Here is a 288,180-nt window from a genome sequence, read left to right on the forward strand (position 1 = left end):
AATTAAAAAGTAAATAATGAAATCAACTATTTTTTCTTTTCTGGCAGAACAGAACGCTAAATAGTGTCCCTGAAAATATGATACCCACCATTTGTCAAAATTTCTCTTTTCAGAAGAGGAAAGAAAATGCATTTTTTTTCCGAACCTGCTTAAGTCATTCAAGTTGAAATGCTGTGATTAAAAAAACCTACTCCTTCATTTCAAAACAACACCAAGGCAATATTAATATATGGGATGATGAAATGAGTAATTAATGCAGCACACTGTTATAACTCTTTTGCATCCTTCAAGGGCTGGTGAGGTCAAAACAGAATTAATGAGCTATCCCAAGCTCCCATCCATTCATAAATCTGGACACATCTGGCTCAGTTGCCCTGCAGATGATGATATATAGAAGGACACACTGACAAGAGTTAAATCTTGGAATTTGTAAAACAATTAACAATGCTTTGGACATAGAAGGAAAGGAAAACCAGCAAGATGAACAGAGCAACATAGTAATAATTCCAGCAACCATGCAAAACATTGCCCCAAATATATACATGAGCAAATACTAATTTCATAGATTATAATAATCTCTAAATTTGGACCTAAACAGTCCAGCTTTCCATGTGGGCTATGAGTTGTCTAGGTCTCCTAGCTCAGGACTTTTCAACCGGTGGTACATGTACCACCAGTGGTACTTTGACAACTTCCCAGACAAGTGTAGCAGGGGAGAGGAATGAGCTGAAGTGACCCAAGCCTGAGGGAGAGGCAGCTGGAGCTGCAGGGCTGTCGGGGCTCTGCAGAAGCCCTGGGATTTCCACAGGGCTCCAGCTGACTGGCACTTCCAGAAGCAGCACAGAGCTGGAGGTGAACTGAAAAAAAAGGGGGGGGAGAAGAGGATATAAAAGGAGGTGGTTTTGTTGGGAAAGGGGAAAAAAGACAACAGGGAAAGAGAAGGGGATGGAGAAGAAGCTGTGGAAGGAGAGCTCAGCAGGCAGGGAAGAAAAAGAGATGAAAGAAGCAGCAGCTGTTGCTGGAAGTCATCAAGTTTTTGACACCTTGCTACCTAAGCACTGGTAGTACTCAGATATTGTCATGTCCTAAAAGTGGTACAATCTGTGAAAAGATTGAAAAGCCTCGTCCCAGCTGACAATTCTTCAATTCTTTATCTTTCTCTAACATTATCTTCTAGGTAAGAAGTTACCTGTTTTGCAAGTCTACAGCAAGTCCAAAAAGATGGTGTTTAGAATTTATCCATGTTTTTAATTTCTTCATGAACTTCATTACATGTATTTGTTATACTCATTTCCTTGAGTTGTTATAACTAGTAACCAATAACCATACCAACTATGTGTAGAAAAAGCTAGTGCCATTCAGGCCATGCTAATCGGGACACGATTGGGACATGTTGTATGAATGCACTCATTTTTATTGTTATATTTATTGTTTTAATTTTGTACGCCGCCCTGAGTCCCTAGGGATTGGGCGGCATATAAATTTTATTAATAAATAAATAATAAATAAATAAATAAATAAATAATGGTGTCTTTATCCATGAGGATTCAGTTTAATCTCAAGGTTTGCACGTATTTGTGTCAAAGAGAATATTTTTGTTTCCTCCTAGAAGAGAATATACGTAGCTCAGGGTTGAACTGATGTTACCTAGTCAGGTAATGAAATGTCTGCAAGCAACCAAATAAGCTCTGAGGGCACCAATGATTCTACAATTTGTTTCCTTATTTCATAAGTAAAATATGCTTGATAGGTGGTATGAATCAGTCTGTCTTTATATTTAAAGAAAGGCTGGCATAATTACCAGACAACATGCCATAAAGGAACCGGGAAGGTATCTGCATTAGATTTTGGAGCTATCAAAGCCAATGTGAAAAGGACTACAGTGATCTCAGTAGCTGATAGCCCTTATTATTAGTTAATGTGTTTCATGATGTTTGTTTTAAAACATTATGAAGTCATTTCAGGCACAAATATAAGCCTTAGAGTCATCCAGAAAATATCATATGTGTTTATTTACTAATGATTTTAGGATGCTTGTTGGTCACCATTGTAATCACTTTGTTTGTGGGTGTGGGTTGCTTTTGAGTCAGTTTTTGACTACTGGCAACTACCTTAAATAATCCTTGGCAAGGGTTCCAGAAATGTTTTGCCCTTAACTCCTTCCTGTTGGAGTGGCCCAATGTCAACCAGCTGACTTTACGCCTACGATAGAACTAGAACTCATGGCCTCTTGGTTGCTGGCCTAATACTTTAACCACTATACTAAACTAGTCACCATCTTAATAAAATTGTCACTGAATCATAGAAGCCAGTCCAATCTGTTTAAATTTTCTGCCATTTGCTTCCCTCAGATCTCATTTGTTTATAACCGCCAATAACAATCTATCACCCTAGACTTTTATGCAATGTCCTATGCTCAGACTGGCTGGGAATTATGGGAGTTTAAATTCAATATAGCACACACTAGGTTGAGGAATACTGGGCTATAGATTGTATTGGGAGCATCTTTTTTCATTCTCTAATCACAGAAATAGCAACATTAACTATGCATATTTACAAACACTATGATTAACTCTGGTGGCAATTCAACGTTATTGCAGAAGACAGCTATTATAATATTGCTCATTCTTCCATCAACTGTTTGAAGTCATGTGAATTAGCTTATTCTTCCATCTTACAAAATATAAAACAGAAGCCAGGAGACATTTTCCATGTGGTCACTCACAAATAAAATGTCTCCCAGCTTTTATATTCTGTACAATTATAACATAATCAGAAGTAGACAGTAGATCTTCAATAGCATAGCTATTAACACAATACTTTTCTTTATAAATGCAAGGGGTCTAAAATATTTTTTTATGTGGAATTAGTCATGGTCTAAGATATACTGAATTTTTTGTTTAAGCAAAATGGAGAACTCTAGTTCCTTGTTGCACTGGGTCTTTTAAAATTGCATATCAAATTGATTTGTCAGTAGCAAATATTTATAGAGTGATATGGGACTTTTTTTAGCGGTAACATATTACAGGTATAAGCACCTCTGAAGTTGAAAATGTCACTGGTTCAAATCAAGAGTTCAATAAAATGAGTTCCCTTTCTTTCTCAACCAATTTCATTTCTTATTTTTCCATTTTCTTACTTTTTACTTGTCCCTCCATAGATTTAACCAGTAATATTAAGTTTCACCACAAATAATTCATGCATCTAGCTATGTTTTTAATAAACGACATGATGAAGTAATCTCCATTCAGGCTAAGTTTCTCTTCAGCTGTATGTCAGAATCCATCTGACTATAGATGATTCTGGATCAATATCTCACTTCAGACAAAAGACATAATAACTATTTTGTTAAGGAGAATGAAGTGTAGGTGATGGCATCACACAGGCTTACAGGCAATTCTAGGTACACAGCATAGCACAATTGAAAGGGCAAATAATAACAGGCCTTTAGATAGAAGAGGAGGTGACTACATCTTTTCCCAGGATGATAAAGTTTCCAGGTATAGCAGTAACAAAACACTTTTTTAGGAAATGAATCCAAAGCAGGACATACTCTGCACCCTAGGTAGAATCCCCTATTACCATCTCATACTGTAATTGTTCTGCCAAGCCTGTTATTTCGTGCCCTTTCTTCAAGATGAATTTATGAGAGACATTTGTGAGAATGCCCAGTGTTATGTCCCGAGCCTTTGCAAACGGCTCGGGCGTTTGCAGGCAGTCCCGGGCAGGTGCAAAGCTGCCCGGGACCAGACAGGCTGTCGCCAGCGCCGTGCGCATGCGCGGGTGCTGGCGCGGGAAAAGTAACCCATTTACCCGGGAGTTGCCTATATAAGAGGCTGCGAGGCGTTTGGGCGAGGCTGAAGCCATCTTCCTGTAAGCTGAACGCTGAATAAAAGAACCTGAGAACTCAAGCTGCTTCTCGTGTCTGTTTTCCCGCCAAGGACGCAACACTGGCGACGAGGGTGGGATGCCTTGCACTACCTGGAAAGGAAAAAGTGTAAGCTTACCCAAGGAGTCCTGAGCGGCGGAAGAGGAACGGCGTCGACTCGGCAGCTACCCGCCAATCCGGTGCGCATTCTGGGGTAGGCTGGCTGATAGACCCGTCTCCTGAAGATCCGAAGATGGCGAAAATCGGAAGGCTTTCGGAATTCGACGTCTCACATCCAGAGCGGTGGTAGTCCTACGTATCCAGAATGGAGAACTACTTCAAGGCAAACCAAGTGAGGGAAGATAGCTTGAAGGCCGCCACCCTGCTTTGCGTTTGCGGCCAAGACGCCTTCGAAATCGCAGAAAATCTTGTAGCACCTGTTCCAGTAGAGTCTGTAAGCTACGCAGACCTGAAGAAGCTGCTGAAAGAGCACTTCCACCCCAAGGTGTCCGTTATCTCATGGCGCCACACCTTCGAGCAGAGGGATCAACGGTCCGGTGAAACAGCCAAGGAATACATCGCCGCGCTACGGAAGGCCGCCAAGCCCTGCGAGTTCAAGGACCTCGAGGAACGACTGAGGGACCGATTCGTGTGCGGGCTAAGGCATCGAGAGCTACAACAGAGACTTTTTGCCAAGGAAGAATTATCCTTCCAAGACGCCTTAAGGGAAGTCACCGCAGAAGAAGCAGCAGGCGGCGCCATCAAAAACATGCGGCCGATCAGAAACAGTGCAGAGGGTGCGTCCGTGCACCAGGAAGACGTCCGACGAAACTCCGAGGAGGATCCGGACGAGGAAGTCGACCGTCTACACCCCGCGAAGGAAGAGAACCAGAAGGGAAGCTCTTCGGCTCTGCTCAAGTGCATCGGCTGTGGAGGTCGCCACAGGAGAACCGACTGCAAGTTCCGCTCCGCTACCTGCCGGGCATGCGGCAAACAAGGGCATATTGCAGCTGTGTGTCTGAGCCGACGAAAGGCACAACCCCAAGAAGAACGCCTGAAAGGTACCAGATTCCCCAGCCAGAATAGGGTAGGGTTTTGCGCTTCGCGAAGAAGCATCTGTAGAACAGGCACACACAAGCCCATGAAGAAAAAGCTGTCACTCAACGTGAAGCTACAAGGGGTTCCATTATCTATGGAACTAGACACAGGGTCTGCCCTGTCCATCATTTCATTGCATACATTTAGGAAGATTTGTTCCAGTAGTGGGTCTAAGGCCAAGTTAAGGCCTTCTGATATTGTATTAACAGATTTTCAGAACGCAAGAGTGTGTGTTAAGGGGGAGGCCACCCTTAACGTGCAATACAAGAGTTTTGAAGGTCCACTAGACTTATTAGTAGTAGGGGGTGAACGAACGAGTCTCATAGGACTCGATTGGTTTGAGGCCCTGGGGATACACGTCACAGGACTCAACAGCTTACAAACACTCGACCTACAGGAAGTCTGCAAAGAATTTGCAGATGTTTTCAGCCCCCAGCTGGGCACATTCAAAGGACCACCTGTGTCCTTAAAGCTAGACCCCACTGTCACTCCCATTAGGATTAAAGCAAGAAGGGTCCCTTTTGCTTTAAAAAGTAAGATTGACACTGAACTAGACAAACTAATCCAACAGGGAATCCTAGAACCTGTTGATTCCAGCCCGTGGGAGACCCCCATTGTCACGCCTCTAAAGGCAAATGGGGACATTCGCATTTGTGCTGATTACAAATGCACACTCAATAAGGCATTGCAGCAACATGCCTATCCTGTTCCTGTGGTCAGTCACATCCTGGCCTCTCTCAAGGGGGGGCGTGTTTTTGCAAAGCTTGACCTAGCTCAAGCATATCAACAGCTGCCTGTTGATGATGATGCTGCCATAGCTCAGACCATTGTGACCCACAGGGGAGCCTTTAAAGTAAAAAGGCTACAGTTTGGAGTAAATGTCGCTCCTGGGATTTTCCAAAGCGTAATGGAAAACACACTACGAGGTATACCAGGGGTCTGCCCCTACTTTGACGATGTCTTGATTGCAGGAGACTCCACACACATTCTAGCTGAAAGACTTAGGGCTGTCCTGTTAAGATTCAGGGAATCAGGCCTCAAGCTCAGAAAAGACAAATGCAAGATCGGGGTGCCTTCTACTGAATTTCTGGGATTCAAAATTGATGCTGCTGGGATTCATCCTGCTGAATCCAAACTAACTGCTATTTTAGAAGCACCCAGGCCAAAGTCTAAGGCCGAACTTCAGGCCTTCCTAGGCCTCCTGAATTTCTACAATTCTTTTCTTCCACATAAAGCTAGTGTAGCTGAGCCTCTTCACAGGCTACTAGACAAACAAGCTGTGTGGCTGTGGTCACAAGCACATGAGGCTTGCTTTAAAGAAGTCAAGGCCTTGCTCACTTCTAACAGTGTTCTTGCACATTTCAACGAGTCTCTTCCTGTGTGCATCGCTTGTGATGCATCCCCCTACGGGGTTGGAGCTGTCCTGAGTCACCTCAGGTCTGATGGAACTCAGGTTCCTATTGCATACTACTCCAGAACATTGTCTTCTGCCGAGCGCAACTACGCTCAGATAGACAGGGAGGCTCTGGCTGTTGTTGCTGGAATTAAAAAATTCCACGATTTTCTATATGGCAGGCATTTCACGGTCTTCACTGACCATAAGCCTCTGCTGGGACTGTTTACCACACGTAAGCAGACTCCCCACATCATTTCCCCTAGAATGCTTAGGTGGTCTATTTTCTTGTCTGCATATGATTTTTCATTACTCCACAAGCCTGGGAAAGAAATGGGCCATGCTGATGGCCTCAGTAGGTTGCCTCTGCCAGTAGTAGAAGCTGACCCCGCGCCAGCTGTCAACATTCTATCAATCCAAGCCTTGCCCGAGCTCCCTCTTAGTGCCAGGGATGTTACCGCTGAAACGGGTACAGATCACACACTTTCACGTGTCCGCTCCTGGGTCCTGTCCGGGTGGCCTGAGCACTGCCCTAGTCCTGAGTTTCAGAGTTTCTGGTCCAAAAGAAACGAACTGTCCCTTTCTCAGGGTTGTCTGCTTTGGGGAAACAGAGTTGTCATTCCCACCTCAATGAGGACTAGGGTCTTAGAATCCCTCCACGAGGGTCATCCTGGCATTGTCCGTATGAAGGCTCTTGCACGAAGCCACTTGTGGTGGCCTGCTTTAGATAAAGATATTGAGGCTAAGGTGCACGCATGCCACCTCTGCCAACGATCTCGCCCAGAGATGCCCCAAGCTCCTGTGCATAGATGGGAGGAAACACAGTCCCCATGGTCTAGGGTGCACATTGACTACGCTGGGCCCTTTCAGGGCCAGTTCTTCTTGGTCCTTGTTGACAGCCATTCAAAATGGCTTGAGGTTGTGCCTGTCTCATCCACCACCACTGCAAAGACTATTCAGGTACTGAGGGGGATTTTTGCTGCACACGGGCTGCCAGATGTCATCGTGTCCGACAACGGCCCTCAATTCACCTCCTCCGAATTCCAAGCTTTCTTACAGGCAAACCTGATTCGTCATGCCACGTCTGCGCCTTTTCACCCGTCCACCAACGGTATGGCGGAACGCATGGTGCGCATCGCAAAGGACGCCTTGAAGAGACTCACCTACGGGGACTGGCATCACAGGTTGGCTGACTTTCTCCTTTCTTATCGCACCACACCGTCCACTTCTACAGGGAGAAGTCCAGCTGAACTTCGTTGGGGGCGCCAACTTACTACTAGACTTGACCGGTTGCATCCGGACAGACTGCCTTCATCTACCTCACATCCTAGGGCACCTAGACGACTACTTGTGGGTGCCCCGGTTTGGGCTCGCAATTACGGGCCTGGTCATACATGGGTCCCCGCTTCTGTGTCCAGGATCACAGGTCCTCTCTCCTACGAGGTTGCCCTGGACAACGGTCGTGTCCTACGTCGGCACATCGACCAACTTCGCTCTAGGCGAGACTTTTCTGCTGAGACTCCTGGGTCTTTTCCAGGGGGGGAGGGGGACCCTTTGGAGCAAAGGGAAGGGCAAGAGTTACTGCCCATCTCCACTGAGGGAGCCACAAACGGCCCGTCCCCAGATTCCGCAATTGCTCCGAAAAGGAAGTCATGGAGCTTACCCACACAACAGGCACTCACGCCTACTCCAGCCAGGGAGTCACCCCGGGGGCATACTCACGTTCCACACACGTCACACAGCACTCCAGTCACGGAGGATACCCGGGGTCATCCCAACAAATCATTCCCCGCAAGAGAGCTGGCACACAATCCCCAAAGTTGGCCTGACCTGACCCCAAATCCTACAGGGGGTCAAACATACACAGAGCTAGTCGAGGAACCAAGTCCCGACTACAACAACCCTAGCACAAATCAGGGAACACCTGAGTTTTGGGAAAGTACAGAAACCCACACGAGCCCGAGCACAGAATGGGGTTCAGGGAATGGACAGCCTCCTGACAGGTCTTGGACTGACCTAGGAGGTTCTACAGAGACGCCCAGCAGTGGCTATCACTTCAAGGGGCCTGAGGGTCTACAGCTAGGTAGGTCAACCAGGTCACAAAGCAACAGAAGCCCTGGCCTGACGAGCCCGGTGGGCAAGCAAGCAGGCCAGGCATCGGGGCACAGTCCTTGGAAGACACCAGGGCACAATAGAGAGAACAGGCTCACGCCTCCCTCCAGTCAGGGGACTTATGCCAGTAACCCACAGCTAAGAAGGTCACAGAGAGCAAAGAAATCTCCTAAGTACCTAGAAGACTACATAACATTGCTGGCAAGGCAAAGGCCAGTAAACAGTGGGAGCACTGGGGAGCAAAATGTCATATAAAATAAATGTTGTATGTTGGTAGTAGTTTTAGCCCGGGGGAAAGGGGTGTTATGTCCCGAGCCTTTGCAAACGGCTCGGGCGTTTGCAGGCAGTCCCGGGCAGGTGCAAAGCTGCCCGGGACCAGACAGGCTGTCGCCAGCGCCGTGCGCATGCGCGGGTGCTGGCGCGGGAAAAGTAACCCATTTACCCGGGAGTTGCCTATATAAGAGGCTGCGAGGCGTTTGGGCGAGGCTGAAGCCATCTTCCTGTAAGCTGAACGCTGAATAAAAGAAACTGAGAACTCCAGCTGCTTCTCGTGTCTGTTTTCCCGCCAAGGACGCAACACCCAGAATCAAGCTGTAAGAAAAAAGAGCAAAAGGGAAAACTTTGACCCACCAGGGCAACTGTTTCCAGAGGGTAAATGATTTTTGCTTAGGAACAAGGGCAGCTTGACCTCAAATTGTGTCCTTCAGATGAGTTGGCTTCAGGATCAATAATTCAGACCTAGCAAGATTGTGATTGAAATTTAACACATCAGAAAGTGGGCACTTAGTCATGGAACCTGAGTTAGGGATACCCAAGGATTTCTTTCCATCTTTATTTGGGAACAGCATGAGCAGCAGTTTGAGCCTCCTTTGAGGCTGATGCAGTGGTGGGATTCAGCCAGTTTGCATCACCTCAGCAGAACCAGTAGCTAATTTTTTGTTGCCCAGGCCCAGAATGGACTTTCGGTAGCAGCATCTATACACAGAACCGGTTGTTCACATATTTGAATCCCACCACTGGGTTGATGTATACATTGAAGCAGAACTGCATTTTGCATTCCCAGAGATCTTTGAAATTTATACTAAGACATGTAAATTTAGACATCGTGAACACGGGTTCTGATTCAGTACAATGTCCTGAAGCTTATGAAAGAATGGCATATGTGTGTGTATGTATACATATACATACATATACAATTCCAGAATGGGAGTTTATAACACTTAAAAAAATTATTGGACTTCTTTCACTAAGATTGAAATAAGGGAGGGAAGATTTTTCCTCATTCCCTCAGCAGCCTTTTTCGGGAAAAAAAAATGTTTTTTAAACAGAACAAAATAAATCAACAGTGCTCCTATTCAAATTAAGGAAAAGAATTTATCTAGACCAGCTATAGGGGGAGTAGATATTATTAACTAATATGAGGGCATGATGGGAACTGTAAAAGTTGTAAAATTTGCTCTTATCTGTTCCAGCACTATCAGAGAATTTAATGTCATCTTTCTTTGGTTATTCCTGTGCTATGGCAGTGTCCATTTTAATGTCATCTTTTGACATTCAAAAGAAAAAAAAGAATATTATAGACTATATGGAGGGCAGGAGTAAATATCCAATATTAATAACATATTACTGTTTTGAAAGTCATAATTAGCTTGGAAACATAACATATACAGAACTGAGATCCAGTTTGGTGTGGTGGGGAAGGGCCTGACTCCAGGAGGCTGTGAGTTCTAGTCCTACCTTAGGCATAAAAGTCAACTGGATGACCTTGGGATGGTAAGTCTCTCTCAGCCCAACCCACTTCACAGGGTTGATGTTGTAGGAAGATAGGAGGAGGAAGTTTTATGTATGTTTGCCACCTTGAGTTATTTATAAAATGATAATGGTAGAATCAAAAAATAATAATAAAAATAAATAACAGACCAGCCTAATCATTCTAATAAAAACTATAATTGTCATTATTCCATCATTAAACATTTCCCACAAGACAATTCATGCAAAACCGTTCATGTGGTAAACACCCCCATTTTACATCACTCTGTAAGCTCTTTTAAGTCACTTCCATTAAAAATCATTTCCATTAAAAATCCAAGCTTAGGTTTGGGCTAAAATTGTTTTGGGCAACAGCCATCACCTCAAAAACATTGGAAATCACTATTAAATGTATGTGAATTGTTTCTGAAAGGAGCCAGTTACACACACACATTTAGCTAATTGGAGATTGCAAGATATACTGAAATATTTTTTCTGAAAACTATTCCTTTAAAAAAAAAACCTCCAATATTTGGGAGGCTAAATAGAAGGATGAAAAAAAAAAAACCCATGGCTAGAAGGTCATAGGATCAGGTGATTTGCAAGCTAATATGACACTTCAGACCAGGCCTGGGGGGGGGGCACATTGATAAATTAAAAATCCTGTGAGCTACAAAAGGAATTCCTGAAATGCTGATCAGCAGAAGTGAAGTTTAGAGATGCTCAGTAACATGTATTTTGGGGCAGCTGTTTTTTTAAAAAACCTTCAGCAGGCTGCTTAGTGGGCTGCTTAGATTGTGCAGCCCTACTTCAGCCTCTTAAAAACATTTCAAATTGTATATTGAGCTTACCAGATGCATACCTCTTACTTAGGGTTTCATTTGTTTATTGGAAAAATAACAATAAAAGTAAAATCTATAAAAATGTTCTGCCAGGAATCATCACTTCGCTACCAAATTTAGAGGATGTGAGGAGTCTGAAGGTTTGAAAAAAGTGGAAGACGGGCTGATAAACATGTACCATTTTTTTAATCAGCTTCTCCTCTCTAAATTAAGGCTTCTCCCAAAGGCTTTTTTTACAAAAGGGGAAAAACTTGCATCACAACGGTACAACACTGCATCTGTCATTTTGATGAATGCCACAAATCCAAAAGATTCCTCTGAATAACCTCAAGAAGAGCACTCTAGGACACTGAAAGCCACTATTTAAAAGGAAAACCACAAATGTAACCTAAAAGTAGATTTCTTTTAAATACTGAATTCTATTTGCTTTTGAGATTTTACTTTAGAAGGTGACAAAAACCCATTTTAAGTTTGAACTGCTTAACTCTCATTGGGGTAATTTAGATATTGCAAAATCAGAGCAGAAGACTGCCCAAGGGAGTTAAGCTCATCAAAGGAACATCCAAAGTTTTGAATAATTTATATAAAAATTATTTCCAGCCTAGCATTTGAAGATTTTAGCACAAATTCCCTGAAGCTTCAAGTAAGGGAGAAAGCCACAATCATAAATGAAAACTCAGATAGCCTGTTCCAACCTTTGGAAATTGTTGTGCTTGTATTTAATGTTTGCTTCATAGCTGGATTATCAGTCACTGAAGATAGCAGTGGATAATTAAAACCTAAATTGTTTCTTAATTATAGACATTGCAAAAGTATCGTTCTTTGGTATATAATTACTTCTCATGTACGTGACTAATTATTATTATTTGAATCTTCTATTAAAATTTCCTAAATAAGCAGGGTTGCCAGGTCTGGCCCAAAGTGTTAAGCTTGTTTGTGAAAGCCTGGGGAAGATATTCAATCTCAGGTCATGAACCAAATGTAAAGAGATAAACAGCAGGACTTGTAAACAGAAGTTGAAAAACTTTAGAAGAAAAGACCAATGATAATTTTATTAGCAAGAGTTCTTTGAGTCCTACCAAGCAGGTTCACCAAATATTTGAAAGTTTCAAATGTATTGTATTTGACATCATTAACTTTTCAAAAATACCCACCTTGTTTGGAACTTCCAAACGTATCTCCAAAATTCTTAGGTCCTTGGTTAAAGCCTGAATCATCAGAAATTACTTACTTTAAAATATTGTTTTATTTGTTGGATAAACAGACAATAATAATGTTTGTAATGTTAAAAATCCTGCATTCTCTATCTCCTCCACAGCCAGTAGTCCAGTTTAAGATATATCACATCATGTAGATCTGGTTTTAGAATCACTCTGTTTTTATAAGCAGACAGCATTATAAAATAAATGAATGCATGAATAAATAAATAATAACAAAAAAGTAGTACATATAGTACTCGCTTACCAACCACCCATTCAGTGAACATTCCTAGTTAAATGGTGCTGAAAAATTAACTTTATGGTCCATTTACAATCATTTATGACCTTCACAAGGCCCATCAGCCTTGTAGACGTTGCCCTGTGCTTGATTTATGACATCGTTTTTCCCCCCTTGGTAGAGCAGAGAGTTTGTATAGAAAGGAATTCCAAGAAGTAAGCTTTTGCTGTTCTGCACATTGAAAGCAATGTAATTCTGCCAGCAGCTTGGGGCTATATTGATTAGGAAATGAGAGATACCCTTGTCTTCAGGCAGTGGTGTTTACAGGGCTGTTCAAAAAAGTCAAGATGTTTAATGTGCATTGCATACATCACATGTATACAAATAAGGGGGGAAAATCAACTACATGGTTCCCCTGCCCATCTTGACTTTTTGGACCAATGCTGTGGATGTCCCTGCATTCAAATATGCATTTTTTAAAAAAACCCTTCTCTTCTAGTCCTCTCTACACAAGCAAGTTTTCTGACATAAGGCATTGCAAGGGCTCAGGTAAACAATGGCAGCTCAAATCCAAACAGTGCTTAACAGATGAACAGATTTGGTAGGACAGGTTGTTGTCCTTTGGGAAAGGCGGTCCCACAGATATGCTGGCCCTACTTAGCCGTGAATTAAATCATACTGGGATATCCATCAAGGTATGTTCCTCTTTTAGGTGGAATCCTGACTCACTAAAATTAATGTGGGTAAATAATACTGTAATAAACATTAAGTTAATAATACTGTCACTTCAATTAATCTACTCTAAATGTGGCTGTATCTGGATTCAAGCCTTATGCTTTAAGTTGGTAATGTCAACAGGTAGTCAACTAGTTGAATCGAATATTGTCATTTCCTGTGGCTATTTATTGTTCTTGCCTTCAAGAGATAATGATGTTCAAGAGATAATAATGTTCTTGCCTAACTAGTGTGTCCTCTTAGCCTTCCATAACAAGCTCAATGGCTGTTCTACCACCAACATTAACAAAATAATATAGCCTTTCAAATGCTATCCATAATTCAGCTCAACATCCCACAGTCCCAATATATTTCTATAGTTATTGCACTTTGACAGGTAGCAATTGGCAGATTATATAGCACAGTGTTCTCTACCTCTTGTACACAAATGTTTCAGTGCAATCTGTGCTTGTTATTGTCTTGCCATTGTTTCCAGATGAAATCACTGTTCTTTCATTTGACTGATTGCACAAATTCTCCCTACTGGGTGGAATAATTATAAAGCAAAAAAAAAAAAACCCACAAGAGAGAAAGAGGAGCTCAACAATGGATAATAATACATAGAAAATACAGGAAGGCATATTTACTTTCTGATGCTTTATCAGCTGTTGAAATAAGCAAGAACAATATTTTTTTATTCTCTTTGGCTATAACTGTTTCCTTCTATTTCTTTAGAAATTCATGAAGGAGGAAAAATTTCCTTTTGAGAAATGTTTTAGTCTGTCACGTTGTCAGTTTTGGATACTGGCACATTAAAAGAAACTAACTGGTGTTAGTTTTTTTCTCCTGAAAATTACAAATGCATTCTCTGAAAAATACAGATATCCGCTCTATATGAAGAATGATAAATGAATTGATCTTCAGTAGATAATGTTTTAATGGCTACAATTCAGGCACTTGCAAATGATGGCCTTTATCCCTAAATGTCTGTTTTTCTAATACATTATGCTGCAATCTACACATGCCTACTCAAAAACTGACTTTATTTATTTATTTATTTGTTTGTTTGTTTATAAGATTGATATAGCCACCCATTTTATATATCATATCTCCGGGTGGCTTACAATCAATAATAAAACCCCAATGTAAGAGAATATTTGCAGTTCAGGGTTGAATGATGGGGGTCCTTGGTGCTCTCTGATCTTGGCTGTTTTCTCACAAACATTTCATTATTCAACTAAGTAACATAGAGGAAACCCCACTCCCTTCTAGTGATGATAGTGTTACCTGGTTGGGTACTGAAACATTTGTGAGAAAATGACCAAGCACAGAGAGCACCAAGGATCTCACAAAAGTAAAAAAAAAAGATACAAAGTGTAGAATCACCATGAATCTACTGGTCTTCCTACTGCTCAAATAACATGTATTCCTCACATCCGGCAGATAACTTTTCTGGGTTTCTACCACATACTATTCCACTATGGTTGTGGGACCAGTCAAGTCTTCAAGGCTTTTTGGAAATCCAGAAGGATAGAGATCTATCACATTTCTGAGGGAAAGATGGTCCAAAGTAGGACTTCAGTGGGAGTTATTTATTTATTTAAGAAAATTTATATATTGCCCAACTCACTCTCAGTGACTCTGTTATTCCCAAGTGAATGACTATAAAATTGCAGATGCAAACTGAAACTTAACAAAATCATTTAAGGTCTATGCAGAAATATCTTAGCTCCAATTTACTTTGAATGATAATTCTGGTGAAATCAAACTCCTATGGAAGGAGTAAAAAAAAATATAAAGGTTATGGTAGGACCTTTTCTGATTATCCAATTTTAATTAAAGACATAAGCTTTTAAGAGCTGTTGCTCATGTCATTAGATGCATTTTATCATCCATCTTAACTGGGATTTTATTTCGTGATTTAGAAATTTGATTTTATTGTGGGTTTATGTATGGGGTTTTATTAAATGGTATGTTATTTTATGTTTGAAAAACACCCAGGATCCTAGGAAAGAAGTAGTATATATATATATGTGCAATTAATAACATCAATAAGCAAAGTGTTCTAAGATTATGAAACAATGGAATAATTATAGTAAAGTGATTCAAGATTAACAATATGCATAAAGTTATGATTCCATAACTCTCTCTGCTGGTCAATCTAGGCTAATGTAGATTTTAATCTAGGCTAATGAGAATAGCAAACATTTGACATTGAAAAGCCAATTTACGTCATTCCCTTGCAAATATTGGTATAGCTCCAAAGTCCTGTAAAAATAACCATTGAATTGTAACTGTCCTGAGTCCTGATTCCTTATGAGCTTTTACCAGACTTAACTCCACTCTATGTTTCTCGTGCTGTGACTAATATTTTAACAGGCAAGTAAACACACACACACACCTACACCTGGCATTAGTGCAATGTTGCTGACATTTTTAGTAAATGACAACAGCTGGCAATCTCTTATTTCTCAGTGAAATATTATGGGCTTCGGCATTCTTGAAATTGGGAATTTCAGAAAAACGTTATGTAAACCTTTGGAATAATCTAGTATTTTAAACCATGATCTGAATTGGCTTATTTTGAAAATTAGTCAAAGTTCTTCAGTTTGGATGAACCAAGAAATGTTCATTTATGGAAGATTCCACTGACTTATTTTGAGGAGTAAGAAAGGCTAGTTAGAATTCTGTGTTACAATTCATATATAAACTGTTTGCAAATCATACAGCTGAGTTGTAACTAGCCTATATAGTTCATATACTATTATCAGAACTTAGTTAAAAAATCCACTCTTTCCACAACACACAGCACACTGAACCACAACCTAGCCAAACACATATCTGGACACTGCATATTATGCAAATGCAATCTATGGGATTAAATGAGGCATCAAGCAAAGTTTGAAAATTGGATCAATTGAGCAAACCATAGTTCACTTAAGCACATGTCTTATGAATACTGCCATAAACACAGAAGTTTTGTCTGCTGACTATGTGACAAATGCTCTTCAGTATTAATCTAGAACCAGTATTTTGACTGCAAGGTCAAGAATAGGGATTACTGGTGCAAATTGCTTGTGCCACAGAAGGAGCTTATTTTTTTCCAGGATACATTCATGTGTCATTTAGCACATTGTCAAATTAGGAAACTAGGAACATTCCTGGATCTCTTCCTAACATGGCATATGGTATTTACAGTAATTCAAGTTATCCATTTAAAGAATCCAAACATTCATCTGTTCAGATGCTCACATAAGAGAATTACATATAGTATAAGCCATTATGGAGCAAACTTTGATTAGTCAGATAGGTCAGTGAATTATTAAAATTTTAATAGGTGTGCCTCAATCTATTCTAAATTAAATATTTGTTGCTCATTCCATTTTGTAATCTAAATGACAAGGAGGGGACTTAAATTATTCCAGGGATTATAGATATTGTAAGACACAATGTTGTAATTGATGGACTGAACTTAGGGAAGCATTTAAATCTACAGTATTGTTGCTTGACAACCAATTACAGCTGCTTAATTACTCACAAATTTAAATGGAGTCATGTTAAGTCAAACCAAATACAAACAGAACACTAAAAAACAATCAGGCACAGGGGAGAAGTCAATATGTATGTAAGGCAAACAGATTGAGATCATATTATCCAGAAACCAATTAAGCACATATGCCAAAATTTATATTCCAATCTATGGCAGACCCATCAATTTTGCTAAGTTGACCTAATCATAGTAGCAATTAATCTCCTAAAGATTAGTTAAATCAAATGCCTTTTTATAATCAGCCCAGACCCTATGTAAATTGGTTTTTCAGCTTTTGCACTTCTTCAGAACCATTTTATCAATCAGAAGTTGATCTTTTGTTCTTCTATTTTTCCTTTTGTTCCTTTCTCTTCTACTGGGAGAAAGTTATTTTTTTCTAAATTATCTTGGATGTTGTCTGCTATAATGTCTGTGAGCTATTTAAATACTGTAGGGAAGCATATTATCAGCCTATACTTTCCCGGCATTGTTCCTTTCATTAAATCTTTTTGAATCAGATGTTTTGCCAATTATTAACCAGTAGCTGATGTTTTCATTATGCAATACTTCATTAAGCTGTTTAGTTATAATTGGATATAAGCTAGTCAGATATTTGAGCTAATTATTATTATTATGGTTTGTCACAGTCAGCCAGATGTTTAGACTGGATTTTACATTTTTATCCATCTACTGCAGCGGTTCTCAACCTGTGGGTCGCGACCCCATTTGGGGTCGAACGACCATTTCACGGGGGTCACCAAACAACACAGTCCGCCATTTTTTCCCCTTTTCCTTAGTTGTGCTACTCCCTTTTATTCTATTGGCTTTTGAAAGCCAATAGAATAGACTCTCTTGAATAGAGTCTAATTCTATTGGCTTTCAACAGCCAATAGGAATTGTCCAGGCTGTCTCTGCCCTGCTGAGCCCACCAAAAGTCCCATTCTGCAAACGGTGCTGCAAGTTGTCTGCAGCGAAGGCGAGCTGTCTGGAAGTTTCCACCCCTCCCTGCTGAGCAACTACTAAAATGTAAGTAAAAGAGGGCCGGGGTGGGAGGTGGGAGGCCGGCAGGCGCAGGGAGGGTTGCTGGCGTGCATGGGGCCCAGCGGGTGCCTTATCTCCCTTAGGCTGGGCCACCTGGTGGCCCAGCCAGTGGTCGCCCTGCGCCGTCGCTGCCTCTTGCCAGCTGCGCCTCGGCTGGCGCAGGGGGCAGCACCACGCATGCGCGGCACTCCCGGACAGGGAAAGTCCTCGACTTACGACCGGTTGGGTAGTCCTCAACTTACGACCAGTTGGGTAGTCCTCGACTTATGATCGGTTGGGTAGTCCTCGACTTACGACCGGTTGGGGGTCGTGGCATTAAAAAGATTGAGAACCACTGATTTACTGAGTCCTTCACAACCATCTGGAATAGGCAAATGTTGTTTAATGGCATTAAAGATATTATTATTATTATTATTATTATTATTATTATTATTATGGATCATCGCACAGTCAGCCAGATGTTCAGACTGGATTTGGCATTTTGTCTACCTATCGAGTCCTTACCCAGGACCTGGGATAGGCAGATGTGGATGTTTGATGGTATTACAGATATTGTCGCAGGATGGAAGCAGTTCTTAATAAGGCCGCCTTTTGCAATTGACTAATAGAGAATCTGTCAATGCCAATGGTGTTCAAGTGGTGCTCCAGTTGTTTTGGGATTGCACCCAAGGAGCCTATGACTATTGGTACTACCCTTGTTTGCTTTTGCCACAGTCTTTCTATTTTTATTTGTAGGTCTTTGTATTTTGTTATCTTCTCCAGTTCTTTCTCTTCTATTCTGCTATCTCCAGGCACTGCCACGTCCACTATCCAGACTTTTTTCTCTTTCTTATCGACAATTGTTAAGTCTGGGGTGTTATGTTGCAGGTGCTTGTCTATTTGAATTCTGAAGTCCCAGAGCAGTTTAATTTTATCATTTTCTATGACTTTCTCTATTTTATGATCCCACCAGTTTTTGCTTACAGGCAAATGATATTTTTTGCAGATCGTCCAATGCACCATTGTTGCTACTTTGTCATGCCGCTGCTTGTAATCAGTCTGTGCAATCTTCTTGCAACAGCTTACCAAGTGGTCCACTGTTTCTTCAGATTATTATTATTATTATTATTATTATTATTATTTACAATGTGAAATCCCAACAGTCCCCATTGCCGTCATTACCCAAATCCACCAGTTGTTAGGCAAGAACTCACCCAGATCCAAGCAATTCTTTGTCCCTGGGGACCTGACCCTCGGTAAGACTGCCTCCCCTTCAAATCCCTCACTCATGTATTTCCCCCCCCCCATTTCTGCTCTTTTGATCACCCTACTTAGGACACTTCTCAGCAGTCGTAGCAGCACCGGGGCTGAAGAAGAGACCAGGACCTTTAGCAGACTCAGCCAGTTGCCACTGCTGCGAGGCCTCTACTTCAGACCCAGCAACACTGCATCCATCACTAAGGATTGTTACCTCAAGCTCTTCTCCACAGCCAGCCACCTCAGCGCTACAGCAAAAGCCCCACTTGCTCCCACTGCCCTGCACTTCATTGTCCCTGCAGAATCCAGATGTTCTTTGTTGTCTTCCTCCCACTGCTGATGAGGTGGACCTGGCTTCACCCTGTGTCAGGCAGCTGCTGGCTGCACCAGGCCTTCTTCTCAAGGCCTCTTTTGTCGTTCTGCAAACTCCTTGTGCCATTCTTCCAAAGTTTCGGAAAGCCTTCAGAAAATTTCTAGGCCTTCTGAAACCTTACACCCACAATTCTCCAAATTGCATGATGCTTCAGAAAGCCTCAGAAGCTGTTTGCAGAACAGCAGGGGCTTCTCCAAAGAGAACAGTGCAAGGCCTCAGAAAGAAGGCCTGGCATGGCCAGCAGCAGCCTTGCATAGGGATAGGCTGGGGGTACCTCATCAGCATTCAGAGAAAGATGGTGAAAGTCAACTGGACTCAGATATATGCAGAGCAGTGGGAGTGGCTGGGGCTTTGCATTGTGGAGCTGTGATGGCTGGCCATGACATGGAGCTTGAGTTGGTACTCCTCCGCAGCTGCTGTGCTGAGGTTGAAGTAGGGTTAGGTGGCGGCTGGCTGAAACTACTGGAGACCTACACTTCAGTCTCAGTGCCAGTACCACTAAGGAGTGCCATTTTGCTAAAGGACAGAGAAGGGGGCAATAGATAGGTGAGTAGGCGGAGCTGAAGCAATCCTGTGGTCAAAGCAACAGTTAGCTGCCACATGCCTGGATTTTCATCAATATGATGACCTCTGTAACTTTGGGAACTGGTGTAAGTTCTTTTCATTCAGCGCCACTATAACTTTGAACGGTTGCTGAATGAATGCTATTTAAGTGAAAACTATCTGTATTTCATAAAAGCTAGTGCTTGTCAGAGCGGAACTAAACTAAACAAACTTCCATGCAGGGGATTAAAATGGAGAAAGATTTTGTTTGCTTGAATCCATTCAAGTCTGGTTAATTCTACTGAAATTGTAGAAGATATGTTATGCAAACAAAGAGGAGTTGTTATTGTTTTAGTCTGCAAGACAAGAGAATAATGAATCTGTCCTTTCTTTTTTTAACAAGGCAATTACTAATTCTTCTTGAATTCTTCTGGGTAAATCCTGGGCTGGGAAAAAAATCCAGAATTGTAAATAGCATTAGTGTGGAATTCTGGAGGAATGGAATAATATGTTAACATTCACTGTAGTGCAGAGATGACTAATCTGAGGTCCCAATTAACCTTTTTTAGAACCCCTAGAAAAACTTTACTTCTATGGTATGCTTCTGCTATCTTGAGACACAAAATACAGAAAAGACATTCCTATTTCAAAGGGTCAAAAACTTCAGAAAACCTGAGCGTGCACATTCTAAAAAACAAAAGAATAGAGGGAAAAAAAGGACAGCATGGTTTCATATTTATTTAATATGCTGTAATGCCAAACAAAGTCCTAGCTGATATTAAAAAATAACATTATCTTAACTCTGGCTTTCCTAGGATAAGCTTGAGGTATCTGTTTTCAGGTATAAAAATCATCAGATTCTCCATGGATCAAAACAGATGCAATTTGGATGCACTGATCAGATATTCTGGATACATTTAATGAAAAAGATTAATAGTTTGTGTGTGTATATATGCATGCCAATGCATAATTAAAAAGCGGCAATTTTATTAGAGAATAAACTGCTGGAAAAAGAAATTTATCCTCTGCTGTCCCCTGCTGTTCAAAAGTATTATTTGCACACTCATTGCATTACTATAACATTGTTGATTGTGAACACTGTATGTATCCTCACACCAATCATAAACTAATTGGGATGCAACAGAAGGAACCAAAAAAAGGGTGCCTGTCACTAATATTCACCCCAACTTGCGAGGCAACTCCAGACAATCAGCATCCTTCACTCTCTGACAGAATTCTAGGATATGTGTGTGTTTGTGTGTGCCCTCAGGTAACCTGCCATTAGTTATTTTTGAATGGGCAGAGCAACAGTCCCAGGAATCAGCTTTTTAAAAAGCGAATCCAATTTTCACTCTTTCAGAGCATATTGTGATAGCTTAGAATCCAACAGCAGAGAAATTAAGGAAAGATGGGATTTTTATTTGAACAGAAGTTATGCAGAAGGGATTTGAGAGAATAGTTAACTGGACAAATTGTGTGAAGCTGAAGGCTACATTCCAAATCCAGCATTTGGTCATCTGTAATCTGTCTGAGCAAATAAACAAGGATATGGAGATATCCAGAACTGGAGCAGAAATCGAACTGTCTGCAGTTGAAACTGCAACAATAAACAGATTAAACACCAACTGCAACCTCACAATATTCCCTGCAACTTTCCCTTACTACTACATTCTTCCAGTTTCCTAGGCTTTGGGCCTGAATTGTTCATCTCAGTTGCATACATTCTTCTCCTCCTCCGTCTCCTCTCACCCTGTCTCCTTCCCTCCCTCCCTGATTATCTGCTCTCTGTAGGGGCCCTCACTGAAAACAAACTCCTGACTTCTCAATCCCCAAATCCTGTCCCTTGTCTCCACATACCTTTAATGTGACTTGCAATTGGCAAGGTAATTATTGAACTACATAACAGCAAAAAGATTTGCATCATACCTTAAGATACTTCCTTCTGACCAGCTGTTCTGAAAATATGCTAATGGAAATGGAAAAGCTTGAAAAAAACCTGCCCAAATAAAAAGAAAAAAAATTGGAAAGTGAAAAGTGGGATAAAAATTAATTTGTTTATTGTTGATGAGTAGATATATTTTAGCAAAACTTTGGAGTTTATATACTTCTGTAGATCCATGATATAGAAAAGTACAGGGAATACCATTGGCTGAAAAATCAACAACAAAGTGTCTTGAAGAATATGGAACAATTAAATATAGATTCCTAAAAAATAACTGCCATTTGTAGAAATGACTTTTGGGATAGAAATACTGAATATGGATGTTTGAATCTGTGCATTTAATCTTAAACTTGTTAATATATTTTTATATTCACAATGTATGGTGTGTGCATTTCCTTTCCCTCTCTATGCTACCTCATTATTGTGATGATGGTGATATTACCAGTAACAAGAGGAGTGAGCAAAAAACACCAGGAGCCAAATAAATAATCCCAGCAGGATCATCCAAGGGATGAAGATCTTCCCAGCTGCCTAAAGGAAACAGGTACCAATATTGGGCAGCAACAGTATAGGAAGTTCTTAGAAGTGGCTGGTCACTTTAGTGACAAAGGTAAAGGTAACAATTCATACTGCACAAGAGAAAATAATGGAAAAATCACTCTTTATGATATGGCTACATTAAAGCCTTTGGGGCATCTAGTTTCAGAGTTTCCAAATTATGCACATGATTTTTTCTATAATACTCCCACAGAAATCAAAGTTGGACTTTGAGAAGCCAGACAGAAAGAACATTGATGCTTTCAAATAGTTGGAGAAGACTCTAGTGCATAGCATGGACAGCTAGGAAAATAGATTGCATAATAAATTTTAAAAAATTACACATTTTGGAGACATTATGTGAAATCCCAGCTTCTTTGGGAGGTCCATAATGCTGGAAAAGGTAAAAGGAAAGAGGTAAAAGGATGACCATCAGGAAGGTGAATGCACTTAATTGTAGTAGTAATGAGTGCACTGTTGGAAGACCTGAAGGACCAGGTTGGGGAGAAATTATTATTTTGGAGAAAAATCTATCTATGACAGTGTTTCTCAACCTTGACAATTTTAAGGCATGTGGACTTCAACTCCCAGAATTCCACAGCCAGCAATGCTGGCTGTGGAATTCTGGGAGATGAAGTCCACATGCCTTAAAATTGTCAAGGTTGAGAAACACTGATCTATGAGGTTGCTAAGAGTTGACTCCCACTTGTGGCACATAATCAATTGTATATGCGTTGTGCGTTTTATTTTGTTGTTGTTATATATATTTGTTATATTATATCAGTGATGGCGAACCTTTTAGAAACTGAGTGCCCAAACTGCAACCTAAAACCCACTTATGCATCGTCGAGTGCTGGGTGGGTGTGGCCCATTGGGTGGGCGTGGCTGCAGTGGTAACGGCAGACTGGGTGGGACTAAAAAGTTCAATCAATCAATTCCAACTTTGCAAGATCTTTTTTTTTCCCTGCGAGAAGTTGAAATTGACTGATTGAACCTTTTTTTTTTTTTTTTGCACATGGCGGCGAAGGCCTAAAGCGAAAAGGTTTTATAAAACCCAGCTGAAGGCCTAGGACTGGGGCGATGGCGCGCGTGCCCACAGGGCTCTGAGTGCCGCCTCTGGCACCCGTGCCATAGGTTCACCACCACTGTACTATATTATATACACAATAAAAAAAATTTTAGAACATACAGAAAACAGAAACTTACAATCACATGGTTGCACAATTTTTGTTTCTAGAATGCCTTATTTAATTCATCAGTCTCCAACCTTTCCAGCTTTGCGGACCGAAGGAGGGGGGGAGGAAATGGTTCTGCTTGGGCGCTGGACAAGTGCGCGCACAGCTCCATTTGCACCAGCGGCAGGCACATGCACCCAATGCTTGCACAAATGAAGCTGCGCGTGCACTCACCCACCCACTGCACGCACAAGTGGAGCTATGTGTGCGCACTCACCTACTTCCGCGGCTCCGGGTTGGGGATCCCTGATCTAATTGACGATTTAGCTCTTTTCCCAATTAGAAAACGTAATGGTTATCACAATAGAAACATCTTGGGGCTTGTTATATATTCTTTTATACAGGAACTTGACCAGGGGGCAGAGAGAATAAAGAAAAGGCAGTTGCAGTGTGGCAGGTCTTAAAATTAAAGCTGAAGCTTAATTTTTGTGAAATGATCTTCAGAAATTCTCTATGAGATCTTCTTCTAATTTTGAATACTGCAGCTACTGAATGGTTGATAGTTCTGTTGTGATAGCCCTCTGCTGGTCTATACTCAAACTAATTTTTATTGTCTTTTATTTGCTTGTACATACAATATAGTAAGAATATTCCCAACTTATGAAATATATATATATATTATTTATTGGTTATAAGGTAGTGTATAGTAATATTGTCATGGCCGCCATCCTGCTAGCATTGCTTTGAATTCTGACATTTCTGCAATGGGGGAGGGAGGAGACTGGAATGTGGGAGGAGGGGGGGTTGTCTGGGAGCCAAGCAGTGTCAGCCCAACAAGGGAGATGCACCAATCCAGCCCAAGGTCACATAAAAAAATGTGGAGATGAAGGAGGCACGCAGAGGGTTTGTTACTCAAACCTGAAACTTCTTAATTGGTCAAAGACTGATAACAGGGAGAAGTTCTGGGGAAAAAAAGAAAGTGAAGTATCTTGTTTGCATGCCAATTCATCAGATTCTGCCTTGGAACTTCTGTAACCAGTTTTACTTCAGTAAAGTATACTCTCGGTCAAAAGGATGGTCCAGGTATCTTTCTTTACTAACTGAGTGGGACGGATGACATTAAGTGGAATTTGTTGAATTGGCACACAACCAAATATATTTCATTCAAGTACTTGTATGAGGTATTTGAAAATTTAAAATCACATTGTTTTGCTTGATCAGAGTGGAATAAATCTGTTTAGGCATGATTCTGTCAGAAGTCTGCAATTGTTTGCCCCCAGATATACTATCTTTACAGTTGTGTTTTTAAGCTATCCCTTTTAACTAATATGCATACAAGAACTTGCAAATTTAACCTCGTACTCCACCTTGCCACAATGTTTTAACCTAATCCATACGTGTGTGTGTGTTTAACACTTATAATTATTTGCTGTTTCTATATTTCATCTAGTTTTACAATTGAGTTGACCTTTACAACTTTACATGCAGTTTTGACTTCTTCAGTAAATAAATGTATGGGGTGATGAGTGAGGATGGGGGAAAAAAACTATATACTAGGACTTTATCATCTGGAATCTGAAAACTGCATTCACTTCTTGACTTAGTATCTGATTTCACCATCCCTAGATGAGAGATAACAACCAAAGGAAGAAAGGAAGGGTCAGACAGAGATCGAATTGCAGAAGGAAAAGAGTTATACAACCCTACAATATTGTAAATCTTGCTCTTTTCACCTACTATCTGTGATGGACTATCTTTGAAAAAAATGCAGCCCTTAGCAGAAAAAGGTTACAGTATAGTGTTCAATCCACACAATAGACTGAATATATGAAACTACATGAAAAAGGTTTTCCCAAATACTAGACAGTGGAAACTCCACTATTGTATTTTGGGGAGGAAGGGAAATTGGTTGGGCATGTTAAGTTAATCCAATCTATTATGATAGCTGCTGGTTTGAGATTTTATTCCTTAAATTTGTAGATGAAAAAAAAAAAGGCTTCTCCTTGCCCCAAAAAAAGCATGCCATCAGATATAAGTGTAGTGATGCTTAAAATGCAGGAAATCAAGACAATGTATTATTTAATTACATCATGCAACATCGACCTTTGTCTTTCTATTGTAATTCCATGCAACTCTTTCATCCACTTATCAATTAATCCTGCACTGCTTGTTATCCAGGTGCTAAGTACATTCTTTTGAAGTGAGTCCAATACAATTTGGTAGAATTTGTTTCAGTGTAACATGCTCATGAGCTGGTAGGGCAGGGCAAGGCATTTTACTCTGCAAGACAAACTCAGTAAATAGCTCTCTTTTTCACCATTTCATAATACCCATTAGTTTGGCAGATGAAACAGCACCTTTCCTTTGGAATGAAAAACAATATAAAATCAACAAAACAGCTCTGCTTCTCATGAGGTCCACAAATTGGCAGAGTTGGGACTCAATGAATACATTAAAGTCATTCTGGAAAAATCTAGGATGCCTTTGGGTTATGCAAGATATGACATTCTCTCTGACTTCCTCACTTGGGAAATATCCTAATAGATACACAATGATGTTCAAAAGTTTGTGAACTCTTTTGAATTTTCAATATTTTTTTTTGCATTAGTATGACCTAAAGTGTGATCTGTTCTGCACACAAGTCCTAAAAGTAGATAAAGAAATGAATGAAATGAAACACAAATATCATCACAAATGCCCGTCCATTTTTAATATACAGTAGTTTGAACTGACAATACATGGAAATCTTAATTCTTGACCTATAGTTGGGATGGCACATGCCGGCATTTAGAATGCTGCAGTTTGGTCATTCTACTTAGCCCAGCCAATTGATTCTCAGACTTGCAACTGAAAATCCTTCAATCCACAGGAGGATTTATTTTGGTGGTATCAATGGTCCTGGTGGTGGCAGTGGTCGTGGTTCAAGCTCCTGTTCCTTAATACAGATCACACTAGAGACAAAGGCAAGGAATTATGTTTTGCTTTGTAATTCTCTCCTTTCCCCTCCTGTGAATTGCAAAAGAATGGGCAGACAACTACTCTGAGGATGAGCTGCTTGCAGACACCAAATCTGGAACTCCTACACAAAATATTGACTGGCCAGGAGGTTTTATGACCTCCCACCTTACGTTCTATTATGGGGAAAGTACCTCTCAAAACAAAAAAAGATAAAATAAGTGCCTGAACAATACAAAGATTTGACTAAGGAAGACTGAGATAAGCCTCTATTACATGAAGCTGACACTATAAATTGCTTCTATTTTTTATTTTTATTTTTTTGGAAAAACAAAGCAACACAGATCTCTTAAGTGACTCGATCACTAATTAACCTCTTGGATAGTAGCATTGAAAAAAATCAGCGTAACCAATGGCTCTGAGAAATGCAGAATTGCAATAATGTAAATTTTTGGGAATCATAATAATCTAAACTGCTTTGGATGATCTCTTAAGGACTACAAAATAATACATTTTAAATAAATATGTTTCCATGTATGTGTTGTTGTTAATAATCTGAGATAACAAATATTAATGTAAGATTAATATAATATAATATTAATATTATACAAGTCACATTTTCAGTGTATTAAGTTCTGGATTCAGAATATTCACTTGCCTATTACTAGAATTTTAAATTATCTCTGATGTTTGTTTCAATGTAATATCCCACTATATAACCCATATAATTGGCAGCTTAATTCCAGAAAATAAACCCAAGACTAAATTACTTTATTGTGTAATTTCAAGTATTTATTGTACATAAGTGTGGAAGTTCATTCAGGTAAAAAACATAATATAGTTATTAATCATCTTCAAGAAAATGAATTACCAGATTTCTGAGCTATACACATCTATTGTTTATCTTCTGCTTCCATTGGAGCATCTGATGATTCTTCAGCTTCTGAAAGCTTCTCATCATCTGAAATATATGCAAAATAAAATTTCTTTTTTAAAAAATACTAATATTACATGTATGTAGAGACACTGATAGGAAAAACATTGCCCATTTCTCCTGGGCTCTCCAACCTTATTGTTTTTCATTCTGCATAGTTCAATACTGCTTAGTTTGCTTCGTTTACTAACAGTTGCTTAAGAAAGACTCCCCCAAAAGAGACTTACGACCCGGTTTTGAAGTTCCAGAGCCACACGACCACATTTTGACTGCAAAGGCAACTGGCCCAAATGACCACAGTAGTTGTTTAATGATTATGTCATTCATTCATTCATTCATTCATTCATTCATTCATTCATTCGATTTCTATAGCTGCCCTTCTCAGCAAATGACACTGGGTGGCTATAGAAATTGAATAAATAAATAATAAAAGAATTAATTAAACAAAAAAAATGTCAGAATTGTTAAGCAATTGCTGTGGTCATTAAGCAAATCCTTTGTTTGCTGTGTGGTGTAGTAACTGGGAAGTAACTGGGCATTTGTTTAATGACTACTACAAAAAAGAACATAAAATCGGGTCCAGTCACATAGTTTTATCACCATCATGACCTACAATCATAACTGTGGAACTCAATTATAGTCACAACTTAAAGACCAACTATAAAGAATAAGACAACATAAGGTAAGTTGAGGGCAGAATTCAGAACTCGACATTTAATAAAGCTGCCCTGAATATCTCTAAGTCAATGAAAATTTGGAGAGTCAAGCAGCTAGATAAAAGGGAGGGAAGCTGTGGAAAATGATCATATTCTTATATACGGTACCAGCATAACTTACTTTCCAGTGTTTGCTGAAGCTCGTGGATGGTGCTCAGAAGAACATGAAATTGCTTTCGTCTCAACTCCAGCTGAAGCACAGAAAGGAAATATACTGAAGAATATGGGCTTCTTAAAAAGACTCTATTCTGAATCAATAAGCTTATCAGACAAACTTACTTTGTCTTCAACACTTTCTTTGATATGAGACAGATGCTGCAGTTCTTTCCCCAGAGCTTCCAACTGCCTGAGAACATATTAAGTGCATTGTCATTTAACGCATAGTACCTTCACTCGTTTTATTTTAATCGTTTATACTGAACACGTTAACTGTTCAAAATCCCCTAAGTAGCTCATTTGCAAATAATAATGAAATTCTAATTTAAACCAATTAACAGAATCTGAACCAGATAGAGCAGACTTTCGGCAGTAAAACTCCATAAACCAAGTATGAAAATGTCTGCACAAATAAAAAGGCATTGGAGAGAAAGCAACCTGTCTAATTTTCTTCTAGAAACCTGGGGGGGGGGAACTATTCCAAAGACAGATTACTCAGCTCAGGATACCTCATCTCACCTTTAATGGCAAAAGAATCCATAAAGATTATTGTAATTCAGGCTTGCGCAAAAGCAATTTATTTGAAATATTCATTGAAAGCTCAAAATATTAAAGTAGCACTTTCAATTGTGCCGGGAAATGAACTCAACGAAAAGCCCATTTTTCAAGATTAGCAAAACTAATCCATACTTCAGTTTCTGTTATGTTTTCAAAAACAGGAGTACATACTGTTCATTGGCATACTACCAGCCCCTGTACAGGAAGTCCTTGATTTAAAACAGTTGTTCAACAGAATGTTCAAAGTTACAAAGGCACTGAAAAAAGTGATTTATGAACTTTTCATACTTATGACCATTGCAGCATCCCCATGGTCACATGATCAAAACTCAGATGCTTGGCAACTAACTCACATTTATGATGGTTGCAGGGTCCTAAGGTCATGTGATCACATTTTGTGACTGTTTGACTAGAGATCAATGGGGAAACCAGATTCACTTAACAATTGTGTTACTAATTTCACAACTGCAGTGATTCATTTAACAACTGTGGCAAGAAATGTCGTAAAATGGGGGTAAAACTCACTTAACAAATAATATTGATGATGGACATATAAATTATTTTGCCATTATTATTTAATAGCGGTACTCTGTAATGTATTTGCTACTTGAGTTCATTTCATACTTACTTCAGTGTTTCATGTCTATCTGGATGTTTCTGTATTAACTTAGCCAAGCTATCATATTCTGAAAAGAATAAAATATGGATCATATCCCATATTGTTCCAATACCACAAAGTATGACATTTATAATTCAAATAATTTTTAAAGTGTGTATTTTATTTAGTGTGCAGAACTCAAATTTGAAACATAGTCCTTTCTTTTTCTTGTTCTATTTTTATTATAAATTATAAACAATATAATAAAACAAAAGGAAAACAATGTAACAGTAATTAGATAATCTCAAAAAGGTTTAATCAGCAAAAACTGGCAAAAAAACTTCCTTTTTACTTATGTTACATAGACCTGCAGCATCAATGGTAGATCCAAGAGACAAATCAGATCCTTAAAAGAGAGTAAAATTGCTCAGAAGATGAATTTTTACTCTCTTTTAAGGAATTCCTCTCTTGAAAAATTCCTCAGTAAAGGGATTTTTTTTTAATTTTGTCATTTATAATAATAATAATAATAGTAGTAAAGGTGGAAGGGACCTTGGAGGTCATCTAGTCCAACCCCCTGCTCGGGCAGGAAACTCTACACCATTTCGGACAAATGGCTGTCCAGTCTCTTCTTAAAAACTTCCAGTGTTGGAGTATTTACTGCTTCTGGAGGCAAGCTGTTCCACTGATTAATTATTCTCACTGTCAGGAAGTTTCTCCTTAGTTCTAGGTTGCTTCTCTCCTTGATTAGTTTCCACCCGTTGCTTTAACCCTGTTCTACCAGTAACTGTTGCTTATATAATGGGGATATTCAAAAGTTTAGGTGACAGCCAACCTTCTTGTATGAACTTCCCGAAAAATTTCATAGAAACCTTGAATAATGTGGGAGACAAGCTAAAAGAGCTCCTAAGGAATCGAGTAGATATCTCAAACTATTGTTTTCTAAATAGCACTTGAAGAAATAGTAATGAAAATATCAAAATAGCATCTATACCCCTTCCCCTTTGCTCTCACAAGCATTCCAACAAGATACTATATAGAAAAGCCACTGAGAGATTAAAGCATGTCAATGGGGTCATAATCTATCCTCTTTTGGATACCAAAACGATGTCCTTACCATCACCATATCTAAACAAAAAAATATATATCAAGATTTCATCTAAGAGTTCCTGGAGTTGCACTCCCGATCAGCCTGGTGAAATATGGAGTAATAAAACACTATCAACAATTATTAAGATAGGATAGATCCACAATTTTTAAGCAAAGGCCTCACTAAAGCTTTTAAGAGGACTGCTAAAAAGAAGGATTATTAATTTCAGTAATCTCTGACCAAACAAATTCTTTAGAGATCTTTATATCGCAATAAGTTCTCCAAAAGATTCAGAATCTAACTAAAGGTATACACTCCAAAGTCACATATCTCTTTGAGCATACCTAGAATCTCTTGAAAGTGAAAGTCCAAAACAAACTTATCTATACATCATAGTCTAGGAAGAATTCAATATCTCAGAGGCTGCCACGAAGAAGAGGGAATCAAGATATTCTCCAAGGCGCCTGAAGGCAGGACAAGAAACTAATCAAGAGGAGAAACAACCTAGAACTAAGGAGAAACTTCCTGACAATTAGAACAATTAACCAGTGGAACAACCTGCCTCCAGAAGCCATGAATGCTCCAACATTGGAAGTTTTTAAGAAGAGACTGGACAACCATTTGTCCGAAATGATATAGGGTTTCCTGCCTGAGAAGGGGGTTGGACTAGATGACCTCCAAGGTCCCTTCCAACTTTATTATGGATCATCGCACAGTCAGCCAGATGTTCAGACTGGATTTGGCATTTTGTCTACCTATCGAGTCCTTACCCAGGACCTGGGATAGGCAGATGTGGATGTTTGATGGTATTACAGATATCGTCGCAGGATGGAAGCAGTTCCTAGTAAAGCCGCCTTTTGCAATTGACTAATAGCGAATTTGTCAATGCCAATGGTGTTCAAGTGGTGCTCCAGTTGTTTTGGGATTGCACCCAAGGAGCCTATGACTATTGGTACTACCCTTGCTTGCTTTTGCCAGTCTTTCTATTTCTATTTGTAGGTCTTTGTATTTTGTTATCTTCTCCAGTTCTTTCTCTTCTATTCTGCTGTCTCCAGGCACTGCCACGTCCACTATCCAGACTTTTTTGTCTTTCTTATCGACAATTGTTAAGTCTGGGGTGTTATGTTGCAGGTGCTTGTCTGTTTGAATTCTGAAGTCCCAGAGCAGTTTAATTTTATCATTTTCTATGACTTTCTCTATTTTATGATCCCACCAGTTTTTGCTTATAGGCAAATGATATTTTTTGCAGATCTTCCAATGTACCATTGTTGCTACTTTGTCATGCCGCTGCTTGTAGTCAGTCTGTGCAATCTTCTTGCAACAGCTTACCAGGTGGTCCACTGTTTCTTCAGCTTCTTTGCATAGGCGGGACTTACTGTCTGTTGCTGTCTTCTCAATTTTGACTTTATTATATTATTGATCATCGCATAGTCAGCCAGATATTCAGACTGGATTTGGCATTTTGTCTACCTATTGAGTCCTTACCCAGGACCTGGGATAGGCAGAAGTGGATGTTTGATGGTATTACAGATATCGTCGCAGGATGGAAGCAGTTCCTAATAAGGCCGCCTTTTGCAATTGACTAATAGCGAATTTGTCAATGCCAATGGTGTTCAAGTGGTGCTCCAGTTGTTTTGGGATTGCACCCAAGGAGCCTATTACTATTGGTACTACCCTTGCTTGCTTTTGCCACAGTCTTTCTATTTCTATTTGTAGGTCTTTGTATTTTGTTATCTTCTCCAGTTCTTTCTCTTCTATTCTGCTGTCTCCAGGCACTGCCACGTCCACTATCCAGACTTTTTTGTCTTTCTTATAGACAATTGTTAAGTCTGGGGTGTTATGTTGCAGGTGCTTGTCTGTTTGAATTCTGAAGTCCCAGAGCAGTTTAATTTTATCATTTTCTATGACTTTCTCTATTTTATGATCCCACCAGTTTTTGCTTACAGGCAAATGATATTTTTTGCAGATCTTCCAATGTACCATTGTTGCTACTTTGTCATGCCGCTGCTTGTAGTCAGTCTGTGCAATCTTCTTGCAACAGCTTACCAGGTGGTCCACTGTTTCTTCAGCTTCTTTGCATAGGCGGCACTTACTGTCTTTTGCTGTCTTCTCAATTTTGACTTTGTATTATTATTACTACTACTACTACTACTACTACTACTACTACTACTACTACTACTACTAATTTCTGCTGTGGAACACTTGATCGCCAGAGGTGAAATCTGCTCCCTCCTTCTTGGCCTTCTGGAAGGATCTTAAAACCTGGCTCTACCAGCTGGCCTGGTGCCCCAACAGAGGTGCTCTACGTGAGGGACGATTGATGTGATAGAGAGAAGATCCCACTCTCTCTGTGCTACCCGTTCTCTTCGTTTTTAGTTTCTATTTAATTCTTGTCAATTTTAATTGTTTTTATATACTGGTGGCATAGTAATTAAAGTGCAATATCTCAGGCAAATTCTGCCCACACCTGAAGTTCGAGCCTGATGGGGGCTCAAAGTTGACTCACCCTACCATCATTTTGAAATTGATAAATTGAAAACCCAGATTGTTGGGTGCAATAAGCAAAAATGCTTCTACATTGCAGACTGCCCGCCCAAAAAGTGCTGGAAAGCGCTATCAGGCGGTATATAACCCTAAATGCTATTGCTATATTATCTTTTTTATCATTTTGTAAGTTGCCCAGAGTTGCTTCAACAGTGAGATGGGGGGGCATATAAATTTAATAAATAAATACAGTTGTCAACTGCAAAATAAACCTTACCTTGGCGGTTTTTTCGTATCCTTTTCGCTTGAAGAATTTGCTTTTTGCACTCAGCAATTTTTTCATGAGCTGCAGCTATGCTGTTTTCTTCCAAATAAATAAATAAATAAATAAAATTAATGACATAATATTACTGAACTATAAAAATTACACCAATCAGTATGCAGCAACATTACCCAAATTGATTTTCATCTCCACAACTTTAAACAGATCAAGAAGTTAAAATACATTGCATTTTCTGATATTGTAATTACTGCCAAAATACTCAGAATGTTTGTCTGTGATGTATGTGTGTGTTGAAGCTAGTATTTCTATAAAAATGTAATTACAAGAATCTGGTTCTAAGGTTGATTAGGCATAATATAAATGTTTATCAGTCTGTAATCACAGCCTTGGATAGCTCACTATGAAAACAAATTAAACTATTTACAATGAACCAATAAAATGTATTAAAAACTATAGAACAGTAACAAAGGCAAAATTAATTAAAATGGAACAATTCAAAAGACCAGTACTAAAAAAAATACTGCTTTCACAAAAGTGAGATCAGTGCAGCTACCACTTCTAACATCAAGGCAACATTTTGAGCTAAGAGATGGACTGGGAACCAGTGAAGGTCTTGAAATTCTGACATGATAAGTTATTACTCAGTCAATTATCTGAAGTTTCCAGAATATTTTTAAAAGCAGTTCCCACAAAATACTGTAGTAGACCAAATAGAAAGTTATTTAATTATAGCTAATGATGACCAGACAGTATCACAGCTAACGTGCTAGCCTAAGCTAGTAAAAATTGATATTGTATCATCTCTAATGACAGATAAATTAAAATCTACTAGATAAGAACTGAATTTAAAAAGTGTACAAACTTTCTTTGTAACAACCTGAACATTATTTCCACATGAACTTTCTAGGTTCCAAACAACGGCAAAAAGGTTGCCTTTAGCACCTAGCTTTCAGTTTGCAAGATAGAAATAAATCCATCTTATCCTCAAGAACAATTTTAAGAAAGAATTACACCTATGGCAGTTAAAACATTCTATTGTACCAATAAGAAGAGGCTGGACTGTTCCAATATGTAATTAAAAGCATCTCAACCTGAACAAGCGTTCAGAAGAGGATGATTACAATTAGAATATTTCAACTTCGAAATCCTTTTTATACCTGATTTGAAACAATTCCTTTTTTTAAAGAAGTTTACATTTGACACTAATAATCAAGAAAAAAAATGATTACCTATATCGTTGTAGATTTTTTCATAGTTCTCCATTTCTCTGAGATTCATGTCGTATACTAGTAGAGTTTTTCCCATTGAAAATTCACATTGTGAAAGAGTGCTGAGCATGCGCTGATACTGAGTATAGCTAAACACCAGAGAAAGAACATATGGCATTAGTAGCTAATCAACAATTCTCAAAGGCACTATCCTAGATACAACTTGAAACAAGTTAAAATAAAGTAGATTTATTTTTGTTTTCACTAAAGGTTCTAAACAAATTATGCCAACAAATCTGAAGAATGACCTTGTGGCCAACAGACTGAAAGAAATCAGGTTGTATGCCAGTATCAAAAAAGGAGACTTAATAGAGTGTGCAATCTTTGCTTGTAGTTCCTTGATTGAGGTATTGTTTGCTTCTTGGTTGTTGATCCAATGTTAATCTTAGTGTTAATCTCTGCTCATTTGGGTGTGGATTGCTAGTGAGGAGGTGTTTTGGTTTTGTTTGACTGTCTCTTTTGAATGGCATGTAGATCTTAGGAACTACCAACTCAAACAAGCTAACAGAAAGCACACAAGCTAACAGTAAGCTATAGCCAATCAAGGAAGAACCAAGACCACTAACACTCAATCCCTTAGTACCGGTATATAAAATGAGAACAAGCTCCATTCTAAACTGGCACTGATGATGTTACCTAATTTGGTTATGAAATGTCTGCAAGAAAACAACCAAGCTCAGAGAGCAACAAGAACCTTGTAGTTCAATCCTGAGCTACAATTATTCTTTTCTATTGGCATATTATTGATGCTTTTGAACGTTGGCAATAGGATAAACTTCTGAGAATGCCATATATAGCCAAAAAAAACAAAATGGATCATAGAACTCACACCAACCCCAAGGCACAATTTCCAAAGTGGCAACTGGATTTCCCTGGTTTTTTCTTTGAAAACATTTCACTTTTCATCTAAGCTTTCTTACATTTTTCTGGACAAGCGGACACATTTTTAAACAAACCACGAGCACTCATAACCACTAGCCTACAACTATCTAATAATAATTCCTGGATGAATTATTAGAAATACAAATATTAGAAAAGAATGCCTTGTTTTCCAGCATATCAAATTTCCATTCATTTTAAGAAAAAAAAAAACAGTTTAGAAAAAATATTAGAAGAGTATCAATCTCTTCACCAGGAGTTGGTAGTGACTGCTTCTTGCCCATGGCTGTCATTAGCTTCTCCAAGGCAACAGACAATGTGAAAATTACTACTGAAATCTCATCATGTTGTGAGATTTTGATGTTCTTTTTTGTAAATTTAAAAATTGTGGAGGAAGTAGCTCTTGGAAATTTTATCAGAACATTACAAAAGCACACATATCCAATTGCACAACCATTAGAATAGTAATGCAGTATCCCAATTCATATTACATTCACTATCAGAGGTACCTAAAAAACTGATAGAACCTTAATATTGTTCCATAATATAATTATATATTCATAATGTAGCATACAGTGTGTAGTGTGAGGAAACTGGTATCCTGCACTGAAAGAACAGTCTTAACTGAAGGTATTTAAAATGTATACAACAAATAAATAGCAATGATTTACTTCAGAATACAGGATAACAGAGTTGGAAGGGACCTTATAGGTCATCTAATCCAAACCCTTGCTCATGGTAGACCCTATACTATTTCTGACAAATGGCTGTCCAGTCTCCTCCTGAAAGCTTCCAATGATGAAGCACCCACAACTTCTGAAGGCAAGCTGTTCCATTGGTTGATTGTTCTCACTGTCAGAAAATTTCTCCCTATTTCTAGGTTGACACTCTCCTTGATCATTTTCCATCCATTGTCCATTGTTCCTTGTCTGGCCTTCGGGTGCTTTGGAAAATAGATTGACCCACTCCTCTCTGTAACAGCCCCTCAAATATTGGAACACTGCTATCATGTCACCCCTGGTCTTTCTCTTCACTAGACTAGCCATGCCCAGTTCTTGCAACCGTTCTTCATATGTTTTAGCCTCCAGGCCCCTAATCATCTTTGTTGATCTTCTCTGCACTCTTTCTAGAGTCTCAACACCTTTTTTATAGTGTGGTGACCAAATCTGCTTGCAGTATTCTAAGTGTGGTCTTACCAAGTACTAAGGTACGTAGTACCTCCTGTGATTTTGATTCAATCCCTCTGTTAATGCAATTTAGGATTGCATTGGCTTTTTTGGCTGTTGCCACACACTGCTGACTCATATTTAATTGATTATCCACTAGTATCCCCAAGATCCCTCTCATTAAACTGATTTTATCCGATGGCTTCCATTTATTTGTTTTTCCTTTATTTGATGATTTGTTATTGTTTTTCTTAGAACTATAAATCAATGCATTTTCCCAGCACATATTAGCTAGCCTGTATCATACTATTCAGCACTTGCTATAAAACCCATTCATTTTAATTACCAAAGCAATCCCCATATTACCAAAGATATACTTCAAAATATGTATTACAAAGTTATAAAATGTTGTTTTCACTCATATATATGTTAAACCATTTCAGATACAGGCCATTAGATACAAATTCCATTTTCTGTTAAAATGAACATATGCTATAGATAGCACTGCTGTTGAATGAACTGTTTCCACATTTGATTTACAAATAAAAGACAGCAAAATACCCTTCTTCTTGAGATCCAGAATGGCACCACTTGATGAAACTCTTCACCAACAAATTAATTCGTCTGTCATCCCCTGCACCATCTCCATCAATCAAAAGTCGCTTGCGAATAACTTCATCTAAAATAGCAATAATATTTCTACAATGAGACAAATTATCACTTGTCATAGAAGCCTGTCATTAAAAATGATTTTTTTCTTAAAAAATTGTCATGGAGGATTGTTAGCTTACAAAAAGACCCTGACTCACTTTATAATAAGGATGTGTAAAACAGAGACCTCCATGGGGAACTTGTTATCTGAACTGGAATTTTACTGTAACAATTTAATTAGTTGTTAATTATATGAATAATCAGTTATGAGAACTTATAACATCATTCTGTTTTGATTTTTTTGATAATCTTGACTCCTAGTGACTAGATGGAGAAGTCCATGTAGTTTTCTAGACATTTTTGGAAGTGGTTTGCTACTGCCTTCTCAGGGCTGAGAGAAAGTGACTGGCCCAAAGTCTCTACTCCTAGTCCAGTGTCCTAACCACAACACCAAACTGTCTCACAATCTTATTCAAAAAAAGACATAGTGTGTTCAATGGGCTTACATACAGAAAATTTGACACAGAGTTGCAACCTTCAATATAGAAAAAAGGAGACTACAGTATATTATTTAAAAATTAACTACAACTTTATAAAAAAGTTCATCAAAATATAAATACACTAAATAAATTTCAAGTATTAGGAGGAAAAAGTGATCAGTTAATCTTTAAATCCATGGGGTATGTCTACAGAAGAACAAAACCTGAAAATAGAATAAACTATATAAAAGTATTGGAGCTGTACAATTGGAATAAAACAGGAAGTTAATAAGGCGTCAATGAGAAACAAGAGCAAAACAAGAGTTATGTGCAGAAAATCAAGATATCTTTAAAGAAAATATAACCGGGCCTGGAAATAGGGTATGGCAAGGTCTTGCTATCAACTAACATTCTTGTGCAGAAAAAATACATTAATGATCAAGAAAACTGGAGGAAGAATAGGAATAAGGAAGAATCATTAATTTTGTGCAGCCTTAGTATGTAAAGACAAACTGCTAACACATCCAGTACAGTCTGTATGATTGGTAAAAAAGCAGTAAAAAAACACTAAGTCTCTGGTCATATGCAGAGTGCTAAAAGTAATAGACAGGGAGATTTTCTTCAGATATTTTCTTTCTTTTTTTGAGATATAGAGATCATCTCACCTCAAAATAATTTTGAGCTGACCCATAGGACAGAATTCCCCAACCTTCCTGGCTTTGTGGATCAGTGGCAGGGGGGGGGGAATGGTTCTGCACAAGTGTGGGCAAGTGCGGGCGTGCATGCACAGCTCCATTTGCGTGAGCAAAGGGCATGAGTGTCTGTTGTTCACACAAGTGGGATGCGCATGCTTGCTTGCCCATCACTTCCATGGCCCTCTTCTGAATGATTCAAGGCCCGGTAATGGGCTGTGGTCTGGGAGTTGGGGACCCTCTCAGATATAAGCTATGAAGGCTTTATAGATAATAACCAGCAATTTGAATGGCTAATTCTGAGAATTTGTGCAAGTTATGGACTGGGTCAGCAAGCATAACATTCCTTTGCCCTATTCCAGTGTTCTCTATAAATAAGTATCATTTCCATTTATAAGAAAGTTGTAAAGAATAAAAGCTCAAGGCATGGCAGTGTATGTTCCAGTTTCTTGGGATGCCAAGATCTCGAACAGGGTTCCCCAAACTCTTCATGTCATCGACTCTTGCCTGAAATTTTAGATTGTTCATTTATTATATAAAAATATTTTAATATATACCACTTTAATTAACAGAACTATAAATAACAACAAGGCCCTTAGGAAGGCCTCAATAGGTAGATAAAAATGCCAAATCAAGTCTAAACATCTGGATGACTGTGCAATGAGCAATAATAATAATTGATTCTTTGACAGTCCCAATCAAATCTTTGAGGATGATATTGACCACTTTATGGAATCCTGATCTAGAATCACCTCCTCTGTAGCCCAACTTGTTGAATATGAAACATCATACACACATTCTTTCTCCTTCCTTTTCTCCTTCTGGTTTTTCTAATCCTAATTTTTAAAGTTGCAGATTACTTACCTGAAATCAATATAACATTTGCCTCTTTAACACCAAAGATGCCACATACCCTCATGGCAGAACACAGGTCATTATTAAAAAAGAATCGTATAAAAATGTGTAAGAGCAGAGATGTGAACTGAAGAAAAAAAATCAAGATTACCACCTAGCACTGGGGATTAGTTTTCCACCTATCGCTCTGATGACACTTGTTATGTTTGATGTTTGTTATCTGATTCCTGTTGTTTTGTGAAATTTGTTACAGCACAGTCCGAGTTGCCTGCGGGCTTACCAGCTTTAGCTCTGTTTAGTTGCTTTTGTGTCGTTTTAGTTTTCTGCGCCGCCCAGAGTCCACTGGAGGTGGTCAACAGCCAATAATACATTTTAATAATAACACCACCATCCATCGTCCCTATTCCTGCAGCCTAGCCGTACCAAGAGAAGTAAGCGTTCATTCATATTTCAAACCCACCCCCCCGCCCGACTCCCCAGCCCCAAATAGGCTGATTTCATCACCTAAACGAAGCTTTCCCTTGGTGTATTTAATTAACTGGACCCCATTTTCCGGGCAAGTCCCGCCATCGAGCCCCAAACTAAGCTCACGGCTGAATTTGCAAAACACGGGAGGCAAAACGCAAACCCAAACAGACCCTCGTGGCCGCCGTTTCTATGGCTCGGGAGATCGAGGGAACCTCTGCCACGGCGAGGTGTGCGAGACCTCCGTCAAGGCAGAAACTAGCCAGGGAGGAATCGGGCCGCTTAGCCGGCGGGGAAGGGTTGGGGGCGAGAGAAAGCCAATCCAGCCCCTTCTCCCTCCGCCCCCCCCCCATCCCCACCACCACGGTTGAGGATTAAGGCAGTGCCGAGCCGCGTTGGAAAGGCCCTACCGGCCAAGAGGGGAAGGTGGCGGGGCCGCTCAAGCTGGGCCCGTCCGGGAAAAGCGGGCGGGAGCAGGCGGCAAAGGAGGTCGCGGCCGGCTCCGGGGGTCACTCCGTCTCTCACCGTCGGTTACAGCTCCCATGGCGGCGGCGGCGGCGGCGGCAGCGGTTGCTCCTGCTGCAGGAGCCGGTCTGGGCGGCGGCGTCGGCGAGTGAGGTGGATCAGACTCAGACGGCCGCTTCCCACAATGCAGCAGCGGCAGCCGGGTGAGCGGTAGCCATGGAGGGGGAGGAGGTGGTGGCGTCGTCGTCGTCGTCGTCGGTGGCGGCGGCGGCGGCGGCGACGGTTGGGGCCTGAAGCTCGCCGGGCCGAGACAAGTTGGGGGCAAAAAAGAGGGAAGGCGGCCGAGGTTGGCAAGGCAGGCGAGCCCGGGCGGCAGCCGGGCTGCAGAAGTCCGCCCAGTGAGTCCCGCTCCTCTGGGCCAGGCCTCCCCACTCCAGCAGGGCGCCTTCCTCACCAGGTGAGGACAAAACCGGGGAGGGTGGCAGGTGAGGGGACAAGGCTCCTCCCCCCTGCCCAGGTGTGCGGGGGAGGCCTGCCTTGGCCACTGGCCCTGTAACCTTTGGTGACCTTTGCTCAGTCTCCCTGGGGCTGCCATGCTGTGTGCTCTGTCCTGCTGACCATTTTGGGCACCACCTGTACCACATGTGCTCTTCTTGGCTGCCAGTGTCAAAATGCTGCTACGTGACTTCCCTGAGTCTCATTGTTCTGCTCTTATTTTCCTCCGCAGCTATTTATTTAGTATTCTTTCATCTCTCTTCAGTTGCTGTACCATTGTGGGTCACTTTTCCTTTCCATGGGTAACATTGCACAGTAGTGGCAGCGGCGGCTGATAACTGCCATTGCTGCAATCCGGCACATCGTGCAGCCATCCCTATCATGATGCCCTTTATAACTGGCACCATTGCTGTGAAGCTTCTGCCATCAACATCCTCATTGCCATGTCGTCGTCATTGACTGCTTATCGCTTCCATCTCTCCAGCCTTCTCTTATCGATTTTAGTATCTGTCGCTGATACGGACCCTGCTATTGCCAATAGTAGCATTGCCATCATTGATAGTCTCCTAATGAAATTTGCCGCTTTTGCTACTGCACCATTAACCTAAATACAACTTTCCTTGTCTATCCTCTCTTGATTTCTTTGAAAAGCTTATGGTATAACTTTTCTTGGAACCACATCATTTCATGTGTTTTCCCCATATATATGTTTTCAGCTTTGCTATTTATGTTTACAGTTGTGCCTGTGTTCTTTTACTGGTGGTATTCCCGCACTAATAACAGAAACACACATACACTATAAATACTTCAATTGTGTTGCTGCCATTGCTTTCCCTTCATTTCTTCCATTGCACATCCATGCCCTCTTCTTTTTCATCACTGCAAGAAACCCCTTTATGTGTTGGGTAGGGGGCTGTACTAGAAGATCTCTGAGGTCTGTTCCAATCCTATGATTCTGTGATTTTTAGTACACTAATCTGCTTGCTGAAATTTCTCCTTGTAGTGTCTGTAACATTCTGTTTAACTTATTGCTTCTATTTTTTCCCATCGTTATGTTTTGTTTTCTTTGATAATTTCCATTGTGAATTTCCTTACATTTCTAGACACTGGATTTACTTCCTTTTCCTTCTCTGAAATCACTTCTATTATTTTGTCTTTGAAACATCTAGTCTACCGTTTCTACTATTGTTTGATTTGATTGTTTCTGTTGTACCATTGTAAACATCATGAATGTAAACCTCTTGACAGGATCCACTTGGTAACTCTTATACAGTAAGTGGATTAAATGTTACAATGCCTCAGTAATTTTCATATCTTTGATAGTGTTTTACTTATTATTGTTGTCCTTTGCAATTTGTTACATATGTTTCACTGGCCATAGTTGCTTTTGTTGAAGTACTATAATTGGTAAAACAAAACAGTAAGATCATAGCAGGTAGCTGAATGAGAAAAAGCTAAGCTAGTGTCAGAAATTATTTGCAACTGGATGGGAGACCATCTTGTAATCTGAAGAGCTTTAGACTAAACTGCAAAGTTTTTAAAAAATCCTGAAAGGAAATGGCGGCAATTTATTATCAAGAGTGGACTTGTCCATGAATTCACAGAATTCACTTACCTCCAAGGAGACTACTTTAAATAAGAGGGAGTATTCGATAAAAAATTATGTTTCCTTTATAGTATTCATAATAAGGAGAGTCAGGTCATATTAAACTTGAAGAATATTATGACTCATCCCATTGAATTCTTTTTTTTCTTTGTAAGCGCTATTGAAAAATAGAGATATGAATGGATTCCACAATTCATTTATAAGGAGGTCCTTGTATATCAGATTAAAAATTCTAAATATTTGTTATTTAATTGTATATCCAGTAGTTAATCCAGAATGGGACCTGTCGTAGAGTCTGCAGTGGGTTAGGAAGTATGAGGAGGTTTTGGAAGCATAACTATTTTTCTATTTATGTTGTTTCTGTTTTCCTGACAATTTAAGTATCAGCTGTTGATAGTAGAGTGAAGAATAGTGTTCATGCTGGGAAAAGTCAGGCAAAGAGGCAGAAGCAATTGTTTATTCTTGTTCTTATGCCTGCCTTGTTCTTCAGAATTGCTTTTGAACCCAGTCAAACTTCCACCTGTGGTGCAGGAAGAAAGTGAAAGACAAAATATTAGAAATGTATTGAATTTTTTAAAAAGAAAAAGAAAAGGGAGTTTTGGAACTATCTAAGACAGTGGTTCTCAACCTGTGGGTCGAGACCCCATTTGGGGTCGAACGACCATTTCACGGGGGTCGCCAAACAAGGCTGTCCGCCATTTTCCCCCTTTTCTTTGGCCATGCCCCTGGCACCCGGTGATGTATAAGTGGTTGGGGGGTCACCACAACATGGGGAACTGTATTATGGGGTCGCGGCATTAGAAAGGTTGAGAACCACTGATCTAAGAACTGTATGTTGAAAATTACAGGGATAATAGTGAGAAGCTATAGACCTATGGAACTGCAAGCTTTCAGTAATCATAAGTGGGAATCTATTTTCTTTCAAGGAAATATCTCAACATTTGAAACAACGGACATTTCATTCACGATTCCTGGTTTTTAAGCATCAATAGTAAAATAATAACATGAGCAGTTTTTTCAACAATTTTTTCACAGATTTGTATTTCTTTTCAATGTGTTTATATTGGAACTTTCAAGAATTATTATAATGTGCTGTATATTGAGTAAGAAATCATGAAGATGCAGTAATTTGCAATTTGCCCCACTTTAAATGTGAAGTTGTATAATCATAGATTTGGATCCTGAGAATAACTTCTGATGAAACTCAGGAAATGCAATTTAAGATGAAGCCAGTTCTGTCTCTCTAGTACCTTGTTCACAGGTTAAACGTTTAGAATGCTATTAGGTCATAAGCTGGAGGCCTTCAGTCCAGAAATGGGAAAGCATTTCTTATAGCCTATTTTTACCAGTAGCAGCAAAAGGAGTCTTTTATGTTGCTATCTTTAAATCATTCTGTTGAGGAAAAATTGTATTAACCTGGTATACTGTTCATTTCTATAAAGGAGTGCTATGATTTTTATTCAGTTTGCTATTGAAAATAAATACTGTCAGAGTGTTCTTAACTCTTAAGTTTGTGTTTTTTCTAAGCTCCATGTGGTGTATCAGAAGATTTTCATTTAAAAAAAAAAAAAAAGCAGTGCCTGTAACCAGAATTCTGTCCAGCTCTCTTTTGGATTCCTGAATGCAGCCATTATTATTCTGTGATACTGGATAATTATGGCAATGTGAGTTCAGTAGAACTAGGGCTGCATTTTCCCTCTTAATAGATTGTTCAGAGAAAAGTGCCTGAATTGTTGTCTTATTCTCTTTACCACCACCACCACCAAGTGTAATTGCTATCATATCTACATGCTACTTCTGGGAATGGTGACTATGACAAAATTGAATATATTTGTTTTCTATGTTGGTTTTATGGGACTGAACAGTTCTTTAGATTCAAAGCCAAAAAGGTATTTCAAACTATACAGGAGGATGAATGTTTTCACCTACCTACAACTCCTTAAAATAGCTGCGCATTTCTCTGGAATCTCACGCAACTCTACACAACTGCAGTATGATCCTGGAAACAGATGTGTTGGGTTTAAGAGGTTGTAGACAGGTGCTATTTGCTTGCTCCACACACTCCAAAGCACCACTTTGCCTTTGAATCTGAAGCTCTGCTGCACAGCTAATGCGTATAATTGTCAACAAGACACAAAATCCATTCTCTGAAGCCAATAGGAGAAGTGATATTCGGTCATGTAGTAATCCTTACACAATTTACTATAGAGAATATAGTTGAGCTTATTTAAGATTGCTTTGCATGATTATTTGTGGGACAAATTCCATTGATTCTTTCTTGTACTCTGTTTTTAACATAAATAAATAATTTGGAATAGCCAACACAGAACTGGATTACCATTTAATTATAACACATGCTGTAAACTTGGCAAAATGTGGCCTTTTACCTTTCCTTACATTGTAATTGTCTCTATTATAACCATTTATTGGGGCATATGATGTTAATTAATAGTAGCAAAACAAAAAAGACTCTTCTGATGCCATAAACATCTATTATCCTGGCATTAGCTTATATGGGCTATAACCCACTCCCACAGGTTAGTATTAGTTGAACATACATTTAAGGTTCGTATACTTAACCACAATCAGTATTTTTATATTTCTTTCTACTCTGACATTATTGCGTGCATTTTTATATTTGTCAATTTAAGAAGTCATTGAAATTCATGCTTGTAATGAAATTTCACCTCAATTAATGAGAACAAAGTAGATAACCATCTGTTGAAGCTCATTAAATGATCCAGAATGGACTATTATAGTCTTTGCAAATGTAATGAGGTAATAACGTTTACTGTAAAAGGAGAAATATTGCTTTCTGTAATTTATCTATTGCATTTTGATTCATAGCCTAACTATATTTAAGCAATTTTTTTAATATTAGGTATCACTCATCTTTCAGTTATGTTTCACAAAGTTAAATTTCACAACATTGGGTATCTTGTTTTTAAAATACCTAATATATTTTTGGCATATGTTTGACAAGTTAAAATAATTTTTAATTTGTATTCCTGTCTTTTTATACTGTGTTATTTTTGTTAGACTGTAACAACTTATTTCAGTTTGATTTTGATAGTTTTATCTTTAAATTATGGGATTCGGTATATTTTTTGTTAGTCTTTACAATTCAGTTTGAAATAATGGTTTCATTGATGTAGACATAAGTAAGTGTAGTCTTTTAACTTAAAACCAAAAAGATGCCACCTTATCAATACAAAAAAGATGACATTTGGGAAGAAAGGATGGTTTCAGTTTTACAACTTTGACTAAAATTTCTGGATTAAATATGGAAAGAGAACTATCTCTGAATAAAGAATCTATAACATATTTTCTTTCTCGGAATGAATGAAATTTTTGAAAGAAAGCAAAATATGGAGTCTTCTTTTCAATATGACAAAATATTCAATAAGAATTTTTAAGAGTACAGGTACATAATTCATCTCGTAAAGCTTACATGTGTTTTTGTACCTAGAAGATGCTGCCTTCTCCAGGAAATAACTTATATATAGTACATAGAATTTAGATTTGTTGTGAGTTGCTACTTGGTTTCTTTTTCTACTTTGAAGTTCTTGAAAGTAAAATGCTACTTGTTACTGTTAAATTTTAGGTTTTCCCTTGTGGTCAACATTTTCTTCTTTCCCTTTCATTCAGTTGACTCAAACAGCATGCTACAGATTGGAAGACAATTTCTGTATTGCATTCCTTTGTTAGCAAATAATACACAGTGCCAAAAGTTTGGGTCAGAAGTAAGATTTAATAGCAGGCAAAGAAGGAAATAATTGATGAAAGTTAGATTCGACTTTCTGTTTCAGTAAACATGAATAGGATAGCTCTATATATTAAAATTAAACTTTTTTTTAATTAATACATTATGTCAATATAGGTAACTAAGAAGACATTTCCGGACAGTGAAGTAAGAATTAAGAAGAAATGTCCTGATAGAACTATCAGTGGAATGGGTTGCCTTCAGAAGTTGTAGGTGCACCACCACTGGCGGTTCTTAAGAAGAGATTGGACCATCACTTGTCCAGAATGATATCAGGTCTTCTACTTGAACAGGGGGGAGGGCTGGACCGCCAAGGTCCCTTCCAACTCCGTTATTCTGTTCTATTTCTCTATTAATATATATAATCAGATATTCTTTCAAGTGAAGATGTTAAGAGTAACTAAGAAGCTTCTTAGTTCTATTTTTTTGGGGGGGGGTGTTTGCAGCATTGATCACCATGATCAATATACTATTTTGAAACTGTTTCATAAGGAAGAGAACCACCTGAGTGCATTAATTGTTTCGTTGTGTATTGTATACTGATAAATGATGTGATTGTCCATGATTACCTTGTTCACTATGTCCTACAGAAATCTTTTTTCTTTTTAGATAAAATATGCCTCATCTTACTATGTATGTATGGGCAGATAAATAAGAAACAGTGGAGTCCCTGGCGTTTTCTGAGTTTGGCTGTTTCCTTGCAGATGTTTTGTTACCAGATTAGGTTACAACTTTAGTACCAGATGAGAGTGGGGTTTGCTCTCTCTTTACAGTAGGTTCCCCTGTCAGTGTTAGTGGAGGTGTTCTTTATTCCTTGATAGTTTTTTGCATGCCAGTTTGTTCTCACTGCTCTAGTATCTATTTTTTTAAAAAAAAATCCCTTAAAATATTGACTTTAAAACCATAAAAACATTTCACTTGATAAGTCTCTTGGGAATATATGGTGTGAGCTATTCTGTAGATGTTTTACCATACAGTAGATGTTTTACCAACTTGCAGAGGAATCACTCTAGTCTCAGCTCTGTTCTTGGAGATTCTTTGAACAAGAGCTATGAGTTAAACAAAACAACAGAGTTGGAAGGGACCTTGGAGGTCTTCTAGTTTAAGCCCCTGTTCAAGCGGGAAACCCTACCTATACCATTTCAGACAAATGGATGTCCAATCTCTTCTTAAAAACCTCCAGCAATGGAGCACTCATAACTTCTGGAGGCAGGCCATTCTACTGATTAATTGTTCTTACGGTCAGAAAATTTCTCCTTAGTTCTATGTTGCTTCTCCTTGATCAGTTTCCATCCATTGTTTCTTGTCTTGCCTTCTGGTGCTTTGGAAAATAGGTTGACTTCCTCTTCTTTGTGGCAGCCCTCAGATATTTGAATACTGCTATTATGTCACCCGTAGTCCTTCCTTTCACTTGACTAGACATAACCTATTCCTGCAGTTGTTCTTCATATGTTTTAGCTACCAGCCCTCTAATCATCTTTTTGCTCTTCTCTGCACTCTTTCCAGAATTTCAACATCTTTTTTATACTGTGGTGATGCAATACTGGATGCAGTCTGAGTGTGGCTTTATCAAGGCATTATAAAGCAGTAAAAACGCTTCACATGATTTTGATTCCTTCCCTCTGTTAATGCAGCTTAGGGTTACATTGGCTTTTTTGGCAGCTGCAGCACACTGCTAGCTCATATTTTAAATAAAGACACTTAGGAGAAATATTAGGAAAAAAAATTGAGGTTAATGTTTACTCAGCTTTTGACTAGGTATATTAAATCATTCAGTTGCCCCGACTCTACCCTGAATTAAAGGGATTACAAAGTTGTTTAAAAACAAAACAATTAAATATCCCTGCAAACAAATTCAGTTGTCTTTAATAGAACTTACTTTTCAGTAGACATGCAGAGATTTGTTCCCTTAAAATGTTTTGAACATTCAGACCCATATTCATGAATTTTATGGAATGAATTGGACTAGATGATCTCCAAGGTCCCTTCCAACTATTATTGTTGTTATTGTTGTTGTTGTTATATAAAGTATATGAGTTTGGAGTCTATACTAATCTCATCTTCCAGAATATAATTTTGAATCTTTTCACCACTTAAAAAGGATTTCATTACATTACCAATCAAAGTGTAGTCAAAGATCAATTATTTTAAATCTACAAATTACAAATAATATAATTTAAACAAAATTAGAGGAAAGCAATTCTTGTTAGGTAACTATTTGTGTCTCTGTATGTGTGCTTTCTCTTCAGGGAATCGTTGTGGTTTAAAGAGTTTCTACCATTCTCATATCTTTTTATGATTTCTCCTTAGTTTCATTTTACCCTCATAACAATGTTTAGAAAGTGTTCAATGTAAAATGTTCAACCAAATACCCTATGTTGTATCTTGTTGGAAAGCCTGAATTTGGGATGAATCTTGGTAAGATGGGACTGATATTTACTCATTTGTGGTGAGACAAAGTGCTTCTGCCCTCGTTTTTTCTGATCCAGAGAGTTCTCCAAAACTCTAGATTACTGATTTTAGTAGTGTCATTTCGAGTTTTTGGCACAAGCTTGCATCAAACATCTATGAATGAGAAAGGGAGGGCAAGAAAGGGATATTGATTCAAAGATTGATAAGTCTATCCAGAATTCAGATTCATTGTTGTAATTAGACTACTAGTGAGATAATGGAGAAAAGAGATAGAACCTCTAACTAATCAAGATAGGGTAAAATCAATTCTTGTATAAATTGTACTAGAAAAAAGTTATCAGGAACTTTGAATATTCTTAAAAAGTGATCGAAGCAAGTAAACTCTATATGTCAAAGTGCAAGGAGGCTTAAGATGAATTGCAGTGTTGTGTGGAGGTCATTTGAGACTTCTGTCTCCTAAAGGAATGTTCTACTATAAAGTCTTAAGTTAGATTTTGGGAGATAATGCCATGCCATCTTCTCTTCTTACATAAATATAGTTTTCTCCTTAAAGTATGGAGCTAGTAGAATGTATGATAACGTAGAAGCAACTTTTAACTATGAATAAAGATGCTCTGTACATTTGCAACAGAAATTGAACAGCACAATCAAATAACTGGCATTTTGTACAGGAACATCTGCCCAAACTATAGGCTAGATCTTCCAAAGTCCAGTTGGGAGATTCCATAGAAGGTTGTAGAGAATAAGATGGTAAAGATCCAGGACCGGACAGATCCAGACAGACATACAGGAATTGGCCAATCAACCGGACATCATTGTAGTTGGCAAGGATCAGAAGACAGATGGTGACAGATGTAGTGATGCTAAGTCAGAGTTCCCCATCTTTTGGGCACCAGGGACCGGTTCCATGGAGGGAGGTTTTTCCGTGGACCAGAGAGTGTGTGGTTTTGTGTGCCGCCTGCATCCTATGGATGAGGCTTTACTTGTTTGTGCAGATCAGTTGCTGGTATGGTGCGGCCTGGTACTGGTCCACGGACTGGTGGTTGGGGACCCCTGTGCTAAGTGACAGCAACACAAGGAAGGAGTATGCAAAGCTAAAGAAATGCCAGCGCCTGAAGGAGGAATGTCAACGCTGCTAACATCAGATGTTCTTGCTTTGACAACAGATGGAAATACAGCCATTTTCTCTATTGCTTTTAGAATTAGTTGCTGCTGGGAGGGGGAATAGGGATGAGAATCCAGCTAGTCATAACAATAATAACTTAATCATGAGAACCCAAGGACATTGGGCCCAGAGCTGATAGTGTTTTGGTGGGCTGAAGAGCTGGGGAAAAAGCTGATGCTTCAAGCTAATTTGGGAATGTGATTTAGATGGTTTATTGGAAGAAGGAATTGCACTTTGTTACTTTATATCCAGGGGAGGGGAATTTAGTTTCTGGTTTTAGCTATGTAGTGCCAATACTTTGTTTCTCGAATAAAATATTCTTTAAGGCTGTGGTGTCAAACTCGTGACATCATGTGATGTCGTGCAACGTATTGGACCAATTTTGCCATTGCCGGCAATTGGGTAGGTGCGGCTTCCGGATGACGCGTCCAGCCCGCGGGCCTGCAGTTTGACACCCCTGCTTTAAGGTAAACAATGCCTCAAAGTTCTTTTGAAGAATTTCATCTATCGGAACCATGACAAGGAGCTAAAGAGAATGAGAAAAGTAAAGGCCAAAGTAGTCCCACAGATGGTAGGAACACATGCGACTGTGTCTCATAAACTGAGGAGCTTAATGGAATATGTGAATGATCTTGGGGAAGAAGGGCAAGAGATGCTGCCTAGGAAGCAATTACATGAGAGGAGGAATCCAGTTGCATAATGTTCAGAAAAAGAAATTTAGGATGGACTCCCTATAATTGATCATATGATTAAAAGTGGTGGATGTTCCTTCAAACCTGCAAAATTCTGTTAATGTAGCTTTACAATAAAACAGAATTAGCTCATCTAATCAGGGTCACCCGGGATGGCTGACAGAGAGTGGCTCAAACACTCTATCATTTGTTGCAGAGATTTAAAGCATCCGGCTTGAAACCAGGAGTCTGTGAGTTCAAATCCCACCTTGGACACTAATCTGGGTGACTTTGGGCAGTCACTTTCTCTCATTCTTACAAAGGAAACAATGGCAAACCACTTCTGAAAAATCTTTCCAAGAAAACTGCAGGGAGCGAGTCAGTTTGGTCTAGTGCAGTGGTTCTCAACCTGTGGGTCGGGACCCCATTTGGGGTCGAATGACCATTTCACGGGGGTCGCCAAACAAGGCTGTCCGCCATTTTTCCCCCCTTTTCTTTGGCCACGCCCCTGGCACCCGGTGATGTATAAGTGGTTGAGGGTCACCACAATATGGGGAACTGTATTATGGGGTCGTGGCATTAGAAAGGTTGAGAACCACTGGTCTAGTGGTTAAGGTACCAGGCTAGAAAACCAGGAGACCGGGAGATCTAGAATGGACTTAGCCATGAAAGCCAGATGAATAATGAATCAGGACAATTAACCTCTGGGACAATACAAAGCTGTGTCTGAAACTCTGTGTCTACTTCACAAAGCAAGTCAAGCAGTATGTGTGAGTTTTACCAAATAAATGCAGGTTTGAATGTGGACTTCCCTGATCTTACCTATTTATGGCCATTACCATAAAGGAGTGTTGGGTGTTCTTGTTTAGAAATAGGAGTTGTCAAAGCGTGAAATTTTGCTATGCTGCTATAGTTGCTCTTAAATGCTGCACAGTTAGGGAACAACCTATTTTTGAAGTGAACTGCTTTGCTGAATTTGTTTTAAAAAGATGTAATTTGATTTGTTTTAATCTATCAAGTCAACCTTTAGGCTTCCAAGAAAATACACTGCTTCTGTTGTTTTCTTCCTTATTGCCAATAAACAGGATTCAAATATTTCTACTGTGATCAATATTCAAATATTAATCACAGTACTGGATTTTATGTGATTCTTGAGGACTCTATTGGAGGACTATAGAGAAAACAATATAAAAAAAATACATTTTTACCTCAGAATCATTGTACGATGCCATGTGGCAATGTCTTTCTTTCTGCACTGGATATTCAAAGGCTGCAGAGACATTCCTGTTCTTATATGTTAAAGAAAACATGTCATTTCATAGAAATATTGTTGTACAGTTTTTGAAGTCCACTGCATAAGAGCTAAAAATTAACTTGGATTAATACTTAAATGAATATAAGTTTTAGCTTCATATTTTATTACTTTGTGGACTATTGAAATTAATGAAAATTGTACCATAGTAGTCCTTTGTGAAGTGTATCTGAAGCAACTAGAATTGTTACTGCTTTAACTTTTTTTTTTAATGAAGTAAATGCTGTAATTATTTTGGAACAATTTAGGAAGTGTTCTTGTGTTTTTGTTTTCAAGTAAAGCAAGGTGTGTCCTGCTGCAATATCTTAACTGTCAGGTGTGTTTCAAAAATTAGGCTTGGCCTTGAAATTGAGGAACTGCTTGTCCTAAGTCCTAAGACCACACAAACTCATTATTTCCTACTAATAGCACATGCTTCTTCATGGATTACTGCCTTGTCGTGGTGAAGGGGCTTGCTTAACTCAATAAAGTTATGAGCTATGCCGTGCAGGGCCACCCAAGACGGACAGGTCATAGCAGAGAGTTCTGACAAAATGTGATCCACTGGAGAAGGAAATGGCAAACAACTCCAGTATCTTTGCCATGAAAACCCCATGGACAGTAGCAAAAAGATATGACGCTGGAAGATGAGCCCCTCAGGTCAGAAGGTGTCCAATATGCTACTGGGGAAGAGTAGAGGGCTAGTACTAGTAGTGCCAGAAAGAATGAAGCAACTGGGCCAAAGCCGAAAGGACACTCAGCTGTGGATATATCTGGTGGTGAAAGGAAAGTCTGATGCTGTAAAGATCTTTTCTCCATAGGAACCTGGAATGTAAGATCCATGAACTAAGGCAAGCTAGACATAGTCAAACAAGAGATGACAAGACTGAACATTGACATCTTAGGAATCAGCAAGCTAAAATGGACAGGAATGGGTGAATTTAACTCAGATGACCGTCAAGTATACTACTGCGGGCAAGAATCCCTCAGAAGAAATGGAGTAGCCTTCATAGTCAATAAAAGAATAGGAAAAGCAATACTGGGATACAATCCCCAAAATGACAGAATGATCTCAGTTCGAATCTAAAGCAAACCATTCAATATCACAGTAGTCCAAATCTATGTGCCAACCACTGGTGCTGAAGAGGATGAAATTGACCGGTTCTATGAAGCCCTACAGCACCTAATAGAATTAACACCAAAAAAATTATGTCCTTATCATCATGGGGGATTGGAATGCTAAAATAGGAAGCCAAAAGATAACTGGAATAACAGGCAAGTTTGGCTTTGGAGTACAAAATGAAGCAGGGCACAGGCTAATAGAATTTTGTTAAGAGAATACGATGGCCATAACAAACACTCTTTTCCAACAACCCAAGAGACGGCTCTACACGTGGACATCACCAGATGGTCAACACAGAAATCAGATTGACTATGTGCTCTGCAACCAAAGATGGAGAAACTCTATACAGTCAGTAAAAACAAGACCAGGAGCTGACTGTGGCTCAGATCATGAGTTTCTCATTGCAAAATGTAGGCTTAAATTTAAGAAAGTAGGGAAAAGCACTAGGCCACTCAGGTATGAACTAAATCATATTCCTGAGGAATATACAGTAGAGGTGACAAATAGATTTAAGGAATTAAATCTGATAGAGTGCCTGAAGAACTATGGATGGAGGTTCGCAACATTGTACAAGAAGTAGCAACTAAAACCATCCCAAAGAAAAATAAATGCAAGAAAGCAAAATGGCTGTCTGAGGAAGCTTTGCAAATAGCTGAGGAAAGAAGGGAAGCGAAAGGCAAAGGAGAAAGAGAAAAATACACCCAATTGAATCCAGAATCCAGAGAATAGCTAGAAGAGATAAGAATACCTTCTTAAATGAACAATGCAAAAAAATAGAAGAAAACAACAGAATAGGGAGGATCAGAGATCTCTTCAAAAAAATTGGAGATATGAAGGGAACATTTCATACAAAGAGGGGCATGATAAAGGACCAATATGGCAGGACCTAACAGAGGCAGAAGAGATTAAGAAGAGATGGCAAAACTACACAGAAGAACTATACAAGAACGAGCTTAACATCCCAGATAATCACGATGGGGTGGTCACTGACCTCGAGCCAGACATCCTAGAATGTGAAGTGAAATGGGCCTTAGGAAATCTGAGCGACAACAAAGCTAGTGGAGGTGACAGCATTCCAGCTGAGCTATTCAAAATCTTAAAAGACGATGCAGTAAAAGTGTTATACTCAATTTGCCAGCAAATTTGGAAAACTCAACAGTGGCCACAGGATTGGAAAAGGTCAGTTTACATTCCAATTCCAAAGAAAGGCAATGCCAAAGAATGTTCAAACTATCACACCATTGCACTCATTTCACATGCTAGTAAAGTTATGCTTAAAATCCTACAAGCTAGACTCCAGCAGTATGTGGACCGAGAACTATCAGAAGTACAGGCAGGATTTCGAAGAGGCAGAGGAACTAGAGATCAAATTGCCAGCATACCCTGGATCATGGAGAAAGCTGAGGAGTTCCAGAAAAACATGTACTTCTGCTTCATTGACTATGCTAAAGCCTTTGATTGTGTGGATCACAACAAATTGTGGCAAGTTCTTAAAGAGATGGGAGTACCAGACCATCTTATTTGTCTCTTGAGAAATCTATATGTGAGTCAAGAAGCAACAGTGAGAACTGGACACGGAACCACTGATTGGTTCAAATTGGGAAAGGAGTCTGGCAAGACTGTATACTGTCGCCCTGCCTATTTAACTTATATGCAGAGCACATCATGAGAAAGGCAGGGCAAGATGAATCAAAAGTTGAAATTAAGATTGCCGGGAGAAATATAAACAACCTAAGATATGCAGATGATACCACTCTAATGGCAGAAAGTGAAGAGGAACTAAAGAGCCTCTTGATGCGGGTGAAGAAGGAGAGTGCAAAAGTTGGCTTGAAACTCAACATTAAGAAAACCAAAATCATGGCATCCGGCCCTCTCAATTCCTGGCAAATAGATGGGGAAGAAATGGAGTTAGTGACAGATTTTATTTTCCTGGGCTCCAAGATCACCTCAGATGGGGACTGCAGCCAAGAAATTAAAAGACGCTTGCTCCTGGGGAGGAAAGCTATGGCAAATGTTCAACCAAAGACCATAAGAAAGGCTGAGCGCAAAAGAATTGAGGCCTTTGAACTATGGAGCTGGAGAAGACTCCTGTGAGTCCCTTGGAGTGCAAGGCGTTCAAACCGGTCAGTCCTAGAAGAGATCAACCCCGACTGCTCTTTAGAAGGCCAGATCCTGAAGTTGAAACTCAAATACTTTGGCCACCTAATGAGAAGGAAGGACTCACTGGAGAAGGGCCTAATGCTGGGAAAGATTGAGGGCAATAGAAGAAGGGGACGACAGAATGAGGTGGCTTGATGGAGTCACTGAAGCAGTAGGCGTGAACTTAAATGGACTCCAGAAGATGGTAGAGGACAGGAAGACCTGGAAGAACGTTGTCCATGGGGTCGCGATGGGTTGGACACGACTTCGCAATTAACAACAACAATAGTACATGATGAGAAATCTTTTAGAATGAACCACATTCTGTTTAATCCTTGTTTTTCTCTTTAGTATAATTTATCCATAAACATCTACGTATTACTCTCTTAAAATAATGATTTTATGCATTAGATTCTAGCAGTTGAGTTAATCATTTTTATGCAGACTGAAACAAGATAATTGATCTGGTTCTTCATTTTGCTGATAAGCTGTCTAACTTACATTACAGTGTTGTCTTTGTTTTTTGCGATGTCGTTGATGTATTTTAAATTACATTTTAAAATAATAAAAAAGATTTTAATAGTTTGCTATCTTTTCTTTACAAGGGATGATTTTAAAGTGTTTTTGCAAAAATAATCACTGATGCAGGTGGACATTAATAATTATCATTATTACTACTGCTATTTGGTAGTTACGGATAGATAACTTAATACAGATTATCACCACAGTGGACCCATGGAATTTTGGTTATACAATTAGTCCTTAACTTAACTACCATAATTGAGCACAGAATTTGCAGTTATAAATCATTGAAGTCATAAATTGAGGCACCTTTGTAAGTGGAAGTATTTTTTGGTCTTTTTCACGGCAATTGTTAAGTGAACACCCTGGTTATTAAGTGAATACCATGGCTATTATGTAAATGCTGCAGGCATTAAGCAGATTCACTCATTTGAATGCCAGAAACCAGCAAAACAAAAAAAAAAAACAAATCACAGTCACATGACCAGGAAATTCTGTGACCAGTTGTAAAACTGACCCACCCAATGTGCAGTCACATGACCATGAGGGGGTGGTCCATCTATTTAGCATGACCAGGGCAAAGCACCCTATTCATGGCCATTGTAACTTAGAACAATTGTAAAATGACTGGTCTTTAAGGGAGGACTACCTGTAAGTCATTGTGGTTGTAAGTTGATGCAGCATGTGACCATACTTGATTTTATGACTGTTTTTACACCAGTCATAAAATGGGTCTTCCTGGTTCTTAAGAAATTACATGGTCGTTAAGCAAATCCTGCCTATCCAATAGGCATTTTTGCTATTTTTCTGCTGGAAAACTGAAAAAATTGCCACAAATCATAGTCACATGACTATGGAACACTGTAATTAGTTGTAAATGTAAGCCAGTTGCCAAGAGCCCGGAATGTGAGGTAGTTGTAACTTAAAGGACAGGTTGTAAGTAGTTTTTTAAAGGCTTCTGGTAACTTCAAACCATTTGTCATTAAACAACTAATAATAAATCAAGGACCAGCTATAGAATAGCCATTTGGAATTCTCAGTTTTTAAATTTAAACAATATTTCTCAAATTACTAGTCCCAGAAGTTAAGCAGAAGTTAATATTTGAAAAATAGACCACCAGGAAATCCCAGGGATGGGCTAGAGTGGAATTTTTAAGAAAATGTCCAGGCAGGATTTTGTGATTGTTATTATCAAGAAACTAACAAGGTTATATGTGCAAGTCAAGAAAAGCTGAGCTTGGCTTGAAAGAAACTACTCTTATTACCAAACTTAATAAAGTTCAAGTAAATATGTAAGTTTATCATAGAAATATGAGGTATTTTCACATGCATTAACAATGTAGTCAACTACATGGCCTTTTAGTCAAATGCCTCATTTATTATCACACTGAATTAACTTAGGGTTATTTTAGTTTTTGGTTTAATGTCATGGTTCCGACAGATGAAACTTTTCAAAAGAACTTCGAGGCATTGTTTACCTTAAAGAATCTTTTATTCGAGAAATATAGTATCGGCACTACTAACTGGACTCTCATCCACATTCCCCCTCCCAGCATCAACTAACTCTAAAAGCAATAGAGGAAAAATGGCTGCATTTCCATCTGTTGTCAAAGCAAGAACATCCAATGTTAGCAGTGTTGACATCACCACTATAGAATTATAAACTCTATGCTGAATTATATGTACAATTTGCCTTATTTAAATGCATCTAGAAATTTGCAATTTTTACAACAGGTACCTAATAAAGCCATACTTAATAGTATGATATTTTATGTGAAGGTTAAAAGTTTATCTTTAAACTGCAATTATAAAAGTTATTTTTTAAAGTACTGATTTATAATGGTCCGTCTTTCTCTTGATTGTTCTCTGAAACAGAGAAATTGTTCAAATCACCGTTTGAGGAAGAATGGGTTCATAAATAATTCATGTGCTCGTAGAAATCAAGTAATTTCTGGAATCTGTGAACTCTCTTGAAAGTTTTCAAGTGCGATACACGTAACAGCACAGAGGATCCTCGACTTACGACTACAGCCAAGACCAGAACTTCTGTTGTGAAGCAAGGCAGTTGTTCATTGAGTTCATTGCCATGGTTGCTAAGTGATTCACGACAACTGTCACATGAATTGAGTGGTCCTTAAGCAAATCCTACTTCCTCCATTGACTTTGCTTGTCGGAAGACAGCTGGAAAGGTTGCAAAGGATGCTTATGTGACCACGGGGTGCTGCAGCCTTTATAAATACCTGCCAGCTACTAAGTGCCCCAATTTCGATCATGTCATTATAGAGATGCTGCAACAGTTACAAGTGCAGGAACCAGTTGCAAGTCGCTTTGTAACTTTGAATGGTCACTAAACGAAATGGTTGTAGGTTGAGCACTATCTTTGTCTTATATAAAAAATACTTTCCTAAGCCATCAATTCCAATAGGCAGTCACTGGGATGGGGAGATTGGCTCCATAGTTACTTCCTCAGTGGATGCCACAAGGGTTGATTCTCTTCCGTTTGTTATTTCAAATTTGTATGGTGTCCCTGGGAGGTCACCCAGTATTTGAAATCCCGTACCATCAAATTACTGGTGATATCCAATTGTGTATCGTGACCCAAGCCCAAGCTTGATATGCTATCTTGCCCTTGTGTCTGGGTATAGAAGGCAGAAAACAAGTTCAAAACTAAACAAGACAGAGCTATTGTTTAGAGTCCAGAAGTCCCCAACCTTGGCAACTTTAAGACTTGTGGACTTCAACCCACAGAATTCCTCAGCCAGTCTTAAAGTTGCCAAGGTTGGGGACCCCTGGTTTAGACACCAGTACTCATGTTTGTGCCCCCTATTCTCCAGCATGATTGGATGGAGAATCCACGAATGAGTTGTCTTAATCTTCCTGCTCCAATAAGACTAAGTCTGAAGTGTAGAACCGCCTCTGCTGTCCCATCTGCACCCCAGTTTAGACTTAGTCTCATGCTCTACAGACGCGTTTCTTCAGCTCCAGAAGCAGAAGTATTAAGACAGTTTGTATAGCTAATTTTCCTATATTCCTTCCCTTATTTGAACTTTCAGATCATATTACTATCCCTTTTGGAGAAAAAGACTATATTAGCTTTCTCCAGACACCTGTCTGCCCAGCCGGGCTGACAGGCTTAGCACGATCCATCATGCATTTCCTTTCCTTTTTTGATCCCCCAGAGACCTTACCTCCTTGAATGACTTAAAGCCTTCAGGCTTCAGTTCACCCCCGATTGCTACATCAACGCTGAGGCGATCTGGGGCTTCCCCAGGACACCGCCAGCCAGCTGATCGTCGGGGGGGATCCAGAAGCAAGCAGAATCACCGCTGAGGTGATCCGGGGCTTCCCCAGGACACCGCCATCCAGGTGATCGTCGGGGGAATCCGAAAGCAAGGGGGGATTCGAAAACAAGCAACGAGCTTCGCTCAGGCCTGGAGGGCTCTTCTTAAGAGCCTTCGGCCTCTCCGATCATCCGGAATCCCTGGGAGTCAGCGCTGCCTCTCCTGACGACACCGCCAGCCATCTGATCAGTGCGGAGCTGCAACAGGAGCCCAGGTGTTTCCTCCTGGAACGAGGGCTCGATTGCAGTCATGTAGCCTTCAGACCACACAGGCCTCAGCTACGTAGCTTGCTGCCTCAGAGGCCTTTCCAATGGCAATTTTTGGTGCATGCAGTTGCGGCCGCCATTTTGAGACAGCTGCCATTTTGTTTTTTTACTATAAAAGCAATAGAGCATTGCTTTTAGAGTTAGTGGGAGCATTGCGGCTGAACTTGGGGAGGGCAAACTTGTCCCCACAAGGACGCACTGCCTGGCGATTGACCCCCCTGCCCCCCCCACCTGGGCCTTGACCTTCATCTGACTGGGCTCCTTCAACGAAATTACAAGGCTGAGGGGGGTGCTTTTCACTGAAGTTGAGCCCTCAGAAGCTGTTGCCTCAGTACCTTGACCTATTTTTACTGCAGCTTGTCAGTTTGAGTTTTCAGCCACCATGGCAGAGAAATCCACCATTGAACCCCCCCCCCCCCGCCAAAAAGAAATACAAGGCCTCTACTGAGGCGGCGTGGAGGAGTGTATTAAAGGCCAAAACACAACTTTCCAAATGAGCCAAATCAATCAAAGAGACCACCAATCATCATACATTGGAGAAGGACTCCCCCAGATTGAGGTTAGTCACTCCAGGCCAAGCAACCACCGGCACAGCAGGAGGGTCCATTTTTGAGCCCTTTTCTACCCATTGTGCCTTGGCCCCAGGGGCCTGGTCTCCCCCTAGGGCACTGTCTCTGAAAGAGCAGGTCCCCAACTTGCGGGGAGGGGTCTTTCTGCATTCATAGCTCCTGCTGGATCAGCAGGTGGAGTTATGACCAGGCGAGCCTTTGCCAGGCTCCAACTGGTGTGCCAGTTGTGGCCTTTGTTTGGAATGATAAGACATGACCACCATGGCTTAACAGCTTCATTACTCAGCCACCCACTCCCAATTAGACTACAGTAACACAATCTAAAGGTGTACTGTAATCTTTAAAGATGCTTTGGCGGGGGGAAATGCAGTGGCCCAAGTCCTTACAAAAGTGGACACAAATTTTACCTATTTTTTGGGGCCTTCACTGGTTTCCTAATAGCTTCTTGGGGCAATTTAAAATTTGCTTTTACCTATAAAGCCATTTATGGCCTGGTATAAAGCTGTTTATGGCCTGGTATCTGATTAATCTGCAGAGCTGCATCTCCCACCTAACTTTGCCTGATTTATCAATGGGGATGGGGGAGCACTGTTTTCCAGAGATGGAGCTGGCTTTCTAGAATACCCCCCTCCATGGGAGATTTGCCCAACATTCTCCACTTTCTGAAGGCAGAGCTTTTCCAGAGAGCTTTTGGGCCTGATACCAAGAACGTGTTTGAGCTTTATTTTTATGTTTCTATATTTCATTTTATTTTCTGTTTTCTTACTTTTTGAACCATGGGGTGGGGTGTGTGTACTGTAGTTGTGATGGGATAAAACTGTGATGAATAAACAAACAAACAATAAACTTCCATTCATCCACCAATCTCAGCCTGGACATAACTATAGGACAAGTCCATTTCCTTAATGTCGGTGTAAGATAATATATAAAGAGTATGGCATACAGGAAATTTGCATCCTCACCATCTATCCATTAATGTAAATGGACAGAAATTTAAGATTAAAACTCAGAACAGAGACAAAGTATTATTAGGCATTTTTCCCTCCTGGGACGTTCCTCACAAATCTCAAAGTTGTGATTGTGGAACAAAAACTTTGCAAGTTATTGATCTGGAGGCAGTTGAGCTTTCATCAAGAGGTTTCAGGTTATCTGAGAAAGACTTAACAAGCACAAGGCTAATTACTTATTAATTGATAGATGTTCGTTATCTGCTTCCTAAGGAATCTCCTCTGTTATAACTATTCTGTCTTCAGCTTTTCCTCTTCCCAGTATACCCACATTCCACATTAATCTAGCTACAGTACTCCATGCATCTGACAAAATAAGCTACGGCTCATGAAAGCTTATGCCTTAAGCAAAATTATTAATCTCAAAATTGCTAACAAACTCTTTCTGATTTATGTAATCCAAGAAGTGTGCCTTCTATATTGCTGTGCCCTATGGAACAGCATTCTCTCCCCCACCCCCAAAAAAAAAAATTTGGATAGCTGTGACTCCAATGCCCTGTAGAAAGGCTCTGGAAACAGCTCTTCCCTCTGGCCCTGGGCCAGGATATTGTCTGAGCCATCAGTTTGTGCTAAGGCAGGTTATTTTCCCAGTGCCATAATGGTCTTGGTGTATTTTTATGTATTTTGATGTTAGGGTGCCCAGAGTTTCTTGTCATGACAAGCGAGCAGCTATGTAAACGGAATACATTAAATTAAATTAATTTTTAATAAGATGTAAAGCAGGTATTGCCTAGACTTGGTAGCTAAGCAGAATCAGGTTTGATCAGTATTTGGTAGGAAAATATCAGGAAGTCCTTGGGGTGTAGGCTAAACTGGAAACTTAATAAACATCCCAGAAGAAGGCAGCAGCAAACCACTTCTGAAGGTCTGCCAAGGAAACTGTATGGTTGTGTGCATCAGGAATTACAAGTGACTCAAAGGCACCTTATCTATTTACATAGATGGTTGTAGATCTGATACGATGGATTCCATATTACACAGCATAGGTTCAGAGCAACCTTTGGCGTCAACAAATGTGAAGATTTCAATATTACCACTCAAACAACAGAAGGAATACAGAAGTACCTTCTGATTGTAATAATCGCTTTTAATAGTGAATTCATCAATCAGTGCCAGTGACTTTGTAGTTAAAGCAAAGGTACAGGGGGAAAAAAGCTGAAGAGAGATTGGTAGCTTTGGGCATAATTAGTAGGCACTAAAAGGTAGCCTAAAGCTGGAAAAGAGGCTAAGAGGCAGACAACTTCAAAACAAGTGACTGAGTTGTTGAATGGAGCACCAGGCCATACTTTTGTTACATTGGTGCTCGAGTAACTATACTAACTTCCAACTAGCTACTGAGCCAAGTTAAAGATTTTGTTATTGATATAAGGGTCCGAAAAACACAATCACAAGACTGGGATATCTGACAGATCATTTTTGTCATTAGCCTCTCTAAGTTAATTCCTCGGGGAAAATTGACATGTTCAAGAAACCACATTGTCCTCTGACTAGCAAACTCAAAATCAAGGAATCTTCAAAGTTTTGAAATGCCATAAAAGATAAAACTTTATTGAGTACACATCTCAAAACTGAAGACGCAAAACCAGCTCTGGGTTTCCCGTGATAAAATCTGCCTAGTTAAGAATAGCTTCCCTTAACCTCCACCCACTGGGTGTTCACGTTGCCCAATCATATGCCTTTGGTTTGTTATGAGAATGGTCCACTTCTCCGTCAGACACCTGCATTAGTGAGCTTGGCATTCTTGTAGGCTCTCCCGGTCCAGGGACGGCTTCTTAGACTCCCATTTCCTCCTAATGCTTTCTACCTCTCCCCCCTGGTTCTATGGCAAGTTGAGTAGCGACAGAAGTTAGCAGGCATCTTAGCAATTCAACCTTGACACAGATTCCTCTGCTTACTTGCAGGAGGGCCTTCTTGGTGGTGGCACATTCACAGTGGAATGTTTACCTGAAATTTATGAAGCACCTACGTTTACAGATTGTACATGCCTACTAAAGATCTAAATCTTAACCCATTTACTAATGATTATAGTGTGTTTTGCATTCCACTTTTCCTTTCATTTTTTTTAAACCGATTGTGTCATTTTACAGTAATAAGTCCTGTCCTTTCATAGCACTCAATGTAATAACCATAATTGAGCTGGGAATTATGATTGTATGTGATGGTCATTAAATGAGTCAACATGTGACGTGACTGATTTTATAACCTTTTTTGCAGTATTGTTAAGCTAACCCAATAGGTGGTTTTTGCCAAGAAAAGGAAGTAAATGCTAGTTTCCAGCAAACCCCCCCCCATAAATCATGATCACATGACCAGGGACTTTACAGAGAGCCATAAATGTGGGCTGGTTGGCACATAGCCAAAATGCAGTCACATGACTTCATCACATTTCATTCCCACTTCAAATCTGGGTCATAAGTACCTTTTGGGGTTCTCGTTGTAAGTTCAAATGGTCGTTAAGCAACCACCCTTAAGTAAGGATTACCTGTATACTTTGTTTTGGCTTAATTTGTGATTTTTAACATTTTTTTTAATAATTGTAAATTACTTTAAGAGTTGTAATATTACTTAAATATTATTTTGGGAAGGGATATATTGAATGGGTAAAATGGTTCTATAAATCCATTTATGTGTATGAGAGGTTTCACCTTCTCTTGAAGTACGGGGAGCCCTTGACTTTACAACAGTTCATTTAGTGGCTGTTCAAAGTTACAATGGCACTGAAAAAAATGACATTACCATTTTTGACACCTACAACTGCTGCAGCATTCCCATGATTATGTGATCAAAATCTAGATGCTTGGCAACTGGTTCATATTTATGACAGTTGCATGTCCTGGGGTCAGCTTTTGTGACCTTCTGACAAGCAAAGTCAATGGGGAATCCAGATTCATTTAACAATCGTGTAACTAACTTAACAAATGCAATGATTCATTTAAGGTGGCAAAAAAAGTTGTCAAATGGGGGCAAACTCACTTAACAAATGTTTCACTTAGCAACATAAATTTTGGGCTCAGTTGTGGTCATAACTCAAGGACTACCTGAAATGTTATAATCTACATTTTCTAGGAAAGTATTGGAATTGCTTTGCATATAGGAATTCCATCCTAGCAAATACAATTATTTCTTGGCTTCTACTAGGATAGATGATTTATGTATCAAACGGTAACGGTAAGAGAAGTAAATAGTTCAATATGTGAAATGTTTTTTCTTTTATTTATTTTTGTTATTTTAAAATTCTACGTGCAGAACTTTCACATGATATAAAAAGAGTTACAATATAGCTTACGTCTTTTATTATTAGGGTCCAAGACCGGTATACATGCAAAAGTAAGATTACATTAAAATCTGTAGTAGGGGAAAATAGTCCAGAGTTTACCAGAAACATGAGTACTAAAAGTAAACAATGTAAAACTAAACAGTACAGAAAAGTACCAAACTGCTAAAGACAACACATAAAATCCTGAACCATAAAATGGCTGAAATTATTTCTAAACCTAGAGAAGGGACTAAGTAATAAACACTAAGAGCTATCTGATTAGAAATAGAAATTAACATTTAGAGGTTAAAATTTAGAGCTAAAAGGTTTGAGAGATAAAAACAACTGCCCAAACTGCAACCCAAAACCCACTTATTTATCACCGGGTGCCGGGTGGGCGTGGCCGCAGTGGTCATGGCAGACTGGGTGGGTGGGGCCAGTCCCTCGCCATCTGCAGGGCACAGTATGCATGCCCACAGAAAGGGCTCTGAGGGCCGCCTCTGGCACGCATGCCATAAGTTCGCCACCAATGCTATATATCATACAGTTCTTTTACGTGAAGATTGGTTACTGTCCTGCAAAGTTGGGGACGCCAATAGCTCTCTTGAGCTACAACATATTTGAGTTCAATTTGCCAGACAGCTTCTTTTAGGAAGGGCTGTGAGAAGGGCCACTGTAAATGGTACGGAGCGTGGAAACGTGATCATGTTTCTATGCAAGCAAAAATCACCAGTAAATAAATAAGATTTGAATTATGTAATGTATTAATGATTACTTACCAATATGTGTAAAGTTGATAAGAACCCCACCTTACAACATTTATTCTAGGTTTCATCTTCTTTGTTTAATGATGGTGTTAACTGTTGTCCCCAAATCAAATACCCTGGCCTTATTTTATGCCTTCCACTTTCCGTAATGTTATAATTGCAACATAATGTAAATATAATATTTTTATCCTTGAAACTTTTTTTAAAAAAATTCTGCTTCCACTCTGTATCCTTTGTAGCATCAATTAATAGTTCAGTTATTGGACTGGTGGATTAACAATTTCAGTCTCTTCCCCCACCATCATCTTGTCTGTCTCGTTCTCTGAGTGTATCTCTCACACTCACCTTCCTACCACATCAACACCACTGCAGCTGCCTTTTCTATCTCCTTTTCTCTATCTCCCTCTGTCTTTGACCACTGAAATGTAGGTCAAATTGCATCACTATAAAATGCAACAGCCAGAAAGGTGTTTGAAAAATGCTGACATCCTTAGCCTGGGGTGCATGCCACTGTCTTTTGTTTACATTGTGCATAGCGATGTGACATTGTACCTGTAAATGAACAAGTCTCGTTTTTAAGGTTAGTGCTATGGCACCTAAATTACTAACACTGAAATTATATTTCCCTTTTGTTTATTGTTTTTTTTTGGGGGGGGGGTAGTAAATTAATATTGAACAGATACATATAAATGCTTCATAATAATATTAGAAGAATTAGAGAACTGTTAAGAAATATTCTATGAATAAATGAAAAGTCCCATCTTCTGTGTTTTGTTTTAACAATAGACTGTAAATTTGTAAATCCATGTGCTTTGTAAACATTAGCTCCTCCTGTTGGTTCTGTGCAGATATATTTTGCATTTTATTCAACTTATGCTTTTGGCAGTCTATTCTTGAGATGTGAAATAGTAATCTTTACTTGTGTACACCTTTATTTTTAATAGCTGGTTTCCTTATGTCTTTTATGAAGCCTTTTTACACTATTAACTCTAATAATTTCTGAACTGAAAAAAAATGAGCTTGACAGTTTAATTAAGCAAAATTTAGTTAATAATTCCAAATTTTAACTTAAATTTTTCTATACATAATTTGTTATGGAACTTAAACAGATTTACTAAAATACAGATAATATTGAATATTAAATTATATAAGCATTTGATTACTTTTTGGAAATTTAGTAAATTAAGAAAAGAATTTAATGAAATAACTGGATAATATTACTATGTGCATTTTTTGCAGTTTGGATATTTATGTTCAGATAAATATAGAAGCCAAACTACAGTGTGGGAACACAGATTATGACATTAACATTTCTGTCTGTGTTTTAATGTTAACTGGAACTTAAAGGAAAATTTATGTTGATGGAGATGAATCTGATGCTGACAATAATGTGTCTATTAAAAATGTTTTTTTCCATAGGCTTAAGGACCAGATTGTTAATGGAACCTGATTTAATGAATTTGTGACTGAAGATTATGTTGGTTTTTGAATTTTATATTTATTGTATTTTTGTATTTCTTTATTTTGTTATTTTTTGTCATTTTTTTTAATTGTGAACTGCCAAGATTTATTTGCTTAGCAGAATAGCTGGATATGTTTTCTAAATAAATAAATAAACTGTCACTGACTGTTAGGACAGAAGTAAAAAGCTTGGAAATCAGTGTTTACAATTACAAGGAGAGAGAAAATATCAGATAGAGAAATCAAATAGTGAGTGATTGCTCTGAATATATGCTTTTGAGTTTGCTATATAGGTGGCTCATTTCCAAAACACTGAGATTGTTGTTGATATCAAGCTACTACTATAAATTAAAATATTTCATATCACTTATACTATATGTTGAGCCAGTAGGTTTTTCAAGATCTGTCCTCTTTGAATGTTTAAAACAACAGGTAATATGCAGTGGTGGGATTCAAATATGTGAACAACCCGTTCTCTGTGTGGATGCCACTTCCAGAAGTCCATTTTGGGCCTGAGCAACAAAACATTAGCTACCAGTTCTGCCAAAGTGGTGCAAACCGGCTGAATCCCACCACTGGTAATATGGTGGTACAAGTTCTGCCCCTTTTGGACATGCATGTGGCATCACAAGGGGCAGAGCTTGCATTGTGGTGCTGTTTTCATCATCCTGACCCCCCTCTTGCCTGCCCCCTGCAGATGCTGCTCTGTTGGGCTGCTCCAAGAGTTTACTGACAATCTGTTATCAGTTCCAAGAAAATAAAAATACGAACTTGGGCAAGATTTGTTAATATTATTTTTCATTTTTAAGAAGATCCTGAAGTCTATTCAGTTCTCACTACATACGATTAGAATACACTTTTCATATGATTTAAACGTATTTTGCAAATAAAAAAGTTTTGTGAGGGTTAAGCTTAAACAATTGGGTTCTAATAAGCTGGAGATTTATTAATATCATGTAACTTGCATTATTTTGCTAAGGGCAAAATCTTATTATTGTAGTAGTGATTTGATTATGTATTCCATTGCAGGTTTAATCAGCTGTAAAAGGGAACTTCCACAATCCAGGCAGATGATGATCAATTGATATATCAACCTGATTTTTACCAGATTTTAAGGTATTGTGACCCACTAATCAACGCATTCACTCATATACACGCACACATGTTAGAAAACATGATAACATTGAGAGACTAACTTTTGGATCGTGTTCTTATTAAATCTTTTGTCCAATGACAGACCAGTGATCTGCTACTAGTGAACAAAGAGTACCAGGGATAATGATTTCTGTTGCATGAGAAAAATGTTTTTCTGTAAAAGGAAAATTACACTCCTCTCTCCTTTTTTAAAGACATAGTTGCATATATTATTCAAAGAAAAGGGGAGATTGAGCACATTAAACAGGAATGTGTCACTCCCTTACAACAGGAATAAACAGCTGTTTTATTTTAACTGTTCAAAGATAAGTTTGTAAATATTTTTGCAAACATTATTTTGCAAATATTTTAAATAAATAAACCAGGAATGCATGTGTTGCAAACATTTGAATTAATAAACCAGGGATGCATGCATAAACTGAGGCCATATAGGGGCACGTGCAACTCCCAAACTATTTTGTATAGCCTCCTGGAGTCTTCTGAAAATTAGCTAATTAATGTCATGATTTCCCATCATCTTGAAACAAGAACTTTATTAATCTTATTTTGAGATTTATATAAAGTGTCCGAAATCCAAGTTAAAAACATAATAAAATTTGCTATTTTTAGGTGGGAGGGTTGGTATCTGATTATATCTAAATGCAGTGTAGGTATCCTTTGGGTTATGGCTACTCATTCAGTAACTATTCAAACATTGCTGAATGCGGATCCTCAGTTCTGGCCATCGCAGCTTGCTCACAGTCATGTTGCAGCATCCCTGTCACAGGTACTTTTTTAAAACCATGCCCAATTGGATTAACCAGACTCAAGAGAGACACAAAGCACTGGATTCTGGACAGATGGCTTCTTTATAACTTCTACGAGGATTGGAGATCTGGGGATGAGGGGTATCAAAACAAACATACCAACGTGATATATGTGTGCTTCCTATATTCTTTTCTATTGCTATCACTATTCTACTATTATGACAATTGCTACTATTCTATATTCTCTTCAATTAATATTACTCTGAAGTTTGTACTATATACTATTACTATTCAATAACAACAATAATAATAGAGTTGGAAGGGACCCTGGAGGTCTTCTAGTCCAACCCCTGCTCAGGCAGGAAACCCTATACCATTTCAGACAAATGGCTATCTAGTCTCTTCTTAAAAACTTCCAGTGTTGGAGTATTCACAACTTCTGGAGGCAGGTTGTTCCACTGATTAATTGTTCTAACTGTCAGGAAATTTCTCCTTAGTTCTAGATTGCTTCTCTCTTTGATTAGTTTCCACCTGTTGCTTCTTGTCCTGTCCTCATATGCTTTGGAGAATAGCTTGACTCCCTCTTGTTTGTGGCAACCCCTGAGATATTGGAAGACTGCTATCATGTCACCCCTTGTCCTTCTCTTCATTAAACTAGACATACCCAATTCCAGCAAACATTCCTTATATGTTTTAGCCTCCAGTCCCCCAATCATCTTTGTTGCTCTTCTCTGTACTCTTTCTAGAGTCTCAACATCTTTTTTACATCGTGGTGACCAAAACTGGATGCAGTATTCCAAGTGTGGCCTTACCAAGGCATTGTAAAGTGGTATTAACATTTCACGTGATCTTGATTCTATCCCTCTGTTAATGCAGCCTAGCACTGTGTTGGCTTTTTTGGCAGCTGCAGCACACTGCTGGCTCATATAGCATATTCCCCAAACTTCTGAGTACCAGGGATGGGTTACGTGGAGAGAGATTTTTCCATGGACCAGAGGGGGCATGGTTTTGTGTGCTGCCTGCATCCTGTGGATGGGGCTTTCCTTGTTTGTGCGGACCAGTTGAGTTCTTGCAGCTTTTCACATTGTACTTTGTCTTGCTCAGCTTCTATACTTATTCTGCTCTCTTTTGGACCATCCACTGCTTCTGAAGGAAAAACATCTTCTTTTATTCAGCTGTTTTACTCTGTTTGCTGGTGGCTTAAGATACTTAAGACATATCTCCTGTGTTCTTCTCCTGTCTTCCCGCATACCCACGTCAAGGTTGCAGCTTTATTGATAACTCTGCTGTGCTGACTGGGTCAGGTGTTTATGATTTCCATTGTTCCCTGCTAGCTTCCTACAAGCAAAGTCAAAGGGGAAGCTGGTAGGAAGTCGGAAATCATAGTTGTGTGAGGTCCTCAATTAACAATTCCTGCAGTCCTTGCTTAATGACAGCAATATAGACTACTGGAATTTGCCATTGCTAACAACACAATCATATGATATCATGTTTAATGAACATGTTGTGAAGCAAGAACAATTCCAGTCCCAATTGCCACAATAAGCTAAGGACTACAATAACTGTAAAGGAAATAACAATAAAAATCTAACAAATCATAAACATGTGTGTATACATAAATAAAGCAGTCAGTTCAATGAATGTCATTTCTACAATAATCTAAATTGTCATTGAGTGCTGCAACTGTAAAGTCTAATTCTTCCAGCTTCTTTCTGAAAAAAGAAAAGGACCCTTTTTAACTTTGTGAAATCAGATTCCAAATGTAGTTCAAGGGGGAGCCAATTCCAGAGAGAAGGAGCTAGATGAGAAGAGGCCATATGAAATATGAGGTGGCCACTCTTGTCATATGAAAAAAAACTAAATGACCCTTCTACTATCTTAAAAGTTGCAAGTTAGTGACATCTTTTGGACTGAGTCTGGACCCAGTGTTTTCAGGATGTAGGTTGTCAGCATTTGAGAGGATCTAATTTTGGTGATATTATAATGCTGTTCTCTGTGCAGCAGAGGCATGATCTGGAGGGAATTATTTTCTGTCCCAAGCAATGCAGGACATTCTCAGATTGCTTATAGACCATGCAGATCATCTCCAACATTCATTTCCATAGCAAGCGTTCCTTTTTGTGGTGAAATGTAATGTTGCTGGAAACATGAAATTCTGGTACTTACAATCTACAAATAAATTAAGGTTTCAGTAGCATCTTTTGATAGCATTGATGTTTATCTAAAATCCTTTTTCCTTTAAAAAAAATCTTTTTATAGCTTATCCTGTTACCATTATAGGACCAGAATCTGAGGAGTTACTCAGCTAAAATAAAACCTCTTGCTCTCTCTTCTCAGAAATGATTGACTGGGCAAATATTTAAAAGGATTCATAGCTGTGCTTTCTTCTCCCCAAAATTAAACTATTACCAAGCTTGCATACCTTTGTGTTTAATACTTTTGTGATGAATAAACTGCATAATAAAATCTGAACCAGATATATTTAGTCTGAAATCTTATACCTTGTCTTTCAGGCATTCAGTCAAATGATTAAGTGCAACATACATACTTAGCGCGCTGGTCCCTTTTAGGGGAACCAGTGGTATGCTGAGAACAGAAAAGGTATGAGATGCAATAAGAAAAAAGAAATTAAATGAATCGTATTAGCAGAAAAATGAAATATAGTTCAAACTAGTTTAATCATATATACCTATAGATGCATGCAGTAGTTGATCAGAGCTATGATGGGTGAGTGCAAGTCCATATCTTGACAACCATGGCATATGGAAGATTATGAATTTGAAATGTGAAAAGAATATCCGATAAAGAATAAGAATTAATGAAAAAAATGAATTAATGAAAGAAATAACGTGTGCTTATGAAAACTAAGATAAAGGAAAAGGATGTGATTGATTTGAATGAAGTTGGACTTAGAGTGGAATTGAGAAGTAGAGGCATGAAAATGTAATTTATTTATTGTATGAAATGAAAAAAATTATAAAATGTTTGTGAAAAAGCGTAACTTAGTGATATCCACATTGTTGTATGTATGACAATAAGGATTCCTAAACTGGTGATCACCGCATACTTCTCCTCATTGAATTACGATAATAAAAAGATCAGAAATTTGGGGAAGCAATTTAATTTTATTAAACCTTACAATTATAAAAAGGTTAAAAATAATGCAAACTAAGAAAAAGAAAAGTAAAAAGGAAGTGCAGAAAATAAAAAACAAAAGAGGAATACAGTAAAGAAAATGAAAAATATTTAAAGAAATTATCTCCCTCTTCATCACAAGTATAAACAATTTTAGTAACTTATCACCTTCTCATAAAATACAACAAATTATCTTTTCTCTCCATGTTCCATATCTTATTTGTAAATATGCCTTAAAGCCTCATTGTTCAGTTCTGGTCAATAAAATCCATTAAGAGTTACCAGAGATAACAATATACCTATTTTAACCTGGATCAAATAAACCAACTTTATATTCCTTCCTTTTATTTTTAATAATCTTAACTTTTAAACCCTTCAAATAAGGTCCTAGAAATTTTTTTTCATTCTTTTTGTCCCTTCACATAACTTTCTTCAAATCTTTAAAAAATCTCTTCTGTAATCCCCAAATAGGTAAGTTATCTAGGTCATTCTTGTTAATATGAAAAGATTTGCTATTTGTGCATCTCTTTTAATTATGAAGACATCAGTTGATTTCATTTGTACATTCAGTGTAGCATCTTTTTCCATTTCATTCTTGTAGCGTGTCATTTTTAAAACCACTTTCAAATCAGTCTCAACATTGTCCAGTAAAATTTGTTACTTTTTTGTTAGATTCATTTTTCTAGAGCCATCTACAACATACAATGTTGAATGCTCGAAAGAGGCAATTTTTGTTTTCGAAGAAGGAAACAAAAAGACTAAGACATCCCCTTCAGCAGTCAAAAGTCAAGTAGAATTAACACCAGACAAACAATTAAACATAAAACAATACTGTAATCAAGGAGAGTGAAACCCATACTAAGTAACACTGATGATGTTATCTAGTTGGGTAGCAAAACAGCTACAAGCAACAGCTACAGTTCAATTCTGAGCCATATATATTCTCTTCTATTAGGTTCATTTCTTAATAGACAGGATGGAGAGTGGACATAAAGATATGGAAACTATTAGGAAAAAAGTGAAAAAATGTATGGAATGTATGCTAGTGGAATGTATGAAAAATTATCTTGGGTGGAATGATGAAGTGAACAGTTCTAGGATAGGAAATCAGTTCTTAGTGTACTGATGCTAGAAGAGTGAGAAAGATATAGTATAGAATGTATAATGAGAAATGGATAATTGCAAAGAATATAGTGAAGGAAGTAAGGAATTGTTGATATGAAAAGAGGCAAAGGAAATGCAGAGCTGTTGGAATGTGTTGGTAAATGAAAGGATAAAAAGATATAAAGAGATGCAATGAATGAAGTAGCTTTAGCTATATTTTCTTTTTCTTAATTCATCTTGATATTTTTCTTATTGTTTCTTATTCCTTTTCTGCCTTGTTGAGTGTGATGAGTACAGTATTTGTGTATGTGTGAAGAAAAATATATTTAGAAACTGACTCAGAAGACTATCCTCCTGTTTTTGTTTTATAATAACATTATGATAATTTTCCAAGTGTTAAGCAGAAATTGTATAATAAATTAAAAATCTAGTATTACCACTTTTACCACTTTTACATTTTAGTGAATGCATTATTTTATTGATTCCATATTGTTTCTCTAGGAAGGGAGATAATTAGTAGATTTTGTATTATTCAAGCGTGGTGCATAAATAGTATTTTAAAGTAATTGAAGGTTGGAATTAAAATTGCCGGGAGAAATATGATACCACTCTAATGGCAGAAAGCGAAGAGGAACTGAAGAGCCTCTTGATGCAGGTGAAGAAGGAGAGTGCAAAAGTTGGCTTGAAACTCAACATTAAGAAAACCAAATCATGGCATCCGGCCCTCTCAATTCCTGGCAAATAGATGGGGAAGAAATGGAGGTAGTGACAGATTTTATTTTTCTGGGCTCCAAGATCACCTCAGATGGTTACTGCAGCCAAGAAATTAAAAGACGCTTGCTCCTGGGGAGGAAAGCTATGGCAAATCTAGACAGCATACTAAAAAGCAGAGACATCACCCTGCCAACAAAAGTGCGTATAGTCCAGGCCATGGCTTTCCCAGTTGCATGTATGGCTGTGAAATTTGGACCATAAGAAAGGCTGAGCGCCAAAGAATTGAGGCCTTTGAACTATGGTGCTGGAGAAGACTCCTGCGAGTCCCTTGGACTGCAAGGCGTTCAAACCGGTCAGTCCTAGAAGAGATCAACCCCGACTGCTCTTTAGAAGGCCAGATCCTGAAGTTGAAACTCAAGTACTTTGGCCACTTAATGAGAAGGAAGGACTCCCTGGAGAAGAGCCTAATGCTGGGAAAGATTGAGGGCAATAGAAGAAGGGGACGACAGAGAATGAGATGGCTGGATGGAGTCACTGAAGCAGTAGGCGTGAATTTAAATGGACTCCAGAAGATGGTAGAGGACAGGAAGACCTGGAGGAATGTTGTCCATGGGGTCGCGATGGGTCGAACACGACTTCGCAATTAACAACAACAACAACATAATGACTCAACTACATCTTTAGTTGGGCAGTTGATTAGGCAAATGGGAGAAAAATGGACATCTCTGTCCACTAACAGAAACGGATTACGTCTTTTATAGGTCCCCGTTTATTCCATTGTAGCTAAAGCCCTTTCATATTTGTACCATTACATCACATGCAGATGTTTAGGGATGAGAGTTTGTAGTGTCATACAAAATTTGTCACTGTCCCTCCTTATCCCCTACCTTCCAGACACCAATCCTTTACAGTACAGTGTTGAAAATGATAGTACATTATTCACATGTAATTAACACAGCACAGCAAGAAATTATTCTTGGGCCTGAATACCAGGGGAAGCAAAAATATGGGCCTCTATTTGTACCTGGGATAGAAAATTTTCAAGGGCAAAAAGTATGCCTTAAGCCTTGCAGATGCATAATTTATCTCAGTCTTGTCTACTGTTAGAGTGCAATCCTTAGCATTTATTATGAGCCTTAGGAGTGATCTTTCAGCCAAGAGAGATTTTAAATTCTTGATTTAACAGATAAATACTAGTAGTATGGATATTATTTTTATATTTTCAGGAACATTTGAAATAAGAGAAGGTAATTTAAATATACAGTAGTTTTATATGACAGCTGAAATTAAATCCTTGACGTAATGAAATGACATATTTTCTGTAATGATTAAATATTTTTTATTTTATTTTGGAGGGTAAATTACTCATTGTGTTTCAGGTATGCAAAAAATGGTTAAGTCGGATAAAGGGTGAAATAAATAAATAATGAACATTTCAGCAAATCTCTTACTACAGAGTGCATCTTGACTGTAGCTGTTAAAAGTCAGATTAGATAAGATCAAATAAATCTTTCTGGAATCTGCTCAAGTAGATTCTTAAGTAATTGTGTGGGAAAGGAAATAGTGGTTTTCTCTCTCTCTGTTTCTCTCTCTCTCTGTGTGTGTGTGTGTTTGTGTCTGTGTGTGAGTGTGAGTGTGTGCTTCTTTATTTTACTATTGTTTATTTTTCTATCAAATATGAAATGTACAGTAGTGGCCAAAATTGTGGAAACCTTTGGGGAAAAGTGTATTTTTGAGGTTTGATAGCTAAGCTGGGGCGGTAGGGTGGGGCCAGGTATGGGTGGGACGGCGTTCGGGCGGGGCGCGTGTATGATATATTAGATGCTGGGAGCAAGTCACTTCCAGAGCTAACTTTATTTCCAGCATCACAGTAAAGTTGTTGGTAGTCACACGTCCCTGTTTTCTGGCTTGTTGCTGCAAAGCTCAAAGAGGACGGTTTGACAAACACCACTTTTTTGGGGAGTAGTACCATAAAATTATATATCAATGGAAAGATAATTTAATCAAGAATGTAATGCAACATAGTTTGTTCAATTATCTGTACTGTATTCTATGAAAAGCTATAGCCAAATAACCGTAAAAAGGAAGCACAACCTGCTTAGGTTGATATCAGGTAGCTTTCCTTCATCTGATTGTAGCCAATGAGCATGAGTGTTTAGAGAGCCAATCAGGTGTCATCTTGTTTTGGCAATGAGCCAATCAGATCACAGTAGGATTCAGTTATTGATATCATGTATTGAAGCTGAGAGGAGGACATTTGTCAGTGTGTTATGTGATCGCTATCAAGTTGGTTGGGTTTTTTTTTCTTTCATTTAGTGAGCTTGTAAAATATAATAAAATTAAAGTAATGGTGCAAAGAGTTGACTGGTTGCCCAGAAAGTTATGTAAAATAGTATTATTAAGTGAACAAGGCTACAATTATAAAGAAATTAGAAGAAAAATTGGTGGAAATTTAACCAAAGGTGGCATTTCTACTGCACATGTTTTCCAAAAGGTTTCCACAATTTTGGCCACTACTGTAGATTTAAAGTTAAAATTAAATATGCATGCTGTTCTGGCCAGCTAAAGATAGACTAAGTTTAGAAACAAAAGTACCTCAGGCACTGTCTTGGTCTGTATGTTGGGAATGATGAAAATATATTTAAAATATATTTATACAAGAAAGATAGAATTGAGTGATTTTTTTTCATCATACCTCTATGATTCACATTTATGGGTTTTGTATGTGATTGTGTTCCATAATGTTCACAATCTTTCAAAGCTTTGGGAACTTTTGGCAGGAATTGTGTGCAATATGTAAAGGTAGGGCCCCAGTGAATTCCTCTCTCCTTTTTTTGGTCTCACTTAGCAGCTTATTAGAATTTTATTTTCTGTAAGTGTATCAATATTGGTTTTTATTTATTTATTTATTTATGAGACTTATATACCGCTTTAAGTGCAAGCACTCTCTAAGTGGTGTACACCAGTAAGAAATGTATATATATATATATTTACATTGCCCTCAACAATCTGGGTCCTCATTTTACCTACCCCGGAAGGATGGAAGGCTGAGTCAACCTTGAGCCGGTGAGATTTGAACCGCTGACCTGCTGAACACAGTCAGCCACCTCGGCTCTTAATTTTTTGTAAATTATTCAATTACTATCCAGCTCTAAGAATGATCTATGACCATTCCTTCAGTGATTGTTTTAAGTTACAAAAGCACTGAATGAATGGTGGTTCTAACTGTTCCTCGGAGTTCTGGCCATCCCAGCACCTTCACTGACCTACACTGTGCCTCGTGTGCCTCCCCTCACACACTTGTGCGCCCTCCCTGATTCTTGCCACACTCTCATACAACCTCCCCAACTTGCCCTGCACCCTAGCAGATCCTCCCCAATCCTTTTGGTACCTCCTTCTGCATATCTGTGCTCTTCCTTTCCCGATCAGTAGCAGCCACTTACCTGCCTACCAGCCTGGAACTGACTTTGGTTATGGGAAGTGGTCAGGAAGTTGCCTCGACCTTACGATAGTGAGATTAGGTTAATGATTGCAGCCAGCACTACAGGGATTGCTGTTGCTAAGCCGTGCAGCCGTACCACTTAATTATGGAAATTCTGGTCCCAATTACATTGTAAGTCAAAGACTACCTCTGTGGTTAGCGTAGACCAGTGGTAGTCAACCTGGTCCCTACCGCCCACTAGTGGGCGTTCCAGCTTTTTTGGTGGGCGGTAGGGGTTCAATCGAGCTGTTTAAATTTTTGGATCCATTGAGCCCTCCGATCGGCTCACAGAGCTTTCCAGCAGGCGCGGGGTGTTAGCCTCAGCTGTGCGACCCCCCACGGAGCTCTCGGAGGCCAGAGAGCCTTGCTGAAGTGCGCCATCATTGCGAGGCTCCCGTCAACTTTCTCGACGATCCGGATTGCAGCAGAGGCTGCGCAATGAGATAAAACTGCAAGTGCCTCATTTTCGGCTTCGGGGGGGTGGGGGGAATTAAAGGCACAACGAACAACAAGCTTCCTCTTAGAGCCCCTCATGGCTGGGAAAGCCCAGCCGAAATACAAGCGGCCGCTAATTTTGGTGCGGCCGCCATTTTGAGAGCCGCACAGAGCCCTCAGTCATAGAGATTTCAGGCATCTCTGACAAAAACCAGGCTCTCTCTTCATCCTGCTGTGACAGGCACGGATCGGGGACAAACCAGACTCCACTGGGCATTCCCTCAATACCAGGGTAGAGGCCATAAAGGCTTTCTCTTCATTCCTGCTTGCCCAGGACTTAAATTGGACATGGAAAAACGATTTGAAGATATTTTGAAATTGAAGGTGTATGACTGGATGAAAAATCCTTTTACCGCAAATATTGAAGAGGCTGATATAACTTGCCAAGAAGAACTGTTAGAAATTAGATATGATGAAGAAAGTAAACATAAATTTGAAAGTGGTGGATATGAAAACCTATGGCAAAGTAAAAAAAATGCCTGCCTTATATCCAAATATGTGGAAAATGATATTCAGTTTATTGATACCTTTCCCTACCTCATATCTTGTGGAATCAGGCTTTAGTGCTGTTAATCATATTATGACCAAAGAAAGAAACCGCCTGAATATTTCCGAAAGAGGAGACCTTCGTTTGTTCCTTACAAAAATTGAGCCAGATATCCAGTATTTAGTTTCGCAGCATCAGCCTCAGGGATCTCATTAATAATTTAATTAATTAAATGTAATTTCATCAGACTTCCTGTTTCTACAGTGGGGCAAAAAAGTATTTAGTCAGCTACCAATTGTGCAAGTTCTCCCACTTAAAAAGATGAGAGAGGCCTGTAATTGTCATCATAGGTAGACCTCAACTATGAGAGACAAAACGAGAAAACAAATCCAGACAATCACATTGTCTGATTTGGAAAGAATTTATTTGCAAATTATGGTGGAAAATAAGTATGTGGTCACCTGCAAACAAGCAAGATTTCTGGCTCTCACAGACCTGTAACTTCTTCTTTAAGAGGCTCCTCTGTCCTCCACTCATTATCTGTATTAATGGCACCTGTTTGAACTTGTTATCAGTATAAAAGACACCTGTCCACAACCTCAGTCACACTCCAAACTCCACTATGGTGAAGACCAAAGAGCTGTCAAAGGACACCAGAAACAAAATTGTAGACCTGCACCAGGCTGGGAAGACTGAATCTGCAATAGGCAAGCAGCTTGGTGTGAAGAAATCAACTGTGGGAGCAATAATTAGAAAATGGAAGACATACAAGACCACTGATAATCTCCCTCAATCTGAGGCTCCACGCAAGATCTCACCCCGTGGGGTCAACATGATCACAAGAACGGTGAGCAAAAATCCCAGAACCACACAGGGGGACCTAGTGAATGACCTGCAGAGAGCTGGGACCAACGTAACAAAGGCAACCATCAGTAACACACTACGCTGCCAGGGACTCAGATCCTGCAGTGCCAGAAGTGTCCCCCTGCTTAAGCGAGTACATGTCCGGGCCTGTCTGAAGTTTGCTAGAGAGCATTTGGATGATCCAGAAGAGGATTGGGAGAATGTCATATGGTCAGATGAAACCAAAGTAGAACTGTTTGGTAGAAACACAACTCGTCGTGTTTGGTAAGTAATTATTATTATATGCTTTAACTTGCTATAACTCTGCTTTATAAATTTTATAAAGTAAAGTTATTTCCCTACTTTATAAATCACCATTACTGTGGAACCGGTGGGCGGTTAGAAAATTTTACTACTAACAGAGATACAAAAGTGGGCGGTAGGTATAAAAAGGTTGACTACCCCTGGCGTAGACCCATTGCTACTGCATAATCTGGGGAACCTTTGTCCATTTTATCAAGGCTCTCCGCTTTTACCAGCTCTTAGAAGATTTTGTTCTTTGTTAAGCTTTCACTCTTAAAGCAGACTTAACACATCAATTCTTGGGTGCCACACCACATGCACAGATAAAATGTTCTCTATTTCTGAAGGCCAGAGGCCCCCCCCCCCAAAAAAAAAGAGAAAGAGAAAGAAGAAACTGAAGTCAGGACCTCGGGTGAGCTGTATAAGTCTTCACCAGATGAATTTTATTTGCTAGATTTTTTTTTTAACCTGCCTCCATTCCAAGTCTTTCTGCATGTCCTGGGCAAAGTGCTATTAAGAAGTGCAGTGATCTTATAAAAGTATAGATACCGCTGTCCCTGACACAACTTCTCAACTACAGTATCACAACAAACATAGCTAGCATCCCCAACACGTGTCTACAGTGAATTCTTGTCTATCTGATATTCCATATGATTTGGAGGAAGCTACTACAGATTACTCAGATAAGTCTGTGGCCTCAGTTATGTTTCATGTTGGTTTGTCTGGCTGTTACAGGTATCCTTGCCTGCAATTCCCTACTTGCCTTAGAGATGGCTGTGGTTTTATTGAGGAGCAACCATTTTTAGGATATGTGTGATTATGACTTGATCTTCTTGATGTTGCTGTTTCTTTTCCATCTGTCATCCAGATGCCAAGGTTGGGAAAGATTCTAATAACATTTGGACATTCATGGAGCAAATTATGACCTGGTTCTTTGGGCTTGTATCTTTCCATACAGCACCTAATTTTTCAACTAATACAGGATTCGGCAGCTATTACTGTTCCTGCCTTACTTAAAATGATCCAAGAGTCACAATTTCTCTAACGCTTAATATGTTAATTTTAATCTATTGCAAAGCATGTTTTAATGATAATACAGATAATCAAATCCCTTTAAAATTTGAGTGACTCATGGGCATAGTGAACAATATTATTCTTTCTCATAATTTCAACCTCAATAAAAATCTATTCCTGAATTTGGATTATTCCACAATGAGTTGATGCTCTGCAATTTTAACCACTGATGGTATTCCAATCTGCTGAAATATCGATTGATTCATGAAATGTAGAAGAGTACTGTGTCATAGCCAGCCTAATGTCAAATCTAAATTGGCAGGGGATTAAAAACTAACAGGTATTAAGTTTTTAAAATCATTTAGATTTAACAGTATCATCCAATTGAAGAGAGAGAGATTTTTGTAGAATGTGGAATTTTGGACAGTTTTAATTGGTTAAAAAAAAGAATTGAACGTAATACATATAAATTGAAAAGAAGGAAGTGACAGAGGAATCACGCTATATGAACATGTTGTTATGTGCCTATCAAATAGCTATTTAAATTTTCTGAGCCTTTATATAACTGCCTAATACTATTTAATGTACTGTATAGTCCTATAGATGCATATGGTACTTAAAACTAAATGTCACTGAATTTAGTGGGACCTTCTCCTTATTGAGGAGGTAAGAAGGAACCAGAAATTTGAAAGTACTTGAGTAGTTTCTTTTGTTAAATACAACTGTGATTAAATCGATGTCAGATATATTTTTCAGTTGGCGTATTTAAATAGGACCTTGGCTGATTTACTCTGAACTTTTTAATTGCTATGGTTTTGATTATATGTTTTAATTTCTTATAACATAACATTTTATTATATATCAAAAAGTGCGCTTTTCTTTTTAAAAATAAACGATGTGATCGAGCATAAGTTATTTTCATTTCATATTGTGATAATTAATGCAGTTTTTTTCTTCTTTCCTTTGCTCTCTTGATGCTTGCTTTCTCTTTGCTTTTTCCATAGAAGACATGATCTTATTATGGCTCAAGAGGGCTTGAAAAATCCTTCTTAGGAAATATTCATTGACAAACACTGTTAAACACTAACACTACATCAAAACTCAATTTCTCACATTTGCTTTCCACTTTAATGCACAATGATCATTCAGTTGCATTTCTACAAGCCCCACATGAAGACAAGTTGTTTCTAATGACTGTATAATAATAATAATAATAAAGAGAGAGAGCAGGTTATTTACATTCTAATAATAAAGAGTTAACATAGCATTTCCTCATGAATGAACCTGTGACTGATTGATAGATTCTAAAAACTTGTCCTTCTGTATCTGATACTCTCGTTGAGTATTTTTTTTTTCCTTCTGTTCGCTCATGTCCAATTGTTGGAGACTGCCAGGACAAGTCCCTGCAGTTTTCTTGGCAAGGTTTTTCAAAAGTGGTTTGGCATTGCTGTCATTTTTTTTTTTTTTTTGGTAATTGATGAGGTGCATTTATTACATGCCTATTCTAAGAGTAGGACAAAGAGGACCTGTCCTCAACCTTTCTGCTATCTTGATTGATTTTATTTTGCTTAATGTTCATAGTCTATTATTCCATTCCAAAGATACAAAATGTTTACTTTCATTTTTAAAATTTCATTGCAGGGCTTGCTTCCTTCCTAATTAAAGTTGCAAATTTTGGGTTGAAGTTGTAGCTAGCTACACTGGTTTGATACAATCCACCCACAAGACTTACCCTGGATATCTGCCATATTGTACTCTGCCTTGATGTAGAGAAAGAGAATCACCAAAGCCTTGTGAAAAATAAGACTGGTTTCATGTATGAATGACCATGTGAAATAATTTAAAGGAGGGAAAGAGTCTGGCTTCTTGAAGAGGAGGAGGAGGAGGAGACCTTGAACCAGAGAGTCAACAGTCATCAGTCATGCGTCCCTGCATGCCCACAAGAGATCTAAGTCTAGCCCATCTTCAATTTTTTCTCTTCTTTACTCTCGCTAATTTCCCTTGACTGTTAGTAATTCAGATTCTTTTAGAGAGCTTAAGCTTGCTCTCTTTATACTCATTTGAACTGCCTGACTCTCCTGATTCCCCAGCACTTGACAAACTTTTTCCTAGATCAACTTTTTTGTAATGTGAGAAGCTTAGAAGCATTCTCTCACCTTACATTAGACATCAGCAGTTGGTCACCACAAATTTATTGCTTCCACTGTCAAGTGGTGACCATTTTTATGGATCATTTAATATAGATCTATAAGATAACTTTTTTCCTTCTGCTCAAACACATTCATTCTTGCACAATACAACTTTTAATAAAAGGTTTAGCTTAATTTAGTCCAAAGGTTCCTAAGCCAACATAAACCGAATCTGGACTTTTAATATCTACTTTTTATTTGCATGTGTATTTGGGGGCAAGAAGCTAAGATAACTCGCTCAGCGACAGATATAGCTACAGTATGTGTTGGTTTAGAAGCATTAATACTTTTTTCTCATTGTTGCAGAATACAACAACTTCTCTTGATTAAAGTTAATTTATTATATACCATATATGCCGGCGTATAAGATGACTTCCGGAAGCGCTAAACTCGGCACCAAAGACAGGGGTCGTCTTATACGCCGAGTCGTCTTATATGCCGGAAATACTGGTAGTTTCCGGCGTATAAGACGACATTCTAGGAATGCGGCTCGGCGATAAAGACGGGGGTCGTCTTATACGCCGGGTCACCTAATACGCCGGCATATAAGGTATTTCAGAACTGGAATTGGCCTCATGGAACAATATAAGGCATGTACCTAGTATTGCACATATTCACAGGTATATATAATAAAACACAAGACATGTTTTTTCTTACTTACAGAAACTTTATTATGAAAGAATTTGAGAATTTAGCTTCAGTGCATTGAAGCTGTAATATATTTGTATTCTAATTAACATCAGCCATATGTAGTCCTTGACTTACAGCCATAATTGTTCCCTCAGTTATGCTTGTAAATCATGGTATTTGTTAAGTAGATCATCTTGTGGCTGAGCCTTTTTTTGCGGCAGTCTTCAAGTGAACACAGTCATCAAATGATCTCATTGTTCACTAGAGGGCTTTTTTTTTTTTTTTTTGGCCAGGAACCAGAAATGAACACCAGTTGTAAACACGGGTTGTTTGTTGAGTGCCCAAAATGTGGTCACATGACCCATAGGGGTCGAGGCCATCGGAACTTCAAAACCAAGACATAAGTAGCTTTTTTGTGGTTTCTTGTAACTTTGGACTGTCACTAAATGGACACTGCCTATACTTAGTAGCTGTTTTTATAAGGAGATGTCTAAATAATAAAGAAAACAGTGCAAGCAAAAATCACTTTATTTAACAATTTAAATAGTGTGCTACTATTTACTATTTTGCTATTAATTTCCCCTGAGGAAATTAATATGTTTTTCATAGAAGAGCCGTGGTGCCGCTGCAGTTAGAATGCACTGTTACAGGCTAATTCTGCCAACTGCCAGCAGTTCGATCCTGACTGACTCAAGGTTGACAGCCTTCCATCTTTCTGAGGTCAGTAAAATGAGGACCCAAAAGGTTGGGGCAATATGCTGACTCTGTAAGCACTGTGAAGCAGTATATATAAGTCTATGTGCTATTGCTATTGCTAAGTGCTATCTCCTTTTATCAATTTCCCAACCTTATATATATTACTAGATAAACTGTGACCCCTGTTGGGTCATCTTTTCAGAGAAGTTTCATTACTTAAACAGAATGATTGCTATTGTTTAGTTTTAAAATTAAAGATGAAAATATCATTTTATTAAAGAAGTAAGATGCATTTAGAGACAAATATAGATGGTTTTCACTTAACAAAGGATGCTTTTGATGACATTTGTGGTTAATCGGCCACTTACCTATAGTCTTAGCAGTCATATCAACCACATATTGTTGGACTATATCTTCTCCTCTTAGAAAATTATTAAACTCATTCTCATTTTTTTTCTTATTTTTTTCCTGGAATCTCTATTTTTCTTCTCAACTTATATAGTATACTTTCAAAAATATACTTTTAACTTATATAGTAAAGTTAATATGATGTTTTAATGAATCTATTGTCTTGTATCTTCAGAATTTACAGATGTATGATGAGATTACCCCATAGCCAATTAATGTAGTGAAAACTAATAACATGTTTCAAATAAAACATGACATATATTTTATATAACAAATAATTTTCTAACCCCCTGTGAAAAGAAAGGTAAATAATAATGTGCATGAAATTTAAAATGATTGCAAAAGAATTTGTGAGACCACAGATTCTCTATACAATGTAAAATACATTTTTCCTCCTTTCTGGGTTATATAAGAAGAATAATAAGAATAATTGGAAGGGACCTTGGAGGTCATCAAGTCCAACCCCCTGCTCAGGCAGGAAAGCCTATACCATTTCAGACAAATGGCTGTCCAGTCTCTTCTTAAAAACTTCCAGTGTTGGACCATTCACAGTTTCTGGAGGCAGGTTGTTCCACTGATTAATTGTTCTAACTGTCAGAAAATTTCTCCTTAATTCTAGGTTGCTTCTCTCTTTGGTTAGTTTCCATCGGTTGCTTCTTGTCCTGCCTTCAGGTGCTTTGGAGAATAGCTTGACTCCCTCTTCTTTGTAGCAGCCCCTGAGATATTGGAAGACTGCTATCATGTCCCCCCTCGTCCTTCATTAAATTAAACATACCCAATTCCAGTAACAGTTCGTTATATGTTTTAGCCTCCAATTCCCTGATCATCTTTGTTGCTCTTCTCTGTACTCTTTCTAGAGTCTCAACATCTTTTTACATCGTGGTGACCAAAACTGGATGCAATATTCCAAGTGTGGCTTTACCAAGGCATTGTAGAGTAGTATTAATACTTTGCGTGATCTTGATTCTATCCCTCTGTTAATTCAGCCTAGCACTGTGTTGGCTTTTTTGGCAGCTGCAACACACTGTTGGCTCATATTTAAGTGATTGTCAATTAGGATTCCAAGATCCCTCTTACAGTTGCTACTATTGAGCAAGGTACCACCTATACTATACCTGTGCATTTGGTTTTTCTTTCCTAAATGTAGAACCTTACTTTCTTCACCATTGAATTTCATTTTGTTAGATAGTGCCCAATGTTCAAGTCTGTCAAGATCCTTCTGTATCTTAAGCCTATCTTCTGGAGCGTTGACTATTTCTGCCAGTTTGGTGTCGTCCGCAAATTTGATAAGTTCCCCATCTATTCCCTCATCCAAATCATTGATGAAGGTGTTGAAGAGTACTGGGCCCAGAACAGAGCCCTGGGGCACCCCACTGGACACTTCCCTCCATGCAGATGCAATTCCATTGAGGACCACACGCTGAGTATGGCCGGTCAGCCAGCTATGAATCCATCTGGTGGTGATGCTATCTAACCCACATTTTTGTGTCTTATGAAGTAGTAGGTTGTGGTCTGCTTTATCAAATGTCTTACTGAAGTCCAAGTAAATTATATCCACAGCATTCCTCTGGTCCATTAATTTTGTCACTTGGTCAAAGAATGCAATAAGATCTGTCTGGCATGATCTGTTTTTGACAAACCCATGTTGGCTTTCGGTAATGACTTTGTTTGCCTCTAGGTGTTCGCTGATTCGTTGCTTGATTATCTTTTCCAAGATCTTCCCAGGTATTGAAGTTAGACTGACAGGTCTGTAGTTTCCTAGATCCATTTTTTTCCTTTTTTGAAGGATGTTAGATGTTAAAGAATTTCATCTTCTTGCCACTTTGTTTTGGCACAAGATATCTATAAATATTGGGCAGAGGGGAGGGTAAAGTTATTGTGGAATGTACAGCCACAGTTACTTAATCATTTCTTTTATCTTGTACCCAAAGTATTGATGTAATGTTATGCCAGAATGTTTTAAGTGATTATAATTTTCAATAGGTATAAGAACTACTAGCAAAAAAAAATATTTTCTCAAATTAGCTCTGCACGTATTTGAAGTTCTTTTATCAGGTGTGATAAAACAGACAAGGAACCATATTAAATATTTCAATCTTGAGTAAGCTAACTAATCAGAAAGAGTAAGATAGAAAAAAAGAAAGACACAAATGATATCAAGGAAGCAAATATTTAATACCAATAGTTTGCTACTATTTCACTTGTTTCCATGAAAACTACAAATAGGAGAAAAATCTTTTTCATAAAGCTTGACACTAGCTTTTTAGTAAACAGCTTCATGTATTAATTAATCACTAATTGTAAAATATATTCCTTGTGTATTTCTTTTTGCATTCACTTTTAGTGGCAGATTCTGTGAATACTGGAAACTACTGCTATAATAATATTAAGGCAAATGATGTAGCAATTCCAACGATCAGGAAATTAATTCTTATTTTAATTTCTAGTTCAGCTGTTTTGAAAGTCATTAATCAGCAACAATGTTGGTCAGGTTGTTAAGTAGCACACAATCATGCTCAATTCCTCAAGATTCACAAACTGATTACAAACAGATATTCCTATATCTGTCAAAGAGTAATCATACTCCATTTCTTCTTTACTAAGTATTGTCTAAACCTTTCAGTGAAATCTAAAAAGAATCAGAGTTATATGTTTGTATAATGTTATATGACTCACGTATAGGATGCAAAATATTTATTGTAAGAACTCAGACATTTTAGAATATTTAATTAGGTTAAATGGTACAATAAAATAAGATTATGTATACATTTTATATATAGGTTAAAGAAATACTTTATTAAAAAGTAGATAAAGAACAAAGCTAAAAGTGGAATGTTTGGAACGGAAATAAAACAAAACCTTTTTAATGGAAAAAAACTTTTTAAAAATAAGTAATAACGTATGATCAGATGTTATACTTGTGGTAGAAATAACTGTAAATGCAAAGAACTTATACCACAAACCGAACTCATTTGAATAAAATGAATATTTTCAGAAGAACTATGCTGCTTACTTCCAGAAACATAATATGAGAAAAAAAAATCAGTGTGAATTGCTATAAAATACTGTAAGGGAAGAGTTCTTAAGTTAGTATTCCAGAATTGGCCCAGTCTTTTTTGACAATAGCATATTCTTTTCAGCCTCACAGATTCCTTTTTCATCAATGCCTCCTCTCAGCTTTAGGCAGACAGTCTTCTCTGGTCATTGACAATTTCCATTCTCTGGTCACTGACAATTTCCATTCTTAGAAGTGTTTAGGTCTCTCTCTCTCTCTCTCTCTCTCACTCACTCTCACTCACTTTCACTCTCACTCACTCTCTCTCTCTGTGTCTGTGTAATTTTCTCAAACCTGTTGATAGCTCCTTGTTCTTCGCTAGTGCTGTGTCACCTGCATTAATGTCAGAAATTCCTCTTGATCATTCATAGGCAACTCCTGGTGTCTTTTTAGAAAAATCTGTAAAATTTAGAATAAATAATACAGTCCCTATGTATTTTGAATTAGAAAAAAATGTTTCTTGAATCTACCTATATCTCTGGTTTTGAAAATGAATGGCTGTATTTCATATCATTCTAACCCATGGCTTATTTAAACCCATGGATTAGCATGATGTGTGGAAGTAGCTGTTAGGTTTGTAAACTGTGATTTATAGTCTAATTCAGTACACCTGATTAAAAGTAAGTTGAAATAGAGTCCTATATATTTTAGTATATGCTGTTCATTTAATGATGTGACTAGTAGCTGGCAGAAATGGCATGCTTCAATAGGTTTTGAGTCTATTTTGTCATACCAATTCCTTTTCTCATTCTCTTCAGCTGCTTTGCTGGCAGAATAGTGCTATCTAACTGTAGCTGGCATCTCACTGCTAATGTATCCCATAAGACTTTAGAGTTTGGTAATGGACCTTGGCATTCAATATTTGTTAAGTTTAAGCCATTACATAATTGCCTGTATGCCATGAGATTTGAATGACATCTTAATAGTTTTAACTCACTGTATAAAAGACAGTGAATTATCTGAAAGGATAGTTCTTGTATGCAGTAACTTAACTCCACATAATCCACATAAGTGGCAAAATACTGTAACTTAAATTGGACATGAATATATTGCGGTCTACATTTTGTAATATGTGAATGCTGCTTTACAGGGTGGCTGGTCACACATCGGCTTTATTGTGTAGAAGTGTTTGCCATGTGGATTGTGTCTATCAGCTAGAATTTCTGAACATGTGATAGTACATAGAGTACATAGAGATTCATAATGTTGCGCAGGGAACATGTAATAAGCTGTCTTATGCAAATGTCAGATGAACAATAGTTTATATGCTTACTGCACAAAATCTGTTTCAACCTTTATTCACTGGTTATAATGTATAAATTAGAATTAAACTTTTCTAATTAAGGTAATCTATTTTTAATACTCAATTTTTGCATTTAGGCCCTTAGGATAGCCCTCAAACTTGCTTAAAAGTTTGGATAATGTAAAATCCATTCTTTGAATTTAGGCTTGTTATAAACTAGTGTCCATATATTCCAAAACATTAGTTTATTTAAATTGAATCTTATAATGATTCAAGTCTTGTGATATTTTGATGTATTTTAAGCATATTTTAAACATTTAGGCAAAAATCCCTGTATATCTGTCTCACAATACTTAGGTAGTAACTGTCTGAGTTTCTCTTCAGATTGTATAATCTTTTTTTTTTTTTGTTCCTTAAACTTTAGTTTTAAATTCTTGGTCCATTCAATTATACTTCAATGCTTTTAATTTTCTCTTATGATTGCTTTGAGTATCATTTAAATGGCAATTTGCTATCTTTCCAGTCTTGCCCATTTTATCCTCTAATCACTGTTATTAGAAACTACTAACAATTTTTGACACAAAATTAGATGGAAATATTCCATTTTGATTTTTGTTCATTTAAAATGCATTCCTGGTACATTTGTTTAACAGTTAAATGCCACAGAAGTTATTTGTTTCTCAGTAACTAATTATGGAAATAAATGATATCTTTCATTGGATTCAATGGATTTATTTTTGAGTAAATCTGAACTCAGGATCAGCCTGAGCAGCAGATTAGCAACAGGATATTAACATCTGGAAATAGAAATACATTTTAGGACAGTCCTGTCTGACTTTTTCTGTCAGTTTTTTGGTACAGTATTTATTCCTAATATGAGGAATATCAGGAATAATTAGAGTAAACTGCCATTGAATAATAAACAGGCAGTTGAGTCCCATTCCACTTCTAGAAGGAATATTTGTAGAAATACCAAACTTGTTCTTTGTGGTGCACCATGGATTTCTTATAGCTCCACAGAAGATGTTGAAATTAATTTCTCATAATCTGTCAAGTGAGGGAAATTAATATGCCTTGACTTCTTTTGCAAGCTGCTTAAGGAACAACTTCGTTTAATCTACTCTACTGGAACGAAATACAGTTTAAAAAAAAGATGAGCGCAGGTATTGTGAAATCTGCCAGCTTAATAAACTGCCATCCTATATAAAGTAGAATGTATTTACCAAATCAGTCTAGTCTGAAGCATAAAAACAGCAAAACTTCTTAAATACGATGTATCTGACAAATTATACCCCAAAAAAATGTCGGCAGATTTCATTTTCATATTAATAAGAATTTCCCACAGTGAGGGGCAATGAAAGAGTTAAGTGGGTAATAATTCTTCCTAGTCATCTTTTAAAGCTTTTACGGGGGGGGGGAGATTAAAAAATATAAATTTTGTTGCTTTTGCCTGCTGCCTTTTTAACCAGGCAGCCGGATTTGTCTTCGCTCCTGGTTTTGACAGATGTAAAAAAAAAAACAAAAAAAAAAAACCTCTGCGACTTTTGCAAGCAAGCAAGCAAGCAGGAGCTTACTTTTTCTTATTGGCGGATTGAAGCGAAGCGATTTAAATATTAAATGAGACCTTTTAAGGCAAGATCGTAGATGACATTAGTGGAAGGAAGGTGTCCGCGAGAGCGGAGGGGGGCGGGAGATGAGTTGCATAGATGAGGTTAGTTTCCTGCTTGTTTCCTATTCAGCCTCCGTTCCTGTGCTTGACGTGAAAACTTTTAAGGTGGGAGGGAGGCGTCTTGTCTTAAGGTAGCCCTGAAATAAACCGAGATTACTCGCGCAACGAAGGGCGTGGGTTCAGCCGGAGCGCGATGTGTGTCAGAGTAGATTTTTTTTTTTTTTCTTTTGGAGCTCCGTCTTCGTAAAACGAAACCATTGGCCTTTGAGGAGGGGCGATCGCTGCCCGGACTTCCTGGCTGCGGGGGAGGAAGCAGCGCTTGCTCCTCTTGTCCCTTTAAGACCCTGTCGCTGCGAAAGGAAAGGAAAGAGGCGGGCGCAGTTGGTGTGATGCGCCCGGACTTTGCGAGACGCCTAAAATAAACAACTTCCTTTCGCTGGAGTTTCACGACTTCGGGGCTGCGCGAAGTGCGATGTGGGAGAGGGCGAAGGGAGACGCTTGAGTTGGGGCTGTTGCTTGGATGGCAATCTGGGGACGAGGTCGTCTTGGATTTGGACCGCGGGCTCCCGAGAAGCACTTTTGCTGGGTGGCTGCCGAGTCGGGATCCCCGATGACTACGGCCGCCTTAGTGTCGATCGCCTTGCCTCCCTTTCTTTAGCGGCAGCGGGAAAGAATGCTGGTGCCCTTCCCGAGCTGAGAGCCAACCGCGCCGACAGCTCATCCGTCTTGTCCGAGAGATTAATGGGAAACAAAGGCGATGCGAGGCCTCGCGTTGTTATTCCCTGCGCGGCGCCCGTAGCGGCAGCCCCGATTCAGCTCGGCGAGCGGGGGATTCTTTGGGAACTTCCTTAAGCGGCGGCGCCACCTTAAAGAGCCTGATGACTTTTCTCGTTACATTGTAGCAGCGGAAAGAATGTCGGCGCGGGCCGTGGCTGACGTCAGAGGGGAGCAACGCAGAGCGGCGGTGGCGGCGGCCAGCAGGCAGCAGCGGCGGCCCCGGCACGGAGGAGGCAGCGGCGAGAGCGGCCTCGGCCCCGCCACCACGATCCCCGCCAGTACAGCTACCGCCACCAGCGCAGCAATGGCGACCGTCGGGGAGCGCAGGTCCTTGCCTAGCCCGGAGGCAATGCTGGGGCAGCCCTGGAGCCATTGGGTCGATGCTGCTAAACTTCACGGGAACGATGGTGAGCGAGCGAGCGGGAGTCCCTTCTCCGTGGGGGAGGGGGAGGGGAGGGGGCTGGCCGGCAGCGGAAGGGTTAACACAGCTGGTCGCCTAACGCTCTCCTGCCGGAATTGTCTGATAATCTGTCCCAGAGTAGGGGGGGGGCAGGGAAGGAGAGTTGGCCAAGAAGGTCCTGTTTATGTCTCTCCTCCACCTCGCACCTCAGTCTGTATCACAGGTTTATAGATAGGTAGGTCACTTTGTAAATCTTGCTCAGGCAGGTGGCAGTGCTTAACTGGCCTTGGGTGATTACGAGAATGTAAGTGTGCTTGACTGATCAGTGCTTAGATGGGAGACCACCAGGAATTTCCAGAGCTATAACTCGAGTAGTTTGGGATTTAATTAATTAATTAATTAATTTTTGGAAAAAGTCCTGGAAGAAGACAATGGTAATTCATCTCCACATTCCTGCCAGGAAAACAGCATGGAGCTTTTGTATGAAAGCAACAGGAGTTCAGCTTCAGTCAAAGATTTTATATTGAAATATAAGGGCCTTCTCTGTTCTTGAGGTGTTCACTTTAAAAAGTTAAAAAAAAAAAAAGCTAGATCTCAGGTAAGTCCTGCAACTTATTTATCAGGGCAAACAGGAGAGCAGTTGCCTATTTCTTGGTGTTTTTATTTCTATTATGATGACATCCCATAATGCAAGTTGTTTCCAGTCGGTTTTTGAAGTCTACTGTATTCTTCCTTCAAATCACACAACCATTTATAACTACAGTATTTTTTTGCTCTGATTAGAAATCAGTGTTATGAGACTCCAAGAGTATTTAATGTAACATTAGCGGACGTGATTTTATTTATTCATAACATGTATAGCCCATCACCATTCCGCAGGACTCCCAGTGGTTTTATAGAAATATAAAAACAAAGACTTCCACGGTCAGTATTAAAACAATAACATCTTTAAAACAAAATATCTGAATAACAGACATGTGCAACTGCTTCTGATGGCAGTTAAAAGTTGGAGCTGAGCTAAACTAAACTCTAGTGCAGGGGTGTCAAACTGCTGGCCCGCAGGCCAGATGCATCATGCCGAAACCACACCAGCAATGGAAAAATAGTCGCGATATGTCATAACACGTCACGTGACATTGTGAGTTTGACAACCCTGCTCTAGTGGGAGGCCATTCCAGACCCCTAAGTTTCCCCTCCCCCTATACTTTCTGAAGGCGGGAAATCATTAGTTCCTTCTGGGTGAAATAAAATTGGTCAGCCTGATTCTAATGAATGAAGATAAGGTGGTATGAAATATAAAGAGCTTTATAGGATACCACCATCCCTTTAAATGTTGTTATTTTTATTTATTCAAATTTGTTATAGCCACTTAACACTAGAAGACTCTGGGTGGCATACAAAACCCAAAATATCCATAAAAAGAGAAATGACATAAAATCACATACAGACAACCCAGACTGAAAGGATCTTCAAAGTAACACAAATCAAACAGGGCTCCCCAAAATACAGCAATATATTAAACCAAAGCCAGGTTTCATGTGATTTCCAGGACCCTAGGAGGGAGGACACTACCCTTCTTTCTAGAGAAATGCTGCTACAGAGGGTGAAGATCATGACAGAGAGGGCACATTTCCTTGATCCCACAATATGACAACACTTAATATTAGTTTAAGGCAGCCTAATGTCAATAGGAAGCCAGGACAGAATCCAAAGCTGTTTGTACTTCTACCGGAAAGTGCCAAATAATACCCAAGCTGCTACATTTTGGAGAAAATGAAATGCCTGAGTGGTCTTTAAAGGCAGTCCAAGTAGAGTGCTTTGTGGTAATTTAAGTACAGGCAGTCCCAAATAGAATGCTTTGTGGTAATCTAAGTTAAGTGGTAATGAGGTCTTACGTCACTGTAGCAAGGTGTCTTGCCTCAGGTAGGGTCCAATTGCCACACAAGTCAAAGCTGAGCAAAAACTGCCCCAGTCATGGCCTCCAGCTGCTTTCAACTTGGAGTCTTGAGTCCAGGAGAATCCCAAAATCACAGACCTTCTCTTCCAGGATAGTGCTTCCATATCTAGAAAGACATCACTGGAGTAGCCAGAGAACCGCAATGGACAAATAAACACTTTGTTTAGATAGGGTTCAATTTTAGGCCATCCAGATCCAGAGCGCCAAAATAAGACATCAAGAACAAAGCATGGCCCAGGATGAGTTTCATTAACACACTGATGGCACTAGACCACCAGATGATTCTCCCACTTTTTTGTTATATTTGCTATGCTTAACATTATGCTAACTGTGGGTTACTTGGTATCAACAAGCTCAGTCCTTTGGGTTTGCACAGTCCTCAGGTTTTTACTTTAACTGCAGTTTGCCACATTTAGTGAAGCAACAAATTGTTGCTTCAGTGTTCAATTTAAAATAAATCAAAGTGATTTCTAGGTAAGCTTACTTATTAATGTTAACTACTGTATAGTTCCTGTCAGAACTGCAACTGCAACTAAAAGTGGAAGGAACTGAAACTAAAAGTGGAAGCAAATGTGTCCTACTTGTTCCTTAGCTACAAGGGAGAAGGAGATGAGACAAGATAATGTAAATAGGACAGGAAGGTTATTGTGCTCCAGTAAATCATTCTTATGATAGAAATGATCATCTGGATATGTTTTGTGACATGCTTGTGAATAAAAGTTAAAATATGGGAAGTATTAATACGTCCAAATACCGAATGAGCTATTTTTTCAGACTTTGAAAATTATCAAAAATATCAGAGCACCAGGAATAAAAAAAGTTGTGATGTAATACATAATGTCTATCGCATGCATCTTTAAGCAGCCAAAATAAGAGGCAGAATTATAATAATTTAAAAATAAGCTACATAAAATTATTATGTAATTCCTGGTAGCTTATACAAAATATACTACCAAGAAGAAATATAAGGCAGTTTGCCATGTAACAAAAATGCAACTACTACCTGCAAAACTTTATTTGGAAGAGAGTTAAGAGTAGAAACTAAAACCTTTCCTCTCAAACCTGCATAAAACATGCAGTATTTCAAATTGCCCATATTGGTATGTATATTCTGGCACCAAAGACTCAATGTGATATGTCCACCTCTTCAGGTGGTGAAATCAAGGCCTCTTACTAGGTTCAGAGCACTGCTAAAATAAACTTTATATTTAGGGACTTTTCTTTATGCCTCACATCCCATGTACACTACATGAAGGCATTACCTGAAACTTCCAATAGCACAATTGCTCTGCATAAGACAGTGGCTGACCATAATCTATCAGCATGTGGGACAACTGATCAAATGCCTATTTTCATTGAAAGCTGGTGAACTTTCAGAAGCCTTACAGAGCTGGTCCTTCCATCTTTAGGTTTTTCCACCCTATACATTTTAACATCTTCCAGTATTGGCAGTTTTGGAGACAAGCACTCATTGATCTTGGCTTCAATGAAGAGTAGATTTTTAGTTTAAAATTTTAGTTTGAAGAATGCACCTTATAAACTCCCCCCCCCCAAATATATGTTGCTTATAGGATTTGAGCAGCAGTTTGCGATAGAATGTTTGACAGTAGGAATTCTAACTGTCCTTTTCAGAATAAAAACAATGGAGCTATGAAGTGAATCTGCCACTTGTTAAATAAATGGTGGCTGTTAATTTGATTTCATGGTTGTATCAAAGTCCAGAGTCAGGTTTTGAAAGAGATCTTCTCTCCAGACGATGATTATTACCTACTAACATTTTTGGGGCATTTATGGCTATTCACCAAGTCAGTGTATAGAATAAAAGAGCATATAACACTAGATCAGTTTTAAATTACCTGAATGAACGTGTTTGAACCTAGTGATGGAATGGCTAGGGATGTCACTCTAATTCATATTCAGAGGAAAGCATTTCATTGCTGAGGAGCCATTGCAGGGAAGTTTCTTTTCTTTGTTCCAAAGCAAAGTTATATGCAGAAAGTTGATTTTTAATTCTTATAAAATAAAATTCTTTTTGTAACATATGTTTCTTTAGTATTTGACTTCTAGGCCATATTAAATCCTTTATGTTATCTTAGTACTCACTTGCTTTTAAAGAAGGAAGGAAAGCATCTGCTACATGCTTTTTGTATTTTAAGATTTTTTTCCCCTATCAAATGAATTTAAACCATTTTATGTAAGATAGGAAGACAAATACATTTTATAGCATTGTTGCACTGAATGCTTTGGATGTAATCAGAATATAATTGGCCACGTAGTTGACACTCTAAAAAGAACACTACAAACTAACATTTTTCTTTTGTTTGTTACATCCTCAAAGGAGCAGCCTTGGAAGAAAATTTCAAGGAATATGGTAAAAACCGAGAAGCAATGCGACTTTGTAGGGAAGGTGAGTTTGATGTAGACAGATTTCCTACTTCTAGAACTGTCAATGAAACATATACATATGCAGAATTTTATATGGGCCTGAATTTGCAACCCTACATTATTACAAACTTGCACTTCCAGAGATTATTGGAACTTTGTATTTGTCTGAAATAACTAACATACATGTTTATGTTAGTTATTTCAGGCAAATAACATACATTTACTTTTTTTCAAAATTTCTAAACATTATTAATGTTATTATTTTATTTATGAGTTATTTAATGTAATTTTCTATTATATTAAATACATAATGTAACAACAAAAGCTAATAGAAGTTACTGGTAATACTTTTCGATTTTTATATGCTAATTTGGTGGGGAGGTTTCTGTTTGTTCCTCTTATAATAGATTTGGCTCTATGTAATACTTAAAAGGTCATGCAGAATGCTGAAGCTACTTTTCATAGGACAGTTGATTGTTTGCCTAGCTATGTGGTATGCAAGGAACAGATAAAAAAATAACGCAAGAAAAATTCTGCATTTTGATGAAATGATATTTTTCCAGGATCTAGTTTGAAATTGATAGACCTATTCACTAAAAATTGACAAGCAGAACACCACTGTAACAACTGTCTTGTAGTATAGCTATCTAAGAGAAGTATTTAGAGCAGGGGTGTCAAACTCAATTTCACTGAGGGCCACATTGCGGTTGCCCTTGGGGGGCCAGGTGGGTGGGGCCAGAGTGGGTGCAGCCTACTGGGTGGGCGTGGATGGAGTGGGTGTGGCCAGTTCTACATCATTCGTTCAAGGGTGCCTGTGGGGGCCTGGGCAGGAGTGGGACAGATCTAAGGGTCTCTGGCAGAAGGGGGTGGGACCAGGGCAAGTGCCAAGGCATGGTCCACCGGGGCAAGTGCCAAGATGGCCACCACAAAATTTGTATATTAGCTTCTGGCTGGCCTGGGCCAGGGCCAAGGCAGCGGGGACCATTCCCTCACTGTTTCCAGGATGGCTTCGCGGGCCACATGAAACCACTTCGCGGGCCGCATCCTGCCCCCGGGCCTTGTTTTTGACACGTCTTATTTAGAGGCATAGTTTTCATGTTTAATAGATATTGACAGCATTGGCTTCTAGGAACTTATTTAGTTTGTCTTTAAGCAACTTAAAATGACAATCATTACTTCATATTTCAGTTATAGGTTCTACATCTAATTTTGGTATATGTACAAATGTTAGATGAATCAGTGCACTAAGAAGGAGGATTACATTTATTCTTAATGCATTGATTCATCTTAATTCATAAAAAGTTAAGAGTGGGGAAATATCTATCAACTTCTGTAAGTCTCTTGTCATTTTCCATTTATCTTTTTCAGCTTTAAAAAGCTCCATGTGTTTCAATCTTTTACTCCATCCTTCTGATCACATTAGTTGTCTTTTTTTGCACATTTTTGAGCTCTGTATTATTCCTTTTTATATATAAAAATCAAAACGATCAATAGGTTCCAAGTGTAATCATAAAGTAGCCTTATATAAGGGGATTATGATATACTCATGGTTTCTGAGTCATGTAATTTTCACAATATATCTGAAGTTTTCATTAATCTATAAACTGATGTCTTCATGAAGATGTTTGAGCTATTCATTCTTATTTGGGGCTTTATCTCTGTATTAGCATTATATCCCATTATATCCCATGTTAGGAGCTTAAGATAAACATAGTGCTCCTCTTCCCATTTTCCCCACACAAGGGTAGAGGTAGATTGGGTGAGAGTGACCGGCTCAAGGTCCCAGAGAGTTTCAGTGGTTAAAGGTAGACTTAAATCAGGATCTCTCCAGTGCCACTCACTTTCACCCCTATATGGTCTTTTACTTGCTTATGTTTTTTTGAGCTGGTTGTATGTTAGGAGATACTTTATGGGCAGATTTAATAAATAGAACTGAGTGGCACTGCGATAACTAAATTATTTTTATTTCTTTTACAATCTCATCTCATTTACATCCAAAAATGTTCTTGCAATGCTTTTGGATAGATCTTTTGCAGGGGTCAGTACTTCTTGAATCTTACATCTACAATATGCATGCCAGCTTAGCTTAAATTTATGCAGTCATACAAATTTTTTTTCGCAGGGAATGTTTATTTTTTTAAAAAATCTTTGTTTATGATTCCAAGAAATTATAAAATGATTAAAGAATATCTAGCTGTAAATTCATGAAAATGTTGTTGGCCTTAACACCTCTTGAAACATTACCTAAAACCTTTGTTCTATGCTAGAGAAAAATGGAAAAACATTACAAAAAAGATAGATGTGTTATCTGCATAGTACCTCAGTTTTTGAACAGGTAGACATCTTTTCCCCTCTTAATTAACGGCAGGTTGAGACTAGGTACACAGTGGAGATATGAGCCATATGTTCAGTTGTATAGAATGTAGATTACATGCCCTTCTTAAAGCTGTATACATAACATTTGTTTATATTTTCAGCCTCTTCGAGGGATATAATTATAATTAGATGGTCTCTTGGTATTTTTGATCTGTAACAGTACACTTGTTGCCTTCTTGATATTTGATATTTCTTCTTCATCTTCTGAAAAGCTAAGATGCAAAATAGATCATGGACAAGCCTATTAGCTATCGCATGGTCGCCTTATTATCACTTTTTCAATTTGTTACATACTAAAACATTTACATTCTGCATTATTTAGAATAGTTCAACATAACTATTTTGCTATCATCTGGGCTAAGAATAAAAACATTTAAATCCTTCCAACTAAAGAGTTCTCTGCAAAGCAGTAGTTATATCCTCCTTTCCCAACAAAGTATCTTACACTTTGCTGTTTTGTGTCTGAAACATGCTGTTCAGTATTTACCACGTATTTAAAGGGAAGGGTTTTTCTTTACAAATCATATATTTTACCCTTACAAAATATTCTAGTTATCACAAATACTGTTTTGCTGTCATTTCACAAATGAGTCTGTGGGAGATGTTGTTCAGCAGAATGGGATTGTTTCAGAAGTAAGATTAAACTGGCTTTTCAGACAGACAGAATATCAAGCAATGATTTCCATTTAATTGCATTGTTCCTTTCCAGTTTGACAAGTTAACAGCAGACAAAATTATTACTTCCAGCTCATTGGACCTCTAAGTGAGAGTTGATTCTAAAGGTTCTTATATAAGACTTCCATGGAAATGTGTGTCTTGCGCTCAGTAAAATATTGGAAATGCAGCCTTATCTATGAGTGGTTAGAGGTCCAAAACAGAGACAACAGTTGCCATCAAAACATATTTTGAACATAAATGTGAGCTTCACTGTACAAGAGTAACAATTTAATCTGAAGTTCACCAGCTGGATACATTTTCAAGCCCATGCTCCTTATCATAGTTCTTAATAACTGCCTTGGCTTTCTTTAATATCTAAATAAGTTTAGTTATCCTCTATGATTGTTCTAAGATCTTCTTCATCCTGTCCTCTCCAAATGTATTAGAAAACTATCATAATGCCTGTCTAGTTGTAGATAGCTGCAGTATAAAGATAAGTGGCAGTTATGTAAACACAAAACAGTTGTTAGGCCATATCAAATCAAATCTTTATTATAGTCATAGACCAACATAAGGAGGGTGGTAGGAGTCTAGAAATATACATCATGAATGAAATTTAAAACATTAATACATACACATACATATGTGTATACAGAAAATGCACATATATGTATGCATACAAAAATTTAATACACACATACATATATTACAGACATTAAAAGTATATACAAAAATGAGAATCTAAAAGAAGGGGAAGGAGCATTAGATGGGTGTAGGGGAGCATAAAAAACTGCCATTTTATGGAAGACTATAAAGCTACAAAGCACAAATCTCATTTATAAAGTCGAAACTCGGGCACTGATCATCATTGGACAAATTTTGAGTACTGCTGCACAGAACCTGGCAACACTGTATGTTGTGGTAGGGCTGATATCTGAAATCAACAGACTATATAAAATTGTTTTGGGCACCTTGGATACTTACGTATTAGTGGTGAGATGAGGTGTACGAACATTTCTGTAGTGCAGGCACTGGAGAAGTACATGCTCTGTAGTTTTTGTGTGTCCAGAGTCACAAAGGTGTCGTCTCTTTGAGTAAGGAACCTTCCTGTATTGCCCTTCAAAGACAGCTGTGGGGGAGGCATGACACATGTGGAGTAAAGGACTTTCTGTGTTTTGGTACTTTGAGTTTAGTTAGGTATGCCATGTGGGCGGCAGAGGTATCATTCAGCTATATAATTTCCCAGATGATAACAGTTGAAAAAAAAATGTTTATTTGGGCATATTATATACTATGAAAAAAAATCTTTCTGAACAAAATGTAATTTCATTCCTTCAGAATTCTCTAATTTTGTCAATGCTCTGATTTTGATACTGCCGGGTTTTTTTAATCTACTGAACGGAATGGCCATTAGCACTTGGTGCTGTGTATGTCAAAGCAGCATCTCTTCTCTCTCCAGTTAGAAAAAACATGTGTATCTATTTACAAGTCAAGTAGTAGTAGATCACTGGCAGAAGTTTTTGCTCAAAACTACAGGATTCTGAATGACTTTTTTAAAAAACAAACAAGCAAATAATGAGGTGATTTTTATTTTTATTCTGTGCTTTTCATATATCTTGATCATTCCTAACTCCAAAAAGTTACTATACTGTGAATATGCTTTTATTTATTTATTATTAAACTTGTATGCTGCTCATGTTGCTGAGGCGATTCTAGGCAACTTACAGTCATACAAAAATCATATTTAGCAGGATGCTGCATTGTATGTGATATTCCAGCTGTTGGCTATCATTTTTCCCTCTTTAGCTAAAAACCACTAGTAGCATATTTAAAAACAAAAGAAAAACCATTTTGGCTTTCAGTGGTTAACTGAATGCTAATAAGAAACCCACAAACAGACATGAGAAACATGTTTTTCTTCCCATTCATATTTTTCATAACTGATATTAAAAGACTTACTAGAAATAATATATTAGGGTGGTTGTAAATAGGGCAAAAACTATTACAAGGTACTGCATTATTTCATGTGTACTAAGGATTCCCATAAGACACATTAAAAATAGTAGTAAGGGAAAAATTAAATACAGAAGTTATTAGACACATACGCTTATGTTTTATATCTTCTTTTGTTGTAGGCCAACTGAATTCAGAATATGCTTTAGAACTACAAGCATATAGTTAAGGGACACTCTCAAAGGATTGTTAAGACTATTTTTAGTTCACATATTGCTGCACAGCATGGATCAGATATTGTTATAGAAACTGTCTTAAATAATAACCTAATTTTGACCCAATTAAATTCTCCTTTTTTGTTTTGAAATAATTATGTGCATGCCAGCAACAGTATCCTTAATGGATAAAAGGCTTGATGGTGTTTAACACTTATCACATTAAAGCTACAGTTCAGTGAAAAAATAACTCTATTACTATAGTATATCGCCTGTTGGATTATTTTCTTTATTAAATAAATGAATCAAACAAACATTAAAGTCAGACTATTTTGTACATCTTTGTGGCCCACATGAAAGTCTGATAACCTTCAATGGCAAAACTTCAAAAAAATTGAAAGAGAACAGATATTCTTTCACAACCAGTATCTACACTTAGATATATTACTTATATATTTATACAGACTTTAGAGTTATGTATTTAGTTGAACCTTAGCAATATTTTGGTGTATTGCAGTTTCTAAAATTTTGCTTTAATTTGGTAAATAAATTCATAAAATTACCCCACCCTTCATCTCCAATGGTTGAAAAAAATAATTACATTGAGGTTAAGTCTAGCAAAAGATAAATATACCACTGACTTTAATACAGGTAGTTCTCAACATACAACTGTTAATTTAGTGACTGTTTGAAGTTATAACAGCACTGAAAAAAGTGATTTATGACCTTTTTTCACACTTACGACCAGTACAGCATCCCCATGTTCACATGATCAAAATTCAGACACTTGGCAACTGATGGTTGCCACATCATTCTGGGGTCATGAGATCACCTTTTGCAACCTTCTGACAAGCAAAGTCAATGGGAAACCAAAATTCACTTAACAACCGTGTTACTAACTTAACCACAGTGATTCACTTAACATCTGTGTCAAAAAAGGGCATAAAACAGGGCAAAACTCACTTAAATGTCTCATTTAGCGACAGAAATTTTGGATTCAGTTGTGGTTGTAAGTTGAGGACTACCTGTAATCAAATTTTAATATGCATATAAAACAAAACCATGATAGGACCCTTCAGATTTATGGTGTAAAATCTTTACTTTGGAGATACTTCCATAAGATAATTACATTTAAAACCATTTTTTTAAAAAGTGGAAAGGATGAGTTTGCTTATTTTGGTTTTATTTTTCAGACTTCCACTTCACATTTGGAATCTTTATGCTCTAGCTATAACTTCCAAATTTGTCATTAGATTCTCAGAGCAAATTCTGACAGTGTTCCAGGTCCTGAGTATATATGCCATGAAATTTGTTCACCCAAAGGTGGAGCTCTGTCATTACTCTCTGCAAACTAAGCCTTAGCAAGATTCTGACATGATCCAGCATTGCACTCACTAACTAGGAAGTTTGAACATTCAAAGTCGGGACCTTTTAAGGCTGCATTCCAACTCCTGTGATCAATCTGTCTGTCTAGCTATCTATCATATTTGCATAGCCACCAATCTCACCCATAGAGACCTGCAGACAACTAGTTTGTCAAGGCAGAATGGGAGTTAGAAAATTATTCCAGCTTCTAAGTTCAAAACATGACACTTGTGAACACAAAGCTAGAATCCTGGCAGAACTTGCTGTGATCTTTATTTGGATAAGTTTGCTATTGGCTTGCTCCAAGCACGAAATTCTGGTATCCATTCTACTTTGCAGATACAACCTGTCTCCAGATTGTGCCTCCCCCCCCAAAAAAAAAACTTGCTCGCCTTTCCCAGTACATCATGATCCACACTTTGAGAAGTTCTGGCTTTTAACTTGTTTAAATTGCTTAGTAAGTATCAGGCTGCAAGGTAGTGTAATTATACAAGACAGTAAAAAGATCTTTGGACTTGGTTTTGAAGATGGTTTTCACCCATACTTTTTGTAGAATTGATGTGGTTATACAGCAGATCCTTCATGACACTACAGTGGCTTTCTATAATATGTATCAGTGGTGGCAAACCTATGGCACAGGTGCTAGAGACGGCACTCAGAGCCCTCTCTGAGGGCACACATGCTGTTTCCCCAGCCTCGCTTCCCCCCATGACCCCCTCCTCTCCAGCCCCCCTGGAGCGTTGCCTCTGAGCGTGGCCCATGCAGAGCAGCGCAGCCAAGGACATGGCAGCCAGGCAGCATAGACAAGACTGTGCCCTCACACCCCATCGTGCACAGTTGATGCTGCAGGATGCGGGCAGAGGACGTGACCGCCATAGCACTGTTGGGCTGCCTGGGTGATCTGTGGCGGGCCCTGGAGGCGGTGAATGGCCCTGCGGGCAGGGGGGCAGGGGATGGGGACTCGGTCTCTAAAAGGTTCGCCATCACTGATATATATGATTTACCACTGCTGTGCTTTGCACTTGAAATTTTTAGAAAAGAATCTAGTCTACACACCAACTTCTGGTGTTGGAGCAGCCACAACAACTTGGAGGCAAGTTGTTCCACTGATTAATTGTTCTGTCAGGAAATTTCCCCTTAGTTCTAGGTTGGTTCTCTCTTTGATTAGTTTCCATCCATTGCTTCTTGTCTTACCTTCAGGTGCTTTGAAGAATAGGTTGACCCCCTCTTTGTAGCAGCTCCCTAGATATTGGAACACAATTTAGGGGATTGCCATCCTATTTTAAAACTCAAATCACAGAGAATCAGGCTACATAAAAACACTTTTTTCCCATAAAAGTTCATTTCATAAGATCTTTTGCATATGTTGTGTTTCAGGTCTAAGATGAAGTGAGGTGATTAACTAGTTTGAGGAATACCTTTTTAGAAATGACATCTTGCTTAATATTGGGCTGGTGATTCCTTTCTTCACTATTTATGCCTTTTAACATCTGAGCCCTTACTTTTAAAATGGCATATTAATTCTGAGATTGCTTTAAGTAGACTTTTTAAAATTTTATTTGTGTTCACAAAGGAAGTTTATGCATGACAAGGATGTCTTGTTTGTGATCATCGCAAGCGGTCTTGAGGGACCTTTGGCTAGTGCACTAAGCAAATTCTCCATCCAGTGTTCCAACTACTTCTTTCACTTTCCAGATCACTCTCTGTTTGCACTAAATGTTCCTCTATAATGTTCCTCTATAATGTTTAGAAACTTTGTGAGCATCCAGTTGTAGACTTTCCTCTTCTACCTGGACAAAGGTGTCCTGTCTGGATTCTGCAAGCAAGGATTCCTGAGAGCTAAGCTGCTGATTGATTCAGCACTTGAAAAAATGCTTAGTTAGATATACACAGATCTTACTCCCTTTCTCTAATCAAAGAAAACACTGGTGGCATAGAGAAAGATATCCTAAGAATCAGAGAGTGGCTCAAAATCATAAAGCTTTGGACAGAAGAATAATATGTTCTCATCATATGCATTCTAAAGGTTCTCCAATCTGTTGTGAACATGGGGGAGCAGGAGAGCTATCCAGATTTAAGCCAGATGTCCTATTCTTGTTCTGTTGATGCTTCTAAATTGATAATGCTGATAAGCACCTTTGTTAAATAAAGGTAAATTTTGACTTACAATTCACCTAGTGATTGTTCGAAGTTACAAGGGCACTGAAAAAAAATGACTTATGATCATTTTTTACACTTATGATTGTTGTAGCATTCCCATGGTCATGTGATTTACATTCAGATGCTTGACAACTGACTCACATTTATGACGGTTGCAATGTCCCGGGGTCATATGATCACCTTTTGCAATCGTCTGACAAGCAAAGTCAATGGGGAAACCAGAGTCATTTAACAACCATGTTGCTAATTTAACAACTACAGTAATTCACTTAACAAATGTGGCAAGAAAAGTTGAAAAACTCACACTCTCTTAGCCTCATAAATTTTGGACTCAATTGCCATAAGTTAAGGACTACCTGTTGCTTCCATATTGATATACTACATTGGCATATTTGTTGGAAACAAAGCCATAAAAACAGTGCTGATTAAAACAGCACAAAATAGAATCAATATAATAATACTAAGAAATTGTTAAAAAAGGGGGAGGAGGGGGTGGGGGGTTAGAGCAAAAGTCAGAAAATTCTCAATTGTGAAGATGATCTCCTGTGGCTGAAACAAGCATGATATTGACTCTCAGTCAATCTTCCACTCCATAAATGAGGTTTGGCTTAATCTGTTATGAACTGGAATAAATGTTATTACCCTATATAGTGTAAATGTCATGTTTCTGACAAATGAATCTCTTCAAAATACTTCAAAACATTGTTTACCTTAAAGAATCTTTATTCAAGTAGCATAGCTTCGGCACATACATGGTCGAAGCTGAAATCTGAGTTCCCCTCCCCTAAACACATAGTATCAGAGCACAATTCACTCCCCTAATTTACAGTCATAAAGCCCCTGAATTGTGGATGTTCTTGCTTTGACAGTAATGATAGCAACTTTAAACTTAATAAGATTCCATGGGAGGCTATAGAGGGTTTATAAGGATCATAAGTTATGGTATGTTTTCTTGGATTTCTGCTTCCTAAGGTGGACAGTTCTATGAGACTAACACTCTATGGACTTGGAAGTGTGAGATACCTGAAATACTTCTTTATGGAACAAAGTCTGGAAGGGCCAGCCAAACTAGTCATGTAGACATGAATTAAATTATTATTTTAAACAGCATAGCTAATATTTAAAGCTAATATGTACAACTTTAAATGCAATAAAAGTATGTTTGCAAATATTATAGTTCAAAGTGCTTGGCATACTTGTATGTAGGTTGTTAGCCCTCTAAAATAGATTAAGCCTATAACCTTTTAAAAAAAAACACTTTTAACAGTATTAAAAATTAGATATCTACTTTAAAATGATGCTACAGCTACTGAACGGATTACAGTGGTTTAATTAATTTAGAAAATATATTTATGCAGATGTGGAGAAGTTCTAAAACTGGGCTCAATTTTTATGTGATACCATGAGGTAATTTAAATTATGATGTTAAGGTGACGGCTCTGTAGCAATAGATGATAAAGGAATTTATAAAAACAAATCTCTCAGAAAGAGAAAAAATTAGCATATTTGAGAATTAAGAGAGATGGTAGTTGTTTGCTTAGATTAGAAGAAGATAACTACTTATTAGACTGGTATTTTAAGAAGTCCTCAAACTTTCTTATAGTGTCAAGGGATACCCATGATACTGGGAGAGACAGTTCTTGATATCTGTAACACACATTAAAATATTGGGCGTAGTCTAGAAACAGCTGATGCTTAGGTTTAATTTACTAATTTAGAGGATGGGCTCTTTAGAAAACATTTTACTGACAGCAGAAGTAATTGAGTTGAAATCTTTTATTTCAAGCTTCTCTCCTACCCTCAATGTATTTTTTTTATTATTTAAAAGGACTTGATTATTAATCAGATGCAGAATTTCCAGAAAGCTCTTTAAATGTTCCTGTTGTTCCATCTAAAAGTGACCTCCCTCCCAAAAAAAAAATACCAGGAAGAAAGCTAAATGTGGTTGAGGGCTAACTGATAGTGAAAATAGTTACATCATTTGGCTTTAGTGCTTTCAGATTTTTTAAATCTCGAAAATACTCTAACCAAACTTGCTTAAATGTTGTATTTCATTCCGCTGTCATCAGTGGTTTCTTAGTGGACCTGTTCATTAATTAATTGTAAATTCTATACTGCTTCTAAATTAGTTGTTGGAAATAAATCATGCATAATAACCAACAACAGCTAAAAAAATCTTCTGAAAGATTTGATCCAGGATAAAAAAAAAATGAGCAAGCTGAGCTATGGAAGTCTTGTTCTGGTATCTGGAAGCTATAGTAAGAGGGCTGAATTTGACTAAACAAGAAAGAGTTAATTGTTAACTCCGTGGGAATCAAGATTGTTTCTCAATGGGGTGCCACTGCCCCAGAGAGAGCAGAGACTAGGGCTGATTAGGCAGGTGGAGGCAGTGGCCAAGCAGGCTTTTTGTCCAGTTTTAATTGGTGTGCCAGTTGCATTCCTACTTGGAAGACAAAGTTCACACAACAGTGGCTCATGCCCTCATCTCAGCTGGAATACTGCAACACGTTCTACATTCTGTCTTTGAAAACCCACCTGGGTAAGTGTAAAAATGCAGCAGACCAGTTACTGGCTGGTGTTAGCCTGCTACGATCACATTGCACCTTGTTTTTTTAGGCCCTGGATGGGTTTCTGGATGCAATTCAGAGTGCTGAAAAAAAGACTGCCTTAATTCATTTTGTGAAGAGAAATAGTAGCTAGGAAGTACCTTTTCTCGTTGCTGCTCTGACATTGTGGAATTCTCTCTTCTTTGGGGGCTTGTTCCATCTCTTCTAACGTTCCATATGCTAAGTAAAGATAGACCTTTTTCAAAAAGTTTAGTATTGAACATTTCCTGCCATCATTCATTGATTTTACTTTGAATTCCTAATAATTGATTTATTTGGTTGATAATTTTTGTTATATTCTTAGCTTTATTTCTCATCATCACTACTATTATAATTTATTTTTGTGTTGTTATTTAATTAATTATTGATTGCCTTTATGCTGCATTAACTATCACGAATGCTTTCTTCAATTGTTTAATAAACCATTGTGAATTGGTGTAGAACTAGAATAAATAAACACTGGACAATAGCTTTCTTCATGAGATGGAAAGTAAATATCCATTTCAACTCATTTTTATAATCAAACAATTTAATTGTTTATCTGTTTTTTACCATTATGCTTTTATTTGACTTCTCACTTAATAGTTCTTTCTGTCCCTCATGAATGATATAATGGACTCTATCTCATGAAAGCTTATGTCATAAGAAAGTTTTATTGCTTTAAATCAGAATACTCTTAACAGACATTTAACTTTAGCTGAAATTTAATTAAAAATATTCTTAATTCACCACTTTCTTTTCTCTCTCTCTCTCTTTTTCTTTTTCTCTCTCTACATCCTCCATCACAAAAAAAGGAATTCAGTATACATGCCAGAGGAGTCAGGGTGAGCATCTTTCAACTGCATCCATGAAATGTACATTCATAGGCAATTATATAATAATTGTCATAATTATACTTGGAACAGTAAGGAAAAAAATTCTTATAAAAACCCCTTGCTGCACCTTTTTAAAAAATTTCATTGTCTCCTTTCCTATTATTATATTACTGCTATTTTTCTTTCTTGTTTGCAACTGTATGCATGTATTTACAAATAAAATTGAGTTGAGTTCAGTGGGGCCTGCTTTTCAGTATATGTGGGTAGGATTATAGACTTAGGTATCTAGGAAATTCAGCTGTATCTATCATCTTAACCTCATTCAGTAAATCTCATAAGTAGATTATTACTCCATTTCTTAATATTTGATCACACAAGGAGACATCTGTGTTCAAGCTTCCCTCAACTTAGTTGAATACTAGCTTAGAAGGAAAAGTTAAAATTATTTTCAAAATTCTTGTGTAAATATTTACCTAATTGAAACTCCTTATTTAGGGCAGAATTCCATCCATGTGAAAACCCTGTTTTGAATCCTAAACCCATTCAAATCAGTCACTTATCATAGGATTCTGTTTATTTATTTCCCATTGCAAACCCTATTTCTATATATTTTGGTAGTCAGTGTACCTTTTAAATGTTGGCCGTACTGCTGCAAATGTAGCGTATTCTGTCAAAATAGAGCTGAATAGATATTTCTTGTAATCTTTTTTAAAAAAATACAATAGTAGTAGCATTTAGACTTATATACTACTTCACAGTGCTTTACAACCCTCTCTAATGGGTTTACAGAGTCAGCTTTTTCCCCCCAACAATCTGGGTCCTCATTTTACCAACCTCGGAAAGATGGAAAGCTGAGTCAACCTTGACCCAGTGAGAATCGAACTGCTGAACTACTAGCAGTTGGCACTCAGCAGAATTAGCCTGCAGTAGTGCATTCTAACCACTGCGCCACCACAGCCTGTGCTTTAGTTCATTTAGTTCATTTTTTATTTGCAACTGCCTTACTTTTATTTTATTTGTTTTTAGAACAATTTTTCAGTGTGGTTTACAACACTAAGAACATTGATTAATTTAAAATAATTAATCAGGGTTTTATTAAAAATAAAATATATAAAGAGAACTTAAACAGTAGGCATTTATTTAAAAAGCTGTAGCAGCATATAGATTTGGAATATTTTCATATTACTTTCCTAAAAAGTTATAGGAGACTAAAAGCATCTATACCTAGTGTCAGAAAGATAACGAAGTAAACACTTGATGTGCCTTATTATAAGGCATGTGTGGAAGAGACCTAGTGAGGATTTGGATGAACCTATGGGAAGAGCCTTTCTTTCAGATATAGGGAGATTCTTCCTTCATGCTCAGCCAATGAACATAGTTCCTAAAATCTTCTCATATTTTATGTCGCCAAACCAGGTCTCTTCAAACCTATATTTATGCCTATGATTTGTTTACAAAAAAATATTGTGCATTCTCCTTTATTGATTACACATTAATCTATCTAATTTTATCTTGTTTGGTTTTAGTCCATTCCAACCATTCCAGATGGTTTTAAATTGCTTTTCGTTACCACTCTTGTTAATACTCCTGTCTGCACATCACTTGTATGTTTAATAAATATACTCTATATACCTTCATCCAAGTTTTGTATTAAGTGATCATTGAAACTTGGCTATTAAATATTAAAAACAATATTCACCAAATATACGGTGTAAGATTTGGTAAGAAGCAGATTATCTGTTGCTACATAATAGCATAATACCTTTTTTTAATAGACTAAGTAGGGACAGGTTTTGTGTTAATCATAAGTATACACTAAATTGGAGAGTACTCATGGTGATTTGCATCATTTGTGTACTCATAGTGATTTGTGTCATTTGTGTAATGATCTTCTTACCCGACTATCACAAATTAAAGCACTTGTGTCCATTTATATCATTTGTGTAATTATATCATTAATTATATCACTTGAATCAGGTAATTCCCATAATGAAGTTGCTACTATACATATATGTCATTTAGTGAGGTAATGTTCTTTGTATAATGATACTATAGAAATGATTCTAATTGCTGTGGAAAATTGATCTGTTCCATATCTAATCTGTTGTATCTGGATCTGGTGAACTGAGATTTCATTGTAATAATTTTGCAACCACAAAAAATAATTTTAAATATATGTTTAGTGAAAAATATATAAAGTAGGTAGTGAACTTTTTTAAAGTGTTGATTTACCTGTAAACATTATTTAAAAGCATGATCACTCAATAGCAGTTACTTTAGATTACATTTTTAGATAAAGAAGATCCTGAGAAATTCAGATTTGTCCAACATTTTTCTAAAAACCTGAAGCATAAATACATAGGGGCTTTATGGTAATAGTTATTGGAAGAAAAAAGCCCCTCTGATTTAGAGTCATCTTACAATTGTATCTGCTTCAGTTATCAATATTTATTTTTTCACTTTATTATAAAATTATTTAAAGCAATTAGTTCATTGTTAGTAGTTACAATTACAAATAGTTCTGATTTTTAATACTGACTAGAGCAGGGGTGTCAAACTCACAATGTCACGTGACGTGTCACGATGTATTGTGACTTTTTTGCCCTTGCTGGCAATGGGGTAGGATGCTATGATGCATCTAGGCCGCGGGCTGGCAGTTTGACACCCCTGGACTAGAGAATCCATAATCCCCTGGGTCATCCTTTCAGAGGATATTTCCTTACCAGATTCCTGAATGCTTCAACAAGTATAGAACTTCTAATACATTGCCTTCACTGAAGTTCAGATGCAAGTATCTTACTTGAAAATAGCCCATGTTATTAAATGTTCAAAAAAGTGATGAATAATTCTGGTGCATAATATAGATAAGCTGTGCTCTGCCAGCAGCTCATGAAATTTGCTATACATATGCTATAAATATTTAAAGCAATTGTACATGTGGCTATATTGGCTGTTGGAAAGCTTCTTATAAGCTCTTTTAACCAACTGAGCAAATTTTAGAAATTGCTTGTTATAGTTCTGGAAATGTATAACCAAATCTAAGGAAGTTTTTTAAAGCATAAATTCCAGTTTGCACCTCAGCAGTTTCAGTTTATTTTTCAAAATACCATCAAATCATCTGTTGTAAAAGAACAGATGTTTATATAAAACCAAGCTACACATGGCCGTCATTATTCACAGTACTGTAGTTCCCTTCCAGTGTTCAGCTTAACCAACTAATGAGATTGTGAATATATGTGAATTAGTTTGTTAGATGTGTTGCTTATGTTTGTCTTCTTCCTACCACAAAGACTGTTCTCATTTTCTTCCTTTTCATCTCCTTCTCACTTGGTCCTGATAGACCTTGCTGGGTCAGCCTAGTCAAGAGTCACCTGCCTCTTTCGTGAGGCAGGTGATGCGTGTAGTGGCATGATCCAGAGACATTTGCATCATAGAATCAAGAAGTCAGAGTAAATCATATATGATTCTATCTGTCATGAACTGAGCAAGGTATTTTGAAAAAGGCAAACTACCACAAAGAAGCCATATGGAGCCTTTCAACAAGGCTAAACTAGTAACAACCTGCCTCCAGAAGCGGTGAATGCTCCAATACTGGAAGTGTTTAAGGAGAGACTGGATAGCCATTTGTCTGAAATGGTATAGGGCAGTGGTGGCGAACCTATGGCATGGGTGCCAGAGGTGGCACTCAGAGCCCTCTCTGTGGGCACATGTGCCATTGCCCCAGCCTTGCCTCCCCCTCCTTTCCAGCAGCCCCCCTGAAGGAGAGTCGCTCCCGAGCGTGGCCCACACAGAGCAGCGCAGCCAAGGACATGGCAGCCAGGCAGCGTAGACAAGACTCTGCCCTCACGCCCCATCATGCAGTTGATGCTGCAGGGTGCGGGCAGAGGGTGTGGCCGCCATAGTGCTGCTGGGCTGCCTGGGCAATCTGCGGCAGGCCCTGGAGGTGATGAGTGAGTCTGTGGGCAGGCGGAGCGGGGGGCGGGGCAGGGGTGAAGTGGGGCGGGACCAGTTTTGGGACACTCGGTCTCTAAAAGGTTCGCCATCACTGGTTTAGAGTTTCCTGCCTGAGCAGGGGGTTGGACTAGATGACCTCCAAGGTCCCTTCCAACTGTAGTAGTAGTAGTAGTAGTAGTAGTAGTAGTAGTAGTAGTAGTAGTAATAGTAAGAACTGCTATCACCAAACAAGAAGGGAGATCAAATAAGTGCTAATCCCAGCCTTAAAAGTTGTACTTTAATGCATGCATAGGAGGTCATCCATCATTTTCTGTAGGTGTGAAAATAAAAATGTCAAATCTATGACTGTGCAAAAAACCTTTATCCATATAAAAAAATTATTGTCTAAATTGCAGATACATGAAATCAGAGATAAAGAGTGAGGATAACAAGAGCCACATGTACTACATAATCAGAGTAGTGGGTTTTTACTGACAAACCTTTTATAAATAGTGTTACAATGTGAGAAACAGAGACAAGAATCTTAAAAGCATTTGATGTTTTATGGAATTGTAAAATAAGATAAGGGTTTTCTTTCTGAGATAATGGGTAGCTTTGTACTCTTCATAAATTGTATAATTATGCAGTCTAAAGCAGATCAAACTGATATCACCAAAACACTGGATAATGGAGTCACTTTTGAATGGTGGCAAAACATGTCTCATATTTTCTTTCAGAGTAGTAGAGCTCAGCTGGTAGTTTCATCGTTGCATTGCAACACTGAGGCACACCCAAAACTTAACTTTTTGACTTTGTAGCAATAAGATGGGGCTGGCCATGTGGTCAACCGGTAAAACACGGATTTTGGCACTCCTATTTTCTCCAATTCTGTTTTCACAGTTTGAACTACGTGTAGTCCTCAATTTACAACTATCCGTTTAGTGAATATTTACAGAGATGCTAAAAAAAGTGACTTATAACTTGTCCTTGTGCTTATCACTATTGCAGTATTCCTACGGTCGTGGGATTGTATTTTGGGCACTTTGGCAACTGGCATTTGTTTAAAACAGTTGCAGCATCCCAGGGTCACATCAGATTATTAATATTCCTTGGGATGATGCCGAAGATGCTGTGAATGATTAAAACTGCTGGAAAACAGTTAATGCCCCATATGCTTTGCATAGGACCTAATGATCATGATGAGGGTAACATCACCATTTGTGACCAGCCCAGATGGCTCTGACAAGGAAAGTCAATGGGAGAAGCCAGATTCACTTAACAGCCGTGTTGTTATTTATTTAACTGCAGTGAATCACGTAAGGACTGGGCAAAAAAGGTAATTAAATTGGGCATTGCTTTGTGAAGGAAGTTCCAGTCCAAATTGTGATCGTAAATCGATATCTACTTGCATAGGACAGTGGTTGATGTTATAACTCCACCTCTAAAATAGTTTGGAGACAGAAAAGGACATCCTTAGTTTTGCACAAAAGCAGACCACAGAGTCATGATTTAATAGAAGAATTAATATCTGGGAATTTATTTTAATTATTTATATTGAACTCTTTGGCCAAAAGGCTTTTCGTTTTCACACTCAGATTTATAATCCTTCCCCCCCCCAAAATGCCACAGAAATAAAAGGAAAAAAGGGAAGAAGAAAACAGACAAATTAAGGCAATTGTTTCTAATGTTCCCATTTTCTTATAATGACCAGCTGAAATTCTTAGACTCTCATATGTTTCTTGTTGTTCCTTCCAATTATCAGTTGCCTATGCCTTTCCAAGAAAAACTAGTAGGATCCAGATTATATCCTTATCAGCAAAAAGAAAGAATTGTGTTGCTATTCTTTGCAATTCAGTTGAAATGGGCAATATCTATGAGGGTGGGGAGAATTAAGCTGATAAAAGCAGTTGTGAGGTGAAAATCAAGTTTTTATCTTGTTATTTTACACTTATGAATGCCTGTGGCTGCCAACAAATAAGATCACTTACTTTCTCTATATTGGAAAGTTATTCCTTTTCTCCAGTCCTAATTACCAGTCTTGTGCCAGGAAGGTACTAATGCCTAATTTTAATTGTATCTAATTCTATATTGAACTGTGATCCTTCTCTTCAAATAAGTGGTCCTGCAGACTCTGTTAGCATATGTCCAGAGGGCCAAACAAAAGTTCAGTGATTTCTCAGTTGCTCTGCTTGTCAGCAAGGTTTTGGGTTCAGTGAACATTAGTAAAATATGTTTATCAATTACCCAGAATTATAGAATAGGAAGTAATGTAAACACTTTTGGCAAAATCTTAGGGTTGGGAGAGATCTTGGAGGTCTTCTAGTCCTACCTCATTCCCAGTGAAGGAGTCCTTACACCATTCTGGACAAACGGCTACCCAGTCTTCTCTTGAACATATATAGCGATAGAACACCCACAACTTTAGGAGGCAGGCTGTTCCATTGCTTAATAGCTCTGATAGTCAGGAAATTCTTCTTTAATTCAAGTTTGGATTTCTCAGTGAACAGCTTTAGTAATTTTAGTAATAGTAGTAAAGTTGGAAGGGACCTTGGAGGTCATCGAGTCCAACCCCCTGCTCAGGCAGGAAACCCTACACCATTTCGGACAAATGGCTGTCCAGTCTCTTCTTAAAAACTTCCAGTGTTGGAGCATTCACTGCTTCTGGAGGCAGGTTGTTCCACTGATTAATTGTTCTCACTGTCAGGAAGTTTCTCCTTAGTTCTAGGTTGCTTCTCTCCTTGATTCCACCCGTTGGTTCTTGTCCTGCCTTCAGGTGCTTTGGAAAATAGCTTGATTCCCTCTTCTTTATGGCAGCCCCTGAGATATTGGAATACTGCTATCATGTCCCCCCTTGTCCTTGTCCAAGCTTCCATCCATTGGTTCTTGTCTTACTCTCTTTTATGTTTTGGAGTAAGCAGTCATGAAGATAATCAAGCTCCAAGCCATGAAGGATCATCAGGATCTTGAATTGTCCCAGGAAACATACAACAACCAATAATGATATTATATGACAATATTGGATTGTCCTAGTTAACATGGGCATTTTGTACCAGTTGCAGTTTCCAGGGTTAGGGTTATGCATTCTCGGTAAATTTAGTTTTAGCACTTTATTAACATTGTAAAACATATTAATTCTTAACAGCAAATTCAGTGATCTCTTCTGAGACTTCCACAACGGATGTAGAAATCGCAGAAAGAAATGTGGTTTTCATTCATTCAATTTCCTTTGATTACATGTGTTATCAAAGTAAAAAATGATCCCGAGAACAAAAAGTGTTAGTATAAATATCTAGGTTGGCATATCAAAATAAATACATATTGAAGAATTTCCTTCAGTAAATTGTCGATCATAGTGGAAGGATTAAAGTTAAAATTTTAAGGAAGTATGAAGACATGCAGTATTTTATTTTCCTTACCAACCAAACAAACTGTTCCAAAATATTTTACCAGCGTCCCTAGTTTTCTTAAAATAACCAAGCGTTTAGTAGCTCATTCACTTTATCATGTTTGTGAAACAAACATAAATGATAATCCCTAGCCATGTGGGAAATGTTTCAAACTTGAAGTGCTTTTTTTTTCTAGCATGAAGAATTTCATACATTCCTGGTTGTAATCTGAACTAAATTTAATGGAATGTACTGTATTCATTATTGTTATAATTACAGCTGAGTAAGAAAATACCTGCTAAACAAATAAGTAAAGTCCATCTTTCCCGACACATCTCTGTGTTCTGTTTGCTTTTGTCTCACCCACAGTGATGTTAGATTCTATGCTATGCCCATGCTAAATTAGCTACAAAACTATGAATGTTATGTAGGCTGTTTTGTTGAGTAAAGAATTGAAATTATTTAGCTCTTAATTGTGAATGATTTTTAAACTATTTTAACTAATATAGTGTGTTCATTACATAATAAATGAAAATGAGCCAGGTGTCTACTATAAATTATCTACTATAAATTACTGACAAAGTCATCTTGAGTGTCTCTGGCTATAAAGTTGAGGTATAAATTAAACAAAAATACTAATAGAACTTAACTTTAAAAATACTTTAGTAATAATTATTATTATCTGATTATCTAGTTTGACATTATGTATTCACATGGAATATTTCTATCTATCTATCTGTCTATCTATCTATCTATCTATCTATCTATCTATCTATCTATCTATCTATCTATCTATCTACACACACACATACACACATATTTCAGAAGATGTTCTACTACATTAGTAACAGGAAATCTTTGCTCGGTGTATTCCAGAACTTGCTAACATTGAACTTTTGTCAAAAATATAAAATTATATTATTTTAGAATATTTGGAGAGAGTATAATGAATTATACTATAAGGTCTAGTAGGGAAAAGCCCACACATTTTATTCTATGTGCGAGATTTAATATTCAGAGGTTTTGAAAAACCTCAGGAGATACTTTGGTTTTACAGTCTGCCAGTTAGGATTATATTCCTGTATAACTGCTTGCTTCTTCTATATAGTAACATGCAACGATGTTCCAAATATTTGACTCTTTGCTGAACCACAACATATATAAAGATACTCTCAGGTTGAACTTATCTGCTGCTGACTGCATCTAGGTATTTTTCTTGGCTACAAAATTTAGTAACAAAAATAGCTTTGTCGCATTCTTCCAAGATTTTTTTTTTAATTGACTTCCCAGTCTAGCCTTCAATTGTAGCTTCCGAGGCAGGCCTCCATCCAAATACTAACTGAGGCCGAAGCTATAACAACTTGTTAGCAATATTTAATATGTATTAATTCTAAGCTTTGTAAGTAGGGGATCTTCACCTGGGTCCATAGAACTCAGCGGGGTGTGTGTGTGTGTGTGTCAGCAGATAGATGACTGAGTTCATAGACATCTAACTGTAATGTACCTTATCTCGTTAATGAATTATTGAATTAATAAAGCATATTTATTACTGTATTACATATTTGTAATTTCCAAATATTGTGGTAATTGTTTGAGCATAATTGCTTTTCTTTGTACTATTACCTATTAAATATATATAGTATGTATTTTATAAGTATAGTTACATTTTTCTGAGAAAGGGGTCCCTGAGTTTTGCTAAACTCTCAGAGGGTCTCATGAGAACCCTTTTTGTAAATCTCTATCCCAAAGATTTTAGATAGCATATTATCTTAGTCATATGACAAAAAAGAAAATCTCTTAAAACACTAAATAGTATATAATAATAATAATAATAATAATAATAACAATTGTCGATAAGAAAGACAAAAAAGTCTGGATAGTGGACGTGGCAGTGCCTGGAGATAGCAGAATAGAAGAGAAAGAACTGGAGAAGATAACAAAATACAAAGACCTACAAATAGAAATAGAAAGACTGTGGCAAAAGCAAGCAAGGCTAGTACCAATAGTCATAGGCTCCTTGGGTGCAATCCCAAAACAACTGGAGCACCACTTGAACACCATTGGCATTGACAAATTCGCTATTAGTCAATTGCAAAAGGCAGCCTTACTAGGAACTGCTTCCATCCTGCGATGATATCTGTAATACCATCAAACATCACATCTGCCTATCCCAGGTCCTGGGTAAGGACTCGATAGGTAGACAAAATGCCAAATCCAGTCTGAACATCTGGCTGACTGTGCGATGATCAATAATAATAATAATGCTAAATAGGATGTTATTGAAGTATAGAATGTTTTTTTTTTGTTTGTTTACATGCATTTTCTTATTCATTTTCTCTCACTTTCTCTAACAAGAAATATACTTCTGGGACATTAGATGGTTTAGTTATAATATGCTGTTCAATCAAACTAAAAGCTAATTCTTCTGCTTGTACTAGGAAGCAAGCCCAGAATATCCATTGTTACGAACAGGTGTTTTATAGATTCATAAATGGATAGCGAAGTGGGCAGCATATAATTTTAATAAATATCCTAATTAATTTCCTACATATCTGCAAGCTAAATCACAAACTAACTGGTCAACCTTCAGTATAGCTTCAGTATGTTATTTTGGTACTAATTATTAATTACTCTGCCCAGGCTTAACAGTGTTTGGTTTAACATAATATAAATTTGTTCCTTGTTCAGTTATATGTGAATTATGGCAAAGTAATAATAAATATTTATGGTGAAGAAGAAAACATAATACATTTGGTAAAAATATGAGAAAATCTTATATGAAGCTCGTTTGGCTGATAATCTTCTTTGGAAGTCATTCTATATTTCTCACTATTCAGATATAGGAGTAAAGAGACTTAGGATAGAAACTTTCTGGATCCAACTGGGAAAAAAAACTATGTTATAATAAATATCTTAATTTGGCATATTCATGTTTAGTTCTAGGAAATCGATTAATGTGTTTTGTCCATGTGGTTCTGGCTGAATAATTTTCAAAATATTTTGAACATTTTATCTCCAGTCTTGGTTTTTAAATATTTTTCCCTATTCTTAACTCTCCTCTATACAGTATCTTATCTTGTTAAATTATTGTGTTTTAAATTGGAAATCACGGGGAGTTTTTTCTGAGGAGCCAGATGACTTAGAAATGCTTTTATAAATATAAATAGTTGAATAATTGCATACTCATTTTCTCCCTTTGGGCCTTTGCCCCCTGCTGCCTTTGAAATAATGATATCAGGGTTTCAATTATGATAACATCAAATACTACTTTTACATAAATTGTATGCTGATTCTGATTAGCAGTGAGATATATTTTTGTCCTTTTTATTTTAGATATGCCAATATTTGGTCTTTGCCCAGCTCATGATGATTTCTATTTGGTGATGTGTAACCACTGTAATCAGGTCGTAAAACCACAGGCATTTCAATCACATTATGGTAAGTACTGAACCGTTTTTTAATTGTCAAGGTTTGAAGATTAAGCTTCGCAGCTTTTAATTATCCTTGTTTATTATCTTAAAAGCTGATGGTGCATTTGCATTATGTAAATATATAACAATATGAATAATTCATTACATATTAAATTATAAGAAATAACTGGACATTTTTAATGTTTAGGAAAATAATGTTAGCACGATAACTATAACACCGTATTATCCAGCTTTTGCATATTTAAACTAGGAATGTTATTCTTTTTTATTATTATTATTATAAATCAGGCTTGGATTTTTGGCCTTATAACTACTATTATGTGCTATATCAGGATGGAGGCTGTTTTTGGTAATTTAAACCAGTTGTGCAAATAATACTTGGTTAAAAATGTATGTTTGAATGCCTTTTCCACTATATGTTCAAACCTTGTCTTGGGGGGATTCTAGAGAGAATATCTTTGCCTACAAGGAATTAACACTAAAAAAATCCTATATATAGGATTGATATGCACTCAGTTATCAAAAGTAATCATATCTGGATAAGAGGAATACTCAGTTGTCATTTCAACTTTATCTTTTGATTTGCGGTTTATGTTCTGCTGTTTAAAAATGACCTAGTGAGGCTCAGCTAGATGGCAGCACTTAACTGTTCTGGTTGAGCTGAAAAAGTTGAACGGAATCATTTGGGCTGGAGAAATTCTAAGGCTGTAGGCTGCACTAACCACAGAAATGTTTCTCAAAAAGACAGAAAGAAAACAACAGGAATTGAGTTTTTCTTAAAATATAGTGTATAAAGGTTCTAAACAAAATTCTCAAAATGTGTGTCAGAGTTCTTTACTGATGCTTAGATTTTGTAATCAGATTGTGAAAAGTTCTCATTGGAAAATTGAGAATATGGGAAGAAATTGACTTCTATATTCAAATTCCTTGGGTTTTTTTTTTTATTAGAATGGGAGTTCCCAACATTGTTGTGCCATTTAATATGTTTGGAGCACATTGTGAGCTTCTTTATAGAATTGCTGCACTTGAAAAGATTAAATCAGAAGGGTATTTATCAGAAGTAAAAGCTGTGAAGATTTTCCCTGTTAATGGTTTTCAGCCCTCCTTCTACCAACCATGTTTTCTTCTTTCTTTTTCTAGCCTTTCCATTTAAAATTCCAAGTCCCTCATTTGATCCTCCTCTTTTTCCTTCTCTCCATTGTTTCCCCATTTTTCTTCCTATTTTTTAATGTCCTATCAATCTAATGCCCCAAGATATTAATTTAGCATATAATGAGATTTCATGTATGTATGTGTCTTTCTGGCTATTTATCTCATTCATTTTCTTTGTTCAAGTATTTATACAAACAGTTCTCCTGTTGTAAGAATTATTCCCAGTAGCAGAATAAATTTTATTGCACTTCTGCAAACATTATAATTTACTGGTGACTGGTCATATCCACTTTGGAGACCATTCTTTAGGAACATCTATGACATTCTTTCAATTTCTAGATCAGGGGTGGGGAACCATGGCCCTTTTATGACCTGTGGACTTCAACTCCCTAAATTCTGGGAGTTGAAGTCCACAAGTCATAAAGGGGCCATAATTCCCCCCACCCCTTCTAGATGAAGCCACCGAAAGATTCTAACATGTTCAAGTAAAATTTGAGTCCCAGAAACCAGTGTTAAAAGCAAGAAGATAACAAGATGCACCAGCACAAACAGTTGTTCAGCAATACTGTTAATTACAGATTATACAATAAAGCACAATAACCACAGCATTTTATCAGCCACTGCTAAATACTAGTTTATGCACACAAGGAGAAAGATCATGCAGAGGCACCTGTACTTTAAAAGAAGCATTGCTTTTATAATAACCTGTCACAAAAGCAACTCTTTGTAATATATGTTTTACAAACATACATAACTTGACAGCAAGCGAAACTTGACCCAGTCTTACAGTCCGACCTAAGAATTTTTCACTTTGTTTAATATGTAATGGACACAGAGTTCCAGGCCTTGTTTCCTTATTTTATTGGAATGGCTACCCAATTGGCAAAACATCATTAAACGATGTACTATTTCAGTAGCAAAGTAATTGGTTAAAGTGACTTATGAAACACTTCCTACACTGAAGCTGAAGTGCAAAATGCTCCTGGGGAAATGCCAGGGTACTTTTGTAGCGGTGTTACAATTTCATACAGCTCTGCCAAGAAGAAATTAAATCAGCCATTGCTAGAACTAGAGATTAAATCCCATTGCTGGAATCTGGAGTTGTTGAACTGCTGTTTGAGAGCCGGATAAGCATTTATATGGAACGGACTCAAGTTTTAATGGTAATTTGTTAAACTATTCACAGTAATTAACTCAGGCCTTTTGTTAGTAGTCAGCCACAACTTGTGCCTGCCTGGCACAAGACAGATAGGCTGAGATTCCTTGCTGTGAAGAAAGGAGGAACCAATGTTATTTTGGAAATTAAATCACAGCTGATGGGGAATCTAGTATTTCAGATACCACTTAAAGCACAAGTTTTAGAAACTATTTTTATACTAATTGCAATATAAATATATCAAATAAAATTGACTTTTCTGCTTGACTATATGTTGCCAGTAAGACTTTTAGTGGATACTATTGCACTGTGATATTATGTAGATCAGTGGTTCTCAACCTTTCCAATGCCACAACCCCATAATACAGTTCCCCATGTTGTGGTGACCCCCAACCACTTATACATCACCGTGTGCCAGGGGCGTGGCCAAAGAAAAGGGGGAAAAAATGGCGGACAGCCTTGTTTGGTGACCCCCGTGAAATGGTCGTTCGACCCCAAATGGGGTCCCGACCCACAGGTTGAGAACCACTGATGTAGATTAAATTGCAACTGCGAAACGAATGTAAATGCACCTGCTACTGTTCAAATATAAAGTAGAAAGGTCAAAATTTTGTATCAAGTGAAATGATCAGGACCTCATATTTTCTTCTATATTTTGTCCTTCTTTATTGAAGATAACCCTATCCATCATCACCTATTAACGCCGAGGATTTTTTCTCAGTATTCATACATCTCATCTCATGAATTCTGTTTCTCCCCAATATTTGTTTCTTGCCACTCAGCAAATAGCTTATATAACACAGTAATTAATAGAATATATAAATCATGAAGAAATCTAATATGGGATCAAACCTCACTGAAGGGAAAAAGATATACTTTCTTTAGTATGAGATTGAGACACATGTCTGCATTAAAGAAAAGGTTTGATACTCAGCTATCTGCACTTTAGCACAAGATCAGAATAAGTATTGTGAAGTTCAGCTGCAGCCCAAATTCACAATATAATTCTCCTTGATCCCTCTGTGGCCTTTGATACCATTTATTACTGCATCTTTTGGGGCCAATTTAGGGGATTGGGGGGGGCATGATAGTAAGTTGGTTCTCCTCCTTCCTCTGGGTTTGGTTCCAGTCAGGGTTAACAAAGGGAGATTGAACTTGAGATCCTGCCTTGTAGGATGCCACAGGGTTCTGTTCTCCCTGCTGTTATTTAATATCCACATTAAGCTGCTGGGTGAGGTTATCTTTTGGCATGGTGTATGCTGATGATACTCAGTTATACATCTCTGCCTGGACCAACAGTTGATGTCATTGAGATTCTTTCCCAATGCCTGGAGGCTGGGGAAGTGGAAGAGGTTAGATGGGAGAGAAGCTTCACCTCAATCCTATTTTTGGTGTTTCTTGGTAGTCCATATAATACCACTGCTGTGAGCTGCACTGGCTCCCAGTGGGCTTCGAAGTACAATTCAAAGTGCTGGTTGTTACCTTTAAAGCTCTACATTGCTGGGGCCAGGCTCTTTGTGAGACCACTTATTTCCCATTGTCTCTGCTCATACCATCAGATCTAGCAAGTAAGGTATACTCTGGGTTCATTCTGTTAAACTAGGGGTCCCCAACCTTTGGACCACGGTCTACTAGTGGGCCATGAAGGATTTACAACCGGGCCGTGGAAGCAGCTGGCGAGCATGTGCGCACACTCCATTTAAGTGTGCGACAGGTGTGTGTGCACACCACTCAAAACAAATGGAGCTGCACACAGACTTGCCTTCTCGCGCAAAACCATCCTTCCCCCCCCCCACCAGTCTGCAAAGCCGGAAACATTGGGGACCTAATATGGGATCAAACAATGTCGTCTTGTTGGATTCTGAAATCATGTCTTATCTGTGGCAGCCACCTTCCCTATGGAACAGCATCCTCTGATATTTACCTTGAACTCTTAGCCTTCTGTAAGGCATTAAAGAACTTGTTGCCTCAAGCATTTGGGCTGGGTAATTAGGAGAGCTTTGCTGTTGAATATGGTTATATATTCTTTATGAGTTAGATTGTTTTTGTTTTGTCTGGGATTTGGGTTTTGTTAACTGTTAATGGTGGTGATTTTAATCTTTATACACTTCCTGCTTTTGGTAGATGGGAAGCCTTATACATTGTTTAAATAAAGAAATAAGCCTTTCTCTAATTCAAAATTTATCCCTTTTCCAATTAACTAATATTAAAGTCTATTTAAGATATTCTATCAAATAAATCTGGGTAGCCCTGTCTCAAAAAGACTATCGAAGTTTTATCACAAATGACTTAACTACATCATATAGAGACTAATGTAAAAGGTTAAACGTAACTCCTTTTTTAAGTGAAAACTGCATTTCCTTTTGAAGTGTTTCTTAATAATCATAAAAATCATTTGGGAAATACTTAGAACTATATGAATAATTAAATAACATTCTCCTCTCTGTCCATGCTCATCATATTCTTTTGAGAACAGTGGAAGAGAACATTTAATATTGAAAGCACCATGAGTATGCTTAAAATAAAGGTACTACTTACCGCTAAATATTGTAGAAGTGGAAGAAATATAGCATGTAGGAGTTGAAGTATTTCTCTAATGAAAAAAGATAGAAATATATACAATGATATTGGTTTGATGGGAATTTATGGGGAAAATACACTGTTGCCTGGTTTGAAATTTTCATTTCACTGTAGTGGTTCAGGAGTAGGTTATACTGTAATGCCATGAGTGGACTGACATAAGGAATTGGCCTCAAGCCCAGAGTTACTAATATTAAGGTGACCAACTTTTTTACAATGAAAAGGAGGACACAAATAAATTGAAGAAAAAAATATTGTAAATAAAAGAAACATTTTATTCATTGCAACAATTATACAGACAACTTGCATGTGCAAAGTTTGCCAGCGGGTGTTTTGGCGCGCTCAGCAGCAATTCCTATTGGCTTTTGAAAGCCAGTAGTGGGAATAGCACAGCTCATGCAAAAGTTGAAAAACAAAAATAAAAAAAAGGTGCCGGAATGCTGTTCTGAGCGTTCTGTGAGGAAAAAAAAGCCCTGCAGATTACTCTTCAAATATCGAAAAGGAGGACATGTAGGAGGGCACTTTTTGAGGGAGGACAGAACTCACAAAAGGAGGACTGTCCTCCCTAAAGGAGGACGGTTGGTCACCTTACTAATATAGATAGGATAATGAGTGATTTCCGATTGGATGGAAGGCAAGGGGGAAAAATCTTTGAGTTTCCAAAGGTTCAATTTCAACCAGGGCTGTTAAGCTGTTGCTTGCCTGAAGCTTTACTTTAAGACAACTTTAGGTATCATCTCTTAAAGCAGGGGTGGGGAACGATGGCTCTTTATGATTTGTGGACTTCAACTCCCAGAATTCCGTGTTCCCCACCCCTGTCTTAAAGGTTATAGCAGCTAATCTACTGCAGTATCTGATAATAGAATTTATACTCTCCTTTTAAGATTACATTGCAGAGTTGCTGGAAAGGGGGCTTGTTTTACTGAATGAGTCTGCTGAAGTTGAGCCTTCTAGTCTAGCCTTTTTCAACCTTTTTAGCCTGGGGAAGCCTTTGAAATAATTTTCAGGACTCAGGAAACACTTGCATAAAAATTGCAATAAATACAAAAACTTTAGTATACAGTTCACCTCTAACCCACACAATCCATATTTTAACTGGAAAATTAATGATGGTAGTGGTATTATTATCACTCGTACATTCTCAAATTGTATTAATTGTCAAAGGAAATTTGCAGACAGAACAAATAACTTTTGGTACTTCTTAGAATTCTCTTTGGTTGCACTGTTGAATGTCAGAAAATTGCTAAAAATCAGCAGCATAGTTTCCACAGTCCCCATTATTTTAAAGAACAAAATAAAAACTATTATATAAGCTCTGAAATAGGCGCAGTTTTAAAATGAGTAATCTTCCAATTCCTTTATAAAATTGAGAACACCTAACAATTTTATCCCTGACCACTTTGTACAGTATCATTGCATGTTTATTGGTTTGTTTGTTAAAAATTGTATGTTGATTATTTTAAAAAAAAAAACTCCCAAAGAATTTACAATAACAGCAATATACATAGGTGGTCGTTTGTAACTGCATGCAGTCTTGAATGGTTTTTTTTTTTTAAATCTTCTTTATTCTAGTGTATGGTCTGTTGAATTATTCTTGTTAATAAATCCCATTTATTTCACATACTTCTTTTCTATAAAGTTTTTCACAAGGCTGTATACACAGTAAATGAAACAAAGCTGCTTCCAGAAATAATTACAGTATTTTAATGGAATAGTTGGGGTTAGGATAAAAAATATTCTGAGGCACACCATAAAAGGTTCATGTTAACTTATAACACAGATTGCTTTTGCCAACTCCTACATCTAAGTCATCTTTCTTCAAAACTCCACTGGTCTTTATCCATTGCCTGAAGAAGTATCTGTTATTGATATTTTCTATTGATGCCTGCTTGGCCCTCTGATCACATGACTGAGATTTGAGGTGGCACAGCAGTTAGAGTGCAGTACTGCAGGCCACTTTAGCTGACTGTGTTCAGCGGGTCAGCAGTTCAAATCTCACCGGCTCAAGGTTGACTCAGCCTTCCATCCTTCCGAGGTAGGTAAAATGAGGACCCAGATTGTTGGGGGCAATGTGTGTATGTATATGTGTGTGTGTGTGTGTGTGTGTGTGTGTGTGTGTGTGTGTGTGTGTGTGTGTATATATATATATATATATATATATATATATATGTGTGTGTGTGTGTGACGAATGGGACTTCATCGAAACGTCGCCAAGACACTTCCAATTTTACGCGGGAGAAAACCCGAACAAACCAAAGACCTACATATAAATACCCGTGAAACACACACACATTGCTTACTGGTGTACGCCGCTTAGAGAGTGCTTGCACTTAAAGCGGTATATAAGTCTCATAAATAAATAAATAAATTTGCAATATTTTTTGCCAGTTTCCGACAAAAACCCCTCTCTTTCTGAAGTATGCATTTGCTTAATGACCATGTGATTCATTTAATGACCATATGATTTGCTTTATGACCATGAGGCTTGCTTTATGACCATCATAAAAACTATTGTAAAATTGACTCCAGTCACATGATACCTCAACTTACCACCACAATGACTTAACAACCAAAATTCCAGGCTCCATTACTGTTGTATGACAAGGATTACCTGTATGGCACCCAACTCTCAATGACTCTGGGCAGCTTCCAACAAAGAAATTACAAAAAATCAATAACAAATAAAAAATGGCAAGCTCAACAGACCAGGTGACTTGAAAAGAGAGATGTCCCTCCCTCTTGCCAAAGGCCTAGGTCAGGGCTAGGCAACCTTGGCTCTTTTATGACTCATGGACTTCAACTCCCAGAATTCCTGAGCCAGTTGGCTCAGGAATTCTGGGAGTTGAAGTTCACGAGTCATAAAAGAGCCAAGGTTGCCTAGCCCTGGCCTAGGTGAAAAGTTAAAACTGTTGGATATAATTTTTTTTTTTTTATGCACAGGATGGAAAGAGGAGGAGCCAGGACGGGAGGATCATTCATTGAGCAGTTAGCTGCTTCCTACCTCATAAGCTTCTTTACTGAGGCTGTATGTTTTGTTTTCATTGCTAATTCAGCAATTGTCTATGACAGTGGCTCTCAACCTTTTTAATGTCACGACCCCAACTGGTCGTAAGTCGAGGACTACCCAACCAGTCGTAAGTCGAGGACTTGTAGACTGGGGCTTTTGGCAGGCTCATCCGGGCAGAGACAGCCTGGACAATTCCTATTGGCTTTTGAAAGCCAATAGAATTAGACTCTATTCAAGGGAGTCTATTCTATTGGCTTTCAAAAGCCAATAGAATAAAAGGGAGTAGCACAGCTAAGGAAAAGGGGAAAAAATGGCGGACTGCATTGTTTGGCGACCCCCGTGAAATGGTCATTCGACCCCAAATGGGGTCGCGACCCACAGGTTGAAAACCGCTGGTCTATGACAATCACAGAGGTAGTTGGGGGGGGGGATCATGTCATTCTATGAAATGAAGTGACTACACAACCAAACTTAGAAGCTGTTTCCCAAATAGCAGGACAAGTCTTTCAAGCAATACAGCCACCCTAACCATTGAGCAAAAGTTGATTTGGGTGATCATCCTAAAATGGATTGCACAGCCCTGCACAGAACGCATTTCTGTATTGTTTATCGTCTCTGCAGCCTCCAGGACTTCATCACCTATTATTTAAGAGTTCATCAACAGTATTATATTTCAAAGAAAACATGCAGCATACATGTTTGTAGAACAATTAAAAGACATATAATAGATATAAATTAATTTGTTAATGGTGTCGTGATAGATGTTGTAATATACCGCAAGAAGCTACTCTGTGATATCTCTGATGTGTAGCGAAGACATAATATTTTGCAGGATCCAATCTGGGCTGGTCACCAGGACCAGAGGTTTACTCTTCCGAGCTTTTGGACTTATAACTTCTCTCTAGAAAGGAGTTCTCTGAGGATGGGCTCCAGCACGAGTCTAAAAGCTCGGAAGACAAAAAATCTCTGGTCCCAGTGACCGACCCAGATTGGATCCTGCAACTTTATCCTGGAACACAAATATTCGCCTTCATTCGTGACATAATATTTTATACATAGTAGACCGGTTGCTACCTATTTGCATCAATTAGCAGCACTAGCTCTTTTTTCCAGTTATGGGCAATGTCATCACGGTCGCCCAGGTTTTCACAGTGTGATGATTTGACTGTCAGTTCATTTGCAGCGTGCGCATGTGAAGTAGCATGAAGAATAGGGTATGTGATTTGTGTAAGTGCGCCTTAGGAAAAGCTGGAAGTATTTAGACTTCACAGTTTCCCCTTCTCAGCATGACAGCTTAAAGTAGGTTGCTGCTAGCATTATTCATGCAGAGTGATCTTAGAACAGGAAATAGCCTTCTCTTCAGGGATGCGCTTTGAGCTTTCTCTCTTCTCTGTCCTTCGTATCATTTTGGATGTGGTCAGATGGTTGACATGTAAAGAACACAATTGCTGTTATTTAAGCATATTGTTCTCTAGAACTGAACAGACACATGGTGCATGGGATCACCACATGCACCTGCACACATTGTTAGCCATTTCTTTCAGTCTTTCCAAACCAGAAATGGTTCCATTTGCTGTCAGTTAAAATTTAGTTCAAATAATATTCAGATTTAAATAACTTACATAAGCTGCTAACTGGAAAAATAAGCAGAATAGGAGAGAAATCTGCACTTCCCAAACTGAGTTTATATACTTACTTTATACTATCACACATTGAACAGATATCTAGCGCTCTTTCCCATGAAACGAGTAATAAACAGAAAAAAAATTGAAAGCCGTATTGTAATTTACATAAATTGTGCTCCCCAATTATAATAGTGTAAAATTTTGAAATGTTACATTTTCACAGTTTTCCTAAATATTAGAAAGGGAGGGTGCCATACAAATCTCCAGAAGCTGTCCCAGTGGGTAGAGGTTTCTCCCAGAAATGTCTTAGAATTTTACGTTCATTTTTGAATTTACCAGTTTTATATGTCAATTGCTCGTTTTAAAGATAGATTATTAATAGGAGCAATATAATTCATTTGAATTTATCTTACTGGTTTCATTCCAATAATATCTCATGTAGGTAGTCCACAGTTTGCAACTGGTCACTTAAGAACTAGTTAAGTCCAGTTACTATGGAATTCAAAAATGCTATTTATGACCCATCCTCAAAGTTATGACTTGCACACACATGCACACAAACACTGTGGTCAAGTGATCACATTTAATGACCACTTGATTCCCTTGGTGACCTCTTTACATGACCATTATAAAAATAGTTGTAACATCGTGTCCAGTAGCATAGTGTACTGATGTACAACCTCAACTACCTACGAGCAAAATTTCTGGGTCCATTGCCATCGTAAGTAAAAAATGTGTTAAAAAATTAACCGTATACTTATGTAATCCCAAATATTGGAAATTTGTAGATCATATGAAAGATAATGAATATAATTAATTTTAATAAAAAAATAAGATCTGTATAGTCAATTAGATTAGGTTTATGGTTTGGTAAAGTCATTGTACCATGAATATTGCTTTTAGAATGTAGTCTCAGAACAAATTTATAGTACAGTGAATTTTTAGTTTTTGAATGCAATGCACAAAATTCCTTTGTATTTACTTTAAATAATAGATGTAATGACATTATTATACAATTATGCAAATGCCATTTATAATGAAATCATCACATATGAGGTATTCCTCAATTTAATGGAGAATTGGGAAACCTGGACCCAACTTCCTTTTTATTGAACCACTGAAGCAAGGTATCACTATAACAGAAAGCATAAATACCGTGTCATAAAGATTGACAGTGGGTAAAATGTTTATTATAACTATGTCTTCATCTAATTCTCCTTCTTCTTCTTCTTCTTGTGCCATATCTGTTATTGGACATTGGCAATCACGTTGGCGATCCTGTTTTTATCAGCAGCCGCACGAAAAAGTGCTGCTGAGTTTTGTCCAAACCAGTCCCTTAGATTTTGAAACCATGATGTTTTTCTTCTGTCTGGACCTCGTTTGCCTTCCATCTTTCCCTGGAGGATTAAATGGAGTATGTCGTATTTTTCTGGATGTCGCATCACATGTCCGAAATATTCTAATTTTCGTTTTTTGATTGTTTTGATGATTTCCCTTGGCTTTCCAGGCGCCTTATCACCTCCTCATTTCTGATCTTGTCAATCCAGCTTATACGTAACAGCTGCCTGTAAATCCACATTTCAAATGCTTCTAGTCTCTTCAGGTGGCCTTCTGTCAGAGACCAACTCTCTATTCTCCTTAGCTATTTATTTTCCTGAAGTATACTCTTCTCCCTATTTTTCTATCCTGCTTTCTATTAACAGCAGGACCTCCCTTTAGGTCCTTCTCTTGTATCTTTTTCAACCTTTTTCCTTATCCCATTATTCTGTCCTCTCATTGTAACTTCTCCTACTAGTAGTGACTCTAACAATAGATGTCACTGATAGGAACTCCTGATATGAAGCAATCAAAAGTTTTGTCATCAGCATATCCAGGTTATTGATGTTTCTTCTTCCAGTTTTAAAACCACATGAAATTATGAAAAAGTGAACATCTGTCTCCAGTAGATCTCTGTGTTTCCCAATATGGGTGCCAGCTGGCAGCTAGAATGACTGTCATGCCATGGGTGACCTTGCTGGGATTATGTATTCTCGGCATGCACTTCTGCTGTCCTTCAGTCATCCCTCCCAAGAACAAACACACCTGCCACAGTAAGACAGCATAACAGATTTGGTGGTAGTGATGGTGGAATTATACCTGAGAGCTAATATAAAATCTGATTTATTTTCAGACTGAATATATTATGTACACATACCGAAAAGGAAACCATAGCTCTCATGTCGCTTTCATGATTCAGCCAATGTCTTTCATTTTTATGATTTCTTTTTTACCTGCTTCCTCCACGCCACCCTGCCTACGTTTGGTTATTGAATAGTATGTTCATTTTCAAAATAAACTAGAGTCCTATTTCAAGATTATTCTGTAATTTAGCTTTTTCATTTCTAGTATAAAGATCAGGGCCACACCATTAAGTTTCAATTAAGCTGATTTTTTGTTCATGCCCATGCACAGGAATCTAGTAAACTAAGGTCCCAAATGTGATTTTCAAAAGGACTTCCTTGGTTTTTCCTTGAAAACATTTTGCTTCTCATCCAAGAAGCTTCTTTTGGATGATTGAGACTCTCCATGGACACTAGTCAACTAGGAGTTAGCACTATTTTGGCACTTGATAAGGGTTAACAGAATTCAAGAGGAGTTGAACGTAGAGACTTTAGGTTGATTCCTCTTTTGACTCCAATCCCAGGCTTTGCCACTCCTCCTACAATAATGTTCCTAGGCAAGAGATTAACTTGAGCAAAACCAGCCTTAGCTTCAAAGTGAGTACATGACGCTGACGTTTGAGCTATTTCAATTGTTTGACAATTGTTGATTCATCTAGTTTGTCAATTCTGTTATGGAATTGGCATAGTTGGAGTGTGTGTGTGTGTGTGTGTGTGTGTGTGTGTGTTTTGGGCTAGTGGTATTACAGTTATTAGTGGTGAACTATCTAGCCTTTGTCACTGAAGTGTTCTATGGTTTTGTACATATCAAAACATCTAGGGAGAATGTATAAGTTATTTAGATACAGCAGCAACAAACACAGAATATTATTTTTGTTCCTCTGATTATTCTTATCTGCAGCTTTTCTGTGGACTTGAAGTTCAGCTAAATGTGGATAGATGGTATTGCTTTCAGAGAATCACGTAGAATGTAATTATAAATAAACGTTACTACAGCAACATTTAAACACCTAATGCACCTTTCTGACAAGTATGGTATCCTGCCTTTGGCTCCAGTTCCGTGGAGAGAGGTTTTTCCATGGACTGGAGAGTGCATGGTTTTGTGTGCTGTCTGCATCTCACGGATGGGGCTTTGCTTGTTTGTGCGGACCCATTGCTGGCATGCCGCGGCCCGGTACCGGTCCACAGACCGGGGGTTGAGGACCCCTGTACTATATGATATATAGCTCCTGAGACAAGAGTACTAAGAATATTTAATACTATATTGAAGCTTTAAAGTCTCAAAAAGTTAATTCTTTAGAACTGTGACCTTTTATGAGTAAAGTATATTTGCAACATTTATTTTAGTGAGACTCAATAAATTTTTCTGGAGCAAGGGATATAGCCTAAAGCAGGGGTAGGCAACCTTGGCTCTTTTATGACTTGTGGACTTCAACTCCTAGAATTCCTGAGCCAGCCATGCTGAGGGGAAAGGGAGAGGTTTCCAAGCTGAGCTACGCTGGCTCAGGAATTCTGGAAATTGAAGTCCACGAATCTTAAAAGAGCCAGGGTTGCCTACCCCTGGCTACAGTAAGCGCACACAGAATTTTGCAATGATTTTACTAGACAGTATCTAGCTTAAGCCTACTTTTACAAAGAAAAAAAGTATTTTAGCAAGAGCAGATAATATCCAATTCTCTCTCTCTCTCTCTCTCTCTCTCTCTCCCTCCCTCCCTCCCTCTTTTTTTTCTCTCTCACACACACTTATACAAATACATAGGCAAACACTATTCTGGAAGAGCCTTGAGTTAATCAAACTGTAGTTTGGCAGGGGTGCTAGAAAACATTCTAGGGGACTAAAACTGTTTAAACACGATGCTGTAGAACTGTGAAACTATCCACAAAATTAAAGCAGCTATTACATGAGATACAAAAATTGGAAAAGAAAATGTAACTTCTGTTATAATGTAGAGAAATGCATATTTTTCTGCTGTTATTTCAGAAATCCTTTGAGATACACTGGAAATCCAGTGAAAGGGGCCTATTCATTTCACCTGATTTCTTCCATATGTAAACCCTATTTAATTTAACCCCACATTCATTTAATCTAAATATTCTTAAATATCATTGTCAGATTGTTTCTTGCTCTTGTGCTAATCTTTAGTGTTACTCTAATATGCAGTATGAGCTGCCACATGTTATTAAAGCCAACTAGGCTTTATCTGGAGAATAGTTGGGAGAATATATATGTTCTTATATATTCTGCACCTTACAAGGAAGGGCTTATTGGTTGCTCTAGTACAGGGATAGGCAACCTTGGCTCTTTTATGACTCGTGGACTTCAACTCCCAGAATTCCTGAGCCAGCGTTCTGGGAGTTGAAGTCCACGAATCATAAAAGAGCCAAGGTTGCCTACCCCTGCTCTAGTACAAAAACTAATCCAGGGCTTGCACACTCTGGACTAATAGGAGTGCAGAATTATTGAGGGGCAGCATACACTTTAATAAATAACTAGACAACAGTGACCCATTGGGTCATATATTTCTTGACCTAAATCAGTGGTTCTCAACCTGTGGGTCGGGACCCCATTTGGGGTCGAACGACCATTTCACGGGGGTTGCCAAACAACGCAGTCCGCCATTTTTTTCCCCTTTTCCTTAGCTGTGCTACTCCCTTTTATTCTATTGGCTTTTGAAAGCCAATAAAATAGACTCTCTTGAATAGAGTCTAATTCTGTTTCAAAAGCCAATAGGAAATGTCCAGGCTGTCTCTGCCCTGCTGAGCCCGCCAAAAGTCCCGTTCTGCAAACGGTGCTGCACCAGTTGAGTAGTCCTCGACTTACGACCGGTTGGGGGTCGCGGCATTAAAAAGGTTGAGAACCACTGACCTAAATAGAGATTTGGAATGACCACAAGAGTCAAAAAATCAGTGGGGTGAAAGTGACTGCCAACTTCTTGTCAGCTTCCCCATTGAATTTCCTTGTGGGAAGCCGGCTGTAAGCATTAGACTTCCTGCCTGCCTCAATAATGGTACTAATGTACTTGAAAAATTCTTTAAAATTCAAGGAGATATTTAGAGATGCAAGTAGTCCATATTAAACCTGTATAGCACAAATACCAGGAGTTGGATCACAGGAAATGTTTTTATGATATCTTGAATTATGTCATAAAATGCTTTACGATAATTTTACAGCATAAAATATTTTTTAAAAACATTGGCTAAATTTCAGCTTCTCACGTAAAAACAGAAATGTTGGGCTCAATTGTGGCCATAAGTTGAGGACTACCTGTATTCCCTTGAATTTGTGTGCAGATTTCTGAGCAGCCTGGTATAGTAATGAATTCTATATAAGCTACTGATGAATACTGTGTGCACTCTTAAAAAACATTTGGATTAAATGCTTTGGACTTTGTGTAGGCACATTATCTCTCTGTTATTCATTACAGCACTCATGACTTTTTCTCTCAAATAAGCCTGTTAAAAATGCCAATGGTTTTAAGGGGTGGACTCATTAAAATTAATGCAGTTCTTGTAGCAACCACAACATGTTTCAGGCTTGAGTAGAGATAAGCTGGAAAAAGATAAGCTTTTTTAATGAATTGCTAAAGGTGCTGTACTCCTGTGAGGTCCTAAGCAGTTCTTCCTAATTGTTTTTGAAGTGCACACAGCCATAGTAATCATTTGTGGCAAAATGATTAGAGCTATGACATAGGAGTGCTAGTATGAAAGAACAGGTATTCATATAAGATAAGAAGGTACAATAAGATAACTAGTCTGGTAAAAAGAAATATTAGAATTTACTATCAGAAGATAAAAGTAATTTTATAGGACCATTATGAAGATTTGTTATAAGGGATTATTGTTCTTATAAAACATTGTATTAAATAGGTTTGATAATTTAGTGTTGCATGAATTTTTTATTATGCTTTTTATGGCAAGATATTTTAATAATATGTGAACAATTTTAAAGAAACATAAAATTGGAACAGTAAGTAATTATCGTGGTAGATTTATTGAAGAGCAGCCTTCTCAAACTCTGGCAGATTTTTCTAGCAGAGGAATTTACTCACACATTCCCATTTAGATAAAATTAGATTCCACATCCCTGTTTTAATAGTTATCTGCCAGGACCTTTGTGACTTAAATGCACGTTACTGTATTAGCAAATATTACATAAAACTAAAAACTGAGTCTGTTTGACGGCTTGTAAGCAAACCTACTTTATTAAACAAAACTTTGGAAGCAGTTATGCAGCAAATCACATATTTTATCAGTGAGAAAACAAAACACAGTTGCTTTCCAGAACAGCCTTTTTCTATCGCATTAGGCTTGAAAAACTCTGCTTAACTTTTTGAGTGCAGTTTTTTGAAAGACATTTGGCAGGAAGCCCAGTCCTGAATGGAGTTTGCAGAAGGTTAGTATAGTTCTGTACTAAGGTGACATGTAGCAAAGAGAATTTACACTTGATACGTTTTTCTAGCGTTTGCTTGTTCTGCCACATGTGGAAGGCTGAATAGCGGTGAAGTTAGACAGCCATTGCAGAATTAGTTGATCAGAGTAGATAATCTCAAATAAGGGATTAACTGCTGCAAGCAGCCCACATTAGCCATTTTGAAATGTAATTTGGCCAAAGTTCAAAGCAGACGGGAGCTGAGTTTCCTATTAACTCAGACAAAATGCTGATGTTTGCATTGCAGTTATTGGAACATAGTAGTTTTTTTTTGTTTTCATACCATATAGTAAAAATGTGTGTTTATAAATCTGATGCTAACCATTCTAAGATTAAGGTTTTTGAGTGCTTTAAAATTTTGAATTTATTTTGTTCAGCATATTTGTGATTAAAATGCACTTGTAATCAAAGTTCAGATTTTGCTTTTTTTAAATCTACTTTTGTAGAAGTTTGAAATCTGTGCTTGTATAAAAGCGGAAGTTGTTGTAAAAGAAAAAGAAAAAGTTACAAATAAAATTACTTTGCATTTAGTAAATCTTTTTGCCCTGAAATCTGAGTGCTACTTAATCAGTGTATTAATAAACATAAAATTTAGCAGTTAAGATCACATATAACTCTTTTTCAGTTCAATGGACCGATATAAATATACATCAAAATACAGTAAATTTTATTTACAACAGAAACAATACTTTTCTTGCAATGAAATGTCAATTATAATTAGTTGGTCAGGCTGAACATAACTAATTATATTTTTAAACCTTCATGGCATTGCTACCTGTCTTTAATACAGAATAAATCCAATTGTGTTTTAGTGCTTCAAAGTAAGGCTTACATGCTAAAATTATTGCACATTTATTACAGTGACTTGCTTCCATAATAAAAAAAGATTTCTCCACTCCCTCCCTCCCCAGGTAAGAGTGTAAGATTTAGGTATAAATTTGAAGTTAAAACATACATGCTGTGAGTTTCTAATTCTTGCTGTTAATGTTTACTCTGAATCATTGTTCAATTATACCAGTAACTTAGAAAGTGTCATTTGTGAAAGCGATGAGTCATCCCAAGTTGATATCAGAAATATGTAAGTTTTCTGCCAAGAAGGATTCATGTAGTCCTTGACTTCCAACAATTCATTTAGTGACCATTCAGAGTTGCAATGGCACTGAAAAAAAATGACATGACAGTTTTTCACATTTACTACCATTGCAGCATTCCCCATGGTTATATGATCAAAGTTGAGATGCTTGGCAACTGACTGATACAGTAGTGGCCAAAATTGTGGAAACTTTTTGGGAAAAGTGTACAGGAAAAATGCCACCTTTGGTTAAGTTTCCACCAATTTTTCTTCTAATTTCTTTATAACTGTAGCCTTGTTCACTTAATAATACTATTTTGCATCGCTTTCTGGGCAACCAGTCAACTCTGTATTTTACTTTAATTTTATTACGTTTGACAAGCTCACTAAATGAAAGAAAAAAAACCCCAACCAACTTGATAGCGATCACATAACACACTGACAAATGTCCTCCTCTCAGCTTCAATACATGACATCAATAACTGAATCCTACTGTGATCTGATTGGCTCATTGCCAAAACAAGATGACACCTGATTGGCTCATGCTCATTGGCTACAATCAGATGAAGGAAAGCTACCTGACATCAACCTAAGCAAGTTGTACTTCCTTTTTCTGGTTATTTGGCTATAGCTTTTCATAGAATACAGTGCAGATAATTGAACAAACTATGTTGCATTACATTCTTGATTAAATTATCTTTCCATTGATATGTATTTTTATGGTACTACTCCATGGTGTTATTAACCATCAAACCTCAAAAATACCCTTTCCCAAAAGGTTTCCATGATTTTGGCCACTACTGTATTTATGACAGTTGCAGTGCCCCAGGGTCATGTGATCACATTTTGTAACCTTCTGACAAATAGTCAAATGGGGAAGCCAGATTCACTTAGCAATTTTGTTACTAACTTATCAACTGCAATGATTCATTTAACAACTGTGGCAAGAAAGGTCATAAAATGGGCAACATCACTTAACAAATGTCTCACTTAGCAACAGAAATTTTGGGCTCAATCGTGGTCATAAGTCAAGGACTACCTGTGGTTGCAGAAATAAAATCTAAGCCTATGTTTTGCAGATTGAATAGAACATTTGATGATACTATGGGGTGGACTAGATTATACTGTTAAAATGGCTTTGTTTATGTTTTGTTGTTTTTTATTAGGATGTTATCCAGTAATAAGTAGAGTTGTACTGTGATCCGGAAGGAGCAAGAGTGTGCACATAGCTGCCATTAACTCAAATCTGGCTTTAAGGGGTTGGCTGATGCTACACGGATGCCTATTTATACTCCAAATAATTTTTTTCCTTTCAAATGACTTGATACTGAATGTGTTTTATATTTACTTGGTTTAATTCATAGCTCCTGAAAAAGGCGTTGAAGCAATATATTTATCTTTTTGGATTAATCAATTATATATATATATATATATATATATATATATATCAATTATATATATATATATATATATATATATATATATATATAATAACTGCCAGTGGGGGTATGAACTGATTGGGTGGGAGCTTGGCTGTGTTCTGATTGGGTGGAGGTGTGTTTTGATTGGTTAGGGATTTGGCTGTGCTCTGATTGGCTGGGGGGTTGGCTGTGCTCTGATTGGCTGGGGGGTTGGCTGTGCTCTGATTGGCTGGGGGAGTGTTCTGTTTGGTTGTGCTCAGGTTAGTCTGAGTTGCAGAGGGGTTTAAGATTTTGGGCTGCCTTGCTATTTTTTGGCTTCGCGTTCGTGGTCGTGCCTCCTCTTCATGGAGGGTGTCAGTTTGCTTCATGTATGGATTGGAGGGGTTTAAAGTGGCTAATGATGCAGCTGTGGTCTGGCTTCTGGTTTGTGGTCGTGCCTCATCATCGGTGTGGCTTTGGGTTTGTTTTTTTGCGTGGATGTGTGGTGGTGACATCCTGTGTGGTTTTTGTGAGTGTGGGTCTGGTATCATTTTTTGTGTTAGGGAGTCGTTTGTCAATAAGGGCAGGTTTCCAAATGGCTGGTAGGCGGGAGGTATCATCTCGCTTGTTCATGCTGTGTGGGCGTTTTTCTATCTTAATGGCTTCTCTGATTATTCTGTTATTAAAATGTTCACTTTTGGCAATGGTTCTGGTATTTTTAAAGTCAATTTCATGTCCTGTGGCTTTAAGGTGTTGGACCAGGGAAGATGTTGGTTCCTCTTTTTTGACTGAGTTCTTATGTTCTTCAATGCGTGCACTTATTCTTCTGTTGGTTTGTCCGATGTATGTGGTGGGACAAGTGGTGCATGGGATTTCGTATACTCCTTGATTTTCTAATTCAATTTTATCTTTGGGGTTTCTAAGGATGGTGGATATTTTTCTGTTTGTGCAGAATGCTGTTTTGATGTTGTGTTTATGGAGGATCTTACTGATTCTGTCTGTGGTGCCTTTTATGTATGGGAGGAGGGCTTTGCCGTTTTCTTGTTCTTTGTCTTGGATTTTAGTGGGGGTTTCTTTTTGGATTAGGTTTGTAATCTTATTTCTATGGAATCCATTGGATGTTAGTACATTGGTGAGAGTGTGCATAGGGCTGTAGTTGTTTGGCGAGATATTTGGCTAGGTTTTGTAGAGGTGAGCCTATGGAGCTGACTATAGGTCTGAGTGGGGTTCCTTCTTTGTGTATCTTGAGGAGACCATCATCCAGATGCCCCAAACTCTATGGTCTCCCCAAGATACACAAAGAAGGAACCCCACTCAGACCTATAGTCAGCTCCATAGGCTCACCTCTACAAAACAACTACAGCCCTATGCAGAATCCATCACCTCACACGTAAAAAACTCATTCCAGTTTATAGAGATCATAAAGAAACAAAACTTACAGCCCAGCGACCTACTAGTGAGCTTCGATGTCATATCCCTCTTCACCCAAGTGCCTATCAAAGAAGCCTTGACAGCTATCCAAAACAAATATAACCCCCCGAAACACATCTTAGATCTGACCAACCACTGCCTATCCAACACATACTTCATCTATAATGGACAAAAATACAAACAAACAGAAGGAGCACCCATGGGATCACCCCTCTCACCTGTCATTGCCAACCTCTACATGGAACACTTTGAAACCCAAGCTCTAGAAAAATCGGATCACAAACACAAACTCTGGCTCAGATACGTAGACGACACCTTCATAATCTGGCCACATGGGAAAGAAAAACTGGACAACTTCCTCACACACCTCAACAGCCTACACCCCAAAATACAGTTCACCATGGAAACAGAAGCTAACAACCAACTTCCCTTCCTGGATGTCTTAGTCTACAAGAAATCCAATGGCTCCCTAGGACACACCATCTACCAGAAGAAAACACACACAAACCGCTATCTGCACGCTCTCTCACACCACCACCCAGCACAGATCAACTCTGTAGCCAAGACACTCATCTCCAGAACAAAACGCTTAGCTGACGAACAACACCTAAAACCCGAACTACACACTCTCACCAATGTACTAACATCCAATGGATTCCATAGAACTAAGATTACAAACCTAATCCAAAAAGAAACCCCCACCAAAATCCAAGACAAAGAACAAGAAAACGGCAAAGCCCTCCTCCCATACATAAAAGGCACCACAGACAGAATCAGTAAGATCCTTCATAAACACAACATCAAAACAGCATTCTGCACAAACAGAAAAATATCCACCATCCTTAGAAACCCCAAAGATAAAATTGAATTAGAAAATCAAGGAGTATACGAAATCCCATGCACCACTTGTCCCACCACATACATCGGACAAACCAACAGAAGAATAAGTGCACGCATTGAAGAACATAAGAACTCAGTCAAAAAAGAGGAACCAACATCTTCCCTGGTCCAACACCTTAAAGCCACAGGACATGAAATTGACTTTAAAAATACCAGAACCATTGCCAAAAGTGAACATTTTAATAACAGAATAATCAGAGAAGCCATCGAGATAGAAAAACGCCCACACAGCATGAACAAGCGAGATGATACCTCCCGCCTACCAGCCATTTGGAAACCCGCCCTTATTGACAAACGACTCCCTAACACAAAAAATGATACCAGACCCACACTCACAAAAACCACACAGGATGTCACCACCACACATCCACGCAAAAAACAAACCCAAAGCCACACCGATGATGAGGCACGACCACAAACCAGAAGCCAGACCACAGCTGCATCATTAGCCACTTTAAACCCCTCCAATCCATACATGAAGCAAACTGACACCCTCCATGAAGAGGAGGCACGACCACAAACGCGAAGCCAAAAAATAGCAAGGCAGCCCAAAATCTTAAACCCCTCTGCAACTCAGACTAACCTGAGCACAACCAAACAGAACACTCCCCCAGCCAATCAGAGCACAGCCACCCCCCCAGCCAATCAGAGCACAGCCAACCCCCCAGCCAATCAGAGCACAGCCAAGCCCCTAACCAATCAGAACACACCTCCACCCAATCAGAACACAGCCAAGCTCCCACCCAATCAGTTCATACCCCCACTGGCAGTTAAAAGGAAGAAACAGCTAAGACCACACATTGCTGCTCAAAGCACGAAGCTGAAAACACCAGCCTGAAGATGATGAATGGGACTTCGTCGAAACGTCGCCAAGACACTTCCAATTTTACGCGGGAGAAAACCCGAACAACCAAAGACCTACATATATATATATATATATAATGGGCACACAGCCAGCACCTCAACTACTCCGGATGTTACAAAACAGCTGAACAATTCACAAACAATGGCTCCAACACAGCCAACCAATCCACCCGCAGCAACAAAGTTAGCACTCCACCCACCCCCACCAGTATTTATAGAGAGACGGCAGCTCCGATCACACTTTGCTCGCACAGGCACGAAGCCGAAGACCCCAGCCTGAAGATGACGAGTGGGACCTTGTCGAAACGTCACCAAGATACTCTCAATCTTACACGGGAAAAGCCCCGTAGACGCCAAAAGCTGCATCTTTTCCCCATGTTATTTATCATTCTGGAAAGCAGTAGCCATAGAATCAGTGGTCCTCCAATTTGTTTTGGTTTATGGATAAAGCTACCTACAGATGTGCCAATCAAAAGAATTGGCATAAGAATTATTTGCAATGAAAATGTTGGTGTTTAGTAATATCTCAATCAATACTTCTTTTATGTAGAGTCATATATAAGAACGACAAAATACAAAATAATAGTAACTTCCCGGTGAATCAGGCACTATTTTCAACTTTCTTGTATTAGGATTTAGGATTTGCCAAGTATACAGTGGTTAAGAATGTGAAAATTACCAGCATTTTTTTCTGTTTTATATAAAGGATTTGTCATGACTAGCATTAGCATTAGCTACATCAAGTAGTACAGAATTTTTAAGAGCCTCCAATTGTATCTTAACAAACCCCATTATTATAAAAGAACATTGTATACCTTAGTTTGTTATCCTTTGTAGAAGGAAAGAATTTAGGAATTAAAGCCCACATATATTGCATAGTTCATACTTTTGTAAATGCAGTAATTATCTTATGAAATACTTACTTAAGAAGAGAGCTCTTTATAAGTTACAAAAAAAGTTGAAATATCAATGGGTATAGTATACCCCAATCCTGGAATTTATCATATACTATTTCCTTTCTGGGAGATAATGTTACACAGTTTGCAGAAAAGGAGTAAAAAATAGTAAACGGAAGAAATTAGATGGGGGGGGGAGAATGAATCATAAAACTTAATCCAGTTCATACCAACATCATTCATTAAACCCCCTCCCTATCTTTTTATTCTTGGAAAAATATTCTTGATTTCATGCTCCTTACCATTTTTTCTTCTTATATTTGAAGTCTGTGCATAGTGATCTTACAAGATGATTTAATAGGGATTGACTTTAACTGCCCATCCTAGCTTTGTCAGTCAAGGCTATTTTTGGACACTTTTTGCTAAGTTAATAACCAGTGATAGTTTAATTAAGGTAACTTACTTTAAAAAAAGGATTAGGGGTGACATGATAGCAGTATTCCAGTATTTGGGGGCTGCCACAAAGAAGAGGGAGTCAACTTATTTTCAACTTTTGGGATTGCACCCAAGGCGCCTGTTATTAGTAGTACTAGTTTTGCTTTCTTTTGCTTCAGTCATTCTATTTCTGTTTGCAGATCTTTGTATTTTGTTATCTTCTGCAATCTATTCTCTTCTATTCTGCTGTCTCTGGATACTGCCAGGTCCAAACATTTTTGTCTTTCTTATCAAGAGTTGTAAAGTCTGGGATGTTATGAGGCAGGTGCTTGTCTGTCTGAATTCTAAACTCCCAGAGCACTTTGGTTCTTTATTTTCTATTATTTTCTCTATTTTATGGACCCTCCAGTTCTTGCTTGTAGATAAATGGTATTTCTTGCAGATCTTCCAATGGACCATTGTTGCTACTTTGTCATGCTGTTGTTTGTAGTCAGTCTGTGCGTTCTTCTTGTAGCAGCTATCCAGGTGATCCATTGTTCCTTCAGCTTCTTTGCAGAGGTGGCATTTGCTGTCTGTTGCTGTTATTATTATTATGGTTCATCATGCAGTCAGCCAGACTTGGCATATTAAATACACTTACTGAGTCCTTCCCAACAGCAATAAATAGATATTGTACTTGATTAGCCCCAAAAGTCAGGGATGATGATAGTTGTAGTCCAAAATAACTTAACATGAAACTGTCTGCTCATACTTTCAAATAATCTCTTCTTACCCACTATTAATTTCATTATGATAAATATTTGTTAGCAGTATAATTATTGAAATTATAACCTACCTAGGTAACTCTTCAATACAGTAACCCTATGGTTACAGTTGTAGGCTCAAGTAGTTGCACACTAAATTTAAAATAATTACCCAGCATAGAAACTTTCTGATATAAATTAGCAGGCGTTTTATACCCAGATGCTCTAATTTGTATAACCTCCCAGTTCATTGCTATAACCAAAATTCACTTTTAAAGTATCCTGTTATGAAAATATTTTAAAGCCAGGATCCCCCCGCAGAAAGAGGTGGATTACATAGTCTTGATGCAGAAGGCCCTGGCAATAAAGACTCGTGTAATTGGAATGCATAAAACGAAGCAGACACGACAGCACACTGTAAATATTTAATAGGAGTGGATCCTGGAGACCTCTCTAAGGCGAGGTTTCAACCCAAGTACGTTGAAATAGGAAATAATTTGGAGGAAATTATCGCGGTGTATTATGTGATCATTAACATGTCTTTTTATTTTTTCCTGTTGTTTTTGTTTTTTTTTTTTTTTTGTCCCAGAAAGAAGACACAGTTCCTCCAGCAAGCCACCTCTGACACCTCCTTCCTCTTCAGTATTCTCCTTGTATTCATCTCTGTCTTCAAAAAGTAAAGGTAGCAGCGGAGGAGGGAGCAATCGCTCATCCAGTGGTGGAGGAGCAGGTGCATCGTCCTCATCCAGTTCAAAATTATTGAAATCACCCAAAGACAAGCTGCCAATTGGTGGAAACAATAGGCCAATGCACCTAATACATAGCAAAGGTCTCCACGACAAAATGTGAGTTATTTGTTGATTTCTACCTGCCTTTGTTCTGAAAATCGAAAAGCTTAGCACTGAGACAAGTACTCTGTTTCTAACTGTGTTGTGTCCATTTTTAAACACAATATTTTATTTTGGTCTTGGGTTACTTTTCAACTATAAACTAGGATTTGGGAGAGATGCCCTTCTATATGACACTTCCTCTCTCTCTCTCTCTCTCTCTCTCTCTCTCTCTCTCTCTCTCTCTCTCTCTCTCTCTCTCTCTCTTTTTTTTTTTTTTTTCCCCTGATCAGTAACATTGTAGGGCTGTACACGTGCATTAAGAATTAATAGGAACTGTTAAACCAAGGCAGACACTGGATTTGCAAGTCATTATTAAATAAAGTGGTGGCTAACCCTAAAATTGGTGCAGACAGAACACAACAGTACAATTAATGCTGAGAAAGAACGGAAAGGAAAAATCACATAGGAGGAGGAAGAAAAAGAGGGATTTGTTCCTCAAATAATAAGTCTGCACCATTGGTCTGTCATCTAGAACATAGTGGCCAAAAATAAGAAAACTAAGATCAGGTAACAAGTTGTAGATCTGGAAAAGGGTGGAATTGTTTATAAGGTTGAAAATGACTTAATTAACCAGAGTTGTGCAGAGATCACACCAGCTTGCTTTTTGACTCAGATCCAGTGCTCCAGAAATAATCTTGCCAATTCGGAGATAGTCTGTCATTATACATTCCCACGTCTAGAAAATGGAAAATGAAATGCCAGTGTTCCTGAAAGATTTTTCCATTGTAATGAGAAAGGAAAGCCTCTTCACACACATAACATGTGTTTCTATCTTCTGTTTGGAGCCTAGCCAATACCATGTGGCAAGGTTTCACTTTACACACAATGCACTTTCTCAGACAGTCAATTACGCAGAATTTCTCTAGAGGAAGAAGAAGGATATGGAAGGGTATGACCTCGAATAATGTCAGATTGCTCTGACTTGCCCTGGGTTGCATAGAAAGATAAGCATTAAGAAATTGTGTTATTTGTGTGCTCATTTTAAACAGAAGATAGCAGAATCTTTTGAAGCGTCTGTTCCCTGTTTTATTTCTTAAAATCCCTCCATATCCCAGACCCATGTTGTTTCTGCAGTGAAGTCTTGTGTTTAAATGAGAAGGACAGTTAAACTGGGGTGTATTGAGTATTAAATCATGTCTAAGCAAGGCTTTACTGTACAACAATTACATATGGCCTTGCTTTATATTTCCTCTTTACTAGCATGACTCCATCTGTCAAAATGGAAAAAATACATCCAAAGTTAGATGGTGCATTACTGAAGCCTGCTATTGGTCCAACCTGTTCTACTACTGTGAGCTCCTCAATAAAGACTGGCCTTAATCCCTCAATACCAAAGCCACCCTTGCCTTCCCCTGGACAGATAGTGAATGGTAAAAGTCTTCTCTCTGTGCCTCCATATACAGAAAAGAAACAAGATGAGAGTACAAATAATAGGAAATTTTTACACAAAAGACTGTCAGGTAATTTTTATAATGTATGTCAATGTAGAATATTAAACTAAAAAAAGGCATATGCATTTTGATAATAAATGTAAAAGTAAAATGTACATGTTTGAAGGTATCCTGAACTCTAGAAATGGTGTAGAAAAATTAATCATTGCCATCTTTGATTAACCAGAATCCAGAGTGTCACGTGAAGTGATCTGCATGTGTGCTATTCATCTCACCTTTTCTGATAGCTGCTCCTTCCCCATTGTGAATCCTTCTGATAGCTTTTTTGACACACTTTTGAAAAGAAAAATCAGCCATACATATTCTGTGGTCACACTTAAAGGATCCTAGCCAATAGTATAGCAGTGGTGTCAAGCTGCCAGCCACGGGCCGGATGCGCCATGCCTAAACCACACCCACCCCATTGCCAGCAATGGGAAAAACGTGATGTCACGAGTTTGAAACCTGTGGTATAAAGAATGTAATCATAATAACGATGCAAATATAAAGCATTAAGATTGGTAGTTAAGATAAAAAGAAGCACGCATGGATTTGAATTTTATAGTATAAGCTTTGAGTTGATTTTATGTCTCAAGGGGCTGTTCTGTTGAAAATTTCAACAAATTTGTAATCTGTCCATGAATTCTGCAATGCTGTTTAGTCTTCTATATAATAGGGGAACAGTATATATAATAGCAAATAGTACAATTGCGCAGAAAGGCACAGCCTATTTTCAGATATTGTCCTACCAAATGAATCTTTAGTATTTTTGGAATTAGAATGATTTACTCTCATCTTATCAATAACATTTGGTAGATGCACCTGTACAAAGATATATTAACTCATACCTACTCTGTGCAGTACTACAATCATTAAAGACATTCTTACCTGCTTAGCTGAACATAGAATATTTTTGTGGCAACAATAGCACTGTTGCAATATGATGCAACTTTTACAAATGCTAACTCTCAGTTAATTGCTATTTTTTACTCTTTTTTTCTAAGTAGAGTATCTACTAATTGGGAGTCTTCATGTGAAGTTTACCTTCTTAAATTCTGTTACAGATTTAATCAGGTTTTCTGAAAAACCAAAAAATCCAATCTTATTGATAGCTACATGGTAGCATATAGGAAAGCTGAAAACAATTTGGGGTTTAATTATACATTAGCACAAACCAATACGGTCCAAATATGACATTTTTACCTTGCCTTTAATAGAGAGAGAATTTGATCCTGATATCTACTGCGGAGTCATTGACACAGAAACCAAGAAACCCTGTACCAGGTCGTTAACATGCAAGGTAAGATGCCTGGATTAGACATCCAAAGTAATTTAGTGTATTTGAACAACCTGCAAAAACAACCTGAGAAACTTCAGCATAGGCTGATTGAGTACTTTTAAAAAATTTAACAGCCTTGTGAAAATATATTTGAATCTTGCAGATGCATCTATAAGATTGCTTAACATATTGTAAAAAGTTATGGCCAGTGACACAAGATTCAGTTCCTGGCAATCTGTTTTTTTTTAAAGCTGAAACCAAACATTTAGCAACAGCAACCAAAAGAACTGTCATTAAACTCTCATTAAAATAAATAAATTCGTAAAATAACATAAAACATAGAAAAAAATGGTGTTTTCAGTAATACCAGTGAAAAATACATGTGAGAATTAGTCTGGGGGTTCATTCATACTTCTCCCATCCATTGCTAGACCAGTATTTCATTCTTTATGTTGAATTTTTTACTTTTCTTAGTTTGAATTTGTAAGGAAAACTAGGTATTCCACATGTACTACCTCATAATTATTATGTGTGCTAAAAGTAATTCTTAAATCATAACACCCATTAATTATATGGGCAACTGTTCAATCGTCAACAGTGGAAACAATTTAAATAGTTTAGAACAGTGTTTCTCAACCTTGGCAAATTTAAGACAGATGGACTTCAAGTCCCAGAATTCCCTAGCCAGTCACAAATAATATCCGTTTCTTACACAGTAACTAATTATGTTTAACACATACCATTAGAGAGCCAATTGGATGTAGTGGGTTAAATCAGCAGGCTAGAAACCTGGAGACTGAGAGTTCTAGTCCTGCCTTAGGCACAAAGCCAGCTAGCTGACCTTCAGCCTGTCCCTCTCTCAGACCTGGGAAGGAAGCAGTGCCAAACTATTTCTGATGAGAAAACGGCAGGGACTTGTCCATGCAGTTGCCAGGCATTAACACTGACTCAAAAGCACAACAAAGAAAAAAATGCATGCCATTACAATATTTCTGCTTGATCAGGTTCTAAATTTAGAGATTGTGTAGTCACTGCAGATATATGGGGACATGAGCAGATGTCAGCTCTTTGAACACTTTTATACTGTATATAACTGCCACATGTAATGAATTTGATTTATCATGAGGTAAGAAACACAGTATGATTATAGTTTATTAATTCAATGCTATTTTTAAATGCCATAATAAGAAAGTCGGGCAAGACAGACTTAGATCTATTACAGCAGGCCAGAGGACTGCTACATAAAATAAATATTTCCCTCTCTTTTTATTCCATAACTTTTTTTGTCCTTTAGCACTCATCTCAAACTCAAGGTTAATCTAGAAGACTTCGTAAAAATTACATGATGTATAAAGATACATGCTTGGTCCTGAATGGTACTATAAAATAATTAAGTTTTTTTGCTTAGTCAGAGCTAATGTGAAGTAGTGATTAAGGCATTGAACTACAACAGGAGGATCCAAATTCAAGTCCACTCAGTTTTAAAAATACACTGACTTTGGGCCGATCATTATCTTGCAATATTGCTACAGTGGGGACAAATGCAAGACATTCCTTAGGATTCCCCAATATCCTGTGGGCTTTATTTTCTTAAAGGCACATAAAATCCATCCATTTGAGAGAGCCAGTTTGGCCTAGTGCAGGGGTCTGCAACCTTGACAACTTTAAGACTTGTGGACTTCAGCTCCCAGAATGCATAGCTGACTGAGGAATTCTGGGAGCTGAAGTCCACAGGTCTTAAAGTTGTCAAGGTTGCAGATCCGTGGCCTAGTGGTTAAGGCACCAGGTTAGAAACCAGGAGACCATGAATTCTAGTCCTGCCTTAGCTATAAAAGCTGGCTGAAGGACTTTGAGGCAGTCACTCTCTCTCAGCCCAGTTCACCTCACAGGGTTGTTGTTGCAGGATAAGGAGGAGGAAGGTGTGCTGGATATGTGGGATACAAATAAATAAGTAAATTGTGGGCCTTGGTGCTTTATTAGTGGATTGCTGAAGAATCTAATCCTTTTTGCACACTCAAATCTCTTGTGTGTGCATAATTTCTACGATCCTTTTACAGCCTGAACTAATTTAATATTTCGTACTTTGTAGACACATTCCCTAACTCAGCGAAGAGCTGTACAGGGTCGGAGGAAACGATTTGATTTATTACTAGCTGAGCACAAAAGCAAAACCAGGGAAAAAGAACTACTCCGCCATTTGGATCATCATCAGCAGATGCCCCTTCTCAGGGAACCACATCCCTCACCTTCAAGAACTTCCCAGGAGCTGCACCAAAATTCTCATGGAGTTATTCCTACAGAATCAAAGCCTTTAGTACCTAATAAACCCAAACCTCACACCCCCAGTCTTCCAAGGTAAGTGGCCTGAACATGTTGTGATGAGTGTCTTGTGATCTCCCAAAAAAATATCATCACAGTGGTGTGTTGATGACACCTCATGAAGATGGGTGTCTTTTCCTGAACGAATTCAGAAATTAGTGATGTGCTGAATTATTTTCATCCAAATTGTTTACCACTTTTGCCATCGCTTCTCTTTTCTACATGCTTTTATGTGGCGCCTGCCCAAACATTTGGCATTAGCTCCACATCTGATATTAGCACAATAATAAATTAACAAAGATAAATAATAATCAATATGTTTTCAGTGGTACAGGCCAATCAACTGTAAGCAAGGGCTGTATACCCCATCCAGAGCTTCTGAAAGAAAGATGAAAAAATATAATGAGGGATGTAAAAACAAAAACATTTCTCTGATCTTCCTGGTTCTTTCTTTTTGCTGTGCCTGTAATAATTGATCCTTTTAATTTGTCTATGATATGGAGAAGTAATTTCACAGTTGGCTTGAATATGCTTGTGAGAAGGGAGGATGGAAATAGACTCCCATTACTTTTACTCCATAAGGAATTGGCTCTGTGTAAAAATAAATTATTGGAAAAACCATTGAGCCACAATAACTACCCTTGACCTTTATTGTTCAGAGGAAGTTGTTATTCTGCCATGATTTTTCATCACTGCTATTTTATTCTTACTATGCTATTAGTAGTCAGTCTCAAAGTGACTGTAATGGCCAACACTGTCACATTGTTCATGACCAATGAATTTTACAGTTGGAAAGGACCAAAAGGATCATCTAGTTCAACCCTTTGGATAATTAATTAAAGTATCCCTGAAAGATAGCTCTTATCCTCCCTAAAACCCCCAGAGATTAATAGAAAAACCCATAGGTAGACTGCTTTATTGTTGCTCAGATCTTACCATTAGCCTGACCAGATCTACATTGTCTTAAAGACAGTTTTTTTAAAAACAAAAAAACCCTCCTCTGACAACTGCCTGGACAACTCCCTGCAGCTTGGCATGATTTTAGAAGTAGTTTGTCTTTGTCTGCTTTGCAGAGTTGAGAAAGAATGATTAGTCCAAGGTCAGTCAGCTAATTTATTCCTAAGGCAGGACTAGAACTTACTTTCCCAGTTTCTAGCCTGGTTCCATTACACCAAACTGATTCTCAGTAGGCAATTTTCCAAAGCACTAGAAGGCAAGACAAGAAACAATAGGTGGAAACTAATCTAGGAGAGAAGAACCTAGAGCTAAGGAGAAATGTCCTAATAGTGAGAACAATTAACCAGTAGAAGAGCTTGCCTTCAGAAGTTGTGGGTGCTCCATCACTGGAGGCTTTTAAGGCAAGTCTGGACAGACGCTTGTCTGGAATGCTATAAGGTCTCCAGCTTGAGCAGGAGGCTGGACTAGAAGACCCTCCAGGGTCTTTTCCAACTCTGTTATTCTGTTATTGCCTTTTATCTCTTTTTTTCCCCTTGACACTTACATTGGATTAGTGAATCATTTCAGTGGGCCCTTATATTTCATTTTCTATTACTAAAAATTCAGTGTGACAATTATTTTATGTAAATATTTGATATGATGGAATCTGTGGCACCTAATACTGATGTTAATGAAAGCTTGCAAATCATTTTTTAATATTACCTTTATTCAACGATTCCTGTTGCATGAAGGCCTCCAGGCTGTCCTGGCCAGCACAGTGGGAATGCCCCTAGTGAGTCTCCATCACTCCATGAATCTCCACATGCTCCCTTGCCTGCAGCTGAGCCAACATCTCGGTTATCCAGTGATGAGGGAGAATGTGATGAAAAAGAAGAGCCTGTTGAAAAACTGGATTGTCTTTACTCGGATCATCATCCTCAAGCAGCTGCTGTATGTTTCAGTCAATTCTTTCCTGTGTTGTGTTTAAAAGCTTTATATTAGCAGCTGCTTTAGTTGCCTTGTTAGAGAAGATTGGAAATGCATGTAAGGATTTGCTGCAGATGACGGGTACTGGAGTTGGTCGTGATTGGTGTAATACACATTAGATTATTCTGGGGTTTAATAAATTATTATGATAGCAGAAGAGAAGAAGCTCTTCATTGGAGATCTAGTATTCTAGAGCAGTGTTTCTCAATCTTGGCCATTTAAAGGTGTGTGGACTTCAAGTCTCAGAATTCTCAGCCAGCAATGTTATCTGGGGAATTCTGGGAGTTGAAGTCCACAAATCCTCAAGTGGCCAAGGTTGGGAAAGAAGACTTACATGAGAAATCCTATGAGGTGTGAGTTGAAGTGGCCTATATCTAAGATCCCTTCGGTGGATGTTTCTTGTAACTTAATTGCAGAAATTAGGGCTTTTACATGTCATTTTGACTTGACTTTATTTACTAACGCATTGTCTGTTGGTTAAATACATCTTGCAGTTAGTATAATTAAAATGATATTCTTGTTCTCCTTGCCTTCCCAGTTTTGCACATTTGGTAGTCGACAAATCGGAAGAGGTTACTACGTGTTTGATAAGCGGTGGAACCATATCCGATGTGCACTTAATGTCATGGTGGACAAGCATCTTAATTCACAGATGTGGAAGTGAGTTGACATTGAAGAGTCTCTAATGTATTTCACTGCTAATGTTTTTTTTTATTTGCATGTAAAGACCAAAAAAGTGAAAAAGTTCTCTCAACCTTATTAGCAATTTCTAAATAAGTAGAAATTATTTTTCTGGAACTGGGATGAATATTACGATAATTTTAAGAACATCAAGTGTTAAATGTATAGAATATTGGATGGGAAACAACAAGAAATTTCTTTTAAAATATTGCTACAGACTTTGATCATTTGTTGGAAATAAAACTGGTTTTGGAGGGGAGAGAAAAAAGACTACGGTGACAAAACAATCGAGTCCTCTTTGATTAAAATTCCATTTAGATATTTTTTATTGCAACATAAAAGTTATCTTACTCATCTTTACAGATACTGGGCAGCAAGAAGCATACTGTAATATTTGTCAGATGGTGGATCTAACACAGAAGTCCCCAACCTTTTGGGCACCAGGGACCGTTCCGTGGAGAAAAGTTTTTCTGCGGACCGGAGGGAGCGTGGTTTCATGTACTGCCTGCATCCCACAGATGGGGCTTCACTTGTTTGCACGACTCGGGTTTCTGGCATCCCGCAGCCTGGTGCCAGTCCATGGACCGGGGGTTGTGGACCCCTGATCTAACATGTAGCCCCCTCACATAGAAATTCTACAGCCCAAGGGCCTAGAATTATTTATTTCCCTCCTCTTTTTATTTACACATGTATATACCCTTTTCCTATAGCAGCTCTTTTCCAGCGTCCACCATGCTTAAAAAAAGAAAAAAATGGAACCTTTCTTTATTCAAAATTCAGCACCTGTTTTTTTAAAGCAAGGATCTGTCCTGAGAAGGACAAACCTCAATGAATTTAGGTTTAAAGCGTTTTTCCAGAGTTCTATTTTACACCCACATGTGCCTGCAGAAGGAACTTGGGTTATGCAAGTGTCTTCATTTTATCTTCTGAGTCACGTTCAGCTGACCTTTGAAAACAGGAAAAAATAATACAGTCTTTGAAGCATATCCTTTGATTTTTCTGCTTTCCAGGAAGATTCCTCCCGCGACAAGCAACTCAGCATCCATCCGCGCTCCCCACCGGACAAGTGCCATGGCTGCGTCGCAGTACGGTGTCAGCACGACAAGTTCCACGTTACCCACAACCGCTGTGTCCCCTCCAGTGCTTGTGTCTCCCTCTTGTTTATCTCTTAGTGGCAAATCAGTACCATCCCATGGGACTACGCTCAATGCCAACCCTGCTAGTTTTGGTGCAACAGAACCTGCCTGCAGTATGCAATCAAGACAAGGGTCTACATCCCTTTCAACACCTCCAGTGCTTTCCTCAATACCTTCACCTCTGTCCAGCAAACCTCAGAAATTTAAATCCAGCAAGTCTTTTAAGCCTAAGGAAATTTCTGCTAGTAGCGCCAACTATAACAGTAACAGTAGCAGTAGCAACAGTGGTAGCGGCAGCTCAGGAAAGAAGCGCAAAAACAGTTCCGTGCTGCCGGCAGCTTCTTCTCATTCCACAGAGTCCTTTAGGAAAAACTGTGTCGTTAACTCTGGAAACTCGGGGGCTTCTTTCCACTCGCCTGTGATGTCTTCATCCCACAGTGTTGGCCTCAACTGTATGACTAGTAAAGCGAACTCGCTTAGCCTCAAACATGACCAATCAGGGAGGGGGCCTCCGACCGGGAGCCCTGCAGAATCGATAAAACGGATGAGCGTGATGGTGAACAGTGGCGATTCTACCCTCTCGCTGGGACCGTTCATTCACCAGTCTAGTGAACTGACAGTAAACTCGCACAGCGGGTTTTCACATTCACACCCTTCCCTAGATAAACTCATAGGAAAAAAAAGAAAGTGTGCGCCTGGTTCAAGTAGCCTAAGCAGCAGCAGCAGCAGCAGCAAAGCAAGCAAGATTGCCAAATTGCCACCAGTGAACAACATTCACACAAAACACACTGGTGCAATCCCAGGGACACAAGGATTGATGAACAATTCTATTCTTCATCAGGTATGAAATCTTAACTTGGGTCAGACTTAATTGCAGATCGTGGTGCCATTCTAAACGTTGCTTATATTTGAAAGCAGGAAGTGTAATGGCAGGGGGTTGGACTAGAACAGTGCTGGCGAACCTTTTAGAGACTGGCCCCACTCCACCCCCCCATGCCCCGCCCCCGCTCTGCCCTCCATCCACCGCCCCGCCTGCCCACAGGACAACTCACCGCCTCCAGAACCTGCCGCAGATCGCCCAGGCAGCCCAGCAGCGCTATGGCGGCCACACCCTTTGCCTGCGCCCTGTAGCATCAACTGTATGATGGGGTGTGAGAGCAGAGTCTTGTCTACGCTGCCTGGCTGCCATGTCCTTGGCTGCACTGCTCCGTGTGGGGCCATGCTCAAGGGCGATTCTCCTTCAGGAGGGCTGCTAGAGAGGAAGGGGTCGTGGGGGAAGGCAAGGCTGGGGCAATGGCACGTGTGCCCACAAAGAGGGCTCTGAGTGCTGCCTCTGGCACCTGTGCCATAGGTTCGCCACCACTGGACTAGAAGACCTCCAAGGTTCCTTCCAACTCTGTAAGTCTGTTAAAGACTTGTTATAAAATTAAATTTTAGATATCTTCGCCGTGTTCTTTAGCTTAAGTTGGATGTAATGCATTCCGTATTTTCAGATTTGTTGAATCTTCCAAGTGCAGCATAAGATGTCTTGAGAAGAGAAATGACATAATTTGCTGGGGCCCCTTTTTTATGTTTGGCTTTTCTTTCACCAACTATAGAAAGGGAAAGATTTGTGCGCATTTCTGGATTTTTCCTTCTCATGGCCATCAGTGGATTCTATGTCTGAGAAACTGCTGAAAAATTAAAGAAAATCACTGTGATAACTATTATTATATTACCGTATATGCCGGCGTATAAGATGACTTCCGGAAGCGCTAAACTCGGCGCCAAAGACGGGGGTTGTCTTATACGCTGAGTCGTCTTATACGCCGGAAATACTGGTAGTTTCCGGCATATAAGACGACGTTCTAGGAATGCGGCTCAGCGACAAAGACGGGGGTCGTCTTATACGCCGGGTCGCCTAATACACTGGCATATACGGTAATCCCATGAACATTATAACTCCATAGATCAGTAATTTCTGAACCGGAACCAACTCTGCAACCAGAATGACTATGGCCTGGTAATGGGGGGGGGACTTTTGTTGATATGAGAAGTGACAGTAGCAAATCATAATAAATTAAGAGAAGGCGATTAGAGGAATGTATTGAATTATGTTTTTTAAAAGTCTTCATGCTCAGCAAACCTATTACTGTTTTACAAACCTTTCTGTTATTTTTGACCCTTTTGATAGATGGTTGTATTATCTTTGGGTTTACAAGAAAGGATCAAGTAAATGCTTTCTGGACTTAATAAGTAGTATCTGTTCTTACCTGTAACAAACAGCCCTATATAAAACCATTTCATGATGATCAGTGGAACTAAGCAAAACTGCTTGTTCTTCCACATTTTTGACTGTTACCTTCATTCCAAGATTCTGCCAAAGTATGATCCTTGTATCCCAAATTGTGTAACCAGGTATGGTCTGAGACATTATATTTATCTTTTGTTTTTCTTTCTCTCCATCTCCCATTTATGTAAAAGCCAAAGGCACGTCCCTAGCAGTTGACAGTACCATGACAGAACTGGATTATTTTCACTACAAGCAGAAAAAAAAAACTCTCCATCTGGAAATTCTGGATTCCCTGATGCCTTTTGAGTTCTCCCAGCTTCCCACAGTTCTCAGGTGTGGAAATCTACTAGTCTGTCACACAATCAAGGAGATTCCCTGAAGCCATGTCTGTAGCAACAGAGATTGGAAATGGACACTGGGTTGCCGTTCAGCCACAGGATTATTCCTATCAGTGTTACCAGTGGTCTGGACTGCTTGCTACACATCCCTGTGAGGTTTTTATTTACAGGAGTACATCATTTTTGCCACTAATTTAAACAAGATTGGTTGGGCAAAGCAGTGTTTGGGAAAGGATATTACTATGGACTTGTGTTTTCTTTTCTTTACCGATAGTGTCATAAGCCTAATTAACCGCTCTTTTGGCACTGTCCTAGTGAAAACCCTTCCAGAAAGGGGGCACAAATGTGTTAGGCACAATAAAACAGACAGAAAAGCCCTCCAGAAGGGAATATGGCTTTAGTGTTTTATAGCAATGTTCCTTGATTGGAATACAAAAAAAAAAAAAAATAGCACAATTTAGAAATGAAAGTCTACATTTTGCCCAGCCTTTTATAAGTAATTTGGGATAAGAAGCTGACAGGAGTTCTTAAAACAACACACAAGTTTGGGGTCATCACTCAAAAACTACAAAGCATATTTAAATTGTGAAACCACATGGTACGGAACAATTTTTAATAGGAGTTGTCCACCAAGCATAGCTGCCTCATCTCCTTCCTTCCTTCCTTCCAGTGGAGGCTGTGTAGGGCTTTCTGTACACGACCCACTGAAATGAATGAAGGTTGCTCAGTGGCGTTCTTTGGAGGAGGATGGCACCTGCTTGATTCTGAAATAAAATTGCTTTGATTCTGATACACAGACCGATGCAAAACTCTTGAATCCAAAATGGTGAATGACCTCTAAAACTTATTCCCAAAGAATATATTCTTGACCTATACTGTATGCCATACGCCTTTGTTGTTTTGGGGAGATGTGGGTGGGGAAGGATGAAAAAATGAAACCAAAAAGAAAAAAAAAGCCCTTTAAAAAAAACTAAATTGCAATCATCTGTAACACTAAATTTTCTGTGCTATTTTTCTTCGAAAGATTTTTTTTTCCAGTGAGTTGATAACTTTGTTCACACAACCAATTCACCTTTTTCTGAAGTCCACTTTCAGATTTTTCTGATGGCTGCATTAAGTGCCAGTTCAGATTCTGAGCTCAGTATTAAATTTACCCCTTGCATTATCAGTTTATAATGGGGGTGGGGAGGGGTAATGTGTCATTCAGTCTCCACTGGTATCTTTTTCTTTTAAGCAAAAAAGAATTCCTTTTGGAAAGTTGGAAGGGCTTTTAACGCTACTATGTGATCTGGTTGATTGTAAGAGTAGTGAACCTTGAAAAACAAACTAAAATTTTATGCATTTTGTTTGAAAGGGAGAGGAAACGATCAATCCAAACCATAGGACATAATCCATGGGGAATTTTCCTTCTGCAGTTCTATAAAAAAAAAATGCACTTCCTGTCCTTTTGTAATAGTGTGTGTTTTGGATTATAGTTTCAGACAGTCATTTCTTCCCCGGTGAGAGTTTACTTTTGCAATCATTCAGCGAGCCCAGATTTTCAGCATTGTTGCATTTTCACAGCTTCTCGGAAATGCACCTGCGAATCTGTTGCACTTGTGGACTCCCACCCAACCTTGCAGATTATTCAGTTCCATCTCATGCCTGTCACTTGAGAACTACACAGTCAAAAAAATTAACACTTGCTGAGGGAGAAAACAGATCGTCTGAATCTTCCCACAACAGGGCTTGTAAAGATGTTCTCAATGAAATACGCCTATAGACTTCTGCCTTAAATGGGCACCAGATTTTGCTGAGATTAGACAATCTGAGCCTATCTAATTCACACAGCCCAGCCTCTCTCCCTATTACGGTGGTGCATTGCACATCAGGGATTCTAAAGCCACCACAAGCAGTAGATGCTTGGGGTCTCTTTTTTTTGTTGTTGTTGTCCTTCGTTGATTTTTACCTGTTGAGATTTTCAAATCAATATGAAATTTGTTAGTGAATTATTTAAAAAAAACACAGTGAAGAAACAAGACTCTATGCAGACAACTCTAAAAGCCTTGAATTCACAAAAGATCATGTTGTGTTTTTTTTTTTAAGTAACGGAATAATATTATGGACACTGATAATTATGCAAATATTAAAAGTGACTGCATTCTGGAGAAAGGGGAATTTTAAAGAACCCTTCCGTAGATAGAGAATAGTGTAAAATGCTAAGACCTCTTAATTGGCTTATTTGGAAAGTGGGAAGGAACAACCAAAGTAATGTATCTGCCTGGCAGAGAAAGTAGACATAGGTTCCATCCCATGTGTTAGGTATTTTCAATCACAAGTGCAATTTGGTTTTTTACCTTTGAAGGCTGACCTTTTCCATGAGTTAAATCTTAGTGGCTTTAAGTACTCAAAAATATACTTTTTTTTTAAATATTCTGTTACTCTGAGCATATCGAAGCAAGTCCCAAACTCTTTAAAACATGCAGATCTCTGTGGAAGGTTCAACAGTGTTTAATTTAAATAGGTTGTACAGATGTGGACCCAATTCCCACTGTGAATGCCTGCGCTGCAAGCTGCCTTGAAAGCACTGGGAACTTCACACAAACACAGCCATGTTGTTGCACAGAGCTCGCCCAGTGCATTAGGTAGGGTTTGCATAAAAGGCATTCTAAGGTGGAATTACGTCTTGCATCTGGCTCTTAAGGCATATAGTTTTATAATTTGCTATGAATAGAAGCAGATGTTAAATTATGCCTGCCCTCAAAGTATAGACTTGCTTAACTATTAGGCAAACTATTCCATTTTTGGGAGCTTAGTAATGAATGGAGTAATTGTTTTTGAATCTTTTATTGTCTGACAACATTCTCATTGTAAATAATTAAGGAACTTTCAAATTTTAAATTATCTTGCAAAATTTGCAGTGACTGGGTTGTTAGAATGATTTTAATTTAAGAGATACGATTTTTATAGACTTCCCTGCTTCTCATTATGACTCCTGCAGTTTTCTTAACCTAAAAAAATAATAATAAAAAAAATGTTGCAATGGTGAACAAAGAAATATACAAAAATAATGAAACCCATAATTTTGTATCTTTATTTTGGAATTTCTTGTTCTATTATAAATATTGAAGTATCCCTATTTCAGAAGACATATTTTGTTAATTGATTGTACATATTTAAATATGTATTTTTGCACAGGTCGTTTTTTTTTTTTTTCTTATATCCAATTTTGGTACAATTGAAAATCATCTAGTATTTATTAATTAAAAAAGGAAAAAAAGCAAATACCCTTTTTTATAATTTGAAGTGGTTCACTGCCAAGCCAATAGCTAACATACCTACTTTGCATGCCTCAGAGTGGGGAGGAGGGCATTCTATCCCTGGTCTTGGGAGTTACTACCCACAGATGAAAGTCCTGTGGGCCCCCCCCCCCAGCTTCCCTGATAGTCTTAGCAGCGAGGTGAGGTCACTTCTGGTCAAATGTTGTTGACCTACTCTGGTATATACAGCATAGCTTACAATTCCAGAAGACTTCGTTTAATTGTGACACACTGCTTTTTTTTTTTCATGTAAGCATTTGTGTGTATGTGTATGTGCACACCTCTGTGCCCACATATGTGCACACAGGTATGAGTCTTTATATGGTTTAAAAACTAATGGAAAAACTGAAAGTGCCTGATTTATATATCTAGATTTTAAGCTTGGACTGTTCTTTAGACAGCTTCTCCTTTAAAGACTTGAATGTTCTGTTTAAAAAAAAAAAATTTAAAAAAAGTCGAGCTTGCTTTTCCCACCTCCATGTGACTTTCCACTAATGAGGAAGAGAGGATGCAGAGGAACGAGATAGAATAAAACTTGCAAATGTTCCGGCTGAAACACAGTCCTCGGTTCGTAAACTATGCCAAGGGTTCCGCACCTGGGTTTCAACAAGCGAATTCAGAGAACCGTAGTTCTGTTGTAATCAGATAGAGCTTTTTTTAAGGATACAGACTGTTGACATTTTGTATTACTGAAAAAAAAGTTACCTCTCAAAAGCAATTTTACGAGCTACCTACACAAGCCACTACCACTGTCCTATACACAATCCTCACCGAAATGAACAGGAGTTTGGCAGCTGTTCAAATCCCGGTTCATTTCAGTGAAGACTTCCTGGCCCCAGTGAGCTTGTGCTCATTGTGTGATTTTTTTTCAAACATTTTCCCGGTAAGTTGTCTTCCGGCAAGAGTTATTATTGCCAAGTATCCTTTTTGTCTCTTTATCTTTTGGGGTTTGGTAATTGTAAAGTGAAGGGGATTGGACTTGAAGATTGTTCTGCTTTCCTTTAGCAGAAAAACCTATGTTAAATGCTTTGTGCAAAATACTCTACTTTTTATGAAAGGTGTTTATTATTATTTTTTAATGAGCACTACATAATGTCAATGAGAATGTAGGCCATGGAAGCTTCTTGCTTTGGAGTTGAGCCCAGCTCCATAGAGAGGGGGTGGGGGAAAAGCAATCTCCTGTGTAAAATGTGTGAATAGTTTGATAATTTGTATACATATTCAAGAGCATCTGCTCAGAGCTGAACTTTTGTGTTGGCTGCTGTATAGTACATGAACAAATGTCATGGGGTAGAAAAAAATTACTTTGGATATTTAAAAGAAGAAAATATATAGTCTATTTGTTTTGTAACAGGTTTCTGTAAATAAAATAATTTATACTATTTATAAAAAAAAAGTTGTGCTTTTGCTTCATAACCAGAAAAATAAGCTTGCAGTATAAACAAAATGTGACTTAACCAGGATAATAAAAAAAAATATTAGGTTGTCTTGATGAGATGCACAATGTTTCTGTTTGAACGAGTACAGAGAAGAGCAACAAAGATGATTAGGGGACTGGAGGCTAAAACATATAAGGAACAGTTGCTGGAATTGGGTATGTCTAGTTTAATGAAGAGAAGGACGAGGGGGGACATGATAGCAGTGTTCCAATATCTCAGGGGCTGCCTTAAAGAAGAGGGAATTAAGCTATTCTCCAAAGCGCCTGAGGGCAGGACAAGAAGCAACGGATGGAAACTAATCAAGGAGAGAAGCAACCTAGAACTAAGGAGAAACTTCCTGACAGTTACAACAATTAACCAGTGGAACAACCTGCCTCCAGAAGCGGTGAATGCTCCAACACTGGAAGTTTTTAAGAAGAGACTGGACAGCCATTTGTCCGAAATGGTATAGGGCAGGGGTAGGCAACTTTGGCTCTTTTATGACTCGTGGGCTTCAACTCCCAGAATTCCTGAGCCAGCTGTGCTGGCTCAGGAATTCTGGGAGTTGAAGTCCACGAGTCATAAAAGAGCCAAGGTTGCCTACCCCTGGTGTAGGGTTTCCTGCCTGAGCAGGGAGTTGGACTCGATGACTTCCAAGGTCCCTTCCAACTTTTATTTATTTATTTATTATTATTATTATTAATCAACAAAACCTGGACTGAGCTAAGGGATGTGTCATTATTTTTGGTCTGTAAAGAATCCCAGCTGTATTTCTAATCAGGTAGATGTGGGCCTATCTAGAAATTTAGATGCTAAACTTTTGCAAGGTCCTAATGCCTCCTTGACACTTGTAAAGGATTTGTCAATGTTAAGTAAGCAACAGGATAGAGGCTGAGTAGTCTCTTGTCTGGTCTAAACATCAGGACACATCAGTCACCTGTGCTGTATCTAATTGCTAATTTGAAGCTGTTTGGAGAGTAGCAGAACAGGGAAAAAAACAACTTCAAATGACAATTGAATAAATCTGTCCTCTCAAATTATAAATTATCATGGAGAACAGGAAGCCTTACCAAATAATTGGAAATGGACATGGGGAGAACTAACCTATGTCTTCACTTTACGGGTGTTGAAAATTGAAAATTGTATTTAAGATGATGATGATGATGATGGAAGGGACCTTAAGAGGTCTTCTAGTCCAGCACGCCTGCTCAGGCAGGAAACCATAGACATTTCAGACAAATGGCTGTCCAGTCTCTTCTTTAAAACTTCCAGTGTTGGAACATTCACAAATTGCTTTTGTTCAAGACCAGGATAATAAGTGAAATGTCCTTCAGAAAATAACAGAAAATGGGAATTCATTGTACCAACTTTTCTCCTGCTTTTTTTCCTGGAAGTCATTTCATAATCCAATGAAAATGCAGTACAAAATGTTAAAAACTCATTATTTTATATAAAAATTTTAATTTATTTAGGAGGACACACTGAGGATGAAATATTGGTTTCTTTCTTCCAATATCTAGCCTTTTCATGTAGTGTAGGCACTGTTCCCAAGTACTTTGAAATGAAAATCCAGCAGCCAAATAATGTCCAGGTACCTTCACTATATGTCTCTCCTATAAAAGCACTGCTCTTAAAAATCACTGTGGGAACCTTAGTAAATGCATTGTAGTTGTATGTTCACAATAATGCAGTGCTTAAACTACCTGGAGATTTTGTCCAATTTAAGGAAAAGCAAAGTATATTAATGGTTAGTTGGTTGGAGGCTATTTCCTTCTAGATGTGTAGTTGATGGCAAAACAAAATAACATTTTTTCCCCATTCAGTTTTTTAAAAAAACATTTTTAAATAATTTGATGGATCGATCATATGACGTGCAAATCTGATCTTTCCTCCATCTTCTGAATGATCAAACTGATCAAATCCAAGGCTACAAGAATCCCATCTGCCAATGCCTGTTAAAATTTTCTGGATGAAATTGCAGTGAAGAAAATGCATGTTATCAAAAATGTTACCACACTGCCTTGTTAGGACATGTGTCATCGCATGAAGCACTTCGCTTAAGCATTTCTAGGTAGCAGAGAAGCCCACAGAACAGAAGCCAAATCAGTTCATCAGATGCTTGAATGCTGCTACCTGATACTAAGTTGTTTTATTGGCCATGTAGTTTTGTTGGTTGATCCTATCGGAATACATCAGTACTGAGATCCAAAAGGTCTCTGTGCCCTTCTTAGTGATGCATGCCTGTAAGATAGCCAATGCATATCCATGCACACTTATACAAATAGGGTATATGTATTTGCAATGGGCAATTTGGCCTAATGGTGAGGCACCAGGCTAGAAACCGGGAGATAGAATAATAGCCCCGCCTTAAACATGAAAAACCAGCCGAGTGACCTTGGGCCAGTCACGTTCTCTCAACCCAACCCACCTCACAGGACTGTTGTGGTGGAGAAAATAGAAGGAGAAAGGAGTATTAGGTACATTTGTGACCTTGGGTTCTTTATAAAAGTAATAGAGGTGAGTGTAAAAAAATCCAATAAATATAATTCTCTGACAATAACCCCAGTTCTGTTCTTGGCCTGCTTCCTTGAATGCAAATAAAAGTGATACCAAAAGTCTCTGGCAGCTTCTTACTTTGAGAAGCAAGACTTGATTACACAATGTTAGAAGTTACTCAAGTCTTAAAACACTCCTCCAAGACTCCTGAGCAATAAGGAAAGGCCTTACAAACCTGTAATTCCAGTCCCCCAAAAAAGGGGTTGTGGCATCACAAAGAATAGTCGTGTTTTTAAATATGTTCACAAACAATGTGGAATTAGGAGTATAATAATGGTTGTATTTAACACAAAAAGAAGCAAAAGAAGATTTCTCTTTATTGCAAAAAGGTATTATAATGAAAAACGGGGGTTGCAGATCATTAAAAAAATGCACATACCTAAGATTACATATGGTATGAAATTGGCTAAGGGAAAAAAAATGTTAGATTTTGGGCTTATCCCATAAAGCAAATATTTGAGAAGAGATAAAATATCTTTTATCACCTAGCACAAGATTGACTTGAATAAATGATTGTTGCTATATGAGGCCTATGAATTTCAGTATCTTTATCTGAAAAATTAATGGAGTATAACACAACAATCTACTAATCCTGCCAATTTGCCAAAGAAGACAAGTGCCCTGCTGGGTCCTGCTTCCATTGTAAGAAAAGTTGTGAAAGATCAGACTCGCATTCTCAAAACACAAAGGCCAAAACAGCTCAGCCTCTGGTTAACAAAAATACTAAGCTTTAAATTAAACTCCATAAACTCGAGAACAAAACAGCCAACCGTACTGTACATTTAATAACAATGATCAGAAAAACATGAATATTCATAGTTCAGTTGTTTACACAATGAAATAGACTGCAAAAGCCCTAACTACATCATGGTTACATTTCCTTACCTACATTACAAATTATATAATATAGGGATAATTACTTCCAGAAAAGTTCTGACTGAATGGTGCAATCCTTTGTTTTTACTTTTAAAAATCACATGTTAATTACTCGGGAAAGCTTCTGCACTCTGTTTAACAACAAATCTCCTTTTTTGATGGTTTCTTGGTACTGCCAGTTTTTGCTGTCAGGCCTACAGTAAGAAAACAGAAGAAAATTTATTGAGAGATTTTTCAAACACCAACTGGCCTTCAAACTGTGATAAGAGAAATCTGTGAATAAGACTCCCCTAAAGCATTTTCTTTACAGTTATCAGACTTCCCATGCAAGATACACTAAGAAAGGGCAAGGGAATTTGGAACTATATGCTTATTTGAAGTTTGGCCCAGATGAGAAAGTAACTGAAGGTATACCTTAGAACAGTGGTTCTCAACCTGTGGGTGGGGACCCCATTTGGGGTCGAATGACCATTTCACAGGGGTCACCAAACAACGCAGTCCGCCATTTTTTCCCCCTTTTCCTTAGTTGTGCTACTCCCTTTTATTCTATTGGCTTTTGAAAGCCAATAGGAATTGCCCAGGCTATCTCTGCCCTGCTGAGCCCGCCAAAAGTCCCATTCTGCAAACGGTGCTGCACCAGTTGAGTAGTCCTCAACTTACGACCGGTTGGGGGTCGCGGCATTGAAAAGGTTGAGAACCACTGCCTTAGAACAGAGGTCCCCAACCTTGGTGACTTTTAAGACTTCTGGACTTCAACTCCCAGAATTCCTCAGCCAGCTTGGCTGGCTGAGGGCTGGCTGAGGAATTCTGGGAGTTGAAGTCCAGAAGTCTTAAAGTTGCCACGGTTGGGGACCCCTGCCTTAGAACACAATTTGGCAGGACAGCAACTTCCAATCTGCAAATCTTGTAATGCTACTGTTACAAGTATTAATAATTACTGTTATTGTCCAAATAATCCCACTTCCTTAAACAATATTCAATAAGAAGCTTGACAGCTACCTGTTGGTTTCTACTATTTCATTGACTTTGTCTATTTTGCAATGTAGTCTCCCAGCAGCAATAAATCTTGAAAGTTCCCTGTTTGAAAGAGAGAAAAAAAAGATCCTTTTGTACAGCACATTATACTTAGATTGATTATTTCAGGATACCATCTTAACAAGCCCACTGCAAAGTCCCTTTGTAGCAGCAACAGCTAAAGTGTCTGATGGCTTAGGACGCAGCTAAAGCCCTACCTCTTCCTCCTAGAAAGACTGGGAGGAGAGGAAGCCTGCCATATTGACTTAGTGCAGCCAATGTTAATACCGTGCAGTCAACAGTCTCTCTTCTTCCTCAAAGACATGTCAGAATATGTTCAAAGCTGCAACTAGGGCGTAATTAAATGCTGCTCTGCTGATTGTTTATAGCTTTGAAACATAAGACCTGCAATTAGCAAACCACATGGGAATGAAAATTGCTTAGTGGCAGCACACAGTCCCTGTTCAGTTTTTGCTGCTTAACCTGTGAACGTTCAGTAGTGATCTACACTTTTAAAAATAAAGGGCTCCATTGACCACTACTGGTTATGCATAGCATCGTGACAAATGTAACAGCATGTTAGAATAGATTATCCACAGTGGCTTTTAACCTCGATTGTGTTTTTCATAAGGAAGGAACATACCAATAGGCCCTTTACTGGATAACCATAAGAGGATGTTAACCAATGAAAGCTGGAAAATGTAAAACAGTACTCTGATCTGGGTCTAGTAGTTCAAAGGAAGCCAGAACAATTAACTTCAGAGTGGGCTGTACACATTCCTATAGCCTTTGATTAACCAAATAAACCAAATCAATCTCCTATGCAACATATTGTAAAAGCTATCATTTGAATAGATGGTCAACTCTGCTTGTATCCTACAAAAGGTACTGTACTGCAAATATTTTAGAAGACATTTCTGATTGTCTAACTCGTGGACTTCAACTCCCAGAATTCCTCAGCCAGCCATGCTGGCTCAGGAATTCTGAGAGTTGAAGTCCACAGTCATAAAAGAGCCAAGGTTGCCTACCCCTGGTCTAGGTAATCTCAGATCCCATATTCAGGTGGATTAGTCTCACACACATTCCTTTCTCTCCCACAAGTATGTAAGTTTTCTCTAGAGCAGGGGTCTTCAAACTTGGCCCCTTTATGACTTGTGGACTTCAACTCCCAGAATTCCTCAGCCAGCATGCCTGGCCAAGTTTGAAGACCCCTGCTCTAGAGCAGTGGTTCTCAACCTGTGGGTCGGGACCCCATTTGGGGTCGAACGACCATTTCACAGGGGTCACCAAACAAGGCTGTCTGCCATTTTTTCCCCCTTTTCTTTGGCCACGCCCCCGGCACCCGGTGATGTATAAGTGGTTGGGGGTCACAATATGGGGAACTGTATTATGGGGTCGCGGCATGAGAAAGGTTGAGAACCACTGCTCTAGAGCTACTAGATTTATCAAGTTGTGTCTTTTGACTCGTGAGCTACAGCAGACCCCCTCATAGCTTTGGTTAACAGTGAAACAATAGGATCCTATCTGTTTTGTTAATCCCCTGCTATTCTTAGTATGCTGAAGATATCTAGATTATCACCCTTTGCAACCTCCTCTACATGGTAATAGAACTGGAGACAATTTTCATGACTTTATCTCTTCTCTTTCTGCAACAACTCTGAGTGCTATCAAATCCAAAACCTTTAAATCAATGAAGAATCAGCTTATATATCCTACCTAATTAGCTTAAAAATTCTATGATTCTGATAGCACTTTTTATTCTGGAGAACAATGAAACACTTCCCTTCAACGAACACAAAACAGAGATCCATCACCACAGCCGCTATGTCTTTAGGACAGCCCTCTCACACTCAAAAGTCAGTAGAAAACCATTCTTAAAAAAAAAAAAAAAAACTGGAGATGATTTCCCATAACCCAAATTGAAACTCATCTGCTTACAAAGAGGTGATTGGCTTCTGCTTCAACTACAGCCTTTACGAAATAGCAGAGGAGAGCTATTAGGACTCTTCTTTTTTGCAAAACCACCTTAGCTTTTGACCGGGATAATGATTTTAGATATTTTTAATATCTCCTAAGCCGGTGATGGCGAACCTTTTAGAGACCGAGTGCCCAAAAACTGGCCCTGCCCCCACTCCACCCTTGCCCCGCCCCTGCCCCACCTGCCTGCAGTGCCACTCACCGCCTCCAGGGCCCGCTGATCACCCAGCAGTGCCATGGCAGCCACGCCCTCTGCCCGCGCCCCGCAGCATCAACGGTGCGTGATGGGGCGTGAGGACAGAGTCTTGTCTACGCTGCCTGGCTGCCATGTCCTTAACTGCACTGCTCCGCGTGGGTCATGCTCGGGGGCGACCCTTCTCCAGGAGGGCTGCTGGTGAGGAGGGTGTCACGGGGGGAGGCAAGGCTGGGGCAACGGCACATGTGCCCACAGAGAGGGCTCCGAGTGCCGCCTCTGGCACCTGTGCATAGGTTCGCCATCACCGTCCTAGGCTATATATTTATTTTATTGTTTTATAGTGTTTAGCTTCTGATCTATTTAAAAAATAGTTATTGCAAGGATGTCAGATTTATGGGCAATTACCTGAATTTTTTTTGCCCCAAATTAAGGAAAGCAAACCACTTCTATTTCCATTCATAAAGTATAACTCCCCACTCCCACCTCCATAAACTTTCTGCAGTCTGAGTTGGTCTATCAAGAGCTGCTCACCACTGAGTGAAACGGAATTTTAAATAATTTGCTGGAGATCTTAAAAATTTCCTCTTCTTAAATCGAACTGGCCACAATGAACTTAGATTAAACATGTAGCTACTAGCTTTCATAAAGATACTTTTCAAAAAATCTCCTGAACCAGGGGTGTCAAACTGCTGGCCTGTGGGCCGGTTGAATCATGTGGAGGCTGTGCCCTCCCCAGCCCCGGCAGAAAAAGTCACGGCATTATGTGACGTGGCGAGCTTGACACCCGTGTCCTAAAACAGTTACGTTTCTGGATTACCCTCTCCTTTAGCTAATGCCCAATCCTTACTACTTTTATTTTATTTTTTCATGGTTTGTGTTCCACTGATGACACTATATTTATTTATCGCATGTTGGAACTTCCTATTCCTAGCCTCCATGAAAATGTATGTCGCATGAAAGCCACAGAGAAGAAATGTCCTGCCGTCAAAAAATGAAACGGGTCTTTCCTATAACTTGTTAATGAAGTTACATTTCAATCAGGTTTCTTTTGTAAATGATTCGACATTCTGACAACAGGCACTGACTGGCTCTACCAATAAAAAGAAGCACATGGTTCCACCATGGACAGAATCCAACCACTGAAAGTAACCTCGGCATCTTCATTATGAACCTCTTCAACTAAATTACATTAATCCGTAACTATTTAGAACTTTAGTAAACAAAAACCAGGCACTTATTACCATCTTTGGTGGGCATGCTCTAAAGCAGTGTTTCTCAACCTTGACAATTTTAAGGCATGTGGACTTCAACTCCCAGAATTCCACAGCCAGCATTGCTGGCTGTGGAATTCTGGGAGTTGAAGTCCACATGCCTTAAAATTGTCAAGGTTGAGAAACACTGCTCTAAAGCCAAAAGATCCTGGTTAAGAATACATACATGGTTAGAGAAAATGATTAAAAAAAACATATAGATTTTAAGCCAGAATTATTTTTGTTAGGCATAATTGTAGGAAATTATGAGAGAGAGTGTATATATTTAATTTTACATATATTAACTGCGGCAAGAATTGTATTCGCTCAACACTGGAAAAATGAAGATTTACCAACAAATGGAGAGTTGATTTAAAAAAATCTTAGTGTGTGCAGAAATGGATAGATTGACATTGAAAATGAAAAAGAAAAAAGATTGTTTATTTTAGAACATGGGATACTTTTTATCATTGGCTAGAAAAACGAGGTAGAGAGGAACTTAATATGTATTAAGTTAAATGCTGGAACCCAGACAATATGTTGCTAATAAAATATTAAGCACTTGTGATTATAAAAAAATAAACATATAAATTGATTGCCATCTTCCATTTCAACGCGGACATATCACAAAAATGCAGAGGTGAATATTTTTAAATGATACTTACTGATCTATGAACTCTACACAGACTCCAAAAGCATCTGCCATGTAACCAAGTGTGAGTGACCGATAAGATTCTAGAAGCTGACTGTAGGCGTGGATTCTCATTTCCCGAACATAGTAACGATAATGTGGTGCAAACAACCAATCTTTCTTCATCTCTTGTTCTACACTGGCTGAAAGACACAGAAAGACAACGTGCAAAGCTGGAAATGCCTTACAGAAGTAGTTGCATGCAAATATGATTTAATGTAACACCCCCCCCCCCAAAGGATTATTTCTCCTAGGACAGGGGTAGGCAACCTTGGCTCTTTTATGACTCGTGGACTTCAACTCCCAGAATTCCTGAGCCAGCCATAAAAGAGCCAAGGTTGCCTACCCCTGTCCTAGGAGAAATGCATCCTTCTCTGTACGCTCAAACTGAAGGTTAGTAATACAACACCTGCTACATCACTGGTGCCTGCTGACCTTTAAACTTTTAGAAAATAATATTAAGTGATTAAAAAAAATCCTAAAGTGATTTCTCTATTATTGCATGAGATCTGGGACACTTGGTAGATGTTTGAATTTTCTAGATAAAATTATGCCAACTTCCTGAAAAGACTGCTGTCCTCTGCTCTTTCAAAAGTTTCAAAAGGATACAGCTACAGTGGATATTAAAAAGCTACAGTCCTCTGTTAAAATGCCAGGTTTTTGAGATGTAAAAAAATCAGACCAAGGTAAATCGATTTTTCCCACCTTAATATAACATATAAGATGTACCATTCAATTGAAAAACAAACTGAAATCTTTTTTTGGGGGGGAGAGAATAAAAAGACTTACAATAACGTGATTGCCTTTGTGTGCACACCCTCTTATAAGTAGGGATGTGGCTGTCCTCAGAATTAACCAATCACGTCCAAACTGATGATGCCATCCATTAAAGTGATTCTGATCAAGCCTATATAAAGTTTAGCTGGCCTACTACGATTTTTCTAAAATGAGCTTACAAATGGATCCCACTGTTGGAAGGTATCAGTCAGGAGAAGGGTTGAAAATTTTTTCCAAGGCACTGGCTATAACATGGAACACAGTGAAGATAGTCAGCATTAACTGGGGAAAATCAGCACAATTGACATTACCAAAAAAGTGGATATCCCCCTCCAAAACCGATGAAAAAAAGAAAACTGATCCGAGAGGCTGTCAATAAACTTTGAGCAACATTAAAGGAGCTGGGAAGTACTGGTAGTGTACTAAATGTGTCAACAATCTCCCGTATTCTTCATTGCTGGCTGAGGAATTCTGGGAGTTGAAGTCCACAAGTCATAAAAGGGCCAAGTTTGAAGACCCCTGCAATAGATTTAAGTGTTCACGCCCATTTAGGAATTCACAGAAAAGCATAAAGCTAAACTATTTCTTACCCAGCGACTGGAAGAAAACCGAATACCGACATTCATAGAGTGAAAAAAGATACTGCCGCACTTTGGGTAAACTGTGCAACACTTCCAGAATCTCAGCTCCTTTGATAACCTAAAGCAGGTCAAAGGGAGAGAGAGAAAAAAGGAGCAGAAATCAGAGCAGAGCAATAAGGGAACACAAGCTTCACGGCTTCTCTATGCTACTAACAGTTTGCCCTACCTTCTCTCTTAGGTCCGGCCTTTCTAATGCAATCATGCTGACATAAACTGTGTATGTTACAAAGGTTTTGTAATCCATAAGTTCGTAAGATGTAAATGTTGAGACGGTATCCAGGAAGAGTTCAGCTGCCTGCTTGAAGTCCCGAATGGCCACACAGTAAAGGCCTTGGTAGACTTTGAGCCGATTCCGCCGATCCCAGTCTCCTCCTTCTTCTATAAGACTTTCAAAGAAAACAGAAACACCCCTTTAAATCTGTAGCCCGCATTACATCTGAAATACTGAGTAGATAAATACCGGTACTCCTCGACTTACAACAGTTCATTTAGTGACCCTTCAAAGTTACAACGGCACTGGGGAAAAAAAATGACATGATGTTTTTTTCACACTTAGGACCGTTGCAGCGTGCCCATCAGGTGATCTAAAATTCAGAGGCTCAGCAACCGACTCATATTTATGACGGTTGAACTGTCTTGGGGGGAGGCACGCGATCCCCTTTTGTGACCTTCTAACAAGCCAAAGTCAAGGGGGGGGGGAGATTCACTTAACCGTGTTACTAACTTAACAGCTGCGGTGATTGGCTTGACATCTCTGGCAAGAACGGTCGTAAAAACAGGGCAAACTCAGCTAACCCATGTCTCACTTAACAGAAAATTGGCGCTCAATTGTGGTTGTAAAGAGAGAAAATACAATTCTGCTGCAGACAACATGACACGTATATAATCTGTGCGTTCTGACACGTAACTCTTTTGCTTCTACTCAAGAGTGAAGATTATGGTTATTCGTTCAGTAACAAGCTCCCAGTTCAGGGATGGGGAACCTTGGCTTTTTTGTGACTCGTGGACTTCACCTCCCAGAATTCCTGAGCCAGCGTGGCTCAGCTTGGAAACCTCTCCCTTTCCCCTCAGCGTGGCTGGCTCAGGAATTCTGGGAGTTGAAGCCCACGAGTCATAAAAGAGCCAAGGTTCCCCATCCCCAGTTGAAGCACTTTCTTCTCACAGGCTACAAACCTGGGCTTTTGAGGAAGGGGAATAAAGCAATCTATTTTTGCTATGCCTGCCAATCAAAGGATGACCTGTCAGCTATAATGGCACACCACACAAGCAATCGGAGTTAAAAGTAGTTTTTCAAAGCTGTTTCCAGAATACAAGTAATCCTCAATTTACAACCAGTCGCTTAGCAACCGAAATTACAACAGATCTCCCCAAAGAAGGGATTTATAACCTGGATTCAAAGTTCTGGAGTTTGCCCCTGTCCCAGTAACATGATCACATTTTGGGCACTCAGCAACCAGTGTGCATTTATGCCCCTTTGTGGTGTCCAGTAGTCATGTGACCCCTGATTTACATTTTTTCGCAGAAACCGCTGTTTACTTCTGGTTTCCAGCAAAAAAAAAAAGATCTATAGTGAGCAATGGGTTCGCTTAATGCCTACAGAGTTCGCTTAACAACTGTTGCAAAAAAAAAAGGCATAAAATTGGACGAGATCGTGTGGTGACCTGCATTAGATCATCACAAATTACGACCAAAACTTTAGGCTCAGTTATGATCGTAAATCAAGGATTTACCTGTAGGAAAAAATGGGATAGAGGCATTATTAATGAAAAAATTAACCGTCCAAAGAGTACACTTTATGAATATTTTAAAACAACCTAATTACACATGAGCAGGTTGTACATGTCTGCTAGCCGTTATGTTTAATTAAAAATGAACAAACCCTAATAAACCCACAAAATAATATTCTTCAAATACAAAATGCATTTCAGTTTTTAAAAGTAAAGCTGCCTTTTCTAACCATTCTATACTAGATTTCATTCCCCCCCCCCAAAAAAAAATCTTAATTTTTAAATGATAAATTGCATTTTTCAACATTTCTGACGTTTTTTCACTGATTTAGAATTTCTAAAGATCAGCCTTTATGTGACATAAAGGCCCATTCACTTGCAATCAGACGACCTTACAATTATGTTGAGATGCGCTAGATAAGAGCCTCTCCAGATTCTCTCATTCTAAGAGAAACGATACCTTTTGGCCTTTTCAGTGTTCCGTGTAATAAGGTCATTGTCCATATAAAATAAGCCAATTCGCAGCAAGTAGAAGACAATGTCCAGACGATGTCCTAGAGCAACAGTTTTGTCATATGTCTTCCGAAAGGCAGTTAAAGCAGCTTCCTAAAGAAAACACGGTAAGGACAGACAAGAAAAATGGGGATGACTACATACAGCAATAGCACTTAGACTTATATACCGCTTCACAGAGTTTTTACAGCCCTCTCTAAGTGGTTTACAGAGTCAGCCTATTGTCTCCCAACAATTTGGGTCCTCGTTTTACCGACCTTGGAAGGATGGAAGGCTGAGTCAACCTTGAGCTGGTGAGAATCAAACTGCTGGCAGTTGGCAGTATTAGCCTGCAATACTGCATTCTAACCATTGTGCCACCAGGGCTCAAATGCAACTTGCCCTAGGGGCACCAAACATGTTTTATACCAGGGGTGTCAAACTCGCAATGTCACGTGACATGTCGCGACGTATTGTGACTTTTTTTCCATTGCTGGCAATGGGATGAGCAGGGTTTCGCCATGACGCATCCAGCCCGCGGGCTGGCAGTTTGACACCCGTCTTATACTGTCATAGAGGTATCACTCCTGCTTGAATTGTAATTGATCAACACTATCCCCTCAAATTAAAAAGAACAATTTTCCCAATTCAATCTTTATACTTATGTTTTGAGTAAACGTCAAACTTCCAGTAGTTCATGTTACTAGAATTATCCCCTACCCATTTCAGAAAACCCAAAAGAATGGTGCAGAGTTACACAACAAGAATTACTACCTATGCCCTTAACTGTAAAGCAGACAAAAGTTTCCTTCTCTAGAGTGTACAGTAAGAGAATACTAGGCGAGCAGAGTGGATTTGAAAGACAAGAAGGTTCAGTGGCTAGAACAAGAAAACAAGTGGGTTTTTGAGCCCAGTTGAAAGTCATATACCAGCTTAGGAAGCCAACTAGACTGTGATCCGGGAACTGCAGCAAGCATTTCTGCAACATCTCACAATCACAGAGTAGGATGGACTACTTAGGTTAAAGACCGCAATCCCTTCCTCAGTGCAGGAATCCAACATAAAGCATCCCAGGCATATCGTTCAAATTTTGTTCATTTCCCATTGAAAGAGCATTAATGGTCTCTCTTTCTTCACCCACAGGAATGAGGTTAAAAAAAAAATCAGAAAAAAATCTATACATAGGTATCATCAAGCTTTACTTATTACTACATTTTCACTTTATTTAATACCAGAAGGTGTCCAAATTCTTCCAAACCTGACATTTAAAATAACAATCTAGACAATATATCTATTTTGGGTCTAGTTAGCTAAATTACGAGTACCAGGTTACCAGCCAATTCCCTCCACATAGTATAACAAGTATTTCCTCTGAAACAAAACTCTTAGCAAAGAGGTAGGGAATCTGTAGCCTTTCAGAATAACTCAGCAATCCAATGAGAATCTGTGGGAAGATACTATCTGACACATAGTCATTCTCACTGAACTTCCTAGTATAACCCAAAGTCACTTTATTGTATTTTATAACATACTATTATCGCCTTCATATATAATAGCAGCTTCTGAAACCATTATAAACAAGTTGTTTGGTATTAGATATAGTGAGTGGGATTCCCAGAAACTACTAAGCAATATTACTAAATTGTATTTTTTTTTTAATGTGGCTGAAGAAAATCATGAAATATTGGATTAGAGACTAATCCTACTAACTTTAACTAAATGTAAAACAAATCAAGTGAAGGTTTTGTTCTATTCGTTTTTGGACTTAACATTCAAAAGCCATGAACGGCCCTCAGTTTCAAGGCAGTTAATACTTATTTCCAACATGGATATCATTAAAGGAAAACCCGGGTTTAAATCATTAGGTAATTTGTGAAATCTGAACACTTCACTTACCTTGTCGCCAATTCGGCAGAGATACTCAGCTTTGGCCATCATGGCATCACGGATTTCGCTTTCTCCCAGGTTCTTCTCTGCATCTTCCAATTCATCCTCCAGGCGTTTCAGCTCTTCCTCATTGGCTTTCTTCATCTTATTCAACAAATCAGTATCTACCGGCCAGTCAAGGGATTTGCAGAGGCTTTCATAATATGGGGCCATATCTGAGAAGAGAATCACCAGAAAAGATATGATTAAAAAAAATCATATCTTCAACGAGAACGAGAGTAACAAAAACATAAAAGGAAATGAAATAAGCATTGTATCCAGCTGCATAAGGTTTCCAGAAAGGGCCACTGGAAAACCCTGATTAGACTGAGATGCTTCAAATCTGTGATTGTGACTAGAGACTCCGTAAGCTTGCTTTTTCCAAGAGAAAAAAGTACTCCCTGGAGGTACATCTAACAACTTGAAGTTTTTCTATTACCTCTTACTGCATGTGTAAAAGCAGGGAGATACACTCACAAAATTAAAAAAGATTTCTTCTGAATAAATATGCAAAGTTTGTGTCACCATGCATGATATCTCTCAGAATAGACTTTTTATATCTAACTGATTACATGCACAAGAGGACAATTCATGAACAAAGTGAGCTAAATAATAATACTTAGAGCAAAGGAATATACAAACAATAGTTTCCTCAAGATGATGGTGTGGAACAGCACATGACAAATGCCAAGGAAAAGAAAGCAATAAACTCAAAAACAGAGGAGATAATTATATGAACTACTTGCTGCAATACATAAACCTGAACAATAGGCATTCAACAGCTGCAGAGTGAGGAAATTAATGTAATAAATAATGCTGATATTTATTGCCAAAAGGTAGTCAGAAGGGCAACTGGCATATAAGTATTCATGCATCTTCTTATGAAGAAAAACAATGAGGTAAGGAATAAAATTGGATCTAAAAACCAAAGACAAAAGTCAAAACGCTAGCAATGTGTTGAAAATAAAATATTGCACTTAAAAAAATAAATGCAAAATCATGCATGTAAGGGGGAAAAAAGTGCTCAAGAACAGGATGAGAACTCTACGTGCCCTGGTCATAGCATCTGCACAAACGTTCCGGGAATTACCTATCTGAATACAAGCTGAATAACCATCAGCAGTGTGACATGGCTGCTAAGACGATGACTGCCCTTAAGTAACTATAGCAGAAGTATATTTTCCCTATCCTGGAAAGCAGCTATTTTATTTTGCCCTGCTCAGACCCCATCTCCAGTATCATATACATATATACCGGTATATAGTATACATATATATGTATGCATATATACACATATGTATATGTATGCACATATATGCAACACATGTACATGTGCATACATATACATATATGCAGTGTATATACATATACACACATACACATATATGTATGCACATGTACGTGTGTGTATATATACACACCTACATGTGCATACATATACATATAGATGTATGAGTGTGTGTGTGTGTGTGTGTATGTGTATGTGTATGTATGTATGTATATGTGTGTGTGTGTGTGTGTGTGTGTGTGCGCGCGTGCGCCTATGTGTGTGTGTATCTTCTTTTGAGAGCGGGCATTAGAATTTCATTTTTTAATGTGTGCCAGTTGCTCACAGAAATAAATGACAATGACGGTTATCTTATCTTACATCCAGTTCTTGGCATTGCATTTGCAGAAGGACTCAGAGAATCCAACTGCAGGAAAGGCAGTAAGGATGTTGAGGAGACTGGAAACCGAAGTCTTAACAGAAAAGACTGAGGCAACATTAAGAAAAGCGGGCGGAGGGGTAGGTGGTTACATTTTTTTTCAAGCACTCAAAGCGATGTTACACAGAATAAGGACAAAGTTTGTTCCTTATGATCCCAGAGAGACCAAAACTAGCAGGTACAACTCTGAGGCACAGAATGGCAGGTTTGGCAGTGGAGAAGGGCGGCCAATTTCCACTCCTCGGATAGATGGGTTCAAGCAGAGAGACTAGAAGATAGTCCCCGGGGAGCGATGGTTCCACGTAGCACAACTTCCCATACCTCTGAGCATGTGCAGAAATCTCCCCACCCCCCCTTACTGAGCAAGGGATTAAGCCAGGCTTTCCAAACTGCTAAAGGTGTGCCACAAATCCACCCTTCTGATCTTTAAGAAACTTTTAAGCTTCTCTTTGAGGTTTACTTAAAGAGGGGTTTCCTCCTTGTTCATTCTAGCCTTTGGATCGCCAAAGGTTGCCCTAAATCAGGTGTAGGCAACCTTGGCTCTTTTATGACTCGTGGACTTCAACTCCCAGAATTCCTGAGCCAGCATGGCCGGCTCAGGAATTCTGGGAATTGAAGTCCACGAGTCATAAAAGAGCCAAGGTTGCCTACCCCTGCCCTAAATGGACGCGAGCGGGCAAAACCTCCAGGAAGCCAAAGCCGGTCTCCCCCGTTTTCTTACCGTGCTGACGGATGGCGGCCATAAGCTCCTGGCGCACGGCGGGGTCCGGGCTTTGCGGCTGCAGGCTCAGCAGAAAGCGGAGCTGGGCGATCCGGAGGTCGGGGTTCTTAGGGAGGCCCTCCTCTTCCAGGTTTTCCAGCGGCATTCCGGCGAGGAAGGAAGACGAGAGAGAGAGAGAGAGAAAGGCCGGTCGCTGACAGGCACGGAAGAGAAGCCAAATAGCCAGCGAGCAGCAAAGAAGAGATTACAGAGTGACTCAGCCCGCCACCCGGAAACGGAAGGAACGGTCCCGGAGGCCGCTTCCGATATCCGCCTGGGCGCGACCAAGAGTTACAGTCGCCGCGGCGTTACCAGCCTCTTCCGGTTATACAGCCTCGCGTGCCCCATGTGCGTGGTTTGCGACGGCTGGAAGGGAAAAAAAAGGGTGAAAGGGGATACGGCCCTCGTAAGGCTGAAGCACGAGCAGGCCTGATATACGAGAGAATGCGTGGCTTCGACCACAAAGGGTTTAGTTTCCAAATGGCTTTAAAGCGTCTCCTACAAAATGTTACTGGGGGCTAATTGCAAAGCACGAAAGGGGAAAGGAACTGCTCGCCGTCCTTTTCTCCCCTTTTGCTCCATCCAATTTAATATCTACCCTGGTGGTTCCCTGGATGTAGGAGGAGCAGGAAATGATCGCCCAGAACAAGGCTCCGGTTTTTATCAAGCTCTCTGTTTTTCTGCATTCCTTGATTAAAGTAACCCATAACGCCTCCCTGCGCATCCCGACTGTGACCGATAGATGGCGCTGCCTTCGTATTTATCGGCGGCGTTTAGAGCCGGGCTGGTGGGGGTTTTTTCCTGCTGGTACAAATAAAGGATTTAAGGAATTTGTTTTGCATAAATGGCAAAATCACCAGCATGTGTGATGAAAAGGGTCACCGGAGAAGCTGCGTGCCTCTGCTTCTTTCCTTACTTTTTTTGCTTTTTTTTTTTTTTTTTAGAACTCGAACGTTTCTTTTGTTTGTTTTCATGCTGGCTTTGCTGCAAGCTTGTTCCGTAGTCAACACAGTTCGTTTTGGTGAAGTATCTCCACCTGCGTGCGTGTGTTTATCTGCTCCGATCTTTCCTGGGGGTAATTTTAATGTACTTTTATATAATGTGTATAAATAGCCAAAAATCCCGTTCCGTGTCCCTGGGGAAAATTATAAAATAGAAACGTTTTTCCACACACGTTTTCCTGCTTGACTCCATAGAGTCTATAGACAACCCTGTATATATTATAGGTAGTCCTTAGATTTACAGCAGTTCATTTAGTAACCGTTTGCAATTACAGCAGCACTGTAAAAAAAGTGACTTAATGACCATTTTTTCACACTTATGACCCTTACAGCATCCACGTGGTCATATGATCAAAATTCAGACGCTTAGCAACTGACTCAGTTATGATGGTTGCATCCTGGGGTCGTGGGATCACTTTTTGTGACCCTTTGACAAGCAAAGTCAATGGGGAAGCCAGATTCACTTAACAACCGTATTACTAAACAACTGAGTAATTTATCTGAGGCAAGAAAGATTGAAAAATGGGACAAAACTCACTTAACAAATGTCTCGCTTAACAACAGAATTTTGGCACTCAAAAACTACAGGTAGTTTTTCTGGTAGCAGTATGGATGTGGTTTCCCATTGCCTTCTTTTGGAAGGTTTTTGGACTCTCCAGTATGTTCTGATTGATTATGTACTATCAAGTTGGTGTCGGGTCTTAGGACAATCTGTCTCCAACTTGATCCTTCAGATCTTCTAAAGATGCACTCTTTGCTACTGGGACTGATCCCATATATACCTTTTTCGTGGCTGTTCTCTTTTTTCCCCACTTTTCTCAGCATCAAAGAGATTTTCAGAGCTACATTTTTGCATAATGTGTCCAAAGTATAATAATTTGACAATCTAGTCCAGTGATGGTAAACCAAAAAGTGGCCGCACCCCCATTCTACACCCCATCCCCCACCCCGCCTGCCCGCAGGGCCACTCATCACCTCCAGGGCCCGCTGCAGATTGCCCAGGCAGCCCAGCAGTGCCATGGAGGCCACACCCTCTGCCTGTGCCCCACAGCATCAACTGTGCGCGACGGGATGTGAGGGCAGAGTCTTGTGCACGCTGCTTGGCTGCCATGTCCTTGGCTGTGCTGCTCCGTGTGGGCCACGCTCGGGAGTGACTCCTCCAGGGGGGCTGCTGGTGAGAGGGTCATGGGGGGAGGTGAGGCTGGGGCAATGGCGCATGTGGCCACAGAGAGGGCTCCGAGTGTTACCTCTGGCACCCGTGCCATAAGTTCACCACCACTGATCTAATCTATACACGTGGAATGTTCTAGTGGTATTCTACCATAGCTTGCTGTTGCTGTTCAGTCACTAAGTCGTGTCCAACACTTCGCAACCCCCATAGATCATAGCACAACAGACCCACCTTCCCCCCTGTCCTCCACTGTCTTTTGAAGTTTGCCCAAATTCATGTTCATTGCATCAGTGACACTATCTCATCCTCTGTCATCCCCTTCACCTTTTGCCTTCAATTCTACCTCAGTTAGCACTAACTAAACCTAACCTTATTTGGGCAAGATCAAGCAGGGTCAGGTCCTGTCATGTTAGAGGAAATAATTACGATTAATTAAAATAATAGTGTAAATGTTCTCAATGTACCTATTTGATAGCCAGGTGCATTATTATTCTGAGTTTGTTAGTTCTTATAAATGGCTCCTAACATTTTGGATGGTATATCTACTTGAATAAAAAGAAGAACTAGGGGTAACATGATAGCAGTATTCCAATATCTGAGGGACTGCCCACAAAGAAGAGGGAGTCAACCTATTCTCCAAAGCACCTTAAGCAGAAGAAGCAGCAAAGGATGGAATCTAATCAAGGAGAGAAGCAACCTACTGTAGGAGAAATTTCCTGACAGTTAGAAGAATTAATCAGTGGAAAGAATTTCCTCCAGACATTGTGGATGCTCCAACACTGGAAATTTTTAAGAAGAGAATGGACAGCCACTTATCTGAAATGGAATAAGGTTTCCTGCTTGAGCAGAAGGTTGGACCAGAAGACCTCCAAGGTCCCTTCCAATCCTGTCTTACATCACAGAGCTTCTGTTTTGTTCTCAAATGCAGTCCCTGCTAAATATTAATTCTTTTGAGCCTTTTAGACTGGTTAGAGAGGATATATTATAATCTGAGCATTAAGGCACATGCTCAGGATCCAATTTTGAACGCAATGGTCTATTGCCTATATGTTGGTATCTTTTCAGCTTTATTACTTCTCTCACTAAGATCCTTTTTTCTTTATTCTAACACTGAGTCACTTCATTACTGCAGACCTAATGTAATTCTCCCACTGCTTTTCCTTTACACTTGCACATTCTTTTCTCTTCATGTCTAACTGTGTCTGTCTGTCTGTCTGTCTCTCTCTCTCTCTCTCTCTCACACACACACACACACACACACACACACACACACACAAATGTCCCAAGCAGTAACTGCCTCTCTTTGCAGGGATCACATGAAATTCATCTTCATTTTTAATCTGGTTCTCCATTTCCTTTTCTTGTTTGGTGACTAAGATTAACTAGCTGAGGAGTAAAGCGAGTGAACTACAAACATTAAAGGAGAAAGATTGATTTGCTGTTTAAAAAAAGGACCCAGAATCAGCAGTATAGTTTGAGATAGGCATCAGTACAGAAAGTTGTACAGCTAATATTATCTGCCTTATTTGGGAGTGTGTCTTGAGGATGTAGTATAAATGCTTGGAGGGAGAGGAAAGTTGAGAGGAGAGATAAAAGAAACTACACAAAGTACTAGAGGAGGGATCTGTCTACTTCTATGCAGCCGAGAAGTGGAATCCAAACACAGACTGAAAATTCTTACGTTACACAGAATTTTTGCAGGAATAAAACAACACTGATTCTAGAGCAGTGGTGGCGAACCTATGGCACGTGTGCCAGAGGAGGCACTCAGTGCCCTCTCTGTGGGCACGCACGCCATGTCCCAGAGATGGCAACCGTTCCTCTTCAACCAGCCCCCCGCTAACTCGCCGAGGTCCCACTTGGCCGGATGCATCCTGGCACGGCTGGTTTCCATCCCCCCTATCCCATCCCTCCTGGCCTCATATGCTCTCCTTTTCACGGGCACGACCCACTGTATCGCCTCCTTAGCTGTTGGCTATCAGTCCAGCTCAGAGGCGGCTTCTCTGAACTGCTGGTGGTGGACTGCAAAGCCCCAGAGTGGTTGAGGGTCTGGCAGGCTGTGGCTGCTGACGGACTCCATCAGCCCCCATGCACTTGCTGGCCTCTGTGTATGGGGGCCAATGGTGTCAGGCAGCAGCCGCCCTGGCCCGTCTCGCCTTGCCCCGTGGCCTCACCTCGCCTCATCCCGCAGAATGAACCCACCCAGTGGGCCATGCCCACTAGCACCCAGCGATAAATAAGTGGGTTTTGGATTGCAATTTGGGCACTCGGTCCCTAAAAGGTTTGCCATCACTGTTCTAGAGAGAGAGAGAGAGACAGCCCTCATAAGGGAAGCAAAGAATAAAGAAAAGGATGAAGAGAGGCTGATGGACTAACACATGTCCAATGTTGTAGGTAGGTAACTTAGATTAGGTACTTACATCCTCAAGTTATGATCACAATTGGGGGCCAGAATTTCCATTGCTAAGCAAAGCAATTAAGTGAATCCTACCCAGTTTTACAATCTGTTTTCCATGGTTATTAAGCGAATCACTGCAGTTAAGCGAATCCATCTTCCCCGCCCCCAATTGACTTTGTCATAACCGAGTTGGGAAGGTCACAAATGGTGATAACGTCATCACTGTAATCAAAGCAGCAAGACCATTGGCCAACGTTTAATCAATCAAGGAGAAATACTTCTGAGGTTGTGTGGTTTTTCCTATTTTGAAGTCATTGAGATTATAGCACTGCTAAGATTTCTGGAATAAAAGAGAATTTGTTCTGTTCTCCTTATGCTAAACTCTGCTTGGGAATAAGAAGAATTCAGAGATAGAAAAGCAAAAAATAAGAAAATGAACAACTCTAAGTAAGGACACTGGTAACTTTGTACCCAACTGCTTTGAAATTCATCAGATTTGATACTCAACATACCAAATTTGGTTCCAGTTCTCATTGTCTGGTACTCAATGCACAAGCTAGAACTTGTTGATATTGGCTCCCTTGTGACTGATTATTTCTTGTGGGAAAAATTTGGTACTCATCATTTTTGATGCCCATTGTGCCTCCCAGAACCAATGAATACCAATGTAATCACTGTATAGGTCAAACTAGCTAATCTCTGACTATAAAATATTTTTAAAAGAATATAAAAGATGTTGCATTGGGCAAAACATATCCTGATGAAGCTCAGCACGTCCACTGCATCATTGAAGTATTTCTCACACTTTTTCATTTTCATACAGCTGCCATAATGGCATGGCCAAATAGACAAGTCAGATGGGGCAAAGTGATTGACCATGCAATGGATCCATTGGCATCACACAGAGTAGTGTGGTGCTTTGAGTAGGATTTGGACAAAGCCTCTCTTCCAAAAACTCTTGAGTAAAATCTAAGAAAATGTAGGGGGGGGGGGAAGAAGGCGGAGAAGAGATTGCGAATGTAAAGAGAGCTCCAGCAGCACCAGTGAAAAAAATTAGTCATTTGGGAGCGTCCCTGGCTGTGGGCTCACAGATTCAATTAAGATCCTAGAATCCGATTCTAGTTGCACCATTGCTCATGTTCCCAGCCTAGAGGTTCCCCCAGATTAATTGCTGGGCCTGATTATTGTGTCTGTTGAACAATGGAAGTATTCCCCACATGTTTCTTTGTGCATTGACTAACGGGAACATTAGGGTAGTTCCAGATGCTAGAGACTTGCCATTGCCCAGGTGCTGCAGAGAACTCTACTTCCTCAGGTATTTGTTTGTTTGTTTGTTTAGCAAATTCATTTAGTCACCCAATGCGCACATAGGCGTCTCTGGGTGGCTTACAAAATGGTTTCAGCCAATGTGGAAATGAGGGATCCTTGGTGCTTTCTGAGCTTGGTTATATTTTCTTGCAGATGTTTCATTATTCAAACTAGATAACATCATCAGTTACTGATGAGGACTGATTGATGATGTTAGCTAGCATGGGTAATGAATCATCTGTAAGAAAACAAGTTCAGAGAGCACCAAGGACCCCCTTATTTCAACCCTGAGGTACAAATATTCTCCTTTATTGGCAATGTAGAAGCCCCTGAATGTAGCTGGTGCCAAAAAGTGTGGGAAACAGCATGTGCCTCACGAAAGTGGATGCCAGCTGCTTATGGGGACAGTGGGCTACATGGCACCCCCTAACAAATCAGGTGCCCAAACGGTGATTTCAGCAATCTCTTCATTACCTGGAAAACAGACCATATTCCTCCCCATTGGCTGTATGACTGTGCAGTCGGTCTGGTACCCGGAATATGAGTGGCTGCAGAGCCTTCTACTTCTTCAGCGCATTGCCAGGCCTATTCCCTGGCAGAACAGAAGCCTCCTCAACCAGTTCAGATGCCAGGAGGCGTGGGAGTTTTCCCTGGACATGGCTTGAACACTTTGCACTTCCCCCCCCCCCAAAGTTAACGCCTGGCAATCAAGTGTCGTGCTCCTGAATGTTTAAGCCATTCAGCTGCCTCCTCATGAGAAGCTGTGTGAGAGGAGCCCGCAGTGGTGCATCCTCATAAGGAAGGGATTTAAATCATGCCACTACAATTACCTTGTAGAAACAACATGGGGGTCTGGCATTTTGCTTTGTACCTCCCATTGTTTGTTCCTGATTCTACTTTCTTGTAAGGTTAAGTTAACAGAATCTTGAAAATAGGAAAATACAATTCTCCCATCTCCTGAGAAAATAGGGAGAATCCCTCCTGACTCTCTTGCCCCACTGACTGTACAGTTGCAGGCTATGCGGTCTCTTATCTGTTCCTTAGGCAGAGTATCTGGGCCCAGTCTCCCAAGAGCTCTCCCATAGACCATTACCCTGATTTTTGCTACCCTGTATGGTGGAGTCCAGTATTCCTTTCACAATTTCAACATTCTAATGGGCATTTCCCCAAGTTCATTTTGTTTCTCTGACTTTGGACAGCTCAACCTAGCTTTAGATCTCCACCTGGACTCCCAATAAACTGTAAGTGAACATTCTTACAGTCTTCTTCCTGGCAAGTCCTCATCTTGCACACCCTGCTTGCACCTGCACTCTCCTAAGGCTTTCTTCTCACCTTCCGGCTGCTATTTCTCCAACCAAGCTCTGTCCCATGTCCTGGTCTCTTAGCTCCTCAGTAAGCCCTGCATGCAGGTACATTCACCTCACCCACAAATACACACACACATCTATTTATCTATCCATCCATCCATCCATCTCTCTCATCTATCTATCTCTCTTTATCTATCTTTGAAACCACCTATTTCACTCCCTCATTCTCACCACTGAAGCCAGAACACAAAAAAACGAAACTGTTCTCTATATCTTCCGTATTGTAGTGTGAAACCACAAAGAAAGAAGCAGCTAGGAAAACATAATGAAATGACAGTTATCTGTAAACCCCTCTCTCCCAGTTTGTAAATTTCTTTGAATGGGGCACAAAGCATAAATCTGCCTGAAAATATCCTTCTACTACTAAGGAGGATTAAAAAGAATTTCCTCACCATTTCTTTTATCTCCGTGAAAAGGAGGAAGGAGTGAACTGGAGGCAGCAAGGAGAAAGAAGAAAATAGGACAGACTGTAGTGTGAGAAGCAAGAATTTTGTTTCTTCATTTACTTTGTCCTCTTTGCCAGAGGGCACTGAGTAGATTACAGCTGCCTATAAAGTATGCAGTCTGCTCTTCCTTCCTTCCTTCCTTCCTTCCTTCCTTCCTTCCTTCCTTCCTTCCTTCCTTCCTTCCTTCACTCACTCACTCATTCACTCACTCCCTTGCATGAAATATACAGTACATCCTCATTTCATTTAGAATAATAACAGTATAGGAACACCATCTTATTATTCGTAAAAATTATCAAGAGTCCCGTTGGATCACCCCAGCTAAGTCAATATTCTGAGTCACACAACAGCCAGCTGAGTGCCTAAAGAAAGCTCATGTGTATGATTCCCCTCTACTGCATTTATGTTATGCAGTGCTACCTGTTAAGATTAATGGCTACATTTTGGGAAATCAAAGGTTGCGGCAGTGTTTGGGGGTTGAAGGCCAAAATGTGCTTTGGCTCATGTGGGTGGATTGATGTCGTTCCCATCTGCAACTCTTTATAGCATCCACATCCTTTCCTGAAATTGCGTGGTTGACTTCCACAGCTGCTACTTGAACCTGAGAAAAGATTCGTAGGGTTTAAAGAATTCGGTTTGTACTCTCATGTATTAGCAAAGATCTTTCCCCCTTCAACCCTAAATCCTATTTTAAAATTATTTTTACCTTATCCCTGCACCTGATGGCAAAGAATTTCATTGTTTAATTCTATGAATTGTATATCCCGAAGGTGCTTTTTTTCAGGACGCAACTGGACTTTCTTGTTTTTCTTAGAAGACATTTTGCTTCGCATCCAAGAAGCTTCTTCAGCTCTGACTGGATGGTGGGGAATGGAAGGATGTACATTCCTTGCAGATAGCTGGTCATTTGCATTCTTTTACAGAGTCGTTGAGGCCATTTGGAGGTTTACCTGTGTCCTCATGGTCACCTGAGCAGTGCAAATGTGTGTGGAGCCTTCTGGGCTGCAGGATGTTTTCTGCCCTGTGTCCCTTCACTGTTGGGTCTGTGTTGTGTGCATCTCAAACTGAAGTGCAAATGGTTCCTGTAGTCTGCAATGTTTTCTGGAAATCTATTTATACTCCCGCACCATTCAAGTAAAGAAAAACAAGAAAATCCAGTTGCCTCCTTAAAAAATACTTTTGGGACAACCATGATCTGGATGACTGAGAATCTCCATGGACATATGAATTGTACAGGATGCCTTTTGCTCTGAAGTGATTTGCCTAAAATCACTGAATACCAATGACAGGGTTATCAAACCAGGAAATTTTGGACCTTTAGGTGACTGGTGGTGAGTTGTGAAGGAAGACTAAAAGTTTTTTGTCCAATCTCTGTGGAAAATGAAGTCCAAAAGGGTAAGAAAGCAAAGCAACATAGCCTAGAATTGTTTGCTATGCATCTCCATTGCTTTGTATCATCTATTCTAGGACAATTGAACCTACATAATTTATTTACTACGTAGTCAATAAAGATATAGTAATCATACTGATCTTCTGAAACTGCCCTGAAACTACCTCCAGTTCAGGAAAAAGGGAGCGTGACCCAAATGATATTCAAGATCCATTTTTCATTCTTGTTTTCTTCTTTCACTTCATGCTTTTAAAGGCACTGAAAAATAATGCTATGCCCTGATTTATGTTTCAGGTCTAATAAATGTATATCTCTGCATTGTTTTTTTTAAAACCCAAAGGATGTATTTCATGCTGAAATATTCTGAGAAAGACTTCTAGAAGATTACTGTCTGTTTAAATAACTAATTATTGTTGACATTTTACAATCCATGGAAGTGTTCACATCCAAAAATAATACTGTTTAATTGTTATAAACTTAGATGTGCTGAGCAAAACACTCTGTTGGCATTTTAGCTCTATTGATTTTGATGGAGTTAAGCCAAGAGAGTTTAACCACATTCTCTTAAATCCACAATTATATTCAATCTAATAATCTTCTTGAGGAGGAAAAAAAATGTTCCTTTGTAACAGTGCAATTTAACAGAGATGAAAGTTGGCAGGGATAAGAGATGGAGGATATCTATCAGGACCTGTCATATGACTTGATTAAATCTTACTAGATCTTATTTTTATGAGATAGCTTCATAACTTTCATTCATTTGAGGCAGTCAAAGCTTTTTATTTAATTTTATGGCTGCAACTTTACTGATAAGATTTTCTTTTCAACTCTGGGTGATTTAAAACATTGCATACGTTTGCTAAAACAGACCCCCTTATTCTACAAGTCTTCTCCATTGCTTTCAGAAGTCAATGGCGAAGGCCAACAGGAATAACTCAGGCCCAGTAGCAGCTATTCAGATCTATCCTTAGTCCTTAATATCAGCAAGATGCTACAACTATAATCTCGGATTTTACTAGGGCTGAAATGTCTGGAGAACGGGTCACTTGTCTGAAGGGGCAAGGCCCTTGCCTGTTTCTAACCTGTTCCACTCTTATGCAGTTTTCCTTCTCAGTTGCAGTAACCAATTTCTCATTCATTCATTCATTCATTCATTCATTCATTCATTCATTCATTTTCTTTAGCTGCCCTTCTCAACCCAATTTTTTCTCTTTGGTGATCAATATCACAATAATTAAAACCATTAAAACATAAAACCAGTTACAAAATATACACACAGGCAACTGAGAATTATCATGGTAATTAAATTAAAATTAACAACATAACCAGGTCACAGGGTCCCTAACACTTTCAGGATCCTAGGCTCATGCACGTAGCCAGATTTTTAGAGTCTCATGAAAGACTAACAAGTTTGGGGCCATCTTAAGCTCTAAAGGAAGGATAATCCAGAGGGAAGGACTACTGCCAAGAAGATACACCTCTTAGTCTCCACCAGCCAGCATTTTTTGACTGACAGGACCTGTAGCATCCCTAAAGTACTAGACACAGAGACAAAAAAAACCCCTTGGAGACAGTTTTCCCTTTATGTGGGTTTTTTTTTTTTCATGTGATTGTGGCTGCCTAATATTTCAGCCTATGGCAGATACAGAAATAAGAAATTGTTTTTAGCACAGTAATCAATATTCCTCAATAACTCATGATGAGATGGCATCCATCTCTTTGTGTAAGTTTCTATAGATACCTAATGTGTATGATCAGCTACGATTATGTCATTTGGCTTCACATGTGACTGATGAGCCCCAAACCTTAACTTATGACCTTAAACTCCATCATCTTCATTTGATAAGCAAAGAGATTGAGTAGTTGTTTTTGTTGGTTCCCCCCCCCTCCCATCTAACTCAGATGTGGGAGTTACCTATGCTTCCTCTGGAATTGGCCCAAAATGGCATTGTTTTGGGGAGTCATTGGTGTGTTTCCTCCTCATTCTCAAAATGATTTAGGGTTTATTTTAATGGTGTCTTGGAATTCCATTCTTGCTACAAAGTGGAAGGAATGTTGCTATTGTGTGTAGGTCTTTTTGGTAATAAATCTCTGATTATGAATATGAAAAAAATGCAAGGTAAGAGTTGCCTCCTTATGGGAAAATTGTGAGAAAGGCAGCACAACATCAAAGAAATTTCTGGGGCATCCACAGAGGCTCAAAAAATAGAGACTGCAACCAAATGATTGAGGCCCCAACTAGTTTTTATATGAATTGAACAGGCGGATGGGATTTTGATGACACAGTCATGGTGGCCATTTTGTCTTTTTTCATTCCCTCCCCACCAGATGGCCCTAGAGATATTCATTGAATCAAAGACTTATAACTATGAAAGTTCAAGAATTCATAACCCTCTCCTCATCATTTCATTGCTTTGAGAGAAAATTCTTTCTCCACCTAATTGAGGCATGGCTAAGAAAATGCAGAAGACAATTTCAGCAGAGTAACAAGGGAAACACATTCTTGGAATTCATCCAGTAAATTTGTGAACACTCTCAGCAAAGGTATCTGGGGCTGCATCAAGGCGAAAGAGGCATGAAGGTATGATTAAATTTAGGATCACAGTGTCTCTCTTCTTTTTCTCTTGACACTAGTTTTGGAGTCCTAGTTTTGCTGTGGAGAATTTGTTTCCTTTTTCGCCTTTTTTCCTCCCTGAACACTTTAAATGATGACTGATTATAGTCACACCAGTTGCATTCACAGGTTAATTCATTCTAAACCTTTTACTGTGTAATTAAGTAGAGAGGTTTTGCCACATTTACTTTTAATTGCACACTTTTCATCAGGCCTGGGTGATTCCAAAGGTTTTTAGAAGTTCTCACTGATTGAATTTGCTTTTCAGTTGTCCAAAGGAAAAGGATTCTCCCTTGCCTCTCTTCACCCCCAATGCAGGATGGTCCAAGGTCCATCTTTTCTCCTCTTCCTTTGCAAAACCTAAACTATATTCTAGATACTGATTGTGTGGCCAGGAATATCACTGCATACCTATACACACTGCATTTTAATTTTCAAAACATTATCTTGTGATTGTAATGTATTTTGTAAGATTCTTTGGAGGAGCTTGGTTTTGAAGAGTGCAATGGACATTTTAAAGCAGGGATCTTCAAACTTGGCTCTTTTATGACTTGTGGACTTCAACTGCCAGAATTCCTCAGCCAGCATTGCTGGTTGAGGAATTCTGGCAGTTGGTCCACAAGTCATAAAAGGGCTAAGTTTGAAGATCCCTGTTTTAAAGCAAGCATTAAAATGGAGAAAATGTCATGTAGTTCAGAACAACTTAATGGCACATAATCAGTGTCGATACTCTATGCTTTTATTTTTATGCCAATATGCAACTTGCTAGGGTTGGCAAGACACGGAATGGTTGGGTCTAAATTCAATTAATAAATCCAATCCAGATTTCATAATTAGGACCGTCATAGGTATCACTCTGAAAATTAAAGGAAACATTTTTCTCCAAAAAGCCAGTATAAACAACAGAAATCACACTTAATGGTGGGATCCCTCTGAAATATGGGAATGACTTCAATCCCTAGGGGCGTGGGGGGCTCACGTAGTCAGAACTTTGGGTTGAGGTTTAGCAAACCTATGTTCGAAATCCTCATGGCAGGTTGAGCTCCCGTCATTGAGCTCCCGTCATTCGCTCCAGCTCCTTGATGGGGACATGAAAGGAGCCCCCACAGGTATCCTCTGAGCAACGATGATGACACCGGCTAATTCTCTGCTGTTTTCCTTCCTACTTGTGTTCTTCCTTCATCTCATCAAACTTGATATTTATTTTCTTCTGATCACATGCGTGCTCTTACCTGCTGTTGCTTTTAACTTGAAATGCTTCCTTCAGCCTAGAGCAGGGGTGCCCAACCTTCACAACTTTAAGACTTGTGGACTTCAACTCTCAGAATTCCCCAGCCAGTATGACTAGTTAGGGAATTCTGGGAGTTGAAGTCCACAAAGTTGCCAAGCTTGCCCAACACTGACCTAGAGTCTGCTTCTTACTTACCAGATAGATGAAGACCAGTTCTTACCATCAGGTCTCCCTCCAGGTTAAAGAAGTGGAGTTTCCATTTTTCTTCTTTCTTACAAAAATGAAACCAAACTGCTCCTTCACTCTGCTAAGAAGACAGGAGCCCCCCCTCCCCCAACCAGGAGAAGTGTTATATAAATTCTATTTAAGTTTGGTCTTTTATCACATTATCCAAATGTGTATGCTAATCTCAGGAGAACAGCTGTGGCTTGCAATTGTGTGATAACAATAATAGCGCAATCCTTTAAATTCAATCCAAACTATTGTATCAGAAAGGTACAACAACTGATTCACCTGAAACCACGATGAATTATTCTTATGGTTCAGCCAAGCTGGCATTATCCTGTACCTCCTGCAGTTTGAAAGGTCAAAAGGTAGTTTCTCCTTTCTTGATTTCTGGATTAAAAGGAAGTCTTTTCTTACCTGGTAAAATGTGGATTTCTTACTTCAGGGATCTTTACAGGATTAATTGGCTCAGGGCAATGGAGAATTTATAAAAGCTTTTGGGACGTGCTTTTGTAGAGGATTCTACTAGAGCTATGGCCATGTCTGGACAATTTCCAGGGTGGCACTTTCCATTGTGCATCTGTGACATTGTGAACCTTCGAAATGCTGCAGACAAAGCACGTACATATTTATTGGGAGCATTTATAGCCCACTCTTCCCCCAAAAAGGAGTCAAAGGGGCACAAAGATTAATTCTAAAAAAAAGGGTCTCTTCTGTCAGGCTTACAATCCAAAACTATAGGAAATGGCCAGGAAAAAAAAAAAGAGAGAGAGAGAGAGAGAGAGAGAGAGAGATGGGAAGATAAAAGAAAAACTCGGGGACTAATTCTTCATGCTCCAAAGCTCTACAATTATCAGTGCAAACTCAAACAGGCTGCTGAAAGTTCAAGAGTTAGGTTAAGCAAGTGTCTTGGAAAATCTAAACAATTTTCAAAAGGTCGGTGTGTAAACTCTGCAAACAATTAGCATATATCAAAGAAATGCTTTTTATTTTGCAATTTATATTCACCAGCTTTCTGCCTTATTCTGAAATAAGTGTGAGAGTTCTGTGTCCTCAGCCGAGAGGCATGCTGGCTTGAAAATCAAAGCAATGTTTGTTCTCTTATTTGCTTGGGAGTCTTGTTTGATAATGAAGGCTCCATAAATATGTCCCTTGCTCATTCATACATAGTGACTGATTAGATGGCTGGCTGGCTCAGGAATTCTGGGAGTTGAAATCCACGAGTCATAAAAGAGCCAAGGTTGCCTACCCCTGGGTTAGGGCTTACATTAGGCCCACCCTGCAAAATCAAGCTAGAGCTTATTTTCGGGGTAGGCCTTACTTTCAGAGAAAGTAAGACCTATTACACATTATCATCCATTCTTTAAACGGTTCACCTCTGTTTTTGAAGATTTCATCTTTGTTAGTCTTTTCCCTTTCTCTTGACACATTCACTCTTCCTCCATATATTTGTGATGCCATTCATTGTCTCCATATGATAATCCATCTTGACATCAATGACTTTTTGCCAACTCCCCTTTGTTTTCTGTGCTTTTGAGTTTTTAAAAACTTTTATTAGTATGGCAGCTCTCTATTGGAGGTTTCAATCATCTTTGTCGTGCTTTTCTGCAGACTTTCCTGACACCCAACATCTTTCTGGTTATTATATTATAAAAGAGAGAGTGCAGAAAAAAACAACAAAGATGATTAGGGGGCCTGGAGACTAAAACATATGAAGAACGGCTGCAAGAATTGGGTATGTCTAATTAATGAAAAGAAGGACTAGGGGTGACCTGATAGCAGTGTTCCAATATTTGAGGGGCTGCCACAAAGTACCAGAAGGCAGGACAAGAAACAATGGATGTAAACTAATCAAGGAGAGAAGTAACCTAGAATGAAGGAGAAATTTCTTGACAGTGAGAACAATTAACCAGTGGAACGGCTTTGCCTTCAGAAGTTGTGGGTGCTTCATCACTGGAGGCTTTTAAGAAGAGACTGGATGGTATTGTGTGGGGTCTCCTGCTTGAGCAGGAAGTTGGACTAGAAGACCTCCAATGCCCCTTCCAACTCTGTTCTTCTGCTATACTTCTTTTGAACTGTTCACACTCTATTGTATTCAAACTACATCCATTCAGAATCTATTCATCCTTGGCCCTAATTCCTCTTGTTTTACTACACAAGATACCTCATTTTCAATGCATTCATTTTATTTTATTTCTCCTGATATACCCAAACTCTCATTTCCATATAGCCAAATGGATAGAAGCATGCCATTATTCAGAGCTTTTCTTTTTGCTTCTTTCAACAAACATTCGTTCATTTTATTCGTCACAATAGACCATCTGAAATAATATAGGCATGATGAAACAACAAGAAGGAAAGTCTTGTTCATAATGTCATTTTACATTATTTTCCATCTATTCGATAATTTTTTTGTGATTTATCAAATGTGTTTATGTACATCTTTAGTAGGGAAGCAAGTGAACATTTGAAATTAGATGCACGATTGTGAAAGCAAAACTAGATTTTTTTTTAAAAAAAAGTCATTTTAAGCATGTGTAAAAAAATGACACTTTTGTCTTTGTGTGTATTTAGGTGAGGCTTGTTGTTTTATATAAGGAATGACAATTTCTACCTTGCTGTTTTGACAATGTAGTGGAAATCCATGTAATTAGTCCCTATGATCCATTTCGGCTATTAGTCCTTTTTGTACGTATTGCAAGTGTCTTGTATTTGAATCAATAATTAGCCCAGAGTGCTTTGGTTTTTATCTTCTCTTTTGTCACACACTGAAGAATTGCCATTGATCATCTTATTTCTGCCTTGATCATTACCCAGAGCATATTTGGATGCACGTATTGATTGCATCAAATTACATTCTGAAGTTTCTAGCACAAAGTTGATGTTATGAAACAGAAGAAGAGCTGTGCTGGATTGGGCCATAGGCCATCAAAGTTTCTCTCTTTGCAAAGAGATGCAACCGAGAAGCCCACCCACAGGGCCTAATTGCAGTTGATCACACCCATTCAGCTCAATACTCAGCTATTCATATTAGGACACATATTGGCTTTGAAGAATATAGTCTTCACATATAGTGAAGACAATATGTACCCATTTGGATAGCTCTCGATAGGCTACAAGATCTTCATTCCTCTAAGACTTTGGTGGCCACTCTGAATAAAAACTGGACAATATGCTTTCTGCTTTCTCCTTCCCATCTAACCTATCTTCTACAGGTAGTCCTCAGCTTACAACCATAACTGAGCCCAAAATTTCCATTGCTAAGTGAGACAGTTGTTCAGTGAGTTTTGCCTGATTTTACGACCTTTTGTTCCACAGTTAAGTAAATCACTTCAATTGTCCTGTCAGAAGGTCACAGAGGTGATCCCATGGGCACAGGATACTGCAAGCACCATGAATATAAGCCAGTTGCCAAGCGCCTGGATTTTGATCATGTGACCAGGGGGATTCTGCAACAGTCGTAAGTGTGAAAAATGTCATAAGTGGTGCTTTTTCAGTACCATTGTAACTTTGAACGGTCACTAAATGAATGGTTGTAAGTTGAGGACCACCTGTAGATAATTCAACTCTGTTGCCTGGCTATCATGCTGTACCTGGTCCTATAGTGTTCCCAAGCAACTGGCTTTCAAAGGAATACTGGTTCTGATCTTCAAGGTTTAGCTTAAGCTTATCATTGATTAGTTTGTTTTTTCTTCTGTTTACATTCACCTAGTATAACAACAACAACAACAACAACAACAACAACAACAACAACAACAACAATAATAATAATAATAATAATAATAATAATAATAATAATAAAGTTGGAAGGGACCTTAGAAGTCAACTAGTCCAACCCGCTGCTCAGGCAGGAAACCCTATACCATTTCAGACAAATGGCTGTCCAGTCTCTTCTTAAAAACTTCCACTGTTGGAGCATTCACCGTTTCTGGAGGCAGGTTGTTCCACTGGTTAATTATTCTAATTGTCAGTTTCTCCTTAGTTCTAGGTTGCTTCTCCCTTTGGTTAGTTTCCATTCATTGCTTCTTGTCCTGCCTTCAGGTGCTTTGGAGAATAGTATGACTCCCTCTTCTTTGTGGTAGCCCCTGAGATATTGGAGCACTGCTATTATGTCATCCCTAGCCCTTCTCTTCATTAAACTGGACATACCCAATTCCAGCAACCGTTCCTTATATGTTTTAGCCTCCAGTCCCCTAATCATCTTTGTTGCTCTTCTCTGTACTCTTTCTAGAGTCTCAACATCTTTTTTACATCATGGTGACCAAAACTGGATGCAGTATTCCAAGTGTGGCCTTACCAAGGCATTGTAAGGTGGTATTAATACTTCACGTGATCTTTATTCTATCCCTCTGTTAATGCAGCCTAGCACTGTGTTGGCTTTTTTGGCAGCTGCAGCACACTGCTGGCTCATGTTTAAATGATTGTCCACTAGGACTCCGAGATCCCTCTCACAGTTTTTACTACTGAGGCAAGGTAGCACCTATATTGTAGCTGTGCATTTGGCATGGTAATCATCTTGTGAGGTCATATTTCTTTGGTATGAGAAGTACACCTGCCACTTCATTTTATTGGAGGACCCTCCATGTTGAATAAATGAACAGCAAAAGCTAATGAGAATTTTTGAATGGCTTTCAACAGGAAGATGAGACAAGGAAGAGAGGACAATGACCAGAATTGTTGTGCACAAGCAGGAGCTGTATACTGAGCTGTGAAGGATGAAGAGATAATCTCCTGAATAGCTGCTTATTGCAACAGTATTATGTCGTGGGCATCAATGGGAAAACAAGAGAAGGCAATAATGATGTCATGACATCATTGTGCATGATGGGGATTGGTGGAAGAAAGATGGCTTCTATCAGATGTCTATGGTATGTCCTAACCACTTCTGACTGTCCATTCTAGGTGATTCTTGTTTGTTTTTAGGATTAAATCTAGCAGGACAGTTTTTTTAAGCAACTTTATACTACAATTGCAGTTAAGTTATTATAACTTCTAATCCTAGTGGTCATAATGGACCACTTTTTAAAAATATTAATTTAAAGCAGTGCTTTCCATACCTGGGTAAATTACCCCAGATTGGGTAAAAGTGGTTTTTCTTTGGGTAATGTCACACAAACTCCTTAAACACCACAACAAGGACATTTAAATTGAATTAAAGATTGCTTTGTATACTAAACTATATTGAAAAATCTCCCAAAGTATTCCTACTTAAGACAAAAATACAATGAAATAGCCAATAGTAATTGGTTGCAATAACATAAAGATAATTCAGTGTTATTGTTTCATACTACAGGTAGTCCTCAAGTTACGGCAATTTATTAGTGATCATTCAAAGTTACAATAGTGCTAAAGGAAGGGACTTACAACTGGTTTTTAAAGTTCAGTTAGATTTTCTGATAAACACTCTTAGGTAAGGAAGAAAAAAGTTTGGGAAACACTTCTGATTCCAAATTGCTGCCATAGCCATCATATCCCAACCTTTTAAATGTGTTGGAACCCAGGAATGAGTGTTCCAGTGTCAAGGCTACCCATAAAATCAGAATGTCTTTACTTATTAAACATAATTTATATTTAAGTATAATTTATATAATTATAAATTTAGGTATACATTATTCACTAGCTGGGTTCTGCTCTACTTTGTCTTTCATAAACTGATAAATTCATGGCTCGTAAACTGCACGTTAGCCAAGATATTATAATTAGGAGGTCTCCCAATTAAATTGCATCCTTCCCCCAAAGGGACTCATGTTATCAGCTCCCCAAACTTAGTACTCTCCAGAAAATGCTGGTTCTGCACAATGCCTGTGTCAGTTTAATCCCAAATACTGATAAGAAATATTAATACACTTTTAAATGCAAAGTTAACCACATTTTGTTATCTCTAAGCAATACAGAAAATTGAACTAAGCAAATTTCAGTTACAGGTAGTCCTCAATTTTACTTGCTGTTGCAAAGCGAGACAGTTGTTTAAGTGAGTTTTGCCCCATTTTACAACTTTCTTCCCACAGTTGTTAAATCAGTGGTTCTCAACCTGTGGGTCGGGACCCCATTTGGGGTCGAATGACCATTTCACGGGGGTCACCAAACCATGCTGTCCGCCATTTTTTTCCCTTTTCCCTAGCTGTCCTACTCCCTCTTATTGGTGGCCACACCCACTTGGGGGTCACTACAACATGGGGAACTGTATTATGGGGTCACGGCATTAGAAAGGTTGAGAATCACTGTGTTAAATGAATTGTTGAAATTATTAAATGAATAAAACGGCTGTTAAATGAATCTGGCTTTCCCATGGACTTTTCTTGTCAGAAGGTTGCAAAATATGATCACATGACCCAGGGACACTGCAAGCATCATAAATATGAGTCGGTTGTGAAGCGTCTGAATTTTGATCACGTGACCCAGGGGATACTGCAACGGTCATAAGTGTGAAAAACGGTCATCAGTCACTTTTGTCAGTGCCATTGTAACTCTGGTAACTAAATGAACTGTTGTAAATTGAGGGCTACCTGAATCTGAATTTTGCAATGCTAACTCTGTTAATTGCTTAAAGCTTGTTAGGGGGGAAAACTGTACAAAAATGTGTGTGTTTAGGAAAACAATGTACAAAAATTTATGAGGAAAAAAGCTGTGTTAAAACCATGTACATAAGGCAAACAAGAAAGATAATTTAAGAAAAATGCAAATCAAAATACCAACGAATTAGGGTTTCTTTAAAAAAAAAAAACAACCTCAAATTCCCTGAAATAATGAGAAATTGAATCTCGGAAGTTCACCCATATGTGATATCAAGTAGCTCTGGGAAAATAACTTATTTGGTTGATTGCATGGCTGTTCCACATTAGTCCAAGCATCAGGAAAAACACACTACAATCAGGAAATGAGCTCACAGCAGTTTTATATTCGATGCATGTTCTAGAAATCTTTGTCCAGGCTGCCGGATGTCCAAAAATTCACTCCCTTGTCCCAAAGACAGATGAGGGTAGGGTGACTCCAAAACCCACAAGGCTTTTTTTGATGCCCAGCTAAGTAACAATAACAGCTAGAAAATAATTCCCACCCTGGACCTTTTAAACTGATGTCTTTCTGGAATACTTTACAAATCACACTCTCCCATATGCATGTTAGCAATTTCATTATTTGTTTCCCTTGGCACCATTAGAAGCCTGAACCCAAATATAAAGCTGCCAGCAGAAATCCATCACGGCTGTCTTTTTTCACTTCCTTGCTGCCAAATTTGTGATTAGGTTTAATAACCTTCAGCCTTATGTTCTGATAGCTTTGTGATATCAGCCTCTTTGTGTTTTCTCAACCATTCTTATAAACTTTTCTTCAGTTGTTTCAATCTTCAGTACAAAATATCCATAACCTGAAAGATCATTTTTGTTCATTCTGGTGCATGGAACTGAAGCTTTTAAAAAAAATTATAGAAATTTTGTCTCTACTTCTCCATGGCTCTTTTTGCTCTCGGTCTCTTCAAACATAAGGGTTTTTCTTTTAATTTAGTTCTGAAAACTTCTTTCCTTTCAGCTTTCTCTTTCAAATTGTCTAATGGGTAATAAGAAACATACTGGATGTAGGTGGAAGCCCAGAGAAATATTTGCTCTGGCTCTTAAAACCATCAACTTGTGCCAATTAAAAGAAAAGAGAAAGGGGGGGATGGGGAGAGAGAAAAAAAATGGAGTCTCAGCTTTGTAATAAAATGAACTTTTTCTGTAAAATTTCAAAACTGGGGTCTTCTCTGCAAATGTCACAAAGAATTGTCTGCTTCAAAGAGCGCAATTTCATGAAATTAAAAAGCAGGCATTCATAGCAGTTTTTGAGACCGAGTCATGACGAAGCACAATAACTTCCTCTGTAAGGTTGGGGTTCCAAGTATATTCTGAACTATTGAATAGCTGTACGACAGACATGTCAAACACATGGCCTGGGGGTCTGATACAACCCGCGAAGTGACTTCATGTGGCCCGCAAAGCCATCCTGAAAACAGTGAGGGAATGGCCCCTGCTGCCTTGACCCTGGCCAGCTGGGAGACAATGTACAATTTTGTGGTGGCCATCTTGGCACTTGCCCCAGTGGACCATGCCTTGACACTTGCCCCAGTCCCACCCCCTTCTGCCAGGGACCCTCAGATCTGTCCCACTCCTGCCCAGGCCCCCATAGGCATCCTTGACGCAAATGATGTAGAAGTGGCCATGCCCCCCCAGTAGGCGACACCCATTCCATCCACGCCCCCCCAGTAGGCCACCCATTCTGGCCACACACACACCCACACCCCAGGGCAACTGCAATGCTGATGCAGCCCTCAATGAAATTGAGTTTGACACTCCTGCTTTAGAAAAAGCAGATAGCAGATCACATGGCGTGAACTTGGTGCATCTTTTAAAATTTAGGGTAATTAGAAAGCTGAATTTATAACACTGGGTCCATTGAAAGAGATCAGATTTTAAAAACAGGAAACAAAGATTATTCTGCTTCTTGAAATGTAGCATCCGTTAACTGGCAGTTCTGGTTATTATGACTATCTTAAAATATAAGAAGCTGCCTTATTTATTTGATTTCTATAGCCTCCCATCTCAACCAGTGATTCTGGGTGGCATACTTCATGAAACATAAAATCATGTCAGTGTAGCTGTCTTCCAGTATTTGAGGGGCTGTCACAGTAAAGAAGGGATTGACTTATTCTCCAACGTACCAGTGGGCAAGTCAAGAAGCAATGGGTAGAAATTTATCAAGGGAAGATCTTGAAGTAAGGAGAAATGTTCTGACAATGAAAACAATTAATCAGTGGAATAGCTTGCCTCTCAGGGTTGTGGGTGCTTCATCACTGGAAGATTTCAAGAAAGGATGACAACCATTTGCCCAGGATGGTATAAGGGCTCCTGCCTTGGGCAAGGGTTAGAGTAGTCTCCAAGATCCCTCCCAGCTCTTTGATTTTGTGGTTTTCTGACAGGATTGGATCATGTGAAGTATTAGTACCTCTTTAGTAAGCCCACACCTGGAATACTGCATCCAGTTTCAGTCACCACTTTATAAAAAAGATGCTGAGACTTTGGAAGAAGTGCAAAGAAGAGCCAACTAAGATGATTAAAGGCCTGGAAACTAAAACATACAAAGTACGTTTGGGTTTGGGTTTGGCTAATCTAGAGAAAAGAAGGACTAGTGAGGACATGACAGCAGTATTCCAGTATTTGAGAGGTTGACACAAAGAGGAGGGGGTCAATTCATTTTCCAAAGAACCAGAGGGCAGGACAAGAAACAATGGATGGAAACTAATCAAGGACAGAAGCAACCTGGAATTAAGGAGAAGCTTCCTAACAGTAAGGACAATTAACCAGTGGAACAGCTTGCCTTCAGAAATCGTGGGCGCTCCGTCACTAGAGGTTTTTAAAAAGAGACTGGACAGCTGTTTGTCTAAATTGGCATAGGGCAGGGGTATCAAACTCTCAATGTCATGTGATGTGTCATGACGTATCACAATTTTTTTTCCATTGCCGGGAGCGGTTTCGGCATGGTGCATCCGGCCCATGGGCCAGCAGTTTGACACCCCTGGTACAGGGTCTCCTGCTTGAGCAGGGGATTGGACTAGAAGACCTTCAAAGTCCCTTCCAGCTCTATTCTGATTGATTCATTGATTCATTAATTTTTCTTCCTCTCTGATGAAGGGAACAGGGAAATAAAGTCTGTGCTTAAAGCCAAAGCAATTTGTGCTTCAGAAGAAGGCACATAGCCCGCTTTGTCTCCATGCATATTCTCTGGCACTCTTGGGTTCCCATGGAAATCTAACTTCATTGGAACAGGAAAGTTTATTTTACACCACATCGGTACATTTGCAAATGGAAGTGTGTGTGTATAAATAAGGCATCTCACCACAACAGCCTCGATCTGCAGACCTCCCCTTTCAGACTGCTAAGCAAACTCTGGCTTCCTGAAGTGTTCAGAAGTGGTTCGTCTCCTTTGTAACAGCATGATCTCAGTGCTGTAACCCCACTTACAAATACCACACACTCATTTATTTCCTTAACCGGAATCAACAATTAAAAATAATTTGGGCTTAAAAAGAGATACCTTTTTGGAAATTAAGGGAGAGCTCCTCTGCTTGTCCTTGCCTCATTCATCTCCCACCCAGCCAAAAAAGCATAGGCTGAAGAACCATAGGGATCTCATCCAATTTCCAAAGGGTCAATTAATTAGCTTGGCCAGGTGGCTGGCAGAGGATGGATTTCTGGTGTCTTGCTGCCACTAATGACAGGACTCCAAGAAATCTGGTTCCTATTAGCCAACTTCAGTTGACTAGCAGTTGGTTTCCTCCTTATAATTTATATTATGACATTAGGAGGGAGTCAGTACAAGATACATGTGTGAAAGAGTGCAAGTATGCCTGAAAGTTAGAATAATTAATTAGTGGAATGATTTGCCTCCAGAAGTTGTGGCTGCTCCAACACTGGAGGTTTTTAAGAAGAGATTGGACAACCATTTGTCTGAAATGGTTTCCTGTTCGAGCAGGGGGTTGGACTAGAAGACCTCCAAGGTCCCTTCCAACTCTTATTCTATCTGTTACAGGTAGTCCTTGACTTACAACAGTTCATTTAGTGACCGTTCAAAGCTACAACAGCACTGAAAAAAATGACTTATGACTGTTTCTCACAGTTATGACCTCTGAAGCATTCCACAGTTACATGATCAAAATTTGGATGCTTAGCAACTGGTTTATATATAAGACCGTTGCCATTTCCCAAAGTCATGTGATCACCTTTTGCGATTCTATTGACAAGCAAATCAACAAGGAAGCCAGATTTACTTAACTGCAGTGATTCACTTAAGAACTGTGGCAAGGAAGGTTGTTAAAACGGGGCAGAACTCACTTGACAAATGTCCCACTTAACGACAAAAATGTTGGGCTCAATTATGATCATAAGCTGAGGATGACCTGTGTATCTGAAAGCGTAGAGAGAGGAGTGCACTTTGGGCACCTCACTCACCATCTGGGAAAGTTGGGCTTAGAACTTGTTTACAAGAACAACTATAAACATCATTCCCAGTTTTGTCATGTATGACTTAGGGAAAAAGGAGACATTCACGATATTTGTATTCATACTAATTGCTCATTTTGAAAACTGATACAGATACTGTAGTCCTTGTTTAGCCACTGACTTGTTTGGTGATAGTTTGCAGTAACGATGCTGATGAAAAAGTAATTTTGAAAACAATCCTTGAATTTTGGGTCTGTAAAGCAAAGGAAAGCTGTAGTAAGATTGTAAGCAAGATCTCACATCGCAACCGCTTTGTTCAGTGACCGAGTTATAATAATAATAATAATAATAATAATAATAATAATAATAATAGGAGGAGGAGGAGGAGGAGTCTCGATAGTGGACATGGCAGTGCCTGGAGACAGCAGAATAGACAAGAAAGAACTGGAGAAGATAACAAAATACAAAGACCTACAAATTGAAATAGAAAGACTGTGGCAAAAGCAAGCAAGGGTAGTACCAATAGTCATAGGCGCCTTGGGTGCAATCCCAAAACAACTGGAGCACCACTTGAACACCATTGGCATTGACAAATTCGCTATTAGTCAATTGCAAAAGGCGGCCTTACTAGGAACTGCTTCCATCCTGCGACGATATCTGTAATACCATCAAACATCCACATCTACCTATCCCAGGTCCTGGGTAAGGACTCGATAGGTAGACAAAAATGCCAAATCCAGTCTGAACATCTGGCTGACTATGTGATGATCAATAATAATAATAATAATAGTAGGTGGATGCAAGTAAAACAGAAGTTGAAATGAAAGAACTAGTAATAACAACAAAAGTGGTAGAAAAAAGAGCAAGGAAAATCAAAAATTGTTCAGCACCAGGTGAAGATGAACTGCATGGGTTTTGGTTGAAACATCTAACTGTTATACACCCACTCATTTCCAAGCAGTTCAACAATATACTACAAGGAGGAGAAATTGAAAAGTGGCTAACAACTGGAAAACCTACCTAATAATGAAAAATTCAGCAAAAGGGACAATACCAGGCAACTACAGGCCAATTACCTGCTTACCAACAACTTTCAAATTACTAACTGGTGTGGTAGCTGATGCAGTACAACAGCAACTAGTTGAAAACAATCTCTTTCCACCTGAGCAGAAAGGAAACCGCCCCAATAGCAGAGGAACAAAAGATCAACTCCTAATAGACAAAATGATCTTGGAAAACGGCAAGAGAAGGAAGACCAACCTGAATGTGGCATGGATTGACTACAAAAAGGCATTTGACTCTCTGCCACATGATTGGATAATAAAGTGCCTAGAAATAACAGGAGTCAGTAGAAACATCAGAAAATTTGTGCAAAGATCGATGGCACAGTGGAAGACACAGTTGCAGATCAATGGTGAGAGACTGGGAGAGGTTAATATCAAGAGAGGAATATTTCAAGGAAATTCATTGTCACCATTACTATTTGTTATTGCACTGTTTCCTCTGTCAACAATACTGAATAACTCAGGACATGGCTATCAAACATCAAAAACATCTGCCAGACTATCCCATCTCCTTTACATGGATGATCTGAAGCTGTATGGAAAAACATCATCTGAAATAGAATCGCTGCTCAACACTGTCCGTATATATAGCCAAGATATTGTAATGGAGTTTGGCTTGGAAAAATGTGCCACACTTACTATCAAACAAGGAAAAATAATGAAAACTGAAGGAATCAAGATGCCCCACGAAAATAACATTAAGAGTCTGGATGAGGAAGAGTACTACAAATACTTGGGTATCCTTCAAGCTGACAATATCAAGCACACTGAAGTCAAGAAAAAAATTAGAGGTGAATACATCAAGAGAGTGAAGAAGATCTTAAAGTCCAAACGCAATGGAGGAAATACCATAAAGGCAATCAACACCTGGGCAATTCCAGTCATTAGGTACACAGCTGGAATAGTGGACTGGACTCAAACAGAACTAAAAGCAATGGATAGGCAGACCAGAAAAATAATGACAATGAATCATGCCCTTCATCCACGCAGTGACATTGATAGACTTTATCTACCAAGGCAAATAGGTAGGCGTGGAATGCTACAAGTACATCAGATGGTTGAAGAAGAACAAATGGCTTTGGAAGAATATCTGAAGAACAATGATGAAGATGCACTGAAATTAGTATATCAGGAAGGCTTACTAACTACTGGAGAGACCAAACTGGCCTTCAAGAAAGACCAAATGAAGAACAGAATAGAGGCATGTGAAGACAAAGCACTACATGGCCAATACATGAAAAAAATAGCTGGGAAAGCAGATAACAATAAAACCTGGCACTGGCTAAGAGCAGGAAAATTGAAGAAAGAGACCGAGGGACTAATTCTGGCTGCACAAGACCAAGCCTTAAGGACAAATGCATACAAAGTCAAAATTGAGAAGACAGCAACAGACAGTAAGTGCCGCCTATGCAAAGAAGCTGAAGAAACAGTGGACCACCTGCTAAGCTGTTGCAAGAAGATCGCACAGACTGACTACAAGCAGTCAATTGCAAAAGGCGGCCTTACTAGGAACTGCTTCCATCCTGCGACGATATCTGTAATACCATCAAACATCCACATCTGCCTATCCCAGGTCCTGGGTAAAGACTCGATAGGTAGACAAAATGCCAAATCCAGTCTGAACATCTGGCTGACTGTGCAATGATCCATAATAATAATAATAATAGGAGGAGGAGGAGAAGTCTGGCTAGTGGACGTGGCAATGCCTGGAGACAGCAGAATAGACAAGAAAGAACTGGAGAAGATAACAAAATACAAAGACCTACAAGTCGAAATAGAAAGACTGTGGCAATAGCAAGCAATGGTAGTAGCAATAGTAATAAGTGCCTTGGGTGCAATCCCAAAACAACTGGAGCATCACTTGAACACCATTGGCATTGACAAATTCGCCATTAGTCAATTGCAAAAGGCGGCCTTACTAGGAACTGCTTCCATCTGCAATGATATCTGTAATACCATCAAACATCCACATCTGCCTATCCCAGTCCTGGGTAAGGACTCGGTAGGTAGACAAAATGCCAATCCAGTCTGAACATCTGGCTAACTGTGAGATGATCCATAACAACAACAACAACAATAATAATAATAATAATAATAAAGTTGAAAAGGACCTTGGAGGTTATCTAGTCCAATCCTCTTCTCAAGCAGGAAACCCTATACCATTTCAGACAAATGGAAGGATTCCATGGATGAGAATCCTCAAGGGGAAAACAACTCAAGAAGCTTGGGAAATTTTGAAAAATGAGATAATAAAAGCACAGTCTAGCACAATACCAACAAAGAGGAAAAACAACAGCTCTCAAAAGAAACCAGCATGGCTGCATAAAGAACTCTCTGACAAATTGAAAGATAAAAAGGACAAGTATAGAAAGTGGAAAGAGGGGAACATAACTAAGTCAGAATATCAGCAAATAGCCCGAGCCTGCAAAGATGAAGTGAAGAAAGCCAAGGCTCAAAATGAACTAAGGCTTGCGACCAAAGTCAAAAATAACAAAAAAAGCTTCTTTCAACATGTAAAAAACAAGAAAAAAGCAAGGAAATGATTGGTCCATTAGTGGGTGGAAGTGGCAAGAAGGTGACAAGCAACAGGGAGAAAGCAGAACTATTTAACTCATTTTTTGCATCTGTCTTTACACAAAGGGAAAAAACAGACCAACCTATCAAAAATAGTGCCATAAAAAACAAAACAGAAACACAAGTTAAGATAGGCAAGAAAATGGTTAGGAGCACCTGTCCAGCCTAGATGAGTTCAAATCGCCAGGACCAGATGGATTACACCCCAGAGTTCTCAAGGAACTGGCAGATGTGATATCGGAGCCACTGAACTATATTTTTCAAAGATCCTGGAACACAGGGGAACTACCAGAGGACTGGAAAAGAGCTGATGTAGTTCCCATCCTCAAAAAAGGAAAAAAAAATGGATCCAGGAAATTACAGACCTATCAGCCTGACCTCAATACCTGGGAAGATCCTGGAAAAGATAATCAAACAACGAATCAACGAACACCTAGAGGCAAACAAAGTCATTACTAAAAGCCAACATGGGTTTGTCAAAAATAGATCATGCCAGACAAATCTTATTGCATTCTTTGACCAAGTGACAAAATTAGTGGATCAGAGGAATGCTGTGGACATAATTTACTTGGACTTCAGTAAGGCATTTGATAAAGTAGATCACAACCTACTACTTGACAAGATAGAAAAATGTGGGGTAGACAGAACCACCACCAGATGGATCCGTAGCTGGCTGACCGGCCGTACTCAGCGAGTGGTCCTCAATGGAACTGCATCTATATGGAGGGAAGTGTATAGTGGGGTGCCCCAGGGCTCTGTTCTGGGCCCAGTACTCTTCAACATCTTCATCAATGATTTGGATGAAGGGATAGATGGGGAACTCATTAAATTTGCAGACGACACCAAGCTGGCAGGAATAGCCAACACTCCAGAAGACAGGCTTAAGATACAGAAGGATCTGGACAGACTTGAACACTGGGCACTAACTAACAAAATGAAATTCAATGGTGAAAAAAGCAAGGTTCTACATTTAGGCAAGAAAAACCAAATGCACAAGTACAGCATAGGTGGCACCATGCTCAATAGTAGTAACTGTGAGAGGGACCTCGGAGTCCTAGTAGACAATCACCTAAATATGAGCCAGCAGTGTGCTGCAGCTGCCAAAAAGGCCAACACAGTGCTAGGCTGCATTAACAGAGGGATAGAATCAAGATCACGTGAAGTATTAATACCACTCTTCAATGCCTTGGTAAGGCCACACTTGGAATACTGCATCCAGTTTTGGTCACCACGATGTAAAAAAGATATTGAGACTCTAGAAAGAGTACAGAGAAGAGCAACAAAGATGATTAGGGGACTGGAGGCTAAAACATATAAGGAACGGTTGCTAGAATTGGGTATGTCTAGTTTAACGAAGAGAAGGACAAGGGGGGACATGATAGCAGTATTCAATATCTCAGGGGCTGCCATAAAGAAGAGGGAATTAAGCTATTTTCCAAAGCACCTGAAGGCAGGACAAGAAGCAACGGGTGGAAACTAATCAAGGAGAGAAGCAACCTAGAACTAAGGAGAAACTTCCTGACAGTGAGAACAATTAATCAGTGGAACAGCTTGCCTCCAGAAGCAGTAAATGCTCCAACACTGGAAGTTTTTAAGAAGAGACTGGACAGCCATTTGTCCGAAATGGTGTAGGGTTTCCTGCCCGAGCAGGGGGTTGGACTAGATGACCTCCAAGGTCCCTTCCAACTTTACTACTACTATTATTATAAAAAAAAATGGCTGTCCAGTCTCTTCTTAAAAACTTCCAGGGTTGGAGCATTCACTGCTTCTGGACGCAGGTTGTTCCACTGGTTAATTGTTCTAACTGTCAGGAAGTTTCTCCTTAGTTCTAGGTTGTTTCTCTCTTTGGTTAGTTTCCATCCATTGCTTCTTGTCTTGCCTTCATGTGCTTTGGAAAATAGCTTGACTCCCTCTTCTTTGTGGCAACCCCTGAGATATTGGAACACTGCTATCATGTCCCCCCTCGTCCTTCTCTTCATTAGACTAGACATACCCAATTCCAGCAACAGCTCCTTATATGTTTTAGCCTCCAGTCCCCTAATCATCTTTGTTGCTCTTCTCTGTACTCTTTCTAGAGTCTCAATATCTTTTTTACATCGTGGTGACCAAAACTGGATGCAGTATTCCAAGTGTGGCTTTACCAAGGCATCGTAAAGTGGTTGCTGGTCCCAGTTGTGGTTGCTAAAGGAGAGGCACCTATATATGATCTAAGCCTTAGTAACCATTTAAAAATCTAACTTTTCCCATTTTGCAGAGTTTTTAAAAACTATATTAGAAAAAATCTGCTCAATGATATAGTGTATTGGGAAAACTGCCAAACAAGCGAGAGCATATGCTTGGAGAAAGGCAGTTATGAAGTGAGTCACCCCCAGTTTTATGACATTTGTTTTTGCTATGGTTGTTAAGCAAATCACTGCAGGTGTTAAGTGAATCCAGCTTCCTCCTTTGACTTTATTTATCAGAAATCAGTTGGGAAGGACACAAAGAGCAACTATATGACCTTGGGATGTGGCAACCATCACAAATACATGCCAGTCGCCAAGCACCTGAATTTTGATCACCTAATTTTGGGGAATGTTATAACAGGCTTAAGTGTGACGATTGGTCATAAATCACATTTTTTCAGCACAGTTGTAATCTCAAGCAGTCGTGAAATGAATGGCTGTCATCTGAGGATTACCTGTGTTTGGTGTGGATGAGCTCTCTGTTGTTGTTGTTGTTGTTGTTATTTGCAAAGTCGTGTCTGACCCATCGCAACCTCATGGACAACATTCCTCCAGGTCTTCCTGTCCTCTACTATCTTCTGGAGTCCATTTAAGCTCACTCCTACTGCTTCAGTAACTCCATCCAGCCACCTCATTCTCTGTCGTCCCCTTCTTCTATTGCCCTCAATCTTTCCCAGCATTACGCCCTTCTCCAGTGAGTCCTTCCTTCTCATTAGGTGGCCAAAGTACTTGAGTTTCAACTTCAGGATCTGGCCTTCTAAAGAGCAGTCGGGGTTGATCTCTTCTAGGACTGACCGGTTTGAACGCCTTGCAGTCCAAGGGACTCGCAGGAGTCTTCTCCAGCACCATAATTCAAAGGCCTCAGTTCTTTGGCGCTCAGCCCTTCTTATGGTCCAACTTTCAGAGCCATACATTGCAACTGGGAAAACCATGGCCTTGACTATACACACTTTTGTTGGCAGGGTGATGTCTCTGCCTTTCAGTATGCTGTCTAGATTTGCCATAGCTTTCATCCCCAGGAGCATCTTTTATTTTCTTGGCTTCAGTCCCCATCTGTGGTGATCTTGAGCCCAGGAAGATAAAATCTGTCACTACCTCCATTTCTTCCCCATCTATGAGCTCTCTAGGTTTATGAAGTCTCTTTGACCAAGATGGCCTTGAGTCTATGGAAATGTGTGTGCATGTTGAGAGAGAAATAGAATCCCTCTCAAATCACTGTCATCTGTCTCTACCCTTAGACAGGTCCCAATATCCTGAAACTAAGATTAGAAAGAGACCAGCTGCGTGAAACAATACAAACATCTCTGAGAACCAAGGAGGGAATGTTTAATTTGGCATAGTGATCTTTCAGTACGTGCTTGCTTGCACAACTTTAATGTTTTCAGTATTCACTAACAGGGAAAAATAAATCCTTTCTTCCATTTGAAGAAGAGAAAAAAAAATCATCAAGATAGAGAGAGATGCAGATGTTTGTTTGTTGGGTTGACTTCCTAAATAATAACATGCTGGGTGCGGCTTCATTCCAACCTTTTGCAAAATAAACTACCCAGGATTTTCAAAAGGAAAAGCTGAGAATGTACGACTGAAAATAATCCAGGCAAAAATGTTTGCCCCCCCCCCCTCTCTGTTTGTGTGTCCTGCCTTGTCTGAAACCCAGCAACAGATAATAATCATCTGTACTAAAAGACATCCTTGGTTGGGGCCAAGAAGGGGACAGAAAACCAACCTCACTATCTCCATAGAGCAGAGAGAAATTGTAAGGATTTTGTCTGTGAAGCAGCTGTTGAAGCCTTATAGATGAATCTGATTAACTGTATTTTTGCCATAAGCACCCTCTTTCTGTGGGTCTAAATCAGTGGTTCTCAACCTGTGGGTCGGGACCTCATTTGGGGTCGAACGACCATTTCACGGGGGTCACCAAACAACGCAGTCTGCCATTTTTCCCCCTTTTCCTTAGCTGTGCTACTCCCTTTTAGTCTATTGGCTTTTGAAAGCCAATAGAATAGACTCTCTTGAATAGAGTCTAATTCTATTGGCTTTCAAAAGCCAATAGGAATTGTCCAGGCTGTCTCTGCCCTGCTGAGCCCGCCCAAAGTCCCATTCTGCAAACGGTGCTGCACCAGTTGAGTAGTCCTCGACTTACGACCGGTTGAGTAGTCCTCAACTTACGACCGGTTGGGGGTCGCGGCATTAAAAAGGTTGAGAACCACTGGTCTAAATATTTTCCCATGGAATAGCTAGAGAGGCTTGATGTCATTCACCCTTAGATGCATGATAGCAAGGTTTTTCTTCCCCCACAACAACATTAACTTTCTGCCTCCAATCTTACCATGATGATGATGATATTATCCATTCAGTTATCTCTGAGTCTGGGTGATTCTATGGGCCAGGTCTTTTCCCACATCTTCCAAACTTTCACTGCTTCTTTGAATTTTTCTAGGCCCTGGCCGGTGTTAGCTTTGATGGTGTCCAGCTACCATGTTCTTTGAATAAGGGACCCATGATCATTTTTCATACTTATGACCATTACAGCATCCCCTTGGTCATGTGATTTACATTTGGATACTTGACAACTGGTTATGATGGTTGCACTGTCCTGAGGTCACATGATCACCTTTTGAGAGCAGGCAACCAGATTTCATTTTTGTGGGCACAGTGCTCACAGTAAAAAATGACAGTGAAGGTTATCTTATCTTATCTCTTGTCTCTTACCTCTTATCTCATATCTCTCATGTCTCATCTCTTATCTCTCATCTCTTATCTCTTATCATCTCTCATCTCTTACCTTATCTTACATCTCACCTCACCTTATCTTATCACCTCACCTCACCTCATCTTATCACCTCACCTCACCTTCTCTTATCACCTCATCTTATCTTATCTTATCTTATCACCTCACCTCACCTCACCTCATCTTATCTTATCACTTCATCTTATCTTATCTTATCTTATCTTATCACCTCACCTCACCTCATCTTATCTTATCACCTCACCTCATGTCACCTCACTTTATCTTATCACCTCACCTCATCTTCTCTTATCACCTCATCTCATCTTATCTTATCTTATCACCTCACCTAACCTTATCTCATCACCTCACCTCACCTGACCTCATCTTATCACCTCACCTCACCTCATCTTATCTTATTACCTCACCTCACCTTATCTTATCATCTCACCTAATCTTATCACCTCACCTCACCTCATCTTATCATCTCACCTCACCTCACCTCACCTTATCTTATTTTATCTTATCTTATCACCTCACCTCACCTCATCTCATCTTATCTTATCTTATCTTATCACCTCACCTAATCTTATCACCTCACCTCACCTCACCTCACCTCATCTTATCATCTCACCTCACCTCACCTTATCTTATTTTATCTTATCTTATCACCTCACCTCACCTCACCTCACCTCACCTCACCTCACCTCACCTCACCTCACCTCATCTTATCTTATCTTATCTTATCTTATCTTATCTTATCTTATCTTATCTTATCTTATCTTATCTTAGTCTCAACATCTTGTCTTGACAAGCAAAGTCAATGGGGAAGCCAGATTCAGTTAACAACCCTATTACTAATTTAACAACCGCAGTGACGCACTTAACAAATGTGGCAAGAAAAGTCATAAAATGGGGCAAAACTCACTTAAGAAATTGCTCACTTAGCACCATAAATTCTGGGCTCAGTTGTGGTTGTACAGTAAGTCGAGGACTATCTGTACATCACACTGGCAGCACATAATGCAAGAGGGATCAAAACAGACTGCTGTGACATCACAGCCAAGGTACCATCCCTCTTTACGCACACTGAGCATGGCCAAGAAAAAGGGGGAAGCGCTTTTGCTGCCACCATTCCTCCAGCCCCAGGCATTGTGATTTCAGAAATCACATTTTAAGGGTAAGTTTATCTGTTTACTAAAGAAAGAGGCTACAGTACATAGAAAAATGAAACTTCTGTGCTGGGTTCTGCAAATCCAACCAGTGAAACAATTGTGTGATGATTATGCTGGGTTTTGTTTTTAACTCCCAATTTGAGAGTTGTGGAAAACCTAGAAAAAAAATATAAATAACATATTTCATCCAGCCAAGAAGCAATGTGTATTTTCATAGACTTATAGAATCATTTAGAAAGTACAAATAGCCCATAAAGTATTGCAGTGAAGAGAGATTTTAAAACAATATTTGGGAGCACCAAAAAGTGATTTAAATTGTAAGGATACTGTAATTCTCAAGAATTGGGGTTTATTTATTGCCAGATCAAAACAAGGACTGATTCCACCAATACAACAATGTGATTTTTTTTTAACATTATCTTTTTATCCTGGTACTAATACTGCTACATCTGGCACATCTGTGCAGCACATAATATCCATACATCCATATGTTTTTCTGATGCTTTTCTTTCCTTCATCATGTCATGTTTCTCCCTTGGGCTTTATTTAATACTTTTTTTCACTGATTACCATTTGTATAAACTACCAAATTCCTTGAATTCAATTTCAGGAGCCATCCTAGCAGTGACTGGGGAGAGTGGCTTAAAGACGTAGACTCTACTTTACAATATTTCTTTCCACTTTCTGCTTTGACCTCAAGGCTGTGTGTTTTGGGGGAACTGTAGGCAGAAATCTGTGGCCCAAGAAGGACCTCCTGTACAAGTCAGCAGAGCATGAAGAGGTCCTTAAGGGGCCTTTGAGTTGTTGCTGTCAAGAAGCATAAATGTGCCTGAGAGTTATGGTGTTCTGAGTGATAACATTATTTTAAAAGGCATGTGTGAAATACTTGAGGTTGAAAGCCTAAATCCTTCAACATTTACAGATGGGTTGTGATTATTGACCCCTGAAAGAAAAACCATAGGGGTGAAGCTTATGTGTAGACTAAATCCATCAAAAGCTAAATAATTCCAGCACTCAAGGTCAAATTTCTGAAATGCATCGATATTAAAGAGTCAGCATTATATTTTGGAAACAATGCAAAGACACCAAAGGGATTTTTAAAAAACTATTCTTGAGGAAAGGCATTTTATTTAAAAATGTTTAGGTAGCCCAAGCTTACAAATGATATTTAAGACACTAGATGTTTCACATTAGAACTCAAATAACAATGGCATTTCAGAACACATTTTCTGGGTTTGGAAATGGGTGGCAATATAAGTTTAGGAAAAGTAGAAAAATGCAATTCAATGCCATGACATAATCATGTGAAGGTTGCTTATACAGTAAGATCTGATATGATGTTGTACATTGAATGTACAGTCTACATACAAAATAAACCAACGTTCTGGATTGACTAGACCTACATTCTTGAGTATATTATATGATTTGGAATCATGAGCAGAAGATCTTACACAATTGGCTGTGCAATCAAGATCCATTGATGGAAGTTTGCCACTCATACTGGAATTTGGTGGCATATAAATTCAAGTAAGTAAATAAATAAAATGAAAGAAATCAATATTATGAATTCAAAAGGTATTCTGAAGAAGTTTTCTTGCATTCCTTGCAGGGGGTCACATTGTTCACCAGAGCATCAGAGGGAAGGATGAGAAACAATGGTTGGAAACTGATCAAAGAGAGATGCAACCTGGAATTAAGGAGAAACTTCCTGACAGTGAGGACAATCAACCAATGGAACAGCTTGCCTCCAGAAATCGCGGGCGCTCCATTACTGGAGATTTTTAAGAAGAGACTAGACAACCACTTGTCTGAGATGATATAGGTTCTCCTGCTTGAGCAGGGGGCTGAACTAGAATATCTCCAAGGTCCCTTCCAGCTTCTATTCTATTCTATTCTATTCTATTCTATTCTATTCTATTCTATTCTATTCTATTCTATTCTATTCTAGTCTAGTCTAGTCTAGTCTAGTCTAGTCTAGTCTAGCCTAGCCTAGCCTAGCCTAGCCTAGTCTAGTCTAGTCTAGTCTAATATTTCAATGCACTGTAATGGTGGTGTCATCAATCACTCATGCCTTCTCATCTCCCAAATGGATTAACTGTGATGTGCTCTACATAGGGCTGCCCTTTAAGAGTATCCTGAAGCTTCAATGGTACAAAATTGCAGTGATGCAGGTAGGTAGATGTGCTCCAAGAACTTCACATGAGATACCTCTGTTCCACGAGGTACATTGGTTGCCAGTTTGCTTCCAGGTCTATTTCAAGGTCCTGACTGTGACCTTTAAAGTTCTACATGACATGGGCCCTGCTTTTCTGAGGGGTCATCTCTCCCCAGTTGCATCTACCCATCCTTTCAGGTCCAGTAGGAGGACATGCTATGTCCTGGACTTTGTTTCGTATGCCCCAGGAGGAGAGCCTTTTCTATGGCACCTGTTCTTTGGAACATAATTCTCCCGAGCTATGTTTGGCCCCATCTGGTCTTCTGGAAGGCTTTCAAAAGACATTCCAGGCACATTAATTACTTGGCCTTTTTCAAGATGGAATGTTTTCATAACGTGTGTACCTACTGCTTTATTTTAATTTTACTTTAATTTATTGAATTTATATAGCTCAATGGTTTTGCCATTGGGCCTGAAGATCCCATGGAAGCATGGAGATCCTTAAACAGCTGCATTGTGTGTATGAATTTAGAATGCACTCTCTCCTCTCTCTCTCTGTTATGTAGTTTTTAACAGTTTTTTTTTAAAACGGGTGTGTTTGAATTATGTTGATTGCTTAGCTTTGTGTTGTAATTGTTTATTCTGCCCAGAGTCACAGGCATGAGATGGGCAGCTATATAAATTCAATAAATTAAAGTAAAATTAAAATAAAGCAGTAGGTACACACATGTTACGAAAACATTCCATCTTGAAAAAGGCCAAGCAATTAATGTGCCTGGAATGTCTTTCTTATTTTCACATAATTCACAAAATGCTCTTGTCTGAACAGAGATAGTCAGGAGAGAATCACAAGTGCATCTAAGCCTTGTGTGTGCACAGCAAACACATGTGCTTTCATAGGAGTGTTTTTAAAGTACTGCAGGTGTTCAGGTTGCTATGGTAATGTCAAATCTGATCAACCACTTCAGTTCCTTCAAATATTCCTCCTTGGGGTACGCTTCTGTACCCAGAAATGTGTCTCATTCCTCAGACAGATGAGAAAATGAAGGCCAGACGAAGAGGTCCTTTCTGGAGGATTTCTGCTCTCTGAACAATGCACTTATTAGCAGTAAAAATGTTCTGACTCCAATCACTGAAGGGTTTCTTTTAGCAACTATGGAGGGAAAACATCCCAAAAGCTGCAGCCATCACCTTTTATTGTATTAATGAAGTGTACTGCCTTGAAGGCCTGGAAAATATGCTAATATTGTCCTCCTACCTATGTCAGCAAAAAAATGAATCAGTGGAAAAGAAAATACAGAAAGCACAATCAGTTGTCACATTCAATTTTAGGTCAGCACCAAGAGATGTCATGTTCTTTAGTCTGGGGAAAGCCATGCTTTGAGGCTGATAGGTCATTGCCAGAATTTATATTTGTACTCATTGTCCATCATTGGCTCAGTGAGAATTGGTAGTCAGAATATGGGATCCTTGGTGCTCTCTGAGCTTGGTTATTTTCTTGCAGACTTGTCATTACCCAAATTAGGTATCAAAGTAGGAGCTAGCAACTGGAGGCGCTCGTTCTTATAGCCCTTTGGTTGTTAATGATCGGGTCATTGAGCACGTCGTAGGTCTATCTGCCTCCCCGCCCTCCTGTAATTAATTGCATTAATCCTGATTCGGCTGCACTGACTGACATCCGCTTCAGATTTACTGCTCCCCCTGCCCCTCGCCTGCCGATCCTGCCTGTCCCGCAAAATGTGGCTGTCAGGCATTGCTGCCAGATCGCTCCCCCCACTGTCATGCCTAGATGTCCCGTCAGTATGTGGGGTGTTTATGTTGATTAATAGTCTATCTATCCGCTGTGTTAATCGTGTTAGCTCTGCTGGTTTGTTGTTTCCTCTTTGATCTTGTGACGGGTCCTTGTAAAAAAGATTGTTATTGTAAAATATATATATAATATATATATTTGTTTTCTGAGTTTTTCGCGGGTGTTTGTATGTAGGTCTTTGGTTGTTCGGGTTTTCTCCCGCGTAAAATTGGAAGTGTCTTGGCGACGTTTCGACGAAGTCCCATTCGTCATCTTCAGGCTGGTGTTTTCAGCTTCATGCTTCGAGCAGCAATGTGTGGTCTTAGCTGTTTCTTCCTTTTAACTGCCAGTGGGAGGTATGAACTGATTGGGTGGGAGCTTGGCTGTGTTCTGATTGGGTGGAGGTGTGTTCTGATTGGTTAGGGGCTTGGCTGTGCTCTGATTGGCTGGGGGGTTGGCTGTGCTCTGATTGGCTGGGGGGTTGGCTGTGCTCTGATTGGCTGGGGGAGTGTTCTGTTTGGTTGTGCTCAGGTTAGTCTGAGTTGCAGGGGGGTTTAAGATTTTGGGCTGCCTTGCTATTTTTGGGCTTCGCATTCGTGATCGTGCCTCATCTTCATGGAGGGTATCAGTTTGCTTCATGTATGGATTGGAGGGGTTTAAAGTGGCTAATGATGCAGCTGTGGTCTGGCTTCTGGTTTGTGGTCGTGCCTCATCATCTGTGTGGCTTTGGGTTTGCTTTTTGCGTGGATGTGTGGTGGTGACATCCTGTGTGGTTTTTGTGAGTGTGGGTCTGGTATCATTTTTTGTGTTAGGGAGTCGTTTGTCAATAAGGGCGGGTTTCCAAATGGCTGGTAGGCGGGAGGTATCATCTCGCTTGTTCATGCTGTGTGGGCGTTTTTCTATCTCGATGGCTTCTCTGATTATTCTGTTATTAAAATGTTCACTTTTGGCAATGGTTCTGGTATTTTTAAAGTCAATTTCATGTCCTGTGGCTTTAAGGTGTTGGACCAGGGAAGATGTTGGTTCCTCTTTTTTGACTGAGTTCTTATGTTCTTCAATGCGTGCACTTATTCTTCTGTTGGTTTGTCCGATGTATGTGGTGGGACAAGTGGTGCATGGGATTTCGTATACTCCTTGATTTTCTAATTCAATTTTATCTTTGGGGTTTCTAAGGATGGTGGATATTTTTCTGTTTGTGCAGAATGCTGTTTTGATGTTGTGTTTATGGAGGATCTTACTGATTCTGTCTGTGGTGCCTTTTATGTATGGGAGGAGGGCTTTGCCGTTTTCTTGTTCTTTGTCTTGGATTTTAGTGGGGGTTTCTTTTTGGATTAGGTTTGTAATCTTATTTCTATGGAATCCATTGGATGTTAGTACATTGGTAAGAGTGTGTAGTTCGGGTTTTAGGTGTTGTTCGTCAGCTAAGCGTTTTGTTCTGGAGATGAGTGTCTTGGCTACAGAGTTGATCTGTGCTGGGTGGTGGTGTGAGAGAGCGTGCAGATAGCGGTTTGTGTGTGTTTTCTTCTGGTAGATGGTGTGTCCTAGGGAGCCATTGGATTTCTTGTAGACTAAGACATCCAGGAAGGGAAGTTGGTTGTTAGCTTCTGTTTCCATGGTGAACTGTATTTTGGGGTGTAGGCTGTTGAGGTGTGTGAGGAAGTTGTCCAGTTTTTCTTTCCCATGTGGCCAGATTATGAAGGTGTCGTCTACGTATCTGAGCCAGAGTTTGGGTTTGTGATCCGATTTTTCTAGAGCTTGGGTTTCAAAGTGTTCCATGTAGAGGTTTGCAATGACAGGTGAGAGGGGTGATCCCATGGGTGCTCCTTCTGTTTGTTTGTATTTTTGTCCATTATAGATGAAGTATGTGTTGGATAGGCAGTGGTTGGTCAAATCTAAAATGTGTTTGGGGGGTTATATTTGTTTTGGATAGCTGTCAAGGCTTCTTTGGATAGCTGTCAAGGCTTCTTTGATATGGTCTCCCCAAGATACACAAAGAAGGAACCCCACTCAGACCTATAGTCAGCTCCATAGGCTCACCTCTACAAAACTTAGCCAAATTTCTCGCCAAACAACTACAGCCCTATGCAGAATCCATCACCTCACACGTAAAAAACTCATTCCAGTTTATAGAGATCATAAAGAAACAAAACTTACAGCCCAGCGACCTACTCGTGAGCTTCGATGTCATATCCCTCTTCACCCAAGTGCCTATCAAAGAAGCCTTGACAGCTATCCAAAACAAATATAACCCCCCCAAACACATCTTAGATCTGACCAACCACTGCCTATCCAACACATACTTCATCTATAATGGACAAAAATACAAACAAACAGAAGGAGCACCCATGGGATCACCCCTCTCACCTGTCATTGCCAACCTCTACATGGAACACTTTGAAACCCAAGCTCTAGAAAAATCGGATCACAAACCCAAACTCTGGCTCAGATACGTAGACGACACCTTCATAATCTGGCCACATGGGAAAGAAAAACTGGACAACTTTCTCACACACCTCAACAGCCTACACCCCAAAATACAGTTTACCATGGAAACAGAAGCTAACAACCAACTTCCCTTCCTGGATGTCTTAGTCTACAAGAAATCCAATGGCTCCCTAGGACACACCATCTACCAGAAGAAAACACACACAAACCGCTATCTGCACGCTCTCTCACACCACCACCCAGCACAGATCAACTCTGTAGCCAAGACACTCATCTCCAGAACAAAACGCTTAGCTGACGAACAACACCTAAAACCCGAACTACACACTCTCACCAATGTACTAACATCCAATGGATTCCATAGAAATAAGATTACAAACCTAATCCAAAAAGAAACCCCCACTAAAATCCAAGACAAAGAACAAGAAAACGGCAAAGCCCTCCTCCCATACATAAAAGGCACCACAGACAGAATCAGTAAGATCCTCCATAAACACAACATCAAAACAGCATTCTGCACAAACAGAAAAATATCCACCATCCTTAGAAACCCCAAAGATAAAATTGAATTAGAAAATCAAGGAGTATACGAAATCCCATGCACCACTTGTCCCACCACATACATCGGACAAACCAACAGAAGAATAAGTGCACGCATTGAAGAACATAAGAACTCAGTCAAAAAAGAGGAACCAACATCTTCCCTGGTCCAACACCTTAAAGCCACAGGACATGAAATTGACTTTAAAAATACCAGAACCATTGCCAAAAGTGAACATTTTAATAACAGAATAATCAGAGAAGCCATCGAGATAGAAAAACGCCCACACAGCATGAACAAGCGAGATGATACCTCCCGCCTACCAGCCATTTGGAAACCTGCCCTTATTGACAAACGACTCCCTAACCCCAAAATCTTAAACTCCTCTGCAACTCAGACTAACCTGAGCACAACCAAACAGAACACTCCCCCAGCCAATCAGAGCACAGCCAAGCCCCTAACCATTCAGAACACACCTCCACCCAATCAGAACACAGCCAAGCTCCCACCCAATCAGTTCATACCCCACTGGCAGTTAAAAGGAAGAAACAGCTAAAACCACACATTGCTGCTCAAAGCAAGAAGCTAAAAACACCAGCCTGAAGATGACGAATGTGACTTCGTCGAAACGTTGCCAAGACACTTCCAATTTTACGCGGGAGAAAACCCGAACAACCAAAGACCTATATACAAATACCCGCGAAAACCTCAGAAAACATATATATATATATATATATATATATATATATATGAAATTGATTTTTTACAATAACAAATCTGTTGCTTAGTAAACAATGTGTTGTCTGGGTAATAATAATAATAATAATAATAATAATAATAACAATAACAATAATAATAATAATAAAGTTGGAAGGGACCTTGGAGGTCATCAAGTCCAACCCCCTGCTCAGACAGGAAACCCTATACCATTTCGGAAATGGCTATCCAGTCTCTTCTTTAAAACTTCCAGTGTTGGAGCATTCACTGCTTCTGGAGGCAGGTTGTTCCACTGGTTAATTGTTCTAACTGTCAGCAAGTTTCTTCTTAGTTCTAGGTTGCTTCTCTCCTTGATTAGTTTCCATCCATTGCTCCTTGTCCTGCCTTCAGGCGCTTTGGAGAATAGCTTGACTCCCTCTTCTTTGTGGCAGCCCCTGAGATATTGAAACACTGTAATCATGTCCCCCCTCGTCCTTCTCTTCATTAAACTAGACATACCCAATTCCAGCAACCGTTCCTTATATGTTTTAGCCTCCAGTCCCCTAATCATCTTTGTGCTCTTCTCCATACTCTTTCTAGAGTCTCAGCATCTTTTTTACATCGTGGTGACCAAAACTGGATGCAGTATTCCAAGTGTGGCCTTACCAAGGCATTGTAAAGTGGTATTAATACTTCACGTGATCTTGATTCTATCCCTCTGTTAATGCAGCCTAGCACTGTGTTGGCTTTTTTGGCAGCTGCAGCACACTGCTGGCTCATATTTAGATGATTGTCCACTAGGACTCCGAGACCCCTCTCACAGTTACTACTACTGAGCAAGGTATACCCTATACTATACCTGTACATTTGTTTTTTCTTGCCTAAATGTAGAACCTTACTTTTTTCACCATTGAATTTCATTTTGTTAGATAGCACCCAGTGTTCAAGTCTGTCCAGATCCTCCTGTATCTTAAGCCTGTCTTCTGGAGTGTTGGCTATTCCTGCCAGCTTGGTGTCGTCTGCAAATTAGATGAGTCGTCTGCAAATTTGATGGGTTCACATATTTAACAATGATTAATAGTAATTAATTCTATAATTCCATAGTTAATGTGTTAGATAGTAATACATTTCCTTGATCCTCTCTTCTTCAAGTAGCATTTTCATTTTACCAACATTAAGCAAATACAGTTTTTGGTACTATCAATACCTACAAAATTAGATATAGACATTTTTCTAGTGTTTATAGAAATAATAATATCAGTATATAACATCTTTTCCAACCAGCTTATACTTCAGTTGTATTTGCACTTAAGGTCTTCTTACTGAATCAATGTAGATCCTGTTTTTCCTTGGTGATTTCTTGATGACCAGAATGTTCCTGGCCCTATTCTTCCATCTTCCATCTTATTTCACGATGTCTCTTTGCATTTGGTTTGGGCTTTTGAAGGACACCAGCCACGGGAAAGCTACCAGATCACTTCACCCAGATATAAGTATGAAATATTACAATAATATTTCTAATTGCACATGAAAAGCTCACATGAGGAATAGGGTTCAGGAGCTTCAAAAGTTTTGAGAGGTAAAAGGACACAACTGAGATGAAGTCTGAAGACAAAGCCATCCATCCCATCCTTTAGATCAGTGTTTATCGTGGTTGGCAACTTTAAGATGTATGGACATCCATTCCCAGAATTCCTGGCTGAGGAATTTTGGAAGCAAAGCTCCACACATCTTAAAGTTACTAAGGCTGACAAACTCTGCTTTCGATGGAAAATAAATGTTAGGCAGAAGTTTATTGTTGTAACCATTCCAACTGTGAAAATAACAACTGTGGAAAGATACTAAATGGTAACAAATGGTTTCTGCCTCAGCCACGAGGAATTACAACAAAAGATTCAAAGGAAGTCTTGCTATCTGAAAATCCCTGTCCTTCCATTACTTTTCAGTAAAAAATAGAAGTTGCATAAGATTATTAGCTGGTACCCTGTTTATTTTGGCACATAGCAAAGCTTGTTATTTGAAAGCAGCTGGCATTTGCTATTTAACAGCCCCTTTGCACCCCCCCCCCTTTATTTTATCTTTATGAAATCAAGAGATAGAAAGGCAAGCCATTTGACACACATGGTTAGTCTATTCTTAGGCCTGGCATTTGCTTCTTTGTATTATTTTTCTTTTTTCTTTTCTTTTTTTGCATTGTGCTTGATGCTTGCACTGCTTCCACAGTTGAACATATTTTCACACATTAATCGGTGATGGGATTTATTTAAAAATGCAGAACTGCTTCACATCTTTTCCACTAAGTCTTTTGCTATATGGTGCTATATGCATATTGAGGGGGGGGGATCCTCATTGTATTGTATATATTTCATCAGAATGCAGTCTTACTCTTACTGCAGATTTCTTTCTCTTTCTTTCTTTCTTTCTTTCTTTCTTTCTTTCTTTCTTTCTTTCTTTCTTTCTTCTCCTCCTCCTCCTCCTCTTCTTCTTCTTCTTCTTCTTCTTCTTCTTCTTCTTCTTCTTCTTCTTCTTCTTCTTCTTCTTCTTCTTCTTCTTCTTCTTCTTCTTCTTCTTCTCCTTCTGCTTCTGCTTCTGCTTCTGCTTCTGCTTCTGCTTCTGCTTCTCTTTCTGTGTCTCTGGGTGTGTGAGAGTGAGTCTTAAATGATTGCTGCCAGGTCCAAATGGTAGTTTTGGGACATGCTCAAGAGAGACCTTGACAAGTCACAGAACCACAGACTCATAGGACTGGAAGATACCTTGGTAGTCTTCTAGTCCAACACCCTACCCAAGGCAGGAGTCCTTACACCATCCCTGACAAATGGCTGTCCAGTCTTTTCTTGAAAATCTTTAGCAGTGGAGCATTTACAACTCCGGGAGGCAAGCTGTTCCATTGATTAATGGTTCTCACTGTCAGGAAATTCCTCCTTAGTTCCAGGTTGGATTGCCCTCTGATGAGCTCCCCCCCCCCATGGCTTCTTGTCCTGTTCTCCGATGCTTTGGATAATAAATCAGTGCCCTCTTCCCTGTGACAGTCCTTCAAGTATTGGAAGATTGCAATCATGTCAGCCTTATGTCTTCTCTTAGTTAAGCTAAACATACCTAGTTCCCTTAACCGTTCCATCGTAGGGTTTAACCTACAGACCCCTTATCATCTTTGTTGTTCTTCTCTACATCTTTATAGGACCTTGGCATCTTTTTTGTATGTCAGTGAGCAGAGCTGGATGCAGCATTCCGAGTGTGGCCTCACTGGGGCAGTATAGAGCAGTACAGTCTTCCAGGAATCTTCAGAATAAGTGTGCTGAGGAAAAACTAACTAAGGGCAAAGGAACAGCTAAATCTAATGAAGCTCACCAGTTTAATGTATTCTATAGGTAGATTTTTGATGACCCGATTTAAGCAAACCAATACATTTTCATTGGTTAATCTCCCTGGGGCCACAAGGAAGTTTTTGTCCATGGATTCCCAACCAAAGGTAAAAATAAGTGATTTTATCATTGAGTGGATATAAGATTTTTTTTTAGAGTGCAGTGTGTGTTGTTTCACTTCAAAGTGTCATAAATCAGCCTTTTACGAGTACAGTGGATTTAAAATAATCCTGCCCAGGATCGTGCTGGGTGTGAATGTGGATGTTGCTTTACCAGTGGGTTCGTGACAGGATTGATGATTGGTACTAACCATAAGCAAACCATTTAAAATCCTGCTTTTGGAAGTCATCAAGGATTGGCCGTATAATATGCATTGCATGTGGTGGTTGGACAGAATCCTCTATTTTCCTGTCCTTGAACCTGAATGTGTCCCAGACCTTCACACACTTGTCAGATTCTTCATGGAGATGCTTCTTCTCCCAGTGCTTCTTGGCCTAATTGTGTTATTGTACAAGATTGAGCTGAAAATGCATTAAAGAGCAAATGGAAACCAACCATGGAATTAAACGGGAAGGATTTGATGTTCTCTGTAGTAAGTGCAAACCAATTCTTGCTTTCTAATGAAAACACCCATGGTGTTTGTTTAATGACCAAGGGTCCACTTAATGACTATGGTGAGTTGCTTAATAACATCACAAAAAAGTCTTAAAATCGGGCTCATGTGGTGACCCGCTTAACGACCAGCATGACTTACAACCATTATTTCTGGGCTCAATTACAGTCATAAGTTGAGGACTACCTGTATAGATCTTGAGGGCATGAGGATCAGCATGTGGAGATCTGAGATTTCACGGGCAGTTATAGACTGAGCAAGTTGCTATTGCAGAAATCTAGTCCAAGAAAGGAATGTTCAATATAGCATTTCAAAGCATTGCAGTTTGTAGCAGTAGTTCACGCTTTATATGACCTGGCAGACAGATGCATTTCAGTGCTAAAATGAGCATGGTCCTCCAGAGAGAAAGACACGCAAATCAGTTTGAGGGACACCTGGTTTTAATATGCACACCTGCAAGGATAAATGTTAGTGAAAAAGTTGGCGTTGCCTATAGTAGCCTTAGGTGAGCTTTGGAACATAATCAGATGAAGAAACTATATACAATATATATAATTAGACAAACAGATAAATAGACAGACAGACAGACATAGACATAGACCCCCTCAGAGGTCACCAAAACCCAAGCCCTCTCGGCCCCACTCCCGTCCGTCATGCTCTGCAGCTGCCCTCTCAAGGTGTTAATAAAGTGTCTTTTCCAGTGGGAGCTCACGCGAAGTGAGGAGGTGGCAGATTCTCATAGTCAAGGGGGGGGGGCTTTTAGGAACAAAGATGACCAGCCCCTAGCTCCGATAGTCAATGTGTGGCGGTGTTTAACAACCCCAGGCAGTCGTAGCAGCAATAGTCAATGATTTTACAGTGACCATTTAGAAACAAGAGGGTGGGGAAAACCCCAGCCCCAGGTAGCAATGGAAACACAACGAAGGTAGTCAGCACTCTGCAGTAACAGCTCATCCCGCAAGGGCAACTCCCCACAATGTCTATAACTTGTACAAGTAACAGTAATCAAAGTTTGGATGGCGCTGGTTTCAAAAGCAATAGCAACCAGCCTCTCCTTCTCTTCTGTCATCGCTCGCAGTCTCAGGTCTCATTGATGTCAAAACCCCTCCCCACTTTCCTTTATTGTTAAAATCTGAATTTAGCAACCCCAGCAACTTTCTCTCTCCTCACTCTCTCTCACTCTCTCTTTCCCTCTCCTTCAAAGAAAGGGATCAGCTCAAACCTCAAATCCCTCTTTGGCTTCACCTGGTCTCTCCCCAACAACAGCAACAGCAACCATCCCCACCCCCTTTCTGTCCTCCTTTTTCTTTCCTTCTTTTTTTTAAACAAGTTTTATTGATTTTTTTATTTTTACAACAAGGTATTTGAGAAACAACGTGGTAATGGGGTAATCAATCATCCAAAAACAAAATCATACATATATAACTCAGATTAAATCATTAGAAACTCCCTCTCTATTTCCCTCAAATAATATAATATATTCAAATTAATGTATTTTTCAATAAAATTCAATCAATCAGAAGAATCATCAATAACATTTCATCTATATAAATCCAAATCCTGTTTTTAAGCTTTACTATTTACAATTACCATATTCCAGTTTGGCTTTTAAATAAACCTATTATTAACACTTCAAGTATCCGTCCTTTCCCTTTTTCCTTAGCATAATCCTTATCTATAAGATACGCATATTATTTCAACTATAACATTCTTATATTTTCTTCAAGTATTCTATTTTTTAATTTAGTAACTCATTTGTTAATACCATTTCTTCTTTTATCAGAAATCCCTCTTATTCTCCTTTCATTACCAAATAGCTATCCTTCCTAGAGATAAGAATATTACTCCAAAAAATACATTTCCAATCTATTTTAAATCTATAATCTATCAATCAATCTATATCTATGAAAAAACTCTTTTAACCCACTCAATAAAGTTTAAATCCGATCCAAATAATTGTTATATCCACAACAAGCATATTAATACAGAAAAGCATATTCTTACTATCTTCACATATTTGATTAATCTTTATTCAGTCAAGATCTCTAAAGCCTTATTTACCTGTCAAGTAAAATTTTAAGTCACATTTTTAAATCTAACTCTGGCTTTCTTTTTGTGCCAGTCCAGTTTCCATAATAAAGCTTCTATATTGTCAAGTCTCAATATTTGAATGAGGGTACTTATCAATACTTCAATCTGGGCCAAGTTCTCTTTCCCTTCTTCCAATATCATCTGTATAGTGTAGACAGTTTGTTTCTGTGTTATAGTCAGAAGTTGATTATCCACAATGTCACTATTCTCAGTAATTCGTATCTGAGAGTCAGTTTCTGTTACTTTTAACACTGCAAGTGTCTCAGTTAGAATTGTTCTTTGATCTTCAAAATTCTCCATAAATTGTAGATTAACATCCATTTGCTCAGTGACTTGTTCCTCTGTCTCTTTCAGTTGTGTATATTGCTGCATATAGGCCTCTCTAGAGCTAATTCCTTGACCTGTAGATTGATCCATTAGAATTTGAGATTCAATTTGTGGTTCAGAGATGTCATCTTTAATGTTTCTCCAAGAATTCATATATACCGTTGCTTCCAAAATTGCTTCTAATATAAGTTCATAATCAAGCTGTGGATGAAATTTCTCCATTTCAGTGGTGAGATAGTCTTTTTCTTTTTTAGAGGAGGCTATATTTACTAACAATCAACATATACGAACAGTCAGCACTTATCCACCTCCACAATTACTAGTAAGCAACTTCACCACCCAGCTGTTTCAAATCCTTTATCTTTTTGCTTTTATCATCATTTGGAGGTCAAACCAACCTCAAAAAACAAAGAGGAAATGTAGTTGCAGTAATAGTTTTTGCCACAAGATACCCCCAGTAAGCTGTGAAATCTCTTTTCTGGCTTCCAATAAAGTTTTTTTTTTCTTTTTCAAACAATAAAGATTTATCCCTTTAAAAAAATAAATTCAAGAAATAGGAAAACAATATTCTCCAGCTTAGACAATAGATATAATAATAAAGTTCTATGATAGGGCTTTTTCCAGGGCCCCAAAGTGACCAAAAATAAAAATAGTCAATAAGAAGTTAACTTTTTTTCTTTTGTTAAAGCTCTCTTTCCTGGATACACAAAGGCAGCTCTTTCAAAGCAGGGAAATGATTCCAGAAAGCTTTTAACAGGAGAGTAATTAGGGCAAGGAGAGAGAGAAAGGTCTCACCCAATCATCCACAGTGGTTCCTAAATGCTTAGGTGTTCTTTTGACTTTCGGCTGGTGCAGCAAATGATCAGCCATGTTACTGGCCGATCTGTTCTCCATCAGCCCTGAGGAGCTGCCTCAGACCGCGGAAGTTGCTGCCGCCTTCCCCCACAATTGACGAGAGTCCTCCTCATCGGTAGTCGCCCCTCCAGGGTGACTTTTCGACCCGATTAAGGGTCTACCGGCAGAGGGAAAGCAGCCAGCAAAGAGAAGAGTCTCTCCGTACGACTGCACACACTGCAACCCAGAACCGGAAGCCCTTTTTCTTTCCTTCTGCCCGATCCACGCATACATATATATGTGTATGTATATGTATGTATTATGTATGTATACTAGTAAAAGCTGTGACCATGCCATCTTTCTTATATTTGTCTGTGTGTTTGTGTGTGTGTATTTCAGACAAATGGCTGTCTAGTTTCTTCTTAAAAACTTCCAGTGTTGGAGCATTCACAGCTTTTGGAGGCAGGTTGTTCCACTGATTAACTGTTCTAACTGTCAGGAAATTTCTCTTTAGTTCTAGGTTGCTTCTCTCTTTGGTTAGTTTCCATCCATTGCTTCTTCAGGTGCTTTGGAGAAGAGCTTGACTCCCTCTTCTTTGTGTCAACTTTTTTTTGTTTTTTGTTTTACTTTGGTAAAGAACTGAACATCTGAAAATGCCTTGCTTTACCACCATAGTTGTGTTCCTTCTTTGGACTTGGCAACCACCATTAGCTGTCTGGTAGATATTTAATATTTATATTCATGGCTTCAAGCTACTGAACTTGAAGCCAGACAAATGTGCATAATTTGTCTATATACTATTTGCATGCCTGCTGTCTCCACTGTGGCTTCAGCTGTCACTATGCGTCTTGAAATACTTCACAAAAAATACAAGCAGAGCTGTGTGAGATTAGTCTGAAGTCCCATCAAATCCATATTTGGGTCTCATTGACTCCAACCAAGCTGTCTTATAAGAGCAGAACATCTTATTGCCACTTGGCTTGGCTTTGATATCATGTTTGTCATGCCTCAAATGCGGCCTGGATTTTTTAATAAAATGTGTTCACTTCTTATGACTTGGGTGATTTGAAGGTTAAGACTATCTATCACTCTATCTATTAAGATCTTTGGAAAGTATATTACAAGAATGGAAAGGGGGTCAGAAAGCTAGAAACTCTCATATAGAGTGAAGGAACCTAATTAGGAGGACTAGAGATAAGAATGGATGGAGGTTTTTATAAAAAAAAAAAACAAATCACAGGAGCTCCTGTTTCCCCTTGAGCATTTAAAAATGATTCTGTACTTTCAGTTTATCCTAGACCTTGTAACTTTATTTCAGGTTAAAAAGTACTGTGAGAGGTTATATGTAAGACAATGATACATGGATTGTGGGAGTAATTAGAAAAAACCTAGGGCGAAGTAAAATAAAAATGTCTTTAAAAACATCATAGAAGATTTCATTCTTTTATGCCTGAGTTAAATGCATAAATTAAAGTATAATACTTATCACTACGATGTCACAATTAAAATATTAGGTGAGAGGCTATTAGAGAGGCTCAAAGTCTCTATTCACCCACATTTGTCCTTTGATTTATCTTCGGTATTATTAAGCCATTGTAAGTACAAATTATTGTTTTGTTTACAAAAAGCAATAAAGCTAGAGGCTTATGAAACTACGAAAGATCTAACTGTTAGGGGGAAATATTGTTCTTTGCTCACTGCATTCAGCCTTAAAGTGAGGCATATGCTTTCTACTTATTAAGTTCTTTTTTAAAGGAAAACAGAATGTACTGACTTAGTGATAGGTACAAATTGTAAGCTGTTCTACGGAGAATAGCTCAACAGATTCAAATAAGAATATGAAAGGCTTACCATATGGCAATTAAAGAGTATAAACTATTGACAATGCCTGCTGATTTCTGAGCTATCCAAATACACTAAGGTTGAAATCAAAATACCCAGAATCATGGACCTCATCAACTTCTGCCTCACCACCTATTGATGAATGAACATACAGCACTGACAAATCAGAAGGAGACCATTCTCAGGACTCACAGCAGAGAGCACAGTGCAGCTCTAGAAATTATAGCATTCTCATTCATATAATCAAAAGTATGGATTTGGTGTGTAGATGACACCATCATAATAAAAAAAGGAACAACCAGAAAAACAACTAGAAGAAACAGTCAACAAGGTCTTCAAAGGAATAACATTCTCAAGGAAAGAAGACAACAACACACTACCCTTCCTGGATATTCTCATTAGCAGAGGAATCCAGGGCAAGTTAGAAATGCTAGTCTATCGAAAAACCAACCCACACTGCTCCATTACCAAAGTAACAACCCAATATCTCACAAGAGGAGCTTTGTAAGAATGTTTGTCAGAGGAATATAAACACATTGCAGAAATGCTGAACATGAGAAACAGGAAACAGAGTGGTCGCACAGCTTCCAACAAAATGAATACCCGTACGACTATATCAAAAACTGCCTCACGACTCAACTCATTTCAGGCACAACCAGCACAATCTATGACAAGGATAACATCACCATACATCAAAAATATTTCAGAAACAACCAACTGAAGTCCTCCCAAACATTTTAAGTAAACCTAAAGATCCAGTAACCCAAGAAGAAAAAACAAGAGTCATCTACAATAAACAAGAATTGTAACAGCCACTATGTAAGACACATAGGGAGAAAAGCATAAACACCAACTAGCTGTCAGAAGACACAATGAAATCTCCTTAATCTCAAAACCCATGAACAGATTCAACCACAATTTTATCTGAGAAATAGTGACCATCCCAGATCAAGCCAAATCCAAAACCACTAGGGAATTTCTGTAGGGTTGGCCTTCAGACAAATCAGCCATCAACAGACACATAGAGATAAACTGTATTTACACACCATTCAAAAGAGACAATGAAAAAAGCTATGAAGGAAAGAAAAGGTCCAGAACATATCCTCTCCAGCAGCCAACACCCAGATAAGCAGGATTAACATCAGACAAATGATCAGAAAAACCTAATTAAAGAACTATCAAGGAGAAAAGTACACCTCCACAAATTATGGCAAGGCAAACTACTGTATAAAAAATCCAGTGAGCAAACTCACCTAGCATTGGCTGCCCTACTTCGGTACACTGCAGCTCAGATGGGAGGAGGAAAATGAATACCTTTGCTTGGCATTCATGCCATCTTGGTCCATCTTATTTTCAAGTGAAATAACTCATGCCAGAAGACTTCAGGCTATCCTCTGTCCTTTTCTTTAGAGACATTATTTGAGATGGTTTTACTTAGCCAGGGTGCCATAACTGGGCTAGATGACCAGTAGATGGTGGCAAAGAGGCACAAGAAACTGCCATCTAGTGGTCTCCCTGGTTTCTTTGTAGACTTGAGAAGGCAATTAATTCCCTTTAATAATAGATCTGGATGGATCTTATAGGTTAACATGACTGCCAGTCATGTTAGATAGATAGACAGACAGAGAGAGAGAGAGAGAGAGAGAGAGAGAGACAGACAGACAGACAGACAGACAGACAGACAGACAGACAGACAGAGGAATATCTTAATACACCTATGATAAAACTAAGTTTGACAGATTAGGCTTGAAGACAAATAGCCAGTTTGACATAGTGGTTAAGACACCAGGCTAGAAACAGGCAATTGTGAGTTTGAGTTTTGCTTTAGGCACAAAAACCAGCTTGGTGACTTTGGGTCAGTCCTTCTCTCTTAGTCCTAGGAAGAAGGAAGCAATAGCAAACCAATTCTGAAAATATTGGAGAGAAAACTGCTGATAGTTTTATCCAAGTGGTTGCCAGGAGATGACTGGTTGAAAAGTATCTCTTCCCCCCTCCCCCAATATCTTTCTTATGAAAAGAAGAAAATTAGCCAAAGTATCTTTTCTCAGCAAGAAAAACTAGAAATAAGTTTCATGGCAAATCAAGAACATATTTAGATTAATAGGCTTCACCACACATCATCAACTTCTTTAAAAAAAAAAAAAGAGGTGCTGCCCTGTTAAATACTCTGAAATATCCCTTGCAGCTGCCAACAACGATCAAAGCTAAAGCATGTTTTTCCGTTGTACCCCTGCTGAAAGATATTTGTGCACCTGGCTCATTTGCCAGCTCACAAAACCAATTACTCATGAAACATTCTTTTAGAAAGTGTTCCAGTTTCTATGTCAGTAGCTAAGCTATGATTTGCCTCAGCAAGAGGAACCAGTATGCTTGTTACTTCCTTTGACATTTTGAGCTTTCTTCTCCTGGAGGTGTCTCTCCCAGTTGGATGCATTTGTGTGTATGTGAGCTCTGCCACACCGCCATTCACTGGTTCTGCAAAGCACGCCCAGGGTACTGGAGAGCTGGTCTAGTGGTTAAGGTCCTGGATTAGAAGTTGAGAGTGGTGAATCCCAATCCTGCCTCAAGCACAGAAAGCTGCTTGAGTAACTGTGGCCTTGCCACTCTCATTCCGCTCCTGGAAGAAGGTACTGGCCCAAGCAACCTCTAACACTGCAAAGGCAACTGTAGGGACTTGATGTAATGGGAAGGAGTAACCTTGAGCAGAGGACTCCAAACCTGGTAACTTTAAGACATGGCTGGCTGAGAAGTTGAAATCCGAAAGACTTAATACTGCCAAGTTTGAAGGCAACTGACTTTAAGGAACAGGAAGACAATCTGCAACTAAGAAAGTGGTTGGATAAAAGAAATCTGAGTCTACACCAGAACTGTAACTCAAGTAAGTATCTCAGATGAGACCCTCTTTTGATCTCATAAAGAGAGGGGGAAGCCCATTCAGACTTTAGTTTCCTAGTCTGATCTATTTGAAGGGCTGACATTTATCCCTGTGGTCACCAGGGGTCAGAGATAACTGAGTGGACTATAACAACAACAACCCCATTCCCACAGCGGATTCACACCTGGGGATTGGGCCATTTGAACTGGCCAGATTAACTATTGGGGTGGGGTTTGCCAGTTACTCTTTTAACCTATTTGATTCGGGTGGGAAACCCTAAGATCCTGCCTTCTATGCCTGCTGTCAACTTCTCCTAATAAAAGTTCCTTTTGAAATGAAGCTGTTCCAGGCATTCTGCTTTCTTGGGAAGAGGGATTGAAGCAGGTCCTTACAGAAGGACTGGATGGAATGCATTTAGCTGCACCAAGGAGAACTGAAAGAAACCAATTGCTGAGGACTGAGCTTTCTGAATTTCAGCAAAAAATACATCCTGAAAGCGATGCCTGAAAAGGGGTAGGGGCAGGAACACACTGCACTCCACAACTGATCATCTTGCATTCCATATGTTGCAGTCTTCGTTTCGTGACAATTTCACAGAGGAGCCTATGAAAAATACATTGCTTTATAATACACCAGTTGTCAGCTTGGCTCAAAGCAAAACATAAAAACAATTCCTTTGGCAAAAAGCTCATACTTAGTGGGGGTGGAAAGGCATAAATTGGTGGAAAATAATTGAGGGAAAGCATGAATAGAAAAATGGAAGCAAGATATTCAAAGCTTGGGTATGTCAGGCCATGAAGGGCCCCATTTCATTTGCTGTTCTTCATCCAAAAGTTGCCAGGTAGAGGCTCTTGTTACAGAAGGATAACAGTCTCTTTTGCTGTGGCTGTAGAGTGGCTGGAGGAGATCCAGGAGGCACATCATAGCCATCAAGACTAGTAGCCATTCATAACCCTGATCCTCCATGTCTCTCCCTTTTTTAAAAAACCATCTATATGATTGACCACCCAATATGGAAGCCAACTCCATAAATTTAAAGGAGCATAAAAAAGTAAAGATTATATTTAAATAGATCAAATGTGTATTTTGGATATTATAGTTCAGGGGTAGGCAACCTTGGCTCTTTTATGACTTGTGGACATGGCTCAGGAATTCTGGGAGTTGAAGTCCACGAGTCATAAAAGAGCCAAGGTTGCCTACCCCTGTTATAGTTTGTTATGTAGTGAAATAAGGGAAATTTTGGTTACCCAAAGTCTGAACATTATAAATATCAAAGGTTAAATTGGAATATTGACAAGAAATTAAAAATTGAGCAAAAATCAATAACAGGATATGGATGGTTTATGAATATAAATTCATAAGATTGAATATAATTAAGATATGTATAAGCTAAAAATTTATTGAAAAATGTAATAATGATGTCCTTATTGAATTGATATAATTAGAAATGTACCAACCTGAACATGAGACAGTAATTGTTAAGGGGAAAAGAGAAGAAATATTTGATGTTGTAGCCTGAGATTTGTACTAAGATTTTGTTTTTGAGCGATTGGTTAACCCAGTCGCCACGTTGCTTTTTAAATATTCAAATGTAAAATTGGAAAATTAATAAAATATTATATATATATATATATATATATATATATATATATATATATATATATATATATATATATATATATATAAAAGTAAAGGTAAAAGTTCCCCCTGTCCATTCGTGTTTGACTCTAAGGGGCTGGTCCTCATCTCCATTTCCTAGCCAAAGAAACCAGCATTGTCTGAAGATGCTTCTGTGGTCCTGTGGATGGCATGACTGTATGCCGAGGTGCACAGAATGCTGTTACCTTCTCACTGAAGTGGTACCTATTTATCTATTCTGCAATGCTGTTTAAAGAAGTGTTTATTCTTATCATTTCTGAATTTTCTTGCTTTTAACTTTCATTGATGGCCCAAGATATCTATGGAGATTCTCAGTAATCCAGGACATGGTTGTCCCATAGGTGCTTTTTCAAGACGCATTCATCCAAAAAGCATGCAAGAAGCTTCAGTCAGAACCGAAGAAGCTTCTTGGATGAGAAGCGAAACATCTTCAAGGAAAAACAAAGTTGAGTTGCCTTTTGAAAAAGCACCTTTGCGATGGCCCGAGATGGGTTAATGTGTGTCACAGATCAAAGCTTTTCTGTGTACGTGTTCTTCTATTCTTGCATTACGTCTTCCCTTATGCACCTTCACTCCAAACTAAAAATCTACACAGCCTGGAGTTTTATCTTGCAAGGGAAGAGATTGATTTACCTCATGATTTTGGTTGCTTTCTTAGCCCATTTCCCAACTTACACTATTCCATCTGTTTTCTCTGTCAGGTTTTGATAAGGGAATTACATTTGCATTGAGCCAAGCTGACAAATGATATTTTATAAAGCAATGAACTGATGATTTATTTTCACTTCCATTCCTGGTGTTATTTCCAAATGTGGAAATTACCTTTCCTTTTGATTTTTTGGCAGCATTGGACTGACATTTTCATGGACTCCTTTTTATGACTTCGAGATTCTTTTCTGCCAGCTCAAGAGATAATTTGTAGCTTCATCCTTACTGACAGCGTAAAGAATATGAAGTAGTTTTACTGCTTTTTTATAAAATTTTACTGGCAGAATTAAAATGTGTGTGTGTGTGTGTGTGTGTCTGTGTCTGTGTGTCCTATCCATTCCTGTTACAACTATCAATATACAGATATGTACATTCAAACGACTGTTGTATCAAGAGAATTCATTTTTAAATTTGTCCTGCAATTTAGTTTTCCGTTATTTTAATATTAACAGGTGGCAATGCACGTACTTTGACTTACAACCGTTCATTTAGTGACCGTTCGAAGTTACAGCAGCACTGAAAAAAGCGACATGACCATTTTTCACATTTATGACCGTTGCAATATCTCCAGGATCATGTGATTTACATTCGGATGCTTGGGCAACTGATTCATATTCATGATGGTTGCAGTGTCCCGGAGTCGTGTGATGCTCTTTGGCGAACTTCTGATATGCAAAGTGAATGGGGAAACCCGATTTCACTTAACAACTGTTTCACTAATTTAAGAACTGCATAGATTCGCTTCAAAAATGCGCCGAGAAAAGTCGTACAATGGGGCAAAACTCACTTAACAAATTTCTCATTTAGCAACTTCAATTTTGGGCTCGGTTGTGGTCGTAAGTTGCGGACTACCTGTACTTACTTGACTTTTGTTGATCTAGAAAAAGCCAAGCATGGCTATCCTTGCCTTCTTTCAAGATGATGATGATGATGGTGATAATGATGATGATTGTGGTGATGATGATGATGATACTTTGACTTCCCACTCTAGTTTTTCTCACCCACTCAGGGAACTGAGTAATCTCAAAAATCATCTTGGAAGAAGCGATGCTCATGTTAAGGGTCACTCCTCTGTTATTAGCAAGTAAAATACACAGACACATCCTTGAAATCAAGCTGAATTCAACAGAGACTTTCCTTTCCTTGAATTTGTTGTTCTCCTCTTAGAGGAGAAAGAAATTGAGCAACATCCTGATAGGCATTGTAAATGAATTTTGGATGTGCAGTGGTTACACAATGGCCAAGAAGTGCAGAAACTCTCCTCAATTGCTCTGCATCCTCCATGGCTTCCCTCATTTCAGATAAAGCTATGATAAAGCATCAAGAAGGAGCTTTCTCCACATGTTTTATTCCTTCAATAAGTCAGGGGTTTAGCATGATGGAGAAATGGATAAGAGAAAGCAACAAGTACAAATTATACCAAACAGCGATAAAGAACTGTCAAAACATCTCATAATGATATTCCAAGGTTTCTTGAGAATGTGTTGATGAAAATGCAGGACCTATTTTTGTGGGGGGGGGGGACCATGAGAAATTGGAAGGCATACTTTGACACAGAATTAAAATGGACCAGTTCATTGTTCTCTTTTATGGACAAGTGCTTTCCTCAGCTCTAATTACTGGTTTGTTTGTTTTTTTTGAGAAAGAAAAAGAAAGAAAGAAAGAAAGAAAGAAAGAAAGAAAGAAAGAAAGAAAGAAAGAGAGAGAGAGAGAGAGAGAGAGAGAGAGAGAGAGAGAGAGAGAGAGAGAAAGAAAGAAAGAAAGAAGGAAGGAAGGAAAGAAGAAAGGAAGGAAGGAAGGAAGGAAGGAAGGAAGGAAGGAAGGAAGGAAGGAAGGATAGATAGATATAAATATATGTGGGAAGGGAGAATTAATTTACTTCCACTCTGAAAAAGGTCTTCAGATTTTACTCAGAAGCATATTTCTTTCCCATTTCCCTATGAACTGTATTTAAATGTTGAATTAAAAATGTATTTTAAAAAACAGTGTTTTCTAACTGTTTCTCTAAATATATGCATTGCTAAGTGTTTTTTTCCCAAATAGAGAACTGTGTTAGAACATTTGGAAAGTGAGAGGTTCATCACTTAAGTATGTTCTGATCTGCAAGGTTTGGCTCAGGCTGGTGTGTACATCTGAATGTGCAATAACTGAATTCCTTGGGCTTTCAGTCTTCTATGTGATGTATGCAGGGCTGGCTAGTCTTAGCATGCGTTTCAAATAAGCGCTCTTGTTTTTGCAGGTTTCCATTGTAGAAGGCTGAGTCAAAAAGTAGCATTTCAGCTTCCATTTGTAGGATGCATGGCAAGCTTAGAGAGAAAAATGGCTTGTGATCATGCTAAAAAAATCCCCTGCAACTGAACAGCCTGTGACTTTGCTCCCAATCCTGCCTTTTTCCTTATTGGTTAATCTCTAAAAGGCCAAATGTTTCTAATACAACCAAAGGAGGGGGGAGGGGGAAGGGGGGAGGCTTTTCTGAATAAATTATAATGCATAATGAATTTCTTACTCAATGAAAGGTCTTTGAACTTCTAAGAAAACTCACAGATAACAAAACAGTGCTATCCATAATGTCTGGAAAACAACCTTAGCAAGGAATTTATGGCTTTGGGATGAACAAGGCCACTGAATGAATTCTGACAGGATGAAGAATAAGGGTATGAATTTGCAGATGGGTCTTCAAATGAAATGGGCAGCTGGATGGTGTTTCAAGCACCCCCGGGATCTGCAATCTTTCCAGATTGCTCTTGTGGAGGCAGGGGACAGTACAGGGGTTCAGTAGCTAAGATAATGGGCTTGTCGGCTGGAAAATAAAGTTTGCAACTCTGGTATAAAATGCCACTTCTGAAATAACAGCTGAAAATTAACAGTACCTTAGGCAAGATGGAATGCCATACAAGTCTAATAAATAAATGATAAAAAATTTAGCAGAACAGCTTCTGATATTTAAAACAGGAAAACAGATTTTTTTTTTAAATGCTATCCTGGCAACCTATCTCAAAGTTTACAGTTCAGCTTTCTGGCTTAACATTTTCATATACATACTGCATGTGCATGTCTCGCCATGTACATGTATACACCTGAACTAGATTGTGTTGTTCCTCTGTGCCATAGAATATATGTGGGTATATGCAATTTTTTTTCTTTTTATTATATTTATGTAGTGTATATTGGAGGTGGTGACCCTCTGAGAGCTGTCTGCAATGAAATTTCATTTTAATATATGCTGATTAGTGTACAATTAAAATGACAATAAAGTTATTCTATTCTGCATATATTTGCTCGATTGCCTATGTCAGTGGTCCCCAACCTTTGCGGCTTGGTGGCCCAGCTGGGGGGAGAGAGAGGGGGGAACTGGGCCTTGCAAGTGGTGAGTTGGCATGCGCACGTGTGCAGCCCTTACACCAGCAGCGGGCCGGCACACAGGTGCACGGGTGCCCACCAGCCCACTGCTTGTGCAAGTTCAGCTGCACACATATTCCAGCCAGCCACTCATGTGGCCCAATTCCGAATAGGCCACGGCCCGGTAATAGGCCACAGCCCGGGGGTTAGGGATCCCTGGCCTATATTACACACGCAGAAGATCTATAAAGTAAGCAAAACTGAAACCTAGTGACCAACCCAAACCTGCTTTTCCTTAATCCCAGTCCAGTATTCTAGCTAGGACACTTCATTGGCTCTCCATTGTTGTCTTCATCCAAAAAGCAATATCCAGTCTGCATAGGGAGTTCCCTGCTCCCCTTATGTTGGAAATGGAGCTACCAGTGACATTAAGGAGCCCCAGCACCAGCCATAGCAGGACCATTTGAATGAAGCTAGATGTGTCTGGATGCACTCAATCAAAAGTGGGTATCTAGAGTGTTCATTAGCTTCTAAACTCCTAAGAAAAAAGAGCAGGCAAGTTGTGGTAGCTCTCCAGTTCTACATATGTTAAATAATCTCACATAACTTCCTGCATTCATTTGGAAATAGGAGGGGAACGATCACCCACTTCTTAGCTAGAATTAAATCTGCCTCTCCTTTCCCTTCTCCTTCTTCCTCTCCCTCTCCCTCCTCTTCCTCTTCCTTTCCCCTCCTCCTTGTCCCTCTCCCATCCCTCTCCCTCCTCCTCCTTCTCTTCTTCCCCTTCTCCCTTTTCTTCCTTTCTCTTCCCCTCCCTCTCCTCCTTTCCTCTTTCTCCCCCTCTCCTCTCCTCCTCCTCCTCTTCTCCTTCCCCTTCCTTTCTCCTTCTCCCTTTCTTCTCCCTCCACCTCCTCCTTCCTCCACCCCCCACAATGTACTTTCCCATTTCTACCTCCATATCCTTTATATAACAATTGTATATATTCATAAAACTGAAGGGAGGGAGTTTTTGCAACCAAGGTCCCAAATGTTGCTTCCAGTAGAGATGGCTCCTTCATGAAGATGGATGACACATCAACCTCCTCTGTGATGACCCAACTCTTTGGAACCATTTCCTGGGTCAAAAGATTAGCATTTTTTTTCTCTGACCTTTCACTGTAAGATTATTTGCAACAATTTGCTTGCTATTATATATTTGAAATTATATTTTCTCTTTCCTAATTTTAAGTCATTTACATTGTAGGAGGCTTTTTAAAAAAGCATTCTGAAATTTATAATTGATATTATAAACTTTTTGAGAAAGCTGAAGCATCTGGGCTTGCAATCTACGTGACATGATGAATACTTAGATCAGTGATGGCAAACCTTTTAGAGACTGAGTGCCGAAACTGCAACCCAAAACCCACTTATGCATCGTCGAGTGCCGGGTGGGTGTGGCACATTGGCTAGGTGTGGCTGTGGTGGTAACGGCAGACTGGATGGGACTAAAAAGTTCAATCAATCAATTCCAACTTTGCAAGATCTTTTTTTTCCCGTGAGAAGTTGAAAATGACTGATTGAACGTTTTTTTTTTTTTTTGCACACGGTGGTGGAGGCCTAAAGTGAAAAGGCTTTATAAAACCCAGTTGAAGGCCTAGGACTGGGATGATGGCACGCGTGCCCACAGAGAGGGCTCTGAGTGCCACCTTTGGCACCCGTGCCATAGGTTCACCCCCACTGACTTAGATTATGTCATGATTTATGGATAAATAAATTGAAAACAACAACAAAAATGTCCCAGAAAAAGGTAGTGGCCAACCATTTCAGCACTGCTGCAAGAAAAGTGATTCAACCTGAAACCAAGCACTGTAAAACTGTATATTGACAAGATTAACTCACCTCAGGTAAAAAAATGGTTTGAAAATTTTCCAGGAAAAATGCTTTTTGAAAATGTATTTTCTGAGCCAATGAACCTCTTGCACATCAGACGTATTTTTAAAAGTTCATTTTTCTATACAAAGCAGTCTACCTTATCCCACAACGACAATAGTGTCTTTCTAATTTGAATTAGCAAGGCATTAAACAATAGATTCAGATGAAGCTCCCCTCAGTCATCCTATAAAATTTGGAATATTTTCAAAACAATACAAATGGTAATTGTTAATTTGAACTTCTCCAGATGTTTGACCTGAGTTTATCTTCCTTTATTTTTTCTACATCAATAAAGCTTTGAATTGCTGGAGATGCTAAACTGTAAACAATGAATTTGTGAGATAGCACAAGAATGACTCAGACATAAAAACAAACTAATTAAACCAAGCACAAAAATAAAGCAGCTTGACTCTAATCCGATGTCAGTCTAGAAAGAATGTTTATGAAAAACCTAATTTAATATTAAAGGCACTGATTTACGGAATAAAATCCTTCTATGCAGCTGGGTATAAGCCTTTACATCTTTAAAATCTAAGTGGATATACTATATTAACGCAACACTTAGGATAAGGACCGACAGAAAAGGTGGTGGGGCAATCAGTTAAGACTATAAATCCAGATTGCAGTTTTTCAGTCTGGTAGCCTTAAATTGGACTGTCACTCTTAGAACTCCCCATTCTGTATATGTCAAGGATTAGGAATTCTGGGAACTATAGTCCTGACTTATTAGGAAAGCATCCGTTTGGCAGGTTAAGGTTATAGCAAGGAGCCTTAAACTAGAGGTTGCAATCCCCTGAGGCATCATCAGCCAATATGAGGAGAGTCATACTCAGAATAGCAGAATAACAGAGTTTGAAGGGATCTTAGAGTCTTCCAGTCCAACTCCCTACTCAAGCAGGAGATCCCATATCATTTCAGACAAATGGTTGTCCAATCTTTTCTTTAAAATCTCCAGTGATGGAAGACTCACAACTCCTGAAGGCAAGCCGTTTCACTGGTTTATTGTTTTCACTACTGAGGATGGTTGAAAAGATTATTGGCAGTTCCCTCCTTTCCATCCAGGACATAGCATATAAGCGCTGCTTGAGCAGGGTCTGCAAGATTGTTTGGAATGCTACACATCCTCTTTATGACCTATTTTCTTCGTTACCTTCTGGGAGTAGGCTCTGTGGTATCCGAAGCAGAACATTCAGATTCAATCACAGCTTATTCCATACAGTATTGACCTTGTGAACTCCAAAGCTTCCTCCTTCCGTTATATATTCAAGATGGACAGTGATTAATATTTATGTTACCTATATGTAAGAGTGTAGGTCTATACATATGTTGTTTATAGTATGTTTAAATGTGTGTTATATGTATGCGTACACTTGAGAGCAAGCATTGTGTCATTGTGCCCACAGTAAAAAATAATAATAAAATTTATCTCTCTCTCCTCTCTCTCTCTCTCTCTCTCTCTCTCTCTCTCTCTCCGTCCATCCATCCATCCATCCATCCATCCATCCATCCATCCATCTGCATCCTGCATCCTGCATCCTGCATCCTGCATCCTGCATCCAGTTTTGGTCATCATGATGTAAAAAAGATGTTGAGACTCTAGAAAGAGTACAGAGAAGAGCAACAAAGATGATTAGGGGACTGGAGGCTAAAACATATAAGGAACGGTTGCTGGAAATGGGTATGTCTAGTTTAATGAAGAGAAGGACAAGGGGGGACATGATAGCAGTGTTCCAATATCTCAGGGGCTGTCACAGAGAAGAGGGAGTCAAGCTATTCTCCAAAGCAGCTGAAGGCAGGACAAGAAGCAACGGATGGAAACTAATCAAGGAGAGAAGCAACCTAGAACTAAAGAGAAACTTCCTGACAGTTAGAATTAACCAGTGGAACAACCTGCCTCCAGAAGCTGTGAATGGTCCAACACTGGAAGTTTTTAAGAAGAGACTGGACAGCCATTTGTCCGAAATGGTATAGGGTTTCCTGCCTGAGCAGAGGGTTGAACTAGATGACCTCCAAGGTCCCTTCCAACTCTATTATCTGTCTATCTATCTATCTATCTATCTATCTATCTATCTATCTATCTATCTACCTACCTACCTATCTATCTATCTATCTATCTATCTATCTATCTATCTATCTATCTATCTGGTCTATCTATCTATTTGTCTGGTCTATCTATCTTTCTATCTATCTATCTATCTATCTATCTATCTATCTATCTATCTATTACTGTTGGGTGATTTCTCTTCCTTCAGGGTTGCTTCTCTCCTTGATTAGCATCCGTTGCTTCTTGTTCTGCCTTCAGGCGCTTTGGAGAATAGGTTGACCCTCTCTTCTTTGTGGCAGCCCCCTTGGTACTGGAACTCATTCTTGCTCTGTCTTATTGAGCTATTGGTGCTAGACCAGGCTGTGCATAGGATCCAAAAGACAGGACTCTTTGATAGCATTCATACAGCCCCAACCTGTTCCTGAGGATCTCTACTCATGATCAGGTTCAAGGAACTTTTGCCTACTCCAGGCCAGCAGAGTCAAATTAGGCATTTTCTGAATTTTTGATGCACCAAGCCCAAAAGGTTTGCCATCACTGATGTAAAAGGATCCCCAAATGTCACAATTGGTTAAATCAAGGCAGTGTGAGTCTGCTCAGACTCAAGGGTGGAAAGTCTCTAGATCTAGGTGGCCTCAAAGGCCACGTTGTCTTGCTAATATTGAGTCTGTTCCTCCCCATCCAGGCCCACTCAGCCTCGAGACATTCAACAGCATTGTTTGGCTGACCAGGGGTTAAAATAATAGCTGGATATTGTCAGCATACTTGGCGTGATGGACTGAATTGGCAATTTGTATGATAAGAAGTCCATTCTTCAACATGTGTCATTTAGATTGAATTTTAGAATATTGCCGCTACCTTGTTTGTTCATTCTTTTCAGCAAGCTCAGCATTGCTCTGAATGATTCTATCGAGAATCTGCTTTCTTTTGCATAACTAATGTCCTCCTGTAATATAAAACTGCTATAAGGAAGTTCTAAGGAATGGGGAGAAATGGTAGATTTAGCAGATACAGCACATCTTTAGGGGAGCATTTTATGAAAGCCACATCTCTCAACTGTGACAAATGTCAGGGTTGCATCTTAGAAGGCTTTCCATTGAAAGGAAATAATAAAGCCTTCAGATCTTTTGTACCATTTCCTTATTTACAAACAACCAGTTCACTGCTCTGGGTTCTCATATGGTAAAATACTTCCAAAATTATATTTACTCATTTTATTAGATTTAGGCACTGTCTGATGCCAAAAGGATTCTAGGTAGCCCACGATATTAACAATGAACAGTAGAAACGAACAAGATAGCATCTGCCCAACTAATACATGAGATGAAACTCATCTAACTAGGGACTTTATCCTGCCTATCCTTATGGCTTTGTGAAACATCGTTTTTGTGGTCTGTATGTTCTCAGATTTGCCTTTCTCCAAAATGAAACTTTTTTATGTGTTTGGAGAAATAAAAATGATTCAGCTTCTTCATGACCTCTTAGATGTCTTGGGCATTCTCCTGTAATTACCAAGAAAACTCACTTTACCCTATAATTGTTCTAATCCTATTAATTCCCTTCTAGCCAAATCCCCACCAAATTCATAACAATGTCCTGCAGAGAGAAGAGGAAAAACTGCATAACAAAATCTATACTTGCATTCACATCATACTGTATTTCCACATTGCTACCACATCTATCTCCTAATACCACAAAGGAAATCAAAGATTATCTGTTATAAGATTTAATATCCATTTTGCTTTAATGCTCCACTTGAATAAACCATCTTACACACAAAAAGGAAATCAATTGAATTGCTTTCGGTGCCCACCCATGCAGCCCTCCTTAATTTATGGGCACTTGTAATATGCATTTTTCTGTTATATACAGGCATGCACGTACACAAACACACACACACACAATTTTTATGTGAGGAGTTCTGCAAAGCTGTCAAGCCACTGTTACTCTTGAAAGATTTTTTAGGTCACCTAAACCAGAAGAGCCAGGAGACAGTATGAGACAAAGGTCCCTACAGATTAGGAAATAGATTGCGGCAAGTTCCGTAGATCCAGGGTTTCAAAGAAAAGACTGGTTTGTGACAATAAATATCTATTTACCTAAATACCTATTTATTGTGACAATAAATACCTCAAAACTGAGACAGGAATGGAAAGCTCAGCAAGATCTAAGGTGTAGAATCTATATGTGGAAGTACTCTTAACTTTAGAAAGTATTAGAATACGATGTATGGGACAACAATGCTACTACTGAATAACAATTGTCTACTAAAGGCTATTAATGTTGGTTTCTCCCAGTATTTGAGGTAGCAAGCATCTCAGTGCTAATATCTGGGAATATCAGCAGGTGTCCCGCAATTCTCCTGAATGAATTATCTGCTGGTGCCGGGGTCTTCAAACTTGGCCCTTTTATAACTTGTGGACTTCAACTCCCAGAATTCCTCAGCCAGCTATGTTGGCTGAGGAATTCTGGGAGTTCAAAAGTCATAAAAGGGCTGAGTTTGAAGACCCCTGTGCTTGTGGATGTCTGTAGATGTCTGGTTGATAACTGTTGGAATAGAAGACTTAAACTTTAGAATGAAGCAAGTGGGTTTTTCTTCTGTATTATCAGAACAATTTTAATACAGAAAAACTACTGCATCTATGTATTTATTATTAACAAGGAGTCAGCTGGTAAAGATGATCTTGTAGTGCTAACGGCATCATTTGTCTATTATGCTTCAGGAACTAGTTTTAAAATGGGACCAGATTTCAGCTTTTATGCCATAACCCATCATAAAGATGACTGACTTCTCCTCCCTGTGATCCATATCCACTTTGTTTGTTTCTGAAGAAATTGGGGTGCGACATATATTAATAGTGGATCTAATTCATTCCTTGTATAATTGGAAAACCTGCCTTGCATTGGCCTCCAGCTAAAGGACTAAATATCTGTGATGTTATGTGTTGTACATCATATACCATTATCTTCTGGATTCTGGGTTCAAATGCTTAGGATCAAATTGAGGAGAAGAATGTGTTTTGACTAGAATTATATTTAGGGACAATCAGTTTCTGCCCCTTAGACTGCATGCCACTTTTGGCTTTTTTTTTTTTAGCCAAATGAAAAATCATGGAGGCATGAAAGAAAGTGAAGAGAAGAAGACAATCTTGATTTCAGGAACAGCATTAACCATCACTTCTTCAATGGAGATGGAAGAATGGGAATAGCATTCTGGAAGCTCACTACAAATGTGAGTGTTGTCCGTGGTGCTGAAGAGATACTAAAAGAGAGTATCAAGAATTGTCATATGCCAATCTCAGGATATTTTATGGTCAGATGGATTCCACGGAAGTTGGAAATCCTTTCTTTGTTAAAGGATTTCAGAGTTTCAGCCACCAAACACCTACATCCTTCAGAGTTAATCTTTCTCCCCATGTTGTCACTTTACAGCAATACTGAAGTGGGTCTTCTCTTTTTTCAAGTTTTCATATATTATTTTCAAGCTCCTGTACATTGTCACTAAACAAAACGTTGAATTCTGATCTTGTTTGTCTTTATCCTTCAGGAAAATGGTCACTTTTCCATAGGATTAATTAATCAAGCATTCTGCCTATCTTTTTCCTTTCTTATGCCCAAGAAAACTATTGACTTCCCCTTCACTTCTTTGCTATCAAATGTGAATTCACTAAATACACTGAGTAACATTACTATTGTCTCCTTAATCTTTAACATTACTTCAGGCTTTCATTTTTTAAAAATCTTTTGCTCTCATAATGAGCTGTTGTATGTATTTATTACATGACTAAGAACGTGGTGATGTTTCTTTGGCATCTGCTTTGATTCCTGTTCTTTTAATCCCACCTTTCTGTTCCAATAGCTATCGCAACAATTTGTGTCCTTGTCTATTCACAGCCTATTTTGAGCCACCATATTTTTGAGACTCAATTCTAACAGCAATTGCTTATTCATTTTAAAAGTTTTATCTTTTAATCAAAAGAATTCTTGCATATCCATTAGTCTCCCACATTTATGCAATCAAGGACTTGATGTATTCAGTAAAATAAAAGTAAGGATCCTCCTTGAATTATTTTGCTCTTTTCAGTGTTCATCTCATGATAGCTGTTTGACTTATGTTATTTTGCCTTCTACTATTCATTGACATTTCTATTCTAGGTGTCATCTAAAACATTTCCCTTTAATGCTAGCCTATCACATTCATTACTTTTCCTGTTGTGTTTAGGGTTCCTGAAAGTTTATTTTTCATAGATTAACTTCTGCTTTTCTCTTGGGGCTCAAGGTCACATACATGCATATTTCCCTTCCTTTAATCCCAACAATAATCCTATGAAGTTGAGCAAGAGAAGGTGACTGGTGCTGAAGCCACCCATGATTTTCCATGTTTTAGAGTCACTCTGAGTCTGGGTCCTGGTTTAACCACTACATCAAACTGGCTTTATGATTATGGTAAATTTTGGGGAGATTTATTTATGGAAGGAAGAAAGAAGGCTTGAAAAAAATGAACAGAGGAAATTTGGTACTGGGGCACTGGGACACCAGTAGTAGTGACAATTAGAGTGAGAGATGATGGAAGAGAGTTGTTTCATTATCATACTTGGATAATTTTATAATTTACCATACAGTTTCTATTGCATCAGTCTGCATGGAGTACAAGGGTCTGAATGTTGCTTCTTAGTATTATAAGCTATAATATAATATTATAAACTAGGATATTCCTTTCCTATTGGATGGATTAGGAGAGAGAGCTCCTTAGAGCTCCCCCTGTAGATGGACTGGTTGAAACAAGTTTGAAGACAATGCTGACTGAAGTCAAGCCGTTCAGGAGGAAGAGGTGAAAGAGAGCAGACATGACTTCAACCAGTATCATCTTCAAGCCTGCTTCAACCAGTCCATCTACACTTAATGCTACAGAAACTGGAGAAGATCCAGTTTGGTTAATCTCTGAAGATTTCAGTTCTTGATTCCAGGACCATATCCATTGTTATCACTGGGTCTACATGTATATCTGCAAGATTAATTTGAAATTTACTTTTTCTAGAGGGAGGTGGATGGGAAGGGGGAAAGCAGATCACCCATTCTGGGTGTTCCTCATGGCCATCTTTTTTATGGAGCTGTCAACAGATTACGTCTGAGCAAATGTAGACTTCCATTACATATTGAAGAAACATTAGTAAGAGAGCCATTGTTCCTCTCCTTTCTGCATTAGTTAGACTGCACCTAGAGTTTATGTCCCATTTTGGCTACCTCAATTTAGGAAAGATGTTGACAAATTAGAATGTGTCCAGAGGAGACTAAAACATATGAAGAATGGTTGCAGGATTTGGGTTTGGCTAGTCTAGATAAAAGAAAGACTAGAGAGGACATGATAGCAGTATTCCAATATTTGAGGGAGTGCCACAAAGAGAAGGGGTCAACTTATTTTACAAAGAACCAGAAGGCAAAATAAGAAACAATGGATGCAAACTAATCAAGGAAAGAAGCAATCTGGAATTAAGGAGAAACTGCCTAACAGTGAGGATAATTAACCAGTGGACACAACTTGCCATCAGAAGCTTCATCGCTGCTTCATCATTGGAATTTTTAAAGAAGAGACTGGACAGTCACTTGTCTGTAATAATATAGGATTTCCTGCTTGAGCAGGAGGTTGGACTAGAAGACTTCCAAGGTCCCTTCCAACTCTATTCTGATTTATTATAATCAAGGAGATAAAGGGATGGAAGGAAACATGAGAAATGTTGGAGGGATTGGCTATGTTTAAAGAAGGCTGCAAGGAGTTACTTTGCAAAGAGCTGTCTTCAAGTATCTGAAAGCTAGCTCATGGAAGAGAGGGCAGAATTGTCCCAGAAGACAGTAGAAGAAACAGTAAGTTTAAATTAAAAGGAAGTTCTTTTCAGTGGATTTCAGGAAATAATTCCTAACAACCTTACGAAGTGGTTGGCCCTCCTTTGCTGAAAGTATTTAAACTGAGAATGAATGGTCACCTTTGGGGGATGCTGTAGTAGTGCACTCCTACAGGGCACATGAAATGCAGTATAACTAGTCCTTGACTTAAAAGCATTCATTTAGTGACCAAAATTACAACTGCATATAAAAGAGTGACTTATGACCATGTTTCATACTTATGACCATTGCAACATTCCTACGATCACATGATCAGAATCTGGATGCTTGGTAATTGGTTCATTTTAAGACAATTGCAGTGTCCTGGGGTCATGTGATTCCCCTTTCGTCACCGTCTGTCAATGGGGTTGTCAGATTCCCTTAACAACTGTGTTACTAGCTTAACAATTGCAGTGATTCACTTAACAACTATGTCAAGAAAGGTCATAAAATGGGGCAAAGCTCACTTAACAACTGTCTCACTTAGCAACAGAAATTTTGGACTCAGTTGTGGTAGTAAATCAAGGATTACCTGTATATCATACACTACTGGAACTGCGACCAGGCACAGTTTATTAATAGTTGATTCAAGGCTGGACTAGTTGGAATATTGGAAATTTTTGTATTCAATTTTTGCCCAAGCACCCAACTCTGGAGTGAGATTAATTTAAATATTTTGTCCTATTGATTAATATAGGATTAATATAATAGCCATATAATGCCATTTATTTGTTTAGCAAATTTACATAGCTGCCCATGTCACACACATGAGTCTGGGCGGCATGCGACAAAAACAGTTAAAAACAAATAGAAGCAACTATTAAAAATAATTAGACATAAATAAAAACCAAGATTATGGGTGAATGAACAACGTTCTAGAGATAGTACAACTATCTTGCAGGCTCTCTGTTCCCATGGGATACCAAGGTTGTTGGGAAAACCATGTTTTAAGGGCTTTCCACATGGCTGATAGGGAAGGGCTAAATTTATCTCAGGAGGAATGATATTCCAGAGGGTGAGAGCCACCACAGAAAAGTCTCATTCTTGGATCCCATCAGATCTTAAACAAATGGGAATGCCTCCTGCTGGAAAAAGTCACCAGAGATAGACACCACAACCCCAAAGAATGTGGGAGTGAAGCCAATGAAATTTCAAAAAAATTAGTGCAGGGTTAGGTGTCAGGTGCAAAAGATCAAGTCCACACATGAAGCTCCAGTTAAACTGATTTATTACCACTCACTCCAATTCACAGGAATCTGCTCAAGTAATGGTGAGCACCTGCTAGGACTTAGATAAGGATCAACAGAATTCAAGGAGGGTTGGATTTAGCTTGCTTGTGGCTATGTAGAGATTCTAGGCTGATCCCTTTTTTAACTCCACCCCCCCAAGTTCTGCTACTCCTTCCCCTACATTAGGGTTTCAAACTAAGCTTCTTTGTTGGTGGTGGGTACTGTAACATTTGGGACTGAATGAGATGAACATTGCAACAAGAGTAGTCTCTTCTAAGGGACACACTCTTGCCAAATTCCAGATGCTGCAAAATATCCGTCAGGAGTATTTTTACTCTATTTTCCATGTTGTGGACAGATTTTGGACAGTTAAATGTGCATACATAAACACAAGGACAGAAGAACAAGAATATTGTTTTAAAAATCCTTCCTTGAAACTGCTTTTCTGTTTAAACTACAGTATATGAGGTGCAAGAGACAAAAGCTCGCAACAGTAGAGCAATAAGGCATAAATCATACTCAGTGAGAAGGGCAAAGTGTACTCCGTGAGTGACAGAAGGCAAAATAAATTTGTAATAAAAATCTCAATGCAGCAAGTGAAAATAGTTAACATTCAGCTTCGCAGGTCTGCTGAGAATGAGTGGCATCCAGCAAAATATATCTTTACAAACTGAATTATACACTATACCCATAATTCTGGGACCATGAGTTCAAATTCTCTGAACTAAATGGATATCTGATGATCAATCATCTCTCCAGGTCTCTTTCCAGTTCTCTCCACTGGCTAACAAAAGGCACTATTGCACACAGAAAAACAAGAAAAAGAAATGAAGTGTGGAGTCCTTGGTGTCCTCTGAGCACAAATATTTTCTTGCAGACATTTCATTACCCAATTCAGTAATGTCATCAGTGCTAGCACACAGTTCAGTTCAGAAAATATTCACTTTGTGTTTTTGAAGGAAATGAGGTCTGGAGTTTTTATGGACCAAAAGCCAACCCACCATATTCACTCATCCCAAAATACCTGTCCAACTTGTGCCACTTCCCATCTGGATTCAGGATTCATCAAAATCTGTTGCTTTTTGACCTTTCTAGTAAACACATAATAGGAAAAGTAGTTTTTAAATAATGTGCTGCAAATACGGAGGATGACAAATAGAAGAGCTTTTTTAAAAAAAGGAAAAAAAGGAATGTACATCTAATAATCTTCTTGCTTGTGCTGACTTTTCAGGCACTTTACAGCTTGTCTTCAGCAAAACTGGTCTAAAGTGTAGGGTGTCAAAGTAACCTTGAGAATCACCCAGAGAAGTGACTGTGACCTTAACTGTTTGACACACAAATGTTCAGCTAGCATTAAGCATCTAAAGGAACCTTCGTTTAAATGTAGCAGCAATAAGAAGTGTTAATGGTCATGTTTCCAGTAAGAAGGAAGTCATTAAAGAAAATGCCATTCAGGGCAAATCTTTATCCATATTTGGGTCTGTGAGTAGACAGCTTGTGGAAAGAGAAAGATGCAAAAACAGGCCAGGTGATCACAAAGCAAAGTGTAGCTGGCTTGTTTAGTTCTATCATCCATTGTGTCAGAAGTAGTTAATCATAGATGAACAGCAAACATTAATAGTTTTCTCACGTCTGTGATGATGAATGTCTCACCCCTGTGAAAACAACAGTGTGGCTTAACCCTTTGCATTCCAGCTTAGTATTGTCAGCCAGCCCTAACCTTGTTTGCATTCAAGAATCTTCTCTGGCAACAATCAAAGGCAGACATTTCAAGGCTAAGCTGATCTTCAGAAGTTTTCCTATAATTAAAATTTAAATGAGAGAGAGTGAGGAGGGGGGGGGTGCCTTGAGAAGTGATGTTGCTCTGCATGTCCCCTGGCTGTCAATTGCAGCCCCTCCTCCCCGCCCTCAACCCACAAATGGCAAGGACATTTTCTAAAGCAGGGAGCCTCCTGATTCTTGAGAATCCTTATTTACAGTATGATTGGACAGACCAGTAAATCCACTTGCACTGATGATGTTACCAAGTTTGGCAATGAAAGGTCTTCAAGAGAACAACCAAGCTCAGAGAGCACCCAGGATCTGATAGCTCCGATTTTATCCCTCCCAAATTGTTTCATCACCAGGCCATGATTTTTAGACAGTCTTACCCTACTGTTTTTTATGCTGTAAAAACCAAGGAAGTCAGGAGAATTATTCATTGTGCCAACAAGCCTGCATTCCTCTGAGTTTCTCTGCTGTGAAAAGACTCCAGAAAGAAGCAGGGGCTTAACCTACTCAAGGAACTTTCTGAAATGGAAATTTTGTCCTTCATCTCACAGAGCTGTTATAAGATTCCTTGATGTTCACGCTGATCACCCACATAGACTTTAATTGTGAGAGGAGATTTGTTAAGGGAAAATCCAGCTCTTTCACCTAAGAGATAAACTACACAAGAGTAAAATATACAATTGTAGTGCTTTTTTTTAAATTATGGAAAGTGCCTGGTGACCATTACATAGGGAGGTGGGTAACTTAATCCCTTCCCATAACTTCTTTTTATAGTCCCCTTCCCCGGTTTATTTTAGTATTTTTTTACCTTTATTCTAGTATTTATTTGTTTGTTTGTTTGTTTGTTCGTTCGTTCATTCATTCATTCATTCATTCATTCATTCATTCATTCATCTAGGGCAGGGGTAGGCAACCTTGGCTCTTTTATGACTCATGGACTTCAACTCCCAGAATTCCTGAGCCAGCATGGCTCAGCTTGGAAACCTCTCCTTTCTCCTCAGCATAGCTGGCTCAGGAATTCTGGGAGTTGAAGTCCACGACTCATAAAAGAGTCAAGGTTGCCTACTCCTGGTCTAGGGATCCAATGCATGGATTTTTCTAATCAAAAGAGCTGTGGGAAGCATTTGGTTTTCCCCACTTTCTATATCAGCGGTTCTCAACCTGTGGGTCGGGACCCCCTTTGGGGTCAAATGACCATTTCACGGGGGTCACCAAACCATGCTGTCTGCCATTTTTTTCCCTTTTCCCTAGCTGTCCTACTCCCTCTTATTGGTGGCCACACCCACTTGGGGGTCACCACAACATGGGGAACTGTATTATGGGGTCACAGCATTAGAAAGGTTGAGAATCACTGTTCTATATGGTGGTCCTTATTGAATAAATAAAGGTAGTGGCCATCAGCATATGCATGGTAGAGCTGTCCTTTTGTTTGATTCACTTAACTCATATATCCTTTCTTTTCATTTTTGTGCTGCTCTTCCTCTTTATCTTCACTAGGAAATTAGGAATTCCATGACTCTCAAAATGTTGAGTTTCCTTCACCACCTCCAAATAACACAGTATCTTTACGTCACGACATTCAAGAAAGTCACGGAAATTATTCCATTTATCAGTTCCAAGCTTTTAATTCATTTACTAGTATGTCACTCTATGAATACGAGAATGGAATATATACCAGCCTAAGGTGCGAACTAAGAAGCCAGGCAAAGATAACATGTTGTTGCTGTTAGTTGTGAAGTCATGTCCAGCCCATCGCGACCCCATGGACAACGTTCCTCCAGGTCTTCCTGTCCTCTACCATCTTCTGGAGTCCATTTAAGCTCACGCCTACTTCTTCAGTGACTCCATCCAGCCACCTCATTCTCTGTCGTCACCTTCTTCTATTAAAAGATAACATACTTTGACTTAAAAGAGATAGCTATCAATATTGTTTTTGTTTGTCACTGTTTCATTAGGACACTTTTAAATCAATTTAAAATATCCTAATCAAACTGATTAAGAGATGCAATTGAAGCCCTTACTTGATGTTAGAGGCTGTCAGGATATGGATGGGGAAAAACAGGTTTAGGCTAATTCCAACAAGACAGAGTGGCTGTTGTAAACTCTCTAGTTCCAGGAGACTTCCAGCTTTGATTCTAGATGGTTTCTGCTCCCCTCTTGAGAACAGATTCACCATCTGAGAGTCTTTCTGGACTTGCTTCTTCCTCCTCCACAGCTTATATAGCTTGTGTTCTTATGTAGCAGTTGTGATCTTTTCTAGACAGGAAAGCTTTGCTGATGATCCTTCAAGCCCTTGTCATCTCATGTTTAGAGCACTATAATTCACTGTACCTGGAACTACCATATATGCCGGCGTATTAGGCGACCTGGCGTATAAGACGACCCCCGTCTTTATTGCCGAGCCGCATTCCTAGAACGTCGTCTTATACGCCGGAAACTTCCAGTATTTCCGGTGTATAAGACGACTTGGCATATAAGACGACCCCCGTCTTTGCTGCTGAGTTTAGCGCTTCCGGAAGTCGTCTTATACGCCGGCATATACGGTACCCTTGAAAAATCATTGAGAGAATATCGCTAGTCTAAAATGGAGCTGTATTTACTTTTCTAGAGGTTTTCTAAATATAGTTGGCATTGATTTATTTGAAGTTATCGGCACAATTGTAGATCGTTCAAAAGAGAGATACTGCGTCATGAAAGGAAAGTAATACATTGAAAGTTTGTAATATAAATCACTCTGTATTTTATCTGTCATTGAATAAACAGGGTGTTTATTGAATAGGTTAAGAACTTGGCAAACCTTATCTGATTTAGAATTAAAACAGATTCAATACAATCAACAATGCTAGATGACTAAAGCAATAGAAAAAGAGTCATCTGGAAACATAGCAAACTAGATTCAAGAGTCACTTGGGAGCAACACACACACAAAAATACAGCAGACTACATTATATCCATAAGACACTCAGCATAAACTTCCCCAGTGCTAGTTGGTTGCTAGGTTACATATGTGCAGAACTTCTAAAATTAGGCTTGCATCTTGGATGACTCCTGCTATTAGTTTGTTCCTGGATGTGATTTGCTGTTGTACACATGACAGAGAACTAGAATACTTTTCCAAGTTTTTTAGTGTTGGGTCCATGTGATGTGCATAGCATGGAATTGTTTTAGAGGTAAATGCAAAAATATTGTATAGTTCCTTCCTAATGAGTGAAATGATGCCACCTAAAAGTGGAATTGATGGGATTTGGGGCTGACCTGCTCTAGAACCCCCTCAGTGACTTTGAAGAAAATTGGTCCATTTTAGCTTAGTATTGTCTCTAGCTCCAAATAGAGGCTTTCTATATGCTAGTTTTTCACCCTATTTAAAAGATGCTAATGATTAAAATTGGAATATTTGGCATATTTGTTCTCTCATTACATTCATGCATCAGAGCGAACCATATGTTTTGACCAAGATTTGCTGAATAGGAACATAGAAACACAGAAACCATATAGTAGAAAAAGACCTAGTAGTCCATCAATTTTGCCCTTTGAAGGTTTTTTTAAAAAATTGGCAGATGATAAAACATGTATTTATCCCAAGTATGTTTGAACTCAGTTACTGATGATTGACCCATTATCTTGGTTGGAAGTTGGTTCCAAGATTCAACTATTGTTTAAATGAAGTAATATTTTTCAACATTACTTTTGAACCTCCCTCCTGACAGTTTGAGTTATGTCCCCATGTTCTTGATTTTTTTTGCTTTTCTGGGAATTGAAGTCCACAGGTCTCAGAGTTGCCAAGGCTGGACACCTCTGCTATATAACCACTTGAGATAATGGCAATCACATACCTAACTAAACAGAAGCAATGCACATACTTCATCAGCTTAGAGGCAAGAATCAGTAACTCTATCCAAGTCTTAGGATTTACCACATTGTGCAAATATTGATTAGGTGACATCAAGTTTGGTGTTCACCCCTAGCAACCACAATAAATAGATTTCCTCCATGAAGATCTATCCCTAACCTGGTCCTTCAGGTGCAAATGTGTTTAATAAATCCTGAAATAGAAAAGGCCAACTGAGATAAAAAATGCTGCCATCCTATGAAATCGTTGGAGCTGAATGTTGATTTGGAGTAAAAGTCATCCTGATTGAGTGTTTGGATACCTCTGACACCGCTATTGTTCAGCATGTTTTAGTAATTGCAAATCTGGATTCAATTATCTTTGCACGCTATTGCATCTATATTTTTTTTTCTGCAAGCAGCTTTTCCTCTCTTCCAGAAACCACACCCAGATGATTGGATTCCTTAACTGTGACAGAGTTTTAAGGAGTGTGAAGCAGGTACAGAATCAAGCTAAGGAATAAACTATTTGAGCCCATGTATGAATTTCCAGTCTAGACTGCTACATGATTGATATAGTGACTTAACAGAAATAGCCGAAGACTGAGACCTCATTGAGGAGAGTTCATTGCTATGCATTTTTATATCCTATAATGTCTTCTCTTCACCATGAAAGCCTCTGATAGTACTACTCCATGTACAAACAGATCAATCTTGCCTTATAATTGAACATTTATTGTTGTCTTTAAATTGATTATCTTTAGCTAAGGATATTTTTGTTATTTTTTTTTTCAGAATGCATGCAAATCTTGAGGGTTCTTTAAATGAATTGATGAGTCCCAACGTGATTGTTAGAAGTACATGTTTAGACACAAATATCTTCTTGATTGCCAGCATTATTCTGGACAATAATACAATAATACTAATACATTATTCTGGACAATATCAGTTTGCAGATATTAGCAGCTGAAAAGCTTTAACAAAATCACAGGGAAATACAATGTTGATTCATAAGCAAGTCTAATTCAGAAGAACTGATTAATCTTCAGTTAATCAATACATTTTAAGAAAAACTCTCCATACTGATTTGTTCTCAGCCACCAATTTTTCAATATCTTTTGTTGTTGATCCCTTCGTGGACAAAGTGAAGATTTAACCCCACTGACATATTCTCAGCAAGGATTTGGAGAGGATTTGTTGTCTCATTCTGACTAACAATGCAGTACAATCTCTATGTGTTTTTTGTATTGTAGGAACAAATAAAAGGTCATCTCTAAATGGACAGATCAGTTACATCTGTGCACATGTCGGAATATTGTAAAGACCATGTAGGGAACAATGTGCTTTTGGATACATAAAACTTATAGTATATCACAAAAAAATACAATCACTTAATGAGACATGGCATGACATTCAGCTAGGCATGTTTATAAGTACTTTACTATCACCACTCTGATACTTTCATGGGACAGATCTATGGAGATTCTCAATCATCCAAGTCATGGTTGTCCCAAAGGTGCTTTTTCCAAAGGATAACTGGACTTTCTTGTTTTTTTCCCCCCTCTTTGAAAGCATTTCACTTCTCATCCAAGAAGCTTCTTTGGTTTAAAGAACAGACCCAGTGAGGGTTGCCAATTTTCTTTTTTCTTCACCTGTTGGTCTTCTCTCTTCCTTGGGCACAGAATCCTAATTTTATAATGCAATATCAGAAAAGGCATCAGAAACAATGGCCAGTAATTAGTTCAGGAAGTGGGAACATGCACTACCGAACCACTTCATTATTATTACTATCTTGCCCTTGCCCTTGTCAACTTCTTATTCAGTCCTGGCTCAATAAAGCAGAACAATCTCTGAAAAGTGAAATGCTCTCAATAACTGAGATTATGTCTGCCTTCCAGCCCTCACGGTTGACTCCTCCAGCTAGATCACCAGATCCTTGGTGGCCCCAGCTGTTGCTATGAAATGGCAGATCACTATGTAATAAAGTCTTCCTTATCCATGACTAGATCCTAGAGAAGTTGGCTGGTCTGGTTTGTACAGTTGAGGATCAAGGAGGGCTCAGAAGGCAGGTTCCCCTCCCAGAGATGTGCTCTCTTAAGTCCCATGGTTGGCACTAGTCCCCACACCAGGGTAAGGGAAAAGGGGCGCATTAGGCCATATGGGAGATAATGATTGCTTTCAGGAACTGCATCACAGATAATTGGGTGTGAGAGCTTTGGACTGAAGTGTGCCTTTTTCCTCAAGAGGCATTATTGATTTGAAATGTTTTGGGGCAATTTTGGCACAATCTCCAATCTGCTCTAAAAAGTTGTGATGGCTGGGTTACAGTTACAGAAGAAACTGGAAGAAACAAACAACAGTGGGTGGCTTAGTTTCTTATGCCTCAGATTTGGGGGTAGGGTTTTGACGCCTCCATACCCCATAGATATTTTGTGGTCTATATACGGGTAGTCCTCGACTTACAACAGTTCATTTAGTGACTGTTCAAAGTTACAACGGCACTGGAAAAAAAGCAAACTTACAACCGTTTTTCACAGTTACGACCTTTGCCAGCATCCCCATGATCACGTGAACAAAATTCAGAGGCTTGGCAACTGGCTCATATTTATGACCGATGCTATGTCCCAGGGTCACGTGATCACCTTTTGCAACCTTCTAACAAGCAAAGTCAATGGGAAAGCCAGATTCACTTAACAACCGAGTTACTAACTTATCATTTTTCAGTGATTCACTTAACAACTGAGGTAAAACGGGGCAAAAGTCATTTAACAAATGTCTCACTTAACCACTGAAATTTTGGGCTTCATTGTGGTCGTAAGTCGAGGACTACCTGATTTTGTAGTTCCCTAAAATAGGTCAGGATCTATAAAATATTAAAAAGGGAATTACAAGCTATCTTGGATGTTTATGATGCAGATGTTTGTATGTAGATGTTAACTCTTTTTTTTAATGCTACAGATGTTAACTGTGGAAGAGGTGGCTTGCCTTAAACCTAAGTTCCACAACCTCAGGATCTTACACAGCCTCACTGGCTTATTAAATACTATTGACAAACTATTTCTGGTGCATCCTGATTGGGTTAGAATGAATGCCTGGAAGCAAGAATCTAGTGAAACAATTATGAACAGCTTTTAAAAGTGTTCCAACAGCATTCTGACATTCCAGTACAATTAGAGTTGGCCTCACGAGCTCCTACGGCTCTTTTGTAAATGGTCTCTTACCAGACGTTTCCTCTCAAGCTGAGCTCATCAAAGTTAATTGGGAAAGCCAAACTCCTGATGCAAGGCTGAGTGTTACTCCTCATTATGCTAGACAATTGGAAACTGAAAAGGAAAATAACACAGAAAGCCTCAGGGTCCTCCAGACCACATCCTTCCAACTGATGGGGAAATTTGCATTCCAAACATCTGGTTCAGAATTTCCCCCTCATAGCTGAGCACAAGGACACAGTGATTTCCACTTCAGTCAAGGCCCCTGGCAGCCAATTCCTACAAGGCTGCTTTTGATGTGGACAAATGGGAGGCCGAAAAGACCAGCGTCCCAGGATTTTGTTCGGACCTGTTAAGAGTGGCTATTCCTAGCTCCATGGTTCCACATCCCTTGAACCCTTGAAGACTTTCGTTCAGAACTCCATTCTTGGTTCTCCAATTATGTTAACAACACTTGGACTGGTTTCCACGTTAGTAATTCAACTTATTGAACAGTGCCTAATAAAAGAGGGAAATGGGATCTTTTTTAGGCAATGGGATTTGCAGGTGAATACAACAGCAGGACAGATGGTTTAGTGATGGCTGTACCAGGTCTTCTCTGATGGGTCACAATGTCTGGGAAGTAAATCTGGTGGTTGTAGGAAACCTTCAGTTCTCAGAGAATGGAGATATAGAGGTAGTTGCTATTGTCTCTCTTGGAGGCAATGACTGTTGGCCTCCTTTACTCATTGGATGCAGAACAGTTATCCCAAAACAGGTTATTGCAGGGGTCCCCAACCCCCGGACCGTGGACCAGCACTGGTCCACGGCATGCTAGAAACCGGTCTGTGCAAGCAAGCGAAGCCCCAACTGGTCCCTGGTGTCCAAAAGGTTGGGGACCTCTGAGTTATTGAATACAGGTAGTCCTCGACTTACAACCGTTCATTTAGTGACTGTTCAAAGTTACAACGGCACTGAAAAAAATGACATGACCATTTTTCACACTTATGACCATTGCAGCATTCCCATGGTCACGGTGTTCAACATTCAGATGCTTGACAACTGGCTCATATTTATGATGGTTACAGTGTTCCAGGATTGTGTGATCCCCTTTTGCAACTTTCTGACATGCACAGTCAACGGGGAAACCAGGTTCAATTAACAACCATGTTACTAACTTAACAACTGCAGTGGTTCACTTAACAAATGTAGTAAGAAAAGTCATAAAATGGGGCAAAACTTACTTAACCAATTGCTCACTTAGCAATATAAAAGTTGGGCTCAATTGTGGTCGTATGTTGAGGACTACCTGTATCGGAACACAGATTTTTCAAAAGTGCTGGTGTATGTTTTTGTGTAGTTAGTGAAATTAAATGATATAAGGTGTAGGAAGCATATCATATAAGGAAAAGCTATTGTTTTAAGGTGGAGAGAGAGAGAAGGAAGAAGACAGAAGAATGCAAAACAATAAGTAATCCAGATCTTGATGGTGTTTGCCCATGGGCATGGGTGTGCATCAGAACAAAATTCTACACAAATCTACTTAAAAGTTTCATCTGAGTTCAGTGGAATTTACTTTCAGATAAGTGACTGCTGGGTTAGTTAATTGCTTTCTCAATTTATTTTATCCATTGTGATGTCCCTTTCTTTGAAGTACGGATAGTTTAACAGCTTGAATGTAACATGCTTTGCCAATTCTACCCCATTTTATGGCATTCAGAAAAGGTGACTCTTCTGTTATTACCTTTTTTTAGCTTTATGTGTCCTTAGCCTTGTTATATTCACAGACCGTGCTTTGCCTGAGTACAGAGAATGAGCAGTGTGTATAAATAGATAATATAGACACAACAAAACCAATTCATTTTTGGCAGTTATGGATATCGCTATCAATTCATGCAGGTGGAAATTTTGCTGGATTACAGGCAGCTTTGTTGAATGTTTCTCAAATTTAGTTGGTTGCTGAGATTTACTGAAATGAGGAATTTTGAAGTCTCGAAGACACTTAACCCCATCTCATTGTTTGAGTCTTGAATGCACAGTAGTGTATGGAGCAATTGTGAATAATAAAACTAGAAAGTGGTTGAACAATCATCATAAAAGTCTAGGTTGACTCCAAGGATGAGAAGAGCACCCTCATAAGTTATTTTTGCTGTAGCAATCAAGTAAACAGTTGCTCAACTCTTTTAAATTGCCAGGCAGATGGTCCATCTTTAGCTAGAATAGAATAGAATAGAATAGAATAGAATAGAATAGAATAGAATAGAGCTGGAAGGGACCTTGGAGGTCTTCTAGTCCAGCCCCCTGCTCAAGCAGGAGAACCTATATCATCTCAGACAGATGATTGTTTAACTGTTTAACTGAAACAATATTTCCCAACCTTGGTAACTTTAAGACATGGGTCTATGGAGATTCTCAGTCGTCCAGGTCATGGTTGTCCCAAAAGTTGTCCCAAATGAATTGAAGAAGCTTCTTGGATGAGAAGCAAAATGTCTTCAAGGAAAAACAAAGCAAGTCCAGTTGCCTTTTGAAAAAGCACTTTTAAGATATGTGGAGTTCAACATGCTGGTGGGGAATTCTGTAAAATGAACTCCACAAAACCTAGAATTGCTAAGGTTCATAAACACTGAATTGAAGTAATCAATTCAGGCAGGTTTTTATAGAGGCAGAGTCTCTCAGTTTCATGCTGGTTTTGCTATCACTTCAAGCAGTATTTCAGATGTTTCTCTCAGTCATCTAATATGGTTTGATTCAGTTTTGTGTTTTATTTCCAGAAGACATAGTTAAGAGTCTTAGTCTGTTTGTGTGACTATCTGTAGGAGGTCTTTTTCTCTATTGATGGTGATTATCTTGATTTTTCTCTTTAGAGGTCTTGCTGCAAAACAAAGCCTTTAACTCACTGACTTCCAAAAGCCTAGTGTGGGTTGTTCACCTTCCCTAAACTTAAATAAATCCATAATCTTGGCACAGACTCCAAAGCACCCAAAGGTCAGACAAGGAACAACCCATGGCAATTGATAAAGGAGAGATTCAACTTAGAAATAAGGAGAAATTTTCTGACAGTGAGAACAATCAGTCAATGGAACAGACTGCCTTCAGAGGTTGGAGGCCTTTCAAGAAGAGATGGACAGTCACTTGTCAGAAATGATATAGGGTCTCCTGCCTGAGCAGGGGATGGGACTTGATTACCTATAAGGTCCCTTCCAATTCTGTATACTGACTCTACAGCTTCCTTCCACCTGGACATTATACCCCGTCATAGGATGATCTATAGTAGGATACAGAAAGAGGGAGCATAGTTCTATTGATACTTCTGGACCTTTTGACCTCTTTTGACCATGACATCATTTTGAAGTCCTTGGGAGACTTGCACCAATGCTTTGTCACGATTCTGTTCCTCCCTTCAAGTACTCTCAGAAAGTAATATTGGAAAAATGGTCTTCAGCCCCTGGAGAACAATCAGAGGGAGGGGCGCCCAGCAAAATGTTACTTTATATTTTATTTTCATATCAACATGATGCTGATGGGAAAGATTATTCAGATCTCTGGAGTTAGTTGTCAACAACAATGCAATAATTCCCAGCTACTGAGCTCAGATTCCTCAAAGTGGATGTGGGAGAACAATTAAGTACAGAGAAGGGAATGTTGTAAGTGATCCTGGAATCTTAACTTCAGGTTTCAAGAGATATTTTCATTCCAGATGGGAATTGCCTCCCCCAATAAAGACAAGTTTACAGTCTGATAGTTCTTTTGGATCCCGCATTGACATTGGACAGCCAAATAACCTTGGTAGTAGTGAGTGTCTTTGACCTCAGCTGATAACTTAAGTATTCTTTGGAGAATAGTTCATAGCCTATTCATAGGCTACCAACCTCAAAGTTAGATTCTTCATATACAATCACATAGATGGTGAATGCTGCTTCCTGGAAGTTACATATAAACCCATATTGAAACAGCTTTGCTTGCTGAGAGGCATACAAGGTGTGTATGTATAGAGTCGTTGATTAAGATGGACATCTATAGAAATTGAATGAATAAATATCTCAAAGTCCATGGTGATTGGGTATGATCCAGAAAATGGAGCAAGCAATTATGATTTAATGTAATCTTTTTCGACCTTGGCAATTGGACAATGTGTGGACTTTAACTCCCAGAATTCTCCAGCCAACAAGCTTGCTGGAAAATTCTGGGAGTTGAACTTCACACATCTTTTAGGTTGCCAAGGTTAAGCAACACTGATTTAATGTATAAATGTAAAAACAAAACAAGAAACTTATAAACACAATTGATCAATTTATGTACCTTTACCAAAGATGGGAAAATAGTAAAGAAGTTTTAAGATATATAAATACTGGTGGAATAATTGGGGGGGGGAGTCTCAAAGAACGAGTTGCAAAGTACGGAAAATATATGTATTTTCTGCCCATTTGGATAAGTGGAAGATTTAGTGTGTCAGGATAAAAAAAAAGTTGAATGAAGTGGGAAAGGATTACTAAAATATTGGCATATATAGAGATAGGCTGAAGGATATATGGCTGCTGAATAAATGGGGATTGATTGCAGAAGTGAGTGAAAAGGAGGAAAGAAGCACATTAAGGTGGTTTGGCCATTTAAAGAGAATGAATGAGAATGAAATTGCAAAACAAATATATAGAGCCAGTGGTTTGAGAGAAAGAAGACTGAGAAAATTGCTCAGTGAAGATATCTTCTGAAAAAAGAAGGAATTTACAGGAGAAAAAAAAGTATAAATGTAAAATATGAAACGGAGGAAAGAATGAATGAATGATGTGTCAGGCCAGAAAGGCATAGAGCTATTGTCAATGCTGAATATATAGCTAGACTTAGCTATATTTATTTCCTTTTCTTATCACCCATCATTTTCAGGTTTTATTATTTATTCCTTTTCTCTGCTTTGCATGTTACTTAGCTGGATAGAGAATAGCATGATGGATATATCTCCATGTCAAAGGATGAAGGCAGATTTTATTAGCTAATTCAGGTCAAGGGTTAAACTGGTTCATCCCAGACAGCAGCTTGAGAAAGCCGAATTCTTTTAACCTGCTGTCTGGGCTTGTATGAAAGGTACTTAACACACCAGAGTCCCCCATATTTAAAACGCGGCACCTACTTGCTTTTATTTTTCTTCTTCTTGATGCAGTGCCAAAACCCTCCATAAGAATTCATCTCCGAATCTCCCCTGGAACATTTTGATTAATGTCAATTAACAGCCTGTCCTCTAGCTATAATTTTCAGAAGTAATTAAGCATAATTATTGACAATTATAGACGATTGGTTAGGTCATATGCATACATCTTCAAAACACACGCCACTCCTTGTGGCTTACTAAAGCTACATAAAAGATGGGATTTAGAATGCATTGCTACACTTATTTTGCTAGAGGTCCGACTCACATCATTCAAGGGTCTTATTCTCAGGTAAATGGGCATGAAATTGCAGTTTCGGATTTTGACTGTGACAACAGCAGTTCATTGATAAAGTGCATCAAAATGTCTTCTATAAAAATGGGCATTTAAAGTAGTCCCAAGTACATAATACTTGACCATATTCTAGCAGGAGTAATTGAAAGTTTACTATTGATGATATTGTTTAATGTCCACATTTAGAATGTATGTTTTCTTGATAAATATATATTAGGTTGTTATCTTGCCTTTATTATTTTATAGGTAGTTAAAGGTAGCCAACATACCTCATACTCTTTCCTCCTATTTTTCATTTTGTGAGTTAAGTTGGGCTGAGAGTGAGTGACTGGCCCAAAGTCACCCAGTTGGCTTTCATGCCTAATCCAGTACTAAAACTCACCATCTCCTGGTTTCTAGGCTAGCACATTAACCACTAGACTAAACTGGCTATAAATGACAGTCCAACGTATAATATGAATGTTCCCTTTAGTAATACGTGGTTCATTTCACTGGGATTTGATGAAAGTCCAAGAACAGAAATGCTTAAATCACATAATGAAAAGTGGAGAACTTGTAGTCTCAGTATCACAGTAAACTCCAAATTTCATGTATCTCCAGCAGATACTTTCATTGTGATTACCAGAAATCAGTGGCATGATTGAAAAGGAAGAGACTTTTAAAAAATATCCATGTAAGCACAATTGGTTTAACCAGCTCCCCAGAGCCACTTGATTGTGAGATAGGCAGCATATTAATTAATTAATCCATCCTTTAAAAAACTGAGTCCAGAAAAGCACCTGGAAAATTACCACTTTTGCTATTATGTTATGGCTGTGCCTGCTGAAGTTTTGCTTTCTTTCCTCAAATATAATCCCTGGCCACCAAAATACTTTTTCGTAAGTTTAATTATACCATTCTGCTTATTTTATACTTACCATCACTCTTTTTCATGTAATATATGTGGTTTTCATGGCCAAGCAGTCAATAAATTTCCTGGTTTTTCACCAACTGCGTTCAGAAGTCCCACAGCAACCCACCACGCTGTTTTTATAGTCTGTTTCTCTTTCTTGACATGTAGCAAGCAAGTTATTCTCATTTACAAACCAGATGATCATACTTGGTTTGTTTATGGTTTGTTAAGTTGGTCTATTGTCCGTATTTGGGATAAGGCAAATGCTGATTTTTTTCTAAATTCCAAACAGAAATTTCATTATTTCTTTTATGCACAGGAGTGGAGAAAAATGTGAACTTGAATTTTGATGCAGCACTCACCACAGCAGTCATGAATATCTAAATTCAGCCATTGCCTGGATCTTCAGGACAAACTGCTGCAATGTTGTTTTTTGGTGCTGACTTATTGCAGTGTGCAAAGCAAGACACTGGTTTGTGAATCATGTCTTGTGACTTAGCATGATGGTGATGGTGGCTTACTCACATATCATTAATTTTTAAAAATTGTATAATATATTTATGTATTATATATTTTATAATATAAGAGAAATCGTAGAATTATTTCTAACGTAACTCTAAATAACTAACTCCATAATATTTTCCAGATTATTGGTTTCATTTGAACTTAAACCAATCAGAAGTTGCACGACTCTGAAATAATCCATACGAGGAGTGGAACATGCTTTTTATTTGTATTGTTCCTCTGTCTGTCTGCCTGTCTCTCTATCCATTATCTGTCTATCCATTTCTCTCCTTCCATCCATCCCTATCGGTTGAGTGCCCCTTATGAAGAAATGCAATGGAAATCCCATCTCTGTGAGTAGACCATAAGCATATCACAGATTGAAGAAAAATAAATGTTAATAACATAAATAAACCCTGATGCGACCACCATAAATAAAATCTATTTTAACAAAGAAAGACTCAGTTTCTGTTGGGGCCTTTTACACATCACCACATCTCTTTTCTTTTTCCTTCTTTTTTATTTTTTTGGGGAAAAAAATCATCATCACATTCTCCTTTCACACAACAAAAGATTGCTAGCTGTGTTACAGATACATCATCATCTGAGATTCCCTTCCCAGTCATCGTGTTTCAAATCACAAATCTTGACTGTCCCTTACGGTTGGAGTAATACTGCATCAGGGCTTATCTGCCAGTGGCGCGGGTGGATTGGGCCCAAAGCCTCTGCTTCTGATGTCCAGCTGAAGTGCCTGGGACCCTCACACCTGGATTTTGCCATCTGTTCAATAGACTTTTGTATTAACAGAGTCCTTACATTCTCTGGAGAACCCACATACAGGTATTGTCAGCTGTCCAGATCTGACCTACCTGGAAATCTACCGAAACCCGTTTTACAACCCTATAATAAAATATACAATAACAGAAGTGTATTTTCCTTCTTTCTGACCGTATTTGTCTGGAAACAATAAAGAATACATCTTGATGTCAGTCTCCCAATTATTTAAAGCACAAAGAGAGAGAAAGAGAAAGAGTGAGTAGAGGAAAACCTCACATCCACCATAGTACACAATACATTTTGAGCCCTATATATATAACTACCCATGTTGAAGCTATTGTTATGTTCTTCTACTTCCAAAGAATGAAGTCCATTCTACCCTGAGTATGGGTCCTTCAAACAGCCTTCATAATGGGCTTGAAGTGTTCATCACCCAAGGGTAGAGTGTAAGTGTAATATGATTAGGATGTATTCATTGTATTATGACGTTCAGAAAAAAGATACCTCTTGGTAATGAACAGCAGCTAACAAATGCCAGGAAACCAGAGCACCAGTAAACAATTCTATACTCAAAACAAGCTCATGCTGACACTACAGAACCATTTACAATTCTTTTGGTTGTAACCCTTCCCCCCCCCCAAAAGTTGAAATTTTAGTGACTTTCCCCTCTCTAAAGAGATGTAAACTTTCTTCTCAGACCTGGGTCCTTTAACTTTTACATTTAATGGAGTGTGCATCTGTATAAGTCTATTTTAAAAAGAACAAACAATAATTATCATTTTCTACTTTGTGTTTGTGTTATGAAACCTACAACAGAATAGTAAAGTGTTATTAACCTTTTAAAGTAGCCTGCAAGCCTGAGAACTCAGGAATTTTTTTTAAAAAATGATGACATACTTTAAGAGGGAGAAAAAATAAAATTCTGCTGATCCTGAAGGAATGTGATGGCAAAACAGATCAAGGGTTCTGAAACAATCTTTGTTTAGCTCTGTCCAAAAACCACAATAGATGTCCCTGGTTATCCCAGGGACTTCCACGAGGAAGACATTCCTCTGACATTACGAAATACAAAAGTATTTTTTCCAAACTCTCTTTGACTGAACAAATGCGGAAAATAACATCCACACCTGGTGGGGAAAATGACCCCCTTAGACAGGTGGTGAAAATAAAAAGCCAAGAGAAAGGGAAAAAGAAAAAAGGAGAGATTAAACGAGTAGCTAACTGCTCATTACAGAAAACAACGTCAACTAAAAACATATGGGTGAACGGGGTATTAAATGGATGGCAGCTACTTATGGGAAGGAGGTAAATTTGTAATTATAACATGCTAAAATAAATTTTATCCCTCCCTCCCTCCCCCAAATAAAATGTGCAAAATATATTCACCATGCCAACAATTATGACTATTTATAGACCTTTTGTCTATGACCTCCTCTTAACAGCTCCCTGTTTTGCCTGGATTGTTTTGTTACAATACAAAGCGCTTGAAAACCTACAGCAGTGCAAGTTGATGAAATAATTACATTCTCTAACACTGTGCTTGGGCTACGCGGCTATGCTATGACACAGTTTTTGTTCTTTTGCCTTTTTCGGCTGTGTAACTGTCCTCGACCACCCAGTGTAGAAGACTTAGGCATGTTGTACGAGCCGTATTTGTGAAGAAGATCTTCATTGGTGACGTACTGGAGTCGGCTTGGTTGTGGAATTGGTTCTCCCAGGAAGTAGCCTTCATTGTCAGATTCGGAGGAGGAGGAGCACGTGGAACACCAGTCGTATTCGGCAAAGTAGGGTCCCCATCTCTCGCCAAAATGATTTTGCAAGGCCAGGTCTGAGACAGTCCTGGGACACTGGCCATACAGGTTCCTCCGGGTATTCTGCTCCATGGTTTCCCTGCAGCTTCTTTGCTGCGAAAACTGGTCATAGTCCTCTCTGGCTCGTAGGGAGGGCCTCTCTTTCAACTTATAGTTTTGTTCACTAGTGAGATGAAGAGCATTATCTGAACGGGAACGCCTGGACCGTCGGGGCCTGTGGGGGCGATAACGCCGATCATCATCTCGGATGTTAGTTCGTCTGGGTGTGCGTTCGCTCATCGGGGGATGTCTGATATTGTCCGGTCCAGCCAATTTGTTACTTGCCATCCCGCCTTCATAATCAAAGCTCTGGTGCATCCTTCCATGTGATGAGGTCTCCCTGTATCCAATGGGATTGGCAAGATTGTGTAGGCTGGCTTCTACGTCTTGGTACTGCTGAACAGAAATTAGGCTGCGGACAGATTCGGCACTTCTAAACTGTACAGAAGAATTGAGGGTTCCCATGTTACTCATCTTCTCTGAGACATTCATTCCTGAATCTTTGCTTAGATCTGGCATGGAGAACCGGGACAGATGTTCTTGTCGCTTGGCACCACCATCTGCAGACAGACCTTTTCAAAACAAGAGAGGAAAAAGGATATAGTGATTCTTATCCACATGCTCCATTAATTTTAAAACTATTACTGGAACTTGGATGTACTTAAAATTTTAAATGACAATGCAATGACATTCCTGTGACTCTTTGTACTTTTTATGTATACGTGACATCCAGCGTAACTTCATATTCTTTTCATTTATTACTAAGACCCAAGTACTAGATGATGATGATGATGATGATGGTATTAAAACAATTTAAATTCAGATGCACTAGAGTGCAGGTTTAATCAATCTTTCAACTGAAATTCTATCTTCTGTCATTAGAAATAGACTTTTGTTCTCTTGCCAATTAGCTTTATTTCTCTGTGTATATCTATATCTATATCTACCAATATTGCCTTCAAGTCAGTTTTTTAAATTCCTGGTAATTACCTGCACAGGTCTCTGCTCTTTTATTGGCAAAAGTTTTGAGAAGTGGTTTGTCATTGCCTCCTTCCTAGGGCTGAGACAGAGTGACTGGCCCAAAGTCATACACCTGGCTTTGAGCCTAGGATGGGACTAGAATTCACAGTCTCCCACTTTCTAATCTGATGCCTTAATCACTACACCAAACTAATTCTTCATGCCTATACATTATACAATATATTTATCTCTTCTCTTATCTAAAGCCTCTTTTATTATTCCATCAAGTCCATTTTCATGTTCCATTAGTATAACTCTACATATATCTGTGGCACTTTGTAAAATAGTTCTTTTCATTCTGTTCCGTGCAGCTTCCACACTTTCTTTCCTTACATCCATTTCCCATCCATTTCCCTATCCTATCATCTATACTTTTCCGTACAGGTTTAATCCTTTCTCTTCTTGTAATCTTTCTACTGTTATTCTGGTTTCTTTTACTACTTTCCTTTTCTTCTAGGTTCACACTGCCTTTAGGTCTGCCCACATTATGAACCTCTCATTACCCTCATATTAAGAGAGCAAACCCCACTTCCTTCTAACACTAATGATGTTATGTAGTTGGTGATGAAATGTCTGCAAGTTCAGAGCGGACCCAACAGTTCAACCCTGAGTTATTCTCTTCCATCAGTACCCTTAAACCTTCACTAATTCTCTTAAAAACTTTCAAAACCTTCAATCAAAGAGAGAAGCGACCTAGAACTAAGGAGAAATTTTCTGACAGTTAGAACAATTAACCAGTGGAACAACCTGCCTCCAGAAGCTGTGAATGCTCCAACACTGGAAGTTTTTAAGAAGAATGGATAGCCATTTGTCTGAAATGGTATAGGGTTTCCTGCCAGAGGGGATTGGACTAGATGACCTTCAAGTCCCTTCCAACTTTACTACTACTACTACTACTACTACTACTACTACTACTACTACTACTATTATAAATCAATCATGGGTTTATGTTCATTCCTTTCCTTCAAAAAATATGTTTAAAAGCCCATGTTCAAAACAAACCTTTTTCTAAAATGATGCTGAGCAAACTATCACCATTTTAAATCTATTCTTGGTTCTCCACATGGCTCACTTTTTCTGCATTGTTTTATTATCACCCATCCATCTTGTCACCTAACAAAATCTATATTTATATTTTTCTCCAGATTGCATTCACTGCAATATGGGAGAAAGATATATATTGTAGAACACTGCATCATTTCCCCTTCAAAGCCCATCCCAGATTCTATCGTTATCATCACTGGCTGGAAAGTAACTTGCAACTATCACCCTCCTATGCTGTAGAAGCAGTATCATTCATGCTACAGATTCTTACTTTCACACCAACTTATTGCAATCAAGACATAATTTCTAAAGACTGGGTTAAGATCAAAGATGAGTTGTCAAAAGACAGAGGCACAGTACAAAAAACAAAACCTTTATTTAAAAAAAAATTACTTGAAATTCACAAAGGTATGTGGAAATCTATTAATCCTGACCATGTCACAAGAAGGCATGGTGGCTCAGCAGTTAAGATGTTGGGCTTGTTGAATGGAAAGCTAGCAGCCCAGGTTTGAGACCCAACTGCCACATGATGGAGTGAGCTCCCATTACTTGCCTCTAGTGGTGGGATTCAGCCAGTTCGCACCAGTTCGGCAGAACCGGTAGCTAATTTTTTGTTGCCCAGGCCCAGAATGGACTTCCGGAAGCAGCATCCACATTGAGAACCGGTTGTTCACATATTTGAATCCCACCACGGCTTGCCTCACCTCCTGCCAATCTAGCAGTCTGAAAGCATGCAAACGTGAGTATATAGGTACCACTTCAGTGGGAAGGTAACAGCGCTCTGTGACGTCATGCTGGTCACAAGACCACAGAAAGGTCTTCAGACAGTGCTGGCTCAATGACCTTGAAATGGAGATGAGCACCACCCCCCTCTAAAGTTGACAATGACTAGTGGAGTGAAATCTGCAGGGACACCTTTACCTTTTTATGTCACAAGAAGATTAGACAAATATATGCAACTAATAATCGAGAAGACTATACCAGGGGTAGGCAACCCAAAACACTCAAAGCGCCACTTGGACCCGTTTCCCATCGAAAACAAAACACCAGGCGCCGCAAAACCCTTTTGATATCTAAAATGAAGATAACACTGCATATATCCTTTTTTACCTTTATTATAGGTGTGTGTGTGTATACATACATACATACATACATACATACACACACAGGTAAAAAAGGATATATGCAGTGTTATCTTCATTTTAGATGTCAAAAGGGTCTCTCTCTCTCTCTCCCTCCCTCCCTCTCTCTCTATCTGCCCTTGGTCCGCCAGTCCTCTTCCCCCACTCTCTTTCTTTCTCTCTCTCTCTTTCCTCTCTCTCTCCCTCCCTCCCTCTCTCTCTTTCTCTCTCTCTCTTTCTCTCCTCCCCTCTCCTATCTGCTGCTCACCTTGCAAGCTGGCTTCAAACTGTTCTCCAACAAGCTCAGGGGTAGGCAACCTCGGTTCTTTTATGACTCATGGACTTCAACTCCCAGAATTCCTGAGACAGCATAGCTGGGCTAGCTAGCTCTCTCCTGCCCTTCCTGCTTCCTGCAGAGATGCAGCAAAGGGAGGAGCTCCGCCCAATAAGCTTTTCAGCTCCTCGGAGAACACTGTGAGTGCACTCTCTTTTACACACACACACACAAAAAGAGAGAGATAGAGAGAGATAGAGAGAGAGAGAGAAGCAGGGAAGCACAATTGCCTCTCTCTGTCTCTGTCTCTCTCTGCAAATGGCAGAGGAGGCTGGGAGCCACAGGGGAAGGCTCAAAGAGCCGCATGCGGCTCCGGAGCCACAGGTTGCCGACCTGTGGACTATACCATTAGCTTCCTAATAGTAAATAGCAGCTGTGCTTAAACTAGCCATCTTTCTAGATATTTCTGTAGATACTTTGGCCAATTGCTGGCAAGCTTTCTCCTCATCAGACCTGCCAAGACAGTTTAGGAAAAAGATACACCAATCCGGATTAGATTAGGCAATAGTCTTCTACCCAAAATTATTCCCATAGCAAGGGAGGGACTGAACTTTAATCACTTTGAAGATCCTGGGTCTCTTTTAACTTTACGTTGGCTCTCCTGAACCCAATGAAACCAAATACTGAGCTGTAAGATAGCAGTAGTGAAGAATTGAAAACTGAATTTCCTTCCCCCCCCCCAGATGACGGAAAACGGTAAAAGAATCAAGACCAGAAATGACTCCTTAAGCACCCATTTAAACCAAAATCTAAGGTGTCAGAGTTCCTAAAAGCTCCTTAATGAGCTGGTTCAGAATTCCTAACCTAATGAGTTTTATACTTGAGGTTCCTCAGAACTCATCAATCTTAAACATTTGGATTGGACCATTCATGAGGATTTGAGTTTTTATAAATGCAAATTTGGGAACCAGAAAGTAAAAGGGGAATCACTTCAGCTTTACAGATGTTTAAAGCAGTGAGTACATAATTACCACTTACTCTACCAGCAAAATACTAAATTGCATTGACAGTCCCATGGGCCTAATCTGCAACAGCTTGTGTTTATTCTTTCCAGGCAGCAGAGGGTTGAAAAATAATTCACAGATATTTAAAGGCCTTAGTTTGCCCTGTACTGGTATTATTTATTTTCCATTGGTGGACAAGGTAAGCAAGCTTTCCAGCAAAGAGTTCAATTAAAAAAAAATAATGGATACCTTTTTCTAGAACACACGACCAAAGTTTGAAGACTTGCATTTTGTACCATCCAAAATAAATATAAAAGAATTCTGAACAGGATGTATTAACCAATTCTGAAGAATATAAATCTATATTAATGTCAATCCTAAAAAAGAAGAGAAGCTAGTGTGAAGTTTGCCTCACGTCCTTCTGGGTAAGGATTGGTGGCATAAGGAGACATCTGGGATGGGGTGGAGGGGGGAATCTCACTTATTCTGAAGTGCTTTCATGACATGTCATGATCAAAAATAAAGAGTTTTTAATCAACAGAAGGCGCTGCCCGCTTTGCCCAAATCCTATCTTTAGGAATTGAATTGATTACTGCCAACAATCTAGATGGCATCAATTCATATTATCTTTTATTTACAGGTAAACCTTGACTTGCAACCGTAATGGAGTCTAATATTTCGGTTATAAAACATGGTGGTTGTTAAGCGGGTCATCATATGTTCATGCCCAATTTTATGACCTTTTTTGCAGCAGTCGTAAAGCAAATGCTGTAGTTGTAAGGTGAACATGGTCATTGAGCCAACCCATTGTTCTCTATGGGTAGGGGTTTTTTTTTGGGCCAGAAATCAAAACTAAAAACAAGTTTCTGGCAAAACCGTAATAAAATATGGTCATGTGACTGTAAATGGGGAGGGGGGGCTGTCAGAACTGGACAAGCTGTCCAACACTGGAAGTTTTTAAGAAGAGACTGAACAGCCATTTGTCTGAAATGGTATAAAGTTTCCTGCCTGAGCAGGGAGTTGGACTAGAAGACCTCCCAGATCCCTGCCAACTTTATTATTATTATTATTATTATTATTATTATTATTATTATTATTGATCATCACACAGTTAACCAGATCTTCAGACTGGATTTGGCATTTTTGTCTACCTATTGAGTATTACAGATATCGTCGCAGGATGGAAGCAGTTCCTAGTAAGGCCGCCTTTTGCAATTGACTAATAGCGAATTTGTCAGTGCCAATGGTGTTCACGTGGTGCTCCAGTTATTTTGGGATGGCACCCAAGGCACCTATTATTATTGGTACTACCCTTGCTTGCTTTTGCCACAGTCTTTCTATTTCTATGTGTAGGTCTTTGTATTTTGTTATCTTCTCCAGTTCTTTCTCGTCTGTTCTGCTGTCTCCAGGCACTGCCATGTCCACTATCCAGACTTTTTTTTGTCTTTCTTATCGACAATTGTTAAGTCTGGGGTGTTATGTTGCTTGTCTGTTAGTCTGTTTTTTAATCATCATCATCATCATCATCATCACCATCATCATCATATCAATGAGGTAAATCCTGAATGCCACCTCAGTGGAAGTACTAATGATCAATCTTACTCCAAAAGGAAATAGCTAAGAGAGAGAGAAGGAGGAAGTCAACACACGATCAAATTTAGCAGCAGCTGAACTCCATTCTCTTACCAAAAAATAAGTTTTGATTTATACTTTTTTTAAAAAAAAACAGGTTTAAAGATATATGAATAACCACCTAATAATAATAAAAATATAATAATAATAATAAAGTTGGAAGGGACCTTGGAGGTCATCGAGTCCAACCCCCTGCTCAGGGAGCAACCCTACACCATTTCAGACAAATGGCTGTCCAGTCTCTTCTTAAAAACTTCCAGTGTTGGAGCATTCACTGCTTCTGGAGGCAGGTTGTTCCACTGGTTAATTGTTCTAACTGTCAGGAAGTTTCTCCTTAGTTCTAGGTTGCTTCTCTCCTTGATCACAATAACATATTTTTCCCGTGGGAATTGAGAATGGAAGTGCACCCTGTTTCAGCTCAAGTAGGTTTACGTATAACTTTCCATCAGATGTAATATGAAAAAAGAGATCTAATAATAAAATGATATATCTGACAGTAGTAATAGTCATTCCCCCCCTCCAACCTGTCAGGTAATTTTAAGAGAGGGGAAGAATTCAAGGTATTTCAAACATTTCATGTAATGAAAATATGACATATACCTTTTATTTTTACTCTATACTATTTGATGGTTAATAATGGAAAACAAAAACCTGGAGTTATTTCAGCTTAGACTTCGCAAGACGTCCCTGTATGAATAATCTATTGGAAACAACAGGTGTGGTTTCATCTTAGGGTTCACAGGGCTACAAGTATTTTCTTTCTAATCTTGGCAGTTTCATCAATGTTGACAGATTTTTCTCTTTCAATATTTACGATTTGTAGCTTCCATAATTTTTTTTGAAGAAAAATACATGTACATGCTAATAAAAAGTAAGCAATTTTTTTTAAAAAATCACCTGATTATAATAAAGCTTGTCCTGATTATAATAAAGCATAGCAGCTAAGCTCATACTGAGGACATATATAATCAATTTGGAAATTGTTGCAAGTAGCACACTAATTAAACAAATTAATTTAATTAATTACATGACTGAATGGCTGACAACGATGAGCACATTAATGTTATAAAGTTCATGATCATGTTAGATGAAGCAAGGAATGTAGGAACAACAATAGCTAATTCAAGGCTGAATTCAGTATCTCTGACCATGTTTAGTTTTTCTTCTTAATTCCACAGCAAAAAGCTATTTAATTTGTACATCAATGATATTGTTCAGGCTTTTGCTAAGGCAGAATTCCACCTTTTGCTCTTCACCTTATCTCTGTTCTCCTATATATCAATGATGTAGCCATTCCATCTATATCTCATGTGGGCATGCACTGATGCCTCAAAGCACTAATACCATATTGCTCTAAGGAATACCACTTACTCTAAAATGAAGGTTTAATGCTCTCACGAAAGCATTTTAAAACTCTAATTAGTTGGAATATCAATGGGAGACTTATCAAGTGGGCTAAAACCTGTAAGTACTTAAGTGTTTACATTCAATCTTCCACCTGCTGGACCAGCCAATTGAGTGAGCTTAAATAAGAGCTTAAAGATCATCCTTTCTGATTACCGATGTGCTAGTCAACTTGGTAATAACCATGTCCCAGCAGCAATTAAATTATTTAAAGCTAAAGTTCTGAGCTTGGATGCTGTATGGTGCTTAGTTGTGTATTTACACAAATGTCTCAAGCTTTGAGGTATTCATACATCAGAATTAAGATTCATAAATCAGAATTCCTAAAAGTAATAACATATTTCCCTTACTCAACTTCTAATGCCCCCACACAGCTAGAATTAGGCTGCATTTTCTTTTTTGTCTTAGTTTCTGGATGAAGCAAATTCTCCAGGGAACATTCTGGGTCCATCTTGATGGATAGGTTCATCTCCTCTCTAAGGAGATAGATAATCCCAGTCTGGTATGCTGCGGTTTTTCTCTTCCAGCAATATCTATCCTTGAATATCAGTGGATTTTGACAGAAAATGTATATGAAATATCTCATAATACCATAAGCATCAAATGACATATTGGAATATCTTAACTTTATTATCTTTCAGATTTGATAATCAAAGGCCTTGAGACTAAAACATATGAAGAACGGCTGCAGGACTTGGGTTTGGCTAGTCTAAAGAAAAGAAGAAATAGGGGAGACATGATAGCAGTATTCCAGTATTTGAGGGGCTGCCACAAAGAAGAGGGGGTCAAATTATTCTCCAAAGCACCAGAAAGCAGGACAAGAAACAATGGCTGGAAACTGGTTAAAAAGAGAAGCAACCTGGAATTAAGGAGAAACTTCCTAACAGTGAGGACAATCAACCTGTGGAACAGCTTGCCTTCAGAAATCGTGGGCGCTCCATCACTGGAGATTTTTAAGAAGAGACTAGAAAGTCACTTGTCTGAAATGGTATAGGTTCTCCTGCTTGAGTGGGGGGCTGGACGAAGACCTCCATGGTCCCTTCCAGCTCTATTCTATTCTGTTCTATTCTGTTCCTTCAGATCGTGCACAACAGTGCATCCATTGCCATTGTAACGGTATGTGGGGTGACCTTGAGAGACAAGCAGAAGAGCTGCAGACAAGTGGCAACTGTCAGACAAGTGGCAACTGAGTCTGCAGAAGGAATATGGGGGTGGCAAACATCTCCTAAGGGACCTTCCCTAGTTTCTTGAACTGTAAAGGTGAGGGGGGAGAGATGTACTTTCAGACTTGCCAGATTCTGTTAATGTAATTTTACAATAAACTTAGAGCTGGTACTTCTGGATGTGCTTCGTGTTTGTGTTACTTTGCAAGGCTGACGGTAACTGAATCCATCTGTCTTTCTGCTGATTGACCAAATACTCATGATAAATTAAACAGGGCATCTAACAGTGATTCAGTCAATGACCTTAATCAACTCATAATCTGTGGGTGGCATATCAGTATTATATGGTTGCCAAGCCATGACAAACACTTTTTTTTGTAAGAAATTCAATTTAAAATATACACTGAGAAGGATATTTGTTGAATACATTAGCAAATGTACAGACTAGAATGGACATGCTAGTAGTGGTAGAGCTTTTCTTGGATACTTCGCATTCTCAACTAAGTAACACATAAAAGGGCTGCTTCCTATGAAAGAATCCTTGATCATATTAGAATTTGCTCCTCTCCTACAGGCAGTTGCTAATAAAATCTGTAAGAGGAGAAACATTAATACTTTCATCTAAATTCGCCTATGTCATGCCATTGAAATTCACTGCAACCTTCTTAAATGGATCTCCGACCTAGAAAGAAGCACAACTATAAAACGTGTTTGATTTGTACCATGAGGTGGAGTACTGGGAGCTATCCTTTTTAAAACAAACAAACAAACAAACAAACCCTCCTATAATTTGAAAAGGGGATAAGGAATAGTTTTATCCCTGCCCAGCAGATGGCAGTAGCGCTCAAACACACAATGAATAAAAACATTTATCAACTCTTATTATTACCAATGATATAAATCTACGAGAACCCAATATTCAGCAGGACGAGATATAAACCAAAATAAAATATCATTGTTATGAAAATAAGTCTGAAAATATAATGCCCACAGTCAATAATTACAGATATTATCCATTCAATTCCAATGAGCTGTCATATGAACATAGAAGCAAAACTCAGTCATGAAAAAGCTATGGCTTCGTTCTTACTAAACAGTTTAGTTATTGCTAAACCTAACACAGTATCAGGCTAACATGGGGCGGGGGGAGGGAGGAGAAATCTTTCCCGTAAATCTCTGCTTGTTGAAAAATCCCTAGCCACAATATCAAACAATCTCTCTCTTTGCTGAACAAGTGAAAAAAAAAGTGATTCTAATGTTCCCCATCAGTTCACTCACATTGGAGGATCTTCATCTTGAACTGAACCCAGCCAGACCCCTTCTCTGTGTTCCATTCCACTGAGGAGAAAAATGGTGGTCAATCAGAATAGATCTGGAAGGGACCTTGGAGGTCTTCTAGTCCAACCCCCTGCTCAAGCAGGAGACCCTATACCATTTCAGACAAGTGGCTGTCCAATCTCTTCTTAAAAACCTCCAGTGATGGAACACCCACAATTTCTGAAGGCAAGCTGTTCCACTGGTTAATTGTCCTCACTGTTAGACATTTTCTTCTTAGTTCTAGGGTGCTTCTCTCCTTGATTAGTTTCCATCCATTGTTTCTTGTCTTGCCTTCAGGTGCTTTGGAAAATAGGCTGACCCCCTCTTCTTTGTGGCAGCCCCTCAAACACTGGAATACTGTTATCATGTCACTCCTGGTCCTTCTTTTCTCTAACATACCCAATTCCTGAAACCGTTCTTCATATGTTTTAGTCTCCAGAGGCCTTTAATCATCTTAGTTGCTCTTTGGTAGGCAAATAGATTTAAGGGAAATCCATTCCTGATCTTTATGCTGAGGAACTCCTGGTAAGAGATTGCTATTCCATAGAGCAGTAAAACAATACCCAGCACATGCTTTTTGAGTTATTCAGTTTAGGCTTAACTTGAGGGAAAGAGAACCAGTGATATAATGTTCATTCTAATTATATGGAACACCGGACTTTTGCTTTCCCTGGTTTTATGGATTGGATGGGTGCTTTTGTGATTTATGTAGAGCTAACAGGATTGTGGTTCTGCTTTTCCTCAATCAGTTGGTATTTATCAGTTGCAATTTTAAATGTCTCAAACAATAAGAGCAGAACCAAGAACTCTATTGAATTTATTCATTATTGAGTACATAAGCTAGGCTAAAAGCCATTGATAAAGCACCAATAAGTTTTTTATTGTCTGGACTCTCTTCTCATTTGGGGGCAGAGAAAGAATCAGTTCTGTAGAACTAGTGATTTTGTCTGACTAGTTTTTATACGTTCAAAATCTGCTTTACTTGGGAAGCCCCATGCCTTTTTATCTTCAGGGAGACTGTAGCAACCCTTATAGATCTAAAGCAAGTGGCCTGGAATATGGCCTGAAGATATTTGGTTTGATAACTCCCCAAATTTCTCCTGATCCAGGAGGAATTTTCCACTCATTGGAACTCTTGCTGAATTCAACTTTTCAGGTTTTTTTTTTAAAAAATCTACTAAAAGTCAGATTTGAAAAGTTGCAGGCAGCCACTTCACTTCTTAGTTTCTACCCAGGAAGTAAGATGACCATATAGAACATAAAGCACTTTCTAGGTCCTGAGTAACTGGGAAAAACTCATCAGCCTAGGCAGTTTTTAGAAAGAATTAGCGGAATACATGGAAGATGGTCCTTCTTAGTAGCTTCAATAACTTCATAGTAACAAACTACTTCCATAATTTTCCTGTTAAGTTTCAAGATGTACTAAGAATCTCTCTGAAATATAATACATTTCTTTGTAGGTTCTTAGAAAGGAAGTAGATATGCTAAAGAATATCAAACCTCTCTCAGGATTTCCCTACTTTTTATCTATCTATCTGTCTGTCCGTCCGTCCATCCATCATCTACCTTATGGAGAGAAAAGCTTGTAGTTGAATTGGTTTTAGCTTACAGATTAATATATTAGACTTCATTTATTTATTTAGCTCTGGGCAGCTAATAGTTAAAATCATGTTCAGAATCCCTACAAAAAAAATCTATAGTTACCACAGAAATAATAAGCTCCACCAATATAAACAAAACATTAACAACATCAAAAATTATAAACCTCTAATTATCTCTGTCTATCCAATAAGATCTGACAGGGTTGGCATGCCCCAGGTCCTGTCACTCAAGCAGTATTACCTGGTAAGACCTCCTCTGTTATTGTGCTTGCCCTACGGAATAGCATTCTCCATAAAATCCAGATAAACCTGGACTTAGCTGTTTTCCAAACATCTCTGAAGACCTGGAGAGAAGGTCATGAGGTTTTATGCGTCCACTTGGATCATTTCTGGCCGTTCGAATTACCTTTCGTGCAATGGGTTTTGTTATATTTTATTCTTTGTTGATTGTTATTTAATTACACGCAACACCCTGCGTTGGATGTCAAGTAGCTATGTAGATAAATAAATACGAGGATTAGGTTGTGAGCCAAAAGAAAACATCTCGGGCTACAGAGTGCTATTAGTCAGAAGAGAAGATTATCTGGGTGGATTGACCACATTAAAAACACTTCCTATGTTCTGATTCCTTCTCTGTATCACTGGCTGCCCCCAGATAATGGGGGAACTGCTTAATACACTGAACCATTCATTACTATTTCTTCACTTTATGAAGGAAAGGACCTGAGGTTGCCATCTTGGCCAGCAGCCATGTGCTGTTCTTTACATTTCATTCCAGCCTGAAGCACAAACCACACCTCCCCAGGAAGCAAAGTAGTCAGTCAGTCTGCTCCTTCGTCAACTCTTCCCTTCTTTCATCTCCCTTGTAGTTCTGCTGAAAAATCATTTTGTGAAAATGTCCTTCAGAGCACATCAGACAATAGATGGGGATGGGGCGAGTGGGTTAGAAGTATTGAAGGGTGAGATCTTCTCTAGAAGGAATCTAAGGGGCCATCACCATCTGGGTGAGTGTTCTTCTTTCTCCTAAAAAACTAACAACCTATAATTCACCCCATCCCCAAAAGCAGACACATGGGGATTCTCTGATTACTTGGAGGGCTGGATTTGTTTTTGGCAGTGGTGTGAAGCTCATGGGCTATGAGGATGACAGAGCTCAGAAAGTATTTCAGCTTATAACAGAAACTCTCCCCCCCACCACCACACACTTTTAAAATCAAACACAGAATGTTTATTTTGGCACTTGTCCTTCTTCGTCTTTTGTCTTTTTCCAAAAACTTTCTGAACAAACTCATTTGAAAATTCTTCATCGTATGTACTAAACCCAAGAAAATGCATCCCATCAGTAACCCTGCCTATAGTTCCATTTACAAGCTTTTGTGAACTAAGACAATAGGGAGAAGAGAATGCTCTGTTTTGCAAATATGATTTTCTAGATACTGAGTTTTGGCATGTGGTTCTGCCAAGAACATTTTATTAAGATCAAATACTAGCGGTCAGAAAATCTCACTGTGAATCTTCCCACTGTCTCCTCACAATTTCAGCTGAATGAAAAAAACATGAACTAGGAAAACACTTGAGCAACCTTGTTTTGTTGAAAAGTGCCTTTGTTTTTCACGACACAACAAAGGCACAGTGCCTTTGTTTTTCACAACACCTATTCCTCATTAGACTGGACACAGAATATCAGTCCAATGAATGCATCTGAAATTGGAATTTGAGTCAGAATTCAAAGTAGAAGGGAACAGGTAACAAAAGACTAGCAAGGGAAATGAAACGAAACAGAGGAATAAATAAAAGAGATGCAGAACATCAGAGACCTTTCATAACTGGAAGGAATTACTGAATTCATGGGAGGGTGACGTGCATTCTTGCTATTGGCACCCTTGCAAAAGCCAATATTATAAGACTTGGATTCTACAGGTTAGAAATTCTCTTAATCCTCCCAAAACATTTAAAGTTAGGAACTCATTATCCAACTGATTAAAATCAATAAATAACAATTTGGCTTTAAGAATTAAAGTGACGCTGCATAGTAATATGAGCCTTCTGCAGACATATTTCAAATTCTGTAAACTGAAATCTATAGGAGATGGAGACAGTGCTTGGGAGCTGGGAATGCAAACTTCCTCCTGTTGTATTGGGTCTGACAAAGCTCCTTTTCTAATGATTTAACGCGAATTGGAGTCCACAGGGTGCAATCCAGAAATGACAATTTTTGAGCAAAGAATCCTAAAACAAAAATAGTCCATTTTATAGCACAGCCAGAAATTAAGATAAAGGCCTCCAGGAAGCGTAATTATGAAAGAACTCTCTTCTTTATCTTTCCCCTTTTTTCTTCAGTCCCCCAAAAAGAAAAAGAATAACTGTGCTTTTTTTTTAAAGAAAAAGATGCATGCAAAAATTCCCTTTTGGCTCTAAACAGGCCCAATCAGTGGCAAAAGAGGTGAAAATACATATTTGTTCAGATCTTAAATTCCAACTTAAAAGAACCTCCAAAGAAAATATAAAGCTCTGGCAGATCCTCAAGACAAAGCTGATCTGGGCCTCTTTAAAGAATCCTGCTGTGAAGAAGTTCTAAGCTGAAAGACCACACAATGACTGGGCGGCACAGAGGCAATAAATATGGGCGTCGAAATATTAGACATTTCATACAGAGATGAACAAAGAATAGTCTCAAGTAGTTACAGAAATACAACATCCTCTTAAAAATCCATCATTCTCTATTATCAAGCTGACTATTAATTGAAGAATTAAGGTTAAAGTATTGCTTACGAGGCTGCTGCCATCGGCCATTTTTTGCGTCAATGGCAACATTTGGAGATTTGCTGACTTTAATAGTCATGTGTAACATAGACACAAGCTGACAGCTATTTCTAAGGGGCTCATCAGATCTGTCAAAAATTCAGTGGTGAAAAAAATAATGTTCTACATTTAGGTAGGAAAAACCAAATGCACAGGTATAGTACAGATAGTTCTCAACTTACAACAGTTCATTTAGTGACTGTTCAAAGTTACCCCAGCACTAGAAAAAGTGACTAATGACCATTTTCCACACTTATGACCATTGCAGCATCTCTAGGGTCACATGATCAAAATTGGGATGCTTGACAACTGGCTTATATTTATGATAGTTGCAGTGTGCCGGGGTCATGCAATCCCCTTATGCGACTTTCTGACAAGCAAAGTCAATTGGGAAGCCAGATTCACTTAACAACTGTGTTACTAAGTTAACAACTGCAATGATTCACATAATAACTGTGGCAAGAAAGGTTGTCAAAGGAGATAAAACTCATGTAACAACATAAAATTTGTGCTCAATTGTAGTCATAAGTCAAGGATTACCTGTATAAGTGGTACCTTGCTCAATAGTAGCATTTATGAGAGGGATTTCGAAGTCTTAGTGGACAATCACCTAAATATGAGCCAGCAGTGTGCTGCAGCTGCCAAAAAAGTCAACACAGTGCTAGGCTGCATTAACAGAGGGATAGACTCAAGATCACGTGAAGTATTAATACCACTTTACAATGCCTTGGTAAGGCCACACTTGGAATACTGCATCCAGTTTTGGTCACCACGATGAAAAAAGATATTGACACTGTAGAAAAAGTACAGAAAAGAGCAATAAAGATGATCAGGGGACTGGAGGCTAAAACATATAAGGAACGGTTGCTGGAATTGGGTATGTCTAGTTCACAGGTCGGTAACCTGTGGCTCCGGAGCCGCATGTGGCTCTTTGAGCCTTCCCTGCGACTCCCAACCTCCTCTGCCATTTGCAGAGAGAGACAGAGAACTTCTCTCTCTCTCTTTCTCTCTCTCTCTCTCTCTGTGTGTGTAAAAAAGGGAGTAGCCTCACCCTGTTCCGACGAGCTGACAAGCTTATTGGGCGGGCCTCCTCCCTTTGCTGCATCTCTGTAGGAAGGGCAGGAGAGAGCTAACTAGCCCAGCTATGCTGACTCAGGAATTCTGGGAGTTGAAGTCCATGAGTCATAAAAGAGCCGAGGTTGCCTACCCCTGAGCTAGAATGTGTGTCAGCTTGTTGGAGAACAGCTTGAAGTTAGCTTGCCAGGTGAGCAGAAGATCGGCGAGAGGAAGGGGGGGGAGAAAGGGGGGGGAGAGAAAGAGAGAGAGAGAAGGAAAGAGAGAGAGGGAGGGAGAGAGAGACTCTTTTGACATCTAAAATGAAGATAACACTGCATATATCCTTTTTTGCCTTTATAATACACACACACACACACACATACACAAACACACACCTATAATAAAGGTAAAAAAGGATATATGCAGTGTTATCTTCATTTTAGATATCAAAAGGGTTTTGCGGCTCCCGGTGTTTTGTTTTCAGTGGGAAACGGGTCCAGGTGGCTCTTTAAGTGTTTTGGGTTGCCTACCCTGGTCTAGTTTAATGAAGAGAAGGACAAGGGGGGACATGATAGCAGTGTTCCAATATCTCAGGGGCTGCCACAAAGAAGAGGGGGTCAACCTATTCTCCAAAGTACCTGAAGGCAGGACAAGAAGCAAAGGATGGAATCTAATCAAGGAGAGAAGCAACTTAGAAGAAATTTCCATACAGAAGGAACAATTAATCAGTGGAACGACTTGCTTCCAGAACTTATGGGTGCTCCAACACTGAAGGTTTTTAAGAAGAGATTGGATAACCATTTGTCTGAAATGGTATGGCCTGAGCAGGGGCATACCAAGGTCCCTTCCAACTCTATTGTTCTATTATTTTTGTACTATAGCTCCTTTTATAGGCAACAAACTACAACAGAATGTGTTTTATGAGTTTAACATCAGCAGATACACAAGGGCACAATCTCTGAGGTAAAGGTATATTTTAAAGCACTTTGCCAATGAAAAGGCTGTATAATATTTTGGCACAGTAATACTATGGGCATATACCATATTTTGCAAGAATTTGACCTCAGTTCACTAATAATTTAGAATCATGTAGAATGAAAAATGACTTTCTGTAAGACATTTTAATAATGGGTGGTGTTTTCATTCTCTGACTTTGCTCACCATAATTGCCCTCAGGTTTCCCTGAGAGCGGACACATTTGCACATTGTTAAGCAGAATATGGATTTCTAGGCTCAAGCATTACACAACTCTGACTGTTTTTGTACAACAGCTTAACTTCTTCACAAGAGCATGATTCTGCAAATACATTATAACGAGAATGCTACCCTACATATCCCTGGAGGAAAAGTGAAACAGAAATGCCATGATAAAATGAGAAATTTTCAAAATCTGTTTGAAATTTCACAAATTTTATCAGAATTCACCAGATGCACGGATTATGTGGAAATTTCTGGAAGCTGATGGTAGCTGAAACACAAAACAAAGATTGACTGCAAAGAAAAAATAATAATAAAAAGAAATAAATAAAAAATTATATTTCTAAATAATTTTAACCATTTCTTTTTCCTTTTTTAGCTATTTCAGTAGGTGCAAAAACCTCCTTAACTTACTTATTGTCTTTTTTAAGGCCACCCAACTCCAAAAAGTCTCTGAGCAGCTTACAGTATTTAAAACATAGAGTTTACACCAGGGGCCTGCAACCCTTGACAGCTTTAAGACTTGTGGGCTTCAGCTCCCAGAATTCCTCAGCCAGCATATCTCAGAGGCTGCCACAAAGAAGAGGGGGTCAATCAATTCTCCAAAGTACTTGAAGGCAGGACAAGAAGCAACGGTTGGAAACCAGTCAAGGAGAGAAGCAACGTAGAAGAAATTTCCATACAGAAGGAACAATTAACCAGTGGAACAACCTGCCTCCAGAAGCGGTGAATGCTCCAACACTGGAAGTTTTTAAGAAGAGACTGGACATCCATTTGTCTGAAATGGTATAGGGTTTCCTGCCTGAGCAGGGGGTTGGACTAGATGACCTTCAAGATCATCTGCCTGTGACTTGTTTACATCAGAATAATGCTTCATTTGAGAACAATGCTTCCTTTGAGAACAAACTTGGACTTTGCAGAAATAAAAAAGAGCCAATATATAAAGATATAAATAAGATATAAAGATATAAACAAGAATGGAGTAGGATAAGACAAAAGGAAAACCAAGGAGGTCCAAGAGACAAAGAGAAAACCAGGGAGGCAGTTGAGTCGACTTGTCCTCAACTCCAACGTTCAGACTAGTCCAAAGCTTGGATCATTCAACTCTGTATACTTCACCTGCACACACAGTGATCAATCTTTATGGCTCTTTTTAAAAGTATTAGAAACTGATAGTTTAGTCAATTCATCTATTATCTCAGTATGGTACTGTTTATAAGGAGAGCCCAGCATCTTAAGGCTTGAAGGAGCCATTCAGTCTATTGATTCCTACCGCCTGCTGATTGCAGGACTCCAACTTAAATGGACTCCAACTATTCTTGACCTGTGTCTGCCTTGTCTCTGCTTGATTAGAACCAATGATGAAGAGCTCATAATCACTTCAAGAATTGGTTTCATTATTCAAGCTGTCCTTATCATTATGAAGTTTTCCCTGATGTTCAAATGTCCTTCCTATAACTTTAACCAATTATGACCTAATGTGATGATAAAGAACAGGTCACATTCTTATTTTCTGTATTACCCCCGAGTCCCCCTCGATCTTTGCTTGTCAGGACTAAACACACACTGTTCCTTTAATCACTCATTCTTAAAAGCTGCTCTAGAAATTAATATGCAATTCCCAAGTCTAGCTGGAGACTCCAGGTATCCAATTGAAATTGCTTTGTATGCAAAGCAGATAAGCTAACACTGAAGTACGCTCTTTTCCAACCGCAGCTGGAGGCTACAATATGAGTCCTTGTACAATTCTGCCTGTGACTTTGGTATTACTCCTGGAGTAGGGCTGCACCTCGGCAATAATCCCAGGCTACCCTTGGTATGGGGCACTTGAGCCAATTTTCTTCTGGCACAGTTGTAGCAAAGCTCAGATAGCAAAATATTCAATTTTCAATTCACAGTGAGGAAACTTTATGTGGCTTCAAGGTGAGCCTGTTTGGGAATTCTCCTCAATCCCTTGTTCCCTCTCTCTCTCTCTCTCTCTCTCTCTCTCTCCCTCTCTCTCTCTCTTCCCCTCTCCCTCCCTCCCGTCCTCCCTCCCTCCTCTCTCTCCTTGTAGCTGCTAAGACACAGCAGAGTCCCAGCGTCACTGGGTTTGGGAGTGGTCTTGCAGCCATCAATCTACAGTCTTCATAATTTTCCACCATAAAAAGAAGCACAGGGTGAGGCAAGGAGAAATTACCCTAACACAGTTACAGTCTGTTTAATACAGAATGTTAGGATGAAACCACACAACAGATCAGTTATGAATAATCATGATAATCATGAAGTGTCCAACAGATTTTTTGCAAAGGCAGCAAACAAACAAACCCCCTTCAGATACAACACCGAAAAAAAACCCCACCCCTATAAGAACTTTGTGGCTCTTTGAATGGTTGCAAAGCAATTGGTGGTAAGTCAGGGACTACCTGTATGAGCTGTGGTGGCGCAATGGTTAGAATGCAGTACAGCAGGCTACTTCTGCTGGCTGCTAGCAGTTCGGCAGTTCAAGTCTCACCGGCTCAAGGTTGATTGAGCCTTCCATCCTTCCGAGGTCAGTAAAATGAGGACCCAGATTGTTGGGGGGCAATAGGCTGACTCTGTAAACCGCTCAGAGAGGGGTGTAAAAGCACTGTGAAAAAGCATATAAGTCTAAGTGCTTTTGTTATTTGGGAGGTAATTACAGTAGTACAGTTCCAGAACCAGGAACAACACACTTGACAATTCATTAGGAACCAGCCTTCGTTCAGTTTCAGGCATAGTATTTGAAGACAACCACTCGCTCTGCAATCCTATCTGGCATTTTGTTCATAACGCACATTACCAGCCAAGCACAGTGATAAAATGAAAGCGAGCACTTTCATTTTAAACCGTGCCTTGTCTCCCCAACAAACAAAACAAAAAAGGAATTTTTTTTCTGCCTGTGTCAGTGTCAGCGTGAGACTGTTGCTGGGTCAGCAATGATCACATCCATCGGAGTAGCTACACATTCTTCTCAGGGTCTGTACAATAAGAGCAACTTATTCTTCAGGCTTTTAACAGCTCTGGTCTGTGGGATGTGCCGCAGAGAGGAAGTTAATTGTGTCTGCATGTTTCTCTCCAGACGTTTGGTAATGACTCGCTTCCGGGGGTTTCTGAAAAAGCCAGAACTGCAATTTCTGTTGCATTCAGCAGCCAAACAAAAATGGCTGAAGGATGAACTGAAATATCTAATGCAAGGGATACACTCATGTATGTAACAAGGCAGTGAGGCTGGGTAACCAGGATCGGATCTGGCACCTACTTTCAGTGCATCAGCTCAAATCTCTACTATTGGAAGTGAAGTAGATTCCATTGATCCAGAACAGATGCACACTACATTTATTCTTCACTGCCAAGTGACTGCATTGAGCCCCCGCACAGCAGAGGGAATGAATTTGTGTTTTTTTTTTAAAGCCTGCAACGGCTATGAGAATAACAGATGGATCTTTTTCCCCCCCACATGGTTATTTTTAGTTGTATTTCTGTCTTACCTTCTTTATAGCTAAGTGGGGGATTCGAACATGGATTTTCTAAAGCCTAAACCATTCCTGGCTGGACCACAAGGCAGCCTCTTTATAGACTCATAAGGATTCAAGGTCCCCTCCTCAATTCCTTTCACTGAAATTTAGAGGTGGTTTGCTGCCAACATTTGGCAGGGATGTGAAATATTTTGTCTTTTTAAATGTTTACTATGTCCAAATGTTAAAACTTATGATTCTTATCTGGAGGGGGATGGTGGTCCCCATTTGTATTACAGTTCAAAGCACTTATCACACCACCAACATATTATTGCACAACACTTCTCCATTTTGTAAGTGCCAATCACCCTGTCCAACCCAAACTCTTTCTACATGATTTAAGACCTACCTGTAATGTCCTGTTACTGGTTATATGCAAAGTTACCCCATGGAGATTGTACCCTATCAGCATTCCCTATTGTATTTGCTATTCAAAAGAACTGTCATGGAATGTAAGTTAATCTAGCAATGGTATTGGAAAGCTACTACTTTGATTTGAAAGCAGCTGCTGAATAATCTAAGGCAGACAAAATGAAAAAAAGGAAGGGGAACTATACATGCTACGTTCCAGTACCAGCCCCTGGGATAATTGCAATGTTATTCTGATCAGTTGCAGCTGTCATTTCTTTTAAAACTTTGATCAGTGTAATATCATTACAGTAGTTGCTTAATTAAGGCTGAACTCACAACTTCTCTTAACATTTTCAAACATTTTCATCGTGCCAACATTTCATATTTTTGTTGTTTTTTATTACCCTCTGAGAAAATGCTTATGGGAAATCTATATGCTCTTGCTGTCAATCACCTTCACTTGCACTTTTGATGTCAGCAAGTTACATCGGAATGGCGATGAAGTCATCCTATTGATTAAGTAAGTCCTAATCAGTTATTATCACCACTGTAATGATGTAGCTGGGAACAGCAGGCAGTCAGACAAAAAAAAAACAGCCAGGAAAAATAACAATGTACAAAACCTTTAAAAGACAGGTGTTTATTGGAAGGCAGCTGCTGCAACATTTTATCAAATCCAAATTGGGTTTTTTTTTTTTTTTTGAAGTGGAAACTATAGCATGTTTGGCATCTTCTACCTAAAATTCTGAACTCAAGAAGGGATGCATTGAACAAAGTTTGCAAATGAGGCTTTTGTAATTGTCTTTCCCAAGGATTAAGAAATTAACTTTGAGGAAAAGATCTCATTATTGTAATTTTTGAACATTGCAAAGAATTAAAGCTTTGGAAAAAGTCTGGTCTTGCTGGGATTCAAGCGCATGCATTCTCTTCTCCAACTTGTCTTGCGGTTTGGTTTTTTTTTTTTGCAAGCATGCCCGGTATTCCTTTTGCTCCAAAGAATTCAAATGAACAAGCCTTTTAAAAATCCAGTGTCTCTTATGTAAAGCTTACCAGAGAAAGAAGGATGAGCATGCTATGGAACGGGAACTTAAAAAAGGTTACAAAGTCTACTTTTTCTGGGACACTGAATTTTGGAACAGACAACCAAGAGTGGAATTTCTCTACAACTGCCCACTTCTGTTCTTAGTGCAAGGAAGGCATTTGATTTTCCCCACTGAGAAGAGGCTGGCTCCATTCCATGGTGGAAAATAAATGTATTCCTTCTCCTTTTCTTCCTCCTCTGTTCTCTCTCTCTCTTTCTCTCTCTCTCTCTCCTTCCCTCCCTCCCTCCCTGAAATCCTCTTTTACTTAAGAAACTCAACTACATTCTACAGCAGTAAAATTGGTCCCTTTAACTCACAACCGTTTCATCCAAGTGAGCTGGAGTTAAAGCAATCCTTTGACTGTAGGACTGTTAACACACAAAGCAGATTCTACACAACTGCAGCAATATTTACTTTTGGTTTCTGGCAAAATTGCTTAATGACCAACCCCAAAAAGTTTGTAAAATTAGGTCTGATCACATGGTGATCCGCTTTATGACTATCATGACTTACAACTGTAATTTACTTGAGAACTATCTGTACTATTTTTTTATGTATGCTGTAGCTTCAGTTGTAGTATGGAGAAGTGAGGCAAGGAAAAGAATAATTCCTATATAAATGGGTAGTTATAGAAAAATATTACAAAACTTTCTTTAAAGTTTCTCTCCTTTTTTAAAAAGTTATATTTAGAATCTTATCCCAGGGGAGACCAAAGACACAGTTTGTTGGCTTCAAAATGATAGCTGGAATTGGGGGATCAACAGTGGACTCATGCATGCAGTACCACAATTTTGAAACTACTGACAGTCGCTGCAGACACCCTGACCTTATCTTATATCTTTCCTTTATAAATGAAGTGCATCTACAAGCTCTATCAGCCATCGTTATATATTCTATAGCAGTGGTTCTCAACCTTGCTAATGCCGCGACCCCATAATACAGTTCCCCATGTTGTGGTGACCCCCAACCACTTATACATCACTGGGTGCCAGGGGCGTGGCCAAAGAAAAGGGGGAAAATGGCGGACAGCCTTGTTTGACGACCCCCATGAAATGGTCATTCGACCCCAAATGGGGTCCCGACCCACAGGTTGAGAACCACTGTTCTATAGTCTTCAGCTCTATATTTTATTATTTACTTCCTACTGGAATATGCTAAATTCTGCTTTAAATTTTCCCTGTTATATTACATTTCTTTATTTATTAAATTTATATGCCATCCATCTTACTGTCCAAGGCAACACTGCCGTTGGTATTTGTGAGGCTTCCTGAAGACAATTGGAAAAAGGAATATGGTTGTTTAATGTTTGTTTCAGGCCTCGTGACCAAGTACACTAGAGTCTGGGGACTTTCCCCAGATATCCATTATGTTTATTTTCTTCCAACCTTCTTGGATGGATGTGCTTCACTCTACTGTTTGCCACTGACATTCTTTAGCTCTCTTTTTGTATCTTTAGGACAGTGATGGCGAACCTTTTAGAGACTGAGTGCCCAAACTGCAACCCAAAACCCACTTATGCATCGTCAGGTGCCGGGTGGGCATGGCCCATTGGGTGGGTGTGGCCCATTGGGTAGGCGTGGCTGCAGTGGTAATGACAGACTGGGTGTGACTAAAAAGTTCAATCAAATTAATTCCAACTTTGCAAGATCTTTTTTTTTCCCGCGAGAAGTTGAAATTGACTGATTGATTGAACCTTTTTTAGGCGGAGGCCTAAAGTGAAAAGGTTTTATAAAACCCAGCTGAAGGCCTAGGACTGGGGTGACGGTGCGCATTCCCACAGAGAGGGCTCTGAGTGCTGCCTCTGACACCCATGCCACAGGTTCGCCACCACTGCTTTAGGATTTCAATTGTCTTCTTTTTTTGGCTTCTTCTTCCCATATGTTGTATATAGTATGTTTAGGTATGTGTCATGTATGTGTTCCCTTTGAGAGCAGGCAACTAAATTTCATTTTTGATGTATGTCATTGTGCCCACAGTAAAAAATGACAATAAAGGTTATCTTATCTTTTCCAATCCTTCTTCGCTCTTCCTCAATTCCTTTCTCTTCTTTTGCCTTTCTTTCCATCCCATTTGTTTTCTTCTCCTATCTATGTGGCCATATTTTCTGAATAACCAAGTTCTCTTTGTAAAAGCTAGCTTGCCTAATTTCCAAGGGCAGCATCCTTAAAGGCTGAATGAAAGATGAGCGTGGTTACTCTGAACCAAGTCACCTTTTCATTCCATGCTGCACATCCAATATATAAGATCTACATTGGAATCTGGATTAGCTCTCCATTCACATCCAATGTACAGGATTCATATCAGAATCTGGATTAGTTGCTCATTTGCATCCAATGCATAAAATCCACACTGGAATCTGGAGTAGCTGCTCACTGCCTACACAGCAATGCATCGTTTTGTGTTACAGATTATGTTAATTTAACATAAAAACACAACCTGTACTTTCTCATGTTTGTTAAACTATTGGTGTTAATTTGCCAACAGAGAAAGGATTTTAGCCACTAACTCCTTTACCTATTTACCCCTAAGATATTAAAAAGATTGCAAGAGATTGGCCTATCCTCTTGCGCTTGTCAAACCTTAACACATCAAACATGTTTTGATAATTATGAATTATAATTACATAATTATAAGAAATAGCATAATTGCATTTTAAAACTATGTGGTAATTAATAATGACTATCCTGCATTTTTAGCACAATCTGGAAAGCTGGATTCATTTGCAAGTTAAACACCCAAACTTAATTGTGAAAGTTTCAAATCTCTTTCATCTAGAGATGACC

General features: G+C 39.0%; 4 protein-coding genes across 10 annotated transcripts; 1 reads left to right on the plus strand and 3 right to left on the minus strand.

Annotated features, from left to right (window-relative positions):
• Positions 1-26,272: 26,272 nt before the first annotated feature.
• THOC7 (THO complex 7) lies at positions 26,273-40,930 on the minus strand. Of its 3 annotated transcripts, none has more exons than XM_039359868.1 (9): positions 40,344-40,930; positions 37,238-37,355; positions 34,593-34,720; positions 33,358-33,444; positions 29,537-29,594; positions 28,474-28,540; positions 28,316-28,385; positions 27,416-27,505; positions 26,273-26,540 (listed from the first exon to the last, which is right to left on the minus strand). In XM_039359868.1, exons 1-8 carry the CDS (start codon positions 40,876-40,878, stop codon positions 27,438-27,440), a joined length of 1,131 nt encoding a protein of 376 aa, XP_039215802.1. In that variant the 5' UTR covers positions 40,879-40,930; the 3' UTR covers positions 26,273-26,540; positions 27,416-27,437. The 3 variants fall into 3 exon arrangements, with proteins under 3 accessions (XP_039215802.1, XP_039215804.1, XP_039215803.1); XM_039359870.1 differs by lacking the exon at positions 40,344-40,930 and adding an exon at positions 40,229-40,249; XM_039359869.1 differs by lacking the exon at positions 40,344-40,930 and adding an exon at positions 39,634-39,755.
• ATXN7 (ataxin 7) lies at positions 40,355-158,732 on the plus strand. Of its 5 annotated transcripts, XM_039359863.1 has the most exons (15): positions 40,607-40,740; positions 67,167-67,253; positions 70,552-70,639; positions 90,407-90,688; positions 94,977-95,045; positions 107,150-107,179; positions 117,823-117,927; positions 142,359-142,614; positions 143,860-144,119; positions 145,307-145,389; positions 147,458-147,723; positions 149,376-149,574; positions 150,149-150,270; positions 151,302-152,268; positions 153,891-158,732. In XM_039359863.1, exons 4-15 carry the CDS (start codon positions 90,418-90,420, stop codon positions 153,906-153,908), a joined length of 2,646 nt encoding a protein of 881 aa, XP_039215797.1. In that variant the 5' UTR covers positions 40,607-40,740; positions 67,167-67,253; positions 70,552-70,639; positions 90,407-90,417; the 3' UTR covers positions 153,909-158,732. The 5 variants fall into 5 exon arrangements, with proteins under 5 accessions (XP_039215799.1, XP_039215797.1, XP_039215796.1 ...); XM_039359865.1 differs by lacking the exons at positions 40,607-40,740; positions 70,552-70,639 and adding an exon at positions 40,355-40,486; XM_039359862.1 differs by lacking the exon at positions 70,552-70,639.
• Positions 158,733-161,606: 2,874 nt separating this feature from the next.
• On the minus strand, positions 161,607-175,581 carry PSMD6 (proteasome 26S subunit, non-ATPase 6). The gene is made up of 8 exons (XM_039359861.1): positions 175,305-175,581; positions 172,848-173,053; positions 170,920-171,065; positions 168,899-169,118; positions 168,682-168,790; positions 167,289-167,457; positions 163,186-163,263; positions 161,607-162,380 (listed from the first exon to the last, which is right to left on the minus strand). The coding sequence occupies exons 1-8, from the start codon at positions 175,447-175,449 to the stop codon at positions 162,284-162,286; spliced, it is 1,170 nt and encodes a 389-aa protein (XP_039215795.1). The 5' UTR covers positions 175,450-175,581; the 3' UTR covers positions 161,607-162,283.
• Positions 175,582-263,327: 87,746 nt separating this feature from the next.
• PRICKLE2 (prickle planar cell polarity protein 2) lies at positions 263,328-264,413 on the minus strand. Its single transcript, XM_039359871.1, has one exon. It carries the CDS (start codon positions 264,331-264,333, stop codon positions 263,518-263,520), a length of 816 nt encoding a protein of 271 aa, XP_039215805.1. The 5' UTR covers positions 264,334-264,413; the 3' UTR covers positions 263,328-263,517.
• Positions 264,414-288,180: the final 23,767 nt, after the last annotated feature.

This window comes from Crotalus tigris, unplaced genomic scaffold, assembly GCF_016545835.1.
Source record: "Crotalus tigris isolate CLP2741 ecotype Arizona unplaced genomic scaffold, ASM1654583v1 scf7180000019139.288180, whole genome shotgun sequence".
Classification (NCBI taxonomy): domain Eukaryota; kingdom Metazoa; phylum Chordata; class Lepidosauria; order Squamata; family Viperidae; genus Crotalus; species Crotalus tigris.

Excerpts from the sequence above, each read along its gene's own strand:
- THOC7 (XM_039359868.1), bottom strand. The coding sequence starts at position 40,878 with ATGGCAGCCCCAGGGAGACTGAGCAAAGGTCACCAAAGGTTACAGGGC. Across the intron at positions 33,445-34,592 it reads AAAAATCTACAACGATATAG|AAAACAGCATAGCTGCAGCT; the intron begins GTAATCATTTTT and ends TTTATTTGGAAG. Across the intron at positions 29,595-33,357 it reads GATACGAAAAAACCGCCAAG|AATATGATAGCTTGGCTAAG; the intron begins GTAAGGTTTATT and ends TATTCTTTTCAG.
- ATXN7 (XM_039359865.1), top strand. The coding sequence starts at position 90,418 with ATGTCGGCGCGGGCCGTGGCTGACGTCAGAGGGGAGCAACGCAGAGCG. Across the intron at positions 117,928-142,358 it reads GGCATTTCAATCACATTATG|AAAGAAGACACAGTTCCTCC; the intron begins GTAAGTACTGAA and ends TTTTTGTCCCAG. Across the intron at positions 149,575-150,148 it reads ATCATCCTCAAGCAGCTGCT|TTTTGCACATTTGGTAGTCG; the intron begins GTATGTTTCAGT and ends TTGCCTTCCCAG.
- PSMD6 (XM_039359861.1), bottom strand. The coding sequence starts at position 175,449 with ATGCCGCTGGAAAACCTGGAAGAGGAGGGCCTCCCTAAGAACCCCGAC. Across the intron at positions 171,066-172,847 it reads TCTGCCGAATTGGCGACAAG|GAAGCTGCTTTAACTGCCTT; the intron begins GTAAGTGAAGTG and ends TGTTTTCTTTAG. Across the intron at positions 162,381-163,185 it reads GAAATAGTAGAAACCAACAG|GCCTGACAGCAAAAACTGGC; the intron begins GTAGCTGTCAAG and ends TTCTTACTGTAG.
- PRICKLE2 (XM_039359871.1), bottom strand. The coding sequence starts at position 264,333 with ATGCCAGATCTAAGCAAAGATTCAGGAATGAATGTCTCAGAGAAGATG.